At 47.3% G+C, this 220687-nt stretch overlaps 3 protein-coding genes across 8 annotated transcripts; 1 reads left to right on the top strand and 2 right to left on the bottom strand.

Moving 5' to 3' along the window:
• The first annotated feature begins 474 nt into the window (after positions 1-474).
• Positions 475-198327, top strand: LOC140487857 (transmembrane protein 233-like). Of its 3 annotated transcripts, none has more exons than XM_072587205.1 (3): positions 475-698; positions 133608-133742; positions 198231-198327. In XM_072587205.1, the coding sequence occupies exons 1-3, from the start codon at positions 522-524 to the stop codon at positions 198237-198239; spliced, it is 321 nt and encodes a 106-aa protein (XP_072443306.1). In that variant the 5' UTR covers positions 475-521; the 3' UTR covers positions 198240-198327. The 3 variants fall into 3 exon arrangements, with proteins under 3 accessions (XP_072443306.1, XP_072443303.1, XP_072443304.1); XM_072587202.1 differs by lacking the exon at positions 198231-198327 and adding an exon at positions 173409-173686; XM_072587203.1 differs by lacking the exon at positions 198231-198327 and adding an exon at positions 160738-162185.
• On the bottom strand, positions 169462-195485 carry prkab1a (protein kinase, AMP-activated, beta 1 non-catalytic subunit, a). 2 transcript variants are annotated; one of them, XM_072587200.1, is made up of 8 exons: positions 195396-195485; positions 192233-192449; positions 189613-189779; positions 187486-187579; positions 186523-186637; positions 176489-176622; positions 173079-173147; positions 169462-171588 (listed from the first exon to the last, which is right to left on the bottom strand). In XM_072587200.1, the coding sequence occupies exons 2-8, from the start codon at positions 192404-192406 to the stop codon at positions 171511-171513; spliced, it is 831 nt and encodes a 276-aa protein (XP_072443301.1). In that variant the 5' UTR covers positions 192407-192449; positions 195396-195485; the 3' UTR covers positions 169462-171510. The 2 variants fall into 2 exon arrangements, with proteins under 2 accessions (XP_072443301.1, XP_072443302.1); XM_072587201.1 differs by having other exon boundaries at positions 192239-192449.
• Positions 198328-199937: 1610 nt separating the features above from the next.
• Positions 199938-215405, bottom strand: LOC140487855 (ADP-ribose pyrophosphatase, mitochondrial-like). Of its 3 annotated transcripts, none has more exons than XM_072587198.1 (8): positions 215091-215405; positions 214385-214639; positions 212945-213049; positions 209753-209839; positions 207462-207570; positions 206468-206611; positions 202360-202440; positions 199938-201068 (listed from the first exon to the last, which is right to left on the bottom strand). In XM_072587198.1, exons 1-8 carry the CDS (start codon positions 215147-215149, stop codon positions 201048-201050), a joined length of 861 nt encoding a protein of 286 aa, XP_072443299.1. In that variant the 5' UTR covers positions 215150-215405; the 3' UTR covers positions 199938-201047. The 3 variants fall into 3 exon arrangements, with proteins under 3 accessions (XP_072443299.1, XP_072443297.1, XP_072443298.1); XM_072587196.1 differs by having other exon boundaries at positions 202356-202440; positions 215091-215402; XM_072587197.1 differs by lacking the exon at positions 215091-215405 and adding an exon at positions 214737-214757 and having other exon boundaries at positions 202356-202440.
• Positions 215406-220687: the final 5282 nt, after the last annotated feature.

The raw sequence follows: 220687 nt of genomic DNA, 5'->3' as shown, positions 1-220687 counted from the left end.
AGTTAGGGGTATGGGTGGGTTGCGCTTCGGCGGGTCAGTGTGGACTTGTTGGGCCGAAGGGCCTGTTTCCACACTGTAATGTAATCTAATCTAAATCATGATTACCAGTAATCACTAATTACAGAGGGTATGAAATTAGCAAACAATAATCAGGTTAAGGTTACAGAGGGTGTGAAAGTTAGCAAAATTAATAATAAACTCTAGTTCCAAGTGGCCATGGATTAACAAATATTATTATTAAACACTAATTCCGGAGGGTGAGAGGTTACGAGACGCTGGTTATCAGGGGTGACAGATGAATACAGTATACCCCAATGGTTATAGGTAATAAATAAAGACTGGGAGTATATCCAGTGCAGAGTGGTCATGTGAATCGGGGCTGCAGTTGCCAGGAGCTGACAGGTGGCCAGTGGTCAGAGCTGACTCGGGAGCAGTTTGACGCCGAGCCCCCCCCCCCCCAGTGCTCAGAGTGAGTCCGAGCTCAGCACCAGCCCCTCCTGGGCTCAGCCGAAGCTGCCCCGATGTCTCAGGCGGCCATCAAAGCGGACCTCAAGGAATCTTTAGAAGAAAGTCCAGCGGCAGACCCTGAGAATGAAGCGCAGCAGGAGATGTCCCCGAAATATATCTTCCTCACCATATTCTCCTGTTTCTGTCCGTCTTATCCCATTAACATCGTGGCGTTCGTCTTTTCGATGATGGTGAGTGAACAACAGCTCTGAGAGCGCCCTGTGATCACTGGTCTCTCTCTCACACACACAAGTCATCCCCGAGTGTGTTTCTGTAAAGCAAGAGTCTGTAAAAGTTTCAGACCGTGACAGGTTGGGAATTGTAGACATCCTTTGGCGCTAGTTTCTCACCTCCTGGAGCTTGTCTTGGCCGGAGTGGTCACCCGGAGTTCACGGGCGATCTGCAGATTCCTGGGATTTCCCCAGGCGCTGGAGAACCCCTCTCTGGTTGTGTACTCCAGCCTGGACAAGTCACCCCGCTAATAGTCATTGACTGCAACTTCTCGCGGCTGTTCCAGGTGGACTGCTCTTGTGTGGGTTGGGATAACACGGGGTGGGTGGGGGGAATTGCCTTCACACCGTACCTGAACCCCAGGATATCCCAACTTGACATGCAACAGTCAAGAAAGTGCTTTGGATGTGTACTCATTGCTCTAATGTTGTCCCCATACTGTGTGAAACTGCCTCCAGCATCACCAAAGTATAATTAGTCTGGTACACTCTGTAGACAGATGAGTGGTCAGCTCTCCAGTTATCATTATCGAGGCTTAAACTGAAGACCCCACTCTATTGGTCTTCTATGATTGATCCTCCAATGTGAGTTGAGAGTGACTGCCTCGGACAACGAGATGGTGTCTGAGCCCACGTGGCATCAAGCAGTATGAATAAGCTTGGAAGTCAATGGTCATGGAGAGGGAAGCTCCACTGACTAGAATCCCACCAAAAGCTGTTCACGGTTCCTGGAACCCAATCATCTCAGCCCAGGAGAGCTCTGCAGGAAGTCATTTTCTAATCAACTGTATTCAGACACATTATTACAAAGCTCTGGGGCAGATGGGACTTACAATAGAAGGGTTTCATAGAATCCCTACAGTGTGGAAGCAGGTCATTCGACCCATTGAGTCCACACCAGCCCGCCAAAGGGCATCCCACCCAGACCCTATCCCTGACACCCTGCATTTCCCATGGTCAATCCACCTAACCTGCACAGCTTTGGACTGTGGGAGGAAACCAGAGCATCCAGAGGACACCCCACACAAACACAGGGTGAATGTGCAAACTCCACATACACAGTCACCCAAGGGTGGGGCTGAGCCTGGTCCCCTGTGAGGCAGCAGTGCTAACCACTGAGTCACTGTGCCACCACTGTGCTGACCTGAAGGCTGACCTTTCAGGTTTGGGTTAAGTACTAATCATGCCAGGTTGTGATTTTGTCCAACAAGAGAGAAACTAGCCATCTCTCCTTGCAATTTAAATGCATTTTCAATGCTGACAATCAACATCATGGAGTTACTACTGGCCAGAGCTAAGCTACAACTACAAAAGGAGATCAACTCTCTGGGAGCCCAGCAGGGACTCAGCTGACTCCATGAGGTCTGTTCACCATCTCCAAGGCACAAGTGAGGTGTGTGATGGAATACTCCCCACTTGCCTGGATGAGTGCAGCTCCAACAACACTCAAGAAGTTTGACACCATCTGGGACAAAGCAGTCTGTCTGCTTGCTACATTATCCACCACTTTAAACATTCAATTAATGCACTCCTGACATATGGTGAAAGCAGTGTGTACCATCTACAAAACGGATGACAATAACTTGCAAAACCATCTTTGGCAGCACCTTTCAAATCCATGGGTTTTACCACCCAGAAGGAGCAGAGAGCAGATGAGAACACCATGACCTGCAAGCTCCCCCCACATCATATACCATCCTGACTTGAAACTACATCACCATTTCGACACTGTCCTTTGATGAAAATCCAGGAGCTCCCTTTGTTGTTGCATCCTGGGTGCATTGCACTGCACTCTCAAGGGTAATTAGGTATGGACAATGTAGGTCTTGCCAATGATGCTCACATCCCTCGACCAATCAGAAATCAATACGACGTTCCTCAAGAAAAAGGCCAAATCACTGCCGGTATTGACTAAGGCATAAATGTCGGTCAGCGATGTCTTCTCTACTCTTCAAAAAATGCCAGTGGTCTTTCACATCCAGTTCAGAGGGCAGGCAGTTTAGCTGCCATGACACCTGAATGACAAGACCCCTGCAGCAGTGTCAGCCTGGATCACATGGTTAATACTCTGCAGTGGGGCTCGAACCCACAGGCTTCTTGAGCAGAGGGAAGAGTGCTGCACAGAACCAAAGCTGATGCACAGCACACGCCAGGCCAGCTATGGATGGAAGGCGAACCTTCCTGAACAGCATTAGTAAACCCAGCTGGATTTTTAAGACAGTCCGACAACTTAATTGCCAGCAGCATCGTTTTTTCTAAATTTCCAGGATTTTTCAAAACTGAATTTGAATTCTCAAATTGCCATGGCGGGTCTTAATTTCACATCTCATCCATACATGATAGTCCATTAACATGCCCTTAGGTACAGAGCCACAGACTAATCCATTGTCGTTGGAGTGCTGAATGCTGTATGCCTGTCACTTTAAGGATGGGATTACTAAAACTACTCCAGAACAACACCTGGATTGACTCCTTGAAGAGAAGGATGTATACGCATTGATACAATTGGCATTCTTGCAGAAGCTTCCAATAGCTACTCTTTGATGTAATTCCTGTGGTCTGAAGGTTGCACTGAGTGGTTTCTGGTACCTGCTCCTGACTTTACACCACCCTTGACATCATGCTTTTCACCTGCAATCAATGTTCCCTGACAGTGGTAAACCGGCAACTAATACTCTGATAATGTGCCCATTCCATGTCCTCCAGCTCATTCTAACCAACCTGGCTCTCCTCTCCTTTCTTCTAGTTTAACTTTATTATTTTTGCTCAGTACACATTGGAGCATGCCTCAAACAGCCTCACTCCTACTTCAGTGGCTCAGTGGTTAGCACTGCTGCCTCATAGCACCAGGGATCCAGGTTTGATTCCAACCTCAGGCAACTGTGTGGAGTTTGCACGTTCTCCCTGTGTCTGCGTGGGTTCCCCGAAGGTGCTCCGGTTTCCTCCCACAGTCCAAAGATGTGTAGGTCAGGTGGATCGGCCATGCTAAACTGCCCACAGCATTCAGGGGCCTGTAGGTTCGGTGCATTAGTCAGGACAAATGTGAAGTGATATGGGGAATGGGTCTAGGTTGGATACTCTTTTTTGGGGTTAGTGTGGACTTGTTGGGCCAAATGGCCTGTTTTCAAACTGTAGGGAATTCTATGATTTTCATCTGATGTACATCTCTGCTGAATACCTGACATTTGACATTCTCCTTCTTTTCCATCAAGTGAATGTTATGGAAGATGAATAAAACTCCCTGACTCTGTGTGTCTATTAATTATACAGTCATATCTTTACTCGTTCCAGTGCAATCAGCCTCTGTCTGACTCAGTACTGCCCACCTCTCACTTTAACAGTTTGGCTCCTGTTATAGGTCTAATTATTAGATTATGCGATTAGTCAGTCCATTTGCCTGTACACTGACCCAGTTGGTGCTAGCAACCCTTGGTGCTGTTCACCACCCCTCTCTACTTGACTCAGGACCACCTGCTTGTGTCTCTGTCTGACTCAAAACCATCTGCCTGTACTGGACTCATGCTCCTCCTCTGAGTATTTGCATGTTATCTGCCTGTATCATTGCCCATCTGAGTAAGTGCTTTGTTAGGATTAGGGTTAAAGCGCTTCCAAGTGAAGCTTGGAAGGCTATTGGTAAGGCCAGTCAAGGCAGGACTTACACACCTAATGGCAGGGGCCTGGAGAGTTATACTGAACAAAGAGTGCAGGTTCATAGCTCCTTGAAAGTGTAGTCCCAGGTAGATAGAATAGTGATGAAGGTGTTTGGTATGCTTGCCTTTATTGGTCAGTGCACTGAGTATAGGAATTGGAGGTCATGTTGAGGCTGTATAGGATATTGGCTAGGCCACTTTTGGAGTACTATGTGCAAATCTGATCTTTCTGCTATCGGAGGAATGTTGTGAAACTTGAAAGGGTTCAGAAACAATTTGCAAGGATGTTGCCAAGGTAGGAGGGTTTGAGCTATAGGGACAGGCTGAATAGACTGGAGCTAATTTCCCTGGAGCATCAGAGGCTCAGAGGTGCCCTTATCGAGGTTTAATAAAATCATATTCAGCATCATTCACAAATCCTCAGGTACTGAAGCAGTCCGTGTCCAAATGCAACATGATCTGGACAATGGCAAGTAACATTTGTGCCAATCAAATGCCAGGCTATGATCATCACCAACAAGAGACAATCTAACCACTGCCCTTAACATTTAATGGTGTTACCATCACTGAATCCCCTACTATCAATATCCTGGGGGTTACCATTGACCAGAAACTCAACTGGACACACCACATAAATGCTGTGGTTACAAGATCAGGTCAGAGGCTAGGAATACTGCGGTGTGTAACTCACCTCCTGCCTCTAGGACGCTTGTCCACCATCTACAAAGCACAGGTCAGGAGTGTGATGGAATACTTCCCATTTGCCTGGATGGGTGCAGCTCCAATAACACCATCCAGGACAAAGCAGCCCGCTTAATTGGCACCACATTCACAAACATTCACGCCCTCGACCAATGACGTTCAGTAGCAGCAGTGTGTACTGTCTATAAGATGCCCTGCAAAAATTCACCAGAGATCCTCAGACAGCACCTTTTAAACCCATGACTGCTTCCATCTAGAAGGGCAAGGGCAGCAGATACATGGGAACACTACCACCTGCATGCTGTCGTCCAAGCCACTCATCACCCTGACTTGGACATATATCACCATTCCTTCACTGTCGCTGGGTCAAATTCCTGGAATTCCCTCCCTAATGACATTGTGGGTCAACCCACAGCAGGTGGACTGCAGCAGTTCAAGATGGCAGCTCATCACCACCTTCTCAAGGGGCAACTAGGCACGGACGATAAATGCTGGCCCAGCCAGCGACAGGTCACATCCCAAAAACAATGAATGAATAAATAAATAATGAGGGTTGTGTATCGGGTGAATAGCCAAGGTCATTTCCCCAGGGTGGGGGAGTCCAAAACTAGTGGATATATGTTTCAGGTGAGAGGGGAAGGACTTAGAAGGGAGCTAGGGAACAACCATTTCACGCAGAAGATAGTAAGTGTACAGAGTGAGCTGCCACAGGAAGCGGTGGAGGCTCGTACAATTACAGCATTTAAAAAAGGCACCTGGATGGGTATATGAAGAGGAAAGGTTTAGAGGGATATGGGCCAAATGCTGGCAAATTGGACTTGATTAATGTTGGCATGGACGTGTTGGACTGAAGGGTCTGTTTCTGTGCTGTACAACTCTATGATTCTATGAGGTGGCTTGAACTGGGACATTGAAGTTTATCGACTGGGTGGATGCTGTCTCTAGGAGGTACTGAAACCTCATGATCACTTCTGAACTGAAATATTCATTGGAATTTTCACTTAATGTTTATTACGGTAAGATCATTAAACTCCAGCTTACAGAGCAAATTAAGAAATGCCATTGGCACGTTATCACTTAGCAACCGTTTCCTTTGTAGATCAATTCACTGTCTCACAAGAAGTGTGAGTTCCTTTGACAGTCTGTTGAGAGAAAGCTGGTAACATAATGTTCTGCATTGTGACAAAGGACAGGCTGTGCCCAAGTGGAAATACAACATGGTGATGCGGCTGGATTCAGAGGGCTGAACCGATGCTGCACTGACACAAGTTCATATCTCACCATGGCAACCGGAGGAATTTAAATAAATCTGGAATCGAAATACTAGCCTTAATCATGTTGATCACAAAGCTACTGGCTCAGAGTGAAACCCCATCTGCTTCACCCATGTCTTTTGATGTAGGATATCTGCCATCTTTGACTGGTCTGATATACACGTAACTCCAGATCCTCAGCAACGTGACTGCCTGCTCCAGCGGCCAAGCAGGACATCCATTTCTGATAATCCAATACAAAAACGTGGAAAAGGGATGCATCTCAATTAATTACCTGGCACTGAGGTAGGCCCTGGATCCAACAAAGACATTGAGTGCAGCTCTGGAATCCACATCACGGGAGGGATGAGATAGCACTGGAGAGGGTGGAAAGGAAATTTAACAGGATGGTGCCTGGGCTGGAGATTTCAGTTATGGAGAGATGAGACAGACTGGGGTTTGTATCCTAAGAGCAGAGGAGACTGAGGGGGGACATAATTGAGATGTAGAAAATTGTATGGGGTGTAGATAGGGTAAGTAGCAAGGAAGTTTTCCCCTTGGTGAAGAGTCAATGACCAGGGCCACACATTTTAAGGCCAGGGGCAGCAGGTTTAGAGGAGATGTTAGGAAACACGTTTTCACCCAGAGGCTGGTGGGTGTCCAGAACTCACTGCCTGTTATGGTGGTAGAGACAGGAACCCGGATCACATTGAAGAGGTACTTAAATATGTACTTGCACAAGGTATACAAGGCTGTGTGCCAAGTACTGGAAAATAGGTTTAGAAGAGAATTTTGCAAGGTTTGTGAAGGTTTGTAGCTCAGGTTGAGGTTTAGGATGTTGGTTTGCTCGCTGAGCTGTAGGTTTGATATCCAGACGTTTCATTACCTGGCTAGGTAACATCATCAGTGGTGACCCCAAGTGAAGCGAAGCTGTTGTCTCCTGCTTTCTATTTATATCTTTCTCCTGGATGAGGTTCCTGGGGTTTGTGGTGATGTCATTTCCTGTTCATTTTCTGAGGGTTTGATAGATGGTATCTAGATCTATGTGTTTGTTTATGGCGTTGTGGTTGGAGTGCCAGGCCTCCAGGAATTCTCTGGCATGTCTTTGCTTAGCCTGTCCCAGGATAGATGTGTTGTCCCAGTCGAAATGGTGGTTTTTTTTCATCTGTGTGTAGGGCTACGAGGGAGAGAGGGTCGTGTCTTTTTGTGGCTAGCTGGTGTTCGGGTATCCTGGTGGCTAACTTTCTTCCTGTTTGTCCTACGTAGTGTTTGTGGCAGTCCTTGCATGGAATTTTGTAGATGACGTTGGTTTTGTCCATGGGTTGTACTGGGTCTTTTAAGTTTGTTAGTTTTTGTTTGAGAGTGTTGGTGGGTTTGTGTGCTACTAGGATTCCGAGGGGTCTTAGTAGTCTGGCTGTCATTTCTGAAACTTCTTTGATATATGGTAAGGTGGTTAGGGTTTCTGGCTGTGTCTGGTCTGCTTGTCGTGGTTTGTTCCTGAGGAATCTGCCGACTGTATTTGTTGAGTATCCGTTCTTCTTGAATACGTTGTACAGGTGGTTCTCCTCTGTTTTCTGAAGTTCGTCTGTGCTGCAGTGTGTGGTGACTCATTGCAATAGTGTTCTGATACAGCTTTGTACACCTACCAACAGGTGGCACTAGACCTGAGCCCACAACTAGGAAACAAAATTACATATCTCCTAAGAAAATTACACAATTCCGGACAATTAAACAAGATGGAATTCCAGAAAAATGAAACCCGACTGAACCAACACCCCACAATTCTACAGACTACCAAAAATCCACAAACCAGGAGCCCCCCCCTCAGACCCATAGTCTCACTACCCAGAACACCAACTTAGACTGGCCAAAGAACTACACCCAAGACTGAAATACCTACTTGAAGAGTCACAGCACTCCATCCACTCCACCCAGGAATTCCTAAAAATCATCAAAACACCAAAATAGAGGAAGATGAAGCAATGATCCCATTCGATGTAACAGCACTGTTCACCTCCATCAACATCGACCTGGCAAAGGAAACACTTACCACACTTAGAACAGACCATCACACACACACACACCCCAACCACCATCAATCACATTACCAACGAAAACATCATGAAGCTAGTGGACCTGTGCCTCACCACCCACTTCACCTTCAACAACATCGTCTACAAACAAACCAACGGCACACCCATGGGATCTCTGCTCTCGGGATTCATAGCAGAAGCGGTAATGCAAAGACTGGAACAAACAGCCCTACCAACCATCAAACCAAAAATCTGGGTCCGCTACGTAGATGACACCTTTGTCGTCACAAAACGAAACAAGATAGAAGAGACATTTAACATCATCAACAACACCCTCACAGGCATAAAGTTCACCAAGGAGGAAGAAACCAACACCAAACTCACATTTCTGGACGTCACAGTTGAAAGAAAGGACAAGGGAGAACTACAAACCTGCGTATACAGAAAACCGACAAACACTGACCAAATACTTAACTACACCAGCAACCATCCCAACACATACAAACGAAGCTGTATCAGAACACTATTCCAATGAGTCACCACACACTGCAGCACAGACAAACTTCAGAAAACAGAGGAGAACCACCTGTACAACGTATTCAAGAAGAACGAATACTCAAAAAATACAGTGCGCAGATTCCTCAGGAACAAACCACGACAAGCAGACCAAACACAGCCAGAAACCCTAACCACCTTACCATACAATAAAAGAAGTTTCAGAAATGACAGCCAGACTACTAAGACCCCTCGGAATCCTAGTAGCACACAAACCCACCAACACACTCAAACAAAAACTAACAAACTTAAAAGACCCAGTACAACCCATGGACAAAACCAACGTCATCTACAAAATTCCATGCAAGGACTGCCACAAACACTACGTAGGACAAATAGGAAGAAAGTTAGCCACCAGGATACACGAACACCAGCTAGCCACAAAAAGACACGACCCTCTCTCCCTCGTAGCCCTACACACAGATGAAAAAAAACCACCATTTCGACTGGGACAACACATCTATCCTGGGACAGGCTAAGCAAAGACATGCCAGAGAATTCCTAGAGGCCTGGCACTCCAACCACAACGCCATAAACAAACACAGATCTAGATACCATCTATCAACCCCTCAGAAAACAAACAGGAAATGACATCACCACAAACCCCAGGAACCCCATCCAGGAGAAAGATATAAATGGAAAGCAGGAGACAACAGCTTCGCTTCACTTGGAGGTCGCCACTGACGATGTTACCTAGCCAGGTAATGAAACATCTGGATATCAAACCTACAGCTCAGCGAGCAAAGCTACACCCTAAACCCCTTAGAAGAGAATGATGGCTGTTTTTGATCAGGGTGGATGCAATGGGCCAAAGGGCTTCTGTGCTGTAGCTCTCTACAACTCTGCAACAAGTAACCTGTAGGGAATTGTGCAATACCTACCTCAGATTTGTCAAGCTGACAGACTCACTAAATCATATTTTTCAGTCAATGCCCCATACTTTAGTGTCACTAGTTTATCATGGGGAGGGAGTGGCCCTGGGAATTTTCAGCGTTGACTTGGGATTCCTGAGGTCTCATGGCATCAGGTCAAACATGAGCAAGGAAATCTCCTGCAGATTGTCACCTCCCACCTCCCTTCAACTGATGAGTCAGTACTCCTCCATATTGAACACTAATTGCAGGATGATCTCAAGGTAGCAAGCTATGTAGCCTGGTTGGAGGACTTTAATATCAATGAATTGAATTGAATTGAATTTATTGTCACGTATCGAGGCACAGTGAAAAACTTTGTCTTGCGAGCAATGCAGGCAGATCACAGAGTTAAATAGCAAAGATAGTAAACAATAGGTAAACAGCGGCAAAAACAAAAACAGATAAAGGCAAATGTTAAGAGTTTGTGAGTCCATTCAGTATCCTAACAACAGTAGGGTAGAAATTGGTATGAAACTGGCTGACTGAGAATGGCTCAGTAGTTGACTGAGCTGGCCCTCTCCTCAAGGGCATATCTGCTGGACTGGATTATACACGGAAGGGAAAGAGTTGAAGTTGCAATTCAATGCCTGTTAATCTGAGCTGTTCAGTTCCATTCAAAGTTGCAGCAAGACCTGGACCACACTGAGGTAAGTGGACCATCAGGGAACCAGGTTCGATCCCAGCCTCGGGTGACTGTCTGTGTGAAGTTTGCACATATCCCTGTATCTGTGTAGGTTCCCTCCCACAATCCAAAAACATCAAGGCTAGGTGAATTGGCCAATGTCAAATTGCCCATAGTGTTCAGGGAGGTGTAGGTTAAGTGCATTAGTTACAGACAAATGTAGAGTAATAGGTTCAGGGAATGGGTCTGGGTGGGTTACTCTTTGGAGGGTCAGTTGTGGACGTGTTGGGCCAAAGGGCCTGTTTCTACACTGTAGGGAATCTAAATGGATAGTAACATGAAAGGTCATTGACCTGAAATGCTTGTAGAGACAGCAACAGTGTTTTTCAATCACAGGATTGACTCTGGTTAAACAGGTGGGAGAGAATGCCACAGGGGGGCAACCTGGTGAAATTACAACAGAGGACTATGTGTATGCTAAACAACTGAGGTAGTTTGACCACCTCCCAGTTGTAGAGCTGAGAACCTGTGCTGAAGTTGTTGCACCCGAACTAAGCTGTTCCAGAACATGATTAGATTAGATTCCCTACCGTGTGGAAACTGCCCAACAAGCCCACACCAACCTTCCGAAGAGTAACCCACCCAGACACCTTTCCCTCTGACTAATGCACCTAACACTACGGGCAATTTAGCATGACCAATTCACCTGACCTGCGGGAGGACACTGGAGCAAACCCACGCAGACACAGGGAGAATGTGTCTACACAGACAGTCATCCGAGCCTGGAATCGAACCCAGGTCCCTGGCGCTGTGAGGCGGCAGTGCTAACCACTGAGCCACCCCATCTATAGAACAATTGTGCACAATAAGTTGAACAAATCGAATCTGGCCAATTGACTCTAAATTATCAGCAAAGTGATGGAAGGTGTCATTGACAGTGCTGCAAAGTGTCACAGCAATAACCTGCTCACGAAGGCTCAGTTTGGGTTCTGCCAGGCCCGGTCAGCTCCTCATTGTAGACGTGGAGCTCCATCATGTAAGAACTGAAATCCACAGGATTGCACTGATTGCTGGTGCTCCAAACCTATAATGTTGAAAGAATATTCACTGGTAAATGCTGAGAGATTCAAACAGTAAATCCTGCTGAGAAATGGGACTGTCTGATCGCAGAAGGTTCTGGAAGTTCGTTTCTTACTGGCCTGTAACTCCTTTGTAATTCTCTTGCTACACATATTAGTGGCGTGCTGGTAGGGATTCATTCTTTTTGCGTGGACATCTCTGAACTTGTCTCTTTGTACCTTGGAAGCATGAACAATGGTTAATTGGAGGGCAGCGCTGAACAATTATTGGCTGCCTTGAAATGAAGAGCTGAGAAAGCAGGGGTAGGTGAAATGGTAGCTCAGCACTTGGAGCTTAAGGGAAACAAAAGTGATGCTTTCACTAATGATCAGCTTGGATGTCCAAGGAATGAATCGGAAGAAAGGGGATAAAATTTGAAAGAGAAAGGTAAATGAAAATAGCTAAATTAGAAAGAAAGAAGGTAAACTGTTCAGTTGAAGGGAAATTTTTCTTAAAAAATCAAAAAGAATTGAGAGAACAGGGCCAATCATGAACCAGAATGAGATAAGAAGCAGGAGAAAATATACACAGAACGATACAGCACAAATCAGAACTAGAATAAGTAGTGATGATAGAAAGTCAAAGCTGAAGGCTCCCTATCTGAATTTGTAATATGATAGATGGGTTGGAAGCCCAAATAGAAATGAATGTTACTTAAAAGTAGCATTCTGTCTAATTGTCCTTGCTGCTGATGAGGGCCACGTACAGCAGTGATTTCTGGAACTGGGAGTCAATGCTGCGATCAGCAGACTGACACTCATTGCTGTGCACAGAACCTTGGAGCAACTGCAGCTTAGAGAGAGCTTCATAGTTATTATGGAGACATTGTGACAGGGTCTAGATTAGAGTGGTGCTGGAAAAGCACAGCAGGTCAGGCAGCATCCGAGGAGCAGGAAAATCAGCATTTCGGGCATTCCTGATGAAGGGCTTTTGCCCGAAACGTCGATTTTCCTGCTCCTCGGATGCTGCCTGACTTGCTGTGCTTTTCAAGCACCACTCTAATCTAAATTCTGATCTCTAGCATCTACAGTCCTCACTTTCACCATGGTGGCAGGGTGACAAAGCTTGGAAACACAATATTGAAGGGTCAAGGAGAATAGGCAAAAAGGAAGGAGAGGTGGGGTAGCTTTGTTAATTAAAGACGCTATCAGTAGAGCGGTGAGCTACGTTCCCTCTAATTACTTTTGCATCACATGGACCTCCACAGCCCTTGTGCAGCAGTGACTTCCCAGATGCCAATGCACTGGCACACTAATTGGCATGAGCAGTACTGAGGGAATGGTAATGGGGGAGTAGTGACGTGGGTGCAATAGATCATAATGTGAAATCAGTTTGGGTAAATATAACGAATAGCAAGGGAAAGAAATCACTGGTGGAAATTGTCTAAAAGCCCTTGAAAAGTTGCATCAGTGTTGAACAAAGCATAAGTTGGGAGATAATGAAGGCATATGAGAAGGACACCACATTTTCTCATGGGTGTTTTTAATTTGCATATTAACTGGACAAATCTGATAGGCATAGGTAACAGGGATGCCTTACTGAAGTCCACTGCTCTGGCCTCATCAATCCTCTTTGTTACTTTTTAAAAAAAACTCAGTCAGGTTAGTGAGACATGATTTCCCACGCACAAAGCCATGTTGACTATCCCTAATCAATACTTGCCTTTCCAAATACATGTAAATATTGTTTCTCATGATCCCCTCCAACAACCACCGATGTCAGGCTCAGAGGCCTATAGTTCCCTGGTTTGTCCTTACCACCTTTCTTAAACAGTGGCACCACGTTTACCAACCTTCAGTCTTCTGGCACCTCACTTGTGACTATCGATGATACAAATATCTCAGCAAGAGGCCCAGCAATCACTTCCCTAGCTTCCTACAGAGTTTTAGGGTAGACCTGATCAGGTCCTGGGGATTTATTCACGTTTATGCATTTTCGAACATCCAGCACCTCCTCCTCTGTAATATGGACTTGGTACATGTACGGATTGAGCTGTTGGAGGAAGTGATGGAGGCTGGCACAGTTACAATATTTAAAAAGCATCTGGATGGGTATATGAATAGGAAGGGTTTAGAGGGACATGGACCAAGTGCTGGCAAATGGGACTAGATTAATTTAATACCTGGTCGGCATGGATGAGGTGGACCGAAAGGTCTGTGTTTTTGCTGTACATCTGTGCATCCGTGGATAAGCAGTGGCAGACATGTAAGCAAATATTTCACAATGCTCAGTAGAAATGTATTCCAGTCCAAAGGAAGCATCTGATGATAAGGACAAACATCTGTGGTTAACAAAGATGCTCAAGGAGAGTATCCAATCAAAAACTAAAGCATACAAAGTAAAAAAAACATAATAGGCCAGAGGATTTTATTAGGAATTAGCAGCAGACAACCAAAAGCTAGTTAAAAATTGGAAAATTGAATATGTAAGTAAATTGGTAAGAAATATAAAAACAAGCAGCAAGAGCTTCTGCGAATGTATAAAAAGGAAGAGAGTGGCTAAAGGAGGTGTTGGTACTTGGGAGGTGAAACTGGGGAATGAATGTGAGATAGGGAACGGTAGGTAATTTAAATTGGCATTTGCATCTGCCTTCATAGTGGAGCATACTATAATCATGCCAAAGATAACAAGTCAGCAAGGCGCTAATGTGGGGAAAGATCTTGTAATGATCCCTCTCCAGAGGAACAAAGTATTTGACAAGCTAATGGGACTTAAGGCAAGTAAGTTACCAGGATCTGATGGTCTGCATCCAAGGGTTTGAAAGAGATAGTGGAAGCTTGGTCAAAATATCTTGATTCCAGGAGAGTTCAAGAAGTTTAGAAAATGGGGGATGTAACCATCCTGTTCAAGAAGGAAAGGAAACAAAAAACCAGTCAGCCGAACATCTGCAATTGGGAAACTGCTGGAGTCCATTAGTAAAGCATAAATAGAAGGACATTGAGAAAAGTATAATGCAATCAAATAGAGTGAACACGGTTTTCTGGAAGGGAAATCACGTTTGACAAGTTTGCCATCATTTTTGAGACTATAACAACAGGGTTGATAAAGCAGATCCAGAGTCATGGTATTTCTGAATTTTCAGAAGGCATTCAGTAAGTTTCCACATAAATGTAATTGTGCAAGCTAGACGCTCCTGCTATTGGGGGTAATGTATTCGTATGGATTGAGAATTGGTTAACGCACAGAAGACTGGGAGTCGAGATTAAATATGTCAAGGTCTTTTCCAAGTTGGAAAGATATAGTCAATGGATTACCACAGGGGATTGGTCCTTGTACCTTAATTATTTACTATCTATATTAATGACTTGCACATGGGATTGGGTGTTATCTGACAAAATTTAAAAAGCACACAACCCCAGGTTATAGTCCAACAGGTCTATTTGGAAACACTCGCTTTCGGAGCGCCGCTACTTCATCAGGTGGTTGCGGATGAAGGAGCAGCGCTCCGAAAGTGAGTGCTTCCAAATAAACCTGTTGGATTATAACCTGGGGTTCTATGATTTTAAAGTTTGTACACCCCCAGTCCAACACCGGCATCTCCAAATCATGTCAAAGTTTGTTGCTGATACAACAATAGGTGGGAGGACATGTTGTGGTGAGGACATGAGTGATCTCCATATGGATACATATGGGTTGAGGGATTGGGCAAAACCTTGGCAGACGGAGTTTAATTCAGGAAATGTGTGAGGTTATGCACTTTGTAAGAAAGACTCAAAACCCAGATATTAATTAAATGGAGAGAGACACTCCAAAAAAGTGGAGCACAGAAGAATCTGGGAGTACATATGTGTGAAATGTCAGAGTTAGTTTGGAGGTGCAGTAAGTCATTAAGAAGGCAAATGGAGCATTGGCCTTGATTACTAAGGCTTAGGAGTTGGAAAATAGGTAAGACTTGTTACACCTGTACAAGGTGTTGGTGTTACACCTGTTCAGGGTGTTGGTGTTACAACTGTACAAGGTGTTGGTGTTACAACTGTACAGGGTGTTGGTGTTACACCTGGACAGGGTGTTGGTGTTACAACTGGACAGGGCATTGGTGTTACACCTGTACAGGGTGTTGGTGTTACACCTGGACAGGGTGTTGGTGTTACAACTGGACAGGGTGTTGATGTTACAACTGGACAGGGTGTTGGTGTTACACCTGGACAGGATGTTGGTGTTACAACTGGACAGGGTGTTGGTGTTACAACTGGACAGGGTATTGGTGTTACAACTGGACAGGGTGTTAGTTTTACACCTGGACGGGTGTTGGTGTTACAACTGGACAGGGTGTTGGTTTTACACCTGTGAAGGGTGTTGGTGTTACACCTGGACAGGATGTTGGTGTTACAATTGTACAGGGTGTTGGTGTTACAACTGGACAGGTTGTTGGTGTTACAATTATACATGGTGTTGGCGTTACAACTGGACAGGGTGTTGGTGTTACAATTGTACAGGGTGTTGGTGTTACAACTGGACAGGGTGTTGGTGTTACACCTGTGCAGAGTGTTGGTGCTGCAACTGGACAGGGTGTTGGTGTTACAACTGAACAGGATGTTGGTGTTACACCTGGACACGGCATTGGTGTTACAACTGGACAGGGTGTTGGTGTTACAACTGGACAGGAAGTTGATGTTACAAGTGGACAGGGTGTTGGTGTTACAACTGGACAGAGTGTTGGTGTTACAACTGGACAGGGTGTTTGTTTTACACCTGGACATGATGTTGGTGTTACAACTGGACAGGGTGTTGGTTTTACACATGGACAAGGTGTTGGTGTTACAACTGGACAGGGTGTTGGAGTCACACCTGGACAGGATGTTGGTGTTACAACTGGACAGGGTGTTGGTGTTACACCTGGACAGGATGTTGGTGTTACACCTGGACAGGGTGTCGGTGTTACACCTGGATAGGATGTTGGTGTGACAACTGGACAGGATGTTGGTGTTACAACTGGACAGGAAGTTGATGTTACAAGTGGACAGGGTGTTGGTATTACAACTGGACAGGGTGTTGGTGTTACAACTGGACAGGGTGTTTGTTTTACACTTGGACAGGGCGTTGGTGTTACAACTGGACAGGAAGTTGGTGTTACAACTGGACAGGGTGTTGGTGTTACACCTGGACAGGATGTTGGTGTTACAACTGGAAGGGTGTTGGTGTTACAACTGGACAGGGTGTTGGTGTTACAACTGGACAGAGTGTTGGTGTTACACCTGGACAGGATGTTGGTGTTACAACTGTACAGGGTGTTGGTGTTACACCTGGACAGGGTGTTGGTGTTACAACTATACAGGGTGTTGGTGTTACACCTGGACAGGGTGTTGGTTTTACACTTGGACAGGGTGTTGGTGTTACAACTGTACAGGGCGTTGGTGTTACACATGTGAAGGGTGTTGGTGTTACAACTGGACAGGATGTTGGTGTTACAGTTGTACAGGGTGTTGGTGTTACAACTGGACAGGTTGTTGGTGTTACAACTGGATAGGATGTTGGTGTTACAACTGGATGGGGTATTGGTGTTACAATTTACAGGGTGTTGGTGTTACAACTGTACAGAGTGTTGGTGATACACCTGGACAGAGTGTTGGTGTTACACCTGGACAGAGTGTTGGTGTTACACCTGGACAGGGTGTTGGTGTTACACCTGTGCAGAGTGTTGGTGCTGCAACTGGACAGGGTGTTGGTGATACACCTGGACAGGATGTTGGTGTTACACCTGGACACGGCATTGGTGTTACAACTGGACAGGGTGTTGGTGTTACAACTGGACAGGAAGTTGATGTTACAAGTGGACAGGGTGTTGGTGTTACAACTGGACAGGGTGTTGGTGTTACACCTGGCCAGGGTGTTGGAGTCACAACTGGAAAGGATGTTGTGTTACAACTGGACAGGGTGTTGGTTTTACACCTGTGAAGGGTGTTGGTGTTACAACTGGACAGGATGTTGGTGTTACAATTGTACAGGGTGTCGGTGTTACAACTGGACAGGTTGTTGGTGTTACAATTATACAGGGTGTTGGTGTGACAAATGGACAGGATGTTGGTTTTACACCTGGACAGGGTTTTGGTGTTACAACTGGACAGGATGTTGGTGTTACAACTGGACAGGAAGTTGATGTTACAAGTGGACAGGGTGTTGGTGTTACAACTGGACAGAGTGTTGGTGTTACAACTGGACAGGGTGTTGGTTTTACACCTGGACATGATGTTGGTGTTACAACTGGACAGGGTGTTGGTTTTACACCTGGACAAGGTGTTGGTGTTACAACTGGACAGGGTGTTGGAGTCACACCTGGACAGGATGTTGGTGTTACAACTGGACAGGATGTTGGTGTTACAACTGGACAGGGTGTCGGTGTTACACCTGGATAGGATGTTGGTGTGACAACTGGACAGGATGTTGGTGTTACAACTGGACAGGAAGTTGATGTTACAAGTGGACAGGGTGTTGGTGTTACAACTGGACAGGGTGTTGGTGATACAACTGGACAGGGTGTTTGTTTTACACTTGGACAGGGCGTTGGTGTTACAACTGGACAGGGCGTTGGTGTTACAACTGGACAGGGTGTTGGTGTTACACCTGGACAGGATGTTGGTGTTACAACTGGAAGGGTGTTGGTGTTACAACTGGACAGGATGTTGGTGTTACAACTGGACAGGGTGTTGGTGTTACAACTGGACAGGATGTTGGTGTTACAGTTGTACAGGGTGTTGGTGTTACAACTGGACAGGTTGTTGGTGTTACAACTGGATAGGATGTTGGTGTTACAACTGGATGGGGTATTGGTGTTACAATTTACAGGGTGTTGGTGTTACAACTGTACAGAGTGTTGGTGATACACCTGGACAGAGTGTTGGTGTTACACCTGGACAGGGTGTTGGTGTTACACCTGGACAGGGTGTTGGTGTTACACCTGGACAGGGTGTTGGTGTTACAACTGGACAGGGTGTTGGTGTTGCAACTGGACAGGGTGTTGGTTTTACAACTGGACAGGAAGTTGATGTTCCAACTGGACAGGATGTTGGAGTCACACCTGGACAGGATGTTTGTGTTACAACTGGACAGGGTGTTGGTGTTACAACTGGACAGGGTGTTGGTTTTACAACTGGACAGGATGTTGATGTTACAAGTGGACAGGGTGTTGGTATTACAACTGTACAGGGTGTTAAGTGTTAAAGCTGAACAGGGTGTTGGTATTACAACTGGCCAGGGTGTTGGGGTTAAAATTGTACAGGGTCCAGGTGTTACAACTGGACAGGGTGTTGGTGTTACACCTGTGCAGGATGTTGGTGTTACAACTGGACAGGGGTTAGTGTAACAATTGTGCAGGGTGTTGGTGTTACACCTGGACAGGATGTTGGTGTTACAACTGCACAGGCTGTTGGTGTTACAACTGGACAGCGTGTTGGTGCTGCAACTGTACAGGACTTTGGTGTTACAATTGTATAGGGTGTTGGTATGGCAACTGTACAGGGTGTTGGCATGGCAATGGTACAGGGTGTTGCTGTTAGAATTGGACAGGGTGTTGGAACAGCAACTGTACAGGATGTTGGTATGGCAACGGTACAGGGTGTTGATGTTACAACTGGACAGGGTGTTGGTTTTACGACTGTACAGGGCGTTGGTACAGCAACTGGACAGGGTGTTGGTGCTGCAACTGTACAGGGTGTTGGTGCTGCAAATGTACAGGGTGTTGGTGTTACAACTGGACAGGGTGTTGGTACGGCAACTGTATAGGGTGTTGGTGTTACAACTGGACAGAGTATTGGTATTACAACTGGACAGAGTGTTGGTGTTACAACTGGACAGGGTTTTGGTGTTACATCTGTACAGGGTGTTGGTATGGCAACTGGACAGGGGGTTGGTGTTACAACTGTACAGGATGTTGGTTTTATGACTGTACAGGGTGTTGGTGCTGCAACTGTACAGGGTGTTGGTGCTACAACTGTACAGGGTGTTGGTGCTACAACTGTACAGGGTGTTGGTGCTACAACTCTTCAGGGTGTTGGTATTACAACTGTACAGGGTGTTGGTGTTGCAACTGTACCGGGTATTGCTATGGCTTCTGTACAGGGTGTTGGTGCTGCAACTGTATAGCATTTTGGTGTTACAACTGGACAGGGTGTTGGTGTTACAATTGTACAAGGTGTTGATACGGCAACTGGGCAGGGTGTTGTTGCAAATGTACAGGGTGTTGGTATTATACCTGTACAGGCTGTTGGTGTTACAACTGTCCAGGGTGTTGGTATTACATTTTTACAGGGTGTTGGAGTCACACTTGGACAGGATGTTGATGTTACAACTGGACAGGGTGTTGGTGTTACATGTGGACAGGGTGTTGGTGTTACAACTGGACAGGGTGTTGATGTTACTTGTGGACAGGGTGTTGGTGTTACAACTGGACAGGGTGTTGATGTTACAACTGCACAGGGTGTTGGTGTTACAACTGGACAGGGTGTTGGTTTTACGACTGTACAGGGCGTTGGTACAGCAACTGGACAGGTTGTTGGTGTTACAACGGGACAGACGTTGGTGTTATAACTGTACAGTGTGTTGATGTTACAACTGGACAGGGTGTTGGTATGGCAACTATACAGGGTGTTGGTATGGCAACTGTACAGGGTGTTGGAACAGCAACTGGACAGTGGGTTGTTGTTACAACTGGACGGGGTGTTGATGCTGCAACTGTACAGGGTGTTGATGTTATAACTGGACATGAGTTGGAACTGTACAGGGTGTTGGTATGGCAACAGTACAGGGTGTTGATCTTACAACTGTGCAGGGTGTTGGTGTTAGAACTGGACAGGGTGTTGGTGCTGCAACTGTACAGGGTGTTGGTGTTACAACTGGACAGGGTGTTGGTGTTACAACTGGACAGGGTGTTGGTGTTACAACTGGACAGAGTGTTGGTGTTACAACTGGAGAGGGTGTTGGTGTTACCACTGGACAGGGTGTTGGTGCTGTAACTGCACAGGGTTTTGGTGTTACATCTGTACAGGGTGTTGGTGTTACAAGTGTACAGGGTGTTGGTATGACAACTGGACAGGGGGTTGGTGTTACAACTGTACAGGATGTTGGTTTTATGACTGTACAGGGTGTTGGTGCTGCAGCGGTACAGGCTGTTGGTGTTACAACTGTACAGGGTATTTGTGTTACAACTGGACAGGGTGTTGGTATGGCAACTGTACAGTGTGTTGATGTTACAACTGGACAGAGTGTTGGTGTTGCAACTGTACCGGGTGTTGGTGCTACAACTATACAGGGTGTTGGTGTTACAGCTGGACAGGCTGTTGGTGTTACAACTGGACAGGGTGTTGGTGTTACGACTGGACAGGGTATTGGTGTTACAACTGGACAGGGTGTTGGTGCTGCAATTGTGAAGAGTGTTGGTGTTACAAGTGTACAGAGTGTTGGTGTTACAACTGTACAGTGTTGTTACAACTGTTCAGGGTGTTGGTGTTACAACAGTACAGTGTGTTGGTGTTACAACTGGGCAGGGTGTTGGTGCTGCAACTGTACAGGGTGTTGGTGTTACAACTGTACGAGGTGTTGCTGTTACAACTGTACAGAGTGATGGTGTTACAACTGTACAGGGTGTTGGTGTTACAACTGTGAAGGGTGATGGTGTTACAACTGTACAGGGTGTTAGTACAGCAACTGGACAGGGTGTTGGTGTTACAACTGTACAGGGAGTTGGTGTTGCAAACGTACAGGGTGTTGGTGCGGCAACTGGACAGGGTGTTGGTATGGCAACTGTACAGGGTGTTGGTATTACAACTGGACAGGGTGTTGGTGTTACAACTGGACAGGGTGTTGATGTTACAACTGTACAGGGTGTTGATGTTACAACTGTACAGAGTGTTGGTGCTACAACTGTACAGGGTGTTGGCATTACAACTGTACAGGGTGTTGGTGTTGCAACTGTACCGGGTATTGGTACGGCAACTGTACAGGGTGTTGGTGCTGCAACTGGATAGCATATTGGTGTAACAACTGGATAGGGTGTTGTTGTTACAACTGGACAGGTGTTGGTTATACAACTGTGTTGGTACGGTAACTGGGCAAGGTGTTGGTTCTGCAACTGTACAGGGTGTTGGTGTTACAACTGGACAGGGTGTTGGTGTTACAACTGGACAGGGTGTTGGTGCTGCAATTGTGCAGAGTGTTGGTGTTACAACTGTACAGAGTGTTGGTGTTACAACTGTACAGTGTGTTGTTACAACTGTTCAGGGTGTTGGTGTTACAACTGTACAGTGTGTTGGTGTTACAACTGGGCAGGGTGTTGGTGCTGCAACTGTACAGGGTGTTGGTGTTACAACTGTGAAGGGTGATGGTGTTACAACTGTACAGGGTGTTAGTACAGCAACTGGACAGGGTGTTGGTGTTACAACTGTACAGGGAGTTGGTGTTGCAAACGTACAGGGTGTTGGTGCGGCAACTGGACAGGGTGTTGGTATTACAACCGGACAGGGTGTTGGTGTTACAACTGGACAGGGTGTTGATGTTACAACTGTACCGGGTGTTGGTGTTACAAATGGACAGAGTGTTGGCAATGCAACTGTACAGGGTGTTGGTGCTGCAACTGTACAGGGTGTTGGTGTTACAACAGTACAGTGTGTTAGTGTTACAACTGGACAGGGTGTTGGTGCTGCAACTGTACAGGGTGTTGGTGTTACAACTGTACAGGGTGTTGGTACAGCAACTGTGCCAGGTGTTGGTACAGCAACTGGGCAGGGTGTTGGTACAGCAACCGTACAGGGTATTGGTATGGCAACTGTACAGGGTGTTGATGTTTCAACTGGACAGGGTATTGGTACAGCAACTGTACAGGGTGTTAGTACAGCAACTGTACAGGGTGTTGGTGTTACAACTGGACAGAGTGTTGGTGTTACAACTGTACAGGGTGTTGGTATGGCAACTGCACAGTGCGTTGATGCTACAACTGGACAGGGTGTTGGTGTTACAACTGGACAGGATGTTGGTTTTATGACTGTACAGGGTGTTGGTGCTGCAGCGGTACAGGCTGTTGGTGTTACAACTGTACAGAGTATTTGTGTTACAACTGGACAGGGTGTTGGTATGGCAACTGTACAGTGTGTTGATGTTACAACTGGACAGAGTGTTGGTGTTGCAACTGTACCGGGTGTTGGTGTTACAACTGTACAGGGTGTTGGTGTTGCAACTGTACAGGTTGTTGGTACGGCAACTGTACAGGGTGTTGGTATGGCAACGGCTCAGGGTGTTGGTGCTGCAACTGTATAGCATTTTGGTGTTACAACTGTACAGGGTGTTGGTGTTACAACTGTACAAGGTGTTACAATTGTACAGGGTGTTGGTGTTATACCTGGACAGGATGTTGATGTTACAAGTGGACAGGATGTTGGTGTTACAACTGTACAGGGTGTTGATGTTACAACTGTACAGGGTGTTGATGTTACAACTGTACAGGGTGTTGGTATTACAACTGTACAGAGTGTTGGTGTTACAACTGTGCAGGGTGTTGGTGTCACAACTGTACAGAGTGTTGGTGTTACAACTGTACAGGGTGTTGATGTTACAACTGTACAGGGTGTTGATGTTACAACTGTACAGAGTGTTGGTGCTACAACTGTACAGGGTGTTGGTATTACAACTGTACAGGGTGTTGGTGTTTCAACTGTATTGGGTATTGGTACGGCAACTGTACAGGGTGTTGGTGCTGCAACTGGATAGCATATTGGTGTAACAACTGGATAGGGTGTTGTTGTTACAACTGGACAGGTGTTGGTTATACAACTGTGTTGGTACGGTAACTGGGCAAGGTGTTGGTGCTGCAACTGTACAGGGTGTTGGTGTTACAGCTGGACAGGCTGTTGGTGTTACAACTGGACAGGGTGTTGGTGTTACGACTGGACAGGGTATTGGTGTTACAACTGGACAGGGTGTTGGTGCTGCAATTGTGCAGAGTGTTGGTGTTACAACTGTTCAGGGTGTTGGTGTTACAACTGTACAGTGTGTTGGTGTTACGACTGGGCAGGGTGTTGGTGCTGCAACTGTACAGGGTGTTGGTGTTACAACTGTACGAGGTGTTGGTGTTACAACTGTACAGAGTGATGGTGTTACAACTGTACAGCGTGTTGGTACAGCAACTGTACTGGGTGTTGGTGTTACAACTGTGAAGGGTGATGGTGTTACAACTGTACAGGGTGTTAGTACAGCAACTGGACAGGGAGTTGGTGTTGCAAACGTACAGGGTGTTGGTGCGGCAACTGGACAGGGTGTTGGTATGGCAACTGTACAGGGTGTTGGTATTACAACTGGACAGGGTGTTGGTGTTACAACTGGACAGGGTGTTGGTGTTACAACTGGACAGGATGTTGATGTTACAACTGTACCGGGTGTTGGTGTTACAAATGGACAGAGTGTTGGTATAGCAACAATACAGGGTGTTGGTAAAGCAACTGTACAGGGTGTTAGTACAGAAACTGTACTGGGAGTTGGTGTTTCAACTGTACAGGGCGTTGGTACAGCAACTGTAATGGGTGTTGGTACAGCCACAGGAAAGGGTGATGTTGTTACAACTGTGAAGGGTGTTGTTGTTACAAATGTACCGAGTGTTGATGTAACAACTGGACAGGGTGTTGGTGTTACAACTGGACAGGGTGTAAGTGTTACAATTGGACAGGGTGTTGGTGTTATAAATGTGAAGGGTGTTGGTGTTACTACTGGACAGGGGTTTGGTGTTTCAACTGCACAGGGTGTTGGTACAGCAACTGGACAGGGTGTTGGTGTTACAACTGTACAGGGTGTTGGTGTTGCAAACGTACAGAGTGTTGGTACAGCAACTGTACAGCGTGTTGGTGTTACAACTGTACAGGCTGTTGGTACAGCAACTGTGCCAGGTGTTGGTACAGCAGCTGGGCAGGGTGTTGGTACAGCAACCATACAGGGTGTTGGTACAGCAACCGTACAGGGTGTTGGTATGGCAACTGTACAGGGTGTTGGTACAGCAACTGGGCATGGTGTTGGTACAGCAACTGTACAGGATGTTAGTACGGCAACTGTACAGGGTGTTGGTGTTACAACTGGACAGAGTGTTGGTGTTACAACTGTACAGGGTGTTGATATGGCAACTGTACAGTGCGTTGATGCTACAACTGTACAGGGTGTTGGTGTTGCAAACGTACAGGGTGTTGGTACAGCAACTGGACAGGGTGTTGGTATTACAACTGGACAGGGTGTTGGTGCTGCAACTCTACAGGGTGTTGGTGTTACAAATGTACAGGGTGTTGGTGTTATGACTGGATAGGGTGTTGGTGTTACAACTGTACAGGCTGTTGGTCTTACAACTGGACAGGGTGTTGGTGTTACAACTGTACAGTGTGTTGGTGTTACAACTTCGAAGGGTATTGGTGTTACAACTGTACGGGGTGTTGGTACGGCAACTGTACAGGGTGTTGGTGTTACAAATGTACAGTGTCTTGGTGTTACAGCTGGACAGAGTGTTGGTGTTACAACTGGGCAGGGTGTTGATGTTACAACGGTACAAGGTGTTGGTGTTACAACTGTACAGAGTGTTGGTGCTGCAACTGTGCAGGGTGTTGGTACGGCAGCTGTACAGAGTGTTGGTACAGCAACTGTGCAGGGTGTTGGTACGGCAACTATATAGGATGTTGATACAGCAACTGGACAGGGAGTTGGTGTTACAACTGGACAGGGTGTAGTTACGGCAACTGTACAGAGTGTTGGTACAGCAACTGTACAGGGTGTTGGTATAGCAACAATACAGGGTGTTGGTAAAGCAACTGTACAGGCAGTTGGTGTTTCAACTGTACAGGGCGTTGGTATAGCAACTGTAATGGGTGGTGGTACAGCCACAGGACAGGGTGTTGGTGTTACAACTGTACAGAGTGTTGATGTTACAACTGGACAGGGTGTTGGTGCTACAACTGGACAGGGTGTTGGTGTTTCAACTGCACAGGGTGTTGGTGTTACTACTGGACAGGGAGTTGGTGTTACAACTGTACAGGGTGTTGGTACAGCAACTGGACAGGATGTTGGTGTTACAACTGTACAGGGTGTTGGTGTTGCAAATGTACAGGGTGTTGGTACAGCAACTGGACAGGGTGTTGGTGTTACAACTGGACAGGGCATTGGTGTTTCAACTGGACAGGGTGTTGGTGTTACAACTGTACAGGGTGTTGGTCTTACTACTGGACAGGGAGTTGGTGTTTCAACTGTACAGGGAGTTGGTACAGCAACTGGACAGGGTGTTGGTGTTAGAACTGTACAGGGTGTTGGTGTTACAACTGTACAGGGGGTTGGTGTTGCAAATGTACAGGGTGTTGGTACGGCAACTGGACAGGGTGTTGGTGTTACAACTGTACAGGGTGTTGGTGTTGCAAACGTACAGGGTGTTGGTGTTACAACTGTACAGGGTGTTGGTTTTACAACCGGAAAGTGTGTTGGTGTTACAACTGTACGGGGTGTTGGTGTTACAAGGTGTACAGGGTGTTGGCGTTACAACTGGACATGGTGTTGGTGTTACAACAGTACGGGGTGTTGGTACGGCAACTGGACAGGGTGTTGGTGTTACAACTGGGCAGGGCATTGGTGTTACAACTGTACAGGGTGTTGGTGCTACAACTGGACAGGGTGTTGGTGTTTCAACTGTACAGGGTGTTGGTACGGCAACTGGACTGGGTGTTGGTGTTAAAACTGGACAGGGCATTGGTGTTACAACTGGACAGGGTGTTGGTGTTACAACTGTACAGGGTGTTGGTGTTGCAAACGTACAGGGTGTTGGTGTTACCACTGTACAGGGTGTTGGTTTTACAACTGGAAAGGGTGTTGGTGTTACAACTGTATGGGGTGTTGGTGTTACAAGGTGTACAGGGTGTTGGTGTTACAACTGGACAGGGTGTTGGTGTTACAACAGTACGGGGTGTTGGTGTCACAACTGTACAGGGTGGTGGTGCTGCAACTGTTCAGGGTGTTGGTGTTACAACTGTACAGGGTGTTGATGTTACAACTGGACAGGCTGTTGGTACAGCAACTGGACAGGGTGTTGGTGTTGCAAATGTACAGGGTGTAGGTAAAGCAACTGTACAGGGTGTTGGTACAGCAACTGTACAGGGAGTTGGTTTTACAACTGGAAAGGGTGTTGGTGTTACAACTGTATGGGGAGTTGGTGTTACAAGGTGTACAGGGTGTTGGTGTTACAACTGGACAGGGTGTTGGTGTTACAACAGTACGGGGTGTTGGTGTCACAACTGTACAGGGTGGTGGTGCTGCAACTGTTCAGGGAGTTGGTGTTTCAACTGTACAGGGCGTTGGTACAGCAACTGTAATGGGTGTTGGTACAGCCACAGGAGAGGGTGTTGTTGTTACAACTGTGAAGGGTGTTGTTGTTACAACTGTGAAGGGTGTTGGTGTTACAACTGTACCGAGTGTTGATATAACAACTGGACAGGGTGTTGGTGTTACAACTGGACAGGGAGTTGGTGTTTCAACTGTACAGGGTGTTGGTATAGCAACTGTACAGGGTGTTGGTGTTAAAACTGTACAGGGTGTTGGTGTTGCAAATGTACAGGGTGTTGGTACAGCAACTGGACAGGCTGTTGGTATTATAACTGGACAGGGTGTTGGTGTGGCAACTGTACAGTGTGTTGGTGTTACAGCTGGACAGGGTGTTGGTGTTACAACTGAACAGGGTGTTGGTGCTGCAACTATACAGGGTGTTGGTGTTACAACTGTACAGGGTGTTGGTGTTACAACTGGACAGGGTGTTGGTACAGCAACTGTACAGCGTGTTGGTGTTACAACTGTACATGCAGTTGGTACAGGAACTGTGCCAGGTGTTGGTACAGCAACCGGGCAGGGTGTTGGTATGGCAACTGTACAGCGTGTTGGTACAGCAACTGGGCATGGTGTTGGTACAGCAACTGTACTGGGTGTTAGTACGGCAATGCACAGGGTGTTGGTGTTACAACTGGGCAGGGTGTTGGTACAACAACTGTACAGGGTGTTGGTGTGGCAACAGTACAGGGTGTTGATGTTACAACTTGACAGGTGTTGGTTATACAACTGTGTCGGTACGGTAACTGGGCAAAGTGTTGGTGCTGCAACTGTACAGAGTGTTGGTGTTACAGCTGGACAGGGTGTTGGTGTTACAGCTGGACAGGCTGTTGGTGTTACAACTGGACAGGGTGTTGGTGTTACAGCTGGACAGGCTGTAGGTGTTACAACTGTTCAGGGTGTTGGTGTTACAACTGGACAGGTTGTTGGTGTTACAACTGGCCAGGGTGTTGGTACAGCAACTGTACAGGGTGTTGGTGTTACAAATGTACAGTGTCTTGGTGCTACAGCTGAACAGGATGTTGGTGTTGCAACTGGGCAGGGTGTTGATGTTACAACGGTAGAAGGTGTTGGTATTACAACTGTACAGAGTGTTGGTGCTGCAACTGTACAGAGTGTTGGTGTTACAAGTGTACAGGATGTTGGTATGGCAGCTGTACAGAGTGTTGGTACAGCAACTGTGCAGGGTGTTGGTGCGGCAATTATACAGGGTGTTGGTACAGCAACTGGACAGGGAGTTGGTTTTACAACTGGACAGGGTGTTGGTGTTGTAAATGTACAGGGTGTTGGTACGGCAACTGGACAGGGTGTTGGTGTTACAACTGTGAAGGGTGTTGGTGTTACATCTGTGAAGGGTGTTGGTATTACAACTGGACAGAGTGTTGATGTTACAACTGGACAGGGTATTGGTGTTACAACTGTACAGGGTGTTGGTGTTGCAAATGTACAGGGTGTTGGTATTACAACTGGACAGGGCATTAGTGTTTCAACTGGACAGGGTGTTGGTGTTACAACTGTACAGGGTGTTGGTGTTGCAAATGTACAGGGTGTTGGTGATGCAAATGTACAGGGTGTTGGTATGGCAACTGGACAGGGTGTTGGTGTTGCAACTGTACAGGGTGTTGGTGTTACAACTGTGAAGAGTGTTGGTGTTACATCTGTGAAGGGTGTTGATGTTACAACTGTAGAGAGTGTTGATTTTACAACTGGACAGGGTGTTGGCGTTACAACTGTACAGGGTGTTGGTGTTACAACTGTACAGGGTGTTGGTGATGCAAATGTACAGGGTGTTGGTATGGCAACTGGACAGGGTGTTGGTGTTGCAACTGTACAGGGTGTTGGTGTTACAACTGTGAAGGGTGTTGGTGTTACATCTGTGAAGGGTGTTGGTATTACAACTGTACAGAGTGTTGATGTTACAACTGGACAAGGTGTTGATGTTACAACTGTACAGGGTGTTGGTTTTACAACTGGAAAGGGTGTTGGTGTTACAACTGTACGGGGTGTTGGTGTCACAACTGTACACGGTGTTGGTGTTACAACTGGACAGGGCATTGGTGTTACAACTGTACAGGGTGTTGGTGTTACAAATGTACAGGGTGTTGGTACGGCAACTGGACAGGGTGTTGGTGTTACAACTGTGAAGGGTGTTGGTGTTACATCTGTGAAGGGTGTTGGTATTACAACTGTACAGAGTGTTGATGTTACAACTGGACAAGGTGTTGGTGTTACAACTGTACAGGGTGTTGGTGTTGCAAATGTACAGGGTGTTGGTGTTACAATGTACAGAGTGTTGATGTTACAACTGGACAGGGTGTTCGTGTTACAACTGTACGGGGTGTTGGTGTTACAAGGTGTGCAGTGTGTTGGTGTTACAACTGTACAGGGTGTTGGTGTTGCAAACGTACAAGGTGTTGATGTTACAACTGTACAGGGTGTTGGTTTTACAACTGGAAAGGGTGTTGGTGTAACAACTGTACGGGGTGTTGGTGTTACAAGGTGTAAAGGGGGTTGGTGTTACAACTGGACAGGGTGTTGGTGTTACAACTGTACGGGGTGTTGGTGTCACCACTGTACAGGGTGTTGATGTTACAACTGGACAGGGTGTTGGTACAGCAACTGGACAGGGTGTTGGTGTTACAACTGTACAGAGTGTTGATGTTACAACTGGACAAGGTGTTGGTGTTACAACTGTACAGGGTGTTGGTGTTACAACTGTATGAGGTGTTGGTGTTACAACTGTACAGGCTGTTGGTGTTGCAAACGTACAGGGTGTTGGTGTTACAACTGTATAGGGTGTTGGTTTTACAACTGGAAAGGGTGTTGGTGTTACAACTGTATGGGGTGTTGGTGTTACAAGGTGTACAGGGTGTTGCTGTTGCAAATGTACAGGGTGTTGATGTTACAACTGTACAGGGTGTTGGTTTTACAACTGGAAAGGGTGTTGGTGTTACAACTGTACGGGGTGTTGGTTTCACAACTGTACAGGGTGTTGGTGTTACAACTGGACAGGGTGTTGGTGCTGCAACTGTTCAGGGTGTTGGTGTTACAATTGGACAGGGTGTTGGTGTTACAACTGTACGAGGTGTTGGTGCTACAACTGTACAGGGTGTTGGTGTTACAAACATACAGGGTGTTGGTATGGCAACTTGACAGGGTGTTGGTGTTGCAAATGTACAGGGTGTTGGTATGGCAACTGGACAGGGTGTTGGTGTTACAACTGGACAGGGCATTGCTGTTACAACTGGACAGGGAGTTGGTGTTACACCTGGACGGGTGTTGGTGTTGCAAACGTACAGGGTGTTGGTGTTACAACTGTACAGGGTGTTGGAACAGCAACTGGGCATGGTGTTGGTACAGCAACTGGGCATGGTGTTGGTACAGCAACTGTACAGGGTGTTAGTACGGCAACTGTATAGGGTGTTGGTGTTACAACTGGACAGGGTGTTGGTGTTACAACTGTACAGAGTGTTGGTACAGCAACTGTACAGGGTGTTGGTGTGGCAACAGTACAGGGTGTTGATGTTACAACTGGACAGGTGTTGGTTATACAACTGTGTTGGTACGATAACTGGGCAAGGTGTTGGTGCTGCAACTGTACAGGGTGTTGGTGTTACAGCTGGACAGGCTGTTGGTGTTACAACTGGACAGGGTGTTGGTGTTACAACTGTACAGAGTGTCGGTGTTACAAAGTGGACAGGATGTTGGTGTTACAACTGTACAGGGTGTTGGCACGGCAAGTGTACACGGTTTTGGTGTTACAAATGTACAGTGTCTTGGTGTAATAGCTGGACAGGGTGTTGGTGTTACAACTGGGCAGGGTGTTGATGTTACAACGGTACAAGGTGTTGGTGTTACAACTGTACAGAGTGTTGGTGCTGCAACTGGACAGGGAGTTGGTGTTACAACTGGACAGGGTATTGGTGTTTCAACTGTACAGGGTGTTGGTGTTACAACTGGGCAGGGAGTTGGTGTTTCAACTGTACATGGAGTTGGTGTTGCAAACGTACAGGGTGTTGGTGTTCCAATAGTACAGGGTGTTGGTGTTACAACTGTGAACGGTGTTGGTGTTACATCTGTGAAGGGTGTTGGTGTTACAACTGTACAGGGTGTTGGTGTTACAACTGGGCAGGGAGTTGGTGTTTCAACTGTACAGGGAGTTGGTGTTGCAAACATATACGGTGTTGGTGTTCCAACAGTACAGGGTGTTGGTGTTACAACTGTGAAAGGTGTTGGTGTTACATCTGTGAAGGGTGTTGGTGTTACAACTGTACAGAGTGTTGGTGTTACAACTGGACAGGGTGTTGGTGTTACAACTGTACAGGGAGTTGGTGTTACTACTGGACAGGGCATTGGTGTTTCAACTGGACAGGGAGTTGGTGTTACACCTGGACGGGTGTTGGTGTTGCAAACGTACAGGGTGTTGGTGTTACAACTGTACAGGGTGTTGGTTTTACAACTGTTCAGGGTGTTGGTGTTACAACTGTGAAGGGTGTTGGTGTTACATCTGTGAAGGGTGTTGGTGTTACAACTGTACAGAGTGTTGATGTTACAACTGGACAGGGTTTTCGTGTTACAACTGGACAGGGCATTGGTGTTTCAACTGGACAGGGTGTTGGTGTTACAACTGTACGGGGTGTTGGTGTTACAAGGTGTGCAGTGTGTTGGTGTTACAACTGTACAGGGTGTTGGTGTTGCAAACCTACAGGGTGTTGATGTTACAACTGTACAGGGTGTTGGTTTTACAACTGGAAAGGGTGTTGGTGTTACAACTGTACGGGGTGTTGGTGTTACAAGGTGTGCAGTGTGTTGGTGTTACAACTGTACAGGGTGTTGGTGTTGCAAACCTACAGGGTGTTGATGTTACAACTGTACAGGGTGTTGGTTTTACAACTGGAAAGGGTGTTGGTGTTACAACTGTACGGGGTGTTGGTGTTACAAGGCGTACAGGGTGTTGGTGTTCCAACTGGACAGGGTGTTGGTGTTACAACTGTACGGGGTGTTGGTGTCACAAATGTGCAGGGTGTTGGTGTTACAACTGTACGGGGTGTTGGTGTCACAACTGTACAGGGTGTTGATGTTACAACTGGACAGGGTGTTGGTACAGCAACTGGACAGGGTGTTGGTGTTACAACTGTACAGGGTGCTGGTGTTGCAAATGTACAGGGTCTTGGTACGGCAACTGGAAAGGGTGTTGGTGTTACAACTGGACAGGGCATTGGTGTTACAACTGGACAGGATGTTGGTGTTACAACTGTACGAGGTGTTGGTGTTACGACTGTACAGGCTGTTGGTGTTGCAAACGTACAGGGTATTGGTGTTACAACTGTATAGGGTGTTGGTTTTACAACTGGAAAGGGTGTTGGTGTTACAACTGTATGGGGTGTTGGTGTTACAAGGTGTACAGGGTGTTGCTGTTGCAAATGTACAGGGTGTTGATGTTACAACTGTACAGGGTGTTGGTTTCACAACTGTACAGGGTGTTGGTGTTACAACTGGACAGGGTGTTGGTGCTGCAACTGTTCAGGGTGTTGGTGTTACAATTGGACAGGGTGTTGGTGTTACAACTGTACGAGGTGTTGGTGCTACAACTGTACAGGGTGTTGGTGTTACAAACATACAGGGTGTTGATGTTACAACTGGACAGGGTGTTGGTACAGCAACTTGACAGGGTGTTGGTGTTGCAAATGTACAGGGTGTTGGTATGGCAACTGGACAGGGTGTTGGTGTTACAACTGGACAGGGCATTGCTGTTACAACTGGACAGGGAGTTGGTGTTACACCTGGACGGGTGTTGGTGTTGCAAACGTACAGGGTGTTGGTGTTACAACTGTACAGGGTGTTGGTTTTACAACTGGAAAGGGTGTTGGTGTTACAACTGTATGGGGTGTTGGTGTTACAAGGTGTACAGGGTGTTGCTGTTGCAAATGTACAGGGTGTTGATGTTACAACTGTACAGGGTGTTGGTTTCACAACTGTACAGGGTGTTGGTGTTACAACTGGACAGGGTGTTGGTGCTGCAACTGTTCAGGGTGTTGGTGTTACAATTGGAGAGGGTGTTGGTGTTACAACTGTACGAGGTGTTGGTGCTACAACTGTACAGGGTGTTGGTGTTACAAACATACAGGGTGTTGATGTTACAACTGGACAGGGTGTTGGTACAGCAACTTGACAGGGTGTTGGTGTTGCAAATGTACAGGGTGTTGGTATGGCAACTGGACAGGGTGTTGGTGTTACAACTGGACAGGGCATTGCTGTTACAACTGGACAGGGAGTTGGTGTTACACCTGGACGGGTGTTGGTGTTGCAAATGTACAGGGTGTTGGTGTTACAACTGTACAGGGTGTTGGTTTTACAACTGGAAAGGGTGTTGGTGTTCCAACGGTACGGGGTGTTGGTGTTACAAGGTGTACAGGGTGTTGCTGTTGCAAATGTACAGGGTGTTGATGTTACAACTGTACAGGGTGTTGGTTTCACAACTGTACAGGGTGTTGGTGTTACAACTGGACAGGGTGTTGATGCTGCAACTGTTCAGGGTGTTGGTGTTACAATTGGAGAGGGTGTTGGTGTTACAACTGTACGAGGTGTTGGTGCTACAACTGTACAGGGTGTTGGTGTTACAAACATACAGGGTGTTGATGTTACAACTGGACAGGGTGTTGGTACAGCAACTTGACAGGGTGTTGGTGTTGCAAATGTACAGGGTGTTGGTATGGCAACTGGACAGGGTGTTGGTGTTACAACTGGACAGGGCATTGCTGTTACAACTGGACAGGGAGTTGGTGTTACACCTGGACGGGTGTTGGTGTTGCAAATGTACAGGGTGTTGGTGTTACAACTGTACAGGGTGTTGGTTTTACAACTGGAAAGGGTGTTGGTGTTCCAACAGTACGGGGTGTTGGTTTAACAACTGGAAAGGGTGTTGGTGTTCCAACTGGACAGGGTGTTGGTTTTACAACTGGGCAGGGTGTTGATTTTACAACGGTACAAGGTGTTGGTGTTACAACTGTACAGAGTGTTGGTACAGCAACTGGACAGGGAGTTGGTTTTACAACTGGACAGGGTGTTGGTGTTACAACTGGACAGGGCATTGGTGTTACAACTGGACAGGGTGTTGGTGTTACAACTGTGAAGAGTGTTGGTGTTACATCTGTGAAAGGTGTTGGTGTTACAACTGTACAGAGTGTTAATGTTACAACTGGACTGGGTGTTGGCGTTACAACTGTACAGGGTGTTGGTATGGCAACTGTACAGTGCGTTGATGCTACAACTCTACAGGGTGTTGGTGATGCAAATGTACAGGGCGTTGGTATGGCAACTGGACAGGGTGTTGGTGTTGCAACTGTACAGGGTGTTGGTACAGCAACTTGACAGGGTGTTGGTGTTGCAAATGTACAGGGTGTTGGTATGGCAACTGGACAGGGTGTTGGTGTTACAACTGGACAGGGCATTGCTGTTACAACTGGACAGGGAGTTGGTGTTACACCTGGACGGGTGTTGGTGTTGCAAATGTACAGGGTGTTGGTGTTACAACTGTACAGGGTGTTGGTTTTACAACTGGAAAGGGTGTTGGTGTTCGAACGGTACGGGGTGTTGGTGTTACAAGGTGTACAGGGTGTTGCTGTTGCAAATGTACAGGGTGTTGATGTTACAACTGTACAGGGTGTTGGTTTCACAACTGTACAGGGTGTTGGTGTTACAACTGGACAGGGTGTTGATGCTGCAACTGTTCAGGGTGTTGGTGTTACAATTGGAGAGGGTGTTGGTGTTACAACTGTACGAGGTGTTGGTGCTACAACTGTACAGGGTGTTGGTGTTACAAACATACAGGGTGTTGATGTTACAACTGGACAGGGTGTTGGTACAGCAACTTGACAGGGTGTTGGTGTTGCAAATGTACAGGGTGTTGGTATGGCAACTGGACAGGGTGTTGGTGTTACAACTGGACAGGGCATTGCTGTTACAACTGGACAGGGAGTTGGTGTTACACCTGGACGGGTGTTGGTGTTGCAAATGGATAGGGTGTTGGTGTTACAACTGTACAGGGTGTTGGTTTTACAACTGGAAAGGGTGTTGGTGTTCCAACAGTACGGGGTGTTGGTTTAACAACTGGAAAGGGTGTTGGTGTTCCAACTGGACAGGGTGTTGGTTTTACAACTGGGCAGGGTGTTGATTTTACAACGGTACAAGGTGTTGGTGTTACAACTGTACAGAGTGTTGGTACAGCAACTGGACAGGGAGTTGGTTTTACAACTGGACAGGGTGTTGGTGTTACAACTGGACAGGGCATTGGTGTTACAACTGGACAGGGTGTTGGTGTTACAACTGTGAAGAGTGTTGGTGTTACATCTGTGAAAGGTGTTGGTGTTACAACTGTACAGAGTGTTAATGTTACAACTGGACTGGGTGTTGGCGTTACAACTGTACAGGGTGTTGGTATGGCAACTGTACAGTGCGTTGATGCTACAACTCTACAGGGTGTTGGTGATGCAAATGTACAGGGCGTTGGTATGGCAACTGGACAGGGTGTTGGTGTTGCAACTGTACAGGGTGTTGGTGTTACAACTGTACAGAGTGTTGGTACCGCAACTATACAGAGTGTTGCTGTTACACCTGTACAGAGTGTTAGTGTTACAACTGAACAGGGTGTTGGTGCTGCAACTGTACAGGGTGTTGGTGTTACATCTGTGAAGGGTGTTGGTGTTACAGCTGTACAGAGTGTTGATGTTACAACTGGACAGGGTGTTGGTACAGCAACTGGACAGGGTGTTGGTGTTACAACTGTACAGGGTGTTGATGTTACAACTGGACAGGGTGTTGGTACAGCAACTGGACAGGGTGTTGGTGTTGCAAATGTACAGGGTGTTGGTATGGCAACTGGACAGGGTGTTGGTGTTACAACTGGACAGGGCATTGGTGTTTCAACTGGACAGGGAGTTGGTATGGCAACTGTACAGTGCGTTGATGCTACAACTGTACAGGGTGTTGGTGATGCAAATGTACAGGGTGTTGTTACGGCAACTGTACAGTGCGTTGATGCTACAACTGTACAGGGTGTTGTTGATGCAACTGTACAGAGTGTTGGTACCACAACTGTACAGAGTGTTGCTGTTACACCTGTACAGAGTGTTAGTGTTACAACTGAACAGGGTGTTGGTGCTGCAACTGTACAGGGTGTTGGTGTTACAACTGTGCAGGATGTTGGTGTTACAACTGGACAGGGTGTTGGTTCTGCAACTGTACATGGTGTTGGTACAGCAACTGTACAGGGTGTTGGTGCTGCAACTGTTCAGGGTGTTGGTGTTACAACTGTGAAGGGTGTTGGTGTTTCATCTGTGAAGGGTGTTGATGTTACAACTGGACAGGGTGTTGGTACAGCAACTGGACAGGGTGTTGGTACAGCAACTGTACATGGTGTTGGTACAGCAACTGTACATGGTGTTGGTACAGCAACTGTACAGGGTGTTGGTGCTGCAACTGTTCAGGGTGTTGGTGTTACAACTGTGAAGGGTGTTGGTGTTTCATCTGTGAAGGGTGTTGATGTTACAACTGGACAGGGTGTTGGTACAGCAACTGGACAGGGTGTTGGTGTTGCAAATGTACAGGGTGTTGGTATGGCAACTGGACAGGGTGTTGGTGTTACAACTGGACAGGGCATTGGTGTTTCAACTGGAAAGGGTGTTGGTGTTCCAACAGTACGGGGTGTTGGTGTTGCAAACGTACAGGGTGTTGGTGTTACAACTGTACAGGGTGTTGGTTTTACAACGGGAAAGGGTGTTGGTGTTCCAACGGTACGGGGTGTTGGTTTTACAACTGGGAAGGGTGTTGGTGTTCCAATGGTACGGGTGTTGGTGTTACAATGTGTACAGGCTGTTGGTACAGCAACTGTGCCAGGTGTTGGTACAGCAACTGGGCAGGGTGTTGGTACAGCAACCGTACAGGGTGTTGATATGTGTTGGTATGACAACTGTGCAGGGTGTTGGTACAGCAGCTGTACATGGTGTTGGTACAGCAACTGTACAGGGTGTTGGTGTTACAACTGTGAAGGGTGTTGGTGTTACATCTGTGAAGGTGTTGGTGTTACAACTGTACAGGGTGTTGGTACAGCAACTGGGCATGGTGTTGGTACAGCAACTGGGCATGGTGTTGGTACAGCAACTGTACAGGGTGTTAGTACGGCAACTGTATAGGGTGTTGGTGTTACAACTGGACAGGGTGTTGGTGTTACAACTGTACAGAGTGTTGGTACAGCAACTGTACAGGGTGTTGGTGTGGCAACAGTACAGGGTGTTGATGTTACAACTGGACAGGTGTTGGTTATACAACTGTGTTGGTACGATAACTGGGCAAGGTGTTGGTGCTGCAACTGTACAGGGTGTTGGTGTTACAGCTGGACAGGCTGTTGGTGTTACAACTGGACAGGGTGTTGGTGTTACAACTGTACAGAGTGTTGGTGTTACAACTGTACAGGGTGTTGGCACGGAAACTGTACAGGGTGTTGGTGTTACAAATGTACAGTGTCTTGGTGTAATAGCTGGACAGGGTGTTGGTGTTACAACTGGGCAGGGTGTTGATGTTACAACGGTACAAGGTGTTGGTGTTACAACTGTACAGAGTGTTGGTACAGCAACTGGACAGGGAGTTGGTTTTACAACTGGACAGGGTGTTGGTGTTACAACTGGACAGGGCATTGGTGTTACAACTGGACAGGGTGTTGGTGTTACAACTGTACAGGGTGTTGGTGTTGCAAATGTACAGGGTGTTGGTGTTACATCTGTACAGGGTGTTTGTGTTACAACTGTGAACGGTGTTGGTGTTACATCTGTGAAAGGTGTTGGTGTTACACCTGTACAGAGTGTTAGTGTTACAACTGAACAGGGTGTTGGTGCTGCAACTGTACAGGGTGTTGGTGTTACATCTGTGAAGGGTGTTGGTGTTACAGCTGTACAGAGTGTTGATGTTACAACTGGACAGGGTGTTGGTACAGCAACTGGACAGGGTGTTGGTGTTGCAAATGTACAGGGTGTTGGTATGGCAACTGGACAGGGCATTGGTGTTTCAACTGGACAGGGAGTTGGTATGGCAACTGTACAGTGCGTTGATGCTACAACTGTACAGGGTGTTGGTGATGCAAATGTACAGGGTTTTGTTACGGCAACTGTACAGTGCGTTGATGCTACAACTGTACAGGGTGTTGTTGATGCAACTGTACAGAGTGTTGGGACCACAACTGTACAGAGTGTTGCTGTTACACCTGTACAGAGTGTTAGTGTTACAACTGAACAGGGTGTTGGTGCTGCAACTGTACAGGGTGTTGGTGTTACAACTGTGCAGGATGTTGGTGTTACAACTGGACAGGGTGTTGGTTCTGCAACTGTACATGGTGTTGGTACAGCAACTGTACAGGGTGTTGGTGCTGCAACTGTTCAGGGTGTTGGTGTTACAACTGTGAAGGGTGTTGGTGTTTCATCTGTGAAGGGTGTTGATGTTACAACTGGACAGGGTGTTGGTACAGCAACTGGACAGGGTGTTGGTACAGCAACTGTACATGGTGTTGGTACAGCAACTGTACATGGTGTTGGTACAGCAACTGTACAGGGTGTTGGTGCTGCAACTGTTCAGGGTGTTGGTGTTACAACTGTGAAGGGTGTTGGTGTTTCATCTGTGAAGGGTGTTGATGTTACAACTGGACAGGGTGTTGGTACAGCAACTGGACAGGGTGTTGGTGTTGCAAATGTACAGGGTGTTGGTATGGCAACTGGACAGGGTGTTGGTGTTACAACTGGACAGGGCATTGGTGTTTCAACTGGACAGGGAGTTGGTGTTACACCTGGACGGGTGTTGGTGTTGCAAACGTACAGGGTGTTGGTGTTACAACTGTACAGGGTGTTGGTTTTACAACGGGAAAGGGTGTTGGTGTTCCAACGGTACGGGGTGTTGGTTTTACAACTGGGAAGGGTGTTGGTGTTCCAATGGTACGGGGTGTTGGTGTTACAAGGTGTACAGGCTGTTGGTACAGCAACTGTGCCAGGTGTTGGTACAGCAACTGGGCAGGGTGTTGGTACAGCAACCGTACAGGGTGTTGATATGTGTTGGTATGACAACTGTGCAGGGTGTTGGTACAGCAGCTGTACATGGTGTTGGTACAGCAACTGTACAGGGTGTTGGTGTTACAACTGTGAAGGGTGTTGGTGTTACATCTGTGAAGGGTGTTGGTGTTACAACTGTACAGAGTGTTGATGTTTCAACTGTACAGGGTGTTGGTACAGCAACTGGGCATGGTGTTGGTACAGCAACTGGGCATGGTGTTGGTACAGCAACTGTACAGGGTGTTAGTACGGCAACTGTATAGGGTGTTGGTGTTACAACTGGACAGGGTGTTGGTGTTACAACTGTACAGAGTGTTGGTACAGCAACTGTACAGGGTGTTGGTGTGGCAACAGTACAGGGTGTTGATGTTACAACTGGACAGGTGTTGGTTATACAACTGTGTTGGTACGATAACTGGGCAAGGTGTTGGTGCTGCAACTGTACAGGGTGTTGGTGTTACAGCTGGACAGGCTGTTGGTGTTACAACTGGACAGGGTGTTGGTGTTACAACTGTACAGAGTGTCGGTGTTACAAAGTGGACAGGATGTTGGTGTTACAACTGTACAGGGTGTTGGCACGGCAAGTGTACAGGGTTTTGGTGTTACAAATGTACAGTGTCTTGGTGTAATAGCTGGACAGGGTGTTGGTGTTACAACTGGGCAGGGTGTTGATGTTACAACGGTACAAGGTGTTGGTGTTACAACTGTACAGAGTGTTGGTGCTGCAACTGGACAGGGAGTTGGTGTTACAACTGGACAGGGTGTTGGTGTTTCAACTGTACAGGGTGTTGGTGTTACAACTGGGCAGGGAGTTGGTGTTTCAACTGTACATGGAGTTGGTGTTGCAAACGTACAGGGTGTTGGTGTTCCAATAGTACAGGGTGTTGGTGTTACAACTGTGAACGGTGTTGGTGTTACATCTGTGAAGGGTGTTGGTGTTACAGCTGTACAGGGTGTTGGTGTTACAACTGGGCAGGGAGTTGGTGTTTCAACTGTACAGGGAGTTGGTGTTGCAAACATATACGGTGTTGGTGTTCCAACAGTACAGGGTGTTGGTGTTACAACTGTGAAAGGTGTTGGTGTTACATCTGTGAAGGGAGTTGGTGTTACAACTGTACAGAGTGTTGGTGTTACAACTGGACAGGGTGTTGGTGTTACAACTGTACAGGGAGTTGGTGTTACTACTGGACAGGGCATTGGTGTTTCAACTGGACAGGGAGTTGGTGTTACACCTGGACGGGTGTTGGTGTTGCAAACGTACAGGGTGTTGGTGTTACAACTGTACAGGGTGTTGGTTTTACAACGGGAAAGGGTGTTGGTGTTCCAACGGTACGGGGTGTTGGTTTTACAACTGGGAAGGGTGTTGGTGTTCCAATGGTACGGGGTGTTGGTGTTTCAACTGTACAGGGTGTTGGTGTTCCAATGGTACGGGGTGTTGGTGTTACAAGGTGTACAGGCTGTTGGTACAGCAACTGTGCCAGGTGTTGGTACAGCAACTGGGCAGGGTGTTGGTACAGCAACCGTACAGGGTGTTGATATGTGTTGGTATGACAACTGTGCAGGGTGTTGGTACAGCAGCTGTACATGGTGTTGGTACAGCAACTGTACAGGGTGTTGGTGTTACAACTGTGAAGGGTGTTGGTGTTACATCTGTGAAGGGTGTTGGTGTTACAACTGTACAGAGTGTTGATGTTTCAACTGTACAGGGTGTTGGTACAGCAACTGGGCATGGTGTTGGTACAGCAACTGGGCATGGTGTTGGTACAGCAACTGTACAGGGTGTTAGTACGGCAACTGTATAGGGTGTTGGTGTTACAACTGGACAGGGTGTTGGTGTTACAACTGTACAGAGTGTTGGTACAGCAACTGTACAGGGTGTTGGTGTGGCAACAGTACAGGGTGTTGATGTTACAACTGGACAGGTGTTGGTTATACAACTGTGTTGGTACGATAACTGGGCAAGGTGTTGGTGCTGCAACTGTACAGGGTGTTGGTGTTACAGCTGGACAGGCTGTTGGTGTTACAACTGGACAGGGTGTTGGTGTTACAACTGTACAGAGTGTCGGTGTTACAAAGTGGACAGGATGTTGGTGTTACAACTGTATAGGGTGTTGGCACGGCAAGTGTACAGGGTTTTGGTGTTACAAATGTACAGTGTCTTGGTGTAATAGCTGGACAGGGTGTTGGTGTTACAACTGGGCAGGGTGTTGATGTTACAACGGTACAAGGTGTTGGTGTTACAACTGTACAGAGTGTTGGTGCTGCAACTGGACAGGGAGTTGGTGTTACAACTGGACAGGGTGTTGGTGTTTCAACTGTACAGGGTGTTGGTGTTACAACTGGGCAGGGAGTTGGTGTTTCAACTGTACATGGAGTTGGTGTTGCAAACGTACAGGGTGTTGGTGTTCCAATAGTACAGGGTGTTGGTGTTACAACTGTGAACGGTGTTGGTGTTACATCTGTGAAGGGTGTTGGTGTTACAACTGTACAGGGTGTTGGTGTTACAACTGGGCAGGGAGTTGGTGTTTCAACTGTACAGGGAGTTGGTGTTGCAAACATATACGGTGTTGGTGTTCCAACAGTACAGGGTGTTGGTGTTACAACTGTGAAAGGTGTTGGTGTTACATCTGTGAAGGGAGTTGGTGTTACAACTGTACAGAGTGTTGGTGTTACAACTGGACAGGGTGTTGGTGTTACAACTGTACAGGGAGTTGGTGTTACTACTGGACAGGGCATTGGTGTTTCAACTGGACAGGGTGTTGGTGTTACAACTGTACAGGGTGTTGGTGTTGCAAATGTACAGGGTGTTGGTGTTACATCTGTACAGGGTGTTTGTGTTACAACTGTGAAGAGTGTTGGTGTTACATCTGTGAAAGGTGTTGGTGTTACAACTGTACAGAGTGTTAATGTTACAACTGGACTGGGTGTTGGCGTTACAACTGTACAGGGTGTTGGTATGGCAACTGTACAGTGCGTTGATGCTACAACTCTACAGGGTGTTGGTGATGCAAATGTACAGGGCGTTGGTATGGCAACTGGACAGGGTGTTGGTGTTGCAACTGTACAGTGTGTTGGTGTTACAACTGTACAGAGTGTTGGTACCGCAACTATACAGAGTGTTGCTGTTACACCTGTACAGAGTGTTAGTGTTACAACTGAACAGGGTGTTGGTGCTGCAACTGTACAGGGTGTTGGTGTTACATCTGTGAAGGGTGTTGGTGTTACAGCTGTACAGAGTGTTGATGTTACAACTGGACAGGGTGTTGGTACAGCAACTGGACAGGGTGTTGGTGTTACAACTGTACAGGGTGTTGATGTTACAACTGGACAGGGTGTTGGTACAGCAACTGGACAGGGTGTTGGTGTTGCAAATGTACAGGGTGTTGGTATGGCAACTGGACAGGGTGTTGGTGTTACAACTGGACAGGGCATTGGTGTTTCAACTGGACAGGGAGTTGGTATGGCAACTGTACAGTGCGTTGATGCTACAACTGTACAGGGTGTTGGTGATGCAAATGTACAGGGTTTTGTTACGGCAACTGTACAGTGCGTTGATGCTACAACTGTACAGGGTGTTGTTGATGCAACTGTACAGAGTGTTGGGACCACAACTGTACAGAGTGTTGCTGTTACACCTGTACAGAGTGTTAGTGTTACAACTGAACAGGGTGTTGGTGCTGCAACTGTACAGGGTGTTGGTGTTACAACTGTGCAGGATGTTGGTGTTACAACTGGACAGGGTGTTGGTTCTGCAACTGTACATGGTGTTGGTACAGCAACTGTACAGGGTGTTGGTGCTGCAACTGTTCAGGGTGTTGGTGTTACAACTGTGAAGGGTGTTGGTGTTTCATCTGTGAAGGGTGTTGATGTTACAACTGGACAGGGTGTTGGTACAGCAACTGGACAGGGTGTTGGTACAGCAACTGTACATGGTGTTGGTACAGCAACTGTACATGGTGTTGGTACAGCAACTGTACAGGGTGTTGGTGCTGCAACTGTTCAGGGTGTTGGTGTTACAACTGTGAAGGGTGTTGGTGTTTCATCTGTGAAGGGTGTTGATGTTACAACTGGACAGGGTGTTGGTACAGCAACTGGACAGGGTGTTGGTGTTGCAAATGTACAGGGTGTTGGTATGGCAACTGGACAGGGTGTTGGTGTTACAACTGGACAGGGCATTGGTGTTTCAACTGGACAGGGAGTTGGTGTTACACCTGGACGGGTGTTGGTGTTGCAAACGTACAGGGTGTTGGTGTTACAACTGTACAGGGTGTTGGTTTTACAACGGGAAAGGGTGTTGGTGTTCCAACGGTACGGGGTGTTGGTTTTACAACTGGGAAGGGTGTTGGTGTTCCAATGGTACGGGGTGTTGGTGTTACAAGGTGTACAGGCTGTTGGTACAGCAACTGTGCCAGGTGTTGGTACAGCAACTGGGCAGGGTGTTGGTACAGCAACCGTACAGGGTGTTGATATGTGTTGGTATGACAACTGTGCAGGGTGTTGGTACAGCAGCTGTACATGGTGTTGGTACAGCAACTGTACAGGGTGTTGGTGTTACAACTGTGAAGGGTGTTGGTGTTACATCTGTGAAGGGTGTTGGTGTTACAACTGTACAGAGTGTTGATGTTTCAACTGTACAGGGTGTTGGTACAGCAACTGGGCATGGTGTTGGTACAGCAACTGGGCATGGTGTTGGTACAGCAACTGTACAGGGTGTTAGTACGGCAACTGTATAGGGTGTTGGTGTTACAACTGGACAGGGTGTTGGTGTTACAACTGTACAGAGTGTTGGTACAGCAACTGTACAGGGTGTTGGTGTGGCAACAGTACAGGGTGTTGATGTTACAACTGGACAGGTGTTGGTTATACAACTGTGTTGGTACGATAACTGGGCAAGGTGTTGGTGCTGCAACTGTACAGGGTGTTGGTGTTACAGCTGGACAGGCTGTTGGTGTTACAACTGGACAGGGTGTTGGTGTTACAACTGTACAGAGTGTCGGTGTTACAAAGTGGACAGGATGTTGGTGTTACAACTGTACAGGGTGTTGGCACGGCAAGTGTACAGGGTTTTGGTGTTACAAATGTACAGTGTCTTGGTGTAATAGCTGGACAGGGTGTTGGTGTTACAACTGGGCAGGGTGTTGATGTTACAACGGTACAAGGTGTTGGTGTTACAACTGTACAGAGTGTTGGTGCTGCAACTGGACAGGGAGTTGGTGTTACAACTGGACAGGGTGTTGGTGTTTCAACTGTACAGGGTGTTGGTGTTACAACTGGGCAGGGAGTTGGTGTTTCAACTGTACATGGAGTTGGTGTTGCAAACGTACAGGGTGTTGGTGTTCCAATAGTACAGGGTGTTGGTGTTACAACTGTGAACGGTGTTGGTGTTACATCTGTGAAGGGTGTTGGTGTTACAACTGGACAGGTTGTTGGTGTTACAACTGTACAGGGAGTTGGTGTTACTACTGGACAGGGCATTGGTGTTTCAACTGGACAGGGAGTTGGTGTTACACCTGGACGGGTGTTGGTGTTGCAAACGTACAGGGTGTTGGTGTTACAACTGTACAGGGTGTTGGTTTTACAACGGGAAAGGGTGTTGGTGTTCCAACGGTACGGGGTGTTGGTTTTACAACTGGGAAGGGTGTTGGTGTTCCAATGGTACGGGGTGTTGGTGTTTCAACTGTACAGGGTGTTGGTGTTCCAATGGTACGGGGTGTTGGTGTTACAAGGTGTACAGGCTGTTGGTACAGCAACTGTGCCAGGTGTTGGTACAGCAACTGGGCAGGGTGTTGGTACAGCAACCGTACAGGGTGTTGATATGTGTTGGTATGACAACTGTGCAGGGTGTTGGTACAGCAGCTGTACATGGTGTTGGTACAGCAACTGTACAGGGTGTTGGTGTTACAACTGTGAAGGGTGTTGGTGTTACATCTGTGAAGGGTGTTGGTGTTACAACTGTACAGAGTGTTGATGTTTCAACTGTACAGGGTGTTGGTACAGCAACTGGGCATGGTGTTGGTACAGCAACTGGGCATGGTGTTGGTACAGCAACTGTACAGGGTGTTAGTACGGCAACTGTATAGGGTGTTGGTGTTACAACTGGACAGGGTGTTGGTGTTACAACTGTACAGAGTGTTGGTACAGCAACTGTACAGGGTGTTGGTGTGGCAACAGTACAGGGTGTTGATGTTACAACTGGACAGGTGTTGGTTATACAACTGTGTTGGTACGATAACTGGGCAAGGTGTTGGTGCTGCAACTGTACAGGGTGTTGGTGTTACAGCTGGACAGGCTGTTGGTGTTACAACTGGACAGGGTGTTGGTGTTACAACTGTACAGAGTGTCGGTGTTACAAAGTGGACAGGATGTTGGTGTTACAACTGTACAGGGTGTTGGCACGGCAAGTGTACAGGGTTTTGGTGTTACAAATGTACAGTGTCTTGGTGTAATAGCTGGACAGGGTGTTGGTGTTACAACTGGGCAGGGTGTTGATGTTACAACGGTACAAGGTGTTGGTGTTACAACTGTACAGAGTGTTGGTGCTGCAACTGGACAGGGAGTTGGTGTTACAACTGGACAGGGTGTTGGTGTTTCAACTGTACAGGGTGTTGGTGTTACAACTGGGCAGGGAGTTGGTGTTTCAACTGTACATGGAGTTGGTGTTGCAAACGTACAGGGTGTTGGTGTTCCAATAGTACAGGGTGTTGGTGTTACAACTGTGAACGGTGTTGGTGTTACATCTGTGAAGGGTGTTGGTGTTACAACTGTACAGGGTGTTGGTGTTACAACTGGGCAGGGAGTTGGTGTTTCAACTGTACAGGGAGTTGGTGTTGCAAACATATACGGTGTTGGTGTTCCAACAGTACAGGGTGTTGGTGTTACAACTGTGAAAGGTGTTGGTGTTACATCTGTGAAGGGAGTTGGTGTTACAACTGTACAGAGTGTTGGTGTTACAACTGGACAGGGTGTTGGTGTTACAACTGTACAGGGAGTTGGTGTTACTACTGGACAGGGCATTGGTGTTTCAACTGGACAGGGTGTTGGTGTTACAACTGTACAGGGTGTTGGTGTTGCAAATGTACAGGGTGTTGGTGTTACATCTGTACAGGGTGTTTGTGTTACAACTGTGAAGAGTGTTGGTGTTACATCTGTGAAAGGTGTTGGTGTTACAACTGTACAGAGTGTTAATGTTACAACTGGACTGGGTGTTGGCGTTACAACTGTACAGGGTGTTGGTATGGCAACTGTACAGTGCGTTGATGCTACAACTCTACAGGGTGTTGGTGATGCAAATGTACAGGGCGTTGGTATGGCAACTGGACAGGGTGTTGGTGTTGCAACTGTACAGTGTGTTGGTGTTACAACTGTACAGAGTGTTGGTACCGCAACTATACAGAGTGTTGCTGTTACACCTGTACAGAGTGTTAGTGTTACAACTGAACAGGGTGTTGGTGCTGCAACTGTACAGGGTGTTGGTGTTACATCTGTGAAGGGTGTTGGTGTTACAGCTGTACAGAGTGTTGATGTTACAACTGGACAGGGTGTTGGTACAGCAACTGGACAGGGTGTTGGTGTTACAACTGTACAGGGTGTTGATGTTACAACTGGACAGGGTGTTGGTACAGCAACTGGACAGGGTGTTGGTGTTGCAAATGTACAGGGTGTTGGTATGGCAACTGGACAGGGTGTTGGTGTTACAACTGGACAGGGCATTGGTGTTTCAACTGGACAGGGAGTTGGTATGGCAACTGTACAGTGCGTTGATGCTACAACTGTACAGGGTGTTGGTGATGCAAATGTACAGGGTTTTGTTACGGCAACTGTACAGTGCGTTGATGCTACAACTGTACAGGGTGTTGTTGATGCAACTGTACAGAGTGTTGGGACCACAACTGTACAGAGTGTTGCTGTTACACCTGTACAGAGTGTTAGTGTTACAACTGAACAGGGTGTTGGTGCTGCAACTGTACAGGGTGTTGGTGTTACAACTGTGCAGGATGTTGGTGTTACAACTGGACAGGGTGTTGGTTCTGCAACTGTACATGGTGTTGGTACAGCAACTGTACAGGGTGTTGGTGCTGCAACTGTTCAGGGTGTTGGTGTTACAACTGTGAAGGGTGTTGGTGTTTCATCTGTGAAGGGTGTTGATGTTACAACTGGACAGGGTGTTGGTACAGCAACTGGACAGGGTGTTGGTACAGCAACTGTACATGGTGTTGGTACAGCAACTGTACATGGTGTTGGTACAGCAACTGTACAGGGTGTTGGTGCTGCAACTGTTCAGGGTGTTGGTGTTACAACTGTGAAGGGTGTTGGTGTTTCATCTGTGAAGGGTGTTGATGTTACAACTGGACAGGGTGTTGGTACAGCAACTGGACAGGGTGTTGGTGTTGCAAATGTACAGGGTGTTGGTATGGCAACTGGACAGGGTGTTGGTGTTACAACTGGACAGGGCATTGGTGTTTCAACTGGACAGGGAGTTGGTGTTACACCTGGACGGGTGTTGGTGTTGCAAACGTACAGGGTGTTGGTGTTACAACTGTACAGGGTGTTGGTTTTACAACGGGAAAGGGTGTTGGTGTTCCAACGGTACGGGGTGTTGGTTTTACAACTGGGAAGGGTGTTGGTGTTCCAATGGTACGGGGTGTTGGTGTTACAAGGTGTACAGGCTGTTGGTACAGCAACTGTGCCAGGTGTTGGTACAGCAACTGGGCAGGGTGTTGGTACAGCAACCGTACAGGGTGTTGATATGTGTTGGTATGACAACTGTGCAGGGTGTTGGTACAGCAGCTGTACATGGTGTTGGTACAGCAACTGTACAGGGTGTTGGTGTTACAACTGTGAAGGGTGTTGGTGTTACATCTGTGAAGGGTGTTGGTGTTACAACTGTACAGAGTGTTGATGTTTCAACTGTACAGGGTGTTGGTACAGCAACTGGGCATGGTGTTGGTACAGCAACTGGGCATGGTGTTGGTACAGCAACTGTACAGGGTGTTAGTACGGCAACTGTATAGGGTGTTGGTGTTACAACTGGACAGGGTGTTGGTGTTACAACTGTACAGAGTGTTGGTACAGCAACTGTACAGGGTGTTGGTGTGGCAACAGTACAGGGTGTTGATGTTACAACTGGACAGGTGTTGGTTATACAACTGTGTTGGTACGATAACTGGGCAAGGTGTTGGTGCTGCAACTGTACAGGGTGTTGGTGTTACAGCTGGACAGGCTGTTGGTGTTACAACTGGACAGGGTGTTGGTGTTACAACTGTACAGAGTGTCGGTGTTACAAAGTGGACAGGATGTTGGTGTTACAACTGTACAGGGTGTTGGCACGGCAAGTGTACAGGGTTTTGGTGTTACAAATGTACAGTGTCTTGGTGTAATAGCTGGACAGGGTGTTGGTGTTACAACTGGGCAGGGTGTTGATGTTACAACGGTACAAGGTGTTGGTGTTACAACTGTACAGAGTGTTGGTGCTGCAACTGGACAGGGAGTTGGTGTTACAACTGGACAGGGTGTTGGTGTTTCAACTGTACAGGGTGTTGGTGTTACAACTGGGCAGGGAGTTGGTGTTTCAACTGTACATGGAGTTGGTGTTGCAAACGTACAGGGTGTTGGTGTTCCAATAGTACAGGGTGTTGGTGTTACAACTGTGAACGGTGTTGGTGTTACATCTGTGAAGGGTGTTGGTGTTACAACTGGACAGGTTGTTGGTGTTACAACTGTACAGGGAGTTGGTGTTACTACTGGACAGGGCATTGGTGTTTCAACTGGACAGGGAGTTGGTGTTACACCTGGACGGGTGTTGGTGTTGCAAACGTACAGGGTGTTGGTGTTACAACTGTACAGGGTGTTGGTTTTACAACGGGAAAGGGTGTTGGTGTTCCAACGGTACGGGGTGTTGGTTTTACAACTGGGAAGGGTGTTGGTGTTCCAATGGTACGGGGTGTTGGTGTTTCAACTGTACAGGGTGTTGGTGTTCCAATGGTACGGGGTGTTGGTGTTACAAGGTGTACAGGCTGTTGGTACAGCAACTGTGCCAGGTGTTGGTACAGCAACTGGGCAGGGTGTTGGTACAGCAACCGTACAGGGTGTTGATATGTGTTGGTATGACAACTGTGCAGGGTGTTGGTACAGCAGCTGTACATGGTGTTGGTACAGCAACTGTACAGGGTGTTGGTGTTACAACTGTGAAGGGTGTTGGTGTTACATCTGTGAAGGGTGTTGGTGTTACAACTGTACAGAGTGTTGATGTTTCAACTGTACAGGGTGTTGGTACAGCAACTGGGCATGGTGTTGGTACAGCAACTGGGCATGGTGTTGGTACAGCAACTGTACAGGGTGTTAGTACGGCAACTGTATAGGGTGTTGGTGTTACAACTGGACAGGGTGTTGGTGTTACAACTGTACAGAGTGTTGGTACAGCAACTGTACAGGGTGTTGGTGTGGCAACAGTACAGGGTGTTGATGTTACAACTGGACAGGTGTTGGTTATACAACTGTGTTGGTACGATAACTGGGCAAGGTGTTGGTGCTGCAACTGTACAGGGTGTTGGTGTTACAGCTGGACAGGCTGTTGGTGTTACAACTGGACAGGGTGTTGGTGTTACAACTGTACAGAGTGTCGGTGTTACAAAGTGGACAGGATGTTGGTGTTACAACTGTACAGGGTGTTGGCACGGCAAGTGTACAGGGTTTTGGTGTTACAAATGTACAGTGTCTTGGTGTAATAGCTGGACAGGGTGTTGGTGTTACAACTGGGCAGGGTGTTGATGTTACAACGGTACAAGGTGTTGGTGTTACAACTGTACAGAGTGTTGGTGCTGCAACTGGACAGGGAGTTGGTGTTACAACTGGACAGGGTGTTGGTGTTTCAACTGTACAGGGTGTTGGTGTTACAACTGGGCAGGGAGTTGGTGTTTCAACTGTACATGGAGTTGGTGTTGCAAACGTACAGGGTGTTGGTGTTCCAATAGTACAGGGTGTTGGTGTTACAACTGTGAACGGTGTTGGTGTTACATCTGTGAAGGGTGTTGGTGTTACAACTGTACAGGGTGTTGGTGTTACAACTGGGCAGGGAGTTGGTGTTTCAACTGTACAGGGAGTTGGTGTTGCAAACATATACGGTGTTGGTGTTCCAACAGTACAGGGTGTTGGTGTTACAACTGTGAAAGGTGTTGGTGTTACATCTGTGAAGGGAGTTGGTGTTACAACTGTACAGAGTGTTGGTGTTACAACTGGACAGGGTGTTGGTGTTACAACTGTACAGGGAGTTGGTGTTACTACTGGACAGGGCATTGGTGTTTCAACTGGACAGGGTGTTGGTGTTACAACTGTACAGGGTGTTGGTGTTGCAAATGTACAGGGTGTTGGTGTTACATCTGTACAGGGTGTTTGTGTTACAACTGTGAAGAGTGTTGGTGTTACATCTGTGAAAGGTGTTGGTGTTACAACTGTACAGAGTGTTAATGTTACAACTGGACTGGGTGTTGGCGTTACAACTGTACAGGGTGTTGGTATGGCAACTGTACAGTGCGTTGATGCTACAACTCTACAGGGTGTTGGTGATGCAAATGTACAGGGCGTTGGTATGGCAACTGGACAGGGTGTTGGTGTTGCAACTGTACAGTGTGTTGGTGTTACAACTGTACAGAGTGTTGGTACCGCAACTATACAGAGTGTTGCTGTTACACCTGTACAGAGTGTTAGTGTTACAACTGAACAGGGTGTTGGTGCTGCAACTGTACAGGGTGTTGGTGTTACATCTGTGAAGGGTGTTGGTGTTACAGCTGTACAGAGTGTTGATGTTACAACTGGACAGGGTGTTGGTACAGCAACTGGACAGGGTGTTGGTGTTACAACTGTACAGGGTGTTGATGTTACAACTGGACAGGGTGTTGGTACAGCAACTGGACAGGGTGTTGGTGTTGCAAATGTACAGGGTGTTGGTATGGCAACTGGACAGGGTGTTGGTGTTACAACTGGACAGGGCATTGGTGTTTCAACTGGACAGGGAGTTGGTATGGCAACTGTACAGTGCGTTGATGCTACAACTGTACAGGGTGTTGGTGATGCAAATGTACAGGGTTTTGTTACGGCAACTGTACAGTGCGTTGATGCTACAACTGTACAGGGTGTTGTTGATGCAACTGTACAGAGTGTTGGGACCACAACTGTACAGAGTGTTGCTGTTACACCTGTACAGAGTGTTAGTGTTACAACTGAACAGGGTGTTGGTGCTGCAACTGTACAGGGTGTTGGTGTTACAACTGTGCAGGATGTTGGTGTTACAACTGGACAGGGTGTTGGTTCTGCAACTGTACATGGTGTTGGTACAGCAACTGTACAGGGTGTTGGTGCTGCAACTGTTCAGGGTGTTGGTGTTACAACTGTGAAGGGTGTTGGTGTTTCATCTGTGAAGGGTGTTGATGTTACAACTGGACAGGGTGTTGGTACAGCAACTGGACAGGGTGTTGGTACAGCAACTGTACATGGTGTTGGTACAGCAACTGTACATGGTGTTGGTACAGCAACTGTACAGGGTGTTGGTGCTGCAACTGTTCAGGGTGTTGGTGTTACAACTGTGAAGGGTGTTGGTGTTTCATCTGTGAAGGGTGTTGATGTTACAACTGGACAGGGTGTTGGTACAGCAACTGGACAGGGTGTTGGTGTTGCAAATGTACAGGGTGTTGGTATGGCAACTGGACAGGGTGTTGGTGTTACAACTGGACAGGGCATTGGTGTTTCAACTGGACAGGGAGTTGGTGTTACACCTGGACGGGTGTTGGTGTTGCAAACGTACAGGGTGTTGGTGTTACAACTGTACAGGGTGTTGGTTTTACAACGGGAAAGGGTGTTGGTGTTCCAACGGTACGGGGTGTTGGTTTTACAACTGGGAAGGGTGTTGGTGTTCCAATGGTACGGGGTGTTGGTGTTACAAGGTGTACAGGCTGTTGGTACAGCAACTGTGCCAGGTGTTGGTACAGCAACTGGGCAGGGTGTTGGTACAGCAACCGTACAGGGTGTTGATATGTGTTGGTATGACAACTGTGCAGGGTGTTGGTACAGCAGCTGTACATGGTGTTGGTACAGCAACTGTACAGGGTGTTGGTGTTACAACTGTGAAGGGTGTTGGTGTTACATCTGTGAAGGGTGTTGGTGTTACAACTGTACAGAGTGTTGATGTTTCAACTGTACAGGGTGTTGGTACAGCAACTGGGCATGGTGTTGGTACAGCAACTGGGCATGGTGTTGGTACAGCAACTGTACAGGGTGTTAGTACGGCAACTGTATAGGGTGTTGGTGTTACAACTGGACAGGGTGTTGGTGTTACAACTGTACAGAGTGTTGGTACAGCAACTGTACAGGGTGTTGGTGTGGCAACAGTACAGGGTGTTGATGTTACAACTGGACAGGTGTTGGTTATACAACTGTGTTGGTACGATAACTGGGCAAGGTGTTGGTGCTGCAACTGTACAGGGTGTTGGTGTTACAGCTGGACAGGCTGTTGGTGTTACAACTGGACAGGGTGTTGGTGTTACAACTGTACAGAGTGTCGGTGTTACAAAGTGGACAGGATGTTGGTGTTACAACTGTACAGGGTGTTGGCACGGCAAGTGTACAGGGTTTTGGTGTTACAAATGTACAGTGTCTTGGTGTAATAGCTGGACAGGGTGTTGGTGTTACAACTGGGCAGGGTGTTGATGTTACAACGGTACAAGGTGTTGGTGTTACAACTGTACAGAGTGTTGGTGCTGCAACTGGACAGGGAGTTGGTGTTACAACTGGACAGGGTGTTGGTGTTTCAACTGTACAGGGTGTTGGTGTTACAACTGGGCAGGGAGTTGGTGTTTCAACTGTACATGGAGTTGGTGTTGCAAACGTACAGGGTGTTGGTGTTCCAATAGTACAGGGTGTTGGTGTTACAACTGTGAACGGTGTTGGTGTTACATCTGTGAAGGGTGTTGGTGTTACAACTGGACAGGGTGTTGGTGTTACAACTGTACAGGGAGTTGGTGTTACTACTGGACAGGGCATTGGTGTTTCAACTGGACAGGGAGTTGGTGTTACACCTGGACGGGTGTTGGTGTTGCAAACGTACAGGGTGTTGGTGTTACAACTGTACAGGGTGTTGGTTTTACAACGGGAAAGGGTGTTGGTGTTCCAACGGTACGGGGTGTTGGTTTTACAACTGGGAAGGGTGTTGGTGTTCCAATGGTACGGGGTGTTGGTGTTTCAACTGTACAGGGTGTTGGTGTTCCAATGGTACGGGGTGTTGGTGTTACAAGGTGTACAGGCTGTTGGTACAGCAACTGTGCCAGGTGTTGGTACAGCAACTGGGCAGGGTGTTGGTACAGCAACCGTACAGGGTGTTGATATGTGTTGGTATGACAACTGTGCAGGGTGTTGGTACAGCAGCTGTACATGGTGTTGGTACAGCAACTGTACAGGGTGTTGGTGTTACAACTGTGAAGGGTGTTGGTGTTACATCTGTGAAGGGTGTTGGTGTTACAACTGTACAGAGTGTTGATGTTTCAACTGTACAGGGTGTTGGTACAGCAACTGGGCATGGTGTTGGTACAGCAACTGGGCATGGTGTTGGTACAGCAACTGTACAGGGTGTTAGTACGGCAACTGTATAGGGTGTTGGTGTTACAACTGGACAGGGTGTTGGTGTTACAACTGTACAGAGTGTTGGTACAGCAACTGTACAGGGTGTTGGTGTGGCAACAGTACAGGGTGTTGATGTTACAACTGGACAGGTGTTGGTTATACAACTGTGTTGGTACGATAACTGGGCAAGGTGTTGGTGCTGCAACTGTACAGGGTGTTGGTGTTACAGCTGGACAGGCTGTTGGTGTTACAACTGGACAGGGTGTTGGTGTTACAACTGTACAGAGTGTCGGTGTTACAAAGTGGACAGGATGTTGGTGTTACAACTGTACAGGGTGTTGGCACGGCAAGTGTACAGGGTTTTGGTGTTACAAATGTACAGTGTCTTGGTGTAATAGCTGGACAGGGTGTTGGTGTTACAACTGGGCAGGGTGTTGATGTTACAACGGTACAAGGTGTTGGTGTTACAACTGTACAGAGTGTTGGTGCTGCAACTGGACAGGGAGTTGGTGTTACAACTGGACAGGGTGTTGGTGTTTCAACTGTACAGGGTGTTGGTGTTACAACTGGGCAGGGAGTTGGTGTTTCAACTGTACATGGAGTTGGTGTTGCAAACGTACAGGGTGTTGGTGTTCCAATAGTACAGGGTGTTGGTGTTACAACTGTGAACGGTGTTGGTGTTACATCTGTGAAGGGTGTTGGTGTTACAACTGTACAGGGTGTTGGTGTTACAACTGGGCAGGGAGTTGGTGTTTCAACTGTACAGGGAGTTGGTGTTGCAAACATATACGGTGTTGGTGTTCCAACAGTACAGGGTGTTGGTGTTACAACTGTGAAAGGTGTTGGTGTTACATCTGTGAAGGGTGTTGGTGTTACAACTGTACAGAGTGTTGGTGTTACAACTGGACAGGGTGTTGGTGTTACAACTGTACAGGGAGTTGGTGTTACTACTGGACAGGGCATTGGTGTTTCAACTGGACAGGGAGTTGGTGTTACACCTGGACGGGTGTTGGTGTTGCAAACGTACAGGGTGTTGGTGTTACAACTGTACAGGATGTTGGTTTTACAACGGGAAAGGGTGTTGGTGTTCCAACGGTACGGGGCGTTGGTCTTACAACTGGAAAGGGTGTTGGTGTTCCAATGGTACGGGGTGTTGGTGTTACAAGGTGTACAGTCTGTTGGTACAGCAACTGTGCCAGGTGTTGGTACAGCAACTGGGCAGGGTGTTGGTACAGCAACCGTACAGGGTGTTGATATGTGTTGGTATGGCAACGGTACAGGGTGTTGGTACAGCAACTGTACATGGTGTTGGTACAGCAACTGTACAGGGTGTTGGTGTTACAACTGTGAAGGGTGTTGGTGTTACATCTGCGAAGGGTGTTGGTGTTACAACTGTACAGAGTGTTGATGTTTCAACTGTACAGGGTGTTGGTACAGCAACTGGGCATGGTGTTGGTACAGCAACTGGGCATGGTGTTGGTACAGCAACTGTACAGGGTGTTAGTACGGCAACTGTATAGGGTGTTGGTATTACAACTGGAGAGGGTGTTGGTATTACAACTGTACAGAGTGTTGGTACAGCAACTGTACAGGGTGTTGGTGTGGCAACAGTACAGGGTGTTGATGTTACAACTGGACAGGTGTTGGTTATACAACTGTGTTGGTACGATAACTGGGCAAGGTGTTGGTGCTGCAACTGTACAGGTTGTTGGTGTTACAGCTGGACAGGTTGTTGGTGTTACAACTGGACAGGGTGTTGGTGTTACAACTGTGCAGGGTATTGGTGTTACAACTGGACAGGGTGTTGGTGCTGCAACTGTACATGGTGTTGGTGTTACAACTGGACAGGGTGTTGGTTCTGCAACTGTACAGCACATTGGTGTTACAACTGTACAGGGTGTTAGTACAGCAACTGTACATGGTGTTGGTACAGCAACTGTACAGGGTGTTGGTGCTGCAACTGTTCAGGGTGTTGGTGTTACAACTGCGAAGGGTGTTGGTGTTACATCTGTGAAGGGTGTTGGTGTTACAGCTGTACAGAGTGTTGATGTTACAACTGGACAGGGTGTTGGTACAGCAACTGGACAGGGTGTTGGTGTTACACCTGTACAGGGTGTTGATGTTACAACTGGACAGGGTGTTAGTACAGCAACTGGACAGGGTGTTGGTGTTGCAAATGTACAGGGTGTTGGTATGGCAACTGGACAGGGTGTTGGTGTTACAACTGGACAGGGCATTGGTGTTTCAACTGGACAGGGAGTTGGTATGGCAACTGTACAGTGCGTTGATGCTACAACTGTACAGGGTGTTGGTGATGCAAATGTACAGGGTGTTGTTACGGCAACTGTACAGTGCGTTGATGCTACAACTGTACAGGGTGTTGGTGATCCAACTGTACAGAGTGTTGGTACCACAACTGTACAGAGTGTTGCTGTTACACCTGTACAGAGTGTTAGTGTTACAACTGAACAGGGTGTTGGTGCTGCAACTGTACAGGGTGTTGGTGTTACAACTGGACAGGGTGTTAGTTCTGCAACTGTACAGCGTATTGGTGTTACAACTGTACAGGCTTTTGGTACAGCAACTGTGCCAGGTGTTGGTACAGCAACTGGGCAGGGTGTTGGTACAGCAACCGTACAGGGTGTTGATATGTGTTGGTATGGCAACTGTACAGGGTGTTGGTACAGCAACTGTACATGGTGTTGGTACAGCAACTGTACAGGGTGTTGGTGCTGCAACTGTTCAGGGTGTTGGTGTTACAACTGTGAAGGGTGTTGGTGTTTCATCTGTGAAGGGTGTTGGTGTTACAACTGTACAGAGTGTTGATGTTACAACTGGACAGGGTGTTGGTACAGCAACTGGACAGGGTGTTGGTGTTGCAAATGTACAGGGTGTTGGTATGGCAACTGGACAGGGTGTTGGTGTTACAACTGGACAGGGCATTGGTGTTTCAACTGGACAGGGAGTTGGTGTTACACCTGGACGGGTGTTGGTGTTGCAAACGTACAGGGTGTTGGTGTTACAACTGTACAGGGTGTTGGTTTTACAACGGGAAAGGGTGTTGGTGTTCCAACGGTACGGGGTGTTGATTTTACAACTGGAAAGGGTGTTGGTGTTCCAATGGTACGGGGTGTTGGTGTTACAAGGTGTACAGGCTGTTGGTACAGCAACTGTGCCAGGTGTTGGTACAGCAACTGGGCAGGGTGTTGGTACAGCAACCGTACAGGGTGTTGATATGTGTTGGTATGGCAACTGTGCAGGGTGTTGGTACAGCAACTGTACATGGTGTTGGTACAGCAACTGTACATGGTGTTGGTACAGCAACTGTACAGGGTGTTGGTGTTACAACTGTGAAGGGTGTTGGTGTTACATCTGTGGAGGGTGTTGGTGTTACAACTGTACAGAGTGTTGATGTTTCAACTGTACAGGGTGTTGGTGTTACAACTGGGCAGGGAGTTGGTGTTTCAACTGTACATGGAGTTGGTGTTGCAAACGTACAGGGTGTTGGTGTTCCAACAGTACAGGGTGTTGGTGTTACAACTGTGAACGGTGTTGGTGTTACATCTGTGAAGGGTGTTGGTATTACAACTGTACAGAGTGTTGGTGTTGCAACTGGACAGGGTGTTGGTGTTACAACTGTACAGGGAGTTGGTGTTACTACTGGACAGGGCATTGGTGTTTCAAGTGGACAGGGAGTTGGTGTTACACCTGGACGGGTGTTGGTGTTGCAAACGTACAGGGTGTTGGTGTTACAACTGTACAGGGTGTTGGTACAGCAACTGGACAGGGTGTTGGTGTTTCAAATGTACAGGGTGTTGGTATGGCAACTGGACAGGGTGTTGGTGTTACAACTGGACAGGGAATTGGCGTTTCAACTGGACAGGGAGTTGGTGTTACACCTGGACGGGTGTTGGTGTTGCAAACGTACAGGGTGTTGGTGTTACAACTGTACAGGGTGTTGGTTTTACAACGGGAAAGGGTGTTGGTGTTCCAATGGTACGGGGTGTTGGTTTTACAACTGGAAAGGGTGTTGGTGTTCCAATGGTACGGGGTGTTGGTGTTACAAGGTGTACAGGCTGTTGGTACAGCAACTGTGCCAGGTGTTGTTACAGCAACTGGGCAGGGTGTTGGTACAGCAACCGTACAGGGTGTTGATATGTGTTGGTATGGCAACTGTGCAGGGTGTTGGTACAGCAACTGTATATGGTGTTGGTACAGCAACTGTACAGGGTGTTGGTGTTACAACTGTGAAGGGTGTTGGTGTTACATCTGTGAAGGGTGTTGGTGTTACAACTGTACAGAGTGTTGATGTTTCAACTGTACAGGGTGTTGGTACAGCAACTGGGCATGGTGTTGGTACAGCAACTGGGCATGGTGTTGGTACAGCAACTGTACAGGGTGTTAGTACGGCAACTGTATAGGGTGTTGGTGTTACAACTGGACAGGGTGTTGGTGTTACAACTGTACAGAGTGTTGGTACAGCAACTGTACAGGGTGTTGGTGTGGCAACAGTACAGGGTGTTGATGTTACAACTGGACAGGTGTTGGTTATACAACTGTGTTGGTACGATAACTGGGCAAGGTGTTGGTGCTGCAACTGTACAGGGTGTTGGTGTTACAGCTGGACAGGCTGTTGGTGTTACAACTGGACAGGGTGTTGGTGTTACAACTGTACAGAGTGTTGGTGTTACAACTGTACAGGGTGTTGGCACGGCAACTGTACAGGGTGTTGGTGTTACAAATGTACAGTGTCTTGGTGTAATAGCTGGACAGGGTGTTGGTGTTACAACTGGGCAGGGTGTTGATGTTACAACGGTACAAGGTGTTGGTGTTACAACTGTACAGAGTGTTGGTGCTGCAACTGGGCAGGGTGTTGGTGTTACAACTGGACAGGGTGTTGGTGTTTCAACTGTACAGGGTGTTGGTGTTACAACTGGGCAGGGAGTTGGTGTTTCAACTGTACAGGGAGTTGGTGTTGCAAACGTATAGGGTGTTGGTGTTCCAACTGTACAGGGTGTTGGTGTTACAACTGTGAACGGTGTTGGTGTTACATCTGTGAAGGGTGTTGGTGTTACAACTGTACAGAGTGTTGGTGTTACAACTGGACTGGGTGTTGGTGTTACATCTGTGAAGGGTGTTGGTGTTACAACGGGGCAGGGAGTTGGTGTTTCAACTGTACAGGGAGTTGGTGTTGCAAACGTACACGGTGTTGGTGTTCCAACTGTACAGGGTGTTGGTGTTACAACTGTGAACGGTGTTGGTGTTACATCTGTGAAGGGTGTTGGTGTTACAACTGTACAGAGTGTTGGTGTTACAACTGGACAGGGTGTTGGTGTTACAACTGTACAGGGAGTTGGTGTTACTACTGGACATGGAGTTGGTGTTACAACTGTATAGGGTGTTTGTACAGCAACTGGACAGGGCATTGGTGTTTCAACTGGACAGGGAGTTGGTGTTACACCTGGACGGGTGTTGGTGTTGCAAAAGTACAGGGTGTTGGTTTTACAACTGTACAGGGTGTTGGTTTTACAACTGGAAAGGGTATTGGTGTTCCAACGGTACGGGGTTTTGGTTTTACAACTGGAAAGGGTGTTGGTGTTCCAACGGTACGGGGTGTTCGTGTTACAAGGTGTACAGGGTGTTGGTGTTACAACTGGACAAGGTGTTGGTTTTACAACTGGGCAGGGTGTTCATGTTACAAGGTGTACAGGGTGTTGGTGTTCCAACTGTACAGAGTGTTGATGTTACAACTGGACAGGGTGTTGGTGTTACAACTGTACAGGGTGTTGGTACGGCCACTATACAGAGTGTTGGTACAGCAACTGTGCAGGGTGTTGGAATGGCAACTGTGCAGGGTGTTGGTACAGCAACTGGACAGGGAGTTGGTTTTACAACTGGACAGGGTGTTGGTGTTACAACTGTACAGGGGGTTGGTGTTGCAAATGTACAGGGTGTTGGTGTTACAACTGGACAGTATGTTGGTATTACAACTGTACAGGGTGTTGGTTTTACAACTGTACAGAGTGTTGGTACCGCAACTGTACAGAGTGTTGCTGTTACACCTGTACAGAGTGTTAGTGTTACAACTGAACAGGGTGTTGGTGCTGCAACTGTACAGGGTGTCGGTGTTACAACTGTACAGGGTGTTGGTGTTACAACTGGACAGGGTGTTCGTTCTGCAACTGTACAGCGTCTTGGTGTTACAACTGTACAGGCTGTTGGTACAGCAACTGTGCCAGGTGTTGGTACAGCAACTGGGCAGGGTGTTGGTACAGCAACCGTACAGGGAGTTGATATGTGTTGGTATGGCAACTGTACAGGCTGTTAGTACAGCAACTGTACATGGTGTTGGTACAGCAACTGTACAGGGTGTTGGTGTTACAACTGTGAAGGGTGTTGGTGTTACATCTGTGAAGGGTGTTGGTGTTACAACTGTACAGAGTGTTGATGTTACAACTGGACAGGGTGTTGGTACAGCAACTGTGCCAGGTTTTGGTACAGCAACCGGGCAGGGTGTTGGTATGGCAACTGTAGAGCGTGTTGGTACAGCAACTGGGCATGGTGTTGGTACAGCAACTATACTGGGTGTTAGTATGGCAATGCACAGGGTGTTGGTGTTACAACTGGGCAGGGTGTTGGTACAGCAACTGTACAGGGTGTTGGTGTGGCAACAGTACAGGGTGTTGATGTTACAACTTGACAGGTGTTGGTTATACAACTGTGTCGGTACGGTAACTGGGCAAAGTGCTGGTGCTGCAACTGTACAGGGTGTTGGTGTTACAGCTGGACAGGCTGTTGGTGTTACAACTGGACAGGGTGTTGGTGTTACAACTGGACAGGTTGTTGGTGTTACAACTGGCCAGGGTGTTGGTACAGCAACTGTACAGGGTGTTGGTGTTACAAATGTACAGAGTGTTGGTGTTACAACTGTACAGTGTGTTGTTACAACTGTTCAGGGTGTTGGTGTTACAACTGTACAGTGTGTTGGTGTTACAACTGGGCAGGGTGTTGGTTCTGCAACTATACAGCGTATTGGTGTTACAACTGTACAGGCTGTTGGTATAGTAACTGTGCCAGGTGTTGGTACAGCAACCGTACAGGGTGTTGATATGTGTTGGTATGGCAACTGTACAGGGTGTTGGTACAGCAACTGTACATGGTGTTGGTACAGCAACTGTACAGGGTGTTGGTGTTACAACTGTGAAGGGTGTTGGTGTTACATCTGTGAAGGGTGTTGGTGTTACAACTGTACAGAGTGTTGATGTTACAACTGAACAGGGTGTTGGTGTTACAACTGTACAGAGTGTTGGCACAACAACTGTACAGGGTGTTGGTATGGCAACTGTACAGGGTGTTGGTACAGCCACTGGGCATAGTGTTGGTACAGCAACTGTACAGGGTGTTAGTACGGCAACTGTACAGGGTGTTGGTGTTACAACTGGACAGAGTGTTGGTACAGCAACTGTACAGGGTATTGGAATGGCTACAGTACAGGGTGTTGATGTTACAACTGGACAGGTGTTGGTTATACAACTGAGTTGGTACGGTAACTGGGCAAAGTGCTGGTGCTGCAACTGTACAGGGTGTTGGTGTTACAGCTGGACAGGCTGTTGGTGTTACAACTGGACAGGGTGTTGGTGTTACAACTGGGCAGGGTGTTGGTGTTACAACTGGACAGGGTGTTGGTGTTACAGCTGGACAGGGTGTTGGTGTTACAGCTGGACAGGCTGTTGGTGTTACAACTGGACAGGGTGTTGGTGTTACAGCTGGACAGGCTGTAGGTGTTACAACTGGACAGGGTGTTGGTGTTACAACTGGACAGGGTGTTGGTGTTTCAACTGTATAGGGAGTTGGTGTTGCAAACGTACAGGGTGTTGGTGTTCCAACAGTACAGGGTGTTGGTGTTACAACTGTGAACGGTGTTGGTGTTACATCTGTGAAGGGTGTTGGTGTTACAACTGTACAGAGTGTTGATGTTACAACTGGACAGGGTGTTGGTGTTACAACTGGACAGGTTGTTGGTGTTACAGCTGGACAGGCTGTTGGTGTTACAACTGGGCAGGGTGTTGGTGCTGCAACTGTACAGAGTGTTAGTGTTACAACTGAACAGGGTGTTGGTGCTGCAACTGTACAGGGTGTTGGTGTTACAACTGTACCGGGTGTTGGTGTTACAACTGGACAGGGTGTTGGTTCTGCAACTGTACAGCGTATTGGTGTTACAACTGTACAGGCTGTTGGTACAGCAACTGTGCCAGGTGTTGGTACAGCAACTGGGCAGGGTGTTGGTACAGCAACCGTACAGGGTGTTGATATGTGTTGGTATGGCAACTGTACAGGGTGTTGGTACAGCAACTGGGCATGTTGTTGGTACAGCAACTGTACAGGGTGTTGGTGCTGCAACTGTTCAGGGTGTTGGTGTTACAACTGTGAAGGGTGTTGGTGTTACATCTGTGAAGGGTGTTGGTGTTACAACTGTACAGAGTGTTGATGTTACAACTGGACAGGGTGTTGGTACAGCAACTGGACAGGGTGTTGGTGTTACAACTGTACAGGGTGTTGATGTTACAACTGGACAGGGTGTTGGTACAGCAACTGGACAGGGTGTTGGTGTTGCAAATGTACAGGGTGTTGGTATAGCAACTGGACAGGGCGTTGGTGTTTCAACTGGACAGGGAGTTGGTGTTACACCTGGACGGGTGTCGGTGTTGCAAACGTACAGGGTGTTGGTTTTACCACTGGAAAGGGTGTTGGTGTTCCAACGGTACGGGGTGTTGGTTTTACAACTGGAAAGGGTGTTGGTGTTCCAACGGTACGGGGTGTTGGTGTTACAAGGTGTACAGGGTGTTGGTGTTACAACTGGACAGGGTGTTGGTTTTACATCTGGGCAGGGTGTTGATGTTACAACGGTATAAGGTGTTGGTGTTGCAACTGTACAGAGTGTTGGTGCTGCAACTGTACAGGGCGTTGGTGTTACAACTGTACAGGGTGTTGGTACGGCCACTGTACAGAGTGTTGGTACAGCAACTATACAGGGTGTTGGTACAGCAACTGGACAGGGAGTTGGTTTTACAACTGGACAGGGTGTTGGTGTTACAACTGTACAGGGGGTTGGTGTTGCAAATGTACAGGGTGTTGGTACGGCAACTGGACAGGGTGTTGGTGTTACAACTGTACAGGGCATTGGTGTTACAACTGGACAGGGTGTTGGTATTACAACTGTACAGGGAGTTGGTGTTGCAAACGTACAGGGTGTTGGTGTTACAACTGTACAGGGTGTTTGTGTTACAACTGTGAAGAGTGTTGGTGTTACATCTGTGAAGGGTGTTGGTGTTACAACTGTACAGAGTGTTGATGTTACAACTGGACCGGGTGTTGGCGTTACCACTGTACAGGGTGTTGGTATGGCAACTGTACAGTGCGTTGATGCTACAACTGTACAGGGTGTTGGTATGGCAACTGTACAGTGCGTTGATGCTACAACTGTACAGGGTATTGGTGTTACAGCTGTACAGAGTGTTGGCACAACAACTGTACAGGGTATTGGTATGGCAACTGCACAGGGTGTTGGTACTGCAACTGGGCATGGTGTTGGTACAGCAACTGTACAGGGTGTTAGTACGGCAACTGTACAGGGTGTTGGTGTTACAACTGGACAGAGTGTTGGTGTTTCAACTGTACAGGGAGTTGGTGTTGCAAACGTACAGGCTGTAGGTGTTCCAACAGTACAGGGTGTTGGTGTTACAACTGTGAACGGTGTTGGTGTTACATCTGTGAAGGGTGTTGGTGTTACAACTGTACAGAGTGTTGATGTTACAACTGGACAGGTTGTTGGCGTTACAACTGTACAAGGTGTTGGTGTTACAACTGGACAGGTTGTTGGTGTTACAGCTGGACAGGCTGTTGGTGTTACAACTGGACAGGGTGTTGGTGTTACAACTGGGCCGGGTGTTGGTGTTACAACTGGGCAGGGTGCTGGTGTTACAACTGGACAGGGTGTTGGTGTTACAACTGGACAGGGTGTTGGTGTTACAACTGGACAGGGTGTTGGTGTTACAACTGGACAGGGAGTTGGTGTTACAACTGGACAGGGTGTTTGTGCTGCAACTGTACAGGGTGTTGATGTTACAACTGTACAGGGTGTTGGCACGGCAACTGTACAGGGTGTTGGTGTTACAAATGTACAGTGTCTTGGTGTTACAGCTGGACAGGGTGTTGGTGTTACAACTGGGCAGGGTGTTGATGTTACAACGGTACAAGGTGTTGGTGTTACAACTGTACAGAGTGCTGGTGCTGCAACTGGACAGGGAGTTGGTGTTACAACTGGACAGGGTGTTGGTGTTTCAACTGTACAGGGTGTTGGTGTTACAACTGGGCAGGGAGTTGGTGTTTCAACTGTACAGGGAGTTGGAGTTGCAAACGTACAGGGTGTTGGTGTTACAACTGTGAACGGTGTTGGTATTACATCTGTGAAGGGTGTTGGTGTTATAGCTGTACAGAATGTTGATGTTACAACTGGACAGGGTGTTGGCGTTACAACTGTACAGGGTGTTGGTGTTACAACTGGATAGGGTATTGGTGTTTCAACTGTACAGGGAGTTGGTACAGCAACTGGACAAGGTGTTGGTGTTTCAACTGAACAGGGTGTTGCTATGGCAACTGGGCAGGGAGTTGGTGTTTCAACTGTACAGGGAGTTGGTGTTGCAAACGTACAGGGTGTTGGTGTTCCATCAGTACAGGGTGTTGGTGTTACAACTGTGAACGGTGTTGGTGTTACATCTGTGAAGGGTGTTGGTGTTACAACTGTACAGAGTGTTGATGTTACAACTGGACAGGGTGTTGGTGTTACAACTGGGCAGGGTGTTGATGTTACAACGGTACAAGGTGTTGGTGTTACAACTGTACAGAGTGTTGGTGCTGCAACTGGACAGGGAGTTGGTGTTACAACTGGACAGGGAGTTGGTGTTGCAAACTTACAGGGTGTTGGTGTTCCAACAGTACAGGTTGTTGGTGTTACAACTGTGAACGGTGTTGGTGTTACATCTGTGAAGGGTGTTGGTGTTACATCTGTGAAGGGTGTTGGTGTTACAACTGTACAGATTGTTGATGTTACAACTGGACAGGGTGTTGGCGTTACAACTGTACAGGGTGTTGGTGTTACAACTGGACAGGGTGTTGGTGTTTCAACTGTACAGGGTGTTGGTCTTACTACTGGACAGGGAGTTGGTGTTTCTACTGTACAGGGAGTTGGTACAGCAACTGGACAGGGTGTTGGTGTTACAACTGTACAGGGTGTTGGTATGGCAACTGGACAGGGTGTTTGTGTTACAACTGGACAGGGCTTTGGTGTTACAACTGGTCAGGGTGTTGGTGTTACAAACGTACAGGGTGTTGGTATGGCAACTGTACAGGGTGTTGGTACAGCAACTGTACAGGGTGTTGGTGTTACAACTGTGATGGGTGTTGGTGTTACATCTGCGAAGCGTGTTGGTGTTACAACTGTACAGAGTGTTGGTGTTACAACTGGACAGGGAGTTGGTGTTACTACTGGACATGGTGTTGGTGTTACAACTGGACAGGGTGTTGGTGTTACAACTGGATAGGGTGTTGGTGTTACAACTGGACAGGGAGTTGGTGTTACTACTGGACATGGTGTTGGTGTTACTACTGGACATGGTGTTGGTGTTACAACTGGACAGGGTGTTGGTGTTACAACTGGACAGGGTGTTGGTGTTACAACTGGATAGGGTGTTGTTGCTGCAACTGTACAAGATGTTGGTACTGCCCGTGTTCAGGGTGTTGATGTTACAGCTATACTGGGTGTTCATGCAGCAACTGTACAGGGTGTTTGTACGACAACTGTACAGTGTGTTACTACAGCAAATTTGCAGCCTGTACAGCAACTGTACAGGATGTTGGTACAGCAACTGTACAGGGTGTTTATACTGCAACAATATAGGGTGTTGGTAGAGCAAATGTACAGGGCGTTGGTACAGCAACTGTACAGGGTGTTTATACAGCAACAATATAGGGTGTTGGTAGAGCAAATGTACAGGGCGTTGGTACAGCAACTGTACAGGGTGTTAGTGTTTCAACTGAACAGGGTGTTGGTAGAGCCACAGGTCACGGTGTTGGTGTTACCACTGTACAGGGTGTTGGTATTACAACTGTAGAGGGTGTTGGTGTCACAATTGTACAGGGTGTTGGTGGTCCAACTGTACAGTGTGTTGGAGTTACAACTGGACAGGATGTTGGTGTTATAACTGGACAGAGTGTTGGTGCTACAACTGTCCAGGGTGTTGGTGTTACATCTGTACAGGGTGTTGGTGGTGCAACTGTACAGGGTGTTGGTGGTGGAACTGTACAGGGTGTTGGTGTTGCAACTGGACAGGATGTCGGTGTTACAACTGGACAGGGGTTGGTGGTGCAACTGTAAAGGGTGTTGGTGTTACAACTGGACAGGGTGTTGGTGTTACAACTGGACAGGGTGATGGTGTTACAACTGTACATCGTGTTGGTGTTACAACTGGACTGGGTGTTGGTGGTGCATCTGGACAGGGTGTTGGTGCTAAAACTGTACAGGGTGTTGGTATGTCAACTGTTCAGGGTCTTGCTACTGAAACTGTACAGGGTATTGGTATTACAACTGTACAGGGTGTTGGTGTAACAACTGGACAGGGAGTTGGTGCTACAAGTGTATGGGGTGTTGGTGGTACAACTGGACAGGATGTTCGTACAGCCACTGACAAGGCGTTGGTATGGCAACTGTACATGGTGTTGGTAGTGCAACGGTACAGGGTGTTGGTGTTACAACTGTACAGGGTGTTGGTAGGTAACTGGACAGGGTGTTGGTGTTACAACTGTACTGGGTGTTGGTGTTACAACTGTACAGGGTGTTGGTGTTACAACTTCACGGGGTGTTGGTGGTGCAATTGGATAGGGTGTTGGTGTTACAACTGTACAGGATGTTGGTGCTGCAACTGTAGAAGGTGTTGGTGTTACAACTGTACAGGCTTTTGATACAGTAACTGGACACAGTGTTGGTATGGCAACGGGGCAGGGTGTTGGTGCTGCAACTGTACAAGGTGTTGGTGTTACAACTGTACAGGGTGTTGGCGTTACAACTGTACAGGGTGTTGGTGTTGCAACTGGACAGGATGTCGGTGTTACAACTGGACAGGGGTTGGTGGTGCAACTGTAAAGGGTGTTGGTGTTACAACTGGACAGGGTGTTGGTGTTACAACTGGACAGGGAGTTGGTGTTACAACTGGATAGTGTTGGTGTTACAACTGGACAGGGTGTTAGTGCTACAACTGGACAGTGTGTTGGTGCTACAACTGTGTAGTGTGTTGGTGCTACAACTGTACGGGGTGTTGGTGTTACAACTGTACAGGGTGTTGGTGGTGCAACTGGACAGGGTGTTGGTGTTACAACTGGACAGGGTGTTGGTGCTACAATTGTACAGAGTGTTGGTGTTACAACTGGACAGGGTGTTGGTGCTACAATTGTACAGAGTGTTGGTGTTACAACTGGACAGGGTGTTGGTGTTACAACTGGACAGGGTGTTGGTGGTGCCACTGAACAGGGTGTTGGTGTTACAACTGTACAGGGTGTTGGTGCTGCAACTGTACAAGGTGTTGGTGTTACAACTGTACAGGGTGTTGGTGTTACAACAGTACAGGGTGTTGGTTTTACCACTGTACAGGGAGTTGGTGTTACAACTGTACAGGGTGTTGGTGGTGCAACGGGACAGGGTGTTGGTGCTACAATTGTACAGAGTGTTGGTGTTACAACTGGACAGGGTGTTGGTGTTACAACTGGACTGGGTGTTGGTGTTACAACTGGACAGGGAGTTGGTGTTACAACTGGACAGGGTGTTGGTGTTACAACTGGACTGGGTGTTGGTGGTGCCACTGGACTGGGTGTTGGTGGTGCATCTGGACAGGGTGTTGGTGTTACAACTGGACAGGGTGTTGGTGTTACAACTGGACAGGGTGTTGGTGTTGCAACTGGACAGGGTGTTGGTGTTACAACTGGACAGGGAGTTGGTGTTACAACTGGACAGGGTGTTGGTGTTGCAACTGTACATCGTGTTGGTGTTACAACTGGACTGGGTGTTGGTGGTGCATCTGGACAGGGTGTTGGTGCTACAAATGTACAGTGTGTCGGTGTTACAACTGTACAAGGTGTTGGTGGTGCCACTGAACAGGGTGTTGGTGTTACAACTGTACAGGGTGTTGGTGCTGCAACTGTACTAGGTGTTGGTGTTACAACTGTACAGGGTGTTGGTGTTACAACTGTACAGGGTGTTGGTGTTACAACTGTACAGGGTGTTGGTTTTACCACTGTACAGGGTGTTGGTGTTGCAACTGTACAGGGTGTTGGTGCTACAATTGTACAGAGTGTGGGTGTTACAACTGGAGAGGGTGTTGGTGTTACAACTGGACTGGGAGTTGGTGTTACAACTGGACTGGGTATTGGTGGTGCATCTGGACAGGGTGTTGGTGCTACAAATTGTACAGTGTGTCGGTGTTACAACTGTACAGGGTGTTGGTGGTGCCACTGAACAGGGTGTTGGTGTTACAACTGTACAGGGTGTTGGTGCTGCAACTGCACAAGGTGTTGGTTTTACCACTGGACAGGGTGTTGGTGTTACAACTGTACAGGGTGTTGGTGGTGCAACTGGACAGGGTGTTGGTGTTACAACTGGACAGGGATTGGTGGTGAAACTGTCAAGGGTGTTGGTGTTACAGCTGGACAGGGTGTTGGTGTTACAACTGGACAGGGTGTTGGTGCTACAATTGTACAGAGTGTTGGTGTTACAACTGGACAGGGTGTTCGTGTTACAACTGGACAGGGAGTTGGTGTTACAACTGGACAGGGTGTTGGCGTTACAACTGTAGATAGTGTTGGTGTTACAACTGGACTGGGTGTTGGTGGTGCCACTGGACTGGGTGTTGGTGGTGCATCTGGACAGGGTGTTGGTGCTACAACTGTACAGTTTGTTGGTGTTACAACTGTACAGGGTGTTGGTGGTGAAACTGGTCAGGGTGTTGGTGTTACAACTGTACAGGATTTTGGTGCTGCAACTGTCGAGGTGTTGGTGTTACAACTGTACAGGCTTTTGATACAGTAACTGGACACAGTGTTGGTACGGCAACAGTACATGGTGTTGGTACAGCAACTGTACCGTGTTTTGATGTCACAACTGGACAGGTTGTTGGGGCTGCAACTGTACAGGGTGTTGGTGTTACAACTGTACAGGGTGTTGGTGCTAGAAGTGGACAGGGCGTTGGTGCTACAACTGTACAGGGTGTTGGTGTTACAACTGTACAGGGTGTTGGTGCTAGAAGTGGACAGGGCGTTGGTGCTACAACTGTACAGGGTGTTGGTGTTACAACTGTACAGGGTGTTGGTGTTGCAACTGGACAGGATGTCGGTGTTACAACTGGACAGGGGTTGGTGGTGCAACTGTAGAAGGTGTTGGTGTTACAAGTGTACAGGCTTTTGATACAGTAACTGGACACAGTGTTGGTACGGCAACGGGGCAGGGTGTTGGTGCTGCAACTGTACAAGGTGTTGGTGTTACAACTATACAGGGTGTTGGTGTTACAACTGTACAGGGTGTTGGTGTTGCAACTGGACAGGATGTCGGTGTTACAACTGGTCAGGGGTTGGTGGTGCAACTGTAAAGGGTGTTGGTGTTACAACTGGACAGGGTGTTGGTGTTACAACTGGACAGGGAGTTGGTGTTACAACTGGATAGTGTTGGTGTTACAACTGGACAGGGTGTTAGTTCTACAACTGGACAGTGTGTTGGTGCTACAACTGTGTAGTGTGTTGGTGCTACAACTGTACGGGGTGTTGGTGCTACAACTGTACAGGGTGTTGGTGTTACAACTGTACAGGGTGTTGGTTTTACCACTGTACAGGGTGTTGGTGTTGCAACTGTACAGGGTGTTGGTGCTACAATTGTACAGAGTGTGGGTGTTACAACTGGAGAGGGTGTTGGTGTTACAACTGGACCGGGAGTTGGTGTTACAACTGGACTGGGTATTGGTGGTGCATCTGGACAGGGTGTTGGTGCTACAAATTGTACAGTGTGTCGGTGTTACAACTGTACAGGGTGTTGGTGGTGCCACTGAACAGGGTGTTGGTGTTACAACTGTACAGGGTGTTGGTGCTGCAACTGCACAAGGTGTTGGTTTTACCACTGGACAGGGTGTTGGTGTTACAACTGTACAGGGTGTTGGTGGTGCAACTGGACAGGGTGTTGGTGTTACAACTGGACAGGGATTGGTGGTGAAACTGTCAAGGGTGTTGGTGTTACAGCTGGACAGGGTGTTGGTGTTACAACTGGACAGGGTGTTGGTGCTACAATTGTACAGAGTGTTGGTGTTACAACTGGACAGGGTGTTCGTGTTACAACTGGACAGGGAGTTGGTGTTACAACTGGACAGGGTGTTGGCGTTACAACTGTAGATAGTGTTGGTGTTACAACTGGACTGGGTGTTGGTGGTGCCACTGGACTGGGTGTTGGTGTTACAACTGTACAGGGTGTTGGTGCTGCAACTGTACAAGGTGTTGGTGTTACAACTGTACAGGGTGTTGGTGTTACAACAGTACAGGGTGTTGGTTTTACCACTGTACAGGGAGTTGGTGTTACAACTGTACAGGGTGTTGGTGGTGCAACGGGACAGGGTGTTGGTGCTACAATTGTACAGAGTGTTGGTGTTACAACTGGACAGGGTGTTGGTGTTACAACTGGACTGGGTGTTGGTGTTACAACTGGACAGGGAGTTGGTGTTACAACTGGACAGGGTGTTGGTGTTACAACTGGACTGGGTGTTGGTGGTGCCACTGGACTGGGTGTTGGTGGTGCATCTGGACAGGGTGTTGGTGTTACAACTGGACAGGGTGTTGGTGTTACAACTGGACAGGGTGTTGGTGTTGCAACTGGACAGGGTGTTGGTGTTACAACTGGACAGGGAGTTGGTGTTACAACTGGACAGGGTGTTGGTGTTGCAACTGTACATCGTGTTGGTGTTACAACTGGACTGGGTGTTGGTGGTGCATCTGGACAGGGTGTTGGTGCTACAAATGTACAGTGTGTCGGTGTTACAACTGTACAAGGTGTTGGTGGTGCCACTGAACAGGGTGTTGGTGTTACAACTGTACAGGGTGTTGGTGCTGCAACTGTACTAGGTGTTGGTGTTACAACTGTACAGGGTGTTGGTGTTACAACTGTACAGGGTGTTGGTGTTACAACTGTACAGGGTGTTGGTTTTACCACTGTACAGGGTGTTGGTGTTGCAACTGTACAGGGTGTTGGTGCTACAATTGTACAGAGTGTGGGTGTTACAACTGGAGAGGGTGTTGGTGTTACAACTGGACTGGGAGTTGGTGTTACAACTGGACTGGGTATTGGTGGTGCATCTGGACAGGGTGTTGGTGCTACAAATTGTACAGTGTGTCGGTGTTACAACTGTACAGGGTGTTGGTGGTGCCACTGAACAGGGTGTTGGTGTTACAACTGTACAGGGTGTTGGTGCTGCAACTGCACAAGGTGTTGGTTTTACCACTGGACAGGGTGTTGGTGTTACAACTGTACAGGGTGTTGGTGGTGCAACTGGACAGGGTGTTGGTGTTACAACTGGACAGGGATTGGTGGTGAAACTGTCAAGGGTGTTGGTGTTACAGCTGGACAGGGTGTTGGTGTTACAACTGGACAGGGTGTTGGTGCTACAATTGTACAGAGTGTTGGTGTTACAACTGGACAGGGTGTTCGTGTTACAACTGGACAGGGAGTTGGTGTTACAACTGGACAGGGTGTTGGCGTTACAACTGTAGATAGTGTTGGTGTTACAACTGGACTGGGTGTTGGTGGTGCCACTGGACTGGGTGTTGGTGGTGCATCTGGACAGGGTGTTGGTGCTACAACTGTACAGTTTGTTGGTGTTACAACTGTACAGGGTGTTGGTGGTGAAACTGGTCAGGGTGTTGGTGTTACAACTGTACAGGATTTTGGTGCTGCAACTGTCGAGGTGTTGGTGTTACAACTGTACAGGCTTTTGATACAGTAACTGGACACAGTGTTGGTACGGCAACAGTACATGGTGTTGGTACAGCAACTGTACCGTGTTTTGATGTCACAACTGGACAGGTTGTTGGGGCTGCAACTGTACAGGGTGTTGGTGTTACAACTGTACAGGGTGTTGGTGCTAGAAGTGGACAGGGCGTTGGTGCTACAACTGTACAGGGTGTTGGTGTTACAACTGTACAGGGTGTTGGTGCTAGAAGTGGACAGGGCGTTGGTGCTACAACTGTACAGGGTGTTGGTGTTACAACTGTACAGGGTGTTGGTGTTGCAACTGGACAGGATGTCGGTGTTACAACTGGACAGGGGTTGGTGGTGCAACTGTAGAAGGTGTTGGTGTTACAAGTGTACAGGCTTTTGATACAGTAACTGGACACAGTGTTGGTACGGCAACGGGGCAGGGTGTTGGTGCTGCAACTGTACAAGGTGTTGGTGTTACAACTATACAGGGTGTTGGTGTTACAACTGTACAGGGTGTTGGTGTTGCAACTGGACAGGATGTCGGTGTTACAACTGGTCAGGGGTTGGTGGTGCAACTGTAAAGGGTGTTGGTGTTACAACTGGACAGGGTGTTGGTGTTACAACTGGACAGGGAGTTGGTGTTACAACTGGATAGTGTTGGTGTTACAACTGGACAGGGTGTTAGTTCTACAACTGGACAGTGTGTTGGTGCTACAACTGTGTAGTGTGTTGGTGCTACAACTGTACGGGGTGTTGGTGCTACAACTGTACAGGGTGTTGGTGTTACAACTGTACAGGGTGTTGGTTTTACCACTGTACAGGGTGTTGGTGTTGCAACTGTACAGGGTGTTGGTGCTACAATTGTACAGAGTGTGGGTGTTACAACTGGAGAGGGTGTTGGTGTTACAACTGGACCGGGAGTTGGTGTTACAACTGGACTGGGTATTGGTGGTGCATCTGGACAGGGTGTTGGTGCTACAAATTGTACAGTGTGTCGGTGTTACAACTGTACAGGGTGTTGGTGGTGCCACTGAACAGGGTGTTGGTGTTACAACTGTACAGGGTGTTGGTGCTGCAACTGCACAAGGTGTTGGTTTTACCACTGGACAGGGTGTTGGTGTTACAACTGTACAGGGTGTTGGTGGTGCAACTGGACAGGGTGTTGGTGTTACAACTGGACAGGGATTGGTGGTGAAACTGTCAAGGGTGTTGGTGTTACAGCTGGACAGGGTGTTGGTGTTACAACTGGACAGGGTGTTGGTGCTACAATTGTACAGAGTGTTGGTGTTACAACTGGACAGGGTGTTCGTGTTACAACTGGACAGGGAGTTGGTGTTACAACTGGACAGGGTGTTGGCGTTACAACTGTAGATAGTGTTGGTGTTACAACTGGACTGGGTGTTGGTGGTGCCACTGGACTGGGTGTTGGTGGTGCATCTGGACAGGGTGTTGGTGCTACAACTGTACAGTTTGTTGGTGTTACAACTGTACAGGGTGTTGGTGGTGAAACTGGTCAGGGTGTTGGTGTTACAACTGTACAGGATTTTGGTGCTGCAACTGTCGAGGTGTTGGTGTTACAACTGTACAGGCTTTTGATACAGTAACTGGACACAGTGTTGGTACGGCAACAGTACATGGTGTTGGTACAGCAACTGTACCGTGTTTTGATGTCACAACTGGACAGGTTGTTGGGGCTGCAACTGTACAGGGTGTTGGTGTTACAACTGTACAGGGTGTTGGTGCTAGAAGTGGACAGGGCGTTGGTGCTACAACTGTACAGGGTGTTGGTGTTACAACTGTACAGGGTGTTGGTGTTGCAACTGGACAGGATGTCGGTGTTACAACTGGACAGGGGTTGGTGGTGCAACTGTAGAAGGTGTTGGTGTTACAACTGTACAGGCTTTTGATACAGTAACTGGACACAGTGTTGGTACGGCAACGGGGCAGGGTGTTGGTGCTGCAACTGTACAAGGTGTTGGTGTTACAACTGTACAGGGTGTTGGTGTTACAACTGTACAGGGTGTTGGTGTTGCAACTGGACAGGATGTCGGTGTTACAACTGGACAGGGGTTGGTGGTGCAACTGTAAAGGGTGTTGGTGTTACAACTGGACAGGGTGTTGGTGTTACAACTGGACAGGGAGTTAGTGTTACAACTGGATAGTGTTGGTGTTACAACTGGACAGGGTGTTAGTGCTACAACTGGACAGTGTGTTGGTGCTACAACTGTGTAGTGTGTTGGTGCTACAACTGTACGGGGTGTTGGTGTTACAACTGTACAGGGTGTTGGTGGTGCAACTGGACAGGGTGTTGGTGTTACAACTGGACAGGGTGTTGGTGCTACAATTGTACAGAGTGTTGGTGTTACAACTGGACAGGGTGTTGGTGCTACAATTGTACAGAGTGTTGGTGTTACAACTGGACAGGGTGTTGGTGTTACAGCTGGACAGGGAGTTGGTGTTACAACTGGACAGGGTGTTGGTGTTACAACTGTACATCGTGTTGGTGTTACAACTGGACTGGGTGTTGGTGGTGCATCTGGACAGGGTGTTGGTGCGACAAATGTACAGTGTGTCGGTGTTACAACTGTACAGGGTGTTGGTGGTGCCACTGAACAGGGTGTTGGTGTTACAACTGTACAGGGTGTTGATGCTGCAACTGTACAAGGTGTTGGTGTTACAACTATACAGGGTGTTGGTGTTACAACAGTACAGGGTGTTGGTTTTACCACTGTACAGGGAGTTGGTGTTACAACTGTACAGGGTGTTGGTGGTGCAACGGGACAGGGTGTTGGTGCTACAATTGTACAGAGTGTTGGTGTTACAACTGGACAGGGTGTTGGTGTTACAACTGGACTGGGTGTTGGTGTTACAACTGGACAGGGAGTTGGTGTTACAACTGGACAGGGTGTTGGTGTTACAACTGGACTGGGTGTTGGTGGTGCCACTGGACTGGGTGTTGGTGGTGCATCTGGACAGGGTGTTGGTGTTACAACTGGACAGGGTGTTGGTGTTACAACTGGACAGGGTGTTGGTGTTGCAACTGGACAGGGTGTTGGTGTTACAACTGGACAGGGAGTTGGTGTTACAACTGGACAGGGTGTTGGTGTTGCAACTGTACATCGTGTTGGTGTTACAACTGGACTGGGTGTTGGTGGTGCATCTGGACAGGGTGTTGGTGCTACAAATGTACAGTGTGTCGGTGTTACAACTGTACAAGGTGTTGGTGGTGCCACTGAACAGGGTGTTGGTGTTACAACTGTACAGGGTGTTGGTGCTGCAACTGTACTAGGTGTTGGTGTTACAACTGTACAGGGTGTTGGTGTTACAACTGTACAGGGTGTTGGTGTTACAACTGTACAGGGTGTTGGTTTTACCACTGTACAGGGTGTTGGTGTTGCAACTGTACAGGGTGTTGGTGCTACAATTGTACAGAGTGTGGGTGTTACAACTGGAGAGGGTGTTGGTGTTACAACTGGACCGGGAGTTGGTGTTACAACTGGACAGGGTGTTGGTGTTACAACTGGACAGGGTGTTGGTGTTACAACTGGTCAGGGAGTTGGTGTTACAACTGGACAGGGTGTTGGTGTTACAACTGGACTGGGTATTGGTGGTGCATCTGGACAGGGTGTTGGTGCTACAAATTGTACAGTGTGTCGGTGTTACAACTGTACAGGGTGTTGGTGGTGCCACTGAACAGGGTGTTGGTGTTACAACTGTACAGGGTGTTGGTGCTGCAACTGCACAAGGTGTTGGTTTTACCACTGGACAGGGTGTTGGTGTTACAACTGTACAGGGTGTTGGTGGTGCAACTGGACAGGGTGTTGGTGTTACAACTGGACAGGGATTGGTGGTGAAACTGTCAAGGGTGTTGGTGTTACAGCTGGACAGGGTGTTGGTGTTACAACTGGACAGGGTGTTGGTGCTACAATTGTACAGAGTGTTGGTGTTACAACTGGACAGGGTGTTCGTGTTACAACTGGACAGGGAGTTGGTGTTACAACTGGACAGGGTGTTGGCGTTACAACTGTAGATAGTGTTGGTGTTACAACTGGACTGGGTGTTGGTGGTGCCACTGGACTGGGTGTTGGTGGTGCATCTCGACAGGGTGTTGGTGCTACAACTGTACAGTTTGTTGGTGTTACAACTGTACAGGGTGTTGGTGGTGAAACTGGTCAGGGTGTTGGTGTTACAACTGTACAGGATTTTGGTGCTGCAACTGTCGAGGTGTTGGTGTTACAACTGTACAGGCTTTTGATACAGTAACTGGACACAGTGTTGGTACGGCAACAGTACATGGTGTTGGTACAGCAACTGTACCGTGTTTTGATGTCACAACTGGACAGGTTGTTGGGGCTGCAACTGTACGGGGTGTTGGTGTTACAACTGGACAGGGTGTTGGTGCTAGAAGTGGACAGGGCGTTGGTGCTACAACTGTACCGTGTGTTGGTGTTACAACTGTACAGGGTGTTGGTGCTGCAACTCTACAAGGTGTTGGTGTTACAACTGTACAGGGTGTTGGTGTTACAACTCTACAGGGTGTTGGTTTTACCACTGTACAGGGTGTTGGTGTTGCAACTGTACAGGGTGTTGGTGCTACAATTGTACAGAGTGTGGGTGTTACAACTGGAGAGGGTGTTGGTGTTACAACTGGACCGGGAGTTGGTGTTACAACTGGACAGGGTGTTGGTGTTACAACTGGACAGGGTGTTGGTGTTACAACTGGTCAGGGAGTTGGTGTTACAACTGGACAGGGTGTTGGTGTTACAACTGGACTGGGTATTGGTGGTGCATCTGGACAGGGTGTTGGTGCTACAAATTGTACAGTGTGTCGGTGTTACAACTGTACAGGGTGTTGGTGGTGCCACTGAACAGGGTGTTGGTGTTACAACTGTACAGGGTGTTGGTGCTGCAACTGCACAAGGTGTTGGTTTTACCACTGGACAGGGTGTTGGTGTTACAACTGTACAGGGTGTTGGTGGTGCAACTGGACAGGGTGTTGGTGTTACAACTGGACAGGGATTGGTGGTGAAACTGTCAAGGGTGTTGGTGTTACAGCTGGACAGGGTGTTGGTGTTACAACTGGACAGGGTGTTGGTGCTACAATTGTACAGAGTGTTGGTGTTACAACTGGACAGGGTGTTCGTGTTACAACTGGACAGGGAGTTGGTGTTACAACTGGACAGGGTGTTGGCGTTACAACTGTAGATAGTGTTGGTGTTACAACTGGACTGGGTGTTGGTGGTGCCACTGGACTGGGTGTTGGTGGTGCATCTCGACAGGGTGTTGGTGCTACAACTGTACAGTTTGTTGGTGTTACAACTGTACAGGGTGTTGGTGGTGAAACTGGTCAGGGTGTTGGTGTTACAACTGTACAGGATTTTGGTGCTGCAACTGTCGAGGTGTTGGTGTTACAACTGTACAGGCTTTTGATACAGTAACTGGACACAGTGTTGGTACGGCAACAGTACAGGGTGTTGGTACAGCAACTGTACCGTGTTTTGATGTCACAACTGGACAGGTTGTTGGGGCTGCAACTGTACGGGGTGTTGGTGTTACAACTGGACAGGGTGTTGGTGCTAGAAGTGGACAGGGCGTTGGTGCTACAACTGTACAGGGTGTTGGTGTTACAACTGTACAGGGTGTTGGTGGTGCAACTGGACAGGGTGTTGGTGTTACAACTGTACAGGATTTTGGTGCTGCAACTGTAGAAGGTGTTGGTGTTACAACTGTACAGGCTTTTGATACAGTAACTGGACACAGTGTTGGTACGGCAACGGTACAGGGCGTTGGTACAGCAACTGTACCGTGTTTTGATGTTACAACTGGACAGGTTGTTGGGGCTGCAACTGTACGGGGTGTTGGCGTTACAACTGTACAGGGTGTTGGTATGGCAACTGTACAGTGTGTTGGTGTTACAACGATACAGGGTGTTGGTTCAGCAACTGGACAAGGTGTTGGTGTTACAACTGGGCAGGGTGTTGGTGTTCCAACAGCACAGAGTGTTGATGTTACAAATGTACAGGGTGTTGGTGCTACAACTGTACAGGGTGTTCGTACGTCAACTGTGCAGGGTCTTGGTACAGAAACTGTACAGGTAATTGGTATTACAACTGTACAGGGTGTTGGTGTAACAACTGGACAGGGAGTTGATGCTACAAGTGTACGGGGTGTTGGTGGTACAACTGGACAGGATGTTCGTACAGCCACTGACAGGGCGTTGGTATGGCAACTGTACATGGTGTTGGTGTTACAACTGTACTGGGTGTTGGTAGTGCAATGGTACAGGGTGTTGGTGTTACAACTGTACAGGGTGTTGGTAGGTAACTGGACAGGGTGTTGGTGTTACAACTGTACTGGGTGTTGGTGTTACAACTGCACAGGATGTTGGTGCTGCAACGGTAGAAGGTGTTGGTGTTACAACTGTACAGGCTTTTGATACAGTAACTGGGCACAGTGTTGGTACGGCAACGGGACAGGGTGTTGGTGCTGCAACTGTACAAGGTGTTGGTGTTACAACTGTACAGGGTGTTGGTTTTACCATTGTACAGGGTGTTGGTGTTACAACTGTACAGGGTGTTGGTGGTGCAACTGTAAAGGGTGTTGGTGTTACAACTGGACAGGGGTTGATGTTGCAACTGTAAAGGTTGTAGGTGTTACAGCTGGACAGGGTGTTGGTGCTAGAACTGGACACGGTGTTGGTGCTGCAATTGTACAGGGTGTTGGTGTTACAACCGGAAAGGGTGTTGGTGCTACAGCTGTACAGGGTGTTGGTGCTACAATTGTGCAGGGTGTTGGTGTTACAACTGGACAGGGTGTTGGTATTACAACTGGACAGGGAGTTGGTGTTACAACTGGATAGTGTTGGTGTTACAACTGGACAGGGTGTTGGTGCTACAACTGGACAGTGTGTTGGTGCTCCAACTGTTTAGTGTGTTGGTGCTACAACTGTACGGGGTGTTGGTGTTACAACTGTACAGGGTGTTGGTGGTGCAACTGGACAGGGTGTTGGTGTTACAACCGGAAAGGGTGTTGGTGCTACAGCTGTACAGGGTGTTGGTGCTACAATTGTGCAGGGTGTTGGTGTTACAACTGGAAAGGGTGTTGGTGCTACAACTGTACAGGGTGTTGGTGTAACAACTGTACAAGGTGTTGGTGTTACAACTATACAGTGTGTTAGTGGTGCATCTGGACAGGGTGTTGGTACAACTGGACAGGATGTTTGTATAGCCACTAACAGGGTGTTGGTACGGAAAGTGTACAGGGTGTTGGTGGTGCAACTGGACAGGGTGTTGGCGTTACAACTGTACAGGGTGTTGGTGCTACAACTGTACAGTGTGTTTGTGCTACAACTGTATGGGGTGTTGGTGCGACCACTGTACAGGGTGTTGGTGTTGCAACTGTACAGGGTGTTGGTGTTACAACTGGACAGGGGTTGGTGGTGCAACTGTACAGAGTGTTAGTGTTACAACTGGACAGAGTGTTGGTGTTACAACTGTACAGGGTGTTGGTGGTGCAAATGTACAGGGTGTTGGTGCTCCAACTGGACAGGGTGTTGGTGTTACAACTGGACTGGGAGTTGGTGTTACAACTGTAGAGTGTTGTTGTTACAACTGGACAGGGTTTTGGAGTTGCGGCGGTACAGGTTGTTGGTGTTACAAATGTACAGTGTGTTGGTGCGACAACGGTACGGGGTGTTGGTGTTACAACTGCACAGGATGTTGGTGGTACAACTGGACAGGATGTTCGTACAGCCACTGACAGGGCGTTGGTATGGCAACTGTACATGGTGTTGATGTTACAACTGTACTGGGTGTTGGTAGTGCAACTGGACAGGGTGTTGGTGTTACAACTGGCCAGGGTGTTGGTGCTACAATTGTACAGAGTGTTGGTGTTACAACTGGACAGGGTGTTGGTGTTACAACTGGACAGGGAGTTGGTATTACAACTGGACAGGGTGTTGGTGTTACAACTGTACATCGTGTTGGTGTTACAACTGGACTGGGTGTTGGTGGTGCATCTGGACAGGGTGTTGGTGCTACAAATGTACAGTGTGTCGGTGTTACAACTGTACAGGGTGTTGGTGGTGCCACTGAACAGGGTGTTGGTGTTACAACTGTACAGGGTGTTGGTGCTGCAACTGTACAGGGTGTTCGTGTTACAACTGGACAGGGAGTTGGTGTTACAACTGGACAGGGTGTTGGTGTTACAACTGGACAGGGAGTTGGTGTTACAACTGGACAGGGTGTTGGTGTTACAACTGGACAGGGAGTTGGTGTTACAACTGGACTGGGTGTTGGCGTTACAACTGTACAGGGTGTTAGTATGGCAACTGTACAGTGCGTTGATACTACAACTCTACAGGGTGTTGGTGATGCAAATGTACAGGGTGTTGGTATGGCAACTGGACAGGGTGTTGGTGTTGCAACTGTAAAGGGTGTTGGTGTTACAACTGTACAGAGTGTTGGTACCGCAACTATACAGAGTGTTGCTGTTACACCTGTACAGAGTGTTAGTGTTACAACTGAACAGGGTGTTGGTGCTGCAACTATAAAGGGTGTTGGTGTTACAACTGGACAGGGTGTTGGTGCTGCAACTGTACAGGGTGTTGGTGTTACAACTGTGCAGGGTGTTGGTGTTACAACTGGATAGGGTGTTGGTTCTGCAACTGTACAGCGTATTGGTGTTACAACTGTACAGGGTGTTGGTACAGCAACTGTACAGGGTGTTGGTACAGCAACTGTACAGGGTGTTGGTGCTGCAACTGTTCAGGGTGTTGGTGTTACAACTGTGAAGGGTGTTGGTGTTACATCTGTGAAGGGTGTTGGTGTTACAGCTGTACAGAGTGTTGATGTTACAACTGGACAGGGTGTTGGTACAGCAACTGGACAGGGTGTTGGTGTTGCAAATGTACAGGGTGTTGGTATGGCAACTGGACAGGGAGTTGGTGTTACAACTGGACAGGGCATTGGTGTTTCAACTGGACAGGGAGTTGGTATGGCAACTGTACAGTGCGTTGATGCTATAACTGTACAGGGTGTTGGTGATGCAAATGTACAGGGTGTTGTTACGGCAACTGTACAGTGCGTTGATGCTACAACTGTACAGGGTGTTGGTGATGCAACTGTACAGAGTGTTGGTACCACAACTGTACAGAGTGTTGCTGTTACACCTGTACAGTGTGTTAGTGTTACAACTGAACAGGGTGTTGGTGCTGCAACTGTACAGGGTGTTGGTGTTACAACTGTGCAGGATGTTGGTGTTACAAGTGGACAGGGTGTTGGTTCTGCAACTGTATAGCGTATTGGTGTTACAACTGTACAGGCTTTTGGTACAGCAACTGTGCCAGGTGTTGGTACAGCAACTGGGCAGGGTGTTGGTACAGCAACCGTACAGGGTGTTGATATGTGTTGGTATGGCAACTGTACAGGGTTTTGGTACAGCAACTGTACATGGTGTTGGTACAGCAACTGTACAGGGTGTTGGTGCTGCAACTGTTCAGGGTGTTGGTGTTACAACTGTGAAGGGTGTTGGTGTTTCATCTGTGAAGGGTGTTGGTGTTACAACTGTACAGAATGTTGATGTTACAACTGGACAGGGTGTTGGTACAGCAACTGGACAGGGTGTTGGTGTTGCAAATGTACAGGGTGTTGGTATGGCAACTGGACAGGGTGTTGGTGTTACAACTGGACAGGGCATTGGTGTTTCAACTGGACAGGGAGTTGGTGTTACACCTGGACGGGTGTTGGTGTTGCAAACGTACAGGGTGTTGGTGTTACAACTGTACAGGGTGTTGGTTTTACAACGGGAAAGGGTGTTGGTGTTCCAACGGTACGGGGTGTTGGTTTTACAACTGGAAAGGGTGTTGGTGTTCCAATGGTACGGGGTGTTGGTGTTACAAGGTGTACAGGCTGTTGGTACAGCAACTGTGCCAGGTGTTGGTACAGCAACTGGGCAGGGTGTTGGTACAGCAACCGTACAGGGTGTTGATATGTGTTGGTATGGCAACTGTGCAGGGTGTTGGTACAGCAACTGTACATGGTGTTGGTACAGCAACTGTACAGGGTGTTGGTGTTACAACTGTGAAGGGTGTTGGTGTTACATCTGTGAAGGGTGTTGGTGTTACAACTGTACAGAGTGTTGATGTTTCAACTGTACAGGGTGTTGGTACAGCAACTGGGCATGGTGTTGGTACAGCAACTGGGCATGGTGTTGGTACAGCAACTGTACAGGGTGTTAGTACGGCAACTGTATAGGGTGTTGGTGTTACAACTGGACAGGGTGTTGGTGCTACAACTGTACAGGGTGTTGGTGTAACAACTGTACAAGGTGTTGGTGTTACAACTATACAGTGTGTTAGTGGTGCATCTGGACAGGGTGTTGGTACAACTGGACAGGATGTTTGTATAGCCACTAACAGGGTGTTGGTACGGAAAGTGTACAGGGTGTTGGTGGTGCAACTGGACAGGGTGTTGGCGTTACAACTGTACAGGGTGTTGGTGCTACAACTGTACAGTGTGTTTGTGCTACAACTGTATGGGGTGTTGGTGCGACCACTGTACAGGGTGTTGGTGTTGCAACTGTACAGGGTGTTGGTGTTACAACTGGACAGGGGTTGGTGGTGCAACTGTACAGAGTGTTAGTGTTACAACTGGACAGAGTGTTGGTGTTACAACTGTACAGGGTGTTGGTGGTGCAAATGTACAGGGTGTTGGTGCTCCAACTGGACAGGGTGTTGGTGTTACAACTGGACTGGGAGTTGGTGTTACAACTGTAGAGTGTTGTTGTTACAACTGGACAGGGTTTTGGAGTTGCGGCGGTACAGGTTGTTGGTGTTACAAATGTACAGTGTGTTGGTGCGACAACGGTACGGGGTGTTGGTGCGACCACTGTACAGGGTGTTGGTGTTGCAACTGTACAGGGTGTTGGTGTTACAACTGGACAGGGGTTGGTGGTGCAACTGTACAGAGTGTTAGTGTTACAACTGGACAGAGTGTTGGTGTTACAACTGTACAGGGTGTTGGTGGTGCAAATGTACAGGGTGTTGGTGCTCCAACTGGACAGGGTGTTGTTGTTACAACTGGACAGGGTTTTGGAGTTGCGGCGGTACAGGTTGTTGGTGTTACAAATGTACAGTGTGTTGGTGCGACAACGGTACGGGGTGTTGGTGTTACAACTGCACAGGATGTTGGTGGTACAACTGGACAGGATGTTCGTACAGCCACTGACAGGGCGTTGGTATGGCAACTGTACATGGTGTTGATGTTACAACTGTACTGGGTGTTGGTAGTGCAACTGGACAGGGTGTTGGTGTTACAACTGGCCAGGGTGTTGGTGCTACAATTGTACAGAGTGTTGGTGTTACAACTGGACAGGGTGTTGGTGTTACAACTGGACAGGGAGTTGGTGTTACAACTGGACAGGGTGTTGGTGTTACAACTGTACATCGTGTTGGTGTTACAACTGGACTGGGTGTTGGTGGTGCATCTGGACAGGGTGTTGGTGCTACAAATGTACAGTGTGTCGGTGTTACAACTGTACAGGGTGTTGGTGGTGCCACTGAACAGGGTGTTGGTGTTACAACTGTACAGGGTGTTGGTGCTGCAACTGTACAGGGTGTTCGTGTTACAACTGGACAGGGAGTTGGTGTTACAACTGGACAGGGTGTTGGTGTTACAACTGGACAGGGAGTTGGTGTTACAACTGGACAGGGTGTTGGTGTTACAACTGGACAGGGAGTTGGTGTTACAACTGGACTGGGTGTTGGCGTTACAACTGTACAGGGTGTTAGTATGGCAACTGTACAGTGCGTTGATACTACAACTCTACAGGGTGTTGGTGATGCAAATGTACAGGGTGTTGGTATGGCAACTGGACAGGGTGTTGGTGTTGCAACTGTAAAGGGTGTTGGTGTTACAACTGTACAGAGTGTTGGTACCGCAACTATACAGAGTGTTGCTGTTACACCTGTACAGAGTGTTAGTGTTACAACTGAACAGGGTGTTGGTGCTGCAACTATAAAGGGTGTTGGTGTTACAACTGGACAGGGTGTTGGTGCTGCAACTGTACAGGGTGTTGGTGTTACAACTGTGCAGGGTGTTGGTGTTACAACTGGATAGGGTGTTGGTTCTGCAACTGTACAGCGTATTGGTGTTACAACTGTACAGGGTGTTGGTACAGCAACTGTACAGGGTGTTGGTACAGCAACTGTACAGGGTGTTGGTGCTGCAACTGTTCAGGGTGTTGGTGTTACAACTGTGAAGGGTGTTGGTGTTACATCTGTGAAGGGTGTTGGTGTTACAGCTGTACAGAGTGTTGATGTTACAACTGGACAGGGTGTTGGTACAGCAACTGGACAGGGTGTTGGTGTTGCAAATGTACAGGGTGTTGGTATGGCAACTGGACAGGGAGTTGGTGTTACAACTGGACAGGGCATTGGTGTTTCAACTGGACAGGGAGTTGGTATGGCAACTGTACAGTGCGTTGATGCTATAACTGTACAGGGTGTTGGTGATGCAAATGTACAGGGTGTTGTTACGGCAACTGTACAGTGCGTTGATGCTACAACTGTACAGGGTGTTGGTGATGCAACTGTACAGAGTGTTGGTACCACAACTGTACAGAGTGTTGCTGTTACACCTGTACAGAGTGTTAGTGTTACAACTGAACAGGGTGTTGGTGCTGCAACTGTACAGGGTGTTGGTGTTACAACTGTGCAGGATGTTGGTGTTACAAGTGGACAGGGTGTTGGTTCTGCAACTGTATAGCGTATTGGTGTTACAACTGTACAGGCTTTTGGTACAGCAACTGTGCCAGGTGTTGGTACAGCAACTGGACAGGGTGTTGGTACAGCAACCGTACAGGGTGTTGATATGTGTTGGTATGGCAACTGTACAGGGTTTTGGTACAGCAACTGTACATGGTGTTGGTACAGCAACTGTACAGGGTGTTGGTGCTGCAACTGTTCAGGGTGTTGGTGTTACAACTGTGAAGGGTGTTGGTGTTTCATCTGTGAAGGGTGTTGGTGTTACAACTGTACAGAATGTTGATGTTACAACTGGACAGGGTGTTGGTACAGCAACTGGACAGGGTGTTGGTGTTGCAAATGTACAGGGTGTTGGTATGGCAACTGGACAGGGTGTTGGTGTTACAACTGGACAGGGCATTGGTGTTTCAACTGGACAGGGAGTTGGTGTTACACCTGGACGGGTGTTGGTGTTGCAAACGTACAGGGTGTTGGTGTTACAACTGTACAGGGTGTTGGTTTTACAACGGGAAAGGGTGTTGGTGTTCCAACGGTACGGGGTGTTGGTTTTACAACTGGAAAGGGTGTTGGTGTTCCAATGGTACGGGGTGTTGGTGTTACAAGGTGTACAGGCTGTTGGTACAGCAACTGTGCCAGGTGTTGGTACAGCAACTGGGCAGGGTGTTGGTACAGCAACCGTACAGGGTGTTGATATGTGTTGGTATGGCAACTGTGCAGGGTGTTGGTACAGCAACTGTACATGGTGTTGGTACAGCAACTGTACAGGGTGTTGGTGTTACAACTGTGAAGGGTGTTGGTGTTACATCTGTGAAGGGTGTTGGTGTTACAACTGTACAGAGTGTTGATGTTTCAACTGTACAGGGTGTTGGTACAGCAACTGGGCATGGTGTTGGTACAGCAACTGGGCATGGTGTTGGTACAGCAACTGTACAGGGTGTTAGTACGGCAACTGTATAGGGTGTTGGTGTTACAACTGGACAGGGTGTTGGTGTTACAACTGTACAGAGTGTTGGTACAGCAACTGTACAGGGTGTTGGTGTGGCAACAGTACAGGGTGTTGATGTTACAACTGGACAGGTGTTGGTTATACAACTGTGTTGGTACGATAACTGGGCAAGGTGTTGGTGCTGCAACTGTACAGGGTGTTGGTGTTACAGCTGGACAGGCTGTTGGTGTTACAACTGGACAGGGCGTTGGTGTTACAACTGGACAGATTGTCGGTGTTATAAAGTGGACAGCATGTTGGTGTTACAACTGTACAGGGTGTTGGCACGGCAACTGTACAGGGTGTTGGTGTTACAAATGTACACTGTCTTGGTGTAATAGCTGGACAGGGTGTTGGTGTTACAACTGGGCAGGGTGTTGATGTTACAACGGTACAAGGTGTTGGTGTTACAACTGTACAGAGTGTTGGTGCTGCAACTGGACAGGGAGTTGGTGTTACAACTGGGCAGGGAGTTGGTGTTTCAACTGTACAGGGAGTTGGTGTTGCAAACGTACAGGGTGTTGGTGTTCCAATAGTACAGGGTGTTGGTATTACAACTGTGAACGGTGTTGGTGTTACATCTGTGAAGGGTGTTGGTGTTACAACTGTACAGGGTGTTGGTGTTACAACTGGGCAGGGAGTTGGTGTTTCAACTGTACAGGGAGTTGGTGTTACAACTGGCCAGGGTGTTGGTGCTACAATTGTACAGAGTGTTGGTGTTACAACTGGACAGGGTGTTGGTGTTACAACTGGACAGGGAGTTGGTGTTACAACTGGACAGGGTGTTGGTATGGCAACTGTACAGTACGTTGATGCTACAACTGTACAGGGTGTTGGTGATGCAAATGTACAGGGTGTTGTTACGGCAACTGTACAGTGCGTTGATGCTACAACTGTACAGGGTGTTGGTGATCCAACTGTACAGAGTGTTGGTACCACAACTGTACAGAGTGTTGCTGTTACACCTGTACAGAGTGTTAGTGTTACAACTGAACAGGGTGTTGGTGCTGCAACTGTACAGGGTGTTGGTGTTACAACTGTGCAGGATGTTGGTGTTACAACTGGACAGGGTGTTGGTTCTGCAACTGTACAGCGTATTGGTGTTACAACTGTACAGGCTTTTGGTACAGCAACTGTGCCAGGTGTTGGTACAGCAACTGGGCAGGGTGTTGGTACAGCAACCGTACAGGGTGTTGATATGTGTTGGTATGGCAACTGTACAGGGTGTTGGTACAGCAACTGTACATGGTGTTGGTACAGCAACTGTACAGGGTGTTGGTGCTGCAACTGTTCAGGGTGTTGGTGTTACAACTGTGAAGGGTGTTGGTGTTTCATCTGTGAAGGGTGTTGGTGTTACAACTGTACAGAGTGTTGATGTTACAACTGGACAGGGTGTTGGTACAGCAACTGGACAGGGTGTTGGTGTTGCAAATGTACAGGGTGTTGGTATGGCAACTGGACAGGGTGTTGGTGTTACAACTGGACAGGGCATTGGTGTTTCAACTGGACAGGGAGTTGGTGTTACACCTGGACGGGTGTTGGTGTTGCAAACGTACAGGGTGTTGGTGTTACAACTGTACAGGGTGTTGGTTTTACAACGGGAAAGGGTGTTGGTGTTCCAACGGTACGGGGTGTTGGTTTTACAACTGGAAAGGGTGTTGGTGTTCCAATGGTACGGGGTGTTGGTGTTTCAACTGTACAGGGTGTTGGTGTTCCAATGGTACGGGGTGTTGGTGTTACAAGGTGTACAGGCTGTTGGTACAGCAACTGTGCCAGGTGTTGGTACAGCAACTGGGCAGGGTGTTGGTACAGCAACCGTACAGGGTGTTGATATGTGTTGGTATGACAACTGTGCAGGGTGTTGGTACAGCAGCTGTACATGGTGTTGGTACAGCAACTGTACAGGGTGTTGGTGTTACAACTGTGAAGGGTGTTGGTGTTACATCTGTGAAGGGTGTTGGTGTTACAACTGTACAGAGTGTTGATGTTTCAACTGTACAGGGTGTTGGTACAGCAACTGGGCATGGTGTTGGTACAGCAACTGGGCATGGTGTTGGTACAGCAACTGTACAGGGTGTTAGTACGGCAACTGTATAGGGTGTTGGTGTTACAACTGGACAGGGTGTTGGTGTTACAACTGTACAGAGTGTTGGTACAGCAACTGTACAGGGTGTTGGTGTGGCAACAGTACAGGGTGTTGATGTTACAACTGGACAGGTGTTGGTTATACAACTGTGTTGGTACGATAACTGGGCAAGGTGTTGGTGCTGCAACTGTACAGGGTGTTGGTGTTACAGCTGGACAGGCTGTTGGTGTTACAACTGGACAGGGTGTTGGTGTTACAACTGTACAGAGTGTTGGTGTTACAAAGTGGACAGGATGTTGGTGTTACAACTGTACAGGGTGTTGGCACGGCAACTGTACAGGGTGTTGATGTTACAAATGTACAGTGTCTTGGTGTAATAGCTGGACAGGGTGTTGGTGTTACAACTGGGCAGGGTGTTGATGTTACAACGGTACAAGGTGTTGGTGTTACAACTGTACAGAGTGTTGGTGCTGCAACTGGACAGGGAGTTGGTGTTACAACTGGACAGGGTGTTGGTGTTTCAACTGTACAGGGTGTTGGTGTTACAACTGGGCAGGGAGTTGGTGTTTCAACTGTACAGGGAGTTGGTGTTGCAAACGTACAGGGTGTTGGTGTTCCAATAGTACAGGGTGTTGGTGTTACAACTGTGAACGGTGTTGGTGTTACATCTGTGAAGGGTGTTGGTGTTACAACTGTACAGGGTGTTGGTGTTACAACTGGGCAGGGAGTTGGTGTTTCAACTGAACAGGGAGTTGGTGTTGCAAACGTACACGGTGTTGGTGTTCCAACAGTACAGGGTGTTGGTGTTACAACTGTGAACGGTGTTGGTGTTACATCTGTGAAGGGTGTTGGTGTTACAACTGTACAGAGTGTTGGTGTTGCAACTGGACAGGGTGTTGGTGTTACAACTGTACAGGGAGTTGGTGTTACTACTGGACAGGGCATTGGTGTTTCAACTGGACAGGGAGTTGGTGTTACACCTGGACGGGTGTTGGTGTTGCAAACGTACAGGGTGTTGGTGTTACAACTGTACAGGGTGTTGGTTTTACAACGGGAAAGGGTGTTGGTGTTCCAACGGTACGGGGTGTTGGTTTTACAACTGGAAAGGGTGTTGGTGTTCCAATGGTACGGGGTGTTGGTGTTACAAGGTGTACAGGCTGTTGGTACAGCAACTGTGCCAGTTGTTGGTACAGCAACTGGGCAGGGTGTTGGTACAGCAACCGTACAGGGTGTTGATATGTGTTGGTATGGCAACTGTGCAGGGTGTTGGTACAGCAACTGTACATGGTGTTGGTACAGCAACTGTACAGGGTGTTGGTGTTACAACTGTGAAGGGTGTTGGTGTTACATCTGTGAAGGGTGTTGGTGTTACAACTGTACAGAGTGTTGATGTTTCAACTGTACAGGGTGTTGGTACAGCAACTGGGCATGGTGTTGGTACAGCAACTGGGCATGGTGTTGGTACAGCAACTGTACAGGGTGTTAGTACGGCAACTGTATAGGGTGTTGGTGTTACAACTGGACAGGGTGTTGGTGTTACAACTGTACAGAGTGTTGGTACAGCAACTGTACAGGGTGTTGGTGTGGCAACAGTACAGGGTGTTGATGTTACAACTGGACAGGTGTTGGTTATACAACTGTGTTGGTACGATAACTGGGCAAGGTGTTGGTGCTGCAACTGTACAGGGTGTTGGTGTTACAGCTGGACAGGCTGTTGGTGTTACAACTGGACAGGGTGTTGGTGTTACAACTGTACAGAGTGTTGGTGTTACAACTGTACAGGGTGTTGGCACGGAAACTGTACAGGGTGTTGGTGTTACAAATGTACAGTGTCTTGGTGTAATAGCTGGACAGGGTGTTGGTGTTACAACTGGGCAGGGTGTTGATGTTACAACGGTACAAGGTGTTGGTGTTACAACTGTACAGAGTGTTGGTGCTGCAACTGGACAGGGAGTTGGTGTTACAACTGGACAGGGTGTTGGTGTTACAACTGTACAGAGTGTTCCTGTTACAAATGGACAGGGTGTTGGTGTTACAACTGTACCGGGAGTTGGTGTTACTACTGGACATGGAGTTGGTGTTACAACTGTATAGGGTGTTCGTACGGCAACTGGACAGGGCATTGGTGTTTCAACTGGACAGGGAGTTGGTGTTACACCTGGACGGGTGTTGGTGTTGCAAACGTACAGGGTGTTGGTGTTACAACTGTACAGGGTGTTGGTTTTACAACTGGAAAGGGTGTTGGTGTTCCAACGGTACGGGGTTATGGTTTTACAACTGGAAAGGGTGTTGGTGTTCCAACGGTACGGGGTGTTCGTGTTACAAGGTGTACAGGGTGTTGGTGTTACAACTGGACAGGGTGTTGGTTTTACAACTGGGCAGGGTGTTGATGTTACAACGGTACAAGGTGTTGGTGTTCCAACTGTACAGAGTGTTGATGTTACAACTGGACACGGTGTTGGTGTTACAACTGTACAGGGTGTTGGTACGGCCACTATACAGAGTGTTGGTACAGCAACTGTGCAGGGTGTTGGAATGGCAACTATACAGGGTGTTGGTACAGCAACTGGACAGGGAGTTGGTTTTACAACTGGACAGGGTGTTGGTGTTACAACTGTACAGGGGGTTGGTGTTGCAAATGTACAGGGTGTTGGTACGGCAACTGGACAGGGTGTTGGTGTTACAACTGTGAAGGGTGTTGGTGTTACATCTGGACAGTATGTTGGTATTACAACTGTACAGGGTGTTGGTTTTACAACTGTACAGAGTGTTGGTACCGGAACTGTACAGTGTTGCTGTTACACCTGTACAGAGTGTTAGTGTTACAACTGAACAGGGTGTTGGTGCTGCAACTGTACAGGGTGTCGGTGTTACAACTGTACAGGGTGTCGGTGTTACAACTGTACAGGGTGTTGGTGTTACAACTGGACAGGGTGTTCGTTCTGCAACTGTACAGCGTCTTGGTGTTACAACTGTACAGGCTGTTGGTACAGCAACTGTGCCAGGTGTTGGTACAGCAACTGGGCAGGGTGTTGGTACAGCAACCGTACAGGGAGTTGATATGTGTTGGTATGGCAACTGTACAGGGTGTTGGTACAGCAACTGTACATGGTGTTGGTACAGCAACTGTACAGGGTGTTGGTGTTACAACTGTGAAGGGTGTTGGTGTTACATCTGTGAAGGGTGTTGGTGTTACAACTGTACAGAGTGTTGGTGTTACAACTGGACAGGGTGTTGGTGTTACAACTGTACAGGGAGTTGGTGTTACTACTGGACATGGAGTTGGTGTTACAACTGTATAGGGTGTTTGTACAGCAACTGGACAGGGCATTGGTGTTTCAACTGGACAGGGAGTTGGTGTTACACCTGGACGGGTGTTGGTGTTGCAAACGTACAGGGTGTTGGTGTTACAACTGTACAGAGTGTTGATGTTACAACTGGACAGGGTGTTGGTTCAGCAACTGGACAGGGTGTTGGTGTTACAAATGTACAGGGTGTTGATGTTACAACTGGACAGGGTGTTGGTACAGCAACTGGACAGGGTGTGGGTGTTGCAAATGTACAGGGTGTTGGTATGGCAACTGGACAGGGTGTTGGTGTTTCAACTGGACAGGGAGTTGGTGTTACACCTGGACGGGTGTTGGTGTTGCAAACGTACAGGGTGTTGGTGTTACAACTGTACAGGGTGTTGGTTTTACAACTGGAAAGGGTGTTGGTGTTCCAACGGTACGGGGTGTTGGTTTTACAACTGGAAAGGGTGTTGGTGTTCCAACGGTACGGGGTGTTGGTGTTACAAGGTGTACAGGGTGTTGGTGTTACAACTGGACAGGGTGTTGGTTTTACATCTGGGCAGGGTGTTGATGTTACAACGGTACATAGTGTTGGTGTTACAAGTGGACTGGGTGTTGGTGGTACATCTGTACAGGGTGTCGGTGTTACAACTGTACAGGGTGTCGGTGTTACAACTGTACAGGGTGTTGGTGTTACAACTGGACAGGGTGTTCGTTCTGCAACTGTACAGCGTCTTGGTGTTACAACTGTACAGGCTGTTGGTACAGCAACTGTGCCAGGTGTTGGTACAGCAACTGGGCAGGGTGTTGGTACAGCAACCGTACAGGGAGTTGATATGTGTTGGTATGGCAACTGTACAGGGTGTTGGTACAGCAACTGTACATGGTGTTGGTACAGCAACTGTACAGGGTGTTGGTGTTACAACTGTGAAGGGTGTTGGTGTTACATCTGTGAAGGGTGTTGGTGTTACAACTGTACAGAGTGTTGATGTTACAACTGGACAGGGTGTTGGTACAGCAACTGTGCCAGGTTTTGGTACAGCAACCGGGCAGGGTGTTGGTATGGCAACTGTAGAGCGTGTTGGTACAGCAACTGGGCATGGTGTTGGTACAGCAACTATACTGGGTGTTAGTATGGCAATGCACAGGGTGTTGGTGTTACAACTGGGCAGGGTGTTGGTACAGCAACTGTACAGGGTGTTGGTGTGGCAACAGTACAGGGTGTTGATGTTACAACTTGACAGGTGTTGGTTATACAACTGTGTCGGTACGGTAACTGGGCAAAGTGCTGGTGCTGCAACTGTACAGGGTGTTGGTGTTACAGCTGGACAGGCTGTTGGTGTTACAACTGGACAGGGTGTTGGTGTTACAACTGGACAGGTTGTTGTTGTTACAACTGGCCAGGGTGTTGGTACAGCAACTGTACAGGGTGTTGGTGTTACAAATGTACAGAGTGTTGGTGTTACAACTGTACAGTGTGTTGTTACAACTGTTCAGGGTGTTGGTGTTACAACTGGACAGGGTGTTGGTGTTACAACTGTACAGTGTGTTGGTGTTACAACTGTACAGGGTGTTGGCACGGCAACTGTACAGGGTGTTGGTGTTACAAATGTACAGTGTCTTGGTGTAATAGCTGGACAGGGTGTTGGTGTTACAACTGGGCAGGGTGTTGATGTTACAACGGTACAAGGTGTTGGTGTTACAACTGTACAGATTGTTGGTGCTGCAACTGGACAGGGAGTTGGTGTTACAACTGGACAGGGTGTTGGTGTTTCAACTGTACAGGGTGGTGGTGTTACAACTGGGCAGGGAGTTAATGTTTCAACTGTACAGAGTGTTGGTACAGCAACTGGGCATGGTGTTGGTACAGCAACTGGGCATGGTGTTGGTACAGCAACTGTACAGGGTGTTAGTACGGCAACTGTATAGGGTGTTGGTGTTACAACTGGACAGGGTGTTGGTGTTACAACTGTACAGAGTGTTGGTACAGCAACTGTACAGGGTGTTGGTGTGGCAACAGTACAGGGTGTTGATGTTACAACTGGACAGGTGTTGGTTATACAACTGTGTTGGTACGATAACTGGGCAAGGTGTTGGTGCTGCAACTGTACAGGGTGTTGGTGTTACAGCTGGACAGGCTGTTGGTGTTACAACTGGACAGGGTGTTGGTGTTACAACTGGACAGAGTGTTGGTGTTACAACTGTACAGGGTGTTGGCACGGAAACTGTACAGGGTGTTGGTGTTACAAATGTACAGTGTCTTGGTGTAATAGCTGGACAGGGTGTTGGTGTTACAACTGGGCAGGGTGTTGATGTTACAACGGTACAAGGTGTTGGTGTTACAACTGTACAGAGTGTTGGTGCTGCAACTGGACAGGGAGTTGGTGTTACAACTGGACAGGGTGTTGGTGTTTCAACTGTACAGGGTGTTGGTGTTACAACTGGACAGGGTGTTGGTGTTACAACTGTACAGAGTGTTGGTGTTACAAATGGACAGGGAGTTGATGTTTCAACTGTACAGAGTGTTGGTACAGCAACTGGGCATGGTGTTGGTACAGCAACTGTACAGGGTGTTAGTACGGCAACTGTATAGGGTGTTGGTGTTACAACTGGACAGGGTGTTGGTGTTACAACTGTACAGAGTGTTGGTACAGCAACTGTACAGGGTGTTGGTGTGGCAACAGTACAGGGTGTTGATGTTACAACTGGACAGGTGTTGGTTATACAACTGTGTTGGTACGATAACTGGGCAAGGTGTTGGTGCTGCAACTGTACAGGGTGTTGGTGTTACAGCTGGACAGGCTGTTGGTGTTACAACTGGACAGGGTGTTGGTGTTACAACTGTACAGAGTGTTGGTGTTACAACTGTACAGGGTGTTGGCACGGAAACTGTACAGGGTGTTGGTGTTACAAATGTACAGTGTCTTGGTGTAATAGCTGGACAGGGTGTTGGTGTTACAACTGGGCAGGGTGTTGATGTTACAACGGTACAAGGTGTTGGTGTTACAACTGTACAGAGTGTTGGTGCTGCAACTGGACAGGGAGTTGGTGTTACAACTGGACAGGGTGTTGGTGTTACAACTGTACAGAGTGTTGGTGTTACAAATGGACAGGGTGTTGGTGTTACAACTGTACAGGGAGTTGGTGTTACTACTGGACATGGAGTTGGTGTTACAACTGTATAGGGTGTTCGTACGGCAACTGGACAGGGCATTGGTGTTTCAACTGGACAGGGAGTTGGTGTTACACCTGGACGGGTGTTGGTGTTGCAAACGTACAGGGTGTTGGTGTTACAACTGTACAGGGTGTTGGTTTTACAACTGGAAAGGGTGTTGGTGTTCCAACGGTACGGGGTTTTGGTTTTACAACTGGAAAGGGTGTTGGTACAGCAACTGTGCCAGGTTTTGGTACAGCAACCGGGCAGGGTGTTGGTATGGCAACTGTAGAGCGTGTCGGTACAGCAACTGGGCATGGTGTTGGTACAGCAACTATACTGGGTGTTAGTATGGCAATGCACAGGGTGTTGGTGTTACAACTGGGCAGGGTGTTGGTACAGCAACTGTACAGGGTGTTGGTGTGGCAACAGTACAGGGTGTTGATGTTACAACTTGACAGGTGTTGGTTATACAACTGTGTCGGTACGGTAACTGGGCAAAGTGCTGGTGCTGCAACTGTACAGGGTGTTGGTGTTACAGCTGGACAGGCTGTTGGTGTTACAACTGGACAGGGTGTTGGTGTTACAACTGGACAGGTTGTTGTTGTTACAACTGGCCAGGGTGTTGGTACAGCAACTGTACAGGGTGTTGGTGTTACAAATGTACAGAGTGTTGGTGTTACAACTGTACAGTGTGTTGTTACAACTGTTCAGGGTGTTGGTGTTACAACTGTACAGTGTGTTGGTGTTACAACTGGGCAGGGTGTTGGTTCTGCAACTATACAGCGTATTGGTGTTACAACTGTACAGGTTGTTGGTATAGTAACTGTGCCAGGTGTTGGTACAGCAACTGGGCAGGGTGTTGGTACAGCAACCGTACAGGGTGTTGATATGTGTTGGTATGGCAACTGTACAGGGTGTTGGTACAGCAACTGTACATGGTGTTGGTGTTTCAACTGTGAAGGGTGTTGGTGTTACATCTGTGAAGGGTGTTGGTGTTACAACTGTACAGAGTGTTGATGTTACAACTGGACAGGGTGTTGGTGTTACAACTGTACAGAGTGTTGGCACAACAACTGTACAGGGTATTGGTATGGCAACTGTACAGGGTGTTGGTACAGCCACTGGGCATGGTGTTGGTACAGCAACTGTACAGGGTGTTAGTACGGCAACTGTACAGGGTGTTGGTGTTACAACTGGACAGGGTGTTGGTGTTACAACTGGACAGGGTGTTGGTGTTTCAACTGTACAGGGTGTTGATGTTACAACTGTACAGAGTGTCGGCACAACAACTGTACATGGTGTTAGTACGGCAACTGTACAGGGTGGTGGTGTTACAACTGGACAGAGTGTTGGTACAGCAACTGTACAGGGTGTTGGTATTGCTACAGTACAGGGTGTTGATGTTACAACTGGACAGGTGTTGGTTATACAACTGTGTTGGTACGGTAACTTGGCAAGGTGTTGGTGCTGCAACTGTACAGGGTGTTGGTGTTACAGCTGGACAGGCTGTTGGTGTTACAACTGGACAGGGTGTTGGTGTTACAACTGGGCAGGGTGTTGGTGTTACAACTGGACAGGGTGTTGGTGTTACAACTGGACAGGGTGTTGGTGTTACAGCTGGACAGGCTGTAGGTGTTACAACTGGACAGGGTGTTGGTGTTACAACTGGACAGGGTGTTGGTGTTTCAACTGTACAGGGAGTTGGTGTTGCAAACGTACAGGGTGTTGGGTGTTCCAACAGTACAGGGTGTTGGTGTTACAACTGTGAACGGTGTTGGTGTTACATCTGTGAATGGTGTTGGTGTTACAACTGTACAGAGTGTTGATGTTACAACTGGACAGGGTGTTGGTGTTACAGCTGGACAGGTTGTTGGTGTTACAGCTGGACAGGCTGTTGGTGTTACAACTGGGCAGGGTGTTGGTGCTGCAACTGTACAGAATGTTAGTGTTACAACTGAACAGGGTGTTGGTGCTGCAACTGTACAGGGTGTTGGTGTTACAACTGTACAGGGTGTTGGTGTTACAACTGGACAGGGTGTTGGTTCTGCAACTGTACAGCGTATTGGTGTTACAACTGTACAGAGTGTTGGTTCTGCAACTGTACAGCGTATTGGTGTTACAACTGTACAGGGTGTTGGTACAGCAACTGGGCAGGGTGTTGGTACAGCAACCGTACAGGGTGTTGATATGTGTTGGTATGGCAACGGTACAGGGTGTTGGTACAGCAACTGGGCATGGTATTGGTACAGCAACTGTACAGGGTGTTGGTGCTGCAACTGTTCAGGGTGTTGGTGTTACAACTGTGAAGGGTGTTGGTGTTACATCTGTGAAGGGTGTTGGTGTTACAACTGTACAGAGTGTTGATGTTACAACTGGACAGGGTGTTGGTTCAGCAACTGGACAGGGTGTTGGTGTTACAAATGTACAGGGTGTTGATGTTACAACTGGACAGGGTGTTGGTACAGCAACTGGACAGGGTGTGGGTGTTGCAAATGTACAGGGTGTTGGTATGGCAACTGGACAGGGTGTTGGTGTTTCAACTGGACAGGGAGTTGGTGTTACACCTGGACGGGTGTTGGTGTTGCAAACGTACAGGGTGTTGGTGTTACAACTGTACAGGGTGTTGGTTTTACAACTGGAAAGGGTGTTGGTGTTCCAACGGTACGGGGTGTTGGTTTTACAACTGGAAAGGGTGTTGGTGTTCCAACGGTACGGGGTGTTGGTGTTACAAGGTGTACAGGGTGTTGGTGTTACAACTGGACAGGGTGTTGGTTTTACATCTGGGCAGGGTGTTGATGTTACAACGGTACATAGTGTTGGTGTTACAAGTGGACTGGGTGTTGGTGGTACATCTGTACAGGGTGTCGGTGTTACAACTGTACAGGGTGTCGGTGTTACAACTGTACAGGGTGTTGGTGTTACAACTGGACAGGGTGTTCGTTCTGCAACTGTACAGCGTCTTGGTGTTACAACTGTACAGGCTGTTGGTACAGCAACTGTGCCAGGTGTTGGTACAGCAACTGGGCAGGGTGTTGGTACAGCAACCGTACAGGGAGTTGATATGTGTTGGTATGGCAACTGTACAGGGTGTTGGTACAGCAACTGTACATGGTGTTGGTACAGCAACTGTACAGGGTGTTGGTGTTACAACTGTGAAGGGTGTTGGTGTTACATCTGTGAAGGGTGTTGGTGTTACAACTGTACAGAGTGTTGATGTTACAACTGGACAGGGTGTTGGTACAGCAACTGTGCCAGGTTTTGGTACAGCAACCGGGCAGGGTGTTGGTATGGCAACTGTAGAGCGTGTTGGTACAGCAACTGGGCATGGTGTTGGTACAGCAACTATACTGGGTGTTAGTATGGCAATGCACAGGGTGTTGGTGTTACAACTGGGCAGGGTGTTGGTACAGCAACTGTACAGGGTGTTGGTGTGGCAACAGTACAGGGTGTTGATGTTACAACTTGACAGGTGTTGGTTATACAACTGTGTCGGTACGGTAACTGGGCAAAGTGCTGGTGCTGCAACTGTACAGGGTGTTGGTGTTACAGCTGGACAGGCTGTTGGTGTTACAACTGGACAGGGTGTTGGTGTTACAACTGGACAGGTTGTTGTTGTTACAACTGGCCAGGGTGTTGGTACAGCAACTGTACAGGGTGTTGGTGTTACAAATGTACAGAGTGTTGGTGTTACAACTGTACAGTGTGTTGTTACAACTGTTCAGGGTGTTGGTGTTACAACTGGACAGGGTGTTGGTGTTACAACTGTACAGTGTGTTGGTGTTACAACTGTACAGGGTGTTGGCACGGCAACTGTACAGGGTGTTGGTGTTACAAATGTACAGTGTCTTGGTGTAATAGCTGGACAGGGTGTTGGTGTTACAACTGGGCAGGGTGTTGATGTTACAACGGTACAAGGTGTTGGTGTTACAACTGTACAGATTGTTGGTGCTGCAACTGGACAGGGAGTTGGTGTTACAACTGGACAGGGTGTTGGTGTTTCAACTGTACAGGGTGGTGGTGTTACAACTGGGCAGGGAGTTAATGTTTCAACTGTACAGAGTGTTGGTACAGCAACTGGGCATGGTGTTGGTACAGCAACTGGGCATGGTGTTGGTACAGCAACTGTACAGGGTGTTAGTACGGCAACTGTATAGGGTGTTGGTGTTACAACTGGACAGGGTGTTGGTGTTACAACTGTACAGAGTGTTGGTACAGCAACTGTACAGGGTGTTGGTGTGGCAACAGTACAGGGTGTTGATGTTACAACTGGACAGGTGTTGGTTATACAACTGTGTTGGTACGATAACTGGGCAAGGTGTTGGTGCTGCAACTGTACAGGGTGTTGGTGTTACAGCTGGACAGGCTGTTGGTGTTACAACTGGACAGGGTGTTGGTGTTACAACTGGACAGAGTGTTGGTGTTACAACTGTACAGGGTGTTGGCACGGAAACTGTACAGGGTGTTGGTGTTACAAATGTACAGTGTCTTGGTGTAATAGCTGGACAGGGTGTTGGTGTTACAACTGGGCAGGGTGTTGATGTTACAACGGTACAAGGTGTTGGTGTTACAACTGTACAGAGTGTTGGTGCTGCAACTGGACAGGGAGTTGGTGTTACAACTGGACAGGGTGTTGGTGTTTCAACTGTACAGGGTGTTGGTGTTACAACTGGACAGGGTGTTGGTGTTACAACTGTACAGAGTGTTGGTGTTACAAATGGACAGGGAGTTGATGTTTCAACTGTACAGAGTGTTGGTACAGCAACTGGGCATGGTGTTGGTACAGCAACTGTACAGGGTGTTAGTACGGCAACTGTATAGGGTGTTGGTGTTACAACTGGACAGGGTGTTGGTGTTACAACTGTACAGAGTGTTGGTACAGCAACTGTACAGGGTGTTGGTGTGGCAACAGTACAGGGTGTTGATGTTACAACTGGACAGGTGTTGGTTATACAACTGTGTTGGTACGATAACTGGGCAAGGTGTTGGTGCTGCAACTGTACAGGGTGTTGGTGTTACAGCTGGACAGGCTGTTGGTGTTACAACTGGACAGGGTGTTGGTGTTACAACTGTACAGAGTGTTGGTGTTACAACTGTACAGGGTGTTGGCACGGAAACTGTACAGGGTGTTGGTGTTACAAATGTACAGTGTCTTGGTGTAATAGCTGGACAGGGTGTTGGTGTTACAACTGGGCAGGGTGTTGATGTTACAACGGTACAAGGTGTTGGTGTTACAACTGTACAGAGTGTTGGTGCTGCAACTGGACAGGGAGTTGGTGTTACAACTGGACAGGGTGTTGGTGTTACAACTGTACAGAGTGTTGGTGTTACAAATGGACAGGGTGTTGGTGTTACAACTGTACAGGGAGTTGGTGTTACTACTGGACATGGAGTTGGTGTTACAACTGTATAGGGTGTTCGTACGGCAACTGGACAGGGCATTGGTGTTTCAACTGGACAGGGAGTTGGTGTTACACCTGGACGGGTGTTGGTGTTGCAAACGTACAGGGTGTTGGTGTTACAACTGTACAGGGTGTTGGTTTTACAACTGGAAAGGGTGTTGGTGTTCCAACGGTACGGGGTTTTGGTTTTACAACTGGAAAGGGTGTTGGTACAGCAACTGTGCCAGGTTTTGGTACAGCAACCGGGCAGGGTGTTGGTATGGCAACTGTAGAGCGTGTCGGTACAGCAACTGGGCATGGTGTTGGTACAGCAACTATACTGGGTGTTAGTATGGCAATGCACAGGGTGTTGGTGTTACAACTGGGCAGGGTGTTGGTACAGCAACTGTACAGGGTGTTGGTGTGGCAACAGTACAGGGTGTTGATGTTACAACTTGACAGGTGTTGGTTATACAACTGTGTCGGTACGGTAACTGGGCAAAGTGCTGGTGCTGCAACTGTACAGGGTGTTGGTGTTACAGCTGGACAGGCTGTTGGTGTTACAACTGGACAGGGTGTTGGTGTTACAACTGGACAGGTTGTTGTTGTTACAACTGGCCAGGGTGTTGGTACAGCAACTGTACAGGGTGTTGGTGTTACAAATGTACAGAGTGTTGGTGTTACAACTGTACAGTGTGTTGTTACAACTGTTCAGGGTGTTGGTGTTACAACTGTACAGTGTGTTGGTGTTACAACTGGGCAGGGTGTTGGTTCTGCAACTATACAGCGTATTGGTGTTACAACTGTACAGGTTGTTGGTATAGTAACTGTGCCAGGTGTTGGTACAGCAACTGGGCAGGGTGTTGGTACAGCAACCGTACAGGGTGTTGATATGTGTTGGTATGGCAACTGTACAGGGTGTTGGTACAGCAACTGTACATGGTGTTGGTGTTTCAACTGTGAAGGGTGTTGGTGTTACATCTGTGAAGGGTGTTGGTGTTACAACTGTACAGAGTGTTGATGTTACAACTGGACAGGGTGTTGGTGTTACAACTGTACAGAGTGTTGGCACAACAACTGTACAGGGTATTGGTATGGCAACTGTACAGGGTGTTGGTACAGCCACTGGGCATGGTGTTGGTACAGCAACTGTACAGGGTGTTAGTACGGCAACTGTACAGGGTGTTGGTGTTACAACTGGACAGGGTGTTGGTGTTACAACTGGACAGGGTGTTGGTGTTTCAACTGTACAGGGTGTTGATGTTACAACTGTACAGAGTGTCGGCACAACAACTGTACATGGTGTTAGTACGGCAACTGTACAGGGTGGTGGTGTTACAACTGGACAGAGTGTTGGTACAGCAACTGTACAGGGTGTTGGTATTGCTACAGTACAGGGTGTTGATGTTACAACTGGACAGGTGTTGGTTATACAACTGTGTTGGTACGGTAACTTGGCAAGGTGTTGGTGCTGCAACTGTACAGGGTGTTGGTGTTACAGCTGGACAGGCTGTTGGTGTTACAACTGGACAGGGTGTTGGTGTTACAACTGGGCAGGGTGTTGGTGTTACAACTGGACAGGGTGTTGGTGTTACAACTGGACAGGGTGTTGGTGTTACAGCTGGACAGGCTGTAGGTGTTACAACTGGACAGGGTGTTGGTGTTACAACTGGACAGGGTGTTGGTGTTTCAACTGTACAGGGAGTTGGTGTTGCAAACGTACAGGGTGTTGGGTGTTCCAACAGTACAGGGTGTTGGTGTTACAACTGTGAACGGTGTTGGTGTTACATCTGTGAATGGTGTTGGTGTTACAACTGTACAGAGTGTTGATGTTACAACTGGACAGGGTGTTGGTGTTACAGCTGGACAGGTTGTTGGTGTTACAGCTGGACAGGCTGTTGGTGTTACAACTGGGCAGGGTGTTGGTGCTGCAACTGTACAGAATGTTAGTGTTACAACTGAACAGGGTGTTGGTGCTGCAACTGTACAGGGTGTTGGTGTTACAACTGTACAGGGTGTTGGTGTTACAACTGGACAGGGTGTTGGTTCTGCAACTGTACAGCGTATTGGTGTTACAACTGTACAGAGTGTTGGTTCTGCAACTGTACAGCGTATTGGTGTTACAACTGTACAGGGTGTTGGTACAGCAACTGGGCAGGGTGTTGGTACAGCAACCGTACAGGGTGTTGATATGTGTTGGTATGGCAACGGTACAGGGTGTTGGTACAGCAACTGGGCATGGTATTGGTACAGCAACTGTACAGGGTGTTGGTGCTGCAACTGTTCAGGGTGTTGGTGTTACAACTGTGAAGGGTGTTGGTGTTACATCTGTGAAGGGTGTTGGTGTTACAACTGTACAGAGTGTTGATGTTACAACTGGACAGGGTGTTGGTTCAGCAACTGGACAGGGTGTTGGTGTTACAAATGTACAGGGTGTTGATGTTACAACTGGACAGGGTGTTGGTACAGCAACTGGACAGGGTGTGGGTGTTGCAAATGTACAGGGTGTTGGTATGGCAACTGGACAGGGTGTTGGTGTTTCAACTGGACAGGGAGTTGGTGTTACACCTGGACGGGTGTTGGTGTTGCAAACGTACAGGGTGTTGGTGTTACAACTGTACAGGGTGTTGGTTTTACAACTGGAAAGGGTGTTGGTGTTCCAACGGTACGGGGTGTTGGTTTTACAACTGGAAAGGGTGTTGGTGTTCCAACGGTACGGGGTGTTGGTGTTACAAGGTGTACAGGGTGTTGGTGTTACAACTGGACAGGGTGTTGGTTTTACATCTGGGCAGGGTGTTGATGTTACAACGGTACATAGTGTTGGTGTTACAAGTGGACTGGGTGTTGGTGGTACATCTGTACAGGGTGTCGGTGTTACAACTGTACAGGGTGTCGGTGTTACAACTGTACAGGGTGTTGGTGTTACAACTGGACAGGGTGTTCGTTCTGCAACTGTACAGCGTCTTGGTGTTACAACTGTACAGGCTGTTGGTACAGCAACTGTGCCAGGTGTTGGTACAGCAACTGGGCAGGGTGTTGGTACAGCAACCGTACAGGGAGTTGATATGTGTTGGTATGGCAACTGTACAGGGTGTTGGTACAGCAACTGTACATGGTGTTGGTACAGCAACTGTACAGGGTGTTGGTGTTACAACTGTGAAGGGTGTTGGTGTTACATCTGTGAAGGGTGTTGGTGTTACAACTGTACAGAGTGTTGATGTTACAACTGGACAGGGTGTTGGTACAGCAACTGTGCCAGGTTTTGGTACAGCAACCGGGCAGGGTGTTGGTATGGCAACTGTAGAGCGTGTTGGTACAGCAACTGGGCATGGTGTTGGTACAGCAACTATACTGGGTGTTAGTATGGCAATGCACAGGGTGTTGGTGTTACAACTGGGCAGGGTGTTGGTACAGCAACTGTACAGGGTGTTGGTGTGGCAACAGTACAGGGTGTTGATGTTACAACTTGACAGGTGTTGGTTATACAACTGTGTCGGTACGGTAACTGGGCAAAGTGCTGGTGCTGCAACTGTACAGGGTGTTGGTGTTACAGCTGGACAGGCTGTTGGTGTTACAACTGGACAGGGTGTTGGTGTTACAACTGGACAGGTTGTTGTTGTTACAACTGGCCAGGGTGTTGGTACAGCAACTGTACAGGGTGTTGGTGTTACAAATGTACAGAGTGTTGGTGTTACAACTGTACAGTGTGTTGTTACAACTGTTCAGGGTGTTGGTGTTACAACTGGACAGGGTGTTGGTGTTACAACTGTACAGTGTGTTGGTGTTACAACTGTACAGGGTGTTGGCACGGCAACTGTACAGGGTGTTGGTGTTACAAATGTACAGTGTCTTGGTGTAATAGCTGGACAGGGTGTTGGTGTTACAACTGGGCAGGGTGTTGATGTTACAACGGTACAAGGTGTTGGTGTTACAACTGTACAGATTGTTGGTGCTGCAACTGGACAGGGAGTTGGTGTTACAACTGGACAGGGTGTTGGTGTTTCAACTGTACAGGGTGGTGGTGTTACAACTGGGCAGGGAGTTAATGTTTCAACTGTACAGAGTGTTGGTACAGCAACTGGGCATGGTGTTGGTACAGCAACTGGGCATGGTGTTGGTACAGCAACTGTACAGGGTGTTAGTACGGCAACTGTATAGGGTGTTGGTGTTACAACTGGACAGGGTGTTGGTGTTACAACTGTACAGAGTGTTGGTACAGCAACTGTACAGGGTGTTGGTGTGGCAACAGTACAGGGTGTTGATGTTACAACTGGACAGGTGTTGGTTATACAACTGTGTTGGTACGATAACTGGGCAAGGTGTTGGTGCTGCAACTGTACAGGGTGTTGGTGTTACAGCTGGACAGGCTGTTGGTGTTACAACTGGACAGGGTGTTGGTGTTACAACTGTACAGAGTGTTGGTGTTACAACTGTACAGGGTGTTGGCACGGAAACTGTACAGGGTGTTGGTGTTACAAATGTACAGTGTCTTGGTGTAATAGCTGGACAGGGTGTTGGTGTTACAACTGGGCAGGGTGTTGATGTTACAACGGTACAAGGTGTTGGTGTTACAACTGTACAGAGTGTTGGTGCTGCAACTGGACAGGGAGTTGGTGTTACAACTGGACAGGGTGTTGGTGTTTCAACTGTACAGGGTGTTGGTGTTACAACTGGACAGGGTGTTGGTGTTACAACTGTACAGAGTGTTGGTGTTACAAATGGACAGGGAGTTGATGTTTCAACTGTACAGAGTGTTGGTACAGCAACTGGGCATGGTGTTGGTACAGCAACTGTACAGGGTGTTAGTACGGCAACTGTATAGGGTGTTGGTGTTACAACTGGACAGGGTGTTGGTGTTACAACTGTACAGAGTGTTGGTACAGCAACTGTACAGGGTGTTGGTGTGGCAACAGTACAGGGTGTTGATGTTACAACTGGACAGGTGTTGGTTATACAACTGTGTTGGTACGATAACTGGGCAAGGTGTTGGTGCTGCAACTGTACAGGGTGTTGGTGTTACAGCTGGACAGGCTGTTGGTGTTACAACTGGACAGGGTGTTGGTGTTACAACTGTACAGAGTGTTGGTGTTACAACTGTACAGGGTGTTGGCACGGAAACTGTACAGGGTGTTGGTGTTACAAATGTACAGTGTCTTGGTGTAATAGCTGGACAGGGTGTTGGTGTTACAACTGGGCAGGGTGTTGATGTTACAACGGTACAAGGTGTTGGTGTTACAACTGTACAGAGTGTTGGTGCTGCAACTGGACAGGGAGTTGGTGTTGCAAATGGACAGGGTGTTGGTGTTACAACTGTACAGGGAGTTGGTGTTACTACTGGACATGGAGTTGGTGTTACAACTGTATAGGGTGTTCGTACGGCAACTGGACAGGGCATTGGTGTTTCAACTGGACAGGGAGTTGGTGTTACACCTGGACGGGTGTTGGTGTTGCAAACGTACAGGGTGTTGGTGTTACAACTGTACAGGGTGTTGGTTTTACAACTGGAAAGGGTGTTGGTGTTCCAACGGTACGGGGTTTTGGTTTTACAACTGGAAAGGGTGTTGGTACAGCAACTGTGCCAGGTTTTGGTACAGCAACCGGGCAGGGTGTTGGTATGGCAACTGTAGAGCGTGTCGGTACAGCAACTGGGCATGGTGTTGGTACAGCAACTATACTGGGTGTTAGTATGGCAATGCACAGGGTGTTGGTGTTACAACTGGGCAGGGTGTTGGTACAGCAACTGTACAGGGTGTTGGTGTGGCAACAGTACAGGGTGTTGATGTTACAACTTGACAGGTGTTGGTTATACAACTGTGTCGGTACGGTAACTGGGCAAAGTGCTGGTGCTGCAACTGTACAGGGTGTTGGTGTTACAGCTGGACAGGCTGTTGGTGTTACAACTGGACAGGGTGTTGGTGTTACAACTGGACAGGTTGTTGTTGTTACAACTGGCCAGGGTGTTGGTACAGCAACTGTACAGGGTGTTGGTGTTACAAATGTACAGAGTGTTGGTGTTACAACTGTACAGTGTGTTGTTACAACTGTTCAGGGTGTTGGTGTTACAACTGTACAGTGTGTTGGTGTTACAACTGGGCAGGGTGTTGGTTCTGCAACTATACAGCGTATTGGTGTTACAACTGTACAGGCTGTTGGTATAGTAACTGTGCCAGGTGTTGGTACAGCAACTGGGCAGGGTGTTGGTACAGCAACCGTACAGGGTGTTGATATGTGTTGGTATGGCAACTGTACAGGGTGTTGGTACAGCAACTGTACATGGTGTTGGTGTTTCAACTGTGAAGGGTGTTGGTGTTACATCTGTGAAGGGTGTTGGTGTTACAACTGTACAGAGTGTTGATGTTACAACTGGACAGGGTGTTGGTGTTACAACTGTACAGAGTGTTGGCACAACAACTGTACAGGGTATTGGTATGGCAACTGTACAGGGTGTTGGTACAGCCACTGGGCATGGTGTTGGTACAGCAACTGTACAGGGTGTTAGTACGGCAACTGTACAGGGTGTTGGTGTTACAACTGGACAGGGTGTTGGTGTTACAACTGGACAGGGTGTTGGTGTTTCAACTGTACAGGGTGTTGATGTTACAACTGTACAGAGTGTCGGCACAACAACTGTACATGGTGTTAGTACGGCAACTGTACAGGGTGGTGGTGTTACAACTGGACAGAGTGTTGGTACAGCAACTGTACAGGGTGTTGGTATTGCTACAGTACAGGGTGTTGATGTTACAACTGGACAGGTGTTGGTTATACAACTGTGTTGGTACGGTAACTTGGCAAGGTGTTGGTGCTGCAACTGTACAGGGTGTTGGTGTTACAGCTGGACAGGCTGTTGGTGTTACAACTGGACAGGGTGTTGGTGTTACAACTGGGCAGGGTGTTGGTGTTACAACTGGACAGGGTGTTGGTGTTACAACTGGACAGGGTGTTGGTGTTACAGCTGGACAGGCTGTAGGTGTTACAACTGGACAGGGTGTTGGTGTTACAACTGGACAGGGTGTTGGTGTTTCAACTGTACAGGGAGTTGGTGTTGCAAACGTACAGGGTGTTGGGTGTTCCAACAGTACAGGGTGTTGGTGTTACAACTGTGAACGGTGTTGGTGTTACATCTGTGAATGGTGTTGGTGTTACAACTGTACAGAGTGTTGATGTTACAACTGGACAGGGTGTTGGTGTTACAGCTGGACAGGTTGTTGGTGTTACAGCTGGACAGGCTGTTGGTGTTACAACTGGGCAGGGTGTTGGTGCTGCAACTGTACAGAATGTTAGTGTTACAACTGAACAGGGTGTTGGTGCTGCAACTGTACAGGGTGTTGGTGTTACAACTGTACAGGGTGTTGGTGTTACAACTGGACAGGGTGTTGGTTCTGCAACTGTACAGCGTATTGGTGTTACAACTGTACAGGGTGTTGGTTCTGCAACTGTACAGCGTATTGGTGTTACAACTGTACAGGGTGTTGGTACAGCAACTGGGCAGGGTGTTGGTACAGCAACCGTACAGGGTGTTGATATGTGTTGGTATGGCAACGGTACAGGGTGTTGGTACAGCAACTGGGCATGGTATTGGTACAGCAACTGTACAGGGTGTTGGTGCTGCAACTGTTCAGGGTGTTGGTGTTACAACTGTGAAGGGTGTTGGTGTTACATCTGTGAAGGGTGTTGGTGTTACAACTGTACAAAGTGTTGATGTTACAACTGGACAGGGTGTTGGTTCAGCAACTGGACAGGGTGTTGGTGTTACAAATGTACAGGGTGTTGATGTTACAACTGGACAGGGTGTTGGTACAGCAACTGGACAGGGTGTGGGTGTTGCAAATGTACAGGGTGTTGGTATGGCAACTGGACAGGGTGTTGGTGTTTCAACTGGACAGGGAGTTGGTGTTACACCTGGACGGGTGTTGGTGTTGCAAACGTACAGGGTGTTGGTGTTACAACTGTACAGGGTGTTGGTTTTACAACTGGAAAGGGTGTTGGTGTTCCAACGGTACGGGGTGTTGGTTTTACAACTGGAAAGGGTGTTGGTGTTCCAACGGTACGGGGTGTTGGTGTTACAAGGTGTACAGGGTGTTGGTGTTACAACTGGACAGGGTGTTGGTTTTACATCTGGGCAGGGTGTTGATGTTACAACGGTACATAGTGTTGGTGTTACAAGTGGACTGGGTGTTGGTGGTACATCTGGACAGGGTGTTGGTGCTAAAACTGTACAGGGTGTTGGTGGTGCCACTGAACAGGGTGTTGGTGTTACAACTGTACAGGGTGTTGGTGCTGCAACTGTACAAGGTGTTGGTGTTACAACTGTACAGGGTGTTGGTGTTACAACTGTACAGGGTGTTGGCTTTACCACTGTACAGGGTGTTGGTGTTACAACTGTACAGGGTGTTGGTGGTGCAACTGGACAGGGTGTTGGTGTTACAACTGGACAGGGGTTGGCGGTGCAACTGGAAAGGGTGTTGGTGTTACAGCTGGACAGGTGTTGGTGCTAGAAGTGGACACGGTGTTGGTGCTACAATTGTACAGAGTGTTGGTGTTACAACTGGACAGGGTGTTCGTGTTACAACTGGACAGGGCATTGGTTTTTCAACTGGAAAGGGTGTTGGTGTTCCAACGGTACGGGGTGTTGGTGTTACAAGGTGTACAGGGTGTTGGTGTTACAACTGGACAGGGTGTTGGTTTTACATCTGGGCAGGGTGTTGATGTTACAACGGTACAAGGTGTTGGTGTTACAACTGTACAGGGTGTTGGTGTTACAACTGTACAGGGTGTTGGTGTTACAGCTGGACAGGGTGTTGGTGTTACAACTGGACAGGACGTAGGTGTTACAACTGGATAGGCTGTTGTTGCTGCAACTGTACAAGATGTTGGTACTGCCCGTGTTCAGGGTGTTGATGTTACAGCTATACTGGGTGTTCATGCAGCAACTGTACAGGGTGTTTGTACGACAACTGTACAGTGTGTTACTACAGCAAATTTGCAGCCTGTACAGCAACTATACAGGATGTTGGTACAGCAACTGTACAGGGTGTTTATACAGCAACAATATAGGGTGTTGGTAGAGCAAATGTACACGGCGTTGGTACAGCAACTGTACAGGGTGTTAGTGTTTCAACTGAACAGGGTGTTGGTAGGCCACAGGTCACGGTGTTGGTGTTACCACTGTACAGGGTGTTGGTATTACAACTGTAGAGGGTGTTGGTGTCACAATTGTACAGGGTGTTGGTGGTCCAACTGTACAGTGTGTTGGAGTTACAACTGGACAGGGTGTTGGTGTTATAACTGGACAGGGTGTTGGTGCTACAACTGTACAGGGTGTTGGTGTTACATCTGTACAGGGTGTTGGTGGTGCAACTGTACAGGGTGTTGGTGGTGCAACTGTACAGGGTGTTGGCGTTGCAACTGTACAGGGTGTTGGTATGGCAACTGTACAGTGCGTTGATGCTACAACTGTACAGGGTGTTGGTGATGCAAATGTACAGGGTGTTGGTCCGGCAACTGTACAGAGTGTTGGTGTTGCAACTGTACAAAGTGTTGCTGTTACACCTGTTCAGAGTGTTAGTGTTACAACTGAACAGGGTGTTGGTGCTGAAACTGTACAGGGTGTTGGTGTTACAACTGTACAGGGTGTTGGTGTTACAACTGGACAGGGTGTTGGTTCTGGAACTGTACAGCGTATTGGTGTTACAACTGTGCAGGGTGTTGGTACAGCAACTGTGCCAGGTGTTGGTACAGCAACTGGGCAGGGTGTTGGTACAGCAACCGTACAGGGTGTTGATATGTGTTGGTATGGCAACGGTACAGGGTGTTGGTACAGCAACTGGGCATGGTGTTGGTACAGCAACTGTACAGGGTGTTGGTGCTGCAACTGTTCAGGGTGTTGGTGTTACAACTGTGAAGGGTGTTGGTGTTACATCTGTGAAGGGTGTTGGTGTTACAACTGTACAGAGTGTTGATGTTACAACTGGACAGGGTGTTGGTTCAGCAACTGGACAGGGTGTTGGTGTTACAAATGTACAGGGTGTTGATGTTACAACTGGACAGGGTGTTGGTACAGCAACTGGACAGGGTGTTGGTGTTGCAAATGTACAGGGTGTTGGTATGGCAACTGGACAGGGTGTTGGTGTTTCAACTGTACAGGGAGTTGGTGTTACACCTGGACGGGTGTTGGTGTTGCAAACGTACAGGGTGTTGGTGTTACAACTGTACAGGGTGTTGGTTTTACAACTGTACAGGGTGTTGGTTTTACAACTGGAAAGGGTGTTGGTGTTGCAAATGTACAGGGTGTTGGTATGGCAACTGGACAGGGTGTTGGTGCTGCAACTGTACAGGGTGTTGGTGTTACAACTGTACAGGGAGTTGGTGTTACAACTGGACAGGGTGTTGGTGTTACAACTGTACATAGTGTTGGTGTTACAAGTGGACTGGGTGTTGGTGGTACATCTGGACAGGGTGTTGGTGCTAAAACTGTACAGGGTGTTGGTGGTGCCACTGAACAGGGTGTTGGTGTTACAACTGTACAGGGTGTTGGTGCTGCAACTGTACATGGTGTTGGTGTTACAACTGTACAGGGTGTTGGTGTTACAACTGTACAGGGTGTTGGTTTTACCACTGTACAGGGTGTTGGTGTTACAACTGTACAGGGTGTTGGTGGTGCAACTGGACAGGGTGTTGGTGTTACAACTGGACAGGGATTGGCGGTGCAACTGGAAAGGGTGTTGGTGTTACAGCTGGACAGGTGTTGGTGCTAGAAGTGGACACGGTGTTGGTGCTACAATTGTACAGAGTGTTGGTGTTACAACTGGACAGGGTGTTCGTGTTACAACTGGACAGGGCATTGGTTTTTCAACTGGACAGGGTATTGGTGTTACAACTGTACGGGGTGTTGGTGTTACAAGGTGTGCAGTGTGTTGGTGTTACAACTGTACAGGGTGTTGGTGTTGCAAATGTACAGGGTGTTGATGTTACAACCGGACAGGGTGTTCGTGTTACAACTGGACAGGGAGTTGGTGTTACAACTGGACAGGGAGTTGGTGTTACAACTGGACAGGGTGTTGGTGTTACAACTGGACTGGGTGTTGGTGGTGCCACTGGACTGGGTGTTGGTGGTGCATCTGGACTGGGTGTTGGTGCTACAACTGTACAGTGTGTTGGTGTTACAACTGTACAGGGTGTTGGTGGTGCAACTGGACAGGGTGTTGGTGTTACAACTGTACACGCTTTTGATACAGTAACTGGACACAGTGTTGGTACGGCAACGGTACAGGGTGTTGGTACAGCAACTGTACCGTGTTTTGATGTTACAACTGGACAGGTTGTTGGGGCTGCAACTGTACGGGGTGTTGGCGTTACAACTGTACAGGGTGTTGGTACGGCAACTGTACAGTGTGTTGGTGTTACAAATGTACAGGGTGTTGGTTCAGCAACTGGACAAGGTGTTGGTGCTACAACTGTACAGGGTGTTGGTATGTCAACTGTTCAGGGTCTTGCTACAGAAACTGTACAGGGTATTGGTATTACAACTGTACAGGGTGTCGGTGGTACAACTGGACAGGATGTTCGTACAGCCACTGACAAGGCGTTGGTATGGCAACTGTACATGGTATTGGTAGTGCAACGGTACAGGGTGTTGGTGTTACAACTGTACAGGGTGTTGGTAGGTAACTGGACAGGGTGTTGGTGTTACAACTGTACTGGGTGTTGGTGTTACAACTGTACAGGGTGTTGGTGTTACAACTTCACGGGGTGTTGGTGGTGCAATTGGATAGGGTGTTGGTGTTACAACTGTACAAGATGTTGGTGCTGCAACTGTAGAAGGTGTTGGTGTTACAACTGTACAGGCTTTTGATACAGTAACTGGACACAGTGTTGGTACGGCAACGGGACAGGGTGTTGGTGCTGCAACTGTACAAGGTGTTGGTGTTACAACTGTACAGGGTGTTGGTGTTACAACTGTACAGGGTGTTGGTGTTGCAACTGGACAGGATGTCGGTGTTACAACTGGACAGGGGTTGGTGGTGCAACTGTAAAGGGTGTTGGTGTTACAACTGGACAGGGTGTTGGTGTTACAACTGGACAGGGAGTTGGTGTTACAACTGGATAGTGTTGGTGTTACAACTGGACAGGGTGTTGGTGCTACAACTGGACAGTGTGTTGGTGCTACAACTGTGTAGTGTGTTGGTGCTACAACTGTACGGGGTGTTGGTGTTACAACTGTACAGGGTGTTGGTGGTGCAACTGGACAGGGTGTTGGTGTTACAACTGGACAGGGTGTTGGTGCTACAATTGTACAGAGTGTTGGTGTTACAACTGGACAGGGTGTTGGTGTTACAACTGGACAGGGAGTTGGTGTTACAACTGGACAGGGTGTTGGTGTTACAACTGGACAGGGTGTTGGTGTTACAACTGGACTGGGTGTTGGTGGTGCATCTGGACAGGGTGTTGGTGCGACAAATGTACAGTGTGTCGGTGTTACAACTGTACAGGGTGTTGGTGGTGCCACTGAACAGGGTGTTGGTGTTACAACTGTACAGGGTGTTGGTGCTGCAACTGTACAAGGTGTTGGTGTTACAACTGTACAGGGTGTTGGTGTTACAACAGTACAGGGTGTTGGTTTTACCACTGTACAGGGTGTTGGTGTTACAACTGTACAGGGTGTTGGTGGTGCAACGGGACAGGGTGTTGGTGCTACAATTGTACAGAGTGTTGGTGTTACAACTGGACAGGGTGTTGGTGTTACAACTGGACTGGGTGTTGGTGTTACAACTGGACAGGGAGTTGGTGTTACAACTGGACAGGGTGTTGGTGTTACAACTGGACTGGGTGTTGGTGGTGCCACTGGACTGGGTGTTGGTGGTGCATCTGGACAGGGTGTTGGTGTTACAACTGGACAGGGTGTTGGTGTTACAACTGGACAGGGTGTTGGTGTTGCAACTGGACAGGGTGTTGGTGTTACAACTGGACAGGGAGTTGGTGTTACAACTGGACAGGGTGTTGGTGTTGCAACTGTACATCGTGTTGGTGTTACAACTGGACTGGGTGTTGGTGGTGCATCTGGACAGGGTGTTGGTGCTACAAATGTACAGTGTGTCGGTGTTACAACTGTACAAGGTGTTGGTGGTGCCACTGATCAGGGTGTTGGTGTTACAACTGTACAGGGTGTTGGTGCTGCAACTGTACTAGGTGTTGGTGTTACAACTGTACAGGGTGTTGGTGTTACAACTGTACAGGGTGTTGGTGTTACAACTGTACAGGGTGTTGGTTTTACCACTGTACAGGGTGTTGGTGTTGCAACTGGACAGGGTGTTGGTGCTACAATTGTACAGAGTGTGGGTGTTACAACTGGAGAGGGCGTTGGTGTTACAACTGGACCGGGAGTTGGTGTTACAACTGGACAGGGTGTTGGTGTTACAACTGGACAGGGAGTTGGTGTTACAACTGGACAGGGTGTTGGTGTTACAACTGTACATCGTGTTGGTGTTGCAACTGGACTGGGTGTTGGTGGTGCATCTGGACAGGGTGTTGGTGCTACAAATGTACAGTGTGTCGGTGTTACAACTGTACAGGGTGTTGGTGGTGCCACTGAACAGGGTGTTGGTGTTACAACTGTACAGGGTGTTGGTGCTGCAACTGTACAAGGTGTTGGTGTTACAACTGTACAGGGTGTTGGTGTTACAACTGTACAGGGTGTTGGTTTTACCACTGTACAGGGTGTTGGTGTTACAACTGTACAGGGTGTTGGTGGTGCAACTGGACAGGGTGTTGGTGTTACAACTGGACAGGGATTGGTGGTGAAACTGTAAAGGGTGTTGGTGTTACAACTGGACCGGGAGTTGGTGTTACAACTGGACAGGGTGTTGGTGGTGCAACTGGACAGGGTGTTGGTGTTACAACTGGACAGGGATTGGTGGTGAAACTGTCAAGGGTGTTGGTGTTACAGCTGGACAGGGTGTTGGTGTTACAACTGGACAGGGTGTTGGTGCTACAATTGTACAGAGTGTTGGTGTTACAACTGGACAGGGTGTTCGTGTTACAACTGGACAGGGAGTTGGTGTTACAACTGGACAGGGTGTTGGCGTTACAACTGTAGATAGTGTTGGTGTTACAACTGGACCTGGAGTTGGTGTTACAACTGGACAGGGTGTTGGTGGTGCAACTGGACAGGGTGTTGGTGTTACAACTGGACAGGGATTGGTGGTGAAACTGTCAAGGGTGTTGGTGTTACAGCTGGACAGGGTGTTGGTGTTACAACTGGACAGGGTGTTGGTGCTACAATTGTACAGAGTGTTGGTGTTACAACTGGACAGGGTGTTGGTGTTACAACTGGACAGGGTGTTGGCGTTACAACTGTAGATAGTGTTGGTGTTACAACTGGACTGGGTGTTGGTGGTGCCACTGGACTGGGTGTTGGTGTTACAACTGTACAGGGTGTTGGTGGTGAAACTGGACAGGGTGTTGGTGTTACAACTGCACAGGATGTTGGTGGTGCAACTGTCGAGGTGTTGGTGTTACAACTGTACAGGCTTTTGATACAGTAACTGGACACAGTGTTGGTACGGCAACGGTACAGGGTGTTGGTACAGCAACTGTACCGTGTTTTGATGTTACAACTGGACAGGTTGTTGGGGCTGCAACTGTACGGGGTGTTGGCGTTACAACTGTACAGGGTGTTGGTACGGCAACTGTACAGTGTGTTGGTGTTACAACGATACAGGGTGTTGGTTCAGCAACTGGACAAGGTGTTGGTGTTACAACTGGGCAGGGTGTTGGTGTTCCAACAGCACAGAGTGTTGATGTTACAAATGTACAGGGTGTTGGTGCTACAACTGTGCAGGGTGTTCGTACGTCAACTGTGCAGGGTCTTGGTACAGAAACTGTACAGGGAATTGGTATTACAACTGTACAGGGTGTTGGTGTAACAACTGGACATGGAGTTGATGCTACAAGTGTACGGGGTGTTGGTGGTACAACTGGACAGGATGTTCGTACAGCCACTGACAGGGCGTTGGTATGGCAACTGTACATGGTGTTGGTGTTACAACTGTACGGGGTGTTGGTAGGTAACCGGACAGGGTGTTGGTGTTACAACTGTACTGGGTGTTGGTGTTACAACTGCACAGGATGTTGGTGCTGCAACTGTAGAAGGTGTTGGTGTTACATCTGTACAGGCTTTTGATACAGTAACTAGACACAGTGTTGGTACGGCAACAGGACAGGGTGTTGGTGCTGCAACTGTACAAGGTGTTGGTGTTACAACTGTACAGGGTGTTGGTGGTGCAACTGGACAGGGTGTTGGTGTTACAACTGGACAGGGATTGGTGGTGAAACTGTAAAGGGTGTTGGTGTTACAACTGGACCGGGAGTTGGTGTTACAACTGGACAGGGTGTTGGTGGTGCAACTGGACAGGGTGTTGGTGTTACAACTGGACAGGGATTGGTGGTGAAACTGTCAAGGGTGTTGGTGTTACAGCTGGACAGGGTGTTGGTGTTACAACTGGACAGGGTGTTGGTGCTACAATTGTACAGAGTGTTGGTGTTACAACTGGACAGGGTGTTCGTGTTACAACTGGACAGGGAGTTGGTGTTACAACTGGACAGGGTGTTGGCGTTACAACTGTAGATAGTGTTGGTGTTACAACTGGACTGGGTGTTGGTGGTGCCACTGGACTGGGTGTTGGTGGTGCATCTGGACAGGGTGTTGGTGCTACAACTGTACAGTTTGTTGGTGTTACAACTGTACAGGGTGTTGGTGGTGAAACTGGACAGGGTGTTGGTGTTACAACTGTACAGGATTTTGGTGCTGCAACTGTCGAGGTGTTGGTGTTACAACTGTACAGGCTTTTGATACAGTAACTGGACACAGTGTTGGTACGGCAACGGTACAGGGTGTTGGTACAGCAACTGTACCGTGTTTTGATGTTACAACTGGACAGGTTGTTGGGGCTGCAACTGTACGGGGTGTTGGCGTTACAACTGTACAGGGTGTTGGTACGGCAACTGTACAGTGTGTTGGTGTTACAACGATACAGGGTGTTGGTTCAGCAACTGGACAAGGTGTTGGTGTTACAACTGGGCAGGGTGTTGGTGTTCCAACAGCACAGAGTGTTGATGTTACAAATGTACAGGGTGTTGGTGCTACAACTGTGCAGGGTGTTCGTACGTCAACTGTGTAGGGTCTTGGTACAGAAACTGTACAGGGAATTGGTATTACAACTGTACAGGGTGTTGGTGTAACAACTGGACATGGAGTTGATGCTACAAGTGTACGGGGTGTTGGTGGTACAACTGGACAGGATGTTCGTACAGCCACTGACAGGGCGTTGGTATGGCAACTGTACATGGTGTTGGTGTTACAACTGTACAGGGTGTTGGTAGGTAACTGGACAGGGTGTTGGTGTTACAACTGTACTGGGTGTTGGTGTTACAACTGCACAGGATGTTGGTGCTGCAACTGTAGAAGGTGTTGGTGTTACATCTGTACAGGCTTTTGATACAGTAACTAGACACAGTGTTGGTACGGCAACAGGACAGGGTGTTGGTGCTGCAACTGTACAAGGTGTTGGTGTTACAACTGTACAGGGTGTTGGTTTTACCATTGTACAGGGTGTTGGTGTTACAACTGTACAGGGTGTTGGTGGTGCAACTGTACAGGGTGTTGGTGTTACAACTGGACAGGGGTTGATGTTGCAACTGTAAAGGTTGTAGGTGTTACAGCTGGACAGGGTGTTGGCGCTAGAACTGGACACGGTGTTGGTGCTGCAATTGTACAGGGTGTTGGTGTTACAACCGGAAAGGGTGTTGGTGCTACAGCTGTACAGGGTGTTGGTGCTACAATTGTGCAGGGTGTTGGTGTTACAACTGGACAGGGTGTTGGTATTACAACTGGACAGGGAGTTGGTGTTACAACTGGATAGTGTTGGTGTTACAACTGGACAGGGTGTTGGTGCTACAACTGGACAGTGTGTTGGTGCTACAACTGTGTAGTGTGTTGGTGCTACAACTGTACGGGGTGTTGGTGGTGCAACTGGACAGGGTGTTGGTGTTACAACTGGACAGGGTGTTGGTGCTGCAACTGTACGGGGTGTTGGTGCTACAATTGTACAGAGTGTGGGTGTTACAACTGGAGAGGGTGTTGGTGTTACAACTGGACCGGGAGTTGGTGTTACAACTGGACAGGGTGTTGGTGTTACAACTGGACAGGGAGTTGGTGTTACAACTGGACAGGGTGTTGGTGTTACAACTGTACATCGTGTTGGTGTTGCAACTGGACTGGGTGTTGGTGGTGCATCTGGACAGGGTGTTGGTGCTACAAATGTACAGTGTGTCGGTGTTACAACTGTACAGGGTGTTGGTGGTGCAACTGAACAGGGTGTTGGTGTTACAACTGTACAGGGTGTTGGTGCTGCAACTGTACAAGGTGTTGGTGTTACAACTGTACAGGGTGTTGGTGTTACAACTGTACAGGGTGTTGGTTTTACCACTGGACAGGGTGTTGGTGTTACAACTGTACAGGGTGTTGGTGGTGCAACTGGACAGGGTGTTGGTGTTACAACTGGACAGGGATTGGTGGTGAAACTGTAAAGGGTGTTGGTGTTACAGCTGGACAGGGTGTTGGTGTTACAACTGGACAGGGTGTTGGTGCTACAATTGTACAGAGTGTTGGTGTTACAACTGGACAGGGTGTTCGTGTTACAACTGGACAGGGAGTTGGTGTTACAACTGGACAGGGTGTTGGCGTTACAACTGTAGATAGTGTTCGTGTTACAACTGGACTGGGTGTTGGTGGTGCCACTGGACTGGGTGTTGGTGGTGCATCTGGACAGGGTGTTGGTGCTACAACTGTACAGTTTGTTGGTGTTACAACTGTACAGGGTGTTGGTGGTGAAACTGGTCAGGGTGTTGGTGTTACAACTGTACAGGATTTTGGTGCTGCAACTGTCGAGGTGTTGGTGTTACAACTGTACAGGCTTTTGATACAGTAACTGGACACAGTGTTGGTACGGCAACAGTACAGGGTGTTGGTACAGCAACTGTACCGTGTTTTGATGTCACAACTGGACAGGTTGTTGGGGCTGCAACTGTACGGGGTGTTGGTGTTACAACTGGACAGGGTGTTGGTGCTAGAAGTGGACAGGGCGTTGGTGCTACAACTGTACCGTGTGTTGGTGTTACAACTGTACAGGGTGTTGGTGGTGCAACTGGACAGGGTGTTGGTGTTACAACTGTACAGGATTTTGGTGCTGCAACTGTAGAAGGTGTTGGTGTTACAACTGTACAGGCTTTTGATACAGTAACTGGACACAGTGTTGGTACGGCAACGGTACAGGGTGTTGGTACAGCAACTGTACCGTGTTTTGATGTTACAACTGGACAGGTTGTTGGGGCTGCAACTGTACGGGGTGTTGGCGTTACAACTGTACAGGGTGTTGGTACGGCAACTGTACAGTGTGTTGGTGTTACAACGATACAGGGTGTTGGTTCAGCAACTGGACAAGGTGTTGGTGTTACAACTGGGCAGGGTGTTGGTGTTCCAACAGCACAGAGTGTTGATGTTACAAATGTACAGGGTGTTGGTGCTACAACTGTGCAGGGTGTTCGTACGTCAACTGTGCAGGGTCTTGGTACAGAAACTGTACAGGGAATTGGTATTACAACTGTACAGGGTGTTGGTGTAACAACTGGACATGGAGTTGATGCTACAAGTGTACGGGGTGTTGGTGGTACAACTGGACAGGATGTTCGTACAGCCACTGACAGGGCGTTGGTATGGCAACTGTACATGGTGTTGGTGTTACAACTGTACGGGGTGTTGGTAGGTAACCGGACAGGGTGTTGGTGTTACAACTGTACTGGGTGTTGGTGTTACAACTGCACAGGATGTTGGTGCTGCAACTGTAGAAGGTGTTGGTGTTACATCTGTACAGGCTTTTGATACAGTAACTAGACACAGTGTTGGTACGGCAACAGGACAGGGTGTTGGTGCTGCAACTGTACAAGGTGTTGGTGTTACAACTGTACAGGGTGTTGGTTTTACCATTGTACAGGGTGTTGGTGTTACAACTGTACAGGGTGTTGGTGGTGCAACTGTACAGGGTGTTGGTGTTACAACTGGACAGGGGTTGATGTTGCAACTGTAAAGGTTGTAGGTGTTACAGCTGGACAGGGTGTTGGCGCTAGAACTGGACACGGTGTTGGTGCTGAAATTGTACAGGGAGTTGGTGTTACAACTGGATAGTGTTGGTGTTACAACTGGACAGGGTGTTGGTGCTACAACTGGACAGTGTGTTGGTGCTACAACTGTGTAGTGTGTTGGTGCTACAACTGTACGGGGTGTTGGTGGTGCAACTGGACTGGGTGTTGGTGTAACAACTGTACAAGGTGTTGGTGTTACAACTACACAGTGTGTTGGTAGTGCATCTGGACAGGGTGTTGGTACAACTGGACAGGATGTTTGTATAGCCACTAACAGGGTGTTGGTACGGCAAGTGTACAGGGTGTTGGTGGTGCAACTGGACAGGGTGTTGGCGTTACAACTGTACAGGGTGTTGGTGCTACAACTGTACAGTGTGTTTGTGCTACAACTGTATGGGGTGTTGGTGCGACAACTGTACAGGGTATTGGTGTTACAACAGTACAGGGTGTTGGTTTTACCACTGTACAGGGTGTTGGTGTTGCAACTGTACAGGGTGTTGGTGTTACAACTGGACAGGGGTTGGTGGTGCAACTGTACAGAGTGTTAGTGTTACAACTGGACAGAGTGTTGGTGTTACAACTGTACAGGGTGTTGGTGGTGCAAATGTACAGGGTGTTAGTGTTACAACTGGACTGGGAGTTGGTGTTACAACTGTAGAGTGTTGTTGTTACAACTGGACAGGGTTTTGGAGTTGCGGCGGTACAGGTTGTTGGTGTTACAAATGTACAGTGTGTTGGTGCGACAACAGTGCGGGGTGTTGGTGTTACAACTGCACAGGATGTTGGTGGTACAACTGGACAGGATGTTCGTACAGCCACTGACAGGGCGTTGGTATGGCAACTGTACATGGTGTTGATGTTACAACTGTACTGGGTGTTGGTAGTGCAACTGGACAGGGTGTTGGTGTTACAACTGGCCAGGGTGTTGGTGCTACAATTGTACAGAGTGTTGGTGTTACAACTGGACAGGGTGTTGGTGTTACAACTGGACAGGGAGTTGGTGTTACAACTGGACAGGGTGTTGGTGTTACAGCTGTACATCGTGTTGGTGTTACAACTGGACTGGGTGTTGGTGGTGCATCTGGACAGGGTGTTGGTGCTACAAATGTACAGTGTGTCGGTGTTACAACTGTACAGGGTGTTGGTGGTGCCACTGAACAGGGTGTTGGTGTTACAACTGTACAGGGTGTTGGTGCTGCAACTGTACAGGGTGTTCGTGTTACAACTGGACAGGGAGTTGGTGTTACAACTGGACAGGGTGTTCGTGTTACAACTGGACAGGGAGTTGGTGTTACAACTGGACAGGGTGTTGGTGTTACAACTGGACAGGGAGTTGGTGTTACAACTGGACAGAGTGTTGGTGTTACAACTGTAGATAGTGTTGGTGTTACAACTGGACTGGGTGTTGATGGTGCCACTGGACTGGTTGTTGGTGGTGCATCTGGACAGGGTGTTGGTGCTACAACTGTACAGTTTGTTGGTGTTACAATTGCACTGGGTGTTGGTGGTGAAACTGGACAGGGTGTTGGTGTTACAACTGGACAGGGTGTTGGTGCTAGAAGTGGACAGGGTGTTGGTGCTACAACTGTACCGTGTGTTGGTGTTACAACTGTACAGGGTGTTGGTGGTGCAACTGGACAGGGTGTTGGTGTTACAACTGTACAGGGTGTTGGTGTTACAACTGCACAGGGTGTTGGTTCTACAACTGTACAGGGTGATGGTGCTGCAACTGTACACGGTGTTACAACTGTACAATGTGTTGGTGTTAGAACTGTACATGGTGTTGGTGTTAGAACTGTACAGGGTGTTGGTGTTACAACAGTACAGGGTGTTGGTTTTACCACCGTACAGGGTGTTGGTGTTACAACTGTACAGGGTGTTGGTGGTGCAACTGGACAGGGTGTTGGTGTTACAAGTGTACAGGGTGTGGTGGTGCAACTGTACAGGGTGTTGGTGTTACAAGTGTACAGGGTATTGGTGCTACAACTGGACAGGGTGTTGGTGGTGCAACTGTACGGGGTGTTGGTGTTACAACTGGAAAGGGTGTTGGCGTTACAACTGTACAGGGAGTTGGTTTTACAACTGGACATGGTGTTGGTGGTGCAACTGGACAGGGTGTTGGTGCTACAACTGGACAGGGAGTTGTTGTTACATCTGGACAGAGTGTTGGTGGTGCAACTGGACAGGGTGTGGTGTTACAACTGGACAGGGTGTTGGTGTTACAAGTGTACAGGGTATTGGTGCTACAACTGGACAGGGTGTTGGTGCTACAATTGTACACGGTGTTGGTGGTGCAACTGGACAGTTTGTGTTGGTGCATCTGGACAGGGTGTTGGTGTTACAAATGTACAGGGTGTTGGTACAACTGGACAGGATGTTCGTACAGCCACTGACAGGGTGTTGGTACAGCAACTGTACAGGGTGTTGTGCTGCAACTGTACAAGGTGTTGGTGTTACGACTGTACAGGCTTTTGGTACGGCAACTATACAGGGTGTTGGTACAGCAACTGGACATGGTGTTGGTACAGCAACTGTACCGGGTTTTGATATTACAACTGGACAGGTTGTTGGGGCTGCAACTGTACGGGGTGTTGGTGATACAACTGTACAGGGTGTTGGTACGGCAACTTTACAGGGTGTTGGTGTTACAACTGTACAGGGTGTTGGTACTGCAACTGGACAGGGTGTTGGTGCTGCAACTTTACCGGGTTTTGATATTACAACTGGACAGGTTGTTGGGGCTGCAACTGTACGGGGTGTTGGTGTTACAACTGGACAGGGTGTTGGTACAGCAACTGGACAGGGAGTTGGTGCTGCAACTTTACCGGGTGTTCATACGTCAACTGTGCAGGGTCTTGGTACAGCAACTGTACAGGGTATTGGTATTACAACTGTACAGGGTGTTGGTGTAACAACTGGACAGGGTGTTTGTGTTACAACTGGACAGGGTGTTGGTGTTCCAACTGGATAGGGTGTTTGTGTTACAACTGTACAGGGCGTTGATGTTACAACTGGACTGAGAGTTGGTGTTACAACTGGACAGAGCGTTTGTGTTACAACTGGACAGGGAGGTGGTGTTAGAACTGGACAGGTTGTTGGTGTTACAACTGGACAGGGAGTTGGTGTTACAACTGGACAGGGAGTTGGTGTTACAACTGGACTGGGAGTTGGTTTAACAACTGGAGAGTGTTAGTGTTACAACTGGACAGGGTTTTGGAGTTGCAGCGGTACAGGGTGTTGGTGTTACAACTGTACAGTGTGTTGGTGCTACAACGGTACGGGGTGTTGGTGTTACAACTGTACAGGTTGTTGGTGGTACAACTGGACAGGATGTTCATACAGCCACTGACAGGGCGTTGGTACGGCAACTGTACAGGGTGTTGGTGTTACAATGTACAGGGTGTTGGTGTTACAACTGCACAGGGTGTTGGTTTTATAACTGTACAGGGTGTTGGTGTTACAACTGGATAGGATGTTGGTTCTACATCTGTACAGGGTGTTGGTGTTACAATGTTACAGGGTGTTGGTGTTACATCTGGACATGGTGTTGGTGGTGCAACTGGACAGGGTGTTGGTATTACAACTGTACAGTGTGTTGGTGCTACAACTGGACAGGGTGTTTGTGTTACAACTGGACAAGGAGTTGGTGTTACAACTGGACAGAGTGTTGTTGTTACAACTGGACAGGGTGTTGGTGTTACAACTGGACTGGGAGTTGGTGTTACAACTGGACAGGGTGTTGGTGTTACAACTGGACAGTGTGTTGGTACGGCAACTGGACAGGGTGTTGGTGTTACAACTGGACAGGGTGTTGGTGTTACAACTGGACAGGGAGTCGGTGTTACAACTGGACAGAGTGTTGGTATTACAACTGGTCAGGGTCTTGGTGTTACCACTAGACTGGGTGTTGGTGTTACAACTGGACTGGGAGTTGGTGTTACAACTGGACAGGGTGTTGGTGTTGCAACTGTACAGAGTGTTGGTGGTGCAACTGGACAGTGTGTTGGTTCTACAACTGTACAGGGTGTTGGTGTTCCAACTGTGAAGGGTGTTGGCTTAACAACTGTACAGGGTGCTGGTGGTGCAACTGGACAGGGTGTTGGTGTTACAACTGTACAGGGTGTTGGTTTTACAACTGGAAAGGGTGTTGGTGTTTCACCTGTACAGGGTGTTGGTTTTACAACTGGACAGGGTGTCGGTGCTACAACTGTACAGGGTGTTGGTGTTACAAATGTACAGGGTGTTGGTGGTGCAACTGTACAGGGTGTTGGTTTTACAACTGGACAGGGTGTCGGTGCTACAACTGTACAGGGTGTTGGTGTTACAACTGGACAGGGTGTTGGTGGTGCAACTGTACAGGGTGTTGGTTTTACAACTGGAAAGGGTGTTGGTGTTTCACCTGTACAGGGTGTTGGTTTTACAACTGTACAGGGTGTCGGTGCTACAACTGTACAGGGTGTTGGTGTTACAACTGGACAGGGTGTTAGTGTTACAACTGTACAGGGTGTTGGTGGTGCAACTGTACAGGGTGTTGGTTTTACAACTGGACAGGGTGTCGGTGCTACAACTGTACAGGGTGTTGGTGTTACAACTGGACAGGGTGTTGGTGCTACAACTGTACAGGGTGTTGGTGGTGCAACTGTACAGGGTGTTGGTTTTACAACTGGAAAGGGTGTTGGTGTTTCACCTGTGCAGGGTGTTGGTTTTACAATTGTACAGTGTGTTGGTGTTACAACTGTACAGGGTGTTGGTGTTACAACTGGACAGAGTGTTCGCGCTGCAACTGGACAGGGTGTTGCTTTTACAAATGTACAGAGTGTTGGTTTTACAACTGTACAGGGTGTCAGTGCTACAACTGTACAGGGTGTTGGTGTTACAACTGGACAGTGAGTTGGTGTTACAACTGTACAGGGAGTTGGTGTTACAACTGTACAGGGCGTTGATGTTACAACTGGACTGAGAGTTGGTGTTACAACTGGACAGAGTGTTTGTGTTACAACTGGACAGGGAGTTGGTGTTAGAACTGGACAGGTTGTTGGTGTTACAACTGGACAGGGAGTTGGTGTTACAACTGGACTGGGAGTTGGTTTAACAACTGGAAAGTGTTAGTGTTACAACTGGACAGGGTTTTGGAGTTGCAGCGGTACAGGGTGTTGGTGTTACAACTGGACAGGGTGTTGGTACAGCAACTGGACAGGGAGTTGGTGCTGCAACTTTACCGGGTGTTCATACGTCAACTGTGCAGGGTCTTGGTACAGCAACTGTACAGGGTATTGGTATTACAACTGTACAGGGTGTTGGTGTTACAACTGGACAGGGTGTTGGTGTTACAACTGGACAGGGTGTTGGTGTTACAACTGGACAGGGTGTTGGTTCTACATCTGTACAGGGTGTTGGTGTTACAACTGTACAGTGTGTTGGTGCTACAACTGGACAGGGTGTTGGTGTTACAACTGGACAGGGTGTTGGTTCTACATCTGTACAGGGTGTTGGTGTTACAACTGCACAGGGTGTTGGTGCTGCAACTGGACAGGGTGTTGGTGCTGCAACTGGACAGGGTGTTGGTGTTACAACTGGACAGGGTGTTGGTGTTACAACTGGACAGGGTGTTGGTTCTACATCTGTACAGGGTGTTGGTGTTACAACTGTACAGTGTGTTGGTGCTACAACGGTACGGGATGTTGGTGTTACAACTGTAGAGGTTGTTGGTGGTACAACTGGACAGGATGTTCATACAGCCACTGACAGGGCGTTGGTGTTACAACTGGACAGGGTGTTGGTGTTACAACTGGACGGAGTGTTGGTGTTACAACTGTACAGGGTGTTGGTATTCCAACTGTGAAGGGTGTTGGTTTAACAACTGTACAGGGTGTTGGTGTTACAACTGTACAGGGTGTTGGTTTTACAACTGGAAAGGGTGTTGGTGTTTCACCTGTACAGGGTGTTGGTGTTACAACTGGACAGGGTGTCGGTGCTACAACTGTACAGGGTGTTGGTGTTACAACTGGACAGGGTGTTGGTTTTATAACTGTACAGGTTGTTGGTGTTACAACTGGACAGGGTGTTGATTCTACATCTGTACAGGGTGTTGGTGTTACATCTGAACATGGTGTTGGTGGTGCAACTGGACAGGGTGTTGGTATTACAACTGTACAGTGTGTTGGTGCTACAACTGGACAGGGTGTTTGTGTTACAACTGGACAGGGAGTTGGTGTTACAACTGGACAGAGTGTTGTTGTTACAACTGGACAGAGTGTTGGTGCGGCAACTGGACAGGGTGTTGGTGTTACAACTGGACAGGGTGTTGGTGTTACAACTGGACGGAGTGTTGGTGTTACAACTGTACAGGGTGTTGGTATTCCAACTGTGAAGGGTGTTGGTTTAACAACTGTACAGGGTGTTGGTGTTACAACTGTACAGGGTGTTGGTTTTACAACTGGAAAGGGTGTTGGTGTTTCACCTGTACAGGGTGTTGGTGTTACAACTGGACAGGGTGTCGGTGCTACAACTGTACAGGGTGTTGGTGTTACAACTGGAAAGGGTGTTGGCGTTACAACTGTACAGGGTGTTGGTTTTACAACTGGACATGGTGTTGGTGGTGCAACTGGACAGGGTGTTGGTGCTACAACTGGACAGGGAGTTGTTGTTACATCTGGACAGAGTGTTGGTGGTGCAACTGGACAGGGTGTGGTGTTACAACTGGACAGGGTGTTGGTGTTACAAGTGTACAGGGTATTGGTGCTACAACTGGACAGGGTGTTGGTGCTACAATTGTACACGGTGTTGGTGGTGCAACTGGACAGTTTGTGTTGGTGCATCTGGACAGGGTGTTGGTGTTACAAATGTACAGGGTGTTGGTACAACTGGACAGGATGTTCGTACAGCCACTGACAGGGTGTTGGTACAGCAACTGTACAGGGTGTTGGTGTTACAACTGTACAGGGTTTTGTGCTGCAACTGTACAAGGTGTTGGTGTTACGACTGTACAGGCTTTTGGTACGGCAACTATACAGGGTGTTGGTACAGCAACTGGACATGGTGTTGGTACAGCAACTGTACCGGGTTTTGATATTACAACTGGACAGGTTGTTGGGGCTGCAACTGTACGGGGTGTTGGTGATACAACTGTACAGGGTGTTGGTACGGCAACTTTACAGGGTGTTGGTGTTACAACTGTACAGGGTGTTGGTACTGCAACTGGACAGGGTGTTGGTGCTGCAACTTTACCGGGTTTTGATATTACAACTGGACAGGTTGTTGGGGCTGCAACTGTACGGGGTGTTGGTGTTACAACTGTACAGGGTGTTGGTACAGCAACTGGACAGGGAGTTGGTGCTGCAACTTTACCGGGTGTTCATACGTCAACTGTGCAGGGTCTTGGTACAGCAACTGTACAGGGTATTGGTATTACAACTGTACAGGGTGTTGGTGTAACAACTGGACAGGGTGTTTGTGTTACAACTGGACAGGGAGTTGGTGTTCCAACTGGATAGGGTGTTTGTGTTACAACTGTACATGGCGTTGATGTTACAACTGGACAGAGCGTTTGTGTTACAACTGGACAGGGAGTTGGTGTTAGAACTGGACAGGTTGTTGGTGTTACAACTGGACAGGGAGTTGGTGTTACAACTGGACAGGGAGTTGGTGTTACAACTGGACTGGGAGTTGGTTTAACAACTGGAGAGTGTTAGTGTTACAACTGGACAGGGTTTTGGAGTTGCCGCGGTACAGGGTGTTGGTGTTACAACTGTACAGTGTGTTGGTGCTACAACGGTACGGGGTGTTGGTGTTACAACTGTACAGGTTGTTGGTGGTACAACTGGACAGGATGTTCATACAGCCACTGACAGGGCGTTGGTACGGCAACTGTACAGGGTGTTGGTGTTACAACTGTACAGGGTGTTGGTGTTACAACTGCACAGGGTGTTGGTTTTATAACTGTACAGGGTGTTGGTGTTACAACTGGACAGGATGTTGGTTCTACATCTGTACAGGGTGTTGGTGTTACAATGTTACAGGGTGTTGGTGTTACATCTGGACATGGTGTTGGTGGTGCAACTGGACAGGGTGTTGGTATTACAACTGTACAGTGTGTTGGTGCTACAACTGGACAGGGTGTTTGTGTTACAACTGGACAAGGAGTTGGTGTTACAACTGGACAGAGTGTTGTTGTTACAACTGGACAGGGTGTTGGTGTTACAACTGGACTGGGAGTTGGTGTTACAACTGGACAGGGTGTTGGTGTTACAACTGGACAGTGTGTTGGTACGGCAACTGGACAGGGTGTTGGTGTTACAACTGGACAGGGTGTTGGTATTACAACTGGTCAGGGTCTTGGTGTTACCACTAGACTGGGTGTTGGTGTTACAACTGGACTGGGAGTTGGTGTTACAACTGGACAGGGTGTTGGTGTTACAACTGTACAGAGTGTTGGTGGTGCAACTGGACAGTGTGTTGGTTCTACAACTGTACAGGGTGTTGGTGTTCCAACTGTGAAGGGTGTTGGTTTAACAACTGTACAGGGTGTTGGTGGTGCAACTGGACAGGGTGTTGGTGTTACAACTGTACAGGGTGTTGGTTTTACAACTGGAAAGGGTGTTGGTGTTTCACCTGTACAGGGTGTTGGTTTTACAACTGGACAGGGTATCGGTGCTACAACTGTACAGGGTGTTGGTGTTACAAATGTACAGGGTGTCGGTGTTACAACTGTACAGGGTGTTGGTGTTACAACTGGACAGAGTGTTCGCGCTGCAACTGGACAGGGTGTTGCTTTTACAAATGTACAGGGTGTTGGTTTTACAACTGTACAGGGTGTCAGTGCTACAACTGTACAGGGTGTTGGTGTTACAACTGGACAGGGAGTTGGTGTTACAACTGTACAGGGAGTTGGTGTTACAACTGTACAGGGCGTTGATGTTACAACTGGACTGAGAGTTGGTGTTACAACTGGACAGAGTGTTTGTGTTACAACTGGACAGGGAGTTGGTGTTAGAACTGGACAGGTTGTTGGTGTTACAACTGGACAGGGAGTTGGTGTTACAGCTGGACTGGGAGTTGGTTTAACAACTGGAAAGTGTTAGTGTTACAACTGGACAGGGTTTTGGAGTTGCAGCGGTACAGGGTGTTGGTGTTACAACTGTACAGTGTGTTGGTGCTACAACGGTACGGGGTGTTGGTGTTACAACTGTACAGGTTGTTGGTGGTACAACTGGACAGGATGTTCATACAGCCACTGACAGGGCGTTGGCACGGCAACTGTACAGGGTGTTAGTGTTACAACTGGACAGGGTGTTGGTGTTACAACTGGACAGGGTGTTGGTGTTACAACTGGACAGGGTGTTGGTTCTACATCTGTACAGGGTGTTGGTGTTACAACTGTACAGTGTGTTGGTGCTACAACTGGACAGGGTGTTGGTGTTACAACTGGACAGGGTGTTGGTTCTACATCTGTACAGGGTGTTGGTGTTACAACTGCACAGGGTGTTGGTGCTGCAACTGGACAGGGTGTTGGTGCTGCAACTGGACAGGGTGTTGGTGTTACAACTGGACAGGGTGTTGGTGTTACAACTGGACAGGGTGTTGGTTCTACATCTGTACAGGGTGTTGGTGTTACAACTGTACAGTGTGTTGGTGCTACAACGGTACGGGATGTTGGTGTTACAACTGTAGAGGTTGTTGGTGGTACAACTGGACAGGATGTTCATACAGCCACTGACAGGGCGTTGGTACGGCAACTTGACAGGGTGTTGGTGTTACAACTGCACAGGGTGTTGGTTTTATAACTGTACAGGTTGTTGGTGTTACAACTGGACAGGGTGTTGATTCTACATCTGTACAGGGTGTTGGTGTTACATCTGAACATGGTGTTGGTGGTGCAACTGGACAGGGTGTTGGTATTACAACTGTACAGTGTGTTGGTGCTACAACTGGACAGGGTGTTTGTGTTACAACTGGACAGGGAGTTGGTGTTACAACTGGACAGAGTGTTGTTGTTACAACTGGACAGAGTGTTGGTGCGGCAACTGGACAGGGTGTTGGTGTTACAACTGGACAGGGTGTTGGTGTTACAACTGGACGGAGTGTTGGTGTTACAACTGTACAGGGTGTTGGTATTCCAACTGTGAAGGGTGTTGGTTTAACAACTGTACAGGGTGTTGGTGTTACAACTGTACAGGGTGTTGGTTTTACAACTGGAAAGGGTGTTGGTGTTTCACCTGTACAGGGTGTTGGTGTTACAACTGGACAGGGTGTCGGTGCTACAACTGTACAGGGTGTTGGTGTTACAACTGGACAGGGTGTTGGTGTTACAACTGTACAGGGTGTTGGTGGTGCAACTGTACGGGGTGTTGGTGTTACAACTGGAAAGGGTGTTGGCGTTACAACTGTACAGGGTGTTGGTTTTACAACTGGACATGGTGTTGGTGGTGCAACTGGACAGGGTGTTGGTGCTACAACTGGACAGGGAGTTGTTGTTACATCTGGACAGAGTGTTGGTGCGGCAACTGGACAGGGTGTTGGTGTTACAACTGGACAGGGTGTTGGTGTTACAACTGGACAGGGTGTTGGTATTCCAACTGTGAAGGGTGTTGGTTTAACAACTGTACAGGGTGTTGGTGTTACAACTGTACAGGGTGTTGGTTTTACAACTGGAAAGGGTGTTGGTGTTTCACCTGTACAGGGTGTTGGTTTTACAACTGGACAGAGTGTCGGTGCTACAACTGTACAGGGTGTTGGTGGTGCAACTGTACGGGGTGTTGGTGTTACAACTGGAAAGGGTGTTGGTGTTTCACCTGTACACGGTGTTGGTTTTACAATTGTACAGGGTGTTGGTGTTACAACTGTACAGGGTGTTGGTGTTACAACTGGACAGAGTGTTCGCGCTGCAACTGAACAGGGTGTTGCTTTTACAAATGTACAGGGTGTTGGTTTTACAAATGTACAGGGTGTTGGTGTTACAACTGTACAGGGAGTTGGTGTTACATCTCTACAGGGAGTTGGTGCTGCATCTGTACAGGGTGTTGGTGTTACAACTGTACAGGGAGTTGGTGCTACAACTGAGGATTCTGGGGATTCCTGATGAAGGGCCTTTGCCCAAAATGCCGATTTTCCTGCTCCTTGGATGCTTCCTGCCCTGCTGTGCTTTTCCAGCACCACTCTAATCTTGACTCTGATCTCCAGCATCTGCAGTCCTCACTTTCCCCTAACTGGGGTATTCTGTCCAGTTTTGGACTCCATCGTTAATGAAGCATGTACTGTATCAGAGGCTGGTCATAAGAGATTCGCTTGGCTGGGATGAAGGGTTTGACTCATCAATAATGGCTGAACAGATTTGACCTTTATTCATTAGAGAGGTGATCTTGCTGAAGCACACAAGATTCTGAGGGGTTTGATCGGGCAGATGTTGAGACGTTTCCACAAGTGGGCCTGTTCAAACCACCCGACATAGTTATAGGGAGATTGTTTAAAACTGAGATGCGAGGGAAGTTCTCCTTGCAGTGGGTAGTGAATAGAATTCTCTGCCCCAGAACACTATGGAGGCGAGATCACTGGAAGTGTTTAAAGAGGAGATAGATTTTTGAAATATCAGAGACAAGGGACTCTGGGACAGCTGCCATAAAAGAGGATTTGAGGCCTGCAGCAGGTCAGCCATGACCTTGGCAATGTGGGGCAGACTCATGGGTTCTCATTCTTAGGTGTGTTAAAAGCAAAGAGAGAAATGAAAAAAATGGAAGCAGAAGAAAGGACATTGAGAAACCTTGAAGTAGAATTAGAAAATGGAGACGTGAGAGAATAAAGAAATGAGGAAAGAGGCAGAGAATTAGAAGCAGTCAATTTTAAAGCTTGTTCATTGAAGGGAAATAATGAGGATTATCTTGTACCTTTGACTTTGCAAAGGATATTCGCTTGATACCTGAACATGGTGAGGGAGGAGTGGAAATGTACTTTGTGGCTGTTCAGACAGTTGCTACAAAACTGAAATGGCCGACAGAAATTTGTATTATTCTCCGACAGAATGTATTTGTAGGGAAAGCTCTGGAGGTGCACTCACCTCTTCCAGAAGGCCAGTCAGGTGACTATGACAGACGGAAGAATGTTATTGTCAATGTCTATGAGTTAATCCAAGAAGTCTACAGACAGAAATATTGGAAAGGAAACAAGGTCCAATATTTGTGAAGGTTTGCTCGAAAGAAGAAAATGTTCGTACGTGAATGAAAGTTGAAGAAGGCTTGGAGAATTTTAGGGAAGGGATTCTGGTGACTGAATTAAAAAGCAGTGTCCATAAGGTCCCACCTGGACAACTGTAAAGTCAATAGACAGAAATGACAGATGGTCAGCATCTGATGTGGAACCATAACAGGAATGGGTGCAGTTGTGATACTCAGAAATGAGGATGAAGGCATGGGTGCTCCTCAGGTTAGTAACTGAGGAAGTCTGAAGGGTTGTTCAACTCAGATGTTTGAATTATGTTGATTTATGATTATTCCATTTGGTTTATACAATAACAATGTTGAAACTGAAATCAGTTTTGTTGCTATTGGCTTTATGGGGATTCCTTCTCTTAAAAAAAGTTATCGGTCTCTTTGAGAATCGTAACAATTATTTCAATTTTGATGATTGCAACTCCTCCTTAAATATTGGCAAAAATGAAATTAAGATAACGGAGGCTTTGCTGGGAGTTTGGTGCAATCATCTATCAGTGATTGCTGACAATAAACGTCCCCTAGTTTATGGGAGGCATGATGGCCCATTGGTTAGCACAGTTGGCTCATCGTACCAGGGAGCCAGGTTCAATTCCAGCCTTTGTGACCGTCTGTGTGGGTTTCCTCCCACTGTCCAAAGATGTGCTGGTGGATTGATCATGCTAAGTTACCCCTAGTGCCCAGGGATGTGTGGGCTGGGTTGATTAGCTATGGGAAGGGCAGGTTTACAGGGGTAGAATTGGGGGTGGGAATGCCCTTCGGAAGGACTTGATGGGCTGACTGGCCTGTTTCCGCATTGTAGATATTCTTTAATATCCTTTAATATCAACATAGAGACTGAAACTTGAATTGTGATTGGTGCAGATAATGAGGGGAGCTTTAACTTCCCAAGTGGACAGTAAAGGGATTTAACATTTCGAAATCTGATAGCTGACCTCCATCTGCCTCAATCATAGTATTCTCTGGTTTTAAAGAAAGTGTGTTGGGGGGTGTTGGAGGCATTATTTCCCATCAAAAGACGACCAGTTCTTAAATTATGTTAATGAGTCTGTGTGGATGAAATCTGAATATTTGTACTTAACAGTTCTGAGAGTCTTTCCTGGGCTTAAGAAATTCAGTAGCTGTAGGGAGGTGAGGTAGACTCACTTTGTTCTGCTTGTGGGTCAGTGGGAGCAGGAACACTTCGCTTCCAAAAACTAACCTATTTCCTTCCTCATCATTTCTTTCCCCTGCCTAACCTAAAGTTTTTCCAAAAGCCCCAATCTCGCCAGCTGCGTCCTCCCTGTCTAATGCCCACAATCACCTCTCCGACCTGTAGGCCTTCCCATTGGACAGCTGGCCTGGCCGGAAAACAATTCCTAAACCTGCCATTGACATTGAGAGAGCCGCTATGTCACCTGCATTTCTGTCTTCCCCAGCAACTACACGGTCTCACTTCCTCTGTGTATATAGCGGGGCCAATAAGCCACTATAATTCGAGACTTTGTATAATGTCAAATGGCTTTTATGCCTGATGTAACAGGAGGAACAGCCCAGTCATTTAGTTCTGGTTACCTGTGTAGGAAAAGGATTGCAACCTGTGATCCAGTAGAGTATCGCTGCGCATTTAGACTGGTGCTGCAGTCAGTGAGCCCTCCAACTCCTTGAACTAAGATACACGACAGACTTTGAAACTTAGTTCATTGCACCAATGAGCAGGATGCCCTGATAAGCCACTGAATTGCCTGCGGTGTGCACGTGCCTTGGGAACATTTGGTAGATTTCCAGGTTGGAGCATGGTGATGATCTTGTGCGAATTAATCAGCCGTGATATGTTGGTACACTTCAGATTGCATTTCATAATGTCTTTCCCTTATGGTTTTAAGAGAAAGTGGTACCCATTTAAAAAAAAATAGACCTGACAATCTGATTTTATTTAGAGAGAAGGGGGCCATGTCAACTTTGATTTGTAAGCTATGTTGACAATGGAAATACTAAGCAGGGGAGATGTAAAGCAGGCTGCTCATTTGCCACCACTGTTATATTTCTAATGCAGTTATAATGCAGTGTTAACGCACAATTTCTTTATAGAAGCATTGTCAGACAGCAGTAGATGCAGGATGGGGGCAACAGGACATCAGAGGGGCAAAAGCTTGTTCAAAGAAATGGGTGGCAAGAATTATCTTAATAGGCAAGAGAAATCGAGAGGCAAAGGGATTCAGGGAGGAAATTCCAGAGCTTACACCCTAGAGAGCTGCAGCTGCCATCAGGGGGCGAGGACAAGAATCTCAAACCCGGTGAAAATGTCCAGACCGCCTCCCAACCCAAGCACGGTGGGCTCCCTCGAGTTTGAGGCCCGAGCTAATCAGACCCGACTTCACTTCAGCCTCCCCCCCCCATCACAGGCATTGCTGCATTTAGCAGGCAATACTAGTATAAGGTATGGGCACAGAAACAGAATTGGAGGAGCACAGCGGGTGGAGGGGCAGGGAGGGGAGTTACAACTCTGTGGTAACGTGAGGAGTCCGTGAGAATGCGAAGATTTAAATCGATATGCACCGGACTGGGTGTGAATGTAGGTTGCTGAGTGTGGGGCTGATCAGTGAATGGGACTTGGTGTGAGGTAGGATAGCAGGAACCCAGATTTGGATACACCCAGATTGATAGTGGGTCGAGAACAGTGACCAAGCTGGCTGACAGTGTGTCATGATAGTCAAGGCTAGAGGTAGGAAAGGCCTGGGTGGTTTTAGCAGCAGATGAGTTGATGCAAGGTGGAGACAGGAGACATTACAAGGTGGGGGCTGGGATCTTGCTGACAGAGTGGGGGCTGCAACATTCACTGGACAAAGTACTAGTCTAATCACTAACTCAAATCAGATAGCACGGTTTTCTACTAATGGTTGCTTTTTGTCCTTCAGGCTCTACGCAGCTACAATGAGGGAGATATCGATGGAGCCAAAAAGCTAGCACACATGGCAACACTGGTTGCCATTGCAGCCATTATTATTGGATTATTAATTATTGCAGTCTCTTGCATCGTTCACTTCTCTCTGGTAGGCTCTATTCACTTTGTATCTTTTAACCTGGCTGTGTTTAGAAGCACATTTAATGATGAGTTGAAGTGAAACAATTTGCTTTGTAATCTGCTTTGGTTCACAGTAAGGACTGGCATTTTCTACAAAGGCCTTACCAGAGATTTCTTTGGTCTCAGGGGGGCATAATAATAAGAATCTGACGTCAACAGTCAAATCCTATGATGCTGACCTGGTCACTGTGAAGTTTGTTGATTGGTTGGGTGTCACTCAGACCGGGAATGTTCCAGAATTCAGCCCCTGATCTGTGCTGAGTTTGTTGACTTTAGTTCAGTCAAGGTACTACAATTAGCTTCAGTGCTCCTGAGCTGGAGAAAGGGTTACTGTCCAATCACTCTTACTACAAGTGACACGTCTATGAAACATGGAAAATCAGAGCAGGAGTAGGCCATTTGGCCCTTCAAGCTGACCTCACCATGCAATATAATCATGGCTGATCATCCAGCTCAGTTCCCCCATTCCCTTTGAGCCCAATAGCCCTAAACACTATATCTATCTCCTCCATGACAACATTCATTACTTTTGTCACAGCCATGTTCTGTGGCAGGGAATTCGATAGGCTCACCACACTCTGGGTGAAGAAATTTCTCCTGATCTCAATCCTAAGTGGCCTACCACATATCCTTAGACTGTGACATTTGGATCTGGACTCCCCACTCACCGGGGACATCCTGCCTATGTTTAACCTGTCTAGGCCTGTTAGAAGTTTGACAGGTTTTTATGGAAGATGGTCATCCGAAGGTCCAAGGCCTAATGTCCCTGACCGCTGAATGTCCCGACTGAGAGGGAACACCCCTGCCTAGTGATTGTTGTATGGTGTCCATCTGTTGTCATAGCATCTTTAGAAATAGAACCAGTCTGACTCAACGTTGAGACACAGACAGAATTTAATCTCACACACTTTTAATGCATTATCTGAGCTGAGATGGCATCTATTATTAGAAAAGCTGAAACTATCTCGAGAATGTAACTGAGGAGTTCTGGAATTTGCATATTAAAGAACCAAAACTAACATATCCCATTCTGAAAGATGGAAGACTTAATCTAAATTTGTTTAATATATCATTACAGCTCCGTGACCCTTTTGCTATAAATTCTGTGTCCTGTTCCACGACCACCTGATGAAGAAGCAGCGCACCGAAAGCTAGTGCTTTCAAATGAACCTGTTGAACTATAACATGGTGTTGTGGATTCTGCTCATATATCTTATGGTCTTATTCCGGGAGATTTCAGGCGTGTTCGCAAAACTAATCCCTGGCCACTGAGTCAGAGCTGAAGTTCTGACTTCCTGAAAGTTTTACTCATCCTATGAATTAACTAACTAGTGGAATAATGCCAAACTGTTTTCTTTTTGCAACAAGTTACAGGATTTCTTTACTGAACAGCCCTCACTTTAAGCCAGGTCTCGCAGGCGTGGGAACATAATAGGAGAGGCTGCAGTGACTCCTCAGCAGAGAGGATGGTGTTGTCTTTAGAAAGGGATTATGTTCACGTGTCGAGATATTTGGGGGATCAGTTCAGTGATCCTGCACTCCAGCAGGAAGCTGCGTTCCAAGAGGATGCAGTTCAGAGAATTAGAACGTTCACCCTAACCTTCTTTCCCAGTCAGAAATCACATGACACCAGGTTGGAGTCCAGTGGGTTTATTTGAAATCTCGAGCTTTCCAAGCGCTGCCCCTTCATTGTGTGACTTCTGACTTTGTCCACCCTGGTCCAACACTGGCATCCCCACATCATGGCTCCTCTCCCAGAGAAAGGTCCCACAGTGTGGGAAAAGGTCATTTGGTCCCGACTGACCCTCCGAAGAATAACACACCCCAACTACTCTACATTTACCCCTGACTAATGTACCTAACCCACACATACCTGTGTCTGAATACTGGAGGCAATTTAACATGGCCAATTCACCTAACCTGTGCACCTCTGAATGATGGGGTGGGGGGGAAAGCCAGAGCACACCCAAGTAGACATAGCGAAAACGTGCAAACTCCACACAGACAGTGACCCGAGGCTGGAATTGAACCCGGGTCCCTGGCGCTGTGAGTCATTGTGCCAACTGAGTGCGAAGTCTCTGAATTTCTCCTTTATTCTGGAGCCATCATTTACTTCAGATTTTTTTATGTTTGCAGTTTCTGAATAAACAACAGGGAAAAAAATATAAAAAGATAAATAAGGAAAAATAACATGAAGAGACCAGCATCACGATGTATTCAGCAGGTTAGCAACACAAAAGTAATAATAAACCAGTATATGTTTATTAAGACCAAAAGATAAGTTTAAACAAATCAACAATATCATTAAGGGGTCATTTACATCAGATAAGAATGGTGACCATTTCAGTAAGGACTGAGTCCTGGTGGCCTTGTGGTATTATCACAGGATTGTTAATCAGAGACGTAGGAATGTTCTAGTGACCCAGGTTCGAATCTGACTATGGCAGATGGTGGTATTTGAGTTCAGTCATACAAAACCTAGAATTAGGGGTCTAATGATAACCACAAATCCATTGTTTAGGGAAAACTCCATCTGGTTCAGTAACGTTCCAGAGGGAAGGAAACTGCCACCCTTACCTGGTCTAGCCTACAAGTGACTCTGGACAATTAGGGAAGGGGCAATAAGAGCTGGTGATGCCCTCATCCTGTGAATACACAGAGACCCATAGCTGCTTTATTAAAGCTGATCAGGGGGGATTTTTTTAGGACCTGGAGATCAAGTCTTACAGGCTTGACCAAGGCTGCACTGTTACAGCAGGATGAAGGATCATGTCTGTTGGAGGCTGAAATAAGAAAGATGTGCTCACAGTAATATCATGATGGAGAGGTCCCTTCCCCTATATAGGGGATGGGGAGAGGCAATTAGGGAGCAGAATGGAATCTTAAGCGCTCATCCCCAGACTGATACAAGCGAGCATTGCAGATAATGCAACCATCTCCTTATACACGATAATTTAAAGTGGGCAAACCATAGACAGCAAATTGAGGTGGACACAAGCGAGTCTCGTACTTTTTGGGTCCCTTTCTTGTTGAAAGAGATGCTGTTTTTCTTAAAGTTGGAAGCCAGAGAGTGAAAGAAAGTTGTTACAATGGCCCATACTGGAGTCCAGTTAGATCTTCACAGAAGGATCCAAAGCAATGAGTTGGGTACGAAGATGTACCTTCAGTAAAGTGGAGCTCCTTTAGTTACACAACCAGATATAGTTGGATTGACAGACAAATCTAGAAGCTCCATGAATTGGGAGTTTACAGATCGGCAATCTCTGACTGCAGCAAAGCAGGAATTTTCAGGACTCACTCATCGGGTGATAACCTTGGAGCTATAAACTCGCAATTCACTGCTGAAACCCTACAGTCAAACTTAGCCAATCAACACCTCGAGTGAGAGCAAGCTCACTTCTCTTAATTGAACCAATGAGAAAGGGATCCAGGTTTTAGATGTGCCTGGAAATCTGGTTGGATGCATGTGACGAAAGGAAACAGCGGATCTAGAGGAGCCACACCAAAGCCCCTTAATTTGCTTTTCTGGTTCTGTATTAGTCAAGCCATAACCTTCAGCCATTCTCATTCATGAGTGAACAGAAACTGATACAGAAACCTCACATCCTTCCCCTGCAAGAGGATAATTGTAGGAAATTAAAGTTTGGAACCATTGGGATGAGCACAATCAAACATCTCATTAACAATTTCCATTTGTATGACCTAGTTAACGTCAAGAACAAACCCATTTACCTTTCTTAAAACTGGGTCCCGTCAGGAGGGATTCATAAAATCTTCATCAAGGTGATGGGTTCTTAATGAGGTCTTAGGGAGACGGCATTTAAGGAGGGAATTCCAAAGTGTGTGGTGAGGTTATCCTTGCTTTTTAGGCAAATCCAATTGGGGCTTTTATTCTCTGTGGATACTGAGTTGCATACAGATACAAGCTGGTACCTGCTCACAAGTAAATGAGAAAATCAAAGTACATATAGGTGGCACTGCTTCCATTGTGCAGTGTAAAATGAACACCCTGACTGACAGCTACTCAGCACCACAGCACAAATGCAACATTCAAGCTTTGTTGAGGCACTGGTTGGAACGGGCTTGGTGATCCCGTTCAACTCTATCGTCCCATCCAAGAGCCAGAGTGTTGTGCAGAAGCCTGACCTGCGATAGTAAGATCCATGAGTATCCTCACGTTGTTTCATTTGCTGACAGACCACCTCACCTGGTCAGAGAAGTACAAATTCTTCAGCTTATATCATTCGAAAGCTGTATGACTCGTTTAACAAATTAGAGTTGATTCTTTTGGCTTCAGTTCTTATAGTTTAGGGCCTGCTTTCTAATTCCAGAGACTTATCCTGGTTTTCATGTTGACATGTCCACTCCTAGGCTAGTCACCCTCTTTCCTCCTCTCTTCAGCTCTCTCTATATGTAATTAAGACCCTGCTTAAGAATGACCTCTGTGATGAAGATTTTAGTCACACCCCCTTTTCATATCTCCTCGTTTAGATTGAAATCGAGCTTTCTGTGACACTACAACCTTGAACATCTTGAGATATTTTCCAAAGTTAAAGGTGCTTCATAAGTGCAAGGTGTTATCTCCTTGGCCTCATTACCCACAGTCAGTATTCCCAGATCCATTCCTGGCTTTGGCACCATGGTTTTATTTAACAAACACAGGCCCACCATAACCCAGAATTCAAGGATGGAAGTCAATCTTAACATTGACAGGAACTGAGAAAACATTTTAGCCTGAGTTGTTTGATACATCAAGCTAATGTATGTAATCGATTTTCTCTTGATCGGACCATTTCCCTGTTTGATCTTCCGCTCTATAAGATGAGCTTTGAATTAAACCCCTGAGCTGAGGATAGTCAAAGAAGGTTAAATTCTGGAAGGAAGATAGGTGTAAAAATATTTGAAGGAAGAATTGCAGCTTGCTCAGTAACGCTGATTACCAGATCAGTGTTAATTTAACGTGAAGAACTGTTGTTTAAAATGCTCTATAATCATCTGAACAACTTAAAATCCGTTTGTTTTTGAAAAGCTACATAAGATGCATCTCAATAGGAGACTGCACTGTGCAGACGGAGGAGTTGCTCAGTGAATCACTGCACTCCAGCAGATTAATAGCCCCCTTGAAATAAATTAAATGTGCCTGATTATGTTTGTTAGAAAATATATTTTTCTTGAAGAGTATTAATTCAAAATGAGGTATGACAGTCTGTTACCTAACTTCCAAATCATTCTGCAGATATTTTGGAAACATATAACCACAAACATCCAGGCAGCGTTTTGCTTCCAATAATTCCAAAGGTTTGCTCAGGCTATAACTTTTCAAATACAGGTTTCCAGAATTTTTGAGATTCAGAAAAAGATCATGGGAGATCCACGAGGAGATAGAATACTGTCTGTCTGTGTATCCGATGCTTTTGTCTTTATTGATAGACTAGAATATTCTTTCAGTTGTTGCACACTCATTGAATTGTTATCTAAACTAATGGCACTGTAGTCGGGGGGGGGGGTTATATTCACAGGGATCTCTCGGACTACAACCTCAGTGAATTTGTGCCAGTACATAATAGGGTAAATATTTACAGGCTCCAAATTAAAAGAGCAAGGGCAAAATTTAAAAAAAAATCAAATTAAGAAAATAAAATAGAAATGCAGGGCCAGGTGATGTGTTGTACCTGCACAGTGTGGGAGCTGGTGGACCTCACGGCACGGTGGCACAGTGGTTAGCACTGCTACCTCACAGCGCCAGAGGCCCGGGTTCAATTCCCACCTCAGACGACTGACTGTGTGGAGTTTGCACATTCTCCCCGTGTCTGTGTGGCTTTCCTCCGGGTGCTCCGGTTTCCTCCCACACTCCAAAGATGTGCAGGTCAGGTGATTTAGCCATGCTAAATTGCCCGTAGTGTTAGGTAAGGGGTAAATAGGTGGGTTGCGCTTCGGCGGGTCGGCGTGGACTTGTTGGGCCGAAGGGCAATGTAATCTAATCTAGTTCATAGTGATCACATCTGTAGGAAGTGACGGTTGCCTGAGGAACTCTAGCTCAGAGTTGATGAGCTGGGGTCTGAGTTCTGAACACTGCAACACATCTAGGGAGGGGGAGAGTTACCTGGATGCTGTGTTTCAGGAGACAGTCACACCCCTTAGATTAATTACCTCGAATTCAGTCAGTGGTCAGGGACAGGAGAATGTGACTACCAGTGAGGTAGGTAGAGCGAGCTGGGAGGTAGTGCTGAAGGAGCCGGAAACCCTTAAGGTTATCTGACAGTCTGAGACACTTGCTTCCTGTGTGGGAGAGTGGGAGCTGCAGGAAGAATAAGTAAGCTGAGCATAGCACCGTGGTGCGGGGAGAAAAGAGACATGGAGCTGTAATCAGGGATAGTATAGTCAGGGGAACAAACTCTGTTCCGTATGGCCAGGATGGAGAGTCCCGAAGGCTGTGTTGTCTGCCTGGTGCCCGGTTTAGGACTTCTCATCTGGGCTGCAGAGGAACTTGGAGTGGGAGGGGAAGGATCTCGTTGTCATGGTCCATGTAGGTCCCAATGATATAGGTGGAAAGAGGCTGTATTGAGGGAATGTGGTCAGAAGTCAGACAACACCAGGTTACATCCCAACAGGTTTATTTGAAATCACAAGCCCCTTCGTCAGGTGAAGCTCCCCGAAATCTTGTCTTTTCCAAATAAACCTGTTCGACCATAACTTGGTGTCGTCTGACTTCTGACCTTGTCCACCCCAGTCCAACACCGGCTCCTCCACCTGACAGAATATGAGCAGTTAGGGGCGAATTTAAAAAGCAGAACCCAAAATGTAATGAGCTCTGGATTACCATCTGAGTCAGGAGGAGTTTGGCTCAGGGTCAGCAAGATCAAAGGCTCAAAGATTGGTGTGGGAGAAACAGGTTGGAATATATGGCACACTGGCACCAACACTGGGGGATGGAGGGAGCTGTTCCAATGGGATCGGCTCTACCTGAATCATGCTGGGACCGGAATCCTGGTGAATCTCATGACTGGGGGTGTGGACAGGGATTGAAATGAAATAGTTGGGGTTGGAGGGGGGTGTCCGGTTTGTGGGAAGTCATTGAAAAGTTAAAAGGGAGGGCGGCTTCTCAGTGGTTATTAATGTTTCCAGACAAGTAATCAGACTGAGAGTGTCTAAAGGGTCAGGAATCTCACTTCAGGGTCAGGAGATAAGGGGTCAATTATGAGAAGGGGAGCTGTCGACACAGGGCTGAGACTGGTGGACTTAAATGCATGTGCAGGAAGTATATACAACAAGATAAATGAGCGAATTGAACAGATTGAAATTGGCAGATACGGTGTTGAGGCTATCACAGGGACATGGCTGCAAGAGGATCAGGGCTGGGTATGAAACATCCAAGGCCGTGGCCGATGAGCAGGAGGACAGGGGTTGCCTTGTTTGGAAGAAATGAAATTCAATCGATAGCAAAAAGCATTATGGCTTCGGAAGGTGTAGGATCAGTGCGGGTAGAATTGAGGAACCGCAAAGGGAAATCTGTACTGGTAGTAGTCAGGCTGTCTGAACTGAGATGAGGAGGAATTTCTTCAGCCAGAAGGTGGTGAATCTGTGGAACTCATTGCCACGGAAGGCTGTGGAACACAAAGTTGTTGAGTGTATTTAAGTCAGAGATGAATAAGTTCTTGATTAGTAAGGGGATCAAGGGTCACGGGGAGAAGGCAGGAGACTGGGGTTAAGACACATACCATACACGATCAAATGGTGCACGGTTTCCTTTTCAGACTATGGTGATTTGTAACCAGTGGATTTCCACCGGGCGCAGTGCTGGGAACACAAGTGATTATAATATTTATTAATGGCTTGGAGAAAGGAAGTGAACATAGGGTGGCACAGTAGCTCAGTGGTTAGCACTGCTGTCTCACAGCACCAGGGTCCCAGGTTCAATTCCAGCTTCAGGTGACTCTCTGTGTGGAGTTTGCACATTCTCCCCGTGTCTGTGCGGGTTTGCTCCGGTTTCCTCCCACAGTCCAAAGATGTGCAGGTCAGGTGAATTGGCCATGCTAAATTGCCCATAGTGTTAGGTGCATTAGTTAGGGTGAAAGGGTCTGGGGTGGGTTACTCTTCGAAGGGTCGGCGTGGACTAGTTGGGCCGAAGGGCCTGTTTCCATACTGTAGGGAATCTGATCTAATCTACTGTGGAGAACACAAAAATAGTTTGAAATACAAATTGCAAGACGGATACAGACAGTTTACAGAAAGACATTGATGGGTAAAGTAAGTGGGCAAAAGGTGGCAAATGGAGTATAATACAGGGAAATGTCCATTTTGGAAGGGGGGGGTCTTATTTAAATGGAGAAAAACTGCTTCACAAAGGGGCCTAGGATGTTTGCATATGAAACCCAGAAGGCTAGCACATAGTTATAACATGCAATCTGGAAGGCTAATGAAATGTTGGTCCTTATTTCATCAGGGTTTGGAGTATAAGAGTAGAGACAACTCACTATAACTGTACAAGATGCTGGTGAGACCACATCTGGAGCACTGTGAACAGGTTATTTCATTGGAGGCAGCTCAAAGGTGGCTCACTGGGATGGTCCCGGCTATGGAGGGATGCTCTTATGGGCAAAGGCTAAATCGGTTGGGCTCTACTCACTGGAGTTTAGAAGAATGAGAGGTGACATATTGGATTCTTAAGGGGCTTGACAGGGTCAATCCTGAGAGGATGTTCCCCCTCATGGGAGAGCCTGGGACTAGTGTTAGAGGAGAAAGTGAGGACTGCAGATGCTGGAGATCAGAGCTGAAAATGTGTTGCTGGAAAAGCGCAGCAAGTCAGGCAGCATCCAAGGAGCAGGAGAATCGACGTTCCGGGCATGAGCTCTTCTTCAGGAATGAAGAAGAAGGCATAGTCTTGGAATAAAAGGGCATCAAGTTAAGACTGAGGTGAGGAGGGATTTTGTCTCTCAGAGGGGTTGAGGGTCTTTGGAACTCCTTGCCACAGAGAGCTGTGGATTATTGCCACAAATTATGCAAATAGCCCAGAACCTGGGGGAAGGAACACCAGGTGAAAGGTTTATGGTGGGGAAGAGGGCTCCCATTTCAGTGGGAACCAGTGTCACTTTTAGGACAGAAATTAATAAGATGGGCTTCATGTGTACTGGTTTGATGCCCCGCTTCAGTTGGAAAGGGTAATTAGGGAGTAAGGAAAGGCTGTAAACCAGCAAGGTTGGGTGGGAGGTTGTTGGAGGGTTTGTGTGCCAAGAATGGTGAGAAACCTGAAACAAGATATGGCTGAAGAATATAGGAAAGAAGAAAATAAGGAGGGCATTGATGTGAAGTAACTAAGAAGTCAGAGAGTGGACCCTCATAAAAAGGTTAAACACAAAGAAGAACTAGATTAAAAATGATTTAAAAGGTCTGGAACCAAACAGGAGAGTCAGTGTGATCAGGCTGTGGGACTGATCAGGTGTAGGGATTACTGAGAATCAGAACTGGGAAGGAAATTAGATTCGATTACTTACAGTTTGGAAACGAGCCCTTCGGCCCAACCAGTCCACACCGACCCTCCGAAGAGTAACCCACCCAGACCCGTTCCCCTTCCCATTACTCTACATTTATCCCTGACTAACGCTCCGAACCTACACACCCTTGAACACTACAGACAATTCAGCACGGCCGATTCACCTCACCTGCACATCTTTGGACTGTGTGAGGAAACCGGAGCACCCGGAGGAAACCCACGCAGACACGGGGAGAATGCTGGAATATATAATGTGCAATGTTTAGAAAATATAGGGAGGGAAAACAGGAATGTCAAGCTGTACTTATTTAGAACAACACAATTGCAGTTGGAAAAAGTGACATAAAATAGATATAGAATCCATGCAGTTAGAGAGAAAAGATAATGAGGAAGTAACTACAATAATAGGTGTTGTCTCCAGCCCATGTTATTATGGAGGCATGTGAGGGTGGCAGAAATATCCAAATAAGGCAATTAAGTAAAATACATTGAATAGTAACTGGGAATGGATTACAATATTCCAATGTTGACTGGAGAGAGCTCACTACCAGTAAGTACACTGTCGAATAGGGGACTGTGATGTAAAGTGTGAGATTTATTTTTTTAAATGCTAGTTGATGTGGGTCTTTATTACTTCTCATTTCTACTCAAACTGATTCTACGTTTTGATTTTCAAAACTGAAGTAATCTGTCTCTGTGGTACCAATATTATCCTTAATGAGCAGGGCTGCCCTCCATATTACTTTATGAGCTGGGGTGTGTTTATGGGTTAGTAACTGCTGTGCCTGAAGCTAATCGCTAACTCGTTAGCATTTCTTGGGTCATGGCAATTTTTACAAATCCTTTTTTGATACTAGTTGTGTTAATGGGTTTATGCTTACTTTCGATTGTTTATGACCCAGCATGGTAAGTAATAGCACCTCAAAGTTCTCTTAGAGTTTTCTGGAATCTGTGTTTTTCTGTTTAAGATTAAGGGATGTACCTATAGCTGAGACAGAATTACATTTAAACTTGGTTAGTGTTGGTCCTGGGAACTCCTTGGAACAGCTTGGCTGCACACAGTAGTGCGGCTAAGAAAGGAATGGTAGGTTTAGTGAATCAGATTACCTTGGAGTGAAAAGTTAGTGATCGTCCCAGACCAGAGGTGTTGGAATAAAACCCAGAAGTGATTATTCCAACTGGTTGCCTGGTGTGTGGTGAATCCAGAAAGAAATTGCCTGCAGTTCCAGTTGAAGTCACAAGTGACTTAAACCCATTAAAGGTTAGAGATGGGGATTCTGGTGTATTATACAAGTAGCATTTTAATAACTGTACTGGGATGTTTTGGGTAAAACTAAAGCCAATTTGTTTCATTTCAATTTATAAAGGAATGCTTTGCGATTAAGGGGATTATACTATTGTAAGTAGATCATTTGAGTAATTCTGTTTTATCTGCATTCCTTTTATAATAAATTTCCATTTGCTTGTTAAAGCAGTGTCTTCCTCCACCAGCCACACAATGACATTCTCGACCTTGGCACCAAGCTCACAACAGCAGAAACACCTGCCTTTTTCTCTAACAGTACCTTTTTTCCACAGTTCCTCACTATCTGGTGTCCTCAGCAGATCTAACCTTGACCTCTTCCAATCCTACATTCAGATGCTGCCCCTCAGAGATGGAAATGTTAGGGTGCAGACAGTGGCCATTCGGCCCATCGTTTCCTGCACCAACCCTTCAAATGATCACCATTACCGAGCACCAATCACCTGTTTATCTTCCATTCCTTTGCATATTTATTTTTATCCAAGTAATATCCACTGACCTCTTGGATGCCTCAGTTGAACTTGCCTTCACCACATTTCCAAGCAGTGCATTCTAGACCCAACAATGTTAACTACTTGCAGTACAAAAGTTTTCTTTTAATATTACCCTTGTTTCTTTGATAAATCCTATTGAATCCACACCCTCTTGTCTTTTTACAAACAGGTTTCTGTCTACCTACTGTACCCAGCCTGCTCATGGTTTTGTAAACCTCTTTCAGTGTCTCCTTCCTGCCAAGGAGAACAGTCCAACTTCATCAATCTGTCCTCATTCTAAAATTCCCCATCCCCGGAAACATTCTACTAAATTGTTTCTGTACTCTCTCTAAAACATTCACATCCTTCCTATAACGTGGTGCCTAGAACTGTACACAATTCTCCAGCTGAGATCTAACAAGTGTCTTAAGCAAGTTCAATATCACCTCCTTGGTCTTCTATCCTGTGCCCCTATTAATAAAGCTGAGGATACTGTCTGCTTTACATGCTTTTTAAAAATTCACTTATGGGACGAGGGCATCGCTGGCTGGGTCAGCATTTATTGCCCGTCCCTAGTTGCCCTTGAGAAGGTGGGGGTGAGCTGCCATCTTGAATTGCTGCAGTCCACCTGCTTGTGGGTTGACCCACAATGCCCTTAGGGAAGGAATATCAGGATTTTGACCCAAGACAATGAAGGAACGTCGATATATTTCCAAGTCAGGATGGTGATGGCTTGGAGGGGAACTTGAAACTGGTGGTGTTCCCATGTGTCTGCTCTCCTTGTTCCTCTAAATGGAAGTGGTTGGGAAGGTGCTGTCTGAGCACCTTTGCTGAATCTCTGCAGTGCCATCTTGTAGATAGTACACACTGCTACTACTCAGCATCAGTGGTGAAGGGAATGGATTCTTGTGGATGTAGTCCCAGTCAACTAGGTTGCTATGTCCTGGAAGGTGTCAAGCGTGAGTGTTGTTGGAGCTTCACCCATCCAGGGAAGTGGGGGGGATTCCATCACACTCCTGACTTTTGTTTAGATTAGATTACTTACAGTGTGGAAACAGGCCCTTCGGCCCAACAAGTCCACACTGACCCGCCGAAGCGCACCCACCCATACCCATTCCCCTCCATTTACCCCTTCACCTAACACTACGGGCAATTTAGCATGGCCAATTCACCTGACCTGCACATTTTTGGACTGTGGGAGGAAACCGGAGCACCCGGAGGAAACCCACGCAGACACAGGGAGAACGTGCAAACTCCACACAGTCCTGAGGCAGGAATTGAACCCGGGTCTCTGGCGCTGTGAGGCAGCAGTGCTAACCACTGTGCCACCGTGCCGCCCACAAGAAATGGGCAAACTCCACAGAGACAGTCGCTCAAGGCGGGATCCGAACCTGAGACGCTGTTGTTGTGTGATAGCAGTGCTAACCACTGAGCTACCGTGTCCACCACTTGTGCCTTGTAGATGGTGGACAGGCTTTGGGGAGTCAGGAGGTGAGTTACTCACTGCAGTATTCCTAACCTCTGACCTGCTCTTAGAACCACAATGTTTATGTGGTGAGTCCAGTTGGGTTTCTGGTCAATTTGCAACCCCCAAGGATGTTGATTGTGGGCGGATTCAGTGATGGTAACATCATTGAAGTCAAGGTGTGTTAGATTGTCTCTTATTGGTGATGGTCATAGCCTGGCATTTGTGTGGCATGAATGTTACTTGGCACTTGTCAGCTCAAGCCTGGGTATTGTCCAGATCTTGTTGCGTTTGAACATGGATTGCTTCAGTATCTGAGGAGTCATGAATGGTGCTGAACATTGTGCAATCATCGGTGAGCATCCCCCATTTCTGATGGACAGAAAGTCATTGATAAAGCAGCTGAAGATGTTTGGGCCTAGGACACTACCGTGAGGAACTCCTGTTGAGATGTCTTGGAGCTGAGATGACTGATCTCCAATAACCAAACCATCTTCGCGTGTGCCAGGTATGACTCCAACCAGCAGAGAGTTTCCCCCACCGATACCCATTGATTCCAGGTTTGCTAGGAACTCCTTGATGCCACACTTGGTCGAAAGCTGCTTTGATGTCCAGGCTGTCAGTCTCACCTCCCCTCTGGAATTCAGCTTTCTTGTCCAATAACCATGAGGTCAGGAGCTGAGTGGACCCAGCGGAACCTAAACTGGACATCACTGAGCAGGTTATTGGTGAGTGGGTACTGCTTGATAGCACTGTTGATGACATCTTCCATCACTTTACTGGCAATCAAGAGTAGACTGACAGGATGGTCATTGGCCGGGTTGGATTTGACCTGCTTTTCATGTACAGGACATACCTAGACAATTTTCCATTCAGTTGTGTAGATGCCAGTGTTGTAGCTGTACTGGAACAGTTTGGCTTGGGGAGCAGCAAGTTCTGGAGCACAAGTCTTCAGTGCCTGTACTGTTTCCAGAATGTTGTCAGGGCCCATAGCCTTTACAGTATCCTCTGTCTCCAAACGTTTCTTGACATCACATGGAGCGCTCTCTCGACATGTCCTGCACATACGCACAGATCTACGCCACCTTTAAAATTGTCTCCCCTGTAACTTCTACACCAAGCTGCTTCACCGTCCAAACTTGGAAATGTACTGCCATTCCTTCAATATTGCTGGGTCAAAATCCTGGAAGAGCCTCCCTAACAGCATTGTGGATACACCTACCACATGAACTGCAGTGGTACAAGTCAATTATGAATGTGTCATAAATGCAGACCTAGCCAGCAATGCCCACAGCTCATAATGAATTTTTAAAAAAACACCTTTTTTCCACACGCTGACTCCACCCCATCACAGTTCACTTGCTGCTGAAACTACCCACCAAGGTTTTGTTACCTTCAGATTTTAAAAAGTACTTGGACGAGCACTTTAAGGGTCATAATGTTCAAGGCTATGTGCTGAGGGCAGGAAGTGAACTTGGAGAGGTTGTCATGTACTTTGGATGATTCCGTGACCTTCCAAGCTGGTCTCTCACAATCAACCTCGACGCCATTGCTATGTATGTCCTAAAATGTATCAAATCCTGTTCATCTGCCAGCCCTGTGCTCTCTGACCAAATCAGTTTGTGGTTAACCTGCGTCTCAATTTTAAAATTCTCATCTTTGTTATCAGGTCCCTCCATTGTGGTCTTGTCCCTTGCTATCTCTATTGTTTCTTCAGCCTTACAACCCTCTGAGGGATCTCTGTTCCTTGAATCCTGGCTCCTTGAATTTAATCGCCCCACCATTGGTGACTGTGCAATCAGCAGCTAAGCTCTGGAACTCTGTCCCTTAACCTTCTCTGCCTCACTCTGTAATGATTGTAACCAGCTCAGCCAGCTGGACCTCATAGAATCTGAGTTCCCTGATTGGGGCTGTTAATCTGGTCCAGTCAAGGAGCCCTGGCTGACAGGAGTGTCAGAGGTTCTGTTCACTCTGAGAGCTGGCTCTGAGGGAGTTGGATCAGTGTCAAGGACTCTCCCGGTGTAAATAAAGGGGGACTTGGGGGACGGGATACCATCCTCTGTGGAGTTATTTCAAAGATGATCCTTAAAACCTACTGTTCTTGGCAAGCTGTTGGTCATCTGCCATAATATTGCTCACATTCTAAGTTAAAGGTGCTATATAAATACAGTTCAATCGCGAAAAAAAAATGTTGATTTCCTGACCTTCCTCCTCATCCATAAAAAGCTGAGCTATATGGACTTCACTCTGACTGCACTCTGTAGAGGAACCATCACTCTCACCAGTACTCTGATCGGAATAGGGGGAGATGTGTTCAGGTGATTGCTGCGCAGTCTGTCTTATCCTCTTCAATGCCTGGACCATCATCCATTCAATGTCTGTGAAACTGCACTGTGACCACCTGCTAGAAACATGTTATCCACGTTGTGACAGCCTCATGTCTACACTGCAGTGATTCCTGCAACCTCCAAACCTGAAACCTGAGCTCCTCCAGCTGACGGCATCTTCTTCCGTTATCCAGGACATGGGAAGCATCCCGGAGTTCAAACACGGCACAGGATGTACATTCAACAGGACCGAGGGAGTCTGCATGCGAGTACTTTTAATACGCTGCTAACCTAATTATCCCAGTTACACACACACACAGAAAAAAGACAATGGAGATGCTCACCAAAAAGGTTCTGAGGGCACAGTGGTAGTATCCTAACATCTGAGCCAGGAGGCTTGGGTTCAAATCCTACATACTCCACAAGTTATAATAACATGCTAGCAGGTTGATTTGAAATATCTAACCTTGATTTGATTTTGAATTGCTCAGGTGCTCCTCCTTGCTGCATATCCTTGAACTGCAACATCTCTTTGCGATTGCCCTTGAGCAACCACAACCATCGTCCTCTATGGTTTGGCAAGATACAGAGTAGGGAAGAGTTTTCCCATCGAATCCCATTGAGCTCCTTGATGTCACTTGTATGCCATTTCTGGAATTCAGCTCTTTTCTCCATGGTAGAACCTACGCTGTCATAAGGCCAGACTGGCCCCGGATAAACCTGAACTGAGCATCAGCAAATAGTTTATTTATTTACAAGTGCCACTTTGCAGGCCTGTCAACAACCAGCTTCCATCAGCTTACTGTTGATTGAGGGTAGACTGATAGACTGGTTGGACTTATAAAGTCATAGAGATGTACAGCACAGAAACAGACCCTTCAGTCGAACTCGTCCATGCCGACCAGATATCCCAACCTAATCTAGTCCCATTTGCCAGCACTTGGCCCATATCCCTCTAAACCCTTCCTATTCATGTACCTTCTAAATGCTGCAATTATATCAGCCTCCACCACTTCCTCTAGCAGCTCATTCCACACTGCTATGGGTTGACGCACGATGCCCTCAGGGAGGGCATTCCACGATTTTGACCCAGCGACAGTGAAGGAACAGCGATATATTTCCAGATCAGGATGGTGAGTGGCTTGGAGGGTAACTAGAAGGTGGTGGTGTTCCCATGTATCTGCTGCCCTTATCCTTCTAGATGGAAGTGATTGTGAGATTGGAAGCTGCTGTCTGAGGATCTTTGGTATACTTCTGCAGTGCGTTTTGTAGATAGTACACACTGCTGCTACTGAGCGTCAATGGTGGAGGGAGTCGATGCTTGTAGATGTGTTGTCAATCAAGCGGGTTGCTTTGTCCTGGATGGTGTCAAGCCACATGAGCATTGTTGGAGCTGCACCCATCCAGGCAAGTGGGAAGTATTCCATCATACTCCTGTCTTGTGCTTCGTAGCTGGTGGTCAGGATTTGGGGAGTCAGGGGATGAGTTACTCACCACGGTATTCCTAACCTCTGACCTGCTCTTGTAGCTGCTGTGTTTCTGTGGAGAGTCCAATTGAATTTCTGATCGATGATAACTCCCAGATTGTTGATAGTGGGGGATTCAGAGATGGTTACACCATTGAATGTCAAGGGGTAGTGGTTAGATTGTCTCTAATTAGTGACAGACATAGCCTGGCATTTGTGTGGCATGAATGTTACTTGCCATTTGTCAGGCCAAGTCTGGATATTGTCCAGATCTTGTTGCATTTGGACACAGAATGCGTCAGTATCTGAGGAGTCATGAATGGTGCTGAACATTGTGCAATCATCGGCGAAATTCTCCACTTCATGTGATGAAGGGAAGGTCATTGATGAAGCAACTGAAGATATTTGGCTCTAGGACACTACCCTGAGGGACTCCTGCAGAGATGTCCTGGAGCTGAGATGACTGACCCTCTATAACCACAACCATCTTCTTCTGTGTCAGGTATGACTCCAACCACCAGAGAGTTTGCCCCTTGATACCCATTGATTGTAGTTTTGGTCGATGTAGTTTTGGCTCTCACTCTCCCCTCCCCTCGGGAATTCAGCTCTTCTGTCCATGTTTGAACCAAGGCTGTAATGAGGTCAGGAGCTGAGTGGCCCTGGTGGAACCCAAACCAGGCAGGTGATTGCTGGGCAGATGCTGCTTGATTGCTCTGTTGATGACACCTTCCATCACTTTGTTGATGATCGACAGTAGATTGATGGGGTGGTAATTGGCCGGGTTGGATTTGTCCTGCTTTTTGTGTACAAGACATGCCCGGGTGGTTTTCCACATTATTGGGTAGATACCGGTGTTGTAGCTGTACTGGAACAGCTTGGCGAGGGGAGTGGAAAGTTCTGGAGCACAAATCTTCAGGACTATTGCTGGAATGTTGTCATGGCCCGTAGGTTTTTGCAGTATTCAGTGTGTCCAACTGCTTCTTGATATCACGTGGAATGAATCGAATTGGTTGAAGACTGGTCTCTGTGATGCTGGGGACCACTGGAGGAGGCCGAGATGGATCGTCCACTCGACTCTTCTGGCTGAAGATTACTGCTGGTGGAGGCTGGTACAATTGCAGCATTTAGAAGGTATATGAATAGGAAGGGTTTAGAGGAATATGGGCCACTGGTGTTCTGGGCTCTTCCATCATTGAGGTTGGGATATTTGTGGATCTTCCTCCAGTGAGTTGTTTAATTGTCCATCACCATACACGACTGGATGGGTCAGGACTGCAGAGCTTAGATCTGATCCATTGGTTGTAAGATCACTTAGCTCTGTCCATCACTTGCTGTTTATGATGTTTGGCGTGCAGGCAGTCCTATTTGGTGGCTTCACCAGGCTGACATCTCATCTTCAGGGATGCCTGGTGCTGCTCCTGGCACACCCTCCTGCACTCTTCATTGAACCAGGGTTTATCCCCTGGCTTGATGGTAGTGGTCAAGGAGCAATATATTGGGTCATGAGGTTACAGATTGTGCTGGAATACAGTTCTGTTGCTGTTTATGGCCCACAGTGCCTTATGGATGCCCAGTCTTGAGCTGCTAGATCTGTTTGAAGTCTGTCCCGTTGAGCACAGTGATCGTGCCACACAACACAATGGAGGTTATTCTCAATGTGAAGGCGGCACTTCGTCTCCACAAGGACACTCTTACTGATAATGTCATGGACAGACGCTTCTGCGCTGGCAGATTGGTAAGGATGAGGTCAAGCAACATTTAAGAGGCATTTGGATGGGTATATGAATAGGAAGGATTTGGAGGGGTATGGGCTGGCAGATGGGACTAGATTGAGTTGGGATATCTGGTCGGCATGGACGGATTGGACTGAAGGGTCTGTTTCCATGCTGTACATCTCTATGACTCTAAGTATGTTTTTCTTTCTTGTTGGTTCCCTCACCATCTGCTGTGGACCCAGTCCAGCAGCTACGTCCTTTAGGACCTGACCAGCTCAATCAGTCGCAATGTTGCTGAGCCACTCTTGGTGGTGGACATTTCAATCCCCCACCCAGAGTACATTTTGCTACCCTCCGTGCTTCCTCCAAGTGTTGTTCAACATGGAGGAGTACTGATTCATCAGCTGAGGGAGGACGGCACGCGGTAATCAGCAGGAGGCTTCCTTGCTCATGTTTAACCTGAAGCCATGAGACTTCATGGGGTCTAGAGTCAATGTTGAGGGCTCCCAGGTCAACTCCCTCCCAACTGTATACCAGTGTGCTGCTTCCTCTGTGGGTCTGTCCTGCTGGTTGGACAGGACCTATCCAGGGATGGTGATTGCGGTGTATGGGACATTGTCTGGAAGGTATGATTCCATGAGTTTGACGATGTCAGGCTGTTGCTTGACTAGTCCATGAGACAGCTTTCCCAACTTTGGTACTAGCCCCCAGATGTTAGTGAGGAGGACCTTGCGGGGCCAACAGGGCCGTTTCTGCTGTTGTCTTTTCTAGGACCTAGGTCAATGCGAGGTGATCTGTCTGGTTTCATTTCTTTGAGACTTTGTAGTGATTGGTACAACTGATTGGCTTGCTAGGATGTCAACTGAGAGTGAACCACGTTGCTGTGGGTCTGGAGTCACAGGTAGGCCAGACCAGGTGAGGCTGGCAGATTTCCTTCCCTGAAGGGCATTAATGAGTCAGATAGGGTTTTCCCCAGACAATCAACAATGATTTTTTTGTTTAATTATTGAATTCAAATTCTACCATCTGCTGTGGCAGGATGTGAACTTGGGTCCCCAGAACATTACCTGGGTTAATAGTTTAATACCACTACTAGGCCATCTCATTCCCTTGTGTAGCTGTAGCTAGAGTCTAATTACTTTCGCACTAAATTCTTCTTTAGCACAGAAATCTGATCCATGCTTCCTGTCAGCCTGGAAATTGACTAAATCAGAGAATTCTGTGCACTTATTTTAAAATCTTTAAAGTTTGTGATGAGCTTATTTCCAGCACCCTACCCCAGTAAGACAAAAAAAACAATATAAAAAAAGGACATTATAAACAAGTTGGGAGGAGTGCAAAGATCTGGAGTGATGCACTGTTCAAGAACCTTTAGAGATGAAAGCTTTCAAGAACAGAGGTTACCATCATCTTATGATTAAATACTCCAGACACTAGTCATGACCTGGCTGTTGGAAACAGAACACACATTAATCATGGAGCTTTGAAGTCCCACAGTGTTTCAGACCTTCCAAACTATCATCCACGGACCATGTTGCCATATTGGTGGGTCTGGAATGTAGGTATGTGACAAAGTAATGGAACACACTCAGAGGTAACTGCTAAACCCACAAAGATCTGGGATTTCATATTCAGACCTCAAAAGAATTGAACTTAAATGACTAGCTCAGAATCGATAAGAGGAAAGTGGAATGAGCTTACACTTGCGAAGTTACCGCAGCCTTACTGGGTGCGGGGTAAAGGTGGTGTGGAAAAAGCACGAAAGCCTGACACTTTTCACCAGATAAGGTCGCAACAAGGAGGAAGATGTTGCAAGTTTTCTCCATTTTGAGACAGTACCAAGATCAGCACATGCAAGTGAATTAGATACAACTGTACCTGTATAACTGGTGTATACCTGTACCCAATTTGAAAAGCTAAATGATCAATTCAATAAGAACAGAATTGGTTTTCCATCTGGTATACAGCGGGTTAATGATGACGGAGCATTAACTTTTATCTCCAATGCGGGATTTCCAGGGATCTAAAGACTGTGACCAGATTGCCTCACAAAGTCTTCATCACCAATTTGCCATCCTCCTGGACAGATAGAGATTCTACTGTTTCCACATAAAGCTTGTTTGTGCCCACTGGAGTGAGACAAACAGGTTGGTGCTCCATTTCAGGAGTCATGATTCCTTCATGCTGCCCATCTATTTATTGACCCTTTATTCCAACCATCTTGGCGATTGGACAAAAAAGGTTGTTACCTCCTTCAGACCTAGCCCATGATTCTGGTCAAGAATTTGGGCACTTCTGCAGAATCTGCCAACAACGACAGCTATATTGCCATTATTATCATCAACGTGAACAAGACGATAGTCATGATGCTCAAACATCATAGGTGAACTTTTCACGATATTAAAAATAATCGCAGAACTAAGTACATTATCAGTTGGACTCAGTATCTGCAAGACAGAGGAAAAACACTTGAGAGGTGGTTGTGAGAATGTACCTTCTCATTTTAGTCTATGTTAAAAATACAGAAAAGAAAAATAAGGTCTTTACAATGTTGTCCTCCAGTTGCCCGGATGAGGATAGCTCCGAGATCACTGAGGAATCTTCACACTATTGGAGCCAAAGCTTGATTGGCACCTCATCCACCACCTTAAAGTCTACCGCCGGTGTACCGCTGGTGTACCGATGGTGTACCACTGGTGTACTGATGGTGTACCACTGGTGTACCACTGGTGTACCGATGGTGTACCACTGGTGTACCGATGGTGTACCGATGGTGTACCACTGGTGTACCGATGGTGTACCACTGGTGTACCACTAGTGTACCGCTGGTGTACCACTGGTGTACCGATGGTGTACCACTGGTGTACCGATGGTGTACCACTGGTGTACCACTGGTGTACTGTGCCTTCACTTTTTGGATTAACTGCAGTAAGTTGCGAAAGCTTCTTCAGCAGCAGTTCCCAAACCCTTGATCTACACCACCTAGTTAGAGAAGAGCAAACCAAAACTTCCCAGTTCCTTTCCAATTAATAAAGCATTCCGACTTGGAATTAAATCATCATTCGTCGCAATCTAGCACCAGATAAACTGAAGAAGAAGGCTTATTGTTACATTTCAGGGACAGTTAAGGATGGACCATAAATGCTGATCTTGTGGTGATGTTTTTATCTTCAGAATTAACTCCGCACAGTGGCTCAGTGGTTAGCACTGCTACCTCACAGCGCCAGGGACCCGGGTTCGATTCCAGCCTCAGGCGATTGTGTGGAGTTTGCACGTTCTCCCCGTGTCTGCGTGGGTTTCCTCCGGGTGCTCCGGTTCCCTCCCACTGTCCAAAGACGTGCAGGTCAGGTGAATTGGCCTAGCTAAATTCCCCATAATGTTAACTACGTTAGTCAGAGGGAAATGGGTCTGGGTGGGTTAGTCTTCGGAGGGTCGGTATGGACTGGTTGGGCCGAAGGGCCTGTTTCTACACTGTAGGGAATCTAAAACCGAATCAAATAGTGAGAGCTGAGGAGGTCTTGATAAGTTTGAGTTGAAAGAGAAAAGCTGGAGAGTAGACTATTGGAGACACCAAGCCTGGAGGTACTGAGGGTTTTGGGTCATAGTTTGGGTAGCAAGGAGTGAGGGTGACAACGGACAGAACACAGGTCCCAGAACTGAAAAGAAATGTAAGCAAAAAAAAAAATTAAAACTTGTGTAGGCAGCTAGCAGCAGAACTCTGAGGTGCACTCATTTTCGATATGTTCAGCATATTCTGGGACTCTGAAGACCTGGATGGATTACTTGCTTCCTCAGTTAAAGGCAGCTCAACTTTAGGAGCTATTTCAAGGTTTGTTATCAAATCATTAAAACAACATTCTCCGTAACGACGTCCTGTCAATCAAGGAATTCCTCATGATCTTTTGAGACTCAGGCCAAATGTTTAGATACAAAATTAAACTGCACAGAGAATTGTGAGAGTGGCTAATCTCATTATATTCTTGTTTATAAAATCAACTCCAACCACAACTATGATGTTCAGGTGCATCGTGGCTTTTAAAGATAGCGAGGGCACCAGGAATGCTGGTGAATTTGAAGATATTCGCTGAGTGGCAAGTTGTTTTGGAAATGCCTTGATGGAATTGGATGTGAGGGGCACCGTGGGGTGGGGTAGATTTAACGAGGGGAGTTTGGTAAGAAACAACAGTAAAATCCGATCGGCCATTCAGCAGGAATCCCTGCCAAAAAGAAACGCGGCCCGTGATTATTCAACAAGATCAACAAACATCTGCTGACTGGATCCAAGCTCCATTCAAGGGAATGAGCTCATGTGGTGTCACAGACACTGGGAGAAAGTGCAAACTCCACATAGAATTGAACCTGGGTCCCTGGCGCTGTGAGGCAGCAGTGCTAACCACTGAGCCACCGTGCTGCCTCAAAGTAAGCCACAACGTTGTGATTCAGGAGTATCCACTCTGTCTAGGATTCTCATCACTTTCAGACCTCAGTTAAGAGTCCTCTTACCCTCCTCCATTGCAAAGAAACAGCCCCAGTTTATCCAATCCTTCTTCATTGCTGACGTTTCCATTCCTCGACACCAGGTTATAGTCCAACAGGGTTATTTGGAAGCACTAGCTTTCAGAGGTTGTGGTTGTGATGAAGGAGCTGCTGAAGGAGCAGTGCTCTGAAAGCAAGTACTTCCAAATAAGCTGTTGGACTACAATCTGGTGTTGTGTGACTGTTAACTTGGTCCACCCCAGTCCAACACTGGCACCTCCACGTCATGGCTTCCATTCCTGCCAACATCAATCCAGTACGATCATATCCTTGATGATCAAAACTGTAAGCTGTGATCTCAATAGTCCTTCAGACATTTTTAACATTATCTCCCTGCTCTTATATTATTTGCTACAGCTAATAAAAAAAAAGAAAAATCGTTGTGTTTGCTTTCTTAGCCACTTTATCTACCCAGCATGCTGTCTTCAAAGATCTGTGGACATGCCTTCTTTCTGCCTGTCTATCCTACTCTGTGTCCTACCTCTCATTGTTATCCCTTGCTTTGTTTGCCCTTCCCAAATAGAGTTGTATGTATTATATATACCTGCCCACCAGACCAGTCCACCTATACATAGAACATTACAGTGTAGTACAGGTCCTTCGGCCCTCGATGTTGCACCGACCTGTGAAACCAATCTGATGCCCATCTAATCTACACTATTGCATTTTCATCCATATGTCTATCCAATGACCCTTAAATGCCCTTAAATTTGGCAAGTTTACTACTGTTGCAGGCAGTGTGTGCCACACCCCTGCTACTCTCTGAGTAAAGAAACTACCTCTGACATCTGTCCTATATCCATCACCCCTCATTTTAAAGCTATGTCCCCTCACGGTAGCCATTACCATCCAAGGAAAAAGGCTCTCACTGTCCACTCTATGAAAACTTCTGATTATCTGATATGTCTCAATTAAGTCACCTCTCAGCCTCCTTCTCTCTAACAATAACAACCTCAAGTCCATCAGCCTTTCCTCCATACCAGGTAACATCCTTGTAAATCTCCTCTGAACCCTTTCCAATGCTTCCACATCCTTTCTGTAATGTGGTGACCAGAACTGTAGGCAATACTCTAAGTGTGGCCGCACCAGGGTTTTTACAGTTGCAGCATGATCTCATGGTTCTGAAACTCAATCCCTCTACCAATAAAGACCAACACACCATATGCCTTCTTAACAACCCTATCAACCTGGGTGGCAACTTTCAGGGATGGTCCATGGACACCGAGATCTCTCTGCTCATCTACATTACCAAGAATCTTACCATTAGCCAAGTACTCTGCATTCCTGTTACTCCTTATAATCCACAGGGTTATTCTTCACTTGCAACCACATGATCAGTTTTTGTACCAAACGTAAACTTCCTAATTATGGTCCAACATGGAAATCTAAGACATTGATGGATATCTCAAAATAAAATCTGGAAACTAGTACTAAGGTTTTCAAGACCCAACTGGGTACAGCTGCCAGTCAAAAAAACACCCATTGCCTGAGCCAACTTGGTACTTTCCCTTGGACCCCAAGGGATTTTATTTCTCAAAGCAGTCAGCCACATAGAACCTTATCAAATGCTCTTTGAGAATTCATGTGCGATTACATTAAACACACTCATCAGCCTTACTTGTCTCCATCTTGAAAAATTCAGTCAAGTTTACCAGAGGTGACTTTGTCTTCACCAAAATCATCTGACCAACCTTGATTAGTCTGCACCTTCCTCCTCAATATTTTGCCCAGCACTGAAGCTGGGTTTGACTGACTTGTAATTACTTGGTATTATCTCTGCCTTAATAGTACATTTATACAAAGGGAACCATACTCTGCAAACAGAAAGAATATGTTCAAGGCTAGCATTGTTTCTGAATTAGTCAGGAGCTTGAAGTGTATGTAAATTGGCAACACCTCAGCTAACCACATCATCTTGGCAACTAATTAGTATCCTTTTGTCTTGTAGTATATAGTGGTTTCAAGTTGGCAATGGTGTCTCTGTTCTGAGGGGTGCAAAGGAAAGAACTGAAACTCTTTGGAGGGTCAGTGTGGACTTGTTGGGCTGAAGGGCCTGTTTCCACACTGTAGGGAATCTAATCTAATCTAATCGAATCTAAGGGCCAAGATCTGAAAAACTGGGATGAGAGAAGATGGGAATGTGGATCAGTGTGGACACAATAGGCCAGAAGGCCTTGCCCCATTCTGTAACATGTCTCTGTTTTCAGCAATGAACAAGCATTGTGCTTGCTGAACAAAGTGACTATTTACTGATATATTCAAACATAAGGGCCATGGAGGACCCCCCCAGGGAGGTGAAGGGCCAGCACGCCTCACTCTTTGCCTCAGAGACCTCCAAGATAAACTTCCTTTCCCAGGGTCCACTCCATAGAGCAGGACAAGACGTGCTCACTTTCTTTTTCCCATAAGGTGCACAAGGAGAGCTGTGTGCTCAGAGGAGACCTCAGCTATTTGTAAGAATAATAGAGGGGTTATGGTAGGGGATTTTAACTTTCCAAACATAGACTGGGACTGCCATAGTGTGAAGGGTTCAGATGGAGAGGAATTTGTTGGGTGTGTACAAGAAAATTTTCAGTGTGTGGATGTACCTACTAGGAGAAGGTGCAAAGCTTGACCTACTCTTGGGAAATAAGGCAGGGCAGGTGACTGAGGTGTCAGTGGGAGAGCACTTTGGGGCCAGTGACCATAATTCTATTAGATTTAAAGTAGTGATGGAAAAGGGATAGAATGGATCTAAAAGTTGAAGTTCTAAATTGGAGAAAGGCCAATTTTGACGGTATTAGGCAAGAACTTTCGAAAGCTGATTGGGGGCAGATGTTCGCAGGTAAAGGGACGGCTGGAAAATGGGAGGACTTCAGAAATGAGATAACAAGAATCCAGAGACAATATATTCCTGTCAGGGTGAAAGGCAAGGCTGGACGGTTTTGGGAATGCTGGATGACTAGAGAAATTTTGAGGGTCGTTAAGAAAAAGAAAGAAGCAAATGTCAGATATAGATAGGAGAGACTGTGTGAATCCTTAGAAGAGTATAAAGGCAGTAGGAGTATACTTAAGAGGGAAATCAGGAGAGCAAAAAGGGGACATGAGATAGCTTTGGCCAATAACGTAAATATATTAAGGTCAAAAGGATAACGGGAGAGAATAGGGCCCCTCAAAGATCAGCAAGGCAGCCTTTGTGTGGAACCACAGGAGATGGGGGAGATACTAAATGAGTATTTTGCATCAGTGTTTTCTTTGGAGAAGGACATGGAAGATGTAGAATGTACGGAAATAGATGGTGAGATCTTGAAAAATGTCCATATTATAGAAGAAGAGGTGCTGGATGTCTTAAATGCATAAAGGTGGATACATCCCCAGGACCTGATCAAGGGTACCTGGAAGTGATTGCTGGCCCCCTTGCTGAGATATTTGTATCATTGATAGTCACAGGTGAGGTACTGGAAGACTGAAGGTTGGCTAATGTGGTGCTACTATTTAAGAAAGATGGTAAGGACAAGCCAGGGAACTATAGACCGGTGAGCCTGACGTCAGCGGTGGGAGTTTGTGCCTATGCAAAGGAAGTCTGAAGAGGGATGCAGTGGTGTTTGAGGAGGTTCATCCCAAGCAGCTCCGTGATGCACACTAAGACAAGCATCAACTGCACCTGGAGGACCATCAACCCGGTGAATGACGCTCTTTGGTCTGCCCGAAACTTGGTCTTCCAGCTGAAGGAGTTGACCCTGACTGAGTGTTGCAGACTGGCACATTCCAAACTCCTGGCCTAGGTGCTGAGGGATGCTCTGAAGCTTGGGTCAGCTGCTGCCAAGGCGCGGTGGGGAAAGACCACCGTGTAGGCTTCTTCTGCCAAAGAATAATGGGGATCCATTCAGTAATTGGACCCTGCTGACTAAATACCAAGAGGTTGACTGTAAATATAGAGAATGGTGAACATCAAAGACTTAATTTAGTGTCTGTAAGTAAAGAGAGTGTAAGTGTGAGTGTAACTGTACATGTACCAAAGATTTATTTCTATGAATAAAGGACACTTTTGCAATCAAAAAGAATTTGATAATGACAGGCTTGGCCATAACCCTGCATCACATCAGAATCCTAACTCCTGTTCTGATACATTCTATTCTAATTTGAGATCTCCAAAGTTAATGCTTTGTTTTCTCACTCAGCTAATGTTTGTTTTATCTTTGTTCACAGCATCACTGACCGGGTAAACAATAAAGAAAATGAACTGTTTTGGAAACTCACCAGCAACTGTCTGAGAGAGGATGAAGTTAACGTGTAATTAGTGCCGACTGTGTACAGTTTTTATTGTAGTTGATGTGACCCTCTTACTCAGCTGGCTACAGTCAGACCATTGGACAGTCTTAAAACCAGTTACCACCTTTCCGAAGGGAAAAATGAAATACTTTTAAACCTTTGCCCTAATGTAAATCTCAAGAAATCTTTTTTCCACCGAATCTGACAGCTGGATAATAACCGAGCTGCAATAGCAATTAGGGAAGCCTTTTTTTTTAAAAGAAGATCTGATTATTTATTCATTGTGCAACATTTAGTGTGAGGCAAATTCCCATGTGCAAGTGATCATGTCATTTCTAAGAGAGTGTGACCCACTCTTTGTGGCTGTATCCCATCATGGATGTTGTTAATAATTTTACAGATAGATAATAGATAAGAGTCAGCTCCTACCATATTAGTAAATGACGTGGAACAGATTTATACTAAGTTCCTGTCCATATTTTAACAGAGCTATGTCGATGTTAATTTGAATAGTCAAATGCCTCATGACATAGCAGAAACAATGATTTTCAGTGTAGATCTATATGCTGTCACTGATCTCAATTTCAAGATGTGCAATAGTTGGTGAAAATGATTTACTGAGGTACCTTATTTGGTGATGCCATTTGCACATTGGTATCAACACCCAACAGAAAACACCATATCCAACCAATATAGCTCTTAGCAAATACTCGATTCATCAGCTCAAATTGTTCCTGGAGTTTTTTTTTTAGAAGTTTATTCGCGGGATGTGAGCATTGCCAGTTCAGTTGACATTTACTGCCTGTTCCTAGGTGCTAATGAAAAGGCAGTGGTGAACCTTCAGTTAGAATCACTACAGTCCATGTCATGCACATTCTGCCAGGGTTAATAATAGGCTTCACCTAATATCACACAGTATAAGGTACTCTTAACCCCAACTGAAACCCCAACTTTAGACGGACAGAGTAGAAGATCATATAATTTCATGGATGGGTATGTAGTTCAAAAGGGCATTATGCAAATGTTTCCACACAGTCATTGGTACTTTATTGAAATGTTAATGACTGGAAACAAAGAACAGTCCACTGGCACTTCAAATCTCGCTGCCTGGAACATATCCATCTACACGGATAACTATTGTTGCAATTATATTTTCCATTTATATAATTTTTGCAGCTGCTCATTCTGCAGTGAGGGAAAAAAGGAGTGGAAATTTCAGACTCTGTTCTTGCTTAATGTTTACAAATTAAATTCTCTTCCAGCATCAGCTGAAGTGGTACTTATCTACCTTTTCGATGCGTCTTTTGTAAATAAAATGGCAACTCTGGTACAATATCAAAAAAGGGTGTACTTAATAATGACAGTGAAATAAAGACGACACTTTATGAGGCGATTTCTTTCTTTAAGAAAACGATATTGTGTAAATAAGGTGTGAATGGCAGGGCCCACCTAGTCACTTGGGCTTGAATGCCCTTGAAAGCCCATTTTTGGGCTTTAGGGAGGCCTGTTTGTCTGACCTGTTCACATCAGTCAATTCAAGGGCTGTTTCCTAATGGCCTACTCTTAGCTGGTGTACGTTTCTCACCAGTGGCTTCAGATCAAGATGGAATTAGTGCCCCCACTGGCATTTGAACTCACCAAACAGCAATACAGTAAACATCAGGGAATCTCGGGTTGACTGGGAGAACTCCCTTGCTTTGCTTCAATGTCGTACTTTGAGATCCTTGCATCCACAGTAGAAGGCCTCTGTTACTGGCTCATCTGAAAGCCAGCGCTTCCAACATCACCACTGCACACAAGTTCCAGCCTAACATCATCTGGTCAAGTATCTGTGCTGGACTTGGAGCCATGAGCTTTGGATTCAAAGAGACATGTGCCACTGCTCTGACAATTCCACTTGGTTAGAGACAAAAAAAAACTGCAGACGCTGGAATCCAAGGTAGACAGGCTGGGGGAACACAGCAGGCCAGGCAGCATCAGGAGGGACAGGCAGGAGGCTGGGGGGACATAGCAGGCCAGGCAGCATCAGGAGGGACAGGCAGGAGGCTGGGGGAACACAGCAGGCCAGGCAGCATCAGGAGGGACAGGCAGGAGGCTGGGGGGACATAGCAAGGCAGGCAGCATCAGGAGGTGGAGAAGTCGACGTTTTGGGTGTAACCCTTCTTCAGTCCTGGTTTGCTGTGTTCTTCCAACCTCCTGCTTGTCTACCCTGACAATTGCAGAGCTATTTGAAATGGCTGCACCCTGTGATTTTTAGCGAGAGATGAAAATACATGAAGAGCAGTGTTGTTAAAAATAAATGGAGATCGATTCCTCTGAGGCAATGGAATCAAAGGTTAGATGGGAATGTGGAATTCAAAAAGACAAACACATCAGTCACAACCTTATTGAATGGTAGACCAGGCTTGAGGGGCCAAACGGTCTCCTGCTACCATTTTGTCTGTTTATATGTGGAAGCAGCATGTGGTCCTTTCTCCAGGCACCTCTGGTTATTGGCAGCAACAGATGCAAGACTGCTGGGCTCAGCTTCTGCCTGTGTTAGTGAGTGGAGCTGGGGGTAAGGACAGGTGCATGTTTGCACATGTTAAAGTCTGTATTTCGATATGTAACCATATCGTTAACTCGGCTAAATATAGGGAATCATCTCTCATGGGAAGAGAAAAAATCAGCAATTTGTAAACTGAGATCAAACGGCAACAGCCATGGTGTTTAAATCATGAACATTTAAACGGAAGGATTAACGTTCTTTTGGAAAACACTCAAGAAATAAAAACACTAGAATGAGTATAAAACGAGTTAAGCATAAAAATGGTCTATTGCAGACTTGATGTGTTGAGTTTTGCTCAGATTATTCACATGCTGAGACTACCAGGCCCCTAAAATTCAAAACACAGTTGACTGACATTTTATTTTAGTGCCTAAATATATCATCCCCTCTCCCTGAGGACTACTTCAGCTAATCATTTCCATGCTGTGCAGAGTTCAGCATTTGCTGGTGATCAGCGTTTGATGTTGTGGGTTTCAGAATGTTCAATGACGTCTGCTGACCTGTTGATAGTTGAATTGAAGGAATCGGCCAATTTCTTTTCTGACTCACCCGGTTAAAATCTGAAGATGACACTGTTCCACAAGAAGTAGTGAATCAGCGCTGTCAAGTCGGAAAATTGTCGGCTGGGTAAAAGGAGAGTGTATTTAGATAGTGTTTCCCAATAATGCACTTTATAAGTGCAGCCCCAGTTACAGTCTGAAGGGAAGTTTCAGAACGAGTATTATTTCAATAGTCCTATAGTCCTGGGAAAGAAAGAAAGCTCAGTATAGGAGGCAGGTCCAATAAACCTGAATCGCGAGGATTCAGAGACTGAGGCTTGGCGTTACTGCATTATGCAAAATCACTCTGTTTTGCCCCTTGGGACTTTTTTTTGTTACCATGCATAGTCCAAAAGGGAGACAAGTCTGCATCAAGATATCCTCTGGAACTTCACTAAAGGGCTTCTTCTTTGTACATGATGCTAAAACCTTTGTAAAACATTAGACGAAGAAGTAATTACTTTAATTCGGAAAGTACAAAATAATTGTGGCTCTTCATTTCCGAAATAACACATCCTGTGGATCCAACTCTTTTATTACGACAGTTAAGAAAATAATAGAGGGATGGATCGGAGGATACCAAACGATGGCCTCCCCCTACTCAGGGCTAACACCACCCACCCCCATCACCTCCCTAGCCCCAATTTTTTTAGAGAGAATCCTGCACCAATACCCATGACAAAGATGAACCTCATCTCGAAGATCAGAATCTGTTTGAAGGTCAGACAGCAAGGAATAGCTATCATGAAGCTCATAAAGGTCTCAGTCACTTTCAGTAGGACTGTTTTATGGATTCACCTGCCAATGCAAGAAGTGCAAAACCTGCACCCAGACCTCCCACATCACATCCGTCCAATGCCCCAAAGGATCCTTCCACATCCGACAGAAATTTACCTGAACTTCCACGAATGGCATCCAGTGTATCTGTTACATCCAATGTGGTCTCCTCTACATAGGAGAGATAGGACATCAACTTGCGGAACATTTCAGAGAACATCTCTGGGACGCATGCACGAAATAACCCCAGCGCCCTGTGGCTGGACACTTCGACTCCCCCTCCCACTCCACCAAGGACATGCAAGTGCTGGGCCTCCTCCATCGCCAAACCCGAGCCACCCAATGCCTGGAGGAAGAACACCTCATCTTCAACCTTGGGACCCTCCAACCACACGGGATCAATGTGGATTTCACCAGTTTCCTCATTTCCCCTCCCCCCACCCTATCCCAGATAGAACCTTCCAACTCAGCACCGCCCTTTTGACTTGTCCTAGCTGTCCATCTTCCTTCCCATCTATTTGCTCCACCCTCCTCTCCAACCTATCACCATCACCCCCCCCACCTTCATCTACCTATCGTATTCCCAGCTACCTTCTGCCCAGCCCCACCCCCTCCCATTTATCTCTCAGCCCTCTTGGTCCTTCTCCCCCATTTTTGATAAAGATCTTATGCTCGAAATGTCGACTCTCCTGCTCCTCGGATGCTGCCTGACCTGCTGTGCTTTTCCAGCAAATCTACAACGAGTCCTGCAGCACAGAAACAGGGCCTTCGCCCAACCAATCCATGCCGACCATAATCTCAAACTAAACTAGTCCCACCTGCCTGTGCTTGGCCCATATCCCTCCAAACATTTCTTATTCATGAACTTATTCAAATGCCTTTTAAACATTGTAGCTGTATCTGCATCCATCACCTTTTCATTCCACACACAGACCACTCTAAAACAAAAATCCCCCTCATGTTTTTTAAAATCTTTCTCCTCTCAGCTTAAAAATATGATCCATAGTCACAAAATCCCCCAAAAGACACCCGCCATTCACCTTATCTATGCCTGGTCACGACTTTATAAACCTCTATAAGGCCATCTCTCAACCTCCTACGCTCCAGTGAAAAAAGTCCCAGCCTATCCAACCTCTCCTTATAATCCAAACCTTTCATTCATGGCAACATCCTGGTACCCTCTCCAGGTTAATAATACCCTTCCTATTAGGGACACACAGTGGCTCGGTGGTTAGCACTGCTGCGTCACAGCACTAGAGACCCAGGTTCGATTCCACTCTTGAGTGACTGTGTGGAGTTTGCACATTCTCCCTGTGTCTGTGTGGGTTTCCTCCCACAGTCCAAAGATGTGCAGGTCAGGTGAATTGGCCACGCTAAATTGCCCATGGAGTTAGGTGCATTAGTCAGGGGTGAGTGTAGGGGAATGGGTCTGGGTGGGTTTCTCTTCTGAGGGTCGGTGTTGGGCTGAAGGGCCTGCGTCCACACTATAGGTGATCTAATCTAATCTATTACAGTCGATGGAAATAACTGAAATCCCTCATTCACGCAACCATTTGAGTGTGCACGTCCTTCCTAATGTATAAGTTTTGTTTTATTCATTCACAGAATGTGGGCATTGCTGGCTGCACCAGCATTTATTGCCCATCCCTAGTTGGCCTTCAGAAGGCGGTAGTGAGCTACCTTTTTGAACTGCTGCAGTGCACGTGCTGTAGTATCTTGTATTGGAGGCAGTACTTCAGTTGTTTTACATAAGATTAGCAAAACTTTATATCTATTGTAGTTTATCCCCCTACCTAGGAAGCCCAGGATCAGAAATATTTTGTTAGTCTTTTCTGTCATGTTTGTATACAAATACCCCAAGTTTCCCTGTTCTTGCATACTCTTTAAACTCAACCATTACATTTTATTGGCTGTTACAAAATAACCCATTCTTCCATCATTGCCCAGAGTCCACAAGGAGCCGTAAGCCTCTACCTCTCTTCGCTGCAGGCTGTACACTATTGTCATCCCTCTCTCGGTCCATCTTCTGATGCTGCCCACCCATGCCCCTCGCGGCCTGAGCTGTTACTTTCTGAAGCTTGACCGACGATTGTTGTCAAATCAAATTCCCATCTCTCCTTTTACAGTGGTTGTACTTTATCAATTTCCACTGCAGCTACAAGTGTTACAAAGATGAGGCACTGCTGCCTCACAGCACCAGAGACCCAGGTTCAATTCCCGCCTCGGGTGACTGACTGTGCGGAGTTTGCACATTCTCCCCGTCTCTGCGTGGGTTTCCTCCAGTTTCCTCCCATGGTCCCAAAATGTGCAGGTTAGGTGAATTGGCCATGTTAAATTGCCCGTAGTGTTAGGTGAAGGGATAAATGTAGGGGAATGGGTCTGGTGTGGACTTGTTGGGCCGAAGGGCCTATTTCCACACTGTAAGTAATCTAATCTAATCTAATTTTACAGGAACCAATAAGGTTGGGTGTTCATCTCGGGTTCAAGTTGTAAACCTCAGATGGTTCCCAATTTCTACTCATCCAGTCCTGGATGCTCAACAAGTCAAGACAGGTAACAATGAGATTGAGCTGGGACTTATCAGCAGACATAAAGGAACAGTGTGTTTTCAGATTATGTTGCCAAGGGACAGCACATAGATGTGAAATAGGAAGTGACCAAGGACAGATGCTCCATGGTAACAGTCCAAAAGCCAGAAGTGAGGTTACTAACAGATAGCTTAAACATGGGGAACACAAGAGCAATCCATTCAGTCAAAGGAGCCAGGGGAATACTGTGATCAATCACGTTAAAGCCTCAAACAAGTTGAGATGTATAGAGAGACAGTTACCAAGGTCAGAGTCACATAGGATGGCCATTTGTGACTTTAGTGAGGACTCTTGCAGTTCAGTGGCCGTAATGGAAACCAGTTGCAAGCCAGCTACCTGAAGAAGGAGCAGTGCTCCGAAAGCTAGTCCTTCCAAATAAACCTATTGGACTATAACCTGGTGTTGTGTGATTTTTACACCCCAGTCCAACACCAGCTCCCCCATATTAAAACCAATCTAGTCATTCATCACACTGCTGATTGTGGGATCTTGCTGTGTAAGACAGGCCCTTGTGTTTCCCTACAAGTCGCTACTCCTCACAAAAGCTTTTTATTGATTGCGAAACACTCATACACATCCCAAGGCTGTGAAAGGTGCCATATAAATAAAGCTAGTTCTTCGTTTAAAACTATTACATTGATAAAAAATTGCTGAAGCTAACTTTAGCATGGATCAGAAGTAGGGTCACTGTAATAAGGTTTTGAGCTGCAGGACAGACAGAGGACTAAATTAAGCAAAACTTAAATGTTCCAGGAAACAAACACATGGAACGCAGCTGAGGGCAGGACATTCCCTCATCAAGTTGCCCCTTCAATAGAATGGTACTCCCTTCTGAGGTTAAATTTGAGCAACGTTTTCACACGATGGCTGACATACTGCAGAGAAGCAGTAAATGTACGTCTTCAGGTGGGAATGACAGAAACACATTTGGAATTGTAAAAAAAAAACCCAGTACCCTCTTGTGGCTAATTACTCCCACAATATTACATTGGATCAAAGTTGAAACCACATCTGTGTCAGAACAGGTCAGACGCATCATATTACACTGGCCTATCAGCATTAAGTTTCTCTTCAATCTATAACTTAGAAAAAGCACGGACATTTCCATCCATTTTCCATCCTGTTTGACCTTGGTGGGTCTGTACAGTGCATTCTTTGATCATCAAACCATAAAATTATAGAGTGGTTACATCACAGGAGACTAGCTTTCTAGGAAGGCAATTCTGTGAGTCCCACTCTCCTGTCCTCTCACCCTGCAAACGTTTGCTCTTCAAATAATCTTTAGAAAGCCGAGATTAAAGATTTCCCCATCACAGTATGAGACACTGCATTCTGGATCCTCATTGCTCATGCTGCTACTGGTTTGTCTCCAAATCGATGCCCTCTGGTTCCTCGGTGGTTGGTCGCCAGGAGATCTCTTTTACATTATTCTGTCTAAGCCCCAGAAAAGATAAAGACAACAGGTTCCCTTCCCTAAGGGGCATTAGTAAACCTGGCTGGGCTTTTACAACATGTGACAGAGATTTCATGGTCATTGTTACTGAGCCTTATTTTTAACTCCAGATTCACTGACTGGATTTATATTCCACCATCTGCCATGGACAATTTGAATTCATGTTCCCAAAGTATGACTCTGGGCCCCTGGAATTTGAATCTAGTGACATTACCACTACAGCAGCATGTCCACCACAATTAATTATCCTAATCCGACTTGGATGAAGTCTCCCATTCTCTCTACAGTCTTCACTCCTCTTAGTCTTACGTTACGTTTCCACCTCTATGTATTTCCCATTACTTGGCCTATCCCATATATCCAAGTGAGGGCATGGCATCTTTAATAATTTAGTCCAACCAAATAAATTCTCTATCTTTGGCCACCTCAGATCACCTCCCTCGCTGGCAGTGGAATATTCTTCTTAATCAAAACTGCCCTCTCTATGATATTCTTTTCTGCTTGATCTTTCATGAACACCTTGCATCCCGAAATATTTAGTACCCAAACCTGCCCTACTTTGGGACAGATCTCCAGCACTGCCAACATGCTGTTTCCACGTGGCTACTTACATGAGGTTCACCAACCTTATTTCTCAACTCCCGAATGTAAAATACACATGGAGGACACAATGCAGATGAGGCCCAGCACAGTACATTAATGTACAGCAGCAACGCAACTTCTTCTAATGTAAAGTTTGTTACAACCTCACTGGGCTAAGGTCTCAAATCATGATATTTATTGATTGAATTTCAGTGATACAAGCAAACCAAAGAATTCCATGGTAACAGACCACCTTCTGCAAGGTTCACTGTTACAAGAAGTGCAACAAAAACAGGCTAATCTCAGTGATTTATGACATTACTCGATAGGTAGAATGAATTTGATTTAGGTGACACTTCTCAAATTTATTTAACAGACAGAGCCTGATTGGCACGAAGCCTGAAATTGCTAAAAGTCAAGCAGTGTAACTGATATAACTGTCTGTTCCATTCAAACAAGGGCCCAGAGTCCTTCCAAATCTCTCATTCGGTAAACCTGGTGATAATGTCACAGTCCTCCTGCAGCCCTGAACTTAAAGTTGCCCAGGCACTAACAAACTGGTAAGAGATATAGACTTGGTCAGGTTCTTACCCAAAATATGCGAAGGGAAGGAGAATAAGCAGAAGGATGCTCATGGGCTGAATAGCTTTTATTTTGGGATGTCACCCAATGAGCCAATGTGTTAAACACACCTTGTCTAATACAATGCTGAAGCAGAGAACAGCCAAGTCCTGTTCTACATCTGTGTTAACCAGCTGGTCCCAGCAAGGACAGGATCAGGAGGTGCAAACTTGCCTCATGAAGGCTAAGGACTAACTGAGCTCTTGTTTCCGATCACTTCCGAAACGTGTAAGGATGGAGTGAGGATACAGTTTCCAAACTGCGGAGGGGGATTCAGCAGGAAGCATCTGTTTAAATTAAGGTTAGAAGGGTAGGAGATGATGGCTATTAATTGATTAATTGTCAAACTATTGAAAAAAAATGGAGAACAGTTGCAACTGGGTATGAGACAACTGGATTTTGAAGAGGAGTCAGTGGGCTTAAAATTACAACTCTGCTTCTCTCTCTCTCTCTCTCTCTCCCAACATTGTCAGACCTGCTGATTCTCTGCAGCACTTTGTTTTGATTTTAACTGATGGAACTGTTGGACTGGCACAGTTTAATTCTCTGCAGGAAGGGATGCCCATACCTCTTAGGTTCGATTTGTACATATTGGTTAGAACCCAATACCAGCATTTGAATAATGGCACTCCAAGTCTCCAGGTAACTGGTACACATGAAGAAAGCAGCCAAATTCTTTGTCACAATAGTTTACATAAAGAGTGATCCCTTAGGCCAAGGTAGTGACGGGCTGAGGAGATGGAATTAAAGCTGTACGGAAGTCTTAATGCTGTTCAAGAAACTTTCATTGACTGGGAGAATTACAGCAGCATTTTTATGAACATAATTGCATGACAGGAGATTGCCCAGTGAAGTACAGTACGTCACTATACCAAAGGCTACAATCCATATCACTGAATCCCTCCTATTCCCAGCCATCAGCAGGGACAGAATGGAGATTCCATAACCCCAACAGGAAAATCTGGTCATTGCCAGATACCATGAGTACGTACAGTGAGCACTGTGGAATACAGAGAGTGGACCCACAAATGTCAAAAAAAAACACAAATTCCCAGCCATTCTCCAGTACATTAAAATTCACACACTTTTGTTCCCTTAATTAACCTGAAAGTTTCTTATTTAGTATCCCAATCTAACCGAATGTTTGTTAGCAAGGCTCTCATCCTAGAACTGTGACATGTTGAAGATGACGTGAAATCGATGTAGGATGGTGACTCCAGTGACTCCTTCTCACACAGAATCCAAAGTTGGCGATTCAAAATACCACAAAGCACCCTGAGGGTGAGGGAACTTGCACATTATTGAAATGGGAGTCAGAGATGCTGCAGTAAGAGCTATGGATTCGCAGTTAGAATCTAGCTTTTTAGTGTCACTTCAGTCTGAGGGACCATCAGGAGAGATACTCTGTTTGGGTTCAGATTATAGATTTCCCTTTTATAGACAGGAAGCAGGAAGTGAAGCAAGTTATTGATTGCTGAAGAAGGTTCCAGAAATTACAATTCCATTCAGTCCTCATGAGCACATCTGGGATAAGAACTGGTGATTGGTCGCTGAAGGAATGGAGCTTCCTGATTGGAGGACAGAATGATATGGTGTGACAGGTCATATGGGCTTGTAGAGGAGAGTTGTGACATACTTCTTCTTGTAGCGATGGGTAGCACTCAGCACCATAACACCATCCTGTAAACAATGACAAATGCTTGAAGTACAGAAATCAAACTGGACAACACAAGAGAGAGTTGGGCACCACGAGTATTAGGTTACATCACCTTTGGTACAGGACCATTTAGCAGCTTAGATGAGAATTTTAAATTGTTCCACTTCTCAGATATACATAAAAGGACTGTGTTGGACTTCATTCAGTGAATAACTCAAAAACAAATTCTGAAATGTATGTATGTAGGGTGCAGATTCCAGGCTGGTGAATTGTGAACAAGGAAGAGGGGCAACGGGATTCAGAGTGGTTGGGGGAAAAAGAATGCAGCAAGTGCAAAAGGTGAGGGGGGGGATTGGGGACGAGGAGTGTGCAGAATTGGATACGGGTGTGAGGTCTATGAAAACTGCAGCCAGCTACATAATGGGTGGGTAGAGGAGTGGAAAAGAATCTGCACTGTTACAGTTACTGGTGATGCACAGCCACAAGATATCCTAAAGTGGTTTACAGATACTTCTAAGTGCAACTGCATTGTAGTCAAATCTGTTTGACAATGTGTGCACGGCAAGGTCTGGCAAACAGCAAAGAGATCTGACTAATTCATGCTGGGATGGTTTTGCTCAAGGGATAATGCATTGGTCAGGACACAAAGGTATTTCTTCCTTTCCTTGCAAAAGTGCCATGGAACCTTTTATGTTCACCTGAACAGGCAGGCAGGGCCTTGGTTTAACCATCTCATCCAAAAAGTCTAAATGGTACAACAACAAATATAAGGGTAAATGCCACAGGTCTGTACTGGGGCTTGAGTTCCTGATCTTCTGGCAAGAGTTCGACATTAAATAATGTTTAACAGCATGTGAGGGCATGATGTATAATTGGAGAAGTGCATAAACTGAAAGAGAGGACACAGAATGGAAAAAAACAAAAAAAAGTGTGTGAGGAAGACTGGTACAGAATGGGACTGAGTGGAAAGAACAGTCTCCCTATTTCTTTTATCAATCCTTTTAAAAGAACTTACCCTTGGACCATCTAATAGAACAGAAAAGGGTGGACAGTGAGTGAGTTCCACAATACAATCAGTGAAATCTGATTAGCTGAGTTTACTCCTCAGAGTTCACTGGAATACTGCAGCAAATAACAGGGAAGATCAAAAAGATAAAACAGGAGCATTGTGTTTTAGAAGTTGTGACCAACACGTCTGATTTTTCGTTCTGCATGCATGACTTAAACTGCAAAATCAATGAGAGTAAAACATTATTGTTTTTTTTAATTTGGATCTGACTGAGATTTATACTTGAAAATTGACACTCTGATGTATTATGAACACTCTGGTGAGATCTTAGCTAAACACCCCACATCCTAAATTGTGCTTAGAACACTGGCGAGGGATAACACAGAATGAAGGAAGGAACAGGAAGCGAATGAGGTGGACTCTGGAAGTGAAGCTATGGGAGAACTGGGTGTTAAGTTAGTGTGATGAAGAGTGAAAGGGATAACCAGAAGGTGCAATACTGACCTTAATGGACAGAGCGTACAGGTGGTTTAACATGACATGGTTTGGTTCTGGTAGCAACGCAGGGTCACACTGTGAAAGCAAAGGGAACAGGCTAAATGCGAGCTGTCTACTACAACACTTTAATTGCTAATCTTAATCTCTCTGGAGACACTGGTGATGCACAGTAGCTAAACTACTGTTCTAAGATCCTTGGTCAAGCACAGAGAATGTGTCTTTAACTCTACAGACAAAATACTCACTGGGTCCTAGGCTAGTAACCTCCAGAATCTGGACTTGCTTGTGAGAGAAAATGCATTGCCATATAAGCCTGTAACTTTCACTTCCTTTCAGCTTTATTCAAGAAACAAAGAGAGTTGGGTCACAGCACACAGCTCCGGGGATGAGGAATTGGAGCAGACAGCTCCCCACAAAAGGTTGGTCAGAACTGCTCAGCTGCAGCTGGAGAGCTGACCAGGACATGTCTGATGGGCCGAATAGCGGTAAAGTTTAATGAAGGGCCCTGGGAGAGTTAGAAACTGAAATGCTAACTCCACACTTTGGAACACAGATTGGAAAAAAAAATGTACTTAGTATGCAGTAACTTGGTGAAAAAGCATTGCTGCGATAAACACAGGCAGCCATAAGCTCACACAGAGTGCTGAGCGCACACATGCAGGTTCAGACTGACTCAGCAGAATCATGATCATGTGGTCAGAATTCTGAAATACTATGGACACTAACCTGTAATTCCAACAAAAAGGCTGAACCCGCCAAAAATGGCTGTGACTATAAATTATATAGCAGTTTGGAGACAGAGACACCCAATGAATATCACACAAAAAGTTGTTCAGGGAACGTCTAACCACATTCAAAGGGTGGAAGAGGCAAGTTCAAAACAGAATGGACTGTGGTCTCTTGCGACTACAAAGATAACAAGGAGCTAATGGCCCTTGCTCAAGTCACCCCCTGTGAACTATGTCCCAGACTACAAATACATTTGGTGATTTGCTTGTTTAAGAAATACACAAAGACAGGGGTTAAAAGGTCAGTTTCAGTTCCGCTGGAGTGAGCTAGTGGGACTGAAGTTCTTGTGCGTGGACTAGTGGAACTGTGGTTCTCATGTGCGCACTAGCCTGGGCTTCAAGGTGACAGTCAAAGAACCCCTGTGATACAGGTCAAAGCGACATTCCCGCTGAGTGCAAGCCAGACAAAAGGAAGCAAGTTCAATAAAGGGACCTCCTCTCACTCAGAAAGGTGGAATTCAGTCATGCCCAAAAAGGAATCAGAACAAGAGAATCTCAACCAACCTGCATAACTAGAACTAGAACAGCCCTACCAATCATCAAACCAAAAATCTGGGTCCGCTACCTTTGTCATCACAAACCGAAACGAGATAGAAGAGACATTTAACATCATCAACAACACCCTTACAGGCATAAAGTTCACCAAGGAGGAAGAAACCAACAACAAACTCACATTTCTGGACGTCACAGTTGAAAGAAAGGACAAGGGAGAACTACAAACCTGCGTATACAGAAAACCGACAAACACTGACCAAATACTTAACTACACCAGCAACCATCCCAACACACACAAACGAAGCTGTATCAGAACACTATTCCAATGAGTCACCACACTGCAGCACAGACAAACTTCGGAAAAGAGAGAACCACCTACACAATGTATTCAAGAAGAATGATTACTCAAAAAATACCGTCCGCAGATTCCTCAGGAACAAGCCATGACAAGCAGACCAAACAAAGCCAGAAACCCTAACCACCTTACCATATATCAAAGAAGTTTCAGAAATGACAGCCAGCCTACTAAGACCCCTCGGAATCCTAGTAGCACACAAACCCATCAACACTCTCAAACAAAAACTAACAAACTTAAAAGACCCAGTACAACCCATGGACAAAACCAACGTCATCTACAAAATTCCATGCAAGGACTGTCACAAACACTACGTAGGACAAACAGGAAGAAAGTTAGCCACCAGGATACACGAACACCAGCTAGCCACAAAAAGACACGACTCTCTCTCCCTCGTAGCCCTACACACGGATGAAAAAAACCCACCATTTCGACTGGGACAACACATCTATCCTGGGACAGGCTAAGCAAAGACATGCCAGAGAATTCCTAGAGGCCTGGGACTCCAACCACAACGCCATAAACAAACACATAGATCTAGATACCATCTATCAACCCCTCAGAAAACGAACAGGAAATGACATCACCACAAACCCCCGGAACCCCATCCAGGAGAAAGATATAAATAGAAAGCAGGAGACAACAGCTTCGCTTCACTTGGAGGTCCCCACTGATGATGTTACCTAGCCAGGTAATGAAACGTCTGGATATCAAACCTACAGCTCAGCGAGCAAACCTACAACCTAAACCTCAACCTGAGCTACAAACCTTCACAAACCTTGCAGAATCTTGAACCTAATTGTTCAACTACTAAAGCAGCGCTATCGGTACCCTCCACTACAATGGCTGCAATGTTCAACTTTCTGTTCTTAGTGAAAAATTCAGAACCTGATCTGTATGTATCTTGTTATTTAATTTTGTCTTTTTGAACTCCTGTCCAATTTCTAATCAAGCTTGTGTGTTGCATTGTTACTACTTCTTGTATTTGCTACTTAACAAACTTACTCTTTGTGTTAATTCAAAAAAGCCCTGGTTGAATTCACTCCTTTTAAAATGCAAGTGCATTCAGATCTGGGAGAAAAGGTATCGAAAATGGACTGAAACCTTTCTAAAGTAACCCTGTTGTGAACTACAGGGACAGGCTGAATAGGCTGGGGCTGTTTTCCCTAGAGTGTCGAAGGCGGAGGGGGTGACTTTATAGAGGTTTTAAAAAAAAATCATGAGGGGCATAGATAGGATAAATAGACAAGGTGTTTTCCCTGAGGTGAGATTCACTGGTTGTAAGGTGCTTCCTGCTTCAGCCTCCGAAGGTCTGGAAGCCATCTTGAACCTAATCCCCCTACTCCTTCCGAAAACTTCATGCTGGAGGACTATTGCTCAATCTTTCATTCTTCCCAATGACTTCAAGATTGGGATTTAAATGAGACCAGTTCGTTAAGATTCCAGAATCAGCGAGTGAATTTATAACTCACTTTATCTCCTGGAGTTAAAACTGAAGCACCTGCACATAGCTACTGGCTCATAGACAAAGCATCAGGCGCATTAACCACACACTTATACAGCACTAACAGCCCATTCACAGACCCTGCTTCCAAATATCATAGTCTATTAAATTAACATATTCAGATACAAAGTTAAACCATCAGATTATGGTTACTACACCCAAAAGTACTGAACTAAAACTTGGTGAAATAAATTTGAGATAAAGGACTATTCCTGTAAGATGAAATCAAACATCAAATCAGTGCAGAAAAGAAAGGACAGTGGTAGGTACTCACTGAAATGCCTGTGTCCTTGTTCAGAATAACCTGAAGTAGGTGTGGTGGCAGAATGGGTGGTGTTTTAATCCTCTCCTCAGGTTTGTACACATAGGGATCCTGGTGGTACGGGCCAGGGGGAGAGCTTGACAGATCTGAGGAAAATCAATTGACTTAGTTATACCAGCACTGAGAAGGATGAGTAACGCTGCACCTTCACTGAAAACAAAGAATAAAAACAAAGTGTACAGGGGGCTTGGGGAATCAAAAAACCCGAGAATAAAGAATAGATCATAAATTGGAGGATCACATGGGGGCAAATGCAGAAGGTCACAAAATACATTTGGAGCCCATGTATGTGTATCTATTCGTCTTGCTTGGTAAAGCTGGCTATTTGCAAGCACAAACCGCCACCTGGGACCATGATATAATTGGAATTATGGAGAACTCACTCAAAGTAGCAGTGGATTGACAACTTAATTTTTCTGACTTAGAAGATATTCAGGAAAGTAAGAGAAGGAAAGGAAGAGTGATGCCAGTATTGATTAAATGGTTGCACCAGGCAGATGATATAGTTCAGGACTTCATATCAGGAAAAAAGCAAGTTTCTGGCTTATTTACAGAACTTCATTAATCAGGGTGCTGCCAGTTCAGGGAGGAGAAAGCAGGGCTGGGAAATGAGGTGGAACAAGTGAGGCATGTTTCAGTGATCAGGAAACAGTGATCGGAATTTCAAGTTTCAAGGAGTTATGGAAAAGGCCCAAGATACAATCAATCGCAAAAATACTAACAGGAGGGGGGTTAACTTGAGCAGGTTGCAAGGAGATCTGGGGCAGGTGGGTTGAAATCAAAATTGGGGTGGACAAAACGGTTATGGAAAAGGATGCCTTGAACACAAAAGGAAATGTTTGCTACAGGGTACTGAAGCTAGTGCAGTAACTCATCAAGGCTGTGCTGACAGCATCTTCCAAATACACAGTCTCTCTGAACTACAGAACAAAGGCAGCAAATTCAGCTCCTATGTATGACCCCGACGTGGAATTATGGTTCTTTTACTGTCACTGGAATTCTGGACCTCCCTCCTTAACACCGCTATGGGTCTGTCTACACCAGGTAGACAGTTGCAGTCCAACATTACCTTCAAGGGCAATTACAGCATGCAACAAATAGTGACTTTGTCAATGAGACTCACGTCCCAGAAATGAACAAATGGTTGTTGGCGCTGGTGAACATCAGGAGGTAAACTTACAGCTCTCTGGATGACCAAAGATACAGCAAGTTAAATATGAAACAGAAAAAGGTCACCTGATGACATCTGTAAGGTTGATAATGCAATAGAAAACCAATCTGAAAATAGAAAGGACAGAGGATATCCAAAAAGGAATAAGAAGGGGAAAGAGATAACATGAGAACAGGTTGACTGGTAACATAAAAAGGGAATGCAGAAGTTTTCTGTAAGCAGATAAATAGTAAAATGATAGTTAAAGGAAGGATGGGACTGATTCAGGATCAAAGATGATTTTCTTGCTGAGTCAGAGGCATGACTGAGCTGTCAAATGAGTAACTTACTGCTGTCTTCATTAGAACAGATGATGCTGTCAATGTAGCACGAAAGGAGGTGGGAATCAATGCTGGATAGGATATAAATAGAGTTTTAAAAGAGATGGTCGTTAAGCTATTGTTTGACAATGACAGTCTACAATGGATACATTCTGGGTTGCTAAGGTAATGCAGACCATCCGCAATCTTCCAATCTTCTTTAGATATTGAGCCATTCCAAGAGGACTGTTCGATTGCAAATAGTTTAAAAAAAAAGAGGGATAAACCCAGCAACTGTAGGCTCAACCATGTGTGATAGGTAACCTTTCAGAGACCATAATCAAAGAGAAGATTCACTGCGCTTCAAAAACAACAGGTTAATATATGAAAACTAGCACTAAGGTCAAAGCAGGGTAAAAACAATGACTGCAGATGCTGGAAACCAGATTCTGGATAAGTGGTGCTCGAAGAGCACAGCAGTTCAGGCAACATCCAAGTAGGTCAAAGCATACAGCTGTGAAGGCTGGAGATCAGAAATCTCCAGAAAGCTATTGCAAAAACTGACTCAAAACATTAACTCTTTTTCTTTCCCCACGGATGTTAGTGGACCATTTCCAGCACTTTTAATTTTTTATCACTGCTAGCACCGATTTATTAAAAGTAAATCTTGTTTGACTAATTAGATTGGGAGGTGAAGTAACAGAGTTGATGAGGGTAATGCAATTGATGTACATGTCGACTTTCAAAAGGGTGTTTGACAAAGCACAGTATAGACTCGTTAGCATAATTAAAGCTAATCGAGAGTGGTGGTGAATGGTTGTTTTACAGATTGGAAGGTGGTGTAACCCAGGACTTGCTATTAGGCCATTATTCTTTATGACTTGTCCTTTTAGACTAAAGTTTCAAATTTGTAGATGAATATTCAGCCAAGAATAGTTAACAATGTGGAGGGTGGTACTGGGATTTCAGGAAAAGACGAACAGATTTGTGAATAGGGCAGATGCATTGCAATGAAATTTAAATGGAGAGAACATAGAAACAGAGAGTAGACCATTCAGACCGTTGAACCCTGTTCGGTCATTTTAGATTATATTTGATCATCATCTCAATGCTAATTTCTGGCACTATCGGTGTAATCCTTGATGTCATTAGCATACTCAATGAATAAACTTTCACGGTTCTCCAGGGAAGAGAGTTCCAAAAATGCACCTACCCTCTAAATGTAGATTATCCTCCTCATCACAGTTCTAATGGTGTCCCTCAGGGAGAGGCTGCTGCTCTGGTTCTAAACCTCCTAGCCCAATGGAATATCTCAAGGATAAAGGCCCAGTCCCTAGTCTCTCCTCACAGGACATTCCCACCATCCCAGGAATTATTCTAGTGAATCTCTGCTACCCTGTCTCTTTGCCCTTCCATGAGTAAGGGGATTAGAATGACACACAATGTACTAGGTGCAGTCTAACCAAGGTGCAATACAATTGAAGTTGGAGTATTACTGTTGTACTCAAATCCTCGTGTTAAAAGCCAACAAATCAATTGCTTGCTACACCTGTGCAGTGGCTTTTTGTGAATGAGATCATCCAAGTCCCTTTGGACACTGACATTTCCCAATTTTTCATCTTTCAAGAAACAATCTTATTCTCCATTCTTCCTACCTAAGTGGATAAGCTTAACCACATTTGCCCACATTATATTCCATCTGCCATTATCTTGGCCATTCCGTCTGCCTAAATCAGCTTGAAGCCCCTTTGCACGCTCCTCATAAATCTCACTCCCAATATGGTGCCACCTATAAACATGGAATTAGTACATTGGGACCCCTCATCTAAATCACTGGCACTGACTGTACAGTTTGGGCTCAAGCACTCATCACAAACTGCCAACCTGCAAACAATCCACCTATCCCTGCTCTGTTTTTATTGTGTTAACCAATCCTCAGTCCATGCAAATAAAATAACCATTATTCCTAATGTTGTAATTTTGTTCATTAACTTCCTGCATGAGACCTTACTGAAAGCCTTAGGCCACTGTTGGAATATTGCATGCAATTCTGGTCTCCTTCCTATCGGAAAGATGTTGTGAAACTTGAAAGGGTTCAGAAAGGATTTGCAAGGATGTTGCCAGGGTTGGAGGATTTGAGCTACAGGGAGAGGCTGAACAGGCTGGGGCTGTTTTCCCTGGAGCGTCGGAGGTGGAGGGGTGACCTTATAGAGGTTTACAAAATTATGAGGGGCATGGATAGGGTAAATAGGCAAAGTCTTTTCCCTGGGATCGGGGAGTCCACAACTAGAGGGCATAGGTTTAGGGTGAGAGGGGAAAGATATAAAAGAGACCTAAGGGGCAACTTTTTCACACTGAGGGTGGTACCTGTATAGAATGAGCTGCCAGAGGAAGTGGTGGAGGCTGGTACAATTGCAACATTTAAAAGGCATTTGGATGGGTTTATGAATAGGAAGGGTTTGGAGGGATATGGGCCAGGTGCTGGCAGGTGGGACTAGATTGGGTTGGAATATTTGGTCGGCATGGATGGGTTGGACCGAAGGGTCTGTTTCCATGCTGTACAGCTCTATGACTCTATGACATCATATCCACTAGTTCTCTCTTATCTTTAGGGGAGGTGGTAGCACAGTCACAGTGTCACTGGCCTAGTGATCCAGAACCCCAGGCTCATGTAGGCTCAAATCCTACATGGCACTTACAGAGTCACACAGAACAGAAAGAGATCCTTCAGTGCAACTCGTCCACAATGACCAGACATCCCAATCTGACTTAGTCCCGCTAGCCAGCACCCGGCCCATATCCCTCTAAATCCTGCCTAATCATTTACCCATCCAGGTGCCTTTTAAATATTGTAACTGTACCAGCCTCCACTACCTCTTCAGGTAGCTTGTCCCACACATGCACCAACCTCTGAATGAAAATGAAACCCCTCATTTCCTTTTTTTAAAGCTTTCCCCTCTCACCATAAACCAATATCCTCCAGTTTTCGACTCCCACACCTTGGCTATTCACCCTCTCCACACTTCTCATGATTTTATAAACTTATATAAGGTTAGTATGTAATCTACAACCTCAGTCTCCAACGCTCCAGGGAAAAACCCTCCGCCTATTCAGCGTCTCCTTATACCTCAGACCCTCCATACCTGGCAACATTCTTGTAAATCCTTTCTGCACACTCTCAAGTTTTAACAACATCTTTCCTAAAGAGTGGAAACCAGAATTGTTTGCAGTATTCTAAAACGTGCCTCATCAATGTCTTGTACAGCTGCAACATGAATTCCTATTCCTATACTCAATGTTCTGACCAAGGAACCTGTGCCCCTGCACCGCTAGGTCTCTTTGTTCAGTAACACACCCTCTGATTAACTGTATAAATCTTGCCCTGGTATGCCTTACCAACATCACACATTTATCCAAAATAAACTCCACCTGCCATTCCTTAACCCATTGGTTTATCTGATCAAGGTCCCATTGTGCTGAGATAATCTTCACAGTCCAGTGCACCACATATTTTGGTGTCCTCTGCAAACGTACTAACTAGTTTGAAAAGCATCTTTACCACCACCCTCTATCTCTTACCCTCAAGCCAATTTTGTATCCAATTGCCCAGTTCCCCCTCGATTGCACGTGATCTGACCCTACCAGTTTACCATGCGGAACCTTGTCTTGGTGAAATCTGAATTCAATAAATTTGTCTCATGATGACTATGTGATGGTCATAAAATGAGGACTATGACTGCTGAAGGTCATAAAATCCCATCTAGTTCACAAATGCACTTTAGGGAAGGAAATCTCCCATCCTTACCTGGTCGGGCCTACACGTGGCTTTAGACCCACAGCAATGTGGTTGACACTTAACTGCCATCTGGGCAACACATGCTGACTTAGCCAGTGAGGCCCACATCCCATGAACAAATTACTGTTAATAATGGCTTCAAAACAAAAACTTAGTGTTGCTAAATTTCTTTCCAAATCCATTGTGTCTCAAAACAATTATCTAATTGAGCAAAGTGTTCAGTTATAACTTCTTTTATGACAGTCATATTTTCCTCCCACTGATAACAGGTTAAAAGTCAGTAGTTCCCAGATTTCTCACTCCCTCCTTTCATAAACAGCAAGGTTTCAAATGTAACCCTGTAAGGCTGCAGGCACCATTCCAGAATCAGTAGGATTTTGGGCGATGATTACCAATGCATGTGGATGTAGACCATTGGGTATTGGAATTGGTCAACTTTCAGTCCTGTTAGCTAGCCAAGCACTACCCTTTTCACCAACACCAATTTCTTTCAGTTCCTCCTTCTCATCTATCCCATGGACCATAGAATCACACAGTACAAGAAGAGGCCCTTCAGCCCATCGAGTCTGTCCCGACAAAATAATACATGGCAACCCATTTGAGTGCCACTGTCCTGCGCTAGGCCTTGAATGTTATGCCATTTCAAGTTATCAGCCAATTACCTTTTAGATGTTGTGAGGTTACCTGCCTAAGCAGTGTTTTTCAGAGCCCTCACCACCAGAGTGAAACCATTTTTCATTAAATCCCCTTGAAGCGTCCTTTCACTTTAATAGTGTGCCCCTTTGTTCTTGACCCTTCAACTAAGGGGAACATCTCCTTTCTATCTGCACTGTCCGTCCCTCTCAACCTTCTCCGTTCCAAATAGAATAACCAGCTTATCCAGCCTCTATTCAGAGCTGAAATGCTCCATCCTGGTGAATCTCCTCTGCACCCTCTCCAGTGTAATCACATCACCAAACAGGAGGAGGCCTGCTGATATCAGCACGAGAATATAATCAGCTAATCTTCTGGTGATCCAGATTCAACTCCCACCACTGCAGATGGTGGAATTTGAATTCAATAAATAAAAAAAATCCAGAATTAAGAATCTAATTGTTGACCGTTACCTGAAACCATTGCTGACTGTCGGAAAAATCCATCCTTGCTAACATCAGGGGCTAGTGCCTGAATTGGGAGAGCTGTCTCACAGACTAGTTAAGCAACAGCCACACAGTCATAATAAGGGAATCGTACCTTACAGGGCAAGTCCCAGACACCCACAATTACCATCCCTGGATCTGTCCTGACAGACCCAGCAGAGGCAGCAATGCAGCACTATAGTCAGGAGGGAGATGCCCCGGGAATCCTCAACATTGACTCCGGACCTTATGAGGTCTCACAACGTCAGGTCAAACGTGGGCACGGAAACCACATACCATCCTCCTTCAGTTGATCAATCAGTACTCTCTTTCATGTTGAAGAAACCGCTGAGGGTGAAATATGTATTCTGGGTGGGGGATTTCAATGTCAACTTCCACAATTATCCCCATCCTCAAATGATGGAAGAGGCCAGCACATCAGTGCATCTCCAGCAACCTTCAGCCAGAGATGCTGAGTGGATGATCCAGCCTGGCCTCCTCCAGTGGTCCCCAGCATCACAGATACCAGTCTTCAGTCAATTTCATTTCACTTCACATGATATCAAGAAACAGTTGGAAGCACTTAATACTGCAAAGCCTTGGGGCCTTAACAACATCCCTACATTAGTACTGAAAACTTATGCTCCAGAACTTGCTGCTCCCCTACCCAAGCTCTTCCAGTACAGCTACAACACTGGCATCAAGCCAACAATGTGGAAACTTGCCCAGATACATCTTGTACACAAAAAACAGCACAAATCCAGTGTGGCCAATTATCATCAATTACCATTATCAGTCTATTCTCAATCATCAGTAACCTGATGGAAGGTGTCATTAACAATGCTATCAAGATGAGCCTGCTCAGTGATGCCCAATTTGGGTTCCACCCGGACCACTCAGCTCCTGACCTCATTATAGCCTTGGTTCAAACATGGACAAAAGAGTGAAATTCCAGAGAGGAGGTGTGAGTGACAGCTGTTGGCATCCAGGCTGCAATCACCAACTGTGCCATCAAAAAGCCGAAACAAAACTGGAATCGATGGATATCCAGGGAAAATTCTCCACTGGTGGAGTCACACCTGACACATCGGAAGATGGATGCGGTTGTTGGAGGTCAGTTATCTCCGCTCCAGCACATCTCTGCAGGAGTCCCTCAGGGTAGTGTCCTCGGCCCAACCATCTTCAGCAATATAAATGACCTTCTTTCCATCAAAAGGTCAGAAGTGAGATGTTCTCTGATGACTGTACAATGTTCAGCACCATTCATGACTCCTCAGATACTGAAGCTGTCCATGTTCAAATGCAACAAGACCTGGACAATATCCAGGCTTTGGATGACAAATGACAAGTAACATTTGCATTGGACAAAATGCCAGGCAATAAGAGGCAATGTAAACACCGCCCCTTGAGATTCAGTGGCGTTACCATTGCTGAATCCCCCACTATCAACGTACTTGTGGTTACATTGACCAGAAACTCACTTGGACTGGCCATATAAACACAATGACTCCAAGGGGCAGGTTAGAGGTTAGGAACACTGCAGGAGTAACTCAGCTCCTGACCTTATAAAGCTTGTCCATCACCTACAAGGAACAAGTCAGCAGTGTGATGGAATACTCTCCCCTTGTATAGATGGGTGCAATAACAGTCAAGATACCATCCAGGACAAAACAGCCTGATTGATTGGCACCATCCATAAGCATCCAATCCCTCTACCAATGATGCAGAATAGCAGCAGTGTGTACTATTAGGAAGCTGCATTCACCAAAAATCCTTAAACAGCACCGCCCAAACCCATGACCACTTCCATCTAGAAGGACAAGGGCAGCAGACACATAGGAATATCACTACCCCGCAAGTTTCCCTCCAAACCACTCACTATCCTGACTTGGAAATGTATCGCCATTCCTTCACTGTCGTGGGTCAAAATCGTGGAATTCTCTCTGTAAGGGCATTGAGAGTGAATCTACAGCACATGGACTGCAGTGATTTCAGAAGGCATTTCACCACCACCTCCGCAAGGATAAACAGGAACGAGCACTAAATGCTGGCCAGCCAGCGACGCCCACATCCCACAAGAGAATGAAAAAAAAAATCCATCCTATAGTATAGTAACAGAACTGCACACAGTACTTCAGTTGGGGCCTAAAACTTGTATACAACTCCAACATAACTTTCCTGTTCTTATAATCAATGTCATGACTGATAAAGACAAATGTTCTCCCTCATATATCCTATTAACCTCTCTAGCCACTTTCATTAATCTATGGTAAAGCACCCCTGCTCCCCGATCTCAAATATTCCGGGGGATTTCTTGTATGTTTCTTTCTGCAGACAGGCACAATAAACTGATTTTGCTTCTCTGCCATTTTCTTGTTGATGATTACCAATTCTCCCGTAACGGACCACATTCGTTCTTGCTAATCTTTTTTTTCGGATACCTACAGGAGGCTTCACAGCCTGTTCTTATGTTTCTTGTTACTTTACATTCTGTTCTCCCTATCAGTTTCTTCAAATTCTAAAATGCTCCTAATGCTCAGGTTTACTACTTTTTTTGGCAACTTTATAAGCCTTCTCCTTTGATCTGATACCATCTTTAACTTCCTTCTCTTTTGGGGTGTATGTGCTTTAGGGCTGTGCATGGTTCTTGCAGAAAATGAATTAGTTCTAAGCACCAGACATTGCCTGCCAACCGTCACACCTATTTGTGCACTTTCTCAGCCCATCACAGCCAATTTACTCCTCAAACCTTCTTAGTTTCACTTGTTAAGATTGGAGATCCTAGTTTTGGATTGAAATGGTAAAGTTAATCATGTGACAGGAAGATTGAGGCGAGGCAACATGAATAAAATGGTACGATTGTAAAATGGGTCCATGCAGAGAGACCTGATGGTGTGTGTATACAAACCTTTGCCCGATGCACAACAAGCTGAGAAAGCTGTTAAAAACAGCATATGGGTTCCTTAGCTTTAGTAACTGAGACATAGCACAAAATCTAGAAAATCAGGTTAAATCTCGATAAAGTCTCAAATATCCAAGTTGCGTGTTCAATTCTGGGTATCACACTTTAGGAAGATGTCAAGACCTTAAGAGGGCACAGAAAAAAAATATTGGAAAGCTACTTAAGATGGGAAACTTCAGTCAATTGGAGATGCTGGAGTAACTGGAGTTACTCTCCATAGGAAAGAGGCTAAGAGGAGATTGGACAGAGCTGTTCAAATCATGAATGGTTTTGGTACAATAAATAAGGAGAAACTATTTTGAGTCATCCAACAGTTGGCAAAAGAACCAGCTGGCAGCTTGAGGAGATGAATTTATTTTATACAGTGAGTGGTGTTCTGGAATGCAATGTCTGAGAGGGTGACTGAAGCAGTTCAGTGGCATCCTTCAAAAGAGAACTGGCTAAATCATTGATGGGAACAAACATACATGGCCTTGGGGAGAGGAGTGAGGAGGGGGAATAAAAAAGGAAAGTGGAATTAATTGGATAGCTCTTCCAGAGAGCTGACACCAAGAGTGACAGAATGGTTTCCATTTACGCTGCGTATCTGACGATTCAGTCTGTCCTTACTGACATTCTCTCCACCGCACTTGGCACCCACCTGACACATCTGAGCTTTTCTGTGAATCCACCATCAGTGCATCAAACACTTCAAAATCAGTCTGGGCCACCCGGATCACGTTATTGATGGTACCAAGCTGACTGGTGGTAATGGGCTGCAGACAAGACATAAAACAGTCAACAGTCACGAATCACAACCATGGTCAAAGTTGAACTCCCAGGCAGCACAGACCTCCGACACCATCACTGTCACATGTAGAATGATTGTTGCATGTAAGAATCATACTATCGCCCAGTCCTAAGGTCATCACCATTCATTCATCGGCGACCTACCTAATCTACCATATAATCTACATCGGCTATTTTCCAAGGCTATCTTCTCTCCATACAGATGCTAACTGCATAGGCTGTGAGTTCCTGCTTCTGGACGTAGGTCTATGGGATATTAGATTAGATCAGATTAGATTCCCTACAGTATGGAAACAGGTCCTTCGGCCCAACTATTCCACACCGACCCTCTGAAGAGTAACCCACCCAGACCTATTCCCTCTGACTAATGCACCTAACTCTATGGGCAATTTAGCATGGCCAATTCACCTGACCTGCACATCTTTGGACTGTGGGAGGAAACTGGAGCACCCGGAGGAAACCCACGCAGACACGGGGAGAATGTGCAAACTCCACAGTCGGCCGAGGGGGGAATTGAACCCGGGCCCCTGGCACTGTGAGACAGCAGTGCTAACCACTGAGACACCATGTAAGGACACAGATCAAAAAGACTTGGCTAAGCAATAGCTTTCTGTTCACCTGCTCCAGCCTTCAATATCACTGGATAGTCTTAGTATTCTTTCTGCAAGCTTAGAAACACAAAAATCCAGCCACTTCTCCATTAGGGACCCTGACCCCGACCCCGACCCTATAATGTGGTTGGATAAGGCAGCACCATGTCCAATTCTATCAGACAGACCGTCTGAAATTTCCTACCATCAGCAGCATCTCATACCTCTGACGTATCATGGGTCCACTGGCCATCCACATAGAACTTATATTGATGCTCACCCTCTGGGAGATCCAAAATTGCCACAAAGTTATTGTGACTGTGGGGGAGAAAAATAAATGGAAAAAGACAGTAAACAAGAAATCAAAACGTCCCTTTGTCCATTATCAGTAAGCAGTGAAATAGACAGAAAACTTTCCAGGAAACACGCCGAATGTTTAGAAGTCTCTATGATTAACTAAGTGGAGCATGACTGCATTGTTGACAAGATCTTCCCTTCCTTTCGTTAGTAAAATGATGGGGTGGCGCTTGCCATGTTGTATGTGTATTGCCTTCTGTAGACACCGGGGCAACGTTCCACTTTGTTGTGTAGTTACAGTTGTTGTAGCTGTACTGGAATAGCTTGGCCAGGGACACAGCCAGTTCTTCCACAATACAGGCAGGATGTTGTGCACTTAGTTATTTGTTAATATCATTAAGATTTGTGATAATGGGGAACCCAGGAGGAGGTTCAGATGGATCATCTATTTAGCACTTCAGGATGACAAAGGCTGTGAAAGGTTCACAATTTTTCCATTGGAGTGTTACGTTCCCCCCCCATCAGCGAGTCATACAGCATGGAAACTGACCCTTCCGTCCAACTCGCTCATGCCAACCAAGTGTTCTACGCTGCTCGTTGGATGCTGCCTGAACTGCTGTGCTCTTCCAGCACCACTAATCCAGTATTTGATTTTCAGCATCTGCAGTCATTGTTTTTACCTAAACTAAACCATGCCCGCTGGCCTGCGTTTGGCCCATATCCCTCCAAACATTCCTGTTCATGTACTTATCCAAATGGCTTTTAAATGTTAACTGTAACTGCATCCACCACTTCCTCTCGCTCACGCGAGCCACTCACTGTGTAAAAAAAGGTTGCCTCATGTCCTTTTAAAAACTTTCTCCTCACACCTTAAAAATATGCCTCCTCGTTTTGAACTCCCTCCCCCCAGGGAGGAGACCTTTGTCATTCTCCTTATCTCAGATGTTTGTGAAGCACCCCTATAGTTGTTCAATTGTCCACTGACTGAATGTGGCACGAGTGCAGAGTTCTGATCTCATTTACTGGTCATCAGATTGGTTAGCTCAATCTATAACATTCTGCTTTTACTGTTTAGCATGCAATTTTTTCCTGGCTTCACCAGGCTGGCACATCACCTTTCGGGATGCCTTGTGCTTGCTTCTAGTATGCTTCCTTATACTTCTTAGAGAACCACAGCTCAGGTGGCCTGGTTTGATGCTAATGAGATTGAGAGATGACCTCGGCCATTTTGTCAAATACAATTCTGCTGCTGCTGATGGCCCATAACACCTCCAAATATGAGCTTCCAGGTCCGATATTAATCCATCCTGTTTATTATCACAGTAAAAGGTACCTTCAATAAGGAAAAAAAAGCCTTATCTTCACAAGACTGTGCAGTGCTCATTTCTACCTCTGGCAGTGTGGGCCTTCAATGAGTGGCGAGAGAATCAACAAGGAGGAAAGACCTTATAGAACTTGTGCCCTAACCTAAGTATGTGCCAGTTTTCAGCAGCATGTTTAAGATCTCGTGCAATTCCAATCCGGAACCTGAAGCGCTATGTTCAAAGTGTGCATAGCCAGCACTAAGCCAAAACAATCCACTAGGCCCCCTGTAGTCACTGCTCAGACTTGTGCCAAGCTGATAATCAGGAATCCAGAGAGGATTATGAAAGTGAAAGGATTATGAAATCTTCTGCCTAGGAACCCTCCAACCACAAGGAATGAACTCAGATTTCTCCAGTTTTCTCATTTCCCCTCCCCCCCACCTTGTCTCAGTCCCAACCCTCGAACCCAGCACCACCTTCCTAACCTGCAATCTTCTTCCTGACCTCTCCGTCCCCACCCCCATTCCGGCCTATCACCCTCACCTTAACCTCCTTCCGCCTATCACATTTCCAATGCCCCTCCCCCAAGTCCCTCCTCCCTACCTTTTATCTTAGCCTGCTTGGCACACCCTCCTCATTCCTGAAGAAGGGCTCATGCCCGAAATGTCAATTCTCCTGCTTCTTGGATGCTGCCTGACCTGCTGCGCTTTTCCAGCAACACATTTTCAGCTGGATTATGAAAGTGCCTACCTTCTGGTAAGTGGGATTTTGTTGGTCCATCCATTAAAGGACCCAGAGATAAAGACTTCCTTCCCACCTCCTTTCCATCGAAACACTGTTGGACGAGCCTGTTTGGAGATTTTGTCAGAAACTTCTAAGTCTTGTTGCCAGGCAAAGTACTCCTTCTCCAGTGGGGCCTTGAAAACAGAAGACAATGGGAAAGAGTAATTTAGTCAGTGAGTATCCTTTATGCATTATGCATTAATATCTCCAAGCACTTTTGTTAACCTGATTCTGTTCGCCGAGCTGGGAATTTGTGTTGCAGACGTTTCGTCCCCTGTCTAGGTGACATCCTCAGTGCTTGGGAGCCTCCTGTGAAGCCCTTCTGTGATCTTTCCTCCGGCATTTGTAGCGGTTTGAATCTGCTGCTTCCGGTTGTCAGTTCCAGCTGTCCGCTGCAGTGGGCAGTACATTGGGTCCAGGTCGATGTGCTTATTGATTGAATCTGTGGATGAGTGCAATGCCTCTAGGAATTCCCTGGCTGTTCTCTGTTTGGCTTGTCCTATAGTAGTAGTGTTGTCTCAGTCGAACTCATGTTGCTTGTCATCTGCGTGTGTGGCTACTAAGGATAGCTGGTCGTGTCGTTTTGTGGCTAGTTGGTGTTCATGGATGCGGATCGTTAGCTGTCTTCCTGTTTGTCCTATCTAGTGTTTTGTGCAGTCCTTGCATGGGATTTTGTACACTACATTGGTTTTGCTCATGCTGGGTATCGGGTCCTTTGTCCTGGTGAGTTGTTGTCTGAGAGTGGCTGTTGGTTTGTGTGCTGTTATGAGTCCTAGTGGTCGCAGTAGTCTGGCTGTCAGTTCGGAAATGCTCCTGGTATATGGTAGTGTGGCTAGTTCTTTGGGCTGTGGCATGTCCTCGTTCCGTTGTCTTTCCCTTAGGCATCTGTTGATGAAATTGTGCGGGTATCCGTTTTTGGCGAATACATTGTAGAGGTGTTCTTCTTCCTCTTCTTGCAGTTCTGGTGTGCTGCAGTGTGTTGTGGCCCTTTTGAATAGTGTCTTGATGCAACTTCGTTTGTGTGTGTTGGGGTGGTTGCTTTCGTAGTTCAGGACTTGGTCTGTGTGTGTGGCTTTCCTGTATACCTTTGTGGTGAATTCTCCGTTCGGTGTTCTCTGTACCATCACGTCTAGGAATGGGAGTTGGTTGTCCTTTTCTTCCTCTCTAGTGAATCGGATTCCTGTGAGGGTGGCGTTGATGATCCGGTGTGTGTTCTCTATTTCTGTGTTTGTAATTATTACAAAGGTGTCATCCACATATCTGACCCAGAGTTTGGGTTGAATTTGTGGTAAGACTGTTTGTTCTAACCTTTGCATTACCACTTCTGCTATGAGTCCAGAGATGGGTGTGCCGTTGATTTGTTCGTATATTTGGTTATTGAATGTGAAGTGTGTTGCGAAGCACAGGTCCAGTAGTTTAAGTATGCCGTCTTTGTTGATAGGTTCAACGTCCTGTTGTCTGTTATGTCTGTCCAGCAGGTTGGCTATTGTTTCTCTGGCTAGGGTTTTGTCGATAGAGGTGAACTGTGCCGTTACATCGAATGAGACCATGGTTTCTTCCTTGTCTATGTGTATATTTCTGATGATGTCCAAGAATTCCTGTGTTGATTGTATAGTGTGTCTGGATCCGCTGATCAGGTGTTTCAGTTTCTGCTGTAGTTCTTTGGCCAGTTTGCGTGATGGTGTCCCTGGTAGTGATACTATGGGTCTGAGTGGGATGTCTGGTTTGTGCACTTTGGGTAGGCCATAGAATCCGGGGGTGTTGTTGCTTTCAGGTTTCATTCCTTGTAGGTCAGACCTGGTTATCTGTCCGGTTTTTTTTGTACGTTCCTCAGTGTGTTGTTTATCCTATTGGTGAGCACTCACCCACAGATTCAATCAATAAGCACATCGACCCGGACCCAATATACCGACCACTGCAGCGGACAGCTGGAACTGACAACCGGAAGCGGCAGATTCAAACCTCTACAAATGCCGGAGGAAAGATCACAGAAGTGCTTCACAGGAGGCTCCCAAGCACTGAGGATGCCACCTAGACAGGGGACGAAACATCTGCAACACAAATTCCCAGCTCGGCGAACACAACCACAACAACGAGCACCTGAGCTACAAATCTTCTCACAGATTTTGTTAACCTGAGTTTAGAAAAACTGATTGAAAAAAACTTGATGCCATTCATCACATCCTTTTAGATAAACATATAGAAAAATCTAACTCCCTGATAAATCACAAACCTTCATCAAAGAGTGCTTGAGTTGGAAGGACCCAGAAATAAACTTCCCACTGTAATAATACTGAGTGGCAATAACAATGCAACAACTGGATTTAAGTGAGGCATAAATCAGACAAAGTTTCTGCTACCAACCAACACTCACTGCCCTCTCTTCAAAGGGCATACAACGCTGACCCCAGAGGTGATGTCCATATTTCTCCAGCAGGTGGAGCATACCCTGCCAACACTCACTATCTGGACTCATAAGTGAATAATGACTTCTAGGACAAGTTAAAAACAGCAGACTGGAACTATACTGGTGAAGACAGTAATGGAGAATTGGAAGAACACCACAATCCTGTGTGTAGAGAGATACCATTACTTTGATTTCCTCAGCATGAAAGATGTCAGCATCTTCTGGGCTATCCATTAAGATCTTTGGTCGGTCATGCTCTTTGGCATGAATAGCGCTGCCAGTACTGTCCCTCCGGACGGTTTTGTGAACCCCTTGGCGGTCCATTGCCGCACGGTCACTGCTTGTGTTACCCATCTTCTCTTTCTTTGTTTCTCTGTTCAGTGCATCAAATTTTTAACTGAAGCAAAAAGGGAAAACAAAAACAAAGATCAATCTAAGAAAATCCAAACATGTGGTTGAGATTAGTCGGTGACCATAATTCCAGCCTCGAGTGACTGTCTGGGTGGGGTTTACACATTCTCCCCACTACAGCCTGGGTTTCCTCCCACAGTACAATTTTGCCAGTGTAACTATGCTGTTCATTTAATAAGATTATTCTGTTTATGTTTTTTTTAATCAAGGGGTCGTAAAGACAGAGATTAGATTACTTAGTGTGGAAACAGGCCCTTCGGCCCTACAAGTCCACTCCAACCCGCCGAAGCGTAAACCACCCAGGCCCATACTCCTACATCTACCCCATCACCTAACACTACGGACAATTTAGCATGGCCAATTCACCTAACCTGCACATTTTTGGACTGTGGGAGGAAACCGGAGCACCCGGAGGAAACCCACGCAGACACGGGGAGAATGTGCAAACTCCACACAGAGAGTCGCCTGAGGCGGGAATTGAACCCGGGTCTCTGGCACTGTGAGGCAGCAGTGCTAACCACTGTGCCACCGTGCCGCCCAAAAAGAGGTTCTGAGATGTCTGGAAACATCGAGTCGAAAAAGGTTTTAAGATTTCTTTTAAGTTCTTGTACAATGAAAGGGGAGTGGCCAGTTCAGGGGTTTCTTTCTGGTTTGGTTTTAGCAAGCAGTCTGTTTGAAGCTGCTGGTCAAGTTTTTAGCTGGAGACCCAAAGAATCAGTTCCATGTATTGCAATTGTACCAGCCTCCATCACTTCATCTGGCAGCTCATTCCACTCATGTACCACCCTCTGTGTGAAAACATTGCCCGTTAGGTCTCTTTTATATCTTTCCCCTCTCACCTAAACCTATGCCCTCTAGCTCTGGATTCCCCCACCCGAGGGAAAAGACTTTGTCTATTTATCCTATCCATGCCCCTTATGATTTTATAAACCTCTATAAGGTCACCCCTCAGCCTCCGATGCTCCAGGGAAAACAGCCCTAGCCTACTCAACCCCTCCCTATAGCTCAAATCCTCACAACATCCTTGTAGCTTTTTCTGAACCCTTTCAAGTTTCACAACATCATTCCAACAGGAAGGAGACCAGAAGTGCACACAATATACCAACAGTGGCCTAACCAATGTCCTGTACAGCCGCAACATGACCTCCCAACTCCTGTACTCTATACTCTATACTCTGACCAATAAAGGAAAGCATACCAAACACCTTCTTCACTATCCTATCTACCTGCGACTCCACTTTCAAGGAGCTATGAACCTGCACTCCAAGGTCTCTTTGTTCAGCAACACTCCCTAGGGCCTCGGACCCAGCAGTCTGTAAATAAATTCTGTTTTGGTTGAAAGTGAATGGTTGGACTAGCTGCATCACTCCTGGAATATCCACCAAACACCTGCTTAAAACAACTAGAAAAGTTGGGGTCTGGGCTACTGTCTTGAAATATTTTGAGTGGGTCTGGCCTAGTCCATAACATCAGAATTGCAGGGTTTGAATTGTAAGAAGAGGCTAAATAGGCTGGGGCTATTTCCCCTGGAATGCCAGAAGTCAAGGGGTGACCTTATAGAGGTTTATAAAATCATGAGGGGACAGAGAGGGTGAATAGCCAGGTCTTTGTCCCAGCGATGCCCAAAACTCAATGGGTTTAAGGTTAAAAGGGAAAGATATAAAAGCAGGACCTGGGGACAACTTTCTCACGCATGTATGGAACAAGCTACCAAAGTTGGTGGTGGTTGGTACAATTACAACATTTAAAAGGCTTCTGGATTTGGTATATGAATAAGAAGGCCTTAGAGGGATATGGGTCAAATGCTGGTAAACATACTGGATTAATTTAGGATACCTGGGATGGCATGGACAAGTTGGACCGAATGGTCGGTTTCTCTGCTGCACATCTCTGTGACTCTATGTGGAGGTGAAGTGGATTGGCCAGGATGGGAAATTCAGGATCACACGGACACAGTGGACTTGGGGGAAGAGCCTGTCAGGATGGAATGCTCTTTCAAGGGTGGGGTTGGACTCAATGGGCCGAATAGCCTGATTCCACCCTGTGGAGATTCTATAACGTTGGGAAAGGAGGAGAGTGGGGGGTTGGATGATGGAGGGGGATGTGAGGGAAGAGGACAGTTGGAGGGGGAGAGCTGTATTTCAGAAACCCTCAGTGTTTGTGGTAAGTTTCCTGTGGATGAAGCTGTGTGCAACCGCGGACACAAACTGAACAATCAATACCGACTCCACCAGTCACTCTAATGACAGCAGCAGGAGGGGGGGGGGTCACACCCACACGGGGGAGGAGGGGGGGGGGGGGTCACACCCACACGGGGGAGGGGGGGGGGGGTCACACCCACACGGGGGAGGAGGGGGGGGGGGGGTCACACCCACACGGGGGAGGGGGGGGGGGGGTCACACCCACACGGGGGAGGAGGGGGGGGGGTCACACCCACACGGGGGAGGGGGGGGGGGGTCACACCCACACGGGGGAGGAGGGGGGGGGGGTCACACCCACACGGGGGAGGAGGGGGGGGGGGTCACACCCACACGGGGGAGGGGGGGGGGGTCACACCCACACGGGGGAGGGGGGGGGGTCACACCCACACGGGGGAGGGGGGGGGTCACACCCACACGGGGGAGGAGGGGGGGGGTCACACCCACACGGGGGAGGGGGGGGGTCACACCCACACGGGGGAGGAGGGGGGGGGGGTCACACCCACACGGGGGAGGAGGGGGGGGGGGGGGTCACACCCACACGGGGGAGGGGGGGGGTCACACCCACACGGGGGAGGGGGGGGGGGTCACACCCACACGGGGGAGGAGGGGGGGGGTCACACCCACACGGGGGAGGGGGGGGGGGTCACACCCACACGGGGGAGGGGGGGGGGGGGGGTGTGACCAGCTCCCAACCCTGACCCCGTCACCCCCTCCCAGCGGAGGTCACTCACCAACCGTCACCTCCGCCGTGTCTCTCCACCGCCCGGACAGTTTACACTGGGGCACCTCTTCCCGGATTCGCCAAAAGGTCCCAACACAACGAGGCTCCCCGGAACAAAGAGACCGCGGACTCGCGGGCCGGGCTGACCGTTTATTACTCTAATGGTAATGAGGATGAGGGTTTATTACTCTAATATGACACAATGGCTGTTTATTACTCTAATGGTAATGAGGATGAGGGTTTATTACTCTAATATGACACAATGGCTGTTTATTACTCTAATGATAATGAGGATGAGGGTATATTACTCTAATATGACACAATGGCTGTTTATTACTCTAATGGTAATGAGGATGAGGGTTTATTACTCTAATATTACACAATGGCTGTTTATTACTCTAATGGTAATGAGGATGAGGGTTTATTACTCTAATATGACACAATGGCTGTTTATTACTCTAATGGTAATGAGGATGAGGGTTTATTACTCTAATATGACACAATGGCTGTTTATTACTCTAATGGTAATGAGGATGAGGGTTTATTACTCTAATATGACACAATGGCTGTTTATTACTCTAATGATAATGAGGATGAGGGTATATTACTTTAATATGACACAATGGCTGTTTATTACTCTAATGGTAATGAGGATGAGGGTTTATTACTCTAATATTACACAGAATGTTGGTTTATTACTCTAATGATAATAAGGCTTGATTTGGAGATGCTGCTGTCGGACTGGGGTGTACAAAGTTAAAAATCACACTGCACCAGGTTATAGTCCAACAGGTTTATTTGGAAGCACTAGCTATCAGAGCGCCACTCCTTCATCAGGTCACCTGAAGGAGCGTCGCTCCAAAAGCTGGTGTGCTTCCAATTAAACCTGTTGGATTGTAACCTGGTGTTGTGTGATAATAAGGCTGAGGGTGTATTACTCTAAGATTACACAGAGTGACTGTTTATTACTCTAATGATGAGGCTAGGGTATATATCTCTAAGATTACACAGAATGACTGTTTTTTACTTTAATGATAATGAGACTGCGCTATATTACTCTAATATTACACAGAATGACTGTTTATTACTTTAATGATAATGAGGCTGCGTTATATTACACAAAATGACTGTTTATTAATTTAATGATAATGAGGCTGCGCTATATTACTCTAATATTACACAGAATGACTGTTTATTACTTTAATGATAATGAGGCTGCGCTATATTACACAAAATGACTGTTTATTAATTTAATGATAATGAGGCTGCGCTATATTACTCTAATATTACACAGAATGACTGTTTATTACTTTAATGATAATGAGGCTGCGCTATATTACACAAAATGACTGTTTATTAATTTAATGATAATGAGGCTGCGCTATATTACTCTAATATTACACAGAATGACTGTTTATTACTTTAATGATAATGAGGCTGCGCTATATTACACAAAATGACTGTTTGTTACTAATGATAATGAGGCTGCGCTATATTACTCTAATATTACACAGAATGACTGTTTATTACTTTAATGATAATGAGGCTGCGCTATATTACACAAAATGACTGTTTATTAATTTAATGATAATGAGGCTGCGCTATATTACTCTAATATTACACAGAATGACTGTTTATTACTTTAATGATAATGAGGCTGCGCTATATTACACAAAATGACTGTTTGTTACTAATAATAATGAGGCTGCGCTATATTACTCTAATATTACACAGAATGACTGTTTATTACTTTAATGATAATGAGGCTGCGCTATATTACACAAAATGACTGTTTGTTACTAATGATAATGATGCTGCACTATATTACTCTAATATTACACAGAATGACTGTTTATTACTTTAATGATAGTGAGGCTGCGCTATATTACACAAAATGACTGTTTGTTACTAATGATAATAAGGCTGCGCTATATTACTCTAATATTACACAGAATGACTGTTTATTACTTTAATGATAATGAGGCTGCACTATATTACTCTAATATTACACAAAATGACTGTTTATTACAAACGATAATAAGGCTGTGGGTATATTACTTCAATATTACACAGAGTGACTGTTTATTATTTGGATGATAATTTCCTGAAGAAGGGCTGATGCCCGAAACGTCGATTCTCCTGTTCCTTGGATGCTGCCTGACCTGCTGCGCTTTTCCAGCAATACATTTTTCAGCTCTGATCTCCCGCATCTGCAGTCCTCACTTTCTCCTAGGTTCTGTTGAAGAAGACTTGGCACATTGCTGCTTTGTATTGTGTAAATAGAATCCTTACAGTGTGCAAGCAGGCCATTGAGTCCATACCAATCCTCCAAAGAGCATCTCACCCATCCCATTTTCCACAGATAATCCATCTGGACACCGTGGGCCAATTTAGCATGGCCAATCCCCATAAACTGCACATCTTTGAACTGTCGGAGGAAACCCACACAGACATGAGGAGAATGTGCAAACTCCACACAGTAACTCAAGGGTGGAATCCCTAACGCTATAATGCAGCAGTGCTAAACACTGAATCACTGTGCCACCCTTGGAACACCCAGTTACCAATGTGTGTCAGTGGTAGATGGAATGGGTTTTCAAAATTAACTGTAAAGCATGATTTTTAATATAAAAAAAGACGTTTCCTGAAACATATCCATAACACACACACAGTGCTGAAAGTACTGTTTATTCTATACCTGTAGACAGTCACATATTTGCAATCTCACTTTCATAATTTTGTTTCTATTTGTAACCTTTTATCTACCTGGATTGTACAGCAAATGTTGAGTATGCCTGTGCAAACTGAATACCAATTGGCATTTCCCTGACTGATATATCTACAGGTTGACTGAGAAACTGCAAGGTACTTGCAACTTCTGTGCAATCTCCCTGTGAGTTAACTGTTGAAACTGATCAATGAACACCACGCAAACTGATTCCAAATCTCGATTATCATCTTGCTGTGTAATATGCTTTGACTGTATCCTTTGATTCACTTAGTTATAAATAAACCTGGATAGTAGCTTACTTTGTGCAAAGTGGTCTTGGTGTCTATTACCTGCATTGAAACCTAATGACATCCTACAAAGTAACAATAAGGAACAAATAGCAGTGGTTTTCACTTTGTAAGGTGGGAAGATTAGGTTAGGTTTGGAAACAGGTCCTTCAGCCCAACAAGTCCACACCGACCCTCTGAAGAGTAACCCATTTCCCTCTGACTAATGCACCTAACACTATAGGCAATTTAACACGGCCAATTCACCTGACCTGCACATCTTTGGAGTGTGGGAGGAAACAGGAGCACTCAGAAGAAACCCACGCAGACACAGGGAGAATGTGCAAACTCCACACAGCCTGAGGCTGGAATCGAACCTGGGTTCCTGGGGCTGTGAAGCAGCAGTGCTAACCACTGAGCCACCGTGCTTTTGGAAATTGACTTGTTCCACGTGTGTATGTCTCTCTCTATCTCACTTAATACTCTGGAGAAAGTCAGTAACAAAAAACCAGGAATAGTAACTCTGCTGATGATTTGTTCCCTCTTTGGTCCAGGAATATTGACACCAATTTGTTTCATGCAGTCATCTTTAAACTTAAACCTATACTGAGATGGTTTAGAATAATCTCAGAGACGGAGTGATGAAGAATGTTTAACTGTCACTTAATACGTAACCCAGTTACAATATGGAATCTGAGAAATAGAGGGATTCACAAGCAGGGAGCGTGAGCAGATACCTCAGCACATGCAGCACACAGCCGGAATATCAGCGTGAGATCCAGTCCATGGGGCAGGAGAGTGTGCAGGTGATCAATAGTAAAGGCAGGCTCAGCTCCTTACAGCTTCTACATCATGGCAGGCTCATGGTGCCCAAAGTTTCCACCTCATGCAGTGGGTACAGAACCCACATTGTGGAAGGCACTGAGCCCAACCCATTACCTCTCCACACAAACCCTGGGCTCACCAGGAGTTAAAGATTACCCTCCGGGCTGCTGTTACGAGTGACTTTGGAGGGGGGTGGAAATCATTAGGGAAATCAATTTTCTTACAACATTTCTGTTTGTTTATTAACAGAATTATCACAGACGGGTAAAATAATGTTCGACTGGGTGGGGGGCTTGAAGCATGAAGTGATGAATTCTTAAGGAATATGCCAAAGCAGTGTTGGCGACACGTTGCCAAGCAGATGCCAGGCACCACAAAGTAACCGCAACGTGTAGTAATCTCAAGGCTGCTATTTTCTCCCAGTCTGGGTAAATCTAAGCTGTTTAAATGTTGTAAACTGGTTGAAAAAAAAAATCAGCTCACCAATGGCAACCTTAAGCATTTATCTCAGCAACAGCAAGAGGCTTGCGAGCAGGTCCATGGCTGCCTCCTTAGACTGTATACTGTACACACACACACACACACACACACACACGAGACGGGAGGGGGGTTGTTGTGTTTAAAATTACACAATTTTTTTGACAGACTACCATCAACACGATTAGGGTGCAGAACAAGATGGAACGGTTCTTCCCTCACTCCATCTTAATAAAGAGACATCTTCGCACTGTAAATTCAGAGAGTCTTTAATGTTCATAAGAAACTCAATCACCCACCATCCACCCACAGCTCCATTTTGAACATTTCTTTAATTCCCTGCCCATATTGTCCAAGATAGTATCTGTCACACAGGACAACGGCACCACCTGCTGACAAGTAGTGGGAAGTGTTCATACCAGGAATATAAAAACACAGTAATGGGTGGGAAGGAAAAGACAAGGGTCTGTCAAACTTGCCCTCTCCCGTCCTGGTAGAGCGATAATCGAGTTGCTGACAAATCACAGTAACGCCTTTTGTTGCTTAGTTGAAGTGCTCACCACCACCTTTTCAAGGACAACCAGGAATTAGCAACAAATGCTGGCCTTGCCAGTGATGCTCAAATCCCAGGCAGAAATTAAGTATTAATCTGCAAAAACAGAATCAGGTATGAGGGGGCAGAAAGCCCCAATGGAGGTGGACTCTGGGAATATTAGATCATCTGCATCCGCGCCCCCCCCCCCCAAAAAAAAAGCATATTGGTCATTTGTGCACCAGGGTACAGAAAATAACAGACATGTCAATCCGAGTTGGAAGGCAGCTTCAATAACCAGCAGCAAGCTGATACCAATGTATCAGTCACCAGCCTCTCATCACAACCAAGCACAAGCCGTGGCTGGGATCAAACCGCCTGGTCAGGGGGAGGTGTAGGGACTGCGGGGGCAAACAAAGGAGTAAAAAGAGAGGACAATACAGAGGGTCTGTAAGGATGTGAGGGTCTAAAGATCCACTCAGTGCCACTCCAAAGTTAAACACAGTGCAGTTTAAAAACATAATTAAAGCTGCTCTCTCTCTCTCTCTCTCTCTCTCCTGGAAAGGTTTCTTCTGTGTCATGATTTCCTGACTGCAAAAAGGTGGGGAGGGGGTGGCTTTCGAAGGCAAAGTGTGAATGTTTCACCTCTCGTGTTAGCAAGTCCTACTGGAACACCTCAGGTTAGGAAAGGCTCCGAGCTAGTCTGTTACCAATGAGCGTCCCTCATCTTTGTGACCTGGTGGAGCATCTCGGCGTGGCTGGCGTACAGTCTCTGCTGCCTGTCGATGTCCATCCACTTGACGGCGCCTGCATCGTCACCCGCCTGAAGGGTCAGCTTTCCCACGCTGTCGCCTGAGGCAAGAGAAGGGGCAGAAGAACTTACCAAAAGGGGCTGGAGACCAACACCGTGTAGGGGAGGGAGATGGGGTGGGGGGAGGAAGCACACAGGATGAGGAAAGAGGGACAGATGCCTCTCTATTACTGTCCATCCCAATTCCAAACTGAAGAGTGGCCCAATTAACAGAGGTCAGAGAGAAAGAGAGACGGAGTGGGGGGGCCCCAAACATCACCAGAGCAAATATTCCCATGAGAGTTACTACTGCCAGGAGCAACGCATGGCAGAAAATTAATAAACATCAAATACACGTTACAATCTGCAATATAAATTAGATTAGATTACTTACAGTGTGAAAACAGGCCCTTCGGCCCAACAAGTCCACACCGCCCCGCCAAAGCACAACCCACCCATACCCCTACATTTACCCCATATCTAACACTACGGGCAATTTAGCATGGCCAATTCACCTGACCCGCACATCTTTGGACTGTGGAAGGAAACCGGAGCACCTGGAGGAAACCCACGCAGACACGGGGAGACTGTGCAAACTCCACACAGTTAGTCGCCTGAGGCGGGAATTGAACCCGGGTATCTGGCGCTGTGAGGCAGCAGTGCTAACCACTGTGCCACCCATTGGATATTGATAAAACCTAAAAGAATCTGAGGAAGGGTCACTCGACTGGCAGCGTTAACTCTGATTTCTCCCCACAAATGCTGCCAGGTGGGCTGAGCTTTTCTGGCAATTTCTGTTTTTGTAAAGGGTATTAATATTTTGTGGAAGAGTGGATAACTTGGAATTGTCCAGCTGCCCCAAGCCTTGGCCTAGCCATTAAATAAGACACACGAAGCGGTCTGCAAGTTCGATTAGCTTGTGTCTGCCGTGTCACGATTGCAGAATGTCCTCACAAGGGCGGGAGTACAAGTCCCACTTCCAAGACTGAAGCACGTAGTCTGGGATAACGCTGTAACGCAGTGCTGAGGCAGTGTTGCACTGTCAGAGGTACTGTCTTTTGAAGTTTAAATGACAGGCTTCAAAGGTAAATGGTAGAAGAGTTATCCCCAGTGCTCTGGCCGAACACTTGCCCCTAACATTCCTGTAACAGAGACAATGTATATGAACAGTGGCAGCAAGTTACAGCACCAGCGAGGGCCAAAAGGAGATGAAAATTCTCTACTGCATTGACTGTAGCAGGTCTGCAGGTTGCAAGGTCAGCTTCAGGATAAGACTGAGCCCACACAGTCCTCAATTTTCCTTCCTGAGATTAAAAAAAAAGTAACACAGCCAAAGCAAGAATAATTACCTGCCTCATCGTGGAAATTCATAGCCACTGTCTCAATCCAAGCATTATCAGTATTCCGGGGATCATCCACATATCCTCTGTAGACCTGAGGAGGCAGGACTCAATGATTATTCAAAGTGACTGTGTATTTTGGATTCTGACATTACTGTCTTCCACCCACCCACTGAGAGAAGCTGGCTTGCAGTTTGACACAAGAAACAAATGAAATTCGTGACCGACAAAAGATATCGAGAAGTCACGGAATCCCTACAGTGCCGTGAAGCCATTCAGCCCATCGAGTCTGCACCGACCCACCAAACAGCATCCCACACAGACTCAGCCCCATCCCCATCTTATCTCTGTAACCATACATTTCCCATGGCTAACCCACCTGACCTGCACACCTTTGGACTGTGGGAGGAAACCGGAGCACCCGGAGGAAACCCACGCAGACACGGGGGAGAATGTGTGAATTCCACACAGACAGTGGCCCGAGGCTGGGATCGAACTCGGGTCCCGGGCGCTGTGAGGCAGCAGCGCTAATCACTGAGTCACTCTGGGAGTGATGGAGGGAAATGAGCAAGTGAACAGGTGAGAGAAATGCTGGAGGACTGAATGGGACAGAGCAAATATCAGGCCAACAGAGTCACAAGCTCAGCAGAACCAAGTTAGACAACAGAGTGGCAGGAAGCACCGTTGGTGGGGAGTAGGGTGACAGGGCTAGGAGCCGAGAGCTAAGGACCTGGGGAGGGGCGACACTGGGCAAAACCACCTGACTGGCAGAGGAGCCAACTGATCCTGCAACACAAGCCCATTACAAACAAACTGTCTGCTCTTGGTGGTGTCTGGATTAATCAAAATTGTTTCAGGCAAAGCTTTTCACCACTGGTATTTTTATTTAATTCCAGCTATGTTATCGGATAATTAACGGGGATTGACTACTCTGCTTCATCATTGGCTCCATTTCCATGACCACTGTAACATGAGATAGTGGGAGGGTATGCAGCTGCACTTGAATCCTTCAACAAGAGGCCAATTTTCCGACAAACCATCAGGAGTAGACTTCGATCCCAGGCAGCCTGTGATCCAATCCAGAACTGTCTGTTTGGAAGACAACAGCTCCACCACCTACACCAATTACTCATGTAATTATACTTCTCAGCACAGTCAAAGGCCAGTGTGAACTGAACACTTATTATACAAATACATTTTATCCATTATGTACTGGGATAATTAATAAAATTTTCACACATGTGGGACAAACTACTGATTAAAGAAACAACAGGAGGGAATACTCAAAGCATTGTTTTCATTCAACACAATCCTACTCTCCACAGTTTGGTCCTTGAAGCTGGGTTTGGGTATGGCTAAGGTTCTTAGACATAAATCAAGTGAGCATTCTTCTTGCCCAGCTGGATTGATGCAGCCTTTGTGTGACTGCCTTTATTGGTGCCTTCCTCCCTGTTGTATAATAAACCTTCAAGTGGCCTCCTTCTTATGCTTCTATGATAATTAAAGAAAGCTTAGAACTGTTCATACTGCACCTCACCAGGGGAGTGCACCCAACGTTTCTGAATCCCTGCTGTGAGACTGTGTTTTACCACATACTATCTACTGAGCTGCACTTGGAACCAACCATTCACTATCTGAAGTATTAACAAGTGGAGCCTGGTCAGGCCATGTGGAAGCCTTTGTAGAAAGACTGCAATGTCTTTTTTTTTTAGCTTTAGGTCTTATTTTCCTAATTTATACTATGTCTATCTGTAATGTAATGTAAGCTTTTTCTTTATTTTCTCTCTGTTTTTGTCCATAAGGTTTGTCCCTAGGTACTGTGTACCTAAGATGGCGCCATGGGTCGATGACATTGTACATGTTTCACTGCACTCTTCCAGCCTCGGGCGACTGTGTGGAGTTTGCACATTCTCCGTATCTGCGTGGGTTTCCTCCGGGTGCTCCGGTTTCCTCCCACAATCCAAAGATGTGCAGGTCAGGTGAATTGGCCACATTAAATTGCCCGTAGTGTTAGGTGCATTAGTCAGGGGTAAATGGGTCTGGGTGGGTTAATCTTCGGAGGGTCGGTGTGGACTTGTTGGGCTGAAGGCTTGTTTCCACGCTGTAGGGAATCTAATCTAATCTAATCTACTCCTGTTCTTTTGTAACTTCAATACATGTGACAATAAACCTAATTCTATTCTAACCTTATCCCTTATCACAGACACGTGAGTCTGGATTAATTTTCTCCGTTAAGTATGGAGGAACTGACCAGCCATCCAGCAACATCTCCCATTCTCTCCACTCACTCTCCAGGACCTACTGTACAATATCAAACATTTATATAGGATTACAAAGGACAAACAGTACAGAATCAGGCCACTCAGTCTAAGGAATTCATCTATTCAAGGTTTCTCCTCGATTAATGCTTTCATTTGTTGTCTCTCGGCTTCTGGTAACTGTTTCCTCAGCTAAATGTGTCACCGTAACCTTCCACTACCTTCTTTATACAAAGGAATAGCTTCCTTAATCATCTCAGATCTTGATCAGATGGGCCAATGGGCTGAGAAGTGGCAGATGGAGTTTAATTCAGATAAATGTGAGGGAAAGCAAATCTTAGCAGGACTTATACACTTAATGGTAAGGTCCTAGGGAGTGTTGCTGAACAATGAGACCTGGGAGTGCAGGTTCATAGCTCCTTGAAAGTGGAGTTGAAGGTAGATAGGAATGTGAAGAAGGAGTTTGGTATGCTTTCCTTTATTGGTCAGAGTATTGAGTACAGGAGTTGGGAGGTCATGCTGCAGCTGTACAGGACATTAGTTAGGCCACTGTTGGAATATTGCGTGCAATTCTGGTCTCCTTCCTATCGGAAAGATGTTGTGAAACTTGAAAGGGTTCAGAAAAGATTTACAAGGATGTTGCCAGGGTTGGAGGATTTGAGCTATAGGGAGAGGCTGAACAGGCTGGGGCTGTTTTCCTTGGAGCGTCGGAGGTTGAGGGGTGACCTTATAGAGGTTTACAAAATTATGAGGGGCATGGGTAGGGTGAATACCCAAGGTCTTTTCCCTGGGTTGTGAGAGTCCAGAGCTAGAGGACATAGGTTTAGGGTGAGAGGGGAAAGATATAAAAGAGACCTAAGGGGCAACTTTTTCACCCAGAGGGTGGTACGTGTATGGAATGAGCTGCCAGAGGAAGTGGTGGAGGCTGATACAATTGCAACATTTAAAAGGCATTTGGATGGGTATATGAATAGGAAGGGGTATGGGCTAGGTGCTGGCAGGTTGGGATATCTGGTCAGTATGGACGGGTTGGACCGAAGGGTCTGTTTCCGTGCTGTACATCTCTATGACTCCATCTCATGTGTACTGACACTGCAGAGCACCACCCTTTGTCTGGACCAGATGATCCTGAGTTGATCTGCCAGGATGGGTCAAGTCCGCAGTTTGCAGATGGCCAGCAGGTGGAGCTCTCCAAGAACAGGCTATCATTTGGCTTCTGGGCTTTTACCATCAACAGCCACCATTTGGGAACGACATGGAGGTGCTGACAGGCAACCCAACCAACAAACAGTACCTGGGCAAAAGTCAACACTTTCCTAGAATTAGCACACACTTACTCCAACATAAAACATTGCCTTTGCAATACAGTAAGGCTAAAAAACTGCCTACTAGGTTAGATTAGATTACTTTACAGTGTGGAAAAGGCCCTTCGGCCCAACAGGTCCACACCAATCCTCTGAAGCGCGACCCACCCATACCCCTACATCTACCCCTTACCTAACACTACAGGCAATTTAGCATGGCCAATTCACCTGACCTGCACATCTTTGGACTGTGGGAGGAAACCAGAGCACCCGGAGGAAACCCACACAGACATGGGGAGAACGTGCAAACTCCACACAGTCAGTCGCCTGAGGCAGGAATTGAACCCGGGTCTCTGGCGCTGTGAGGCAGCAGTGCTAACCACTGTGCCACCGTGCCGCCCAGCACGTGACCCAAATCACATTCTTAAACATCAAAGCGAAAGCTGTTTGCAAAAAAATTTTAGTTAAACAATGGTTCTAAAGATTTCCTATACATTTCTACCCCCTGGAACCATGTCGCAGCATGTAGAATTGGGACATCAATACTAATGGTACCCACCAACTCTCCAGCTTGAAAGAGGGAGTCGATTAATGCTTTCATTTGTTGTCTCTCAGCTTCTGGTAACTCGAGGGAGTTCAGTGCCTCTTCTCCAAACTCTCTTTTGAGAGTGACTGACACTTTCTCACCGGGATCTATCATTCCCTGTAAGGAGAAACAAACAGGTCCACAGTTTCAGGACAGATCACTGGGACTGCACCAGTCCTTAGAACCTCCTGTCTTGTTCATATTCAATTGTACATCCAGTGTCTTTCAAAGAAGAAATCAGCAGAGATTGCTTTCCAGACACAGTCCCAAACCAGAATCTAGAGAACTGAATTGGTGCCAATCTGAAAATTAGCACATTCAGCCTTCCTCTCTTGCGTCCGAATGTCATCTCTCAACCTCAACATAAGGCAATAAGCTGACTACTCCAACTCGATGTGTGGTTTGACCCATGTGAGATTCCCAAGTGAAATCCAGTTTGTGTTGGGAAATTCTCAGGCACTGGGGATGGGTTGGAACTGTCCAATCATCCATATATGTATATGTGCAGCCAAAATAAGTGGGAGCCTCCACCCCACTCGTAAGAGCTGTTGGAAAATGAGAGACAAAAGGGGGACATTTGCTCAAAGATTGAATTGCTTGATACAGGACGTATGTAGGACTAAGCTCTGGCTGTGATCTGGTAGTTACTGAGTGCTTCATGGTACTGCTGTAGAGAGAGATGGAGGGGACCAGCAAAGGATCAACCATCTGCATTACTGCACCAGGTGAAGCTCAGGGCTGGGTAGAAGTCTTTATCTATCAATGCTCACTGTGCACGTGAAATATATCAGGAACTGTATTGCACAAAAGTACATAGTTCAGAGAAAAACTGGAGAGAGAAAGAAGATCACAGAAATGATCAGAGTCTCAGATTGTTCGCGAGGTTATTTTTAAACGACCAGGGAGCAAGTCGGAATCTTAATCAAGTCAGACTCGACAGGGTGGCAGTTTCTGCTGCCTTCCTTACCCCAGGAATGGCCCACTCCTCATTGTCTCTTCTACATATTGCTACAAACTGCAAGATGGGCTTCCCACAGTGACTGTGAATTATTGGTTTTCCAGCCTCCCTCTTCCATCTGCAAACAAGAGTCAGAAAGGTTCCTGAGATATAGAGCTGTCGCCAGAGTCCGGTGAATTTAATGAGGCTGCATCCACAGCCATCAGGAAGTTAGTGCTAGCATCGAGTCTCTTAGCAACACACTTTACAGTACAAGATATGCTGGTAACGTGACACTCATCCCAATCCTTGAACTTCAATTTTACAAACCTTACCCCAGTTTAGAATGTCCACTATTACTACAGAAATAAAAACCAACACTTAACCCAGCTGCTATATGCAAAGTTTGTCATTAAGTATATGTAGAGGATAAAATATTGAGAGATAGAAAGTAACTGCAGGAGTGGGTAATTTGGCCCATCATACTGACTCTGTCGTTTAACATGGTCATGTATCGTCAATGCCACATGTTTGCTTTCTTGCCATATCCCTTGATACTTTAACCTGTAGAAATCTTTTTCTCTCTTAAATATATTCAATGATTTGGCCTCCACAGCTGTTATGTTGTGGAGAATTCCACAGGATCCCCGCCAACTACGTGAAGACATTTCTCCACATCACAGTGTGAAAAGACCCCTACTGTGTGCCCTAAGACTGCGTCCCTAACCCCAACCCCTCCAAAAAGCCCCAAGTCCAGACTCCCATTCAAGACTGTTCTCCATCAGGCCCTGTAGGGAGAGTTTGAACCCACCTGCAGCACTCCAGACACAGTATTTCAGAGAAATGTTTGGTCATTAATCAGTGGCAACAAAAAGCACCTCTTCAAATCTCTCATCCTCCAAGTCTCACTGTACAGCCACAAACTGGGAGGAGCCAGTTACTTTGCGACACCCTCCAGGTGTTTAGGATTATCACATTTCCGCACCGCCCCCCCCACCCCGCCCATCCTCTCACTCAGTCTCTGACTTCCTGTCAAAATATACCACATTGCAACCTCAGTCATGATTTTCTGAAGCAAATGTGCAGCTTTTCAAATCAAAACTGTGAACAAACGCCGAAATATAGCACCACAGGTACATTCGAGCTCCCTGGTGCTTATTGTGGTTACCCTGAAATCTGTTCCAATGTAATTTAGTTTTCCATCTTGTTGAGTTAATTTATCAGATCTGCTTCAGTAGTTCTGTATTACTTTACAACTCTTACATTCTGGGTGAGAACTTGCTTCTTACTCCTAGCTCTCTTGTTTTAATTTCTCTCTTTGATGTTAGAGCTTATTGTCATAGAGAATGATTGGTTTGGGATGGCTTCATTTATAATTTCAAATATTTAAATTTTTGGAATTTTAGTTCTAAAGAAAGAGTAAGAAAATTGTTTTTTTTACTTTGGAAAAGAGACTTAAAGATAATATAAATGAATTATATTTCTTGGTTTCTGTACCTTCTCAAGATCAGTAAGGTTACTCTAATGATTTGAAGTGTTAAGTATTCAGATTGAGTGAAGTTAGGGAAAAAGGAAACTAACATCTCAGCCATTGTAAGGCTCAGATCTTGATCACAGAATTTCTACAGTATGGAAGCAGGTCATCGAGTGACCTTCCGAGAGCATCCCACCCCTACCCTATAAACCTGCATTTCCCATCACTAATTCACCTGACCTGCACATCTTTGGATTGTGGGAGGAAACCAGAGCACCCAGAGGAAACCCACGCAGACACGGGGAGAATGTGCAAACTCCACACAGTCAGTCGCCTGAGGTTCGGATCGAATGCTGTGAGGCAGCAGTGCTAACCACTGAACCGCACTTTAAGACAATTAAAGTGTTTGCGAGGTTAGGGTAAAGAGAAAGAGACTATTTCCTCTGCTGGAGGTGTGCAGGACAACCTTAAAATCAGAGCTGAGCTATAAGAGGACAATAACATGAAATAGATGATTCCATAATGTGAGATGAAATCTGGATCCCCAGCTCTCATGAACTTGCTGAGGTTGATGACTGAATCAAAAAGTAGAAAACGAGGATTTAAAGAATTTTATTTGGCAAGATTATTGGATATGGAATCACGGAGCTATAAGGGTCAGCCCTGATTGAACCGAATGGTGGTACAGTCTACATCTGCTTTAATGTGCCCAACTCAAAGCAGAGCACCAGTTGCTGGGAGTCATTACACTTTAAGTCCCTGTTTAACAGCCTCATTCTTCGTTTTCCGCATTCTGAAATGCGGGATGATTGCAAGGAGATTCCCAAACAGACAAAAGAGCACATACCTTGTCACAATGGGGTCTGCTGCATGATTAGGGCCCCATCTTCCCAAGAGTCCTCTACCCCTCATTCCAGTCCGTCCACAGGGATTCCTGAGGCACAGGATAAAAGGCAGGAGAACCTGTTAATTGAACCTCAGTCAGAACTCTAGACAAGAAATAGCTCGCTGTATATGGACTCAAACTGAAGAATAAGCATTCGCCTAACTCAGATCCAGGACACACAAACGGGGGATGCCTCATTTAGAGTCATAGAGTCATAGAGATGTACAGCATGGAAACAGACCCTTCGGTCCAACCTGTCCACGCCGACCAGATATCCCAACCCAATCTACTCCCACCTGCCAGCACCCAGCCCATATCCCTCCAAACCCTTCCTATTCATATACCCATCCAAATGCCTCTTAAATGCTGTAATTGTACCAGCCTCCACCACATCCTCTGGCAGCTCATTCCATACGCACACCACCCTCTGTGTGAAAAGGTTGCCCCTTATATCTCTTTTATATCTTTCCCTTCTCACCCTAAACCTATGCCCTCTAGTTCTGGACTCCCCGATCCCAGGGAAAAGACTTTGTCTATTTATCCTATCCATGCCCCTCATAATTTTGTAAACCTCTATAAGATCACCCTCAGCCTCCGACGCTCCAGGGAAAACAGCCCCAGCCTATTCACCCTCTCCCTATAGCTCAAATCCTCCAACCCTGGCAACATCCTTGTAAATCTTTTCCGAACCCTTTCAAGTTTCACAACATCTTTCCGATAGGAAGGAGACCAGAATTGCACGCAATATTCCAACAGTGGCCTAACCAATGTCCTGTACAGCCACAACATGACCTCCCAACTCCTGTACTCAATACTCTGACCAATAAAGGAAAGCATAGCAAATGCCTTCTTCAATATCCTATCTACCTGCGATTCCATTTTCAAGGAGCTATGAACCTGCACTCCAAGGTCTCTTTGTTCAGCAACACTCCCTAGGACCTTACTATTAAGTGTGTAAGTCCTGCTAAGATTTGGTTAAGAGCAAAACACTTTGGCTGAGTAAAACTAATGTCATATCTCAGAAGGGTTGAAAAAAACAAAGCCTCTCAGGTCCAATGAGCATTCTTACTAACCTCATAGCAGTGCTGCCTCCTTTGTGCATTGCAATCAAGATTTCCGATACTCTATGAAGGGAGGCAGAACATCTGCTCACACACCACCTTCCAAGAAAGCTCTAAGAGCAAGTGTTCAGGGAGGTACCTGATTGGTCTTGCTGCCTGCTAATTGGGAAACGTGTACTGGCTACTGGTGCCTCGTCATAACATCACCCAGAAACACCGCAGGCTGGCAACTACTGGAGCAAACTCCCCAACCATCACCCTGCGCCACACACAATTAAAAACAAAAGACCCGACACAGTGAAGGGATGTGCAACGGTGTGACAAACAGTTTGTGCAGCAGGTTGCCACAGTTTGTGACTGTTCAGTTCTGAACTCTATGCTTTTCTGCTTGCACAGGCCCTCAGTTCCCTCTGCTAACCTAACAATGGAAATTTGTACCACCACTCTCACTTTGTCTTGAAAAAGGCTCTGTCAACCTTGCACACATTGAACTGAGTCAGGCTAGAAATAGATATATTGGGATTCCAAAACCCGGGATATCACAGCAGGAAGCTCCAATGACATGCCCCTGGTTTAGCTTCAGGTTACTAAGTTCAGCCAATCTTTCCATTTAACAGACTGACCGTCCTTTAGCTCCTGAGATAACTCTTGCCAATAATATTGCGTTTCTTTTCCCACCATTGAGGCTGTGCAGCAAGTCAAGATTTTCACGTCATCAGCCAAACATAGAACCCATACCATAACCCGTTCGAGCTTTCATGATTTCAAAAGCGTGGATCAAATTCTCTTTCTCCCCATTTCAATGAAAACATATCCAGTGAAAGCCAGCTGGCTGTTTTTTTTTTATTAAGCAGCTTTCAAAGTGAGAAGTGTTTACATCAAGGAATGGACATTTTCCACTCCCAGCATTCAGTGCTGGGGAAACAATGGCATATTATTAGCGTCATTGGCCCAGCAATTCAGAGGCCCAGGTTCAAATCGCACCACAGAATTTTAAATTCAATCAATAAACCTGGAGTTGAAAACTAGCCTCGGTGGTGGTGGTGGTGGTGGCTATGACACACAAAGCTGATTGATGTAAAAGCTTGAGGTTCGCCAATGACTTTGAAGGAAAGAAATCTGTTGTCCACCATCATTATGTGGCCTGTCTTACATGTGACTCCAGGCCCACAGCAATGTGGTTGACCCTTAACTGCCCTCAAACACCCAAGCAAGCTGTTCAGTCTGTGTGCAATTAGGGATAGGCAGCTAACACTGGCATTGCTGGTGATGCCCGTTCCCCAAGGATGGATAGAGACAGAAAATCCAATGTCAGCATCAAACATTGTCAGGTACTGAACAGCCAGATGGTGTGCCCAAGAGGCTGTCTATTTACAGCAGTGTGGCATTATACCTTATTTCCCACACTTGCCAGCTTTAGTGACATTGCCAATTAAGAAGCAGTGTAGGCCCATACCTACTGGATTCAGGCAGCTGAAATTAGTGCACATGGATTCCAGCTAGGTGCCTTACAGCTAGGTAGACAGTGGAGTCTTTAATCTCACTGGAATCGATTTAAACCAGGTCCAATGAACATAAGGCCAAGTCTAACCTTATTGCACCGCCTCACCCAATTCTCCAGAAAACAGATTGGAAAGATCTGTGTGCGCAATGAGTTCTTCTGTTTGCCAAAGAGTTGGTGAGGCACAATCAGAAAGAGATACATGCGCAGAGCTCCCTCCCGTGCCAGTCCGGTGAAATGACGGATGAAAACACCACTTCCCAAGTGTGACTATGGCACGACAGAAGATGATCAGGGTCACGAGGGGAGATCCCTGCAATAAATCTGCTCCATTCGTAATAAGCAGCTGAACAGTTACTATATGCCAAGTGAAAGATGCACATACACAGATTTATAAAACTTAGTCAACAGATTATTACCCTTTTAGATCTCTTTGAACAGTAATCAACTCATAAGTATGTTGGACGGACACACAACCAAAGCCTTCAAAAGCAGAAGATTGCATTACATTCTGTAAGGAATGAGGTCAAGTAGGCTAAGATGTTGCGTTGGACATGCTTGTCTGTATTTATAGACATTCAGAATCCTCACCGTGGGAATCCATTTACCACATTGTACGAAATAATATGAGATGTTCTATCCACTCCACCATCCAACTGGTTAAACTTTAACAGCGTGTCCAGCTCTCTTTCATCACTGTGTGTGAAAACAAAAGAAACAGCCCAATTTACCGTGGTGTGACATTAGGAACAAGGAGGCAGTGTAATTTAAGCACAGAACGAGGGAGGATTCATGCTATATGGTTTCAACGAAATGCACTCCAGAGATTTCAAGTTCGAGTGAGTTATGAAGGGAACAGACTTTTGAGTATAGGAGTAGGGGGGATGTCATGTTGAGGACATTCATGAGGCTTCTTCTGGGGTACTGTTGACATATCTGATTGCCCTGTTGTATGAGGGAGATTATTAAAGTGGAGGGGGTTCAGATACCATTTACCAGTATGTTGCCAAGAAGAGAGGGTTTGAGATATAAAAATAGGAATCACAAGGGGCAAAGGTAAATAGCAATGGTCTATTCCCTAGGATGGGGGGAGTTCAAAACTTGGGGGCATATTATTAAGGTGAGGGGAGAAAGATTTAAAAAGCACATGAGGGGCAGCTTTGTTTTTAAAACAGAGAGAGATTACCCATCTGCCTGCTCAAGTGGGTGTGAACGTTTGCAGGGTGCTAGTTTGAGGAACAGCAATGGGTTTAAAGTCACTGTGGTCTGCTAATCCCCCTTTTGGACTAGCTGAGGGGTTTTTAGGAATGTCAGGTGTGACTGTCTCCCAGACCGTCGTGAGGTGGTATGTCGTGGGTTCAAATCCCATTCCAGAGACTTGGACAATACTAGAGAAGTACGGCTCTGTCAGAAGTTCTTTCAAATAAGATAATAAACTGAGGGCCCATCTGTCCTCTCAGATCAGTACAAATCATCCCACAGCAGGATGAGGTTCACACCAGGGTCCCGACCAAGATTTCCCTCTCGACCAATCATAAAGAACTGGTTTACTGGGGACCACACGAAACTGCATGCAAGGTTTATACAATAGGGTTAATTTTCCGATCTCTTAAAAATAGTCTAATCCAGTTTTGAATAAATTTAATAACCCACCACTTCCTGAGAAACAGGAAACAAATCATCCCACAGACAAATGACCTCCTGAGAGAAGATACTTCTCGCCTTAAATGAGACACCTTTTGGTTTCAACGTCGAGTTGAAAGTCTGAGTCCACGTCTGCAGAAACTGTCACCACAGAACAATATGCCGATGAGATAAATGAATGGGCCAACGATGGACTCTTGGGGCTCCCGGAGCGTCGGGTTGGACGTGACTGGATTGGTGAGAGTGGAACTGAGTACGGGCAGCCCCACTGAGAGGCACTGGAGGTGCCTGGTGTGACAGCTCAAGTCAAAGGCAGCTCTCATGCTCTAAGTGCAGGTTATTCACTGGACGCTCAGATCATATATCACACTCATTTCACGTATGTACCTGTAAGGTGGGTCTGCCCAAGGGGGCCGCCGGAACAGTGAGGGCGCAGTGTAGTCGACTGGCTTATAATCAGCCCACTGCACTGCCCAGTCCACCTTATCATCCGGGACAGGGAAACGTTGGATTTCAGAGCTTGGGTACACCTCGCTGCGGGCCTTCACATGGAGGCATTTGAGGAAATCCATGGAGGACAGTAATCCCACCAGCGCCGACTTGAACAGAGGATAGTGATGGGTCTGTTGTGCTTCAGCCAACCTGCAAAGCAAGTCATTGATACTTAAAGCTGTGCTGCAATTCCATCAAATCAGCATTTATTTACATTTCAAATACTGTTAAGGTATTAAACTGAAACCTCAATGTGGAAAGCCTCTCGAAACGGCATTACAATGTTCATCTGGAGGAAGGACTTAACATTTTGACTTGTGGGCAGAGAGCGCTCTCTCTGACCAACGATAGTAACACTGTAGCTGGCAGAAGCTGACTTTAGGAGCATAGATGATTCTTGGTCTGGAATCATCTTGACTGCATAATGTAAAATGATTCTCATTCAGAGTTTTGCACTCAATGCCATCAAAAAAAATAGCATCTGTTGGTCATTCCTAATAATCACTAGGCTCCTCTGCCTCAGTGATTTGAGTTCCCTTTCTTGCCCTCATTGTTCTCTATACTCACAGTTGCTTTCAGAATACCTTCAAGTTTCACTCACTGTCCTGATGTCCCCAGTCTCTCACTATGTATACTGGGATTGCTGTGCAGGTCGCTCATTCATGTTGGAGTACCCACACTCTGCCTCTGTCCCAAGCTCCTGAGCTCTCTTCCTCTAATCTAATCCAGTTTATTTTCCTCTTTCATGCCATCTTCCCAGGTTATCCATTTGTCACACTCCCAGTTTCTAGTTGAAAATCACACGATACCAGGTTATAGTCCAACAGGTTTATTTGGAAGCACTAGCTTTCGGAGCGCTGCTCCTTCATCAGGTAACTCACTACCTGATGAACAATGCTCAAGAAGTGTATATTTCCAACTTAACCTGTTGGCCTATAACCCTGGTATTGTATGATTTATTTAAACTCGTCCACCCCAGTCGAACACTGACACCTCCACATCTCAGTTTCTATACAGTACACTACTGATCTTTCTCCCACTATCTCTCTTTCACTAATCTTGCTCCATTTCCTCCCTTCAATATGACGTCCCCATTCTCTCTCACGACATACCTACCTCACCACCCTTATTTTCTCTCCCATCCACCCTTACCCATACAGGTCCTCACTTCCACCAGGCCGCACCCGATACACAACTTTCACTGTCACCTTCTCAGTCCCTCTCCCGTTCGGTCACATTCACTCTCTCTCCTTCCCTCATTCTGTTACCAGTTAAAATGGATCTAGTCCAACTCTCATTCCCCCTCTCCCTCACCTTCTCCCTCTCCCTCACCCTCACCTTCCCTCACATTCCCCCTCTCCCCCACCTTCCCCACTCCAGCCCCCTCTCCCTCACCTGCCACCCTCTCCCTCACTGGCCCCAACTCCCTCACCTTCCCCCTCCCCCTCACCTTCTTCCTCACCTTCCCCCTCCCCCCTCCTTCCCCCTCCCATCTCCTTCCCCCTCCCATCTCCTTCCCCCTCCCCCTCTCCCTCCCATTCCCTCACCTTCCCCCTTTCTTTCCCATTCCCTCCCCCTCCCCCTCTCTTTCCCATTCCCCCACCCTCACCTTCCCCCTCTCCCTCCAATTCCCCCACTCCCCTCACCCTCTCCCTCACATTCCCTCTCTCCCTCACATTCCCCCACTCCTACACCCTCTCCATCACATTCCCCCACTCCCTCTCCCTCACCTTCCCCTTCCCCCTCTTCCTCTCCTTCCCCCCTCCCTCACCTTCCCCCTCCCCCACCTTCCCCCTCTCCCTCCCATTCCCTCACCCTCAGATTCCCCCTCTCCACCCCCCCCACACCAGCCCCCTCTCCACCCCAACCCCCCTCTCCACCCCCCCCACACCAGCCCCCTCTCCACCCCAACCCCCCTCTCCACCCCCCCCTCCACCCTACTCCCCACACCCCTCCCCCCCTTCCCCTCCCTCCCCCCCCTCCCCTCCACCTCCCCCCCTCCCTTCTCCCCCCTCACCTCCCCTTCCCCCCTCCCCTTCACCCTCCCCTCCCTCCCCCCCTCCCCTTCCCCCCTTCCCCCTCCCCCCCACTTCCCCACCCCCCCTTCTCCCCCCCTTCCCCTCCCCGCTTCCCCTCAGCCCCTTCCCTCCCATCCTTCCCCCCCATCCCCCCCTTCCCCCCTTCCCCTCACCCCCATCCCCCCCTTCCCCTCACCCCCTTCCCCTCCCCTCCTTCCCCTCCCCCATCCCCCATCCCCCCTCCCCCCTTCCCCTCACCTCCTTCCCCTCCCCCCTCCCCCCTTCCCCTAACCCCCTTCCCCTCCCCTCCCTCCTCCCCCCCTTCCCCCTCCCTCCCCCTCCCCCCCTTCCCCCTCCCTCCCCTTCCCCCACTCCCCCCCTCCCCTTCCCCTCCCCCCTTCCCCCTCCCTCCCCCCCTCCCCTTCCCCCCACTCCTCCCTCCCCCCCCACCCTTCCCCCCACTCCCCCTCCCCCATCCCCCCACTCCCCTTCCCCACTCCCCTTCCCGCTCCCCACCCCCCCTTCCCCACCCCCCCCTTCCCCACCCCCCCTTCTCCCCCCTTCCCCTCCTCCCCCCCCTTCCCCCCCTTCCCCTCCCCGCTTCCCCTCACCCCCTTCCCCTCCCCCCATCCCCCCTCCTCCCCTTCCCCTCACCCCCTTCCCCTCCCCTCCTTCCCCTCCCCTCCTTCCCCTCCCCTCCTTCCCCTTCCCCTCACCCCCTTCCCCTCCCCTCCTTCCCCCTTCCCCTCTCTCCCCTCCACCCTCCCCTCTCTCCCCTCCCCCCCTCCCCTTCCCCCCCTCTCCCTTCCCCCCTCCCCTTCCCCCCCTCTCCCCTCCCCCTCCCTTTCCCCTCACCCCTCCCCTTTCCCCTCCCCCTCCCCTTTCCCTCACCCCTCCCCCTCCCCTTTACCCTCACCCCTCCCCCTCACCCCTCCCCTTTCCCCTCACCCCTCCCCTCCCCCTCCCCTCTCCCTCCCCCTCCCCTCACCCCTCCCCTCCCCTTTCCCCTCCCCCTCCCCTTTCCCCTCCCCTTACCCCTCCCCCTTTCCCCTTCCCCTCCCCCTCCCCTTTCCCCTCCCCCTCCCCTTTCCCCTCACCCCTCCCCCTTTCCCCTCCACCTCCCCCTTTCCCCTCCCCCTCCCCTCCCCCTTTCCCCTCACCCCTGCCCCTCCCCTATCCCCTCACCCTTTCCCCTCACCCCTCCCCCTCCCCCTCACCCCTCCCCCTTTCCCCTTCCCCTCCCCTTTCCCCTCACCCCTCCCCCTCCCCTTTCCCCTCACCCCTCCCCCTCCCCCTCCCCCTTTCCCATCACCCCTCCCCCTCCCCTTTCCCCTCCCCCTCCCCTTTCCCCTCCCCCTTTCCCCTCACCCCTCCCCTCCCCCTTTCCCTCACCCCTCCCCCTCCGTCTTTCCCCTCACCCCTCCCCCTCCCCCTCCTTCCCCCTCCCCTACTTCCCCTTCCCCCCTCCCCCTCCTTCCCCCTCCCCCCTTCCCCCCTCTCCCCCTCCCCCCTCTCTCCCCCCTCTCTCCCCTCTCCCCCTCCCCCTCCCTCTCCCCCCCCTTCCCCTCCCCTCTCCCCCCTTCCCCTCCCCCTCCGACCCCTCTCTCCCCTCTCCCCCTCCTTCCCCTCCCCCCCCTTCCCCTCCCCCCTCCCCCCCTCCCCCTCTCCCCCCTTCCCCTCCCCCTCCCCCCCCTCCCCCTCCCCCTCTCCCCCCTTCCCCTCCCCCCCTTCCCCTCCCCCCTCCCCCCCCCCCTCTCCCCCCTTTCTCCCCTCTCCCCCTCTCCCCCTCCCCCCTCTCCCCCCTCCCCTCCCCCTCTCCCCCCTTCCCCTCCCCCTCCCCCTCTCTCCCTCCCCCCTTCCCCTCCCCCTCTCCCCCCTTCCCTCCCCCTCCCCCCTCCCCCTCCCTCCCCTTCCCACCCCTCCCCCCCTCCCCTTCCCCCCACTCCCCCCTCCCCTTGCCCCCCTCCCCCCTTCCCCTCCCCTCTCTCCCCCTTCCCCTCCCCCTCTCCCCCTCCCCCTCTCCCCCTTCCCCTCCCCCTCCCCCCCTCCCTCCCCCTCTCCCCCTTCCCTCCCCCTCTCCCCTCCCTCCCTCCCTCCCCCTCCCCCCCTCCCCCCTTCCCCTCCCCCTCTCCCCCCTGTCCCCTCACCCCTCCCCCTCCCTCCCCTCCCTCCCCTTCCCCCCATTCCCCCCACTCCCCTTCCCCCCACCTCCCCTTCCCCTTCCCCCCCCCTTCCCCTCACCCCCCCTTCCCCTCACCCCCTTCACTTCCCCTTCCCCCATCCCCCTCCCCCCTTCCCCTCACCCCCCTCCCCCCTTCCCCTCCCCCCTTCCCCCTCCTTCCCCTCCTCCCCCCCCTTCCCCCCACTCCCCCCCTCCCCTTCCCCCCACTTCCCCTTCCCCCCCTCCCTCCCCCCTCCCTTCCCACCACTCCCCTTCCCCCCCTCCTCCCCCCTCCCCTTCCCCCCACTCCCTTCCCCCCCCCTCCCCTTCCCCCCTTCCCCTCCCCCCCACTCCCTTCCCCCTTCCCCTCCCCCCACTCCCTTCCCCTCCCCCCCACTCCCTTCCCCCCCTTCCCCCCACTCCCCCCTCCCCTTCCCGCCCACTCCCCCCTCCCTACCCCCTCCCCATCCCCCCACTCCCCTTCCTCCCCTCCCCTTCCCCTCCCCTCCCTCACCCCCCCTTACCCCTCCCCCCTCCCCCCCTTCCCCACCCCCCCTTCTCCTCCTCCCCTTCTCCCCTTCCCCTTCTTCCCCCCTCCTCCCTTCCCCTCCCCGCTTCCCCTCACCCCCTTCCCTCCCCTCATCCCCCCTCCCCCCTTCCCCTCCCCTCCTTCCCCCCTTCCCCTCCTTCCCCCCTTCCCCTCACACCCCTTCCCTCCTTCCCCCCTTCCCCTACCCTCCTTCCCCCCTTCCCCTCCCCCTTCCCCTCCCCTCCTTCCCCCCGTCACCCCCTTCCCCTCCCCTCATTCCCCCTTCCCCTCCTTCCCCCCCATTCCCCTTCCCCCCCTTCCCCCCACCCCCCTCCCCCCCCCTTCCCCTTCCCCCCCACCCCCCTCCCCCCCTTCCCCCCCCTCCCCCTTCCCTTCCTCCCCCCCTTCCCTTCCCCCCCTCCCCCCTTCCCTTCCCTCCCCCCCATCCCCCCTTCGCCTTCCCCCCCCTTCCCCCCCTCCCCTCCCCTTCCCCCCACTCCCTCCCCCTTCCCTTCCCCCCACCCCCTTCCCCTTCCCCCCCCTCCCCCTCCCCCTCCCCACCTTCCCACCCCTCCCCTTCCCCCCCCTTCCCCCCCTTCCCATTTCCCCCCCCTCCCCTTCCCCCCCCTCCCCTTCCCCCCCTTCCCCCCCTCCCCTTCCCCTTCCCCTTTCCCCCCTCCCCCTCCCCTTCCCCCCCCTCCCCTTCCCACCACCCCTCCCCCCCCCCTTCCCCCCTCCCCTCCCCACCCCTTCCCCCCTCCCCCCCCTCCCCCCTCCCCCTCCTTCCCCCTCCCCCTCCCCCCCTCCTTCCCCCTCCCCCTCCTTCCCCCCTCCCCTTCCCCCCTCCGCCCTCCCCCTCCTTCCCCCCTCCCCCCTCCCCCTCCTTCCCCCCTCCCCCTTCCCCCCTCCCCCTCTCCCCCTCCCCTTCCCCCCTCCCCCTCCCCTTCCCCCTCCCCTCTCCCCCTCCCCCCTTCCCCTCTCCCCCCTTCCCCTCCCCTCTCCCCCCTCCCCTCTCCCCCCTTCCCCTCCCCCTCTCCCCCTCCCCTTCTCCCCCCTCCCCTCCCCCCTCCCTCTCCCCCTCCCCTTCTCCCCCTCCCCTTCTCCCCTCCCCTCCCCTCTCCCCCCTTCCCCTCCCCCCTCCCTCCCCCTCCCCCCTCCCCTCCCCCCTCCCTCTCCCCCTCCCCCTCCCCCCCTCCCCCTCTCCCCTCCCCCCCCCTCCCCCCCTCCCCATCCCCCCCTCCCTCCCCCCCTCCCCTCTCCCCCTCTCCCCATCCCCCCCCTCCCCCCCTCCCCCCTCCCTCCCCTCCCCCCCTCCCTCTCACCCTCACCCCCTCCCCCCCTCCCTCTCACCCTCACCCTCTCTCCCCCCCTCACCCTCCCCCCCTCTCCCCCTCCTCCCCCCCCCTCCCCCTCCCTCTCACCCTCCCCCCTCTCCCCCCCTCTCCCCCTCCCCCTCCCCCCTCCCCTCCCCCTCTCCCCTCCTCTCTCCC

Source organism: Chiloscyllium punctatum, chromosome 17 (genome assembly GCF_047496795.1).
Source record: "Chiloscyllium punctatum isolate Juve2018m chromosome 17, sChiPun1.3, whole genome shotgun sequence".
In the NCBI taxonomy this organism is placed as follows: domain Eukaryota; kingdom Metazoa; phylum Chordata; class Chondrichthyes; order Orectolobiformes; family Hemiscylliidae; genus Chiloscyllium; species Chiloscyllium punctatum.
The sequence above is the reverse complement of the archived record's forward strand: the minus strand, read 5'-3'. Positions and strand labels throughout refer to the sequence as shown.

What these genes read in the sequence shown, in the direction of transcription:
- LOC140487857 (XM_072587202.1), top strand. Translation starts at nt 522, where the DNA reads ATGTCTCAGGCGGCCATCAAAGCGGACCTCAAGGAATCTTTAGAAGAA. An exon ending in CGTTCGTCTTTTCGATGATG is followed by an intron (nt 699 to 133,607) that starts GTGAGTGAACAA and finishes TTTGTCCTTCAG; the next exon opens with GCTCTACGCAGCTACAATGA. An exon ending in GCATCGTTCACTTCTCTCTG is followed by an intron (nt 133,743 to 173,408) that starts GTAGGCTCTATT and finishes ACTTCCTTTCAG; the next exon opens with CTTTATTCAAGAAACAAAGA.
- prkab1a (XM_072587200.1), bottom strand. Translation starts at nt 192,406, where the DNA reads ATGGGTAACACAAGCAGTGACCGTGCGGCAATGGACCGCCAAGGGGTT. An exon ending in AAAATCCCACTTACCAGAAG is followed by an intron (nt 187,580 to 189,612) that starts GTAGGCACTTTC and finishes TCTCCCCCACAG; the next exon opens with TCACAATAACTTTGTGGCAA. An exon ending in GAAAAGCTCAGATGTGTCAG is followed by an intron (nt 176,623 to 186,522) that starts GTGGGTGCCAAG and finishes GATTTTCCTCAG; the next exon opens with ATCTGTCAAGCTCTCCCCCT.
- LOC140487855 (XM_072587196.1), bottom strand. Translation starts at nt 215,149, where the DNA reads ATGAGCGACCTGCACAGCAATCCCAGTATACATAGTGAGAGACTGGGG. An exon ending in AGACTGGGGACATCAGGACA is followed by an intron (nt 214,640 to 215,090) that starts GTGAGTGAAACT and finishes CTTGCTTTGCAG; the next exon opens with GTTGGCTGAAGCACAACAGA. An exon ending in TGGGCAGACCCACCTTACAG is followed by an intron (nt 213,050 to 214,384) that starts GTACATACGTGA and finishes TTTCACACACAG; the next exon opens with TGATGAAAGAGAGCTGGACA.